The sequence below is a fragment of the Sorex araneus genome, chromosome 4 (assembly GCF_027595985.1).
Source record: "Sorex araneus isolate mSorAra2 chromosome 4, mSorAra2.pri, whole genome shotgun sequence".
NCBI classification, from domain to species: domain Eukaryota; kingdom Metazoa; phylum Chordata; class Mammalia; order Eulipotyphla; family Soricidae; genus Sorex; species Sorex araneus.
Window position 1 is genome coordinate 133623687 of NC_073305.1, and position 210641 is coordinate 133834327.

Genomic DNA, 210641 nt, shown 5'->3' on the forward strand with positions numbered 1-210641 from the left:
CGGCCGCGAGCAGCTCCCCTCGCCCCCCCCCGCCCCCCCCGCCGGAGCCGCGCAGCATCCGCGTCTACAGTGACGGTGGAAGCCACGCCCGCCCGGGAGCCAGGGGGCTGTCCTCGCCCCCCCCCCCCCACACCCTTCCACCTAGCTCTCCCCCCCAGCCCGCGGCTCGGGCCGCCCGCCCCCTCGCGGCCGCCGCTCGCGCCCGCCCCTCCTCCCCGCGCCGGCCCCCGGCCCGCCCCCGGCTCGGCTCGCGGGAGGCGCAGGGCGCCGCGGCTGGCGCGCTCTCCCGGGCGCACACTCGGCTCGGCGCACGCACGGCCGGAGCCGCTCTCTCGGCGCGCGGCCCGCGCGGCCCTCGCCCATGCGGACGGACGGAGCGCCGGAAGATGGCTGACGACCGCACGGGGCCCCGAGGATGCAGCCGGGCGGCGGCGGCGACGGCGGCGGGAGCGGCAGCGGCAGCGGCAGCAGCAGCGGCACCAGCAGCAGCAGCAGCAGCGGCGGCGGCGGCGGCGGCGGCGGCAGCAGCAGGGGCAGCGGCGGCAGCGGCGGCGTTGGTGGCGGCGGCGGCGGCGGCGGGAGCAGGAGCGGCGGCGGCATCCCCGACACTCCGCGAGCTACCTTTCCCGGTGACAGCAGCCACGACTGACGTGCTTGGCCGCTAGGAGAGACCCCGCTTCCCCGGCGCCCGCCTGCCCTCCCCCTCCCCGCCCCAGCCCCAGCCCCGCCAGCACCGCTACCTCCGCCAGCAGTGCCACCATCAGCACCACCTCCGCCGCCGCCACCGCCGCCGCCGCCGCCACCACCGCCAGCGGCGGCAGCAGCAGCCATTTCATCTCCGCAGAAAACCAGACACAAAAACATGGCAGAAATGGAGAAAGAGGGGCGACCTCCGGAAAATAAACGGAGCAGGAAGCCGGCTCACCCCGTCAAGAGGGAGATCAACGAGGAAATGAAGGTATCGGGGGAGTTGGGGGGACCCGACCCGCCGGGAGCTCTTTGCTCCCGCCCGCTCCCTTCGGGCCGTGGCACGGGTGTAGGGGGGTACCGGGGAGCGCTTGTCAGTTTCTGAAGGATGCCAGGACGTCTCGGCTCCTCCTCCAGGTGCCAAACAGAGGCCAAGTCGTAGGCTGCATCCCTGAGATTTGTCCAGCTCAGATTTGATGGAGTATACGGGGCCGGGTGTGTGTTTGGCGGGGGGAAGGGGGAGCACTTACTGTTTAAATTTTATAAACCTCAGGTTGGCACCCAGGCGCGGCTCCGGGGCAGGGGTTTCGGGGGTCCCAAGTGGCGGCGGGGCTGTGCTGGAGAGGCGTTCCTTAGGCGGCGCGCTAGTTTTGTTCCCCTTCCTAGGAAACCATCTCTCCGATCCCTCCAAAGTTAGGAGGGCTCCGGGCCGAGGTACCCGTGAAAGCTCCCTTCCACCCGCCCCTCAGATCATCCCGCGGCTCCTGGATCCCGCTTCCCCCCAAAGAGTCGGCTGCGACCGCGCCGGGGAGCTGTCAGCGCCGGGGCGAGCGGGGGCCCGAGCGACGCGGGGCCGGGTACCAATTTGCCCGCCGCCGCGCGCCCCGCGCCCCTGCCCCCTCTCAGCCCTTGGGCCACGAGCGCCTCCCGCTCTCCGTTCCCCGCCTAGCCCGGGCAAGCCGAGCCCCGCTCCCAGATCGCGGTGTGCGGGGCGGCCTGCGCACAGCGCCTGCCTATTGTTCGCAAAGGCTGGCCCGAACCCTCTCGGCGAGGCCGGGCGCCCAGCCAGGCCAGCGGTGCCCCAGAGGTGGCGAGCGCAGCACTCCGGCGCGCCAGCTGTTCGCGTCGAAGCTAAGGCTGCGGAGCAGCATTCAGCTCCCGGACCCCCGTCGCCTCCCCTCCCCCCTCTTTATTTTCTGTCAAGTTGGAGCTTTTTTGGCCCCGCGAGCATTATTTGGGGCGCATCTTACAAATCTTTCGATGTATAAACACAACCCCCTTCACCCCCAACCATGAAACCTATATTTGCGCGAGTTACAATCAAATAGCAGATTTGGGGTGGGGAGGAGAGGGGATTGTACTTTAGTTTTTCATTTTGCAGCTGTCTGGGTGTTCCCCGTTTTCTGCATCGAGTCCTTAACATCGCCCCAAAACGGTCCTGAGTCAAGTTTGTATCTCGAAGACAAACAGGATGAAAATGGCAGGACACTGAGTTAACATTTGATTGCGTTTTGCGTTTTCTTGGTGAGAACGAGCATATGTCTAGAGCGGCTAGTCCGAAGCGGCGTTTAGAAAGGAGTGGGATTCTTTATTCCCATAGGCATACTTAGGTGCGTGCGTTTACCTTTCCAGGAAATGGCCCTAGCGATGGATCTCGAATTTGGAGTTAGGGGTTTTAAATCTCTGGACGAGGATTTTAGTGTCTGGAAGCACAAGGAGCAGCGTCAGTACAGGATTGTTAAAGGAGATTTGTGTGGGAAATCAGTGCTTGTCTTGTGATGGAAACCCATTGATCCCAAAGAGAGGCAGTTTAAAATGCGGGGGCTCAGAGCCTACTGTCTTCCCATGGGGGTGGAAATCGCATAGCCCACAATGGTCATTCTTCCTCACTCACTCCTCCCTCTAGTCTCTCTTGTCCAGATTACTTTCTTTCTCCCCCCCCCTATAAATTGGGGGATGGAGGAAGAGGAGAGAAGTGAAGGCCTAGGAAATCGAGTATGCACTGGCCCTTTAAAACATTGCTTAATGTGATCTATACGGATGGCAGCTTTTAAGTTTCATAGGTTCTAGAATTACAAATTAGCTAATTTTAATCAAAACATGTGAAATGTTATCCCGGCTGGATATAAAGGCTGACTGTGCTCATGCTTGGGGCTTGAGTTGTTGACTTTGGCTGCGGGTACACTCCGTGGTTTGGGGAGATAGTTGTCCTTCTGCAGTATAACAGATGTTTGTCTGAACTGGTGAGGAAGAAACAAAAACAACGTTGTGTGAAGGGGAAAAATTACACAACTTTCAGCCAGTGCTGTAGGACTAAGTATGGCGTTAACCTTCGTGCATAGAATTTCCTCTTTTGAAAATGTTATTTTCCCCCCAAATAACCACCTATTATTTGAAGTTTTAATCCTCTTCGTTTCACTCCAGAGCAGTATTAATTGAGAAGTTTTGTGCTGAAAGTAATTGCATTTCCTGTAGGGTCAGTATTTTCTCACTCTTTTGAACAATGCACAGGACACTTCTGACTTCAGTCTTCAGTCAAGTCAGAACACCCACCCCGAGCCAGTGGAAGTCATAAAATTACCTTTCTATGGGAGACAGTTTGGTAGGTGTCACCCTAATAAAATAGTACCCAAAGCTCCTATTTAGAAAGTGAGTTCTCAAAAGTCAAAAGAGTGGAAGCATTCTTTGGAAGTCATTAGTTTTTTTTCTTCTTCTTCTTTATTAATAGCCACATGAATAAAAACCCTCCCCGAAACCTCCTGGCATTATTTCCCTGCTGTCTCCCCAAACCTAAAATGTAGTGTACACAACAAGCTGGCCACCCGGTATAAAAATATGTGCAACAAAATGTCACCGGGAGCACAATGTGGCCTTGTGCAGCTTCCTATCGGTGCCGCTGGAGCTGCCTGGCTGTGTTTGCCTTCATCTGAACGGCTTTCATCTGGACCAGTGTAAACTAAGCCCTGGTAAGTAATCACTGCCCGGCAGAAAGAAAGGAATGTATACAGCTAGCAAGGCCTAAGCTGTAAAAACGGAAACCTGAGCCCCCACCGTGGATCACATATCAAGGCTTGAAGGTAGGGGAAATGAAAGGGGGAAAGAGGAGAGAGCGAATGGAAAAGTCAGCCTGGGAAGTGGAGGATCAGGAGGAGATCCCCCTTAGGGAGATTTGGCTCAGGGATTAGGGAATTTTATCGTGGTGTACAGTGACCTACTCCGATTTCAACACTGGTAGGCTCAAGTTGCTTCTCTGCAAGTCCAAAGAAAAAGGACTGGTGTGTATGTGATTTTTTCCCCCCCTTCGGGTAATAGAAAGGACATGGGTACAAGTGTCTATTTTAAGTACAGCAAATGCAGGGCACTGAGAATGAGCAGCAAAAATTGCCTCATCATAGAGACTTCCTAATTGAGATAGTTACATATTTATTTAAAAAGGGCTGGAGAAGACAGACTGGCTGAGGTTTAGCTGACACCAGTAATGGCATGGAGTATCTTCTTGTGGCTGGGAGCTAATGTTGGTTGCTGTTTCACTAGATCAGATATTGAGTTACATTTTCCTTATCGCTGGTTTAATGTACATGGCAGTTGTAACAAATTTAAATTTGATACAATATAATTTTGTGTGTGAAAAGTACATGACTTGGCATAGCTTACTTTTAGTGTACTCCAGTGAAAATATCTCCTATTAGGAATGTTTGTCCCATTGTGACCTTTATAATGTTTCTTTATCATTTTTCCCTTTCCTTCAGCCTGATGTTTCTTGACTTAAAAAACTCATTAATGTACTTAGAATAGTCTGTCTTGTTTAATTAATAACCAACAAAGCTGATTTTAGAAAGTCAGATAGCAATGCATTTTATAATTTTGTTACTTTTGCTTTTGAAAGCTAATGTTTCAGTTGTGTCTAGTGTAAAATGTTTTCAATATACTGTTGGCTCACATGAATCATTATAAATGGATACTAGGAAGAAATTAGAATTTATGGAAGGGATTAATTCATTTCAGAAATTCATCCAGAACACAGTAGATGTAAGAACTGGTTTATAGTATTGAATATGTAAACACAAATGTATGTGTGAAAGTAAATATAATTGCTCTTATGTGCCTGTATTTCTGCACATAGATCTTAATGAACTTGATTAGTGGCTGCAGAACACTAATACAACTAAAAAACTAAAGTATGAACAAAGATAATGAGTCAGATTTTTATCTCTTAGTTTTAAACCTGACAAAACCAAGGTGATTAGATCAAGCACTCTGCCCTGGAAACTTTCCTAAACAAACTATAATGAATGTATTTACAGTGTTTGACTTCTTTATCAACTGCTAAACAGGTTCATCTGTGCTAAATGACTCAGGGTCTTCTTTACTGAAGAAGTTTTCGTGGATAAATATTCTTATTAAGTAATTTGTACCTAAAATTATGTTTCAACTCTATGCTGACATTTAGAGTCAGGCACATCTGTTAGAGTTTAGTAATAAACTCACCACAGGATTTTCTCATTTAGTTCCTGATGATCTCCATTTGGCATTAAAAATGACCTGTGTCACTTGTAAGAGACAATAAAATAAGTTGCAGAGCCAAGCTGGCGAGCACAGCAAGAGAGAGAAACAGCTTGGCATTACCAAAAAAAAAAAAAAAAAAGGAGAGAGAGAACAGAGTATAGATGGGGAAAAGTCAGCAGGCTTAAGGTCTCTATAGCTGATCACTAAAACAGGTATATTTAAGTTTTGCTGCTGAAATTCCATCCTGTTGCCAGGTACAGAAAGTCTCAGGCACCTAGGAAGTGGGCCCGGTCCCAGATCTCACTGTGGTATTCACCAGTTATGAGAGAGCTGGCTGTTTCTGCCGTGAGTGACCTCAGGTGTGCCATGTGGAAAGGAAAACTCAGTCAGGACATGGGCCCTGGGCCCTGGGGACTCAGAAGAGGATGTTCCTGAGCTGCCCTTCTGCATTGCTTTTAGTTGTCCTCTGCTTGGCTCCAGGGTAAGCGGGCCCTGGGAGGGCGCAGAGAGATGTGAATCCTGCTATGTTTAAATTCTGAAGACTCTCTCTCCATCTGTGAACCTGTGAGGCGGATATGCGGCAGTGAGCGTCTCTGAGCCTTACACAACTCGCAGGTTCCAGAGACGAGGAAATGGAAAGGAACCACTCCACTTCCTCCCGAATCTGAAATAAACATTTGAACTAGAAGAAAATGAGTCTGACAGACTCATTCCCTTCTGCGTTTCCTGCCTCAGTGCTTGCCAAGCTCTGCTCTGAGAAGCCAAGCCTTACTCTCCTTGTATGAAAGGCAAACTCACAGAGACCACGAAGTCACTGAGTTTTTAGAGGAACGTCAAAAACAGGGCTTTGAGCAGGGCAAATACCAGTCAGCTCAAGTGACTGCAGAAGGGAGGTCTAGGGATAGGTAGTGTCTTGTTAGGGTCCCCAGATTAAAAGAAAAAACCATTTTAAAAAATTTTTGGGTCACATCCGGCGATGCTCAGGGGTTACTCCTGGCTCATGCACTGAGGAATTACTCCTGGCCATACTCGGGGGACCATATGGGATGTTGGGCATCGAACTCGGGTTGGCCACGTGCGAGGCAAAAGCCCAACCCTCTGTGCTATGGCTCCAGCCCCAAGAAAAAAACCTTTTAAGGAAATATTCTTTTTGAATAAAAAGGATATTTAATAATCTGCATACTTCTTTAAAAAATATTAAAAGGTAAAACATGAAAAATCTCTGAAGTCTAAAATTTACTCTTGTGAAATGGGAAGTCAGCCACATTTGCACTCTCAAGCTAATGAGATGATTGAATATTTGCGTAAAAGAGAAGGGTAAATTGAGAAAAAAGATCAGGCACTTTTTTGGATGGTGCCAATTGAAGCACATAAACAGGCATAAATGGATGTGATGAATGAGATTTGCTGGATGTATATTTTAGGATCCACAGACAAATGGGTGCTAATATCTCTTATATAACTGAAGGATTGTGGAACTCTGTTCCACTTTAGGGCTGTGCCCTTGGCATGGACAGAAACAATGTAACAAGTCTTGGTGATTTTTAGGGTGGCTCTGCAGCTGTTAAGACACAGCTGCATACAGCCAGTCACACACCTGCCATGTCTGCTTGTGTTAGTCTCAGGGCTGGTGTCCACAGTCTAACATTTGTTTGACCTTCTTTAGGATATTTGATGGCCTGGCCACAGATTAAAGCATGGAGATGTAATTGCCTGTTTTATGTCAAAGACAATAAAACTATAGATTTTATATGTGGGAACTTCTAATTTTGGTTTTAAATGCTAATTAACAGCCACTTAGTAAAGAATGTATCGAGATAAGAACCTGCTTTGGGTCTGAGTTGAATGACTGTAGACCCGCATACATGATAATTGTGGCCCAGAGGAGTGCTCCAACATGACCTCAGTGGAGGAGAGGGAGCATCTTCATAGGATCCAAATTAAAAATCTGTAGTTCAGGTCAAAATAGCAAGGGGTAAAATCCGCACTGAAAGGGCAGATTTAGTTGCTTTGAGCAATATAGCCCAGGGGGTAGGGCGTTTGCCTTGTGTGCTGCAGACCAGGGTTCAATTCCTCCACCCCTCTCGGAGAGCCCAGCAAGCTACCGAGAGTATTTCTCCTGCATGGCAGAGCCTGGCAAGCTACCCGTGGCGTATTTGGTATGCCAAAAACAGCAACAACAAATCTCACAATGGAGACACGTTACTGGTGCCCCCTTGAGCAAATCGATGAGCAACTGGATACGGTGATACAGTGATTATTTCATGCAAGCTAATGATCCTCCACAGGGTCTTTTGTGGGGAGTGACTGGTTCTTATTATCCCATGGGATTGTGAAAGTGGAAGTTGACATAATTTGTCAAGGGCTCTTCCAATGTTTCTCTTCTATTTAATATAACCTCACCATCTGCTTCTTGGCAATACCTTAAAATAAACTGATTCATGGGTTTAGAGATGTGACTTAGACTTAGTCCTAGCCTAAACCTTAAACTTCTGTGGAGCCAGAGCAACAGTACAGCAACTAGGGTGTTCAATCCCTGGCATCCCATATGGTCCCCTGAGCTCCAGCTGGAGTGACTCCTGACTTCAGAGCCTGGAGTAATCCCTGAGCATCACTGGGTGTAGCCCCCAAATAAAAAAGAAACAACAAAAACTGACTTGCAGGGAGGAGAGATAGTACTGTGCATAAGGTGCTTGCCCCTAGATGAGATTGACATGGGTTTGATCCCTGGCACTGCATACGGTTCCCTTAACCCCTTCAGGAGTGACCCCTGAGCAGAGCCAGGAGTAAGTCCTGAGCACTGCTGGCTGTAACCCCCAGACTAGACAAAAGGGAAAAAACCCAACAAACCACCTCTGACTTTTAATCAAGTTCCCCCTATTTCCCACAAAAGCAGTGGCCTTTCTTTCATAGATCCCACTCTCCTCCAACAAAACATTTCTATCAGCAAGTCCAGTGATGCTTAATAGAGATCTTTTTTTGGAAATCAATACATAGAGGTGAAAATAGAGATAAAATATTTTCCAAAATTCACCACTACCATTCTATTATTCATAATCTTAACTGGCAGAGGCAATAGCATTTTCCTTTCCATCTTGTAAATTGTTCAGGATTGGAGGTTTCCTTTTCTTTTAAAAGTATTTTTCTTCTGCTCCACTTTCTTGAATACTGACTGTCAGAATGTTTTGAAGTTAATAGCATAACTGACAGATCCTTTTTATTGTCATAAGGACTGTGACTATAGCTGAAACGGTCGTTTAAGAGAAGATGATGTGTTAATTAATTTTTAATTAATCTTTTTATTTTAGAAAAGAATACACGGTAACAGAAATATTCAAATAAGACATAAAAATAGCATAATGTAAACCCATAATTTTACCACCCAGACATAATTGCTATCAACATTTTGATGCATGTCTTTTATGCCCTTTTTGATGTATAATAGTTTTTAAAAATCCAAATAAATGGTCTATAGTATAGACTAACCTTCTTTTCAAAACATAATATACATTATGCATAGCCCTTCATGGCAGCAAAAATTTATCTACAGAATATATTTTATCAGAAAATAGTATTCCATTTTAGTCATCCTGTGATTAAGTTATAATTTGTTTAACTGAATTCCTATTGCTTCGCATATAGTTTGTCTCGAAGAAAATAACACTGAGATGACTATTCCTGAACGGATGTATTTTTGCACCCATTTCCTTAGAATAGTTTTTAGAAGCCTAGAAATAAAATTGCTGAATCAAAGAGTATGTAAAAATTCAAGGCTTCAGTGATAGTCAAATTACCTTTTCTAAAAGTTATGTCATCTTAAATTCCCAAGAGTATGAGTATTCATTAATACAGGATTTGACACATTTTTTTTAGACTCTCACATATGTAATTTTAGAATCAGATTCCTGAATTTGATCACTTATCTGCCGTTATACCTTTCTTTTTCTTTTGGAAACTAGTGAATAAGTTAGCACATTTATTGAGCTCATTCTGAGTCATAGGCAGTGTGCAAGGTTTAGTGTAAAAGAATGTAAATGGTTTCTGCCCTCAGGAAACTTACAGTATATTTGGGAGGGAGGAAATATTTTACTAGAATTGGGCTGACAGTAAAGATGGGATTTATATCCGTGGGCAGAGGGAGGACTTGGCTTCCCCCTCATTTGAACAAATGAGCAGAAATGCTTTGAAAACCTGCCTCGAATAGAATACAAAGTTGGAAACATTTATATTCAGTTATGAAACATCTGGTAGAAAAGAACTCAGTGGTACCTACCTGAATTTTTAAATCCGTTTGGTATTTTCAAATTAAAAATTTTAGTTTTTTATTGGGTGTTTTTGGTTTTTGGGTCACAGTGCTTAGGGATCACTATGACTGGGTTCCGGGGGGGGCATATATATATATATATATATATATGTATATGGTACCAGGGTCAAACCTGGGTAAGTTATATGCAAGTGCCTTAATCCCTGCACTCTGTGGTCCCCAACCCCTTCTGAAGCCCTTGATATATTTGTGTTTCAGAGGTGCTTTGGGAGGACAGCTATTTTCACTTTGTCATGAAATGAGCTTCATTATTTATCGGGTAAAATAGTTCATTAAATATCATTTAGATGAACTTTTCCACTTGTACAGGACTTCCAGTTGACTGAGAATATTTAATATGAAATAAAGGTCCTATATATAATATGTATGTGTAATATATGAAAACATCCATATCATATCATATTTTGGAATGTGACACATATTTTAGAATTCTAGAAAAAGAACCTGCTTCCAAACTGTTAGAATTGTATTCTTTCCTATGGTGTTCTGGAGGTGAGAAGGGATGCGGTGAGGCTGACATGAAAAACAGGTGTGAATGCACAGTGTTCATTGTACAAAGCAGTTCAAATCAAAATGATACTAAAAACGTTATAAAACTTATTTGTGAGTATTAAGCATTCCCTCAGCCTCCCTCCCCATGCCAGTAATACAAATAAGAAGTAGGGCCAATCACAAACCTGAAAGAATATGAATTATTTTTTATTTTTGGGTCACATCTGGCAGTGCTCAGGGTCTACTCTCCCACTCTATACTGGGATCACTCCTGGTGGTGCTAGGGGACCATTTATTGACAGGGAACTGGGCTTCCTGCATGCAAAGCGCATTCCGAGTCCTTTGCACCATCACTTCTCTGAGGATGCAAAATTTTAACATCCATAAACATCCTTATTTGGAAACTGTTTTTATGTTATATAGACACTTTATGGTAAGATTTTTTCTTTGCAGTTATTTTATGGTTTTTTTTCCCCTTGCTTCAAGGCATAGCTTTCTTTGGGTTGCTAACTATAAAGAGTATATGGTAGAAAGGGACCTGGTATGAGAATCAGAGACTTTGTATTTTCATTTTGATTTTAATTGATCGCTTATGCCTGTCACTCACCTTCTTGATGATGTAATTTTCTTTTGTAGAACGAGAATGCCACATAGGTTCACAAAAAATTCATTGTGGGAATTAAATACCTAACTCATTGGGTTATTGAGAAGATAAGAGAGTGAAAGAATGTGGAAACACTATAAAAAGCTATAAAAGTGTTAGACATTATCATTATAATTATATGACCTATTTTCCAAAACCAAATTGGACCACATGGTATGAGAGAGGATTTTTGTGTTACTTCCAAGGGTGAGAGGCTGTCTGCAAAATGTGATTTGGAAGCCAGAATATTGAAATATTTGGCACATTTTGATGGTTTTTGGGAGCAATGATAAAAAGTTTTGAAATAGTGGCAGTTTAGTAACATTTATGATTTTGTGGTCATTGTAATTATGATATTTCTTTAAAAAAGTATTTTTGTTTTTTGTATAAGTAGGTCTTTAATATCACAGAATCTCAGAGCCGAGGCATTTGGTGATTCTAATATGTTTTCTGCCTTAATCTTCAGAATAAATGCTTGTAAAAGATTTTTTAGGGAAGCAAATTTCACAGCTTGCCTTAATATGATAGGTTGACTTACTATGGAACATTCTATTTGGGGGTTGTTTGTTTTTAGATTACATCTGGCAGTGCTCAGGGATTACTCCTGGCTCTGTATTCAGGGATCACGCTTAATGGAGCTTTGGGGACTACATGGGATACTGGTGACCAAACCCTGGTCAGCCGTGTGCAAGGCAAGTGCCCTATCTATCTATCTATCTATCTATCTATCTATCTATCTATCTATCTATCTATCTATCTATCTATCTGTCTATCGCTTCAGCCCTTATATAAGAATTCTGAAACTGGGGGGGAATTCTTAAATTGAAAAGGAAGAATTTGTATAGTAAATTATTTAATAGTAATAATTATATGGAATTATGCAGAGAGTACAGAGGTTAGAATGGTTGCCTGATCCACAATTACCCTGGTTTAGTATCTGGAACTGCATATGGTTCCCCCAGCACCACTATGAGTGATTCCTGAGCACAGAGCCAGGAGTAATTCCGAGTAAGCCAAGTATGATTCCCCCTACCCCCTTCCCACACACAAATAATATGACAAAATAACCATTGGAATTGTCTAAGTAGGGATTTAAAAACCCTTATGGACTGGAGCCATAGTACAGTGGGTAGGATGTTGCCTTGCACGTGACTGACCTGGGTTTGCTTCGTGGTACCACATATGGTTCTCTGAGCACCTCCAGGAGTGATCCCTGAGCACAGAGCCAGGAGTAAGTCCTGAGTACAGCCTTGCCATTCCCTAACCCACCTTCCCCTCAAAAAACCAAACTCAAAAATAAAATCCCTTACAGCCTATAAACACTAAATTAGTTTCTTCTAGAGCATGTTATGTTTCTTAGATGTTATCTGTAAAAAGCTAATATATTTTCTTTGGTTTAACATCCACCATGATAAGCCTATATAGCATTCAATTCCACCTCAAAATTTAAAAAGACTCTTTGGAGTTCTTTGATTTCTTTTTATTTTTTGGGGGTGTGTGTGGGACGTGGGGGGTGGGGAGCACTGCTGGTGACACTCAGCAGGGCAGGGGATGCTGCTCAGGCCTGGTCCCCGGGGATACCACGGCTGTCCTGGTGGTACTGAGGGGCCTCTAGCCTATACCTGGCTCTGAGACTCTCTGAGGCTGGATTTTGACCTTGATCCAGAATGTGCAGAGCATGTCTCCAGACTGCTGACCACCAACTATTGCCCACCATGATAATTTCTTTTCCCTCCCTCCCCCCTTCCCTCCATCCCTCCCTCCCTTCCAACATTCAGAGGTGCTCAGGGCTTATTCCTTAATCTCTGCTCAGGGATCATTCCTGATGGTGCTCCGGGGAACATATATGGTGCTGGAGATCCAACCACGGTCAGTTGTGTGCAAGGCAAGTGCCTTAACCCCTGTGCTATTTCTCGGGCCAGTCATGTTTTAAAAATACAGTAGTATATAAGACAGAGGCAATGGTCTGTTTCTTGCTATACTTTAAGAAATTTAAGTTTCCCCCCTCCCTTTTCTTTCATCTTATTCTGCCTTTCATAAAAGGTTTGAGATTTATGGCTTGAGGCTTTATAAATCTTTTGTTTTTTACTTTTGCAGTCATGTTGCAAAATAGTAAAGGGTTTATTTTTATTTTCAGCGACAAGAATGGAAATTTTCTAGAGTTTATTTTTACTGACATAGTAACTTGAAAATCATAGTAACTCAGAATAGATTGACTTCATATTATTTCATGAAGCCTTTGAATTATTTGGTACAAACCATAAACGATGTGATGAGTTCAGATGCCCAAATAATTTGAGTTTTGATGCTAATAATCTGTTGAGGTTTCAGTTTTTACTCAGATGTCTGAAAATTATGGATTCCAGCCCCAAGATTGGTTGTGAAAGGCCGAACTGATTTGCAGCTGGACTAAAACAAACAAATCTATATCCTTGGCTGAGAGGCTGCCCCATGAATTATGCATCTGTAGCCTTTGTGTCACTTCAGAGTTTAGACAGAACCAGAGAGCGAAGCAGATGCAAATGGTACAAAACTTGGTATGGTGACCAGGAGTTACCATGCAAGAGATGTTCTGTCATGTTGGCACAGTTCTCTTAGGGATTGGGGCAGGCAGCACACAAACTGGTGGAATGGCTCAGACTTGTCTTTTAGCTCTGTTGTGGGTTGGTTTTTCAATGAAAAGTGGAATCTTTAAAATTGAAGATTTCTGCTGCCAGACCACTGATGGAGGCTCTCAATCTGGATGTTTTGGGATCCTTTCTCCAGCCCAACAGCTCAGCCCAGGAAGAAAAATTGGATGTTAGGGGAGATGGACTCCTCATTAAAGGGATCTCTTTGGATTGTGTGGAACAGCATTTAGCCTGAGTCCTCCTCAATGGTATTGAGAGCTTGCTGAGTTTATTATTCATATGAATTGGATCATTTGTGTATTCATGAAAAGAATGTATATTTAATATGGACACTGCCAGTCATCAGAGAAGATAACTGCTTCCCTAAAGCTTGATAATCACTGACAGTTGGCCTGTGGATGGTAACACTGAATCAGTCTGGCTAGCTGTATTTTTAATTGCTGGTGCACTGGATTATCACACATTGGCTCAGTTGGAGCTCTGAACTTGAGTGGGTATCAAAGCAAAATATCTAGCATCCTGTGGGTGTTTCAAAATGCCAGGTTTGTTTTTATGGAGTCAGTAGTATAATATCTTCTTTCTTTCGCAATTCCTGTTGAAATCTAAAGTTGTGAAACTCAAGGGAACAGGGAACTCACACGTTAGGCTGGTATATTCTGTGGCTTAGCCTGAGTGCTTTGTTTTGGGTATTACACATCCCAGGCTAATTCAGAAGTGACATCTTTGAGGAAGAGTGAGAAAATATTCTTTGAAACACAGAAGGTTAGAATACATAGTTTTCCTACTTCAGTCCAGGAGACTCAGGATGTCTTGCCAAATAGAGATGGAAAAATTGCAATTCAGTCAGCATTTATGAAGCCCTCATTTTGCAGTCCTTTTATTTTACCTTTCCCAGATTTATTGAGATGTGATTGACACATGTAATATGTAAGTTTGAATTGTACAACTGTTGTTTGATCCATTTATATAATGCAAAATGATTACCAACATAGGATTAGCTACAACCTCCATTCTGTCATATAGTTAGTATTTTTTTTTTGTGTGGTGTGACCATTTAGGACCTAATTTTTAAGTAACATTCATGTATATGGTGTAATATCATTACCTATGGTTGCTGTGTTGTATACTAGGTCTCCCAACTCGTTAATCTTATGAAATGGAAGTATGTGTCCTTGAATACTGTCGTATTTTCCTTACCTTCCGTCTCCTGGTAGCCACTTCTCCGCTGTGTCTCAGATAGAGATACTCTAGGTCACACGCAAGCATTAAACTCATTAGCACACATCCTTCCTTTTCAGATCTAACAGTTGATAAGTTCATAAAAAACTGTCATTTGATATTGAAGTTTTAAATCTGTCAAACTATACCAGTATTTTCAGTTTGATATCTATAATAATATTAATAATACCATATATTTATACATTGACTGATAGTTTAAAGTGTTCTCTCATATCATCCAAAATCTGACTTCGTAACCTTATGGTTATTTGTGACTTTTATGTTACCTGTTAGAAGATGATCATAATGATCTTTGATTTCATGGTGAAAGAATCTGTCACTAGCTAATTTATAAAGCAAATTATGGATTGATTTTTAAAGAATACCCTTCACAAGGGAAAATTAAATAGGAAGATCCTTGTCATCTATTCAGCTTTCTGTATGACAGTGGTTGACAATTGAGAAATTATTTCTTTTCTGAGCTTTTGCTTTATTTAATATGAGTCATGGTAAGAAACAGTACGTAAATCAGAAGGCAAGTGTAATTTAATCACAAAAAAGGTCAGTTGTTTTCATTTTTTCAAAACCTTTTCTTAGCTGTTTTTATGCTTTACTTCTCAATTTTGTGTGTTGGTATGGGATATAGACTATATAGAAGAATATGCTAAAATATGACTTCCCATTCGTAAGCCAAACTGGCAAATGCCTTTTTTCTTATTATCTTTAAATTGCAAATGTCTGAAGGCCTGTCCTAATTGGATGCATCATCTTGAGATTTAAATGCATTAGAAAATTTGAACGTGATTTGAAAAATGAACATGCTGCCAAGGAGGTGGGGCCAGGCTGACGGTAAAGAAATCCTGCAAACAAAATAGGATTAATGCATTCTTTTCAAATAGTTATTGATTATATAAATAAGTAACCTCTGTTTTTCTTTCAGAACTTTGCCGAAAACACCATGAATGAACTCCTTGGCTGGTATGGCTATGATAAGGTTGAATTGAAAGATGGTGAAGATATTGAATTCAGGAGCTACCCTACAGATGGAGAGAGCCGGCAGCACATTTCTGTTCTCAAAGGTAATGACATTTAATGTCCCTTTGTTCATGCAAAGAAGGATTAACTATCTCAACCTGCCAGAATTGAGTTGCTTTGGGACTCATTTGTTGATTATGCCAATGGTTGATTTAAATGTACATCCTCTGTAGTGGTTTCCCCTAAGCAGAATCCCACAGAATAGAAGAGCACAGCATAAAACAAAAATAGACAGCTTAATCTTCAAGCCATGGGAGAGCTAGCAACATAAGGGCTAGGGTACTTAAGTGTGGTACAGCCCTCAAAATTTTAGAAAAGGGTGATATTTGGTAACTCCTAGTTTCCCTGAGTCCTTTGATAGATCTGCTTTTGAGGACTGGTGCTTGGTATTAAGTGCACCCCCATTTAGATTTTTAGACTACAAGAAGGAACCACAATTAGTTTGGTAATTATACCTCCCTCCCCTTGTTGGGAGGGAATTCTAAAGGAAAGCCATATTTATATTTTGTGTTTGAAATTTTCATCCTAGAGGACTGGAAGAGAAATTGAGAGAAGTAAGTAGATGGTTAGGTCCTATTCTATTCTTTATGCATTTTTCTTACATCAGGAGCAGAGGAAATTAAAGGCTTATGTGGTTGTTAATACATATATTGATTTTATGAGCCAATTTAGAATGAGAGTTTATTTGTGAAGAAAGATGATGAATATGTGAGGAGTAACTTGTTTGGAGAACTTAAAGTGTGGGTAAATTCATTGTGTGGCTTCATTGGCAATTTATCAGTGTTTGCGTTGCATTCAAAATCTATTGGCATAAAATACCTGTTCATGCATTTTATTTCCAGTCTCTAAGATAGCACTTTTCCTTCTTATATGCCAAGCAACGAAATATAAATGAGCTGTCCTGCAGGCATGTGGAATTGAACGTACGTGACAAATTTTATGTTAAGCTTGCTATGAAATTGTACACTTCATGTTACAGAGATAGTATCATCAATTCACTGTAAATGAAAAATGCAAGTCATGAGTTTGTATTCTATAAGTTAATAGCTCGTATAATGCTCAGTCTGGGAATAATCTTTGCCTCTGGGGAACATGAAGAGTGCCAGGATATGTTACTAGAGGGAAAAGTTGTTTTCTATGGTTGAGGTTGTGTGTGTGTGTGTGTGTGTGTGTGTCTATGTATGTGTGTGTTGATTTCTACAAGAGGATAAATACAACAAGAGTTTATTTTATTGTAGGTTTTTCTTATTTTTCATTTTGTTCATTTTTAAATAGATATTAATAAGTTGACCTAAGGATATATCTTGTGAAACAGCAATTTTCTTCTCATCATCTTTTTTTCTCGATGGTTCACTTGATTATATTGTAACTCAAGATTATAATATAGCAGAACCTAGTTATGGTACCAAGATCAGGTTATAGGCTTTCCCCCATAGCAGGAAAGACAGGTCGGCTATACATCACTTTGTACATGGAAAAGGTTAATTGCCTCTCAATTTTCTCTGGGCTTTCCCAGTGCTAAAATTCATCACCAGGATACATTTGGGATGATAGCTATTGTAGTGGGGCCAATTATAGAGGAACCCATTGAAAATTTATGGTAACAAGACGAAAAGGTCCAGGATGGTCTGTGCAGTGCTGGTAAAGGATTTTAAGATTTGCAAGGGAAATTTTTGTTATGTACTCATTTTACTTGAGAAAATGTGATAAAGAAAGCAATCCCTTCTGTCATGTCAATTATTATTTTTTTCTTTTTCAGAAAATTCTTTGCCAAAACCAAAATTACCTGAGGACAGTGTTATTTCACCCTACAATATAAGCACAGGCTATTCAGGGCTTGCCACAGGAAATGGACTCAGTGACTCACCGGCAGGGTCAAAGGATCATGGCAATGTGCCCATTATTGTACCTTTAATTCCACCACCTTTTATAAAGCCACCAGCAGGTAAGTCACTGGAGTTTCTGGTTGATCAATCCTAGAAAGTTGTTTTAACTCTCTTCTGAATAATTATTGAGCATGCCACTGAATTTTGGAAAAATTTTAAAAAAGTTAAGAACTTTGTACATGAGAAATGTAGTTATGTGTATTATTTAAAACAGTATTTCTGTAATCAAGCAAGTTCCTCAAACTACTGCTTATTAGACTCAAGCTTCCAGCTGACGATAAACTTTTCCTACCCCTGGCTACATAACAGCGTTCTTTTCCTTCTCTGAAATTGTGTTTAAGAAGATGAAATCATCTTGAGAGTAAGAGATGACCGACTGACTGGTTAGCAGAAATAAGTGGCTATGACTGAGCTGAGGGTGCCGGGTCCCCTCTGTGTGTTTGGAGGAAGGGGTGTCGGACAGGTTTGTTCTTCAGTCCGCCTCCTAAATCCACGTAAGAAACAACTGAGACTCTCCATCTCTACCCACAGTTCTTTCTAATTCCTGGAAAGCTTTCTTTTAGAGCTATTAAAAAAATAAAAATAAAAATAGGAATTTCATCTCATGGAAATATAATCAGCTCTTTTATTTCCAGGAACATGAGATGGAACACTGGGTTAGAGCTGAATGGCCATGGACAGACCCAATGTGGTGTTGCAGGCTAGACTGCAGATAGCTTTCATCCATCAGGAGAAAGAAGTTCAGTAGTATTATATTTGACTTGCTGTATAATGTTGGAATTCAGCTAGAATGCTGAATTGCTGCACTGTCTTTTTTTCTGTATATTGAATTGAACAGTGATACAAAAATTGAATATTATAGTGTTATGTATTATAATCTGCTAAAGCTAGCGAATGCTTTTCTTGTTTGGGGACCACACCAGCTGGTGGTCAAAGACTACTCCCACCTCTGTGCTCAGAGGTCACTCTTGGCATGCTTGGGGGATCATATGTGGTGCCAGGGATCAAACCAGATTTGTCAGCATGCAAGACAAGCGCCTAAATCCCAGTACTCTCTGGCCCTCAAGAAAATGAATATTTTTTTAGGGAATATAGGTATTTGGTTATATTTTCAAAAATAGCTAAGATTTTTACAGATATAAATTCCTTGGCTTTCTTTATGTTATGGATTGGAGCCATAGCACAGTGGGTAGGGCATTTGCCTTGCATGCAGCTGACCCGGGTTCCATTCTTCTCAGAGAGCCCGGCAAGCTACTGAAAGTATCCCACCCGGATGGCAGAGCCTGGCAAGCGTGACCCATGGCATATTCAATATGCCAAAAACAGTAACAACAAGTCTCAAAATGGAGACGTTACTGGTGCCCGCTCGAGCAAAATCGAGGAACAACAGGATGACAGTGACAACAGTGACATTTTATAGATATATTTATTATAGTTTATATGTTGCTAACATTTTCCTTCATGATATAGGTACATTCTCTTGCTTGACCAACTACTTTTTTTTTTTTGGTCTGTTTTTGGGCCACACTCAGCTGTGCACAGGGATTTCTTTTGGCTCTATGCTCAGGGGTCACTCCTGGTGGGCATGGAGGAGATCACATGGGTTCCAGAGCTGAAACCCAGCTTAGCTGTGTACAAGGCCGACCATTGTGCTGTCTCTCTGGCCCCTCAGCTACATTTTAGCAGTAAAAATCTTCCTTTATATTGAGGTCCTTAGTCATTAAGGTTTATTTTCTGCCAGAATCACCTGTAATTTTGTCAGTGATAACAAATTATTTCTGTAGCATATGAAGTTTGCCTTTTATTTTTATTTATTTTTAATTTTTTTGGCTTTTGGGGTCACTCACACCCAGCAATGCTTGGTTCTGCATTCAGGAATTGCTCTTGGCGGTGCTTGGGGGACTATATGGATGCTAGGGATGGAAGTAGCGTCGGTCCTTTGCAAGGGAAATGCTTTACTTGCTGTACTATCACACTGGCCCCTAAAGTTTGTCTTTTAATGCCTTTTAAAAAAATATCCTTTGATTATTTTGTAAAGCAAAGGAACCCAATTTCCCTCCCGTGGGCCAAAGGCTTATGTGCATTGGTTACTTGGAAGGAAGGGTGAGTAATTTTCTAAGATTAGGAGTTCATGATTGAATCTATGTCCAGTGGCGTAGATGAGTTGTGATGATGATTAACTGATCATTTGGGCAGTACAAGTAAGAGAGAAGAACATGGACTTTAGGTTCAGACACTTTGGGCCAAATCCTGGCTTTCTTGCTTTGATAACTGTCAAAGTGGACAAGTTACATAGCTCTTTTTTCCATAGTATCCCCATCTGTTAAATGGGGATCACAGTTCTAGCTCATGGCATTGTTGTAAGAGGAGAAAATATATGTTAAGCATCTAGCCTAGTGCCTGCCACATGGAAGCCATTGAGTCAATACCAGGCATCTTTTTTTTCCCTTTTTTTTCCAGTCCTAATTCTGCCCTAGAGTTATCATGCACATAATTTGTGCACAAAAAGGTGTGCATCTAAATGCAAATTCCCCTCTAAGATTTATTTGAGCAAAGCAAACAGCTTTAGAAATTAGCATAGCTGAGGCAAGCAGGAGTTTGGCACGCCAAAAAACCTGCCCCAGAGTTTCCTGCTCAGCCAGCCACGTGGAATTCAAGCACACAGCTCCCATTTAACTCTCATTCCACATCAGATCAGGAAATAAATATGCAAAGGGAGAGAGGCCAAAAATTGAGTCTTGGAAGTCTTAGATGTAGGAACTCTGAGGAATTAGAAGCCAGAGTAACTGAACACCAGCGGTTTTTTTGCCTTCTTCCATGGAACTCCATGGCACTCATCTGGTGAAAAGAAAATGTAGGGAAGGCTGGGTTTAACTTTCTGTACTTTTTCTAAACCTTGACTCCGTCCTATTTAAAATAAATATTTTGTCATATTTTATATGATGGGCTGGAGCAATAGTACAGTGGTTGGGTGTTCGCCTTTCATGCGGCTGACTCGAGTTTGATTCCTCCGCCCTTCTAGGAGAGCCCGGCAAGCTACCGAGAGTATCGAGCCCGAGAGGCAGAGCCTGGCAAGCTACCCGTCCATATTGGATATGCCAAAAACAGTAACAATAAGTCTCTCAATGAAAGACGTTACTGGTGCCCGCTTGAACAAATCGATGAGCAACGGGATGACAGTGACAGTGATTTTATATGACAAAGTTATACAGACAGTGCCTCTGCTTTTTCAGGAGCTCACTCTCTTAGTCTCTAAGTAGCAACATACTACTTAGAGGAGAGAGGAACTTTGGCCTAATCTAGTGCAGAAATTGACTCACCTTTTCTGAGAAGGGCCAGATATTTTAGACTTTGAGGCTGTACAACTATCACAACTAGCAGATTCTGCTGTTGTGGCAGGAAAATAGCCATTGATAATACAGAAACAAATAGGCGCAGTTGGGTTCCAATAAAACTTTAATTACAAAAAGTGTGCAGCAACCAAGATTTGAAACTAAGACTGGGAAAGAAGTTGTGATATAACAGAGTGGTGAACAGAGTTTCTAAGAGTCAGGCTGTGAGCTGTGTCCTGATACTCTGTGTAATGTCATAAGGAAGGGACAGCCCTATGGCCAGGCACCAGTGACCTCAACAGAATATGTGGTGAGCTCTGGCACAGAGTGGGCTCCCTACCAATATTTATTGAATAAATATATGGATGGCTGGTGCTCCAGTTCCTATTGTGCATATCTAGACAGTATACGATGCTGCTTTATTCACTGGTAAAATGCCAGTGTCTAGCTTGGCATGATCCCAAGCTGTCTGACCAGACCGCAGTCTTCGTGACAGCAGTGTCAGTCATTATTTGTGGGTAAGTAGAGTCCACAGATCATCCAAAAACTTCCATCTAGTCAATTATTTCAATTCTCCCTCTTGCGGAAACATTGACCAGAGCAGTCCCTGCAGGTCCCCAAGGTGAGGCACACCCTGTCAGTTTTCTGACTCGCATGCAGGCTCACAGGGCATTCCTGAGGGAAAGGAATAAATGGTGCAATGGCTGGAAGCAAAATGCTCTGTGATAATCAGTCACTGCATAATTTATAGTTGTTTGCAGGTGACTGTCGTTGAAATGTGCACCTCTTGTGAAATAGGGAAGATGAGGAATTTATGTGTACTTTGGATTCCTAGAGACAAAAGAGCTCTTAGTGTTTAAACTTATTGTAGCACTGGAAACTAGTTATGTAAAAATGCTAATGGTCCCTGATATTTGCATTAAATCCTTTGTTATTTATGAAACTCATCCACGTTTATTATTTTATTTTATCTTTACAACAACTATGGGAAATAGCATGTTGGATGACATTAAACAAAGAACTAAAACTCAAATAGGTTAAATGGCTTTATCCAGGTCATGTGTTTTCTGAGTATTTGAGCCAAGACTAGTGCTCTCTTCCAACTATGAATCCAATATTCTTTGAAATATAAAGTTGCTTTCTTTTGGCATATCTGTACAAAACTTCCCTAGACTGCATCAGAATAAGGATCATTTTCAGTCTGCTGCACTGGAAACAGATAACAGGGATTCAGTTTGTTCAGGTGAAAGGTTGTTTTTTAAGTGTCCCTCTTTTGGGAGACTTTAGTTATTTTTCAGCCCAAGGATCTATAGGGAAGGTCTTGTAGGGAAGCCTGGTTTTACATGATTTGCCTTCCTGAGGCAAATTGTTGTCACTGCTGCTGATTCTCCTTCTTCTTCTTCTTTTTTTGTGGGACCACACCCAGAAGTGCTCAGGGTTTACTCCTGGCTTTGTGCTCAGGGATTACTCCTGGCTCAGGGGACCACGTGGTATGCCGGGGATTGAACCCAGTTTGGCCATGTGCAAGGCAGAAACCCTACCCACTGTACTACTCTGGCCTCACAGCAAGTTGCTTCTTACTTGAGGTGCTGCATCTGGTCACTTCACTAAGAGTGAGTTTCCCATGCCTGGGCAACTTCCCCACTGCCCCTGTCCATTTCCAGCAGCCAAAGGGCCATGTGGAATTGGGATTTGGTTGGGAACATGAAGCTTCCAGAAGCTTTTGGATCTCCACACTCCCTTTGTACAGTTGCATGAAGTGTGGGTGTTGCATGTTTCTGGGGCATGGGGAACTGCTTTACATGGAGAGGGGGAACTCCATGTGCTTCGAGAATTACCACAAACATTGACTCCGCTTTGGCTTCACATGCTTTCCTCTGTCCACAAAAGAGTTCCGTTGCTCGCCCTCCTTCAGAGACAGTCTGGCCCTTGGGGTAGGATTTGTGACATCACAGTTGTTACTATGGTGAAAGACTTGTTATAAACATGAGATAATGGCCGATTTTGCACTTTCCTTTTTTGTTTACCCCCCTGAAGCAGGAAGGGAATCACCCATTTTCCTTAAATAAGAATCGCAGACTTCTGCAGTGTCTGCAGTTAAGGTTTTGCTCTACAAAATAGCCTTTAAGAGAAGGCTATTATAAAAACAATATTAGAAAATAATAGAAAATATTGATCGGCTCTTTTTTTTTTTAAGAAGCATTCCTTTATCCTTCTAGTCTGTTGAACAGAGTATGTGAAACCTTCCTTTGCTAATTTAAAAAATCACAGCATGAACATGGTCTGATGTGGCAGGAGATATATCAGCAAGAGTCTTGAAAGATAACTCAGGTTAATTATATTGTAACCTTCCTGTAATTCTTCTCATATTAGAGATTTTTTTAAAAAATGCGGTTCTTCCCTTTGGGACTTCATTCACAGAGAGCTGTGCCAGTGAAGGGCTTTCAGTACAGAGTGTCAGAGCCAGGCGCTAATGAATCTCCATCAGAATTCTTAGGCCTGCTTGCCACCTCCCCCACCCACCCCACCCCACTCCAGGTTTGACTATTGAAGAAAAATCTTTCAAAATAGATAAACTTTTAATTTTGCAAAGACTTCCTTTTCATCCTTACTCCTTTGCAAGTGTGGTGACCCTCTGCTCCATTGACAGGGTGACTCTTGGCAGTGGTTGAGAAGGTTTGAGCCTTCCCACCTTGTCTAAGTAACCCACCAGCTAAGACGGGGATTTTTATCTCCCATCTCATGCTTACCTCATGACAGCATTTACTTTCAAGAATGTTACACACACACACACACACACACACACACACACACACACACACACACACACACACACCCTCAATCAAATAAATAATTAATTTAGGAGCTCGAGCAATAGGACAGGGGTTAATGCATTTGCTCTGTCCCTGACCAACTCAGATTTGATGCCCAACATGACATATAGTCTCCAGCACCAGGTACGATCCTTGGGCACAGAGCTAGCTCTGAACACCTTTAGGTTGGCCCTAAAACCAAAATAACAACAAAAAACCCCAAATGCTAAGTGTAATCGCTTTTACTTACAACAGCAAGATGAAACACAACAACCTCTTTTAGGGGAAGTTTCACTGAGCCCTGCTACAGAACAACCTTGTATCCGGAAAGCGCATGTTAGATTTGAGTCTTTTGACAAGTTCCCCCAGGGGCTGACAAGTCCAGAAGCCTTCTTAATCCATGAATACTTTAAAAATGTAGTGAAATTAGGGAAAAAGAAAACCAAGCAGGAGGAAACTTTATTCTCCATGCATTGATGGAGCACTTTTGAATAAAATCTCTTTGACTTGTGGGGCTGGAGTCCATAGTACAGCAGGCTAGGCACTTGCCTTGCATGCAGGCAGACCCCAGGTTCAATCCCAGCATCCCTGTGCCCTGCCAGGAGTGGTTTATGAGTACAGAGCTAGGGGTAACCCCTGAGCATTACCAGGTGCAGTTCCCAAACAAAAAAAAAAGCAAAATAATCTTTAACCTGAGATGGTAAGTGGCCTTATTCTTAGTTAGGTGCCCAGATATGAGGGGGGGAAGAAGTCGAGGAAGAGCCACATGACACACCCCTACTTGTGTGAAGGGAGACGGGAGCAAGCTCCTAAGGCCAGCTTGAGTTTTTGTGTGCAGGAGCCTTTTGACTTCCTTTGAAAACAGCAACCATTTCCTCTCAAGGATGGTTTGCTTTCACTGAGCTTTCCAAATTTGTGTTCAGTCATAGTCATGGAAATGTGATATATTTTTCCAGGCAAATCTTGAAACTCTTTAGGGGTTATAAGAACTAGGCTCTGAGGAACCATTAGTTTAACTGAGACTACAGAAAACATTCACGTGATCTGCTCAGCTCTGTGTCTATAGGCGGGTAACTCAGAGTTAATAAGCATGTTACTTTTTGGCTCTTTTAATTCTTACATAGAATTGTACTTGCAGGGAAGTGGGAATGAGAATGTGGTTTGCATTATGGTCATTATTTATTTTATCTGTTATTCAATCTTCTTGGGGTTTGCATATGAACGATGTATTCCAAATAGCCATTGAGAAAACAGGATTTAATCAAAATTGCTTTGCCATTTATTTATTTGTCCAACTTTAAAAATATGATTATTAAATAAAATTACCTAGAGTTAATGGGATTTGGATGACTTGTTATTTATATAACATTTCTGAGAAGAAAAAAGAGTTTCATTGAACCCTCATATTTGGAGAGTTTTCCAAGTGACTTAGGACAAGGACAGGAGGAATTCTGTGAATGGCTGGAATAGGGGCAGTTAATAGTTTAATGATATAATCTCATCATAGTTAATGTTTTTGAGCATTTATTATAGGTCAAGCATTATGCTGACAGATTATCTCATTTAATTTTCTTAGTAACATGGTGTAGATATTATGAACCTTATTTTACAGACAGGAAACCTTGGAAAACGAAGCAACCTTCCTGGGGTCACTTAAGGTGTAATCACTGTATCACTGTCATCCTGTTGCTCATCGATTTGCTTGAGAACCAGTAACTTCTCCATTGTGAGACTTGTTGTTTCTGTTTTTGGCATATCAAATATGCCATGGGTAGCTTGCCAGGCTCTGCAATATGGGCGAGATACTCTCGAAGCTTGCTGGGCTCTCCCAGAGGGGCAGAGGAATCGAACCTGGGCAGCCACGTGCAAGGCAAAAGCCCTACCTGCTGTGGTATCACTCCAGCCCATAAGGAGTAATAGGTATAATATTTGAATCTAGGTCTGATGTCTCCTAACCCATATTTGAAGGCTATACCATTAGGTTATATAAACCACTGTCAGTAAATTATGCATTTACCGACTATGCTTCATGTTGTACTATATAATATGAACACATGTATTGCCATCCCTGACCACCAAGAACTTATAATGTAGTTTGCATATATTCAAAAATCATTCTAGTCCGATCTGTAAGATGTGATATAGAGGGGCAGTTAAAAGGGAACAGCGGAAAGTCTAGAGGCAGTTAATGAGGAAATGCAATTTTTTGTTCACCTGAGGAAGGGAGGGCATCTGAAACATAATATAAGCTAGAAGATTGTAATTTGAAATTTAAAGTGACTGAAAAAAAATCGAAGGTGAAGCCTGAAAATTTGATCTACTTTGATATTGTTTATATTTTTTCTTTCTCCATATATTGAGGGATCTTTAAAAGTTGTATGTCCCAGTCAGAATCAAGCAAATTCCAGTGTATTTTCTCCCTTTATTTATTTATTTATTTATTTGGCTTTTGGGCTACACTTGCAGTGCTCAGTTACTACTGGCTCTGTGCTCAAGGATCACTTCTGGCAGTGCTCAGGGGACCATATGAAATACTGAACCTTGTGTGGGCTTCGGGCAAGGCATTTGGAAGTTCCTTCCAAAAAAAAAAAAAACAAAACAAAATAAAGTGATCAGTTCTGAGAACACATGGACATCAGGATCTTTCTTTTATTTATTCACATTATTTTCTAAAATACCCACTATTTCTCCAGCCCCATACTTTCTGCTATTTCTCCAGCCCTGCATTTTCTCTTTTAAAATCCCAAATAGAGGTGTAATCTGAATAGTAGCATGATAGGTTAGAATGACTACCAGAGCAAACACCAGTAGCCCTAAGTTGTTAATGTCATTTATTAGATATATAATTGTGGATAAGTCTTTTTAACTGTCTAAGCTTTGACTTCTTGTCTGAAAAGTGATGTAGTTAACCTAGGAAATAGGTAATTTTCCTATATTTATAAAATTCTGAATTTGCACCTTGTGTTGTAAATAACCCACCTGCTTAAAAAAATTCAAAAGGGTTTATGTATTAATAGGTTTTAATAGATTTGTTAATTAAATTATGACATATAAAGCAAACTCATCTATGTGCATAGTTATGACAACCTAAAATCTGATGGAACGTTTCTAGCACTTATGACAACTTGCAGTAATTATTTTAACTCTGAAAGAATGAGTAGTTTGAATAATATGCATAAGATTTAGGAAAAGTTTTTGAAAATAATGCGAATAAATAAAAGAAAGATCATGCCATCCATGTGTTCTCAGAACTAATCACTTTATTTTCTTTTTGTTTTGGAAGGACCTTCCCAGAAGGACTTTAGGTCATAAGGGCTACAGCTGGCAGTGCCAGGCAGGTCACACAGTGCCAGGGACCAAATCTGAGTTAGTTAGTTATGTTCCTGTCCCTCAGAGCTGTTCACTCTGATGTTATGAGGTCACTGGAAGTAATTTCCAGGATTTCTATCAAAGAGAAATCATGTCATATTTAAATGTATCAAATAGGCAAAGAAAGAAATAGAAGGCTTTAATAGTTTCACATCTATTAGAGGTATTAAATAAATATTTCTACAAAGAATTTTCATTTTTTCCTTTTTTTTGGTTTTGGGTCCACATTAGTGTGATCAAAGCTTACTCCTGAGTTACTTTGTGCTCAGGGATCACTCCTGGCAGGGACCATATGGGTATCAAGAGTTGAACCCAGGTCAGTTACATGCAAAGCAAGGCTTTACCTACTGTATTGTTTTTCAAGGCCCTCTATAAATAATTTTCTAGACTAGATAGCGTCAGTGGTAAATTTGGCCAAACATTTAAGGAGAAAATGAAATAAAATAGAGAATCCTTCCTGGACAATAGGAAAAGAAACAATTTCACTCGTTTTATGATCCTGAAATAGTTTTGGTACCATCAAATAATGGGAGGAGCCACAGCACAGCGGTTAGGGCGTTTGCCTTCCACGAGGCTGACCCGGGCTCGATTCCCTCATCCCTCTTGGAGAGTCGGCAAGCTACCAAGAGTATCCCGCCTGCATGGCAGAGCCTGCAAGCTCCCCGTGGCTTATTTGATATGCCAAAAACAGTAACAAAAAGTTCCACAATGGAGACGTTACTGGTGCCTGCTTGAGCAAATGAATGAACAGCAGGACGACAGTGCTACAGTGCTACCATCAAGTAATAAGGGCATTAGAGGTAAAGAAAATGATAACATAATGCAATTGAGTTACATTAAAATAAAAATTCTGTTTATTAGAACTCCTAATTTAAAATCCTGAAAAGAAGCCATAGCAATTAAAAAAGTGACAGGTGCAAAAGGACCATTATACCTAATTTGACTCTCGTAGGAATGCAAGGTTGATGTAAATTTTTTAATTTGCTTAATGAAATTAACCTTATACAAACAGAAGAGAATAAAAGAAAACCTTATATAATACTCTCAATATGTATAGAGACATAATTGATAAGGTTTCATAGAATATTAAATTCTTGACAAGGTAAGAATATAATGAAAATTTTCTTAATATGACAAAAAATATCCTCAAAAAACCCACAGCACAGCTTTTAGTAGTGAAATGTTGAAAGTTTTTCCTTTGAGATTAAGAATGAGATCAAGATAACCACTATTACCAATTAATTATATTTCATATTGTACTAGAATTCATAAACTCATAAAAAGGAAAAATATATGAGATTTGGGTGATATAGTATTTTTTAGACTCCCCTCTTATTAATATACAGATACACATATAATTAATAAGCACATTTATCAAGATATCTAAACATAGTCAATATTCTCGTCCCTTTTTCTCTCAATACTTCCACAAAAATAAAAACTTAAGAGGATTTAGAAATGGCAATTAAAATAGCTTCAGATTATCAAATATAAAAGAAAGATCATGCCATCCATATATTCTCAGAACTAATCACTTTATTTTCTTTTTATTTTGGAAGAACCTCCCCAGATAGAAAAATCTGATAGAAAAATTTTTTCCCAGATGCAAAAATCTATCAAAGTATGTTCAAAATTGTTACATAGAGAATTAGAAACATTGCTTATAGCAACGAATGTGAGACATACCATGTTTATGAATTGGAGAATATTCCAAAAAGGTAAATTCTTCTTCAATTAATCAGTATATTTATTTCAGTTGTTTTAAAAAAAATCTCCCAGCATAAAGTTTTGTGGAACTTGAGGGGCTAGAGAGAGAGTATAGGGATAATGTGCTTCATTTGCATGAGGCCAAACTGTGTTCTATTCCCTACACCCCATATGGTCTTCTGAGCCTACCAGAGTCTCCTGAGTGCAGAGTCAGAAGTAAACCCTAAGCACCATTGGGTGTGACCCCTGAAACAAAGCAAAAAATAACAACAACAAAATTTTGTGGAACTTGAAAAATTGTTTCCAAAACGTGCTTGGAGAGGCAACATGGAAAAAATAGCCAAGACAATTTAGAAAAAAAAAACACCTTGAAATTAAAAGATTTAAACTCTAAGGTCTCTGCCCTTATTATAAGACCAGAATAATTAATACAATGTGGTAATGATACAGTGTTACGCAGTTACACATTTCAGTGGAGTTGGGAAGCAAATCTAGTCAATTACAAGTAACTGACAGTTGTATTAGCTTGGTTGCTCTAACAAAATATTGGCCTGGGTGACTTCAATAGCCAAAATGTGTCTAACAAATTTGTTCAAGAGTTCTGAAGAAGGGAAGATTAAGATCAAGGTCCTCAGGCTCGATGTCTGGTTCTGGACCACTGTGTCGTTGAGTTGTACACAGACAGGATCTCCTGAGTCCTCTTGTAGTAGAGAATGATAGCAAGTTCTCTGGTATTCTTAAAAAGGGTCTAATTTTATTGATCCAGGCCTGTATATTCATGGCATCACCTAACATAATTTACTCTTATCGGCCCCGTCTCTTAATACCATCTTAGTGGGAGCTAGGGAATCAATGTGAATTTTAGAAGAATATAGTCATTCCATAACTACAAAAATGACAATATGGAGCAGAAAGGACAGGGTTGTCTTTTCAATAATGAATACAAGGAAGACAGTGTGTATTGAGTCTTTACACCATTAAAGAAAAATCACTTCTATATCATGTTAAGTGAAATGAGTCAGAAAGAGAGGGACAGACATAAAAAGGTTGCACTCATTTGTGGAATATAAAATAACAGAATGGGAGACCAACACCCAAGAATAGTTGAGATAAGTACCAGGAGGATTACTCCACAGCTTAGAAGCTGGCCTTGCACACTGGGGGAAAAGGCAGCTCAGATAGAGAAGGGACCACCAACTAAAGGGTGCTAGGAGGACCTGCCTGGGATGGGAGATGCATGCTGAAAGTAGACTATAGACCGAACATGATGGCCACTTAGTACCTCTGTTGCAAACCACAACACCCAAAAGGAGAGAGAAAGAGCCAAAGGGAATGCCCTGCCACAGAGGCGGGGTGAGGTTGAGGGGACAGGATGGAGTGGTGTGAGGGATGCTGGGACCAGTGGTGGTGGGGTGGTGGAAAATGGGCACTGGTGGAGGGATGGGAACTTGATCATTGTATGACTGAAATGTAAGCATGAAAGTTTGTAAGTCTGTAACTGTCCCTCATGGTGATTCACTAAAAAATAAAATTTAAATAAAAAAGAAAAATCACTTATAGATGGATTGTTGAAATAAATGTGACAGACTACATAGCTTGTAGAAGGACGCTTAGGAGAATGAATTTATTATCTTTGGTAGACATATATTTCCTTTTTTGTTTGTATTTTGAGCCACACCCAGTGGTGTCAGTGATCCCAGCTCAGTTCTTGGTGCTTGCTCTCTGGTTGCTTGGGAAGTCATATAGTGCCAGGGATTCTGCCAGCAAAGCACAAATAAGAGAACTCAGTCCTTTGATTTATCTCTTCAGTCCCCAGCTAATATGTCTGTATACCTTCACACTGGTACTGCAGTGTGTGTTGATTAAGCCATAGTCAAGTGTGAGTCACCAGTGGTGTATGCTGATGTCAACATGTTAAATTAAAAGCACTGTACATAAGGAAAAATGTTGTTTACATAGACTTCAAAGTCAAGAATTTATCTAGACTAACAAGTATCTTTCAAAAGAAATTGCAAATCACTTAGTGGGCAGTGATATGATACTTATAATGCCTTATGAGAACTCATAATTATAACAAATTATGTAATTTTGAGGAAGTAAGATTACATGATGAAGATTCTAGTTTGATCCCCAGTGACATATACAGTAATTTTAGCACCACTAGGAGTGACCCTTGAACACAGAGCTAGGAATAGTTCTGAGCACTGCTGGGTGTGACCCAACTCTTCCTCCAAAATACAATATTTAAGAACCTATATTGGGGGTGGAGCAATAGCACAGCGGGTAGGGCGTTTGCCTTGCACGTGGCCGGCTGACTGGGGTTTGATTCCCAGCATCTCATATGGTCCCCTGAGCACTTCCAGGAGTAATTCCTGAGTGCACAGCCAGGAGCAACACCTGTGCATCACCAGGTGTGACCCAAAAAGCAAAAAGCAAAAAAAAAAAAAAAAAAAAAAAGAACCTATATAAAAAATTTTAAAGTGTAATTGGAAAATAAGTGAAAAATATAAATGGCATGTTGCATTAATTGGCCTATAAATGTATACAAAGTTGTTCAATCTTATTAGTCATTAGGAAAATGGAATTTAAAAACATGATGAGATACTAGTACATGAAAGTTAAAAGTGTGAAAATTAAATCAATTGACAGTACCTAGTGTTGAGTATATAGAGCAACTGGAACGCTCATGCTTTGCTGTGAGAGCATGAATCTGTCCTACTCAGGGATAATTTTAATATCTATTAATGTTGGATATGCACATCCAATTTATTAATTAATTCGTCCTAGAGAATTACTCAGCATATACATGTGGATATACACATTCCACTATCCATTAATTCACCCTAGAGAATAATTCAGCACATATGTGTGTATATATTTGAGCCAAAGACATACAGAAGAATATCATAATATTTCATTTCAAAGGTTAAAAATGGAAAATGCCTCAAATTTTTATTGAGTGGTTAACATATCTCCTCAGTGATCTCTGGATGGCTGAGTGTGGGCTCTGTTATATGACTATCATCCATTCCTCATTGAGAGAAAAGGATTCCTTGTCTCAAATCATTTGGGGTCCTTGTCTTAGAAACCTAGATTTATTGAAACAAAATTTTAATTCCTTTTCTTCCAATTTAAGCAACTAAGCCCTAGAACATAATTCAACATTTTTGCCCTATACTTAGTCTGTTCATGACATTCTCAGATTGAACATTTTAAATGTCATCGTTCCTTATTAAGGAGTTACCCTCTACTTAATACATTATGGTGAAGCTTGTAAGTTAAGTTAGAGGCATAATTCACACACACACACACACACACACACACACACACACACACCTATCCCTCATAGTGACCTACTTGGGAGCTACATTTGGTATTAAAGTGGAGAGAAATGAATGGGCACTGGGTGAATGACCAAAGAATGACACACTATACTCTGTACCAGTGATTCCTGTCAGAGGGTTTCTTTGCCTCCTGGAGATCTTTTGCAATATCTGGAGATAGTTTTGATGGTCATAACTAGGGGAGAGGATGCTATTAGCATCCAGTGAGTAGAGTCCAGGGATGCTGCCAAACTTCCTTCAGCACACAGACAGATACAACAGGCATTATCTGGATGAAAATGCCCATAGGGCCATGGTTGAGAAGACAGGTTCTACAGTGATGACAGCTTTGTAGACAGGCACCTCTTATGTAGCACTCCAGATCCTCTTGGCCCCTTCTCTTACTGCAGCAACTGTCAGAGTTTAGGGAGAGGGACAGCTTAGTCATGTATATTCAGAAAGAGCCGTGCCATAGACCTCCAATGTTAGTGTCTAGCTTCTTCCACTGGGACCTCTTTGATGTGGCATCAAGGGCTTCATGGAAATCCTTTTGGCACCTGCTTATGTGTAAATTGCAAGTGTGGGGAATTAACACAGGAGATCAGTGGGCTATGAGAGTTGATGGATAAAGTCTTTTACCCTTGTCCCCTGGGTAAACAGTTATAATTATCAAATTATATTTCCTAAACACTAAAGACAGTTTTTTATGCTTTATCATTAGTATACTTCAGTGGTAGCCTTTCAGTAACATCTTTATATTGACTCATTCTATCTGGCCCCCCCCACCCCCTCCCTTCGCTTTAAAAATTTTTTTTCCCTATTTTTTGGTTTTTCATGCCTTCTAAACTACCTGCATACATACTGTCTCAGATTGTTTTCTGGGAAACTCAAGATAAAATACCTGGTCTATGTGTTTCCACAGTAAAAGATCCAAAAGTAATGGAAAAGAACATGAAGAACTAGAATTTTATGAACATTCCGTTTTCTCTGGAAGCTCAATCAAATATAGAGGTGGTGACAAGATTCTGGATGGTACAAACATTGAAGAGCTCAGGAAGGGTCACTTTTAAATGTATCCTATCATCCAAATATTATTTTAAGCCTCTTGAAATAAGGGCAAGAGACAAGAGTGATGGCCCTATGGAAGTAGAAAAAAAGAAAAAAGTGAAGTTAGGAGTTCATGAAAAAGAGGAAATGAAAATGTACCTCCTCCTGGACCTTCTAAATGGATCTTGTGATTTTTTTGGATGTGCCTTCATTATCGCTAACCACAGCATGGGTGTCAGTGTGTTAATCAGAATGTGCGAGGTAAGGGAGCCAGAGAGATTGATTATACATCAGGGAAGACACTTATTTTGCACACAGTCAACCAGGTTCAATCCCTGGCACCCCATGTGGTACCCTGAGTCTCATTAGGATTGATCCCTAAGTGGAGAGTCAGAAGTAAGCCCCAAGTACCACTGGGCTTGACTCACCCCTCTCTTCCCCCGCCCCAAGACCCCAGTAAAGAATGTGGTAGGTGAGGGAAAGAATTGGCAGGAAAAACACCAGATGCGGCCAGCAGTTCACTCCATGAGTGGTAGAGCTGGGAGCTGAGATGGGCATCTCAGTGAATCCGCTGGTTCTGGAGGCTGGGGAGGTGTATGTACAGCTGGAGACACTATGAAAAGAGTATCTCATGAGATAACTGTGTTGGTTTGGAGATCTTTGTCTGGTGGAGGACAACTTGAGTGCCAGAAATTTACCAATAACAGAGTCCCAGGGGACTCTGCAAAGAGAAGAGAGGACTGAAAACTCTCGGGTTGTCTTGAGTCCACCTTTCTTGTATCTGGGCTGTTTGGCATATTGTGCTTCTTCACATCAGCCAGGAGGGAACAGGCATGAGACAGTCTCTTCCTTCAGAGAGCCCTTCAGCCATTCACTCCTCTCCATCCAGAATTCAGTAGGTAGTTCAAGGAAGATGAAGGGGAACGTTAACTGGTAAAGGAACATAAAGTAGTGTTTCCTAGTTCTTTTTTAACACATTCAGACAAGGAACGTTTTCCCTATTCTTTGGTCTATTGAACTTGCAGCTCTGGACTTGGAAGGAAGTAGAAAACAGTGAATGCTTTGCCCTTGCTCCCTTTGACTCTTCCCCTGTCCCCCTTCCCCCCCAGCACACACACATTCCTCAGTCTGTTTCTAGTTCATCGCTCCTAGGTTGGCAAGCCAGCATAGTTTGCTCCTCGGTAAAAACCCTGAGAAGTGGGACATGCACCTTGTCACTGACTGCTTTTTTTTTTTCTCTTTGCACACCCGGGGGTGTTCAGGGGTTATTCCTGGCTCTGTGTGCAGGGATCATTCCTGGTGGGGGCTGGGGGAATCCTATGGTGTGCTGGAGATCAAACTTGGGTCAGCTATGTGCAAGGCAAGTGCCCTCCTATTATACTGTTGCTATGGTCCTGCATTGGCTGCTTGTAACCTTCTTGATGGTCCCCAACCACAACTGGGCTTTATGACCTGCTGTGGAGCCCTGCGATTAGGCCTGGCTTTTCATACTGTGCTTTGACCTCTTCCTGGACTGAGGAAGGAAGGCAGCCTTGGGAAGCGTCGTGAGTCCTTAATCACGTTTGTCTTGTTTGTCAGTGTAGTCCCAGCGACTAATACAGTGCCTGGCACAAAGTTGAATAAATAAATGAATCCTTTGTCTGCAATTAAGATTTCTCCTCTGGGGAGATTTGTCAACTGCTGTGGGCCCCATTAAGTTTAATTAATGAGACAGCCAGATTTTGAAGGGGAAATGAGCCCTTTAGATACAGAATAGGTAATGGAAATCCTTTCCTTGCTCTGAGGTCCTATATAAAGCAAATGGACCCGTTAGCTCTAATATCCTGCCATTTGGATTTCTTGGGAGATGATGCATAGAGATGTGGGTTGGGGGCTTGGCTTGCTTTTCCAGCATTGATGAATTGCCCCTACACACTTTTTGACTGGGTCCCTTGTCCCTAATCACTTGTCACCTAGAGACTGAGGCTCCGGGGGGTGGACTTCAGTCATGGGGGTAGGGGAGAGAGAGTGAGAAAGAGAAGAGAGAGAGAGAAAGAGACAGAAAGAGAGAGAAAGAGAGAGAAGTGTGGTAGACAGGAAAGTCGTGAGTGCAACCCAGATGTCCCCGGGCATCATAGATTAGTTGGAGCATTAGATTCAGGGATTGGAGGTAGGATTTTGCTTGAGCTTCTTTATTGGAATTGTTTATGGCAATCACCCAGTGAACATGAATTATTCAGTCTCTTAAGAGTAGTATTTCTCTCCTATTGCCTTGTTGTTGGCAATTAGGTTGGCAGATTCAGTGATTTTCTCTGTAGGACTTTCCAGGGAAAGGGTTGAGTTCTATTTGGTGTGAGTAGCTACACCACAGGACTTGTGGCTCATGGGTTTTTGTGTTCAGTGATGCTTCTTAAGATCTATTGGGTGCTGGTCAGTGTACCCAGATTTGGCCACATAGCTGCAGACATTGTCTGTCTGGTGAAGACACACGGGGCTCCAGGTTATAGAGAATCCAATTTCAGGCAAAAGAAAAGAAAACTTGGGGGCTGGAGTGATAGCACAGCGGGTAGGGCATTTGCCTTGCACGAGGCCAACCCGGTTCGATTCCCAGCATCCCATATGGTCTCCTGTGCACCGACAGGGCTAATTTCTGAGTGCAGAGCCAGGAGTGACCCTTGTGCATTGCTGGGTGTGACCCAAAAGGGAAAAAAAAAAGAAAAGAAAACTTTCTTAATGACCCATGTAGACATGCTCTTGCTTCAGCGCCAGCAGGGGCGAAGAGTGGCCTGAGAGACTTCTTCTCAAGTCCAGTCTTCTGAATTGCTTCTAAAGACATGTCCCTGGCCAAACTTGCAAAATCTCACACACTCTACCTCCTCCTTAAATATTCCTAAATATGAATTGGTTGAACTACAGAGTCCTACATAGGATTGTTGCTTTAGCCCAATGTTTTCCATACGTATTTGAGATGGCAGATGCCAAAATGAAGTAGCACATAGAATTTGTTTTCTGTGGAAGGTCCTTTGGGAGATGTTGAGGAGAAGACTCTGTCTTTACTTCCTGCCCTCTTCCTTTCCTCTTCTAGTGTTCTATTCATTTGATATTTTGGTTTTTGGGCCACCTGGAAGGACTTTGGGCTTACTCCTAGCTCTGTGCTCAGAGATCACTCTTGGAGGACTTACTTGGGATGTTGATTAAGCCTACATGTAAGACAAGCACCCTACCAGCTGTATTATCACTCTGGCCCTCTCCAAAAAGAAAATAAAGCACAGTTTTATGACCTTAAAGGACCTTTCCTTGTGTTTTCCTTCTTTGGTCAAATGCTGGGGAAATAAGTGAGAAAGGGACATTGGAAAGAAATCAAAGTTACTTTGCTTGGATTTGACTAGAGTCAAGTCTTTGAACTTTTCCCTGGTCTGCTTTGGCTAGAGACACAGGTTTCTGGGCCACACCCGCTAGTGCTCAGGGGTTACTCCTGGCTCTTAGGATTTACCCCAACCCTCCCCTCAGTAACTTTGGAACTTAATCTCCTTTTCTCTGAATCCTTTTACTCATCTGTCCATTCATCTACCCATGCATCAATCTATACATTTCTTCATTTATTCAACAGCGCTGGGCATTGGCCGCATAAAGGTGAATGAGACTTGGAATTGCCTCTCATGGTCACTGAGGCATCTGTTTGTTGAACAAGGTAGTAATCTTTCTGAGTCAGATCCACTCTGCTGGTTCCATTTCTCAGCACATCTCTGATTCTGTCGCACCCAACTGCAGAACGTTTGGGAGCTCCTTATTAACTGTGCAATGAAGCTGGACCCCACCGGAGCTCCTTGTTCAGGCTTAGGGAAGCCCCTGACAGATCTGCTTTTCTCTTCCTACTATCTTGGTCACAAGGTTACTTCAGCTTTCTTCCCTATCCTTGAGCCTGTTTGCTACTCCCTGGATCCTGCTGTTTCTTCTGGCCTTTTCCCTTGTTCTTGCCTTCTCTGGAACTTTCTCCCTCTTCAGATCCTATAAACACACCTCAGGTCTGTGTTCTTTGGCCTCTAACACTTCTCTGAACCTCTGCCCTGCTCCATTCTGCCTGTCACATGAGCGAGACACTGTTTTCTGTCTGTTTTCTTGGGAGCAGGACTATGTCCTATTCCACTCAGAATTCTTGAATTTTTTTAACCTCATATAAGTATATAAATATAAACACATTTAAGTATATATAAGTACATAAATATTACACATTTATATAAATATAAATGTGTAATTCATTTATCAATCACATCTTTTTCATATGTATGTATGCATATGTATCATATATATTATTGAAAGTTGGCTAGAACTGGAGAAATAGTATAGGACTAGTATAGATAATATACTATATGGATTAAGGTGCTTGCCTTTTACATAGCCAGCCCTGATTTTGCTTTTGGTTTTTGTTTTGTTTTTATTTTTGGGGCCACATCAGGCATGCAAAGCAAATGCCCTACCTACTTTACTATCTCTCTGGCTCCAGACATTTCTGATTTGATCCTTGGCACTGCATACAATTCCCTGAGCTCCACCAGCAGTGATTCCTGAACATGGGGCAAGGAGTAAGTCCTGAGCACTGCTAGGTGTGCCCACCCTCAACTTTGCTAGAAAAATTCCATTAGAAAATTAAAATTTAACTTAGAATTCCATCATTTTCCTCTAACACTGTAATATGTGTGTCTTCCTTTTTCTCACTGGAGAAAAATATTTTGCAGTACAGTGCTACTCTATTTATGGGGTGTAAACTATTTAAAGTCTTTAAGTCGCTTCAAGTAGTCGTATTTCCAAAAGAAGAATAGGAATTTTATGAACTACAAAGAATCAATGTCGTTTGACACCTCTATTATTTAATCGCATCCGTCCTTTTAATGAGAAATAAGTGAAGTAAATATTACTAAATCAGACTCTGCCATTTGGGCAATTTTTGATAGTTCAGTTACTAAGGTGGCAGATATTTTCACTTGTTACTATGATACTATTAAAGTGAGCAAACTTCTCAGATACTTAGAACCACCCATGTGTGGATAGCTGATGTAATAATTGCAAAGAATTTCCATCTATTAATTACAGAATATGTGGCAGTACAGTGATATATTTGGCAACACTTTGTCAACTACTAATTCAAAAAAGTAATTTTTTAAAAGAATGACTGTAACCGAAGCTTTTATTAAATCTAATGGCTTTATTCTTAAATAGTCTAAGTTTGTGAAACATATCCAGTTATTATATTCAAAGGTAGTGGTTCTGTAGTGTATCTTCTATCCAATAGAAGATACCCATCCTTTGGGTCCCTCCAGAGTGCTCCTATCTGGATAGCTCCCCTTTTCTATGACTCTGATGCCAGCTATCTAAGAAAGGGCATTCCCCTGTCACACACTCCTCCTTTCCCTCTCTTAAGCCTTTGCAGGGTGAGGGCAGTCATGCCTGTCTCTTGTGTGATTGGCTTACGTCAGGTAACTAAAAAGGGCAGTATAAGTCCTTGAACCCACACCCTCTGTTTCTTTGCTCCATCACACCTGGTATTAAGCAATAGTCACTTCAGTTTGGCAAAGAAGTGAATATGTGCTACCTTATTTGCTTAAAAAAAAGTCACTCCCTTAAAACTGTATTAAATGGATCTGCCTGTTGTTTTTTTTTTCAGTGCCATATTTTCTTGTAAAGTGTCATTACTAGAAAATACTATTACTCCCTTCTCCTTTAATTCTAGACACTCTGAAGCTATTTGGCCTTAGGCTCAGTAGGATTGGTTAGTATTTATTCATCTATGTTGTCCGTTTTATCTTCATTGACTACCGTTAGCTTGCTCTAGCTATATGTCTGGAGTGAGACATTATCAAAGCAAGGCTTCTTTTTTTTTTATTTTTAGGTCACACTTGGCAATGATCAGGGGTTACTCCTGGCTCTGCACTCAGAAATTACTCCTGGTGGTGCTGGGGGGACCATATGGGATGCTGAGAATTGAACCTGGGTAGGCTGTGTGCAAGGAAAATGCCCTACCCGCTGTGCTATCGCTCCAGCCCCAGCAAGGCTTCTTTGTGTGTCTAAGCCTATCCTGTCAATGCCATGAGAATTTCTCAGTTGAGCTCTCTCTTTACCCCTTCACTCTACTCTCTGAAAATACAAAAATTTGTTCTTTGGGAAGATTCACTCATTTTAAAGCATAAAAAGTGTTAACCACAAGTGTATATGGAGTCATCTTACTTTCAGGGAATTTGTGTTTTAGTGGGAAATAATAAATAGCTACCGGAATGACTCTCCAATGTTTGAATTAAGTCTGAGCAGGTAAGGCACACCTTTGAAGCTGGGATATCCTGCTGGTACTTTTAAAATTGCAGGTCTAAGTGCTTCTCCATTTCACCCACATGGAAAGTCTATCTTATTCATGCCCTTCTGTTTCCCTCTCTGCTTACAAAAGAAAACAAGTCAGTGTATTCCTGTTTGTGGGTAGATTGGCTGCTTCTGGAGGCCTCATCATCTGATGTTTAAGTAGCACTTATGGGTGCAGGTTCAGACAGAATGTTTGCAGCAAATCCATGTTTCATAGTCATGAAGAAGTCAAAGCATGCGCTGTCGACCTTTAAACTTTTATTAATTTTAATTTTTCAATCAGTCGGCAAATGCTGATTGAATAACCCTTCAGCTGTCTCCTCAAAAACACTTTGACCCTTTTGATCCCGTTTTCTTTGTTTGTTAGCATGTTGTTGAGCAGTTTTGGATGTGAGTAACCTTGCAGTGTGTAATAGCTTTATGGGTGGTTTTTTTTTTTTTTTTTGGAGGGAGGTCTGTGTAGGAGAGGTATAAGCACACACTTGGAAAATCTGGTCTCTAGGGTACAGTGATCAAGAGCCTGAGCTCTGGGGTCAAATGGCCTGGTTTACATCCAGGCTTTGGTTCCTGCTGACTGTGTGATATGAAGGACATTGCTTAACCTCTACAACTTCCTTTCTCTACCTGCACTATAGGATACTATTAGGTCCTGCCTGGGCTGTGACAGTTGTCATTAAGATGAGATGACAGATTTAAAGAACAGGGCAATCCTAAGTAGTGAATAATGACTTGCTGAGAATATTCTCTTTTGGCTCAATGCTCCAGTTCTTTTCTGAGTCTACTTGTATGTTTACTTTGAGAATAAGAAGAACTGTACAGAAGCACTAGAGGACTCTAGTGACTTTTACTATTGGACTCCCATAAATATTTCAGAATTGACTTATTTTTGAGAAGGGCTTCAGAGAGAAACTTTTTAATCTTAGAGGGTTTTTTTAGGGGGGTTGATGGGAAAGTGTGGCATACCCAGCGATGCTTAGGGATTGCCCCTAGTAATGCACACAGGAATTATTCCTGGTTAGCTCAGGGGACCATATGGGGTGCTGGGGATTGAACCCAGGTTGGCTGTATGCAAGCAAGCCATCCTATCTGCTGTACTGTCTTTTCAGCTCCTAGCCCTAGTTTCTTATCTGTCTTCCATGCCATATTTTTAACTGTTCTTACATAGAACTGATGCAACAAATATATCTATAGAGTGCTGTATATTTCATGGCACAGGGAGCACATAGGAGCGACTTTAGACTACCTTGAAATACACCTCAAACATAACTCAGGTTTTGAAATGATTATCTGAATATGTGCATTCTAGACTATTTGGGGAGAGAAACATCAAACCATTAAATGCTTTAGAATTTTCCCTTAGTCTTAGATACCCAAGAGAGTTACAAAGGTATGGTAAACTTAGAGTTTTATTCCTTGGGGTCCACTGAGGTCCTCCTGATTTTCTCTGGACTCTCTGAAGACAAACTAGAATGCCAATTCAAAAACCTCTAGAAGATCACTGACCAGTGGTTATTCTTCTTATTATTATTTTTTAAAAAATATCACCAGGGGGTTGGAGCAATAGCAGCGTGGGTAGGGCATTAGCCTTTCATGCAGCCGACCCGGGTTCGATTCCCAGCGTCCCATATGTCCCTTGAGCACTGCCAGGGACATAATTCCTGAGTGCAGAGCCAGGAGTAACCCCTGTGCATTGCTGGGTATAACCCAACAATAAAAAAGTAAAATGCTGACAATAAAATCAAGAATAACTTAAAAAAAATCACCAGATGAGACAGTTTCTTAAAAAACTTCATCAAGACATTCCAGAAATGTTTTATCTCCTGCTTGTCGGAGACATGATAAACCCAACTTTTGTTTTATCTCAGAAGAATTAATCTCAGATTCTTTTGTGATATAATATAAAATAATGTTCTATAGCTTTTTTAATCCTAGATTGTTTCTATAGCTTTTTGAATTTTAGATTTGTAAGAAGTTGCCCTAAACATTTTGCTTAATTAAATTGCAAAGAGTTGGTACAAAATTTTCATGATTTATTGAAGCATGCATATTTTGACTGATGCATATTTCTATGATATTATCATAAGAGAATTTCATCATGTTATACCAGCTATTCATTTGGGAATATGATTTAATGTTATAAAGACTTTGCATATTTTTTTGTCTTTGGGCCATGCCCAGCTGTGTTTAGGGCTTACTTCAGGTTTTGCACTCAGAGATCACTTCTGGAGGGGCTTGGGGGCCATATGGGATGTGAGGGATCAAACTCAGGTTGTAGTGTGCAAGGCAAGCACCCCACTCACAGTATACTATTTCTCTGGCTCCAAGATTTTGCATTTTTGTTGTGGAATTTTCATGATAAAAATTGTCATAATCATAAAGAAAATTCTGTTCTGTGAATCATCTGTAAAGTACAATCTCTACTCTTTAACTAGAAAATCAGTTTCTCCCCAGCGTAAAGAAATTTTATTTGTCTAGATTGTGAGCATCCAGCTATTTGGGTACTCCCCAGGTAATCCAGATTTGCTACTTACATAAGGGGGTGAGCCACAAATGGCAGTGCTTTGGGGTCTTTCTCAGTGGTGCTTGGAGAACCATGTGGTGTTGGAGATCAAACCCAGGCCTTCTACATGCAAAACATATGTTTAGTCAGTTGAGCTGTCTGTCCAGTTCTAAAGAAATATTTTAAAAAATAAAACATTTTTGGGCTGGAGTGTTAGTACAGTGGTAGGATGCTTTCGTTACATGTGGCCTATCTCTGGGTTCAATCTCCAGCACTGCACATGGTTCCGAACCAAACCCTGCCAGGATGGTCCCTGAGCACAAAACCAGGAATACGCCCTGTGCACTTTGGGGCTTTGTACCCAAACCAAAACCACCAGCCAAAGAAACAAAATCACATTTTTACGGCTGGAAAGATAGTATGGGGGTATAGTGCTTGTCTTGCATGTGGCCAACCCTCGTTTGATCCCTGGCACCACATGGTCCAGAGTAGGACTAGGAGTGACCCCTAAGCACAGAGTTGGGATTCTAAGATTCTAGATTCTAATCACTTTCAGATATGGTCCAAACTTCCTGTAGCCTTCTACCTGTAATTTCAAAACTGAAAGATAAAAAACTTAAGAACTAGGACCTTTTGTTCTGTCAGTGTGTTGCATGCAAAAATCATACCTGGATTTCAGGTTAAAACATAAAGATGTGGTTGTTGAAATGAATCAGTTCTATTAGTTATATTTTAAAACCCCCTTTAAAATTTTTTTTTATTTTATTGAATCACCGTGAGATAGTTACAAGCTTTCATGTTTGGGTTACAATCTCACAATGATCAAACACCCACCCCTCCACCAGTGCACATTCTCTACCACCGATATCCTGGGTATACCCCCCCCCCTTTCTCACCCTCCCCCTGCCTCCATGGCAGACAATATTCCCCATAATCTCTCTCTACTTTGGGGCATTATGGCTTGCAACACAAACACTGAAAGGTCATCATGTTTGTTCCATTATCTACTTTTGGCATGGATCTCCCATCCCGACTGATTCCTCCAGCCATCATTTTCTTAGTGATTCCTTCTCTATTCCATCTGCCTTCTCCCCTCCACTCATGAAGCAGTCTTCCAGCTATGGGGCAATCCTCCTGGCCCTTGTATCTATTGTCCTTGGGTGTCAGCCTCATGTGATGTTATTCTATACACCACAAATGAGTCCAGTCCTCCTATGTCTGTCCCTCTCTTTCTGACTCATTTAACTTAGCATGATATTCTCCAATCCCTTGGTTTTATACACTTGAAGTTTACTTTGTAGGGGTGTAGTTCATGTCTGGTGGTAGAAATCTCATCTGTGTTTTAGTTGATGAAATTAATTTAGACAATTACAGTTCTTAGTTTCTTAAATCTAATGTAAAGGTGAATAATTTTGCTAAGATTGAATATCTAAGATGTCAAAACTGTTTGCTTGAACTCCTGTTATAATCCACTTACCAAACTCTTCATTGGTTATTGATTACAGCTTGATGACAGAGAGGGAGAAATCTGACAGGAGTTTTTCCAAAGTGTTTGCCTTTATGACATGGAATTTTATAAAAACGGATGGGAATGCCGAATTATTTAACAAGACAGATGCTAACCACCAAAGAGTTTTCCAACTGCTAGACACAAAGCAAAAGTGCAGTTTCTTTTGTTTCATCTTCCCATATTGTTATGTTGTAATTCAAATGATTTGTGAAAATCATTTGCTTTGAAATTCTACTTTTTGTTGATTTATTGTGTATGTCTGTAAGCAAGTATCCTTGCTTCCACATAAAAACAGCAGCAATAACAACAGCAACAACAACAACAACAACAACAAAAAAAAAACTAAACAAAATTAAAAAAAAAACCAATAACCAAGGCAGTGTGCGGTAGTGGAGCTGAGCCTCAGCTTGAGCCCATCATGCCTGTACCCTCCCACCCCCTCCACTGGACTATATAGAGGAAGAAAGAATGAAGAGAACTGAACGCATGATCCGGAATGACTCCTTGTAAAGTGGGGTCATCATACTCCTTGTACAGTCTCATCTTTGAATTGTGAGAACAGTAATCTCCCCCCATAACGTTTTCTTCCCTTACAGATTTTGTCAGAAGCACATTTATTGCCAGTGGATCATTTGTGAGAGTTCTGTACCATCATCTTCTTTTTCAGGAACTTAAGCTTTTTAATTTAAAAATGGGGCCACTTCTAGCAGTGCACCAAGGCCTCCAGGGCCATAGTTGGCAGAGCTGGTGGGGGAAGCCAGCACTGGGGATCCAACTCCAGGCCTTGAGCACACTAGGCTTGCACTCAACCTCTTGCTGCTCTTGCCATTGCCCAGGTCTCATGCATTTTAAGATTTTAAAGCAGTTAATGGTTTGGGGAAAATGGAAATGACTTGTGCCCATTAGTTTAATAATGACATATTTAAAACTAATGCTGTTTGTGACTGAATTCAAAAAAAGGATCTTCCATACTCTATAGAGTTTTATTAACCTTTTGGATACATATCTTTCTGTGTGGATAGATGTCACGTTAGAAATCCTACAAAAGTTATATAAGCTTTCTTTGAATGGAATAAATTATTAAGTTCAGTAACTATGCCACTACAATTCATGTTACAGCTCTATTTAAAGAACATTATGTTATCAAAAGTACTTGATTAATATACCAAAGGGAATTTTTTAAACTGTCTCACTTGGTAATTAACAATGAATCATAATACACAGCTTGTGAAATAAAAGTTGTCGTTAACATGGCAAAATTATTCCATTAAGGTAAACAAAATACTGTGTGTACTTCTGAGTGATGACATTCAGGGAGAATGTGCTGTAGCACACACTGCAGATTAGTTTGCTTCTGATTTGCAGGCTGATGACCATACTGCTTCAAACCAAATCTCCCCCCCACCCCCCACCCCCCGAAATGGAATGCTTGCATGACAGGCTTTGTGAGCCAGGACTCTGTCAACCACTTGGGACCATCCCTTGCTTAGCAATTAGTCATTGGGGAATTTTATTTAGAATTCAGACAGCACTAGACCAGAGTTTGTTGGGGATTTTGTGATTACCATTCATGTCCAGAACATGAGTCTGGGTGAGTTAAAAAAAATTCATAAAGAAGCGGTTTGACTAATAGTTCCAATTGGAAACATAAGATAGAGACACACACACACACACACACACACACACACACACAGAGAGTCAATTGGGAAGCCTGAGAAAACTCAGTCTATAGCAAAGCTCCTAGAAAGCAGCACCCACCGCTCCCCCCAAAAATCAAAAACAAAAAGGAAATGTTTCTTAAGCTCATCTAAGTCTCCTTCTGAGACAACTCCCCACCCTGCCCCCGGCTTCAGGCATTGTAACATTGGAATATCTCTGGCATATTTTGGTCATAGCTTCTTACCAGTTTCACTATGAATTATTTGATTTTTTTTTTAAAAGCTAATAGGCTCACTTTTCTAACCTTTTTAGAACTTGTCTGAAGGGGTAGTACTTGTGTATTACTCATCATGCTATTTAAATTTGTCTTACGTACAAAAGAATTACTGTATTGAATATATTGAGGATATTTGTACACAGCTAAAATCATTCTGAGCACCTTTATCACTTGAATGATGGGTCCTCCCCCAGGAACTGGGAGGACCTCCATTCTGGCTGAAAATGATCTGGGCCACACCATCTGACTTTAGTCTCATGGCTGATACCCCATTATCATCCACCAAGGCACCAAGAACAGCATCCCATGGAGAAAAATTAGAAACTTGCCTGAACTTCCCCGAGAGTGCCTCCCCACAACTTCCTACAGGAAGATTGCTGCATAGGAGACTTCGAGTGAGCCAGGCCTGTGTCTTCCCATTGACAGACTGCTTCACACCTCCCCATTTGGAACTAACCATAGCTTGCTTTCTTGGGGAAAGCGTATGTCAAGATCTCTTTACCCTCACATCGTGTCACAGAATGGGGGAATTAGCCCGGTGAGCTGACGCTGAGCTGGTGCTTGACTACCCATGTGCACACTAGGCAGCACGTTTGTAGCTTAGCCCTGGGGCTTCCCACCCAGTGCGGGTTTTGTAGGATTTCAGCCACATTTTTGGGAAAAAATGGGTCATTTTACAGTCTTCAATAGTACAACAAATGGTTTAACTGGCCTGGGCAAGCATTTTTACCAGGTCAGGAAGCTCTTGGAGCAACCATGGTTTGTAATCATGCTCTAGTGTGTAAGTAAATGATGTCTTCAGAGAAACTTAGGATTCAAACACACACACCACATACACACCCCGTCCCCCGCGCACCCCCCCCCCCCCACCACACACACACAAGAACTGGCTCTCCTGCCAGAAAGAAGTGAGTGAGGGATGGAAGTTAAAATCAGACCCCAAGTAAGTCTGTGAGATTCAGGGTGTGTCTAAGTTTGAAGGGATGTTTGCTTCTGATATGAACATTTTTCTTATACTTTTATTATAGAAGATGATGTGTCAAATGTTCAAATAATGTGTGCCTGGTGCCAGAAAGTGGGAATCAAGCGCTATTCCCTGAGTATGGGAAGCGAGGTGAAAAGCTTCTGCAGCGAGAAGTGCTTTGCGGCCTGCCGACGAGCCTACTTCAAGAGAAATAAGGTAAGAGCAGCGCAGAAAGAGGCGGCCGCACTGGCCGCGCCACACCCCGTGCGCATGCGCCTCTTAGCTTCCCGCTGACTCTATGCACCTTCTCCTTCTTTCCTGTTCTCTCTGTTCTTTTTCTCTGTCATACTGTCATATAGAAACTGTTTGGAACCAGGATTCCCTGTCCATGGTGTAACTCATTTTGTAAGGGTCTTTTTTTTTTCCTTTCCCATTTTGGTGTTTGAAATTCCCCCCTTGCGGGTGGATGTATCACGAGGCCCTGGTGATGGTGATTGCAGTTGGTATTCTAAGTGACAAGCGTGTCCCCACCAATCCACCAATACAGTGCCTAGACAAGAGGCCATGAGCACTAATGAAAGATGTTTCTCTCAAAGGCTGAGGAATTAGCTCTAGAAGCCGTGGCCAGGAAGCTTTAGTTAAGACTTGTTCCCACCTGGAATCCAAAATGCCACCCACAAATTCTAGTTAAGGAAAATGATCCGATCAATTCTCCTCTGACACCTTAATGCTGAAGTGGATTGATACTGCGACAGAGACAGAATGATAATGGGCGCCAGCCTTGCTCCCTCGCACAAGGGGCATTGGCGAGAAGCTCGGTGGGTGAACACAGGAACAGCCAGGACAGTTTTATCTAGTTTCGTTTTCCTATGTCTTAGATTTGAAAATGTCCTTTTCGGGGAGAAATGGCCCCATTGATGGGAAATGGAATGTATAATGTCTTTGCAACCCTACATGCATATAGACACACAGCTTCATCTTTAAAGAACTGCTGTGGCATTTTGCCACCGAGTACTGAAATAAATTGCTAGTTCTTGATAATTTTCCTTTGATCTGTAAAGCTTCCTTAATTCATAAAACCGTCCAAATTTTGCCAGATATTTCAATTTCCGTATTACAAGATCAGAATCTCTCCTTTCGGTGAAGCAAACAGTTATTATTTTAAAATTTGATATCTGCAATCCTCAAATGCTAATCTCACTGCATTGCTAGAAGCACTGTTGCAGCAAATTATTTTCTGCAAATTTGGGTCACGTTATTCTGCCAAAAAAACATAATGCCAAAAGAATTAGGCTTCCGAATTCAGCGGGGTGGAATTTTAGTAGCAGTCTCCAAGAATTAGGCTCTTAATCTTCACTGGAACAGAGAGACAAATAAGGAAATTGTTTGAAGTTCTTTTAGGACACTCAGTAGTCAAGGTCACTTTCCCTTGGGAGGGGCCCTGAAGCTACAGAGGAGGTGGGTAGAGGAGCACTTGGGAGACAGCATTTGTTTCCATATGGGGTAGGGGGAAGGGTAGGGGATTAAAGTGATCTCTGAGACCTGGGACTCCCATTTTGAATGCCTAGCACTGGGGTAACAATCCTAGGAGTGGCCTCACTGCTTCTCTTCAAAGCCCTACTTACCACAACAAAATACTTTGCATTCCACCCCAGAGGACAGGGCCATAGAACCCAGGCTTTTGTATTTCAGTGATTCTGTAGGCTTTAGGGTTTGAATCTTGATGGACTGCCTATAGTGAATAAAATCACGCAAGATGAGTGGGGGCAATCCTGGGCATAGATTTAACCTTTTGCAAAAAGATTTTACCATTAGGAAGCCTCTGAAGAAAGACACCTGATCCAGTGTGGAAAGCCCAGAACACTGAATGTGTGTGTGTATATATCTATATACATTTGTAACGCTGTGAAATTTAAGACCAAATGGAATTTAAACATCTATAATGTGCAGTTTTGAACAGTCGATAATTGGGAGCCATGGTAAGAATTAGTATATGGAATACTTAGAGTAGATGGAATCAGAAAGGGCAAAAGAACCATTATCTTTCTAGGTCTTTGAACATGCTGCAGAATGTGCAAGGGGCTTGAAGTATAGCCAGTGACTTTGGGGGTTGATCCTAGTGGCTGTCAAATGTACACGCAATACCTGTCTTGTCTGCAATCTTCATGCTTATTTATGTATTTCAAAGCTCTACCATACCATACCTTCTCATTTTTCAAATGGAGAACTAAACTGGTCACATCACTCGCTGGAATCTATTTTTCTTTTATTTTTAAGAGTGTTATCTCTGCAATAATATCCTATTATATTACAATAAACATGTACAGCTGCTGCATTTCTGTTAACTGATAGGATTTTGTGGTCATTTCATTCAGGGCTTGGGTTTCCTAATGGATTGTGTTAGATACCAGTCTCCATCCTGCCATTTCTAAGAACTGCTTGTCATAAGTCCCAGCGTGTTCCCCACTGAATACAATGGCAAATAGCTACTTTTCTTCTTGTATCATTTACCAGAGTTCTTAGTCCTCCTTATTAAAATTGTGGACTTTCTTAATCTTAGAAAGAGGGCAAAATTCTTCCTGTTCCTAACATAAAAGATTTTCTGGCTAAATTCTGCACACTTAAATAATGAAAGTGAATGGAAAGCAGAGTGAATAATGTGTGTGCAGAATAGAATTTTGCCTGAGGTATATAATGTAGATTTTAAAACACATGTAAAATTAACTATGCTATAAATTATGCTTTATAATGACAGCCTGCTTCTTGGTGGATAGCATGCTGGGATCTAAAAATGGTCTCTGAGTTGAACCCAAATTGCATGCACAACTTTAGAAAGAAAAATCCTAGTAGAAAAGGTAGCTAATTAGGAGCAGTATTCAGTTGACCTCTGTTTTGTGTCTGAGCAACACCTGCATTTGTGAATGTAAATTGGACAGCTGTGTCTGTGGTTCCCCTGCTATCCTCTTCACAAATGCTTGTGTATAGAGGCAGGAACAATTTGCTGCTAAAAACAAGGACAAAAATAGCCCCACTCTCAGAATGAAGGCCCATTGAAAGCCTTCTCTTTAAATTTCATTTGCTTCTAAAACCTTCTTTCTCTCTGGGCCTCAGTGTCTCTCTGATGGTGTGGGCTGACATTGTGTTCTTCCCGGTCTCACAAAGCCTGGCGCAAGGAGGGTGGGATGGAATAAGCCAAGTTAGGCATTTATTGCGTATAGATTATGTCTTTAAACCAAATTAAAATTTTCACTTGAGAATTGTGTTTTTGGATTGCTATGAAGTATGTAGACTTCTTTCAGAGTATGTTTCCGTTAGGCAAGGGCTGTAAATCACAGCCATATTCACTTAAGGTATCTTACTTACTAGAAAATCCATTTTGGGATGTTGGCTTTAAGAAATATATATTGTTAATTCACAATTATCCTGGGAGAATCCTATCTCCAGCAGACTCAGTCATTAGCTGAATAGTTTTTGAAACAGCAGGCAAGGAAAATACTTTTTGTAGTCTCTGGGCATTGGCAGAACAAAGGGATGTCAATCTCATTGCTTGCTGCACTTGAGACTTTTTCAGGGAACAAATAGCTCATTCCCTCTGCTGCCCCCCCCCTCCCTTTTCAGACCACAAGAAGGACTTGGGAGCATTTCTAGCTTAGTGATTTGCTTGGGAGTTAGAAAGTTCCAGGGATTTTGCAAGAAATTAGAAGTATATAGTTTAACTAGTACTAGTTTTACTTTGTCCATTAATAGAAACTTAAATTTATTATCTTCTAAAGCTATTAATTTAACCATTGTCCCTTTAAAAATGAAAGTAATAAATCTAACCACAAACAGTCATTTTCAAATATCTTGTGTTTTATCTTTTTCCTTTTGCATAGGAAATAGCCTGTTGTCTGCACTAATGTCTGCAAGTCAAACAGGAAATCAAAACTTGGGACCAATAGCCAACACAGGCAATTTAAAAGATGGGTGTTTTCTTTCATTGCTCAGATCTCAAATTTACAGTGTTTTCTATCCCAAGAGAACAAAGTTTTGTTGCTTTGTTCTAGCTTTTCCACAGTCTGAGACAGGATTATAGTTCAGTATCACAAAGTTGCTGTTCCTCAGTAGGCCAGAATGAGAAGGAATTATTTGGATAATAGGAAAACTTAAGAATGAATTAAAAATAAAAACATTTTATAGTCAGAAGAAATATTTGCAGATGACGTCTTTAAGTATCCTAACAGCTGATGATAAAAACAAATATTCAGCATGGAGAAAAGTGTATGGTAGTATTTTTTTACTTTCAAGCTATATTCCTAGGTAAATAGCAGTCTCTTCTTAAAAGAGATCTCTTTTGAAAGAACACATGAATAATTAACATATAACATATTATTTGGACTTATAGTTTATTTAGACTTTTTAAAAAATTAAATGAGCTATAGCCTAAGAAAGATTTCGTTTCAGACAATTAGTATTGCAGAAGAAATGTCTAACAGTTGCCCTGTTAATCTACTGATTAACCTATTTTTTCCTTAAATACCTGAAAGATTTAATTTGTAAAATGGCTATCATTTATAAAGGTTTGGGGAAGGAGATTAATAAATTACTTGTAATTAATGTTCCCTGACTGCTTGAAGCTCAGACTGCAGACTTGCCTTTGCTAAATGCTTGCCAGTATTCTTGATAGACAAGTCAGTGTGCCCAGGGAGCTCCCGAGTACTTCCTATGAACTTGCCTTGTTTTCACGGGTTGCCAGTGAGCCTGGGTGGCATGTTGACCCATGCCCTACCCTGGCGATTATGGTTTAGGTTCTGTAGCATCCACTGGCACTGTGCTATGAGCCCACCAGGGCCTGTGTGTGGAGCCTCCTCCCTCGCCCATCTGAGGAGCAGTGGTTGAGGTTCCTCTGGCTGGTAAACAGGGATCTCAGGAATATTGGTGAAAAAACAAGCCCAGTTGTTTTCATGCTCCTTGGTATTTTGAAACATGGGATGAAGTATTGATGAGGGGTGCAAACCAGAGGCTGAATAAAGCAAGAGCAGAGGAGGGGAAGGTGCTGCCCCTTGTAGCATATGTATTGGGGTTAGAGCAGGTAAGTGTTGTCCACCTAGGTAAGGTGTAGGGCAGTTGAAAGTGCTGCTTAGGATCTTGAAACCTTTAGAAGTTTCGAGGATGTGGTCATGATCTTCATGTTTACCAGAACACGGAGCACGATTTAAGATTTAGTAGACTAAGGAGTACAAGCATATTTGAGTAATATGTATTTATTTGGTTTTGGGGCTATGTCAGGCTGTGCTTGGGGTTTGCTCCTGGCTCTGTGCTTAAGGGTCAGTCCTGGTAATGCTCAGGGTACCATGGATTGAACTGGGCCAGTTGGCACATAAGGCAAGAGCTTTAACCCCTGTACTGGCTCCTCGAATCAGTTTTTAATAGGCTGCGTTTTTGGACCGTGAGGAGGGAATGGATAGTTCTTACCTATTATCTTGAATTGATTTCAGTTGCTGAAAATATTAGACACTTTAGGTTAAATATGAAGAGATTATCAAAAGTCCAAGTAGCTTCGAGCCTCTCTATCTTTGTTCAGTATTTCTTTTCAGAGAGGGGCATTTTTCACAGACCTGAATCCTGTCCAGTGGGAATCGATATATAGGCCTATTGTCATAAATGCTGGAACGTTAATTCTCAGAAACAGTCGCTCTCTGACCATCTTTCTGGTGCGAGCTAATGCTATACACTTCAATCAAGTTTTTCTCATCTGAACTGCTGGTAATTATCCAATCCATCTCAAAGGCACGCTCCCTTTTAACATTAACCACAGTGTCCGATTGCATCAGCTACATTGTGTTCTGGTGACTGCAGCCGGCTGAAGAGTGATGAATGCTCCTGCTTTGAGTTCATCGTCCTACTGGCTACTGGGGCAGTGGGCAGGTCGTGGAAACAAATGATGGGGAAGGGTTCTCATTATTTGGGACATGTATCTTCCTTACCAATCCAGTCACTTGTTTTGGCCAAGTTTCGTACGGTGCTGCTCCTAGTGATGAATTTTATTTGAAGAGGAGTCTTTAAAGAAGAAGCCAGTGAGCTGTTTTAATGGGCTGCTCCCATCCTTTGCTGCATCTAACTCACAGTAATTCCTTGTGCTTGACTTTAAAAGGATGGTGTAATGAGACATTCATAAACACCTGAAGAGGAGATGTTTCTAAGTTTACTTGGTACACTGTCCAGAAAAAGAGGGAATGACTGTGCGCTTTCCCAAGATTGTAGTTCTGCTCTGTTAACTCAGAAGATTTCTTCAAAATGTTAACTAATGGGGCTGGAGGATAGTGCATTGGGTAGGCACTTGCCTTGCACTTGGCTAACCTGGGGCAGAGCCAGGAATAAGTCCTAAGCATTGCCTGGTGTGGCCCCCAAACAAAACAAAACAAAAAAAGTTAACTCTCTAAATAAGCACATTCAAAAGAAAGGCCAGGTGGCTTACCAGTTATTTTTGGTAGTAGTGTGAATCCAGAATTTTGCTCATACACTTTTGCCATGTCTGTTCTCAAAACCTATTATACTCCAGAGGGCCGTATGCCCGAGATGCAAACTAGAAGCATTCTGTGGTTATTTTTATTTCTCTCCCAACTCAGTACACCCCACATGGCTTTTGTACACATAAGCAAAAGTATGAACGGGGCAGGCTGTGTGCAAGTTCTTTGTTCCTTTGGGCTCTTTGCTTTTTGTTCATCTTATCAGAGATTAAGATGGAATAAAAAGCTTGCTGCAGATGGTCCTTTAATTTCTGCACCAGCGGTTCTCATAAAGAAAGGGAAATTCTCTGTGTTACAATCCACTCTTGGGGTGGCCCTGCACACAGTGGAATCTAATGTCGACTGACAGACTGCCTTTGGAGGTTACAAACATCATTCTGTTGCACTCTCCGTAAACATAGGCTGTGGGCCAGAGCTGGAAAGAACTACGAGCACTAGAAGGCAGATCAATGGTTTAATGAATCCATAAAAGACGCTTGAACTCCACTGCAATTTACTGAGCACTCTAGTTAAATGAAACTCCTGTAGTCTTTAACAAAGATAGAGATAATCAATGGCCGGGGATAGAAGCCAATGTCCAGTAATCACAACCTTGGAGAAACTGTGTTGCTGTCTCATTGCTAACAGAGGGCCAGAGGGAGTCAGGCTGTGAACTTACTATGTCTGTATTGATGTTTTCTCAGAGTTTGAGCAGAGTGGCTCAGACTTGACATAGCCGGAGTATTGCTGCTTATGGGAGGATTATATGTATATGTATGTGTGTGTGTGTGTGTGTGTGTGTGTGTAGAGAGAGAGAGAGAGAGAGAGAGAGAGAGAGAGAGAGAGAGAGAGAGAGACGTGGAGTATTATTTAAGATAGTCTTCTAGAAAAAGAAATGAGCCTGCACCTAAGATTTATATTTATTCTGAGATGTATCTTTATAAAGCACCCCTGTGATGTAAAGTAAATAGGGAAATAAAATCCATTCATGATTAAGTTTTCAAAATGTCAAATTGCATAGTGTTGGAGAGCCCTGATTAATTCTTCCATATTAAAATATTCCTCATTAGTTTGCTATGGTTAAGGGTTAACCACTCCTATTATAAATTCAGACATTAATGTACTTTCTGCTTAATTCATCTTCTAATAGAGGAAAATATAGTTAGTGGATATGAATTTTTTACTTCTAAATGTGCTTTGGAAGCATTATACTGATTTATGAGAGAGCAATGGAGGCATGTTAGAAAATTCCTTCATAAATATGTTGAACTGTATTTAAAAGTATTTCACTACTTTTGATATGGAGAAAACAACTGCCTTGACTTTAAAGTGATTATTTCCCCCCACAAAGATAGTAGAATTTATGACAAAAATAAAAGATTTTTGCATCTGATTTTTGTTACATAGATTTAAGCTTTCTTGGTCATTTCACTTTTTTGGTGAGTTAATTAGTGTTAAGATTGCTGTATCCTACCCCAATAAGTGCATTTTGAAATTTTAATGGGTAATAGAAATTTTGAGGCCTGATGCCCACTAGTTGGCTTCACAGACATTGGCCAGACAAACATCCTGTGATAAAGTGGCGATGTTCAGATAGATCTATCAATGCTGTTCAGATAGATCTATCAATGCTGTTCAGATAGATCTATCAATGCTGTTATCGTGGAATCTGCTCTTCAGTGTGCTTTCAAGTTACTTAAAATAGGGTAAATAGGGGTTGGAGTGATAGCACAGCGGGTAGGGAGTTTGTCTTGCAGGAGGCCAACCCAGGTTCGAATCCCAGCATCCCATATGGTCCCCTGAGCACTGCCAGGAGTAATTCCTGAGTGTAGAGCCAGGAGTAACCCCTGTGCATAGCCAGGTGTGACCCCAAAAAGCAAAAATCCAAAAAAATGGTAACTAGTGTTGTGATGGCATCCAACTTGTTATATGAATCTTTGAGTCTCTGATACCTCATAAGCTGGAGCAGTTAAGTTTGTTAGTGTCAAAGGACTTAGGGTTGCAGAGGTAGAAGGTTGGCAAGATGAAGCAGCGCCAAAAAGGACTGAAATGAGGATACAGCTGGTAGAATGCTTGCCTCGCCATGCATGAGGTGGAGTCAGGTTTGCTCCCCACCACCACATATAGTCCCCTGAGCCTACCAGGAGTGATCCCAGAGCACAGAGCCAGGAGTAGTCCTGAGTACTACTAGGTGTACACCACTCCCTTAAAAAAATAAAAAAATTTAAAAAACCCAGAGCAAATAGTTTAAAATAAGGGGAATTCACCTAACTTGGAATAAGAGATTCTTTTTTGTTGTTGAATTTTTTTTGTCATTGTTGTTGAGAGTGATGAGCTGGCCCAAGCCCCTACCGGGGTTTTGGGGGCATAAGCAGTGCTGGGGATTGAACCAGAATTGTCATATATAAGGTAATTGTCTTATCTACTATACTATTTGACTCTATTTTTAGTTAAGAGTTAAAGAAAGCCTTATTTCTTCATTTATTCTTTTTGGGAGGAAGGGGGCACATCCAACAATGCTCAGGAGTTACTCCTGGCTCTGTTCTCAGGAGTTACTCCTGGCAGTGCTTGGGGACCATATGGGATGCTGGGGATCAAACCCAGATTGGCTGCATTGAAAGCGAACACCCTACCTGCTGTATTATTGCTCTGGCCCCTATTCATTTGTTCTTTAAGCACTAAAGTAAAAAGCTATGTTGCACAGCTGTAACATTCTAGGCATTGATTTAATTTTGGTGGATAGATTATTGGATAAGAGAAAAGTCCCGGTCTTTGGGCTGAGGATGTGACTTGGTAGTAAAGCATTTGCCTTGCGGGCATGAGGCCCTAGGTTTGATTCCCTGATTCACAAAACAAAGACTAAAATGAAAAATAGAAAAGCTCCTGCCTTCAAGGGCCTTCTAGTCTGTTCTAAGGGGGGTAGATAATTTAATAGTTAAAAATACACATGTATGGACCACAGTTTCAGGTAGTGATATGTGCTATGAAGAAAAATCAGGAATAGGGAATGGATGATGATGGGCTTTAGCAGCCCTTCATGTGTGGGGCCACAGATACTCTCTTTGAGCAGGAGTTTCTTTGGGTAGGGACAAACTGAAGTGGTGGAGCTAGTCATGTGAGAACTTGTAGCCGAGGGGAGGAGGAAGTGAGTCAAAAGCAGAGGCTCAAAGGCAGGTCCACACTGGGCATTACCAAATTCACCAGGAAGTTCAGCCTGCTGCACTGAATGCTCAAGGTGGTTAGGGGCCTGGTCATGTAGGCTGGAGAGGTAATGATTTGGATTTCAGTCTCAGCGTTAGAGCAGCTGCTGAGAGGTGTCCTGTGGAAGACATGGTGTGATCTGGTTTTCATTGTTGATTGGAACTATATCAGGGAAGGGATACATTTTGAGGTCCTGGATTTGGACAGTAAGAAAGGCAACAGCATTCCCATCAAAGTTGGGTGTGTCTGGCAATAGAAAACTAAAAATATCAAACTCACTGAATTATTCATTCATCGTTATGAAATGTCTCCTGGTAGGAAAAGTGTGTTGCACTAATTTAGGTTTTTTAATTTTTAAAAAAATGTTTGAGAGGCGGGCACAATGTGGGCGGAAGTGAGCCAAGGGTGGCCATGGTTGGTCAGATGTTCCAACGCAGCCGTTTTCTAGAGGGTGGAGGGCACCTGTGCCTTCCCCTATTGGGAGATTAGGCCTCCAGAAGCAAGCTTCACACAGAACTCAAGTCCTGGAGAATGATAGCATCCACTGACCCTCTCAAGCTCTGTCCTAGAAGCACAGAGATGGTAACTGTGAAGGGAGCATCCTTAGTTAAAGGAATTAATTTTCTAAGTCATTTTATTCTACAAATAGAATTAATGGGTGATTACTAAGCTCTCAGGTAGTGAAAGGAATAGATGCCCCAACCCAGACCAATTTAAACAATAGAAAACATCTTTTGTATAGTGGAACTGTAAAGCCGTGAGTGCGGGAATACTTTGAGGTGGTTGCCCTTGCAGCTCAGGGATCTGATCCTGGTCTCTTCCCATCTGGGTATTCTTCTAGTCAGTGTGTGGGCCATGCTCCAAGGCAAGCTCCCCAGAGCCCTGGGCCGCCGTCAGGGTTACATGCTTCCTTTTCCATTTCGATGGATGACACAGAGCCTGTGTCATAGCGTTCTAATGAAAAAAAAAAAAAAACTTGAAATTCGCACTCCTGGTTCATGTGGTCACATGGTCATGCCTGAATTAGAGACTTTGGTCGGGGCACTGGATGTTCTGATTGGTCTCTCTTTGATGTGGGAATCCAGCTCATTCTCAGCTCAAAGCCCATGGGAGGCTGCATGAGGGAAGAGTAGCTAACAAAAAGAAAATCTGGAAGCTGTTAAAAAAAAATAAAATAAAAGGGGGACTGGAGCCCTAGTATAGCAGATAGGGCTCTCGTCTTGCATGCAGCTGACATGGGTTTGATCTCTGGTAACCCATATGGTCCCTCTGAGCACAGAGCCAGGAGTAAGCCCTGAGCTCCACCAGGTGTGAACCCCAAACAACTAAAACAACAAAAGTGGAGGAGAGGGGTCACTGACACAGTGGTAGGTGCCAGCAGATATCCACTCAGAAGAAAGGGTGGAGTTCTCAGGAGGTTGAATTGTTTTACAGAATATGTGTGTCAAGTAGATCTGTTCTTGTGTTATAGAAGAAAGACTCTGGAATTCATATGTGTATTAATTTTTTTAAATGTGTTTAATGTTCACCATAGGGCCCTTAGATGAACCACCTCATACCCAGGACCAGCTGCTTTGACAAAACTGATTATTAGTGTGTTGGCGTTGGTCACAGGACCAAAGTGCTGACTCTATCTATTCTTTTGGGACTCTGTAGAACACGAGATTGCCCACAATTAAGCAAAGGATTGTGGTTGGCTGTTGGAGATGCTCATTTATAAAGGGGAACAATGGTGCAGTTAGGGGAGCAGATAGACCAGTGCAGTCTCATTAGTGAGCGTGTCCGGGAGAGTTTGGCTAAGGACCGTATTGGATATGGGGAGGCAGGTGTCTGGGCTCAATGGGTGATGGAATGAGGTCACTGTTACCCATCAAGACTTTGCCTGCCAGGTTGGAGAGAACACTTTATTATTTTTATTATTTTGCTTTTTGGGTCACACCCGACAATGCATGGTGGTTACTCCTGGTTCATGCACTCAGGAATTACTCCTGGTGGTACTTGGGGCACCATATGGGATTCTGGGAGTTGAACCCGGGTCGGCTGCGTGCAAGGCAAACGCCCTCCCCACTGTGCTATCGCTCCAGCATCTGGAGAGAACACTTTAACAGAGGCTGAAATGTTGGCCTTGTATGTGGCTGACCCCGATTCAGTCACCAGCACCACATGGTCTCCAGGGCACCATGCCCTCAACCCCAGGAGTGCCCCTTACATATCTCCTGAGTACCACTTGGGAGTCCCCCCACCCAACAATTAATAGCAATAAAAATAATAAAACCTCTAAGAAACTGTTTTCATTTGTCAACTCTATTAGGAAAGCAGCAGTGACAACAGAGAAACAGAGGAGCACATGGTAAGAAAGAATGATTAGTGAAACGTCTTCTGGTGAACATAGTTTATGATTAAATGTGGGATGTACTTTCTGTTGTAAAGAGTAGCAGAAAAGGCAGATCCTGTTCCCCCCTTTCATACCCTCCACCCCTGTTGTGGAAAGACGTGGCTTTGTTATAGAGAAAACTATAGAGTGGTGTTAGCATGAAGCAAGGGCAGACAGGAAGTTTGGGTGAAGCTAGATTCCCAGGTAGAGAAGTATAGACATGCATTTCCCCAGTTTAGGCAAATGGAAACAGAGTGGCTGGACAAATGTGGACATGGACATTCTAAATCTAAGGTTCCCAGACTTATGGGGAATCTATTGCTCTGCCCTTGCTTTCAGGAGAAGGAATCACTCAGCACACCCACCCTGGAAATCTACCTTCTTTAAGCAAAGAGTCAACCAGCCAGTTGCACCCCAGGTTACCACCCCCCTCCCGGAGATTGTTCTCGTGCCCCCTGGAGTAGGGGGAAACATCGCCCTTTTCAGGAAACTGCTCTGAGCAAAGGGTGTGCACTGGCTGTGCAGGATTTGTGCAGGGGGAGCACCCTTGCCTGACCGGTGCACGTGGCCATGGGCAGGGCCATGGCAGGGGCCATGGCAGGGGCCATGGGACAGGTCTTTGGCTTCCTCTCCTGTTCCAGTAACTTCTGTAAACCTCCTATAGTGGCAGTTGTTTCCAAAAGAGGCTGATTTTAAAACTGTGATGAAAATGGCTAACAGCAGGCTGAAGGTTAAAGTAAAAAACTTAAAAACCATAAAATCTGCCTGGAGGCTATTTAAGCAAACTGTTTTAGAGGCACAGATGGTTCATATACCTCTGAGCCAAAAACAAAAAAGTAAAAAGGGGACAGTAAAGCTGGCGTGATTAAGCAGACAAGTATGAAAGTTTTATTAGTCCTGAAAAGGCATCCGTTAGAAGAGTGAAAAATCTGCCTTAGGAAGCGCAGAGAACATGCATCAGAGTCCGAGCAAAAAGGCAATGGAGCGGGCTTCAGGGACTTCTAAGGCCCTGAAGAGGCTGTAGGGCCACGTCCGGCTTCACAGAGGAGAGAGAGGTGAGGAGCCGGGTGCGTTTGGTTGGAGACCAAGTTATGGTGATTCCACGCAACTTAAATGGTGATTTGATCTTCAAGAAAAACCAGCTGAAGTGAGGTTGAGGCACTTAAGTGCCCTAAATCTGGAGGTGCAAAATAGATGAGGAAAATAAAGTATGATGTTGTTAGTTGTTTTATTAGAAATGATAGGCATACCTAAGATCTGGGAAATGAGTGGGGTGAATGAACCTATTAGGGTCTGCGATTCGAATACAAGACACCAGAGGAGTTTAAAGATGTTATTAAAGAGTGTTGTTACAAGTTGACCGACCAGGGTCACACCCCATAGAAAGGCACCAGGGTATAGCCACCTCCAACCGCGGAGAAGGGTTTAAGAACCCTCAAACCACATTCTTGGCTGACTACCAGGTTATTTCCAACCCTATGCTGATTGACTGCTTATCAGTTTTGCAAAACTCTTTATCAGTTTTGCAAGGAGTTACCCCATCTGTTCTTCCTCTCTTCCTATTCCACTTTCCAGGGTACGTTCCAGGATATGGTCTAGGGTTCATGCCCAGTCCAGCTGTCAGTTACTAAACAAAGTCAGTTTTTGTATGTCAGTTACATATAAAGCATAAAATAGTTCCTAACAACTAAAATGGCTGCACTTTGGTTCATGCCAAAATGGCTGTACTTTAGTTCTAACAAGCCCCAGCTGATTTGGAGACCTCCCCCTGCACCCCCTGTGTACTTATGGATGTAGCCCTATAGTTAAAATTCCTGTGTGTGTGTGCACGAGCGCGCGTGCGCGTGCATGCACCTGGAGAAATCCAGATTCTCTGACCATTCTGTGGGAGCCTCCATGCGCATAAAGGCAGACTCTGAGGACTAACAGAGCACTACTTGAGAAGTTAACCTGGAGACAAGGAAAGACTATTTATAGTCTTGCATTAGAATTCATGATAAAAAGGTGAGGGTTTTTGTTGTTAAAAATTAAAAATCCAAGTAATTCACTTAGAGTTTGTCTAGCTCCCTCCATGCATCCCCTGGGAAGAAAATAAATAATGGAAGGTAAAGAATCAGGCTTTGCCTTGGATGCAGAATGAATGGTCTTCCTAAGAGTCCAGAGAAGTGAAAAGCATGCCATTCCAGGGACTTCTATTAAGTGCAGTGTCACTTACTATTCAGATTATCTATTTGGAAGTGAATGATGGGAAGCAGAGAGATTTGCTGAGTTGCTTTCATTTGAAAAACCACAGATTATCTCCTCCCTTCCTCAGCCCCCCCAACCCTAACCTTGCTCTTCAAATAAATAAATATAATGAGACAACCTGACATCAGATGCAGTTGCATTTACCGAGCTATCACACAAGGGAAAAGAGTTAAAAGCCTTGTGCTCACTGAGCTGTATCATGGGAAGGTGATTCAGTTGTATTCCTTGCCTAGAGTAATAAAAAGAAAATAGCTTTAAAATATTTGGTTGCATTGAAGACTTTAAAAAATATTATTATTTGGGGAGGGAGGGGGTGCACCCCTGGCAGTGCTCAGAGGTTATGCCTGGCTCTGGATCAGGAGTTACTCCTGATGGTGCTTGGGGGACCATATGGGATGCCAGGGATTGAGCTTAAATTGGCCACATGGAAGGAAAATGACCTAAACCTAACTATTGTGCGATTGCTCTGGCCCCTGAGACTTTTCTTTTTCTAAAGCAAAGTACTTCAAACAATATGCAGCTAATCAAACTTCATTCCTGTTTCACAGGAACTATGTAATCCATTCTCTTTCTACCTGATTTTCATCAGAAGGCTAGCACAAAACTAAAAATGTAGATATCTAGGATTAAGTATATTTTTATGAGACTTTAGGTTATACAAAGACAGAGTTCAAGTGTTTGAAAAGGTGTACCGGCCTCTTCACACTTAGAGGGCACCTTTGCAGTTGGCCACTGTGGAGAAGACCTAGGACCAGCTTAGTGGCAGGTGGCTCGCTATACCAACATCTGTTAACCTGCCAAGGCAGTCTTAGAAATGCAAGAAAGTTATTCACAATCCTGTTTAGCAGTTGTGAGCTGTTGAGCTGCTCCTGCCCTGTGGTAAGTTATTCAGATGTCATGCTTCAGGGTTCAAGCAGATGAGTTTTGGGGCTGGGAATATTTTTGTTCCGTTCCTCCCCTCCTCTCCACTCCTTCAACCCCCACCCCCGCCTTTGTATTGCACTGCACAGCGGATGAGGCATGTCGCAGGGAAAGGGAATTTAGACTAGGACAGGTGAGCAGGAGAGAGAGAAGGGAACTCATATCACAAGTCCAAGATGTAGTTGACAACTTCTTATTTGGTGTTAATGTGGTACCACTGAATATTGACAAATTTATAGATGCAAATGCAGTGGACATCGCTGCTGTAAATCTAATGAATCTCCAAACCTGATTATGAAGTCAGTATGGATGGCAAATAAAAAAGAGAGAGAAAGAGTCCCCAGTCTTCTGGCTTGCTAGTAGCTGAGGAAGCTTTGTTTCACTGCATTCCCTTCATGTACCCTAGGTTGCTCAGTAAGTAGAAAATATTGGCCTCTAAACTTCCAGACCATTAAACCTGACCTAAAGAGTGAATTAGAAGCAGAAAAAACCCAGAGAATTAATTATAATGAGGCGGATCTCCAAATCCTATACCAGGGATGGAGCTCAGAGAAATTACTTGTTGTTGAAGCATAAATCATGACAAGAAGAATTTAATAGAAATTCAGGAAGAGTTGAAGAGTCTAGATGCCTTGTCGTATTTTATTTAGGAGTTGATTTGTATCCCCTGGGAGGAGAGAAGTCATTTGAGGTTCACAAGACTAAACAAGGAGTGGAGCTTAAGGAAACATTTCCATTCCACACCAGCACAGCAACCTTGTCTTTCAAGTTCTTATGCTGAATTTTGTTTTTCAAGGCTCATATCCAGCAGGCACATGGGCTTATTCCTTGCTCTGAGCTCAGATACCACTCCAGGCAGTGCTTGGGAAACCATTTGGGGTGCTGGGATTGAACCCAGGTCAGCATGGGCCCTTCCTCTGTATTCTCTCTCGAGTCCCATTTCTGTACATTTTTGATGCACCTATTAGCATTTATTAGACTTTAGTTGCTTTAGTTAATTCATTATGACTGTAATTCAGCTCCGTACAAGGACAGGTATGATATCTCCAGGTCCTCGATATTTGGCTAAATTGGTCAGGGGTGCTAATGAGGACACGTACCCTGATTACCCTGATTTCTTTCTCCCCAGTATGTAGGGATATGGGGTTTGTAGGGGTGTGTATGCAGAGAGGTGGCATGATATACTGAGTCAAAGGTCTATTGAAGTGATTATTATATCACCTGTGGGCTGGAGCAATAGCGCAGTGGGTAGGGCGTTCGCCTTGCACACGGCCAATCTGGGTTCGATTCCTCTGCCCCTCTTGGAGAGCCCGGCAAGCTACCAAGAGTGTCCTGCCTGCACAGCAGAGGCTGGCAAGCTACCTGTGGCATATTTGATGTGCCAAAAATAGTAACAACAAGTCTCACAATGAAGACGTTACTGGTGCCGCTCGAGCAAATCGATGAGCAATGGGATGACAGTGATACAGTGATTATATCACCTGTATGCTCCAGAGACATCCCCGGGCATGTCAAGTGGTGAGCACTATCCCGTTGCTCTAAACCAGCTGTGCATGGGGGCAGGGGCAGTGACAGAGGGACCTCAATCACCTCTGGGCATGCTCAGGCCCCTGCTTCCTGCACTGGAAGCCTGGCTTGCTCTCAGGATGGGGAGGAAAGGTGGTAGAGTTCGTCTTGCCCTTGTGTTCTGAGGGTCGCTCAGCTCCCTCATTCCGGGACAATCCCCTGGCAGGGTCAGCGACAAAGCCACCCACCTCTCTAGATTTGGGGTTGGAGTGGGAAAATGAAAGACCGGAGAGAAGTGCAGGAGGACGTGTGTTTGGGTGGAGCACCCCAGGGATGAAGAAGTTTGGCTCAGAAGCTGGGCCCTGTCTCGGGGAGCTGTGCCGTGGAGCACGGGAATCTGAGACATGGTTTCTGCTTGCAAGAATGTCTCCGAGTGTGAGTTTTCCTAGAGTCATGTGGAACTTGACCTCCCACTGCATTGATTCATTTGCTCACTTAGTATCTGCAGCATGGGGCATTGTTCTGTGGCTGGGGATACAAAGATAAATAAGGAGAGGTCTCATCTCTGAAGACTCTTAAACTGCACGGGGGCCACCGACAAGCAAATAAGGATCCTGTGGAGCCGTGTTGGGATAGAGGTGGCCAAGAAGAACTGGGGCCAGGCACGACTTCCCCAGCCCCCGGGCCAGGCTCTACGCATGAGTGAGCACATGCTAGGACAGAGACCAAGATGTAAATTCAGGAAATGGGATGGAAAGGGATAAAGCAAAGGGTAGTGTGGCAGGAATAAAGGATCTGAGTCAGAAATGAGCGGCCCACATGTCACGCATTAAAAAACACATGTCAAACCCTTTCTGCAGTTCTCACATTAGGTCTTAACATTTCAATGTTACAAACTTCATTGGAATACTTCAGACCATATTACATGATTTAACAATGGATTTTCACACGATCTTGTCTCTGGTTTGTAATGTGAAGGATACAGGAGATTAAGGAAGGGGTGAAGTGGAGAAGATACAGATGGACCTCGTGGCAGGTATGTTCCCACTGAAAGTGGTATTAGAAAGTTTCTCCAACATCCTCCAGGCAAAATGCAGCTGTGAGAAATGATTCTCAGGGGACACACAGGGACAGAGATTCTAGAGACCGTGATTAGGATGACGCCATTGAACTCAACAAGAGAATTACAATGGCAGTTGCCTGAAGACCCATGAAAATGACTCTCCTTTATGATTAAAATGTCAATAGTAAATGAATTGCCAAACTTCATTAAAGGTGTACTTATTTAGCATGATATTTTTAAAAAAATGTTCATTATCCTGTGAACCCATAGAAGAAACTTTGTGATTTCATGTACACCCATGCAAGTGCACACTTACACCTTATTTCTTAGTTTCTAATTCACTTTGATGCTGGCATGTTCTTGATTTTACCAGAAAGTGTCAACAGAAGATTTTCAGACACTTATGTCACAACTGCAACAATTGCTGACAACCATTGTAAAAGGCATCATGAACTTGGAAATACTGAAATGTGAAAAATGTTTAAGCTTTAAAATACACAAAACAGAGCTGATCTAAAACTGAAGGGAAAGGTGCATGAAATGATGCTTGTGTTTATATGTGATGCTGCTGATATTTACTGTTTCACTCTAGTCTATTTGATTATAAAAAGTTCCCGGTTAGAATTCTCCAGCTTGAAAATTCTAAATGAGGAGGCCAGGGTGGTAACTCAGGGCCACATGCCTTGCATGCACAAGGACCCAAGTCACATCTCAGCACTGCATGTTTCCCAACTCTCCAGTAGTGGCCCTGGTACTCCCCAGTACATCTGGACCACATCATCAGGTTCTAGCAGTGAGCCGTTTGGCCCAGTTGGCTTAATGTCACCGTGAGTGCCCCCCACCTAGGTCCCCAGGGCACTGATTGGGCACCTCTTCCCCAGAGAAAATTCTAGATGAATTTATATACTTGTATGAAAAGTAATCATGAAGGAGGGTCACTTCCCAAGAGCTCCCCTACAGACTCTTGGTAGCTGAACAGAGCCCACCATGCAGTGACTATATATATGGGGGCTCTCTCGTAGTCATACGAACTCCTCAACAAAGGCCAATTGCCACTCCATTTAGGTTTTCTTCTTAAGTGTGCATTTGCCCTGATGGAGGACTCGAGGTGAGGGTCCATGGATCAGTGGGTAATTTTCAAATGTGTGAGCTCAAGCTCTTGCATTAGTGAAAAGGGAGTGAAGGAAGGCAAAGATGAGTTGGTGAGGAAGGGGCAGGTGGAAGAAAGCCAATAAAGTGGAGGAGGCCCTCAGACCGAGTGGAAGGGCCTGAGGGAAAGAAATGGGAGAAAGAGGGGCTGAGGGGGAGAAGGGAGGAGGAGTCCTATCCTATAGCTTTTTTATTTTTTCTTTTTGGATCACACCTGGCGATGCACAGGGGTTATTCCTGGCTCACGCACTCAGGAGTTACTGCTGGAAGTGCTCGGAGGACCCTATGGGATGCTGGGAATCAAACCCGGGTCAGCTTTGTGCGAGGCAAATGCCCTACCTACTGTGCTATCGCTCCAGCCCCCTCCTATAGCTTCTTAGTAGTTCTGAGCCTTGGGAAGAGGAGGGGAGGAAGGGAAGGGGAAAGAGTGTGAGGAGGATGAATGAGGAGAGAGGGAGAAGGTGGAGTCTCCTCAACAGCTTCTCTATAGTTCTGAGCCTTGGGCCTCGGGGTGCTGACGAGTTTGGTGCAGGGCTAGGCTGAGTCAGCTGCCCCCTGACCCAGCGTGCTGGGCATTCGGCAGTGGCAGGGGCGACCTCCTCCTCCGAAACTTTGTGATTTCATCATAAGAGTTTCTGGGGGAACAGCCTGGCAGGGAATTAGTGACTGAAGCTATTTTCAAGTCAGCTGAGAAATAATGGCCAAGGCTTCCCCATTGAAACAATTTGTTACTCAAATCCAGATTGTAGGCAGGGTGGGGGCGAAGACAGAGTGTAAGCTTGCAGAAAAAACTATCGGGGCAAGGGTTCTCAGCTTCTTGTTTGAGTCATGAGCTTCTGGGATAGTCCCCCCCCCCCCAAACCATGCGCATGTGCAACACACACACACACACACACACACACACACACAGACTTTGAGTCATGAGTTTCTGGGAGAGTCCCCCCCAAACCGTGCGCATATGTGTCTCTCTCTCTCTCTCTCTCTCTCTCTCTCTCTCTCTCTCTCTCTCTTTTTCTCTCTCTCTCTCATACACACACATACACACACACACACACACACACACACTTTGGCTTTTACAGATCATTTCAAATTCATCCACGCGCCTGCTAAATCGGCCCAATTTAGAAAGTTATTAATTTGATATGGGAGAACTGAGCTCCAGTTAGTTCCTCTATGAACAGAACACCACAGAGCTAGACAGTGCACTTTTCTGGGGGCTGCAGAGATAGTACAGGGGTAGGGCACTTGTTCTGCACACGACTCGCTCAGATTCGAGCTCAGGTACTCCATATGATCCCCTGAACCCCTCCAGGAATGATCCCTGAGTGCAGAGCCAGGAGTATGCCCTGAGCACTGCTAGCTGGAGTACAAAACTAACCAACCAAAGTAACAAAAAGAAAACAGGGTTTTTCTGACCTTAGCCACCTAACAGGGAGGTCTGGAACCAGTGAAGCTGCTGTAAATTTGCTCCTATGCGGGGCAGCACAAACATCCTGGCGCTATTGGTATAGCAAGGTGCTCCTGGCATGCTTTTAGAATAAGCATCTTCAGGGCTGGAGACAGGACATTGGGTTGCCTTGCTGATCAACCCAGATCTGCTGACCTGGGTTTGATTTCTGGTACCATGTATGCTTCCCTGAGCACAACCAGGAGGGACCCCTGAGCACAGCCAGTTGTGGTCCCAAAACAAAACAAAACAAAACAACAAAAAAACAAAGACATCTTTACAGCATTAGAGACCAGTTCTGCCTGAGTGCCTGCGATGAGACGACTCCTAACTTGCAGGCCTGAGACACACAGGACAGGTGTTTACATCAGTCCATTGCTTCGAGCAGGCGCTTTGGAAATGAAAGGCACAAAGCTGGTGATGCGAGAGACCGTTTCGCCCGTTCGTATCACCAAGACAAGAAGAAGATGCAGAAGAGCACCCGATTTGGGCAGAAAGTTGCATGAGGCGGGCCCAAGCCCTGGTTGTATTGTCAGATCCTTTGGAGTACTTGACAGAATTCCTCATGGCTTCTTAACGGAATGTATAAGCTGCCAGCCATTTTCGTGTGCATCTCTAACACGAACCTGTGTGATGAAGCCAGGTGAGTTGAATTTAGCCACCAGATGACTTCATGGGTGGGGAAATAAATCGCAGACAAGCATCGCTTGGAGCTGTCCCTTTGCAGCAGTCCTGGACATGCAGGACACAGAGCGGCTCCTTTGGGGCCTTTGTTAAGGAAAAGCAACAGCTCTCTTACTGCTGATCTGAGAAAAAATGGGGGCTCATTCAGTTCCGTACCCCTAGACTCAGAGAGGAGCGCAGAGAGCAGCTTCTCTTGGGTTTCCAGGTTGGCCCAAGCCCGAACTGTTTGGGATGTGGAGGGCAGAAGCCATTGTCTGAGCTCCTGCCTGGGGCTGCAAATAAAGGGCTTGATCAAGGACACTATGACATCTTTGTGCTGTAGTTAGTTTCTTTTTTCTTTTAGAAAAAAAAAAAATCCCCATTCTGAGGGAAATCTGTGATTACATTTTTTTTTCTCTGCACAGGTGTTAGAATGCGTTGCGCAAACACAAACATATCCCACTTCAGGAGAAAATTTGGAAGTCATTTTCCTTCCATCTGTCTAAAGTAGACTGTGCTCTAAAATCGACCATCCACCCACCCGCTCTCCCACGCACCTTCCCGGTGACGAGGAGATGGCATTGTGAGAGAAAGAAGGAAGTTTAAAAGAAAAAGGAGAAGCCCCACAAGACACTTGAAAGGGGGGCTTATTAGCATCACTTGGGCAGCTATGAATAACATAGCTTCTGGGGCTGCCTGTTATTTAAGAAGGGTAGCCTTCTTCACCCTTTCTCCCTCTTCCCTTGGGCAACAGCACCCTTTAGTCCTGATCCCCTTTTCCATCTGCAGCCCTTCCAAACCGGGAGCCTTCTTCAGATCACAGATGCTTTTTCCGCGTCTGCAGTGAGTCCCTGGCCAGGTCGGTAGGTCAGCCTTGTGTGTGAGCGCAAGGAACCAGCACTGCCTTCCAGGGGCCGAGGCTTACAGCTGTAAGCGCTGCAGTCAGACAATCAGAGGCCCAGCAGGGCACCTCAGCTCGCGCAGCTGCACCCCATCTCCTCACAAGCTCTCCAAGGCATTGCGCCCTACGTGCAGATTCCAAGCTACATTTAACACAATTGCCCATCAGCACTTAGGAAGCAGTTACCACAGAAACCCAGCAGAGACCAATTAGTCACATGATTAAATTAATTAAAATAACCCAGGGCATCTGCCATCTTGCCTCTCTCCGCCACAGATAGTGCCTGACCCAGACAGAACCCTAATTGCTTAGCAATACTGTTGTGTCTCCTAGAATCAGCTTCTTATCATGGAAGAAGGTTCTCCTGAATTGTTTTTCTTTCCCCGGGAACTCTTCTTGAGTTGTTTTGGATGATATGCCCTCTCTCTAAACCAGGCGGTATCAGATTTACAAAACATCAGATTTAATAAACAATGGGATTTGTTAGATTGGGAATAAGAGGATTTGGAAACATTTTTAGCTGTGCAGTTAAAGCCTTTGCTGTTTTTCGGTTTTAAATGAGGGCCTTAACAACACCTGCCAAGAGGGTGTGTGGTGGTAATGTACCTTTACTATTTGACCTGGTAATTGTGTTGCAAGTTGGGGAAACCAGAGCCTGGTTTTCCAAGTTCAAGTCCTAGAGGTACTTTAACAGGGCACAGGTGACCTGGGTTATAGGCGGGCATTGGGTCAGGGGTGTTGTCTGGTGCTCCCATTTGGCGCCTGACATTTGTGAAGAGCAGAAATGTGTTCTCTGAAGCTAATGCATCGAGTTAGTGCTTTGGCTTTGATAATGCTGGAGGCGCTAATAATAGTTTCTCAAAATTACCACATGGGCAAAGGCTTTCTGTTATCCTGCACTTTTCAACATGCACCTAGATCCACTCCTCTGAAATCCCCATGCTCACAGCTGCACCATGTCCATCTTCTCCGCTTTCAGGAGGCCCTTGCTGACCCCTAACACCTGAGAGCAGATGCCTCCATGCCATCAGAGCTAGCAAAGGAGGGAACCAGGTGCTTATCCCATGCTCTTCCTTTGTGAGTTGGCTTGACAGAGCGGCAGGAATTTGTGACTTAGTTGACCCGCGGTCATTTGTCCTTAACAAAGCAGGTGGCACCCTCTCCACCACAAACCTCTATCTGAGCCGGTGAATCACAGCTGTAGGAGAAGAGGAAGCCCATAAAAAAATTCACACAGCTGGGATGGATCTTTCCTCAAAGGTACAAGTCTGTTTCGAACCTAATTTCTTCTGGGCTGAATCGAATCTGGTCAGACCTCAAAATAACTTTGTCTATCTGGCAGTTGAAAACAGTCAGGTGGCAGAGGAAAGAGTACTGTGTGGTCATCTAAAAAGGCTGTGGCTCTTCACTAATTAAAAAAAAAAGTAACTGTACCCCACGGTGATTCACTAATAATAAAAAAAAGACTGTGGCTAACAGAATGAGCTTCGGAGGAAATTAATTGATGGGATGTCATCAAAGACAATATGTTGATTTATAATTTTATAAATTATAATTTTTCATACCACAATCATATTTTACAGTTTATAACTTGGGCTTTGACTTAACCTTGATTCTCTAATCTTTACCAGTTTTTGTTTACTGTATATATTTTGTGTGCACTTGATAGTATTTGTTTTAATATTGGTCAGGGTCAATTATGAATGGAAAAACGTTGTAGAGCTATCCAAAGTGGAACTAAAATTAAGGTATAGTGAATATATTTCACGTTCTTGTTTTTCTCTTTCCGAAATCAATAGAAAGAAGTAAAAATATAAAACCTCATTTGCATAAGTAACTAATAAATACCTATGGTAGAGCTGAATTGGAAATAAATTATTTTAATGTTCATTAAAATACTACAATTTTATTAAACAAATAGTACTTTCTGAACTTATTTTTGTAAGCAGAAATGTGTTTCTTCCATTTTTACATATTTTTCTTGAACTGTTGTTCAAGATGTGGAAGTCATTTGAAAACAGAACCACTTTTTTGTTTTGCTATTTTGTTTTACGTAGTTTTGGGGCCACATGCAATGTGCAGACTGCATTTTGTGCAGACTACACTTGATTATTAATCAATGGAATTTTTGTAGTTAAATGAGAAGTTGCCTGTCAGTATCCCAGTTTCTGACTGCTGAGAGGCACTTGGAAGGACCAATATTGGGCTTGGAGTTGGTACAGATTGTGTGCGCTTCCTTGTAGTTTTTAGGTTACCCTCTATCTTATGTCATTCAGTTCTCTCACATTCTACCAGGGAGCATCAGTGAAAGATGGCTCTGCACGATTCATGAATAATCTGCCCCTTTATTCTCTCTCCGCCCTCTCCTGTCATATTCGCATTGGTTGTATAGTATAAGGTTGTGAGATTTGAATGTGTTAGAGTTGGGTGCTGACTCATAGGATGAATCGCATTGTGCTTCTGAGACTGATACGTTGTGAAAAAAAATTGCAAAGTAAAATTCTATGAAAATTGCGCTAATAAAAAATAGTTGCTGCCTGTATTGATTTTTAGGCTTTTTATTTGATCTTCCTGGAAAAATCTCAGTGCTGAGTACTTACTGACACACTTAAATTGTCAAGGAAATCAACTAAAGATGAGAGAAAATGAAGTACACTAGAAATGAGCTTCTGTCTTGACTGTTTTCATAAAGATCTAGTTATCTAATAGCAAGAAGACAGGGCAATTTGTGTAGCTGCATAGCGGCAGCATCACCATAAATTCTTGCAGGAAGGAGGTGAAGTACAAGCCAATAAATCAAATTGAATCAATAAGTTGCAGAGTATCACGACTGACATGTTTGCCCTAACACAAAAGAATTAAGAAAAAATGAAAAGCTCGAGCACTTGTTATTTTATTTAACAAATATCTATCTATTGAGATCAGTAGCCTATCAGTAGCCTTTAACACTCTTTAACTTCTTTTTTTCACAGCATAGGAAAAAATGCTATTGCTAACTGGATAGATATCATATATGGTTTATGGTAGTTGACTGTTGCCTGTGCTTCCGATTGTATTAAAACCCGTGAAGATAGTGATTTTGTCTCCCTTCTTTACTGGTTTTGCCTCAGTGTTTAATACCAGGTCAGAAATATACTACATTTTTATTAATGAATAAATTGATAGACATGAACTAAATGATGAATGAAACTGACTAGGTGCTAACTTTTTGAAATAAGGAGCATTGCAAGGAATATTAACTTGAAAACCAAATTATGTTAATGTTATAAAGAGCCAGTTTGTAGCCTGAGAGATGCTCATTTCTAACTCTAGGTACTAGGAGAAATTTTTGAACTTGGACATGAAGGCTGCCCAAATAAAGGTTATGTGAATTGATTCATCATTTTTTTTCTTTCAATAAGCAAATTCCTAGTGCAAAAAAATCAAAACAAATTGATGATGAAACAATTAGATGAAATTTATCCAGACTGAGAAAACAATGTAAATAAACATGAAATAAATAAAAGATTAGTGAGAAAAGACAGAGGATCAGAATGTGTGTCTAATCCTGTCTGGGGTCATGGACCCAAAGTCAGATGTCCTTACCTTCCTGACTGCCCATCCACAGGGGCTTCATCCCTGCAATCACTGGATTGCTTAGGACCTTGGTGGATGTACCAGTTCACTTCCCAGGGTTTGGAGTGATGGTTGTGTTCTCAGCCATTCAGTGCTATCTCCAGCTGACATTGTTATTTTGACTGTTACTTTGTGTTCTGTGAGAGAGTGCAAATTTGTACACAAATTTACACACAGGTTACACACAGACTGATTCTTTTTCCCTTCACACCATCCCTATGCAGGTTGTACATTGTAGCAAACATAGGCTTTTGCAATATGCAGATCTCTATTATTTACTCCCAACGTTGCATTGCATGAGCCAGTGCCTTTCTTTTTTATTTTAATTTGGGGTTTGGGGGGCCACATCTGGAGATTTGGGGGTCTTACTCCTAGCTCTGTTCTTAGGGATCACTTCTGGCAGGGCTGGGAGATTGTGGTGTCTGAAAGGCAAGCAACTTACCCACTATATTATCTCTGTAGCCCTGATATTTTTATAATTTTTTAATGTGTGCCGGGGATCGCCATACAAGGCATGTGGTTCACAACCGAGTCACACCTCTTTTTTCTTTTAAAGGGAACAGCATTCAATGTATTGCATGGAATTGACTTATAACTTCTTGCAGGGCAATCAGTACAGCTACATCCGTACTCCAATGTACTATTTATTATATATCAAATAGAGAAAAGGGCAAACAAAAAATTCAAAATGACCTTTCAGCAGTTGAAATATTACTATATAGAAGCATACAGGAGAAACTCCCTTTGTTTGAGACTCCTATTTAGGGGGGATAGAGGGAGGCAGACCTGGTAAGTGCTTAGTCTGTACTGCCTCTGTGCTCAGGGGTCACTTTTTTTTTTTTGCTTTTTGGGTCACACCTAGCGATGCACAGGGGTCACTCCTGGCTCTGCACTCAGGAATTACCCCTGGCAGTGTTCAGGGGACCATATGGGATGCTGGGAATCAAACCTGGGTTGGCCGTGTGCAAGGCAAATGTCCTGCCTGCTGCGCTATCACTCCAGCCCAGGGGTCACTTTTTTTTTTTTAATTTTATTGAATCACTGTGAGATAGTTACAAGCTTTCATGTTTGGGTTACAATCACACAATGATCAAACACCCAAACCCTCCACTAGTACACATTCCCCAGTATATCCCCCCTTTCCCACCTTCCCCCTGCCTCTATGGCAGACAGTTCTCCCCATTCTGGCATGGATGTGGGGAAAAAGGGATGCTCTTTCACTGTTGGTTGGAATGCTGACTGGTCCAGCCTTCCTGGAAAACAATATGGACAGTCCTTCAAAAACTAGAAATTGAGCTTCCATATGACCCCACAATACCATTTCTGGGAATATATCCTGAGGATGCAAAAAAGTGAAATAGAAATGACATCTGTATCTATATGTTCATTGCAGCACTGTTCACAATAGCCAAAATCTGGAAACAGCTCAAGAGCCTTAGAACAGATGACTGGTTAAAGAAACCTTGGTACGTCTATACAATGGAATACTATGCAGCTATTAGGAGAGATTAAGTCATGAAATTTGCTTATAAATGGATAGACATAGAGAGTATCATGATGGGTGAAATGAGTCAGAAAGAGAGGGACAGACATAGAAGGACTGCACTCATTTGTGAAGTATAGAATAACATCACATGAGGCTGACACCCAAGAACAGTAGATACAAGGGCCAGGAGGATTGCCCTATAGCTGGAAGCCTGCTTTATGAGTGGAGGGGAGAAGGCAGATGGAATAGGGAAGGGGTCACTTTTGACAGTGCACAGAGAACCATGTGGTGACTGGAATTGAACCTTTATTTCTTGCATGCAAAGCATGTGTGCTGGGCCACTGGGCAATCTCCCTGGCCATGGTTATTTCTACTTTATTTGGGGTGGGGGCAATGCTCAGGGGCTATTTCTTCCTGGCTTTGTGCTTAGAAGTGACCCTGGGTGGGGCTTAGGGGACCATATGTGATGCTGGGGATGAAAACCGGGGTTGCAAGGCAAACATATTAACCCTGTTACTATCTCTCCAGCTCTGATTTCTACTTTCACAGCAGTTTTTTCTTTCACCTTTCCAACCAGGTCATTAAAAAAAAAAAGAGGATTTGGGAAGCCTTAACAGTAGGTGCTAAGGAACCACAGGCATCACAGGGAACCAAACCAGGGTCAACCACATGCAAAGCAAGTGCCTTTCCCCTGTACTATCTCTTTGGCCCTTCCTCCTATTTTAAGGTTCCTGCAACATCAGAAGGAACTTTAAATATTATTATAATTTATATAATAATATTATATATTATTATATTATTATGAGCTGGAGCGATACCCCAGCGGGCAGGGTGTTTGCCTTGTAAGCAGCCAACCCGGGTTTGATTCCTCCACTCTTCTCGCAGAGCCTGGAAAGCTACCGAGAGTATCTTGCCTGCATGGCAGAGCCTGGCAAGCTACCTGTGGCATATTCAATATGCCAAAAACAGTAACAAGTCTCACAATGGAGACGTTACTGGTGCCCACTCAAGCAAATCAATGAGCAACGGGATGATAGTGACAGTGATATATTATTATATAATAATATTTCAACTGCTGAGCACCAGGTTAAATCCTGGTCCCTACCCTGCTCTGCCTCTTCTTGTGTCTCTGGGACTCACTTAAATTCTGGGGAAGCTTGGCCACCTTTCCAGGCCGTGCTCTGAGGAACACAGACTTGTGTGTCTTAATGGAGAACTTTTGTCATTCATACACTTGCTCACAGATACCTTTCTGAGGCTGTCTGATCTATGGGGGTGCAGTGAAATCCACACACCATCTTCTAAGCCAGTGTTTCCCATCGAGAATAGCTCCACCCTTGGGGGGGGTTACTGAAACCACCCAAGTGGTGTTAGCAGGCTTGGGTGCAAATGGATAGGGTGCTTGCTCTTTGTTATGTTTTCGGAGGTGGATTTTGGGAGGAGGTAAATTTTGGTGGGCGGTGGTGGCGCTGAGTAATATTTTTCTTGACAAGGGGATTGTTGGCCCCTTTAGGGACCTCTGACTCCAAACATATTACAGCTGGGCTGTGCAGAGCTTGTCCGCCTAAAGACTTGTTCCATGGGTCTCACTTCTTCCTTTGAGAGTTCGTGAGTATCCTAGCTACTACATAGATATTTAGGGGCATTCTTCCTGTTTCTGAAATAGTCCAGCTTAATTTGTGCTGGAACACATGATGAGAAGGAAAACAAGGAACCTATATTCCACACGGTTTCTTTAAATTCAGAAAGAAAAAGAAAAGTGGGTGTGAGAGAAAGCCAAGCTAAATATTTCATCATTGTCTGGAGAGAAGTTGGACTAAGGAGAGGGGTGTTTGCAGCCAGATGTGTGGATAGTTTCTCCCATTGTAGCCTTTTAATGAGAATTACATTTTCCATCGCCTTTCCTTGAGTCTTCTGCGCTTGCAGAGTCTGGCTCCAAACCCCCAGTGCCCCAGCCCAGGCTGCCGCCTCCAGGCGTCCCTATAAGTCACTGTGGACTGGGCTGGACCTGTCCTCCGGGAGGAGGCGCCTTCCCCGGGCTGTTTGCTGCATGTGCAAAGCTGCCTGGGGGGAGCGCAGACTAGAATAAAGGAGCTTGGCTGGTCAGATTCCTTGTCAGGTTAAGAAGCCCTTTGTTTCTGTTTAGTTTTCTGAAACAAGACAAATTATGATATTTTCTGTTAATTTCTTTCCTTAATGAGTTTCATTAAAATCAAAGCTTCCGGAAGACTGAGCCTTGACAGCTGTCTAAGGGCGGTTTCATTTACTGGGGGCTGCTTAGTCTGAATAATTATTACGGCGTGCTCATTTAAAAAGAAATAAGAACAACAGAGAGAAATAGATCCTGCGGATGGTGTGTTCTGCGCTGCTATTTCTTGCTATCGACTGGGATTCTGAGGCGTTCAAAAGAGATCATTAAAACCGTGTGTTTGAATTAAAGTGTTACTGTTAAATCATCACACGTTTCCTGATGGCTCCCTAATTCTTAAATATGGAATTTCATGTAATGATGTAATATTTAAAGAAATTCTATTAGAGCTTTAAAAAAAACCCTACAATTTAAAAAAGAAGATTGTCTTTGGAGAATGGTGAAGTATTTCATCCCTGGTACCATCCTGTTTTATTTTTGGTTTTTTTTGAGGGGGGGCACACCCAGCAGTGCTCAGTGTTTACTTTTGGCTCTGTGCATAGCAGGTCACTCCTGATGGGGCTTAGGGGGTTATATATAGTGCCAGGTATCGAACCTGGATTGCTTGCTATGCTATCTCTCCAGACCGTATTTTGCTGCAAAAATGGACACAGCATAGTCAACTCGTGTACTGAGTAGTGTGATTATACCTTCACTTTCTCCCCCAGATGCCAGTTTGGTGTAATGAAATGGGCTTTAAATTCATGATCATAAGTTCACAATTCCTGCTGGTGTTCTTATATGGGAGGAAAATCTTTGTTCCCCTTGGCCTTCTGGAATAAAGAACCCGTGACTGTGTCTTGTGGAGATGCTGAGACCCCCCAAAGCATTGACATGGCTTGTTTGTGAGCCAAACTGGAAGAAGGTCCAGAAAGAAAAGACCATCAGAAGTTTTTGCAGACTGATAGAATAAAATGGGTGGAAGTGGGTGAATGACATAGTGCTTCAATCAGCTAGTTGGACAAGGAAAAATGTAAAGAAGGAGTAGATGAAATAAGTAAAATAAAAATGTGATCCTTGTTGGAGGTGCATTTGGGGATTTGGAGAGCCACTCTTCTGTGATTTTATTTAAACAGCCTATAATACAAAATTTGAAAGCAATTAAGAGTTCTTAGAAGTGATATTTGATATGGGGGGATCATGAATTATATAGCTCTTATGGTGATCTAAAATAATTTCACAAGAGAAACTTTCCATCATTTGAGAAAGATTGATATCACTTGGACATTTAGATCATTGAGGAAAAATCAAGACACAACTCTGCAACCACTTAGGTTCTGATTTTGTGTGTGTGGGAGGGAGGCCTTATAATTAGTGCATAGAAGGCCTGGGGCCTCCACTGTTGATTCTTGGCCAGTAGGTCCTGCAGTTCCGTGTGAGAGCTAAGGCTGTGATGCTGGAGGGGCCCTGTGGAGATGGGTACCTGGGCACCGGATTGAGCTTGGAGGCCTCCAGACGGCGATACTTGGGTGTGGTGCTGGTAGTCAAACCCAGCATGCACCCTAGCCATTGTACTCATCTCCTGGCCTCTGTGATTTTATTTTTAACAGATAAATTAATTATTCATTTAGGGGAAATTAAACTGGGAAATACTCTGTATGGTGGTGGTGGGGGGAGTTTCCAGGATCAGATCTAAAATTGCACAAAGGCAGCACCGTTCGTGAAAATGAGTTCAGTGACTCATGTGGAGGAAAGAAAGTAGGGTATAAATAATGAGGAGCAAACTACAGAAAGGAATTAGCCTTTTCATTGTCCTGACTTCCTAGCTATCATTTAAAACACTTGTCATAAGTATAAGGGTGTTATGCGAGCATCAGACCTCCTTAAGACCTCCACACTGGCCGTGAATCAGGAGGTTGCAGAAAGCACGGGTAGGCTCCCCAATCTGAGAGAACCAGCCAGCACCCCTCTCTTGGAATACACAAGATGGGGTGTCCTTTGACCATAGCAGCCCTGGATAACATCCCGGAGGCTTTGCAACCCCCTCTGGAATGCTTTGTTCTCAGCTCTATAGGATGCTCAGTGGTAGAGATTAGTGCGTAGTTGAAGCAGAGTGCCTCCAAGTTTGATTCAGACCCTGATTCTACGAGACAGAGAGAAATGAACGTATCCTCACGGTGTCCACGGACTTCAGGTAGGCATGTTTGTGGGACTGGGACTCTCTGGTCCCCATGCAGGAGGCCAGGTCCATTCTGAGACCTGTATGCTGGCTGCCCACCAAGTAGCCAACTGAACCTAATCTGGCCCTTCTCTTTCTTAAAGCCTTTAATACTAAGGAGCCTGGTCTCTCTCAAGAACTCCTCATTAAAACATCGAAAACACTCAATGCTAGGAAGGCATTCTCCTTCCTTCCATAAAGTCTCTTGCTATCTTATGGAAATCTCTCCCCCAGGAGGCCATGGAGCCCAGAGCTACAGCTGTGTTTTAATAAGGGCTGGATAATTTTATGACCAATAACATTTGTCGTTACACATGCTACAAGAAGGTTAATCAAATCTCAGCCTTCAGGGCATAATCTGGGCTCCCACAGGAATTTCCTTGCAGAACTCTGTGTTTGGCTGGGAATGCTTGCTTTCCCCCTTCAACATTAGTTGTTGATGGTGGTGCATGGTTGTGGGTCAGCGCCTCGATTGTTTTCCTGCAATATTTCAGCACCAGCATTGTTTGGGGGGCACAGACCTGAGTGGCAGGGCCTTAGGAAGCTGGCTTCAAGAGCTCCATGCTTCAGGCCAATGCTTTAGTTTTCAATTTGAAACTTTCCCAAGATGGAAGCATTAATCTATCTGCTTCATTTGCCTTGGGGAGCCAAAGTGTACGGCATGTTGTAGACCTGAGACACCAAATATTTTTCCAGCATTTCACTGTTGCTTAGGAAACTCATAAACTGGTTCAAACATCTCACTTGGGGAAATATTGAAGTGACATTTAACTCAGAAACAAACTGCCTTTGGACTGCTAAAGAAAACACCATCACTGCCTGAAAGGGCAGCGGATCAAAACAAGGAGGGCAAGGGGGAAAGAAGAGACGCCTATTGAAGGCTGAACTTGAGGAGGCAGCACATGTTTTGGGCTGTTGATGATTTCTCTTAGGGCTCAGTGGTGCTTAAGGAAGCGAAAGGAAGGGACAGAGACCCTCCGAAATAGGGGCAACTGCTGCCCGTGGGTCCCAGCATCTCCTGAGCTCTGGGTGTTCCCTTCCTCCATCTGCTGTAGAATCTGGGTGTGCAGGGCTGCGTTACTCAGTGGCAGACAGTTTGCTTCAGAGTCTCCATCCTGTGGAGAGTTCTGTGTTCCCCATCTCTTCCCACGCAGGGGTCTATAAATGCAGCCCAAGGCAGCAGCAGACACAGTTTGACTCATCTAGTGTAAGTGCTTGAAGGTTGTGTGTGTGTGTGTATGTGTGTGTGTGTGCGTGTGTATGGGGGCTTGGGGGATGTAACTCGGTTCCCATCAGGAGGAGAGGGGTGCAGCATGCAAGAGAAGCCCCCATTTCTTTGCACTTTCTTGGGCTATAATCTGAACCCTTTGTCCACTGGAACTTGGGCCATCTGGAGATAAGTGGGGTAAGTGCTGTTAACTAAATAAGGGGACACAGAAATGAGTCCAACTCTTTAAACTTGGGGAGTTGGCGCCTCATGTGTAGGCGTGAGAATAGAGCCAGAGACCAAGAACCCAAAGTGAACCCCAAGGATCTCAGTCTGAGTGTTCTCAAGAGCCACAGGTCTCCACGCCTGCAGATCTGTCAAGGGGCTGAGGGATGACAGGGAGAGGGGAGTGGAGGTGGTGGGGCGTCCTGGGCAGGGCACTGGGGGGGCTGCTGAACCCCTAGTCTCCAGTGGCTTCTGGCTCCAGGGGTTTCCAGCTCAATTTGTGTCCACTTGAGTGTATAGATTTTTAAAAACCGTTTCTTGTTAAGAGAGCTGACATATGTCACTCTCAGAAATTAGAAATGACAGACACCCTGAAGGGTGAAAAACTGTGGCTGATTTTCCATTAAAAAAAAATCTACTCAGACACTCTGGTCCCCCAGACAAACAGCATGGCCCAGTCCATGCATGTACTGCTGGTCCAGGTGGCAAGGAAATATGGGCAGCTGGTTCTGTTGCCCCCTTCTTCAAAGCCAACTGGAAGCCTTCCTCACCCATGCTCTCCCTCTCCTGTGATTTAGGAAAGTGCCTGAACCTTCTGCCCCAGCAGGTGATGGAGGTTTGCAGTAAGACTCGTGATGGTTTCAACATCTCATGTTGGTTTAGCCTCCAAAGTTCCTCTTGTCTGTGGCAGACACTCACTCCCATGCTTCACCCAGGGAGAGACAGCAAACAAGCTTCAAACCTTCGGAGATGAAGTGAGAAGCGACTGCTTTAGTGGGGCTCTCGGGGAAAGGGGTCTGGCGTTGGGAGCAGAGAGCCACGGGAAGCTTTAGTTCTGATTTGTTTCTTACCTCTTCTGTCATGCTATCTCTGATTGTCTTGGGCTATAGGCTCCAGGTTTCTTTTCTTTTTTTTTCTCTATCCCAGTTTGCTTCCCTAGAGTGCCTGGTCCCCATCTTGTCAGACTCTATGGACAACTCCATCATGGCCTTTCAACCCCTCGATGTGACCTTTCAGTTTGGCTCCCATGGTGCTCTGCATCTGGCTCTTGGCATAGTCTCGATCTTGTTCTTAAGAGAGGAGATTTAATGGGACCTGTCTTTTTGCAACAGGCCACATCATAAAGACACACATGCTGGAATCTTTATCTTGGGCCTGCTCTGGGGTTATACACACATGCTCGGTCCACTCACCTGAGGCTAGGCTGTGTGGTACAAAACCTAGTTCCTGGTTTCTTAGAAGGGAATCTGGCGGGCGGACATCTGACTGCTCCCAACTTCTGTGGATGAGCCAATTGTGTCAGACACTGCACTGGGCAGCAAATATAATCAGATATCATTCATCAATTTCCTATTTACAGAGTAAAGAGGGAAGGAAAAAATGCTGGTGACCAGTAATAGATAAAAATGACAACAAGGAGGGGAGGGATAGTATAGGGGTTAAGGTGCAGGGCTTGTGTATAGCTGACTTTCGTTCTTTCCTTGGTATTACCTGGTCCCCTGAGCACTCTGGGGAGCAACACCCAAGCAAGAGTCAGGAATAGCCTTTCAGCACTGCCAACTGTGACCCATTGTCCCTCAATAATGATAATAGCAGTAATAATTGTAATGAAAATGACAGTGCAACATGGAAAAGATAGTAGTTTGGAGTTAATGATTTATAATGAGATTTATAGTTTTTTTTTCCGGGGGGGGGGTATACTTAGTAGTGCCTAAGATTTATTCCTTGACTTTGCTCAGGGATCACTGCTGGTGGGGTTAGGGGATCATATGGGGTGCCAGTGATGAAATCCAGCTTGGCTGTGTGCACAGGAAGTGCCTTACCCCTGTAGTATCTCTCTGGCTCAGGCTTGTGGTTCTTATCCAAAATCCAGAGCGTACTCTCCTTTTCTTTAGTTATGCTCCTTGAGTGTGAAGTTAGAGATTCAAAACTGCTTTTAAAGAATTACTAAGAATCCCTGTCCAAAGCTCCAGGCTGGGCTAACATCCAGTCTGCCCCTGACCTGTCTTCATTGTTCTGGCGAGCAATGGGCACAGGATTAACTCCAAACTGGCTCCCGACCTCCTGTCCCTGTGTCAGGTCTCAGCCAGGTATAAAACTCCTGGAAAGAAGGGGCGAGATCATGCACTTGTCTTTCCCACAAACCTCACCATTGGTCATCTGTGAGATGAAGAAACACAAATTCAGGAAACTGGAAGATACTCCTCTAGGAGCAGCGTGGCTCCTGACTGAATATTCTGTGTACATCATCCTCCTTAGCCTTGGTTTCACTTCCGTGATTTCTGCTACTGTGGTCAACTGAAGTCTGAAAATATTCTCAGAGAGATAGAAAGTCAAGAGAGTCAGTGTCTGTGTTGTAAGCCATAATGGCTAAAAGTAGAGAGAGAGTATGGGGAATATTGTCTGCCATAGAGGCAGGGGGAGAGTGGGAACGGGGGTGGGGGATTATACCCGAGATATTGGTGGTGGGGAATGTGCACTGGTGGAGGGATGGTGTTTGATCATTGTGAGATTGTAACCCAAACATGAAAGCTTGTAACTATCTCATGGTGATTCAATAAAATAAAAAAAAAGAGAGACAGACAGACAGACAGAGAGAAAGAGAAGGAGAGAGAGGAGAGAGAGATAGCTCACACTCATATAACTTAACTCTACTATATTGTGATTGTTCCTTTTATTGGCTATTAATAGTCACCAATCCATGCTTAATTCATAAACTAAATTTTACCCTATGTATGCAGGCATGTACAGGAAAAAATGTAGGATATATAGGGGTTTGATACTGTGTGTATTTTTAAGCATCCACTGAGGTCTTGGAATGAAGTCCAAGGTGAGAATTTAGTTAATAAAATGCACACATATTTTGATGATACAGAATATAATAGCAGTGCTTCCAGTGCCCAAGTTTTGGAGGAAGTAGTTTCTTGCTTGAATTAAGATGTGGTAAAGAAAGGAGCTCTATGAGATGGGAGGTGACGTACCACATGGAGAGTAGAGGTTGTGAGATGGGGGACTGGAAAAGAGCCAAAAGCAGTCTGGGAATCTGCACCTCCCTTTCTGGTGATAGAAGGGGTGTGTGGAAAGAGGGCGCTCAGCCTGGCTTATTCTCTTCAGGCCTTGCCAAAGGGCCCCACTCTAAGAACCTGGAGCTTTTATCCAAATATGCAGTATTTCTCTCTCTTCTGTTCATGTATATTCTTCCCAGAAATCTTGATTAAGTCTGCCAGATGTGGGTCCAGAGACAGTGTACAGCAGGTAGGGCGCTAGCCTTGCACGTGGCCTACCATGCCATATGTCCCCCAAGCCCTACCAGGAGTGATTCCTGAGTACAGAGCCAGGGATAACCCCCGAGTACTTCTAGAGGTGGCCCCCCCACACCCAAATTTCAGATATGGAGCCAAGAGATAGGGGTTTAAGGTGTTTACCTTGCACATGACCAGTTCAGTTGAACCCCAGTTCAATTCCCAGTGTCTTGTATGATACGGTCCCCCCGGTACTTCCAGGAGCCATACTGAGTACAACTGGGTATGGCTCCAAAAAACAAGCAAAAAAAGAATTTCATACGCATCAGTAATAATTGTCGCACACTGTTGTTCATGGAGTTAAATGGCAAGAGTCGTTTCCAGTTACCAGCATTATTATATTTTTCTGTGTGTTGCAGCTCATTAAGAGCTGCTACCAAAGCCAAGGAAAAACAAAGCTGGACAGAGTGCTCAAGAACGCACAGGATAGTCCAGTTGCCCGTGGAGTCCCTGTAAAGCTCTGTCTTTTAACATGCATTCTATTGTTTCTAGCAACTCAACAAACACAAACCATATTGAAAAGAAACAACTGACTGAAATGAGCCAAAGCTTGCCTTAGGCAACTCTGATGAGTTTCCCATCAGTATGGGGTTAACTTCCGCCACTTCTAACATTTGTGAGAGGATGAGTCTCAGCAACACAGAAACCACCTCGCAGATTCCACACAGAATAAATTAGGAACGGGCACACAGCTCTGCGGTATTAGCCCTGATACAGCCTGTGAGACTGCACAGACAATGGGTGGCAAGAGGTGCCCTTGGACTAGAAATAGCTGCCCATGTATTATTGTGCACACGACATTGGACGTCACTGAATGCTGGCTGCTCTTTCCTTTTTTATATTTTCGGCTTCAGTGTCTTGCCATGAACCCCACATTATGGTTCCGGGGTGCCTTTGGTTAGATCACTTGCTTCTACTCAGCGTCTTCATTTGTGAAATAGGGAGACTGTAGCATTCTCAGCAGGCTGGGAAAGAGCCAAAGAAACCTTAATGCATTGGCTTATAAACATTGTCTTCATTTATTAGAGAAATCTTTCAGCGCTCACACTTCCCCCTGCTCATATCCAAGGCAAATAGAGGAGAAAGAGCAGATCCGTGATTTAAAGTGAAAAGACATTTTTAGCACAATCTCCTTAATTAGGGGCCAGTAATTAAAAAAAAATTGTTACAAAATCATGACTATTCAAGGTGCTGGTGGAAGAAGCTTGGGTGAGAAAGAAGGTCAGAACATTTTGCCACTGGGCCCCTCTTAGAGTCCGAAGAAACAGAGAGTTCTGGACCCTGAGCAGTATCAGATTTTGCTTCTTAGAAACACTGAGCAAGTGAAAATGATGTCTGTGACAGGCTAAGGGCACAAGCATTATTGCAAGATGAGGATGGTAGGAGCTCAGAGGTGGAGGACAAAAACAGTGATTTCATTACTAGCCTGAATAGCTGAGAAATTTCTCTGGGAAAATTCAGGTCAATTCCAAATACTAACTAACAAAAAACCCAGAATGTGATGGACCAGACATTGTCAGTGGGCATCACCGTGTGGCTGGGGGGTTCATGCCTTGGCCTAGGAGCCAGGGGTGATTCAGGGGATGAAATCAGTGTGGCTGAGCATCCTTGCAGAGCTGCCTTTTGTTGCAATGACTGATGTATGCAACTTAACTTTTCCTTACTTTTACTTTGGCTTTTTTTTTTTTTTTTTGGCGAGTGTTACATCTTATAAGTCACAGTCTAGTTTCTCCTGTCCGTATTTTTACTGCACAGAAGGTTTCCCAATTTGCAAGCGTTTGCAGCACGGCTGGGCCCGGAGATAAAACAGAATGTGTATGTAGTACAGTATGCATTCAGCTGATGCACGAGACTCTCTCCACCATATGTGCAAAAGTAGTGTGCTTTTCACTCGAGGGGCTACTGCCAAAACTGCCAGGAGCACATGAATAAGTAGAGGGGAGCACCTCAGAGGCAGCGTGGCACCAGGCCTCACCCCCTGCTTGGAAGGAGACCCTGGCTTTCAGCAGCCACCTGCATGCTTGTCCTCTTTCTCCCGTCATTGGTTCCACTGCTTCCCCTTCCCTTGACACAGTTCCACCCTCAGCCTTTTTCTCAGCCTTGACCCAGAGGCAGCCATTGTTGAGGCCTCACACAGTTCCCCCTGCCCTTCCCAAGGGGAGAGGTGGTAATTAGCACTTATGCTAATGAGGATAACAAGACTGTAGTTAAAAACTCATCAGTTACAGAAGAATGACATGAGAGGAAAACCAGCTGATGCTTGTTTCTTCCCCTTAAATGCTTATTGTCCTGATTTCATGCAAGACAAAGCTACTGAGCTTGTTTGGGTACAGGAAAGTAGCCCTGGTCTGGTCTTTGTAAGTGGTGCAGTGGGACACTTTCTGTGTTCAGAGAACACCTTTTGTGATAAAGAAAAAAAGGGAGAGCCATAAGAGAATTTTACTTTTTCTTTCTCTATTTTTCTTAGCCACTTGAATTTTACTTTATTTTTTAAATTTTATTGAATCGCTGTGAGATAGTTACAAGCTTTCATGTTTGGGTTACAATCACAGTGATCAAACATCTACCCCTCCACCAGAATTTTACTTTTTCATTCACCTCTTTGTCTTGAATCTCCTGGTATCCTGTAACTTAAATCCATCCAGAGTTTTGGGAGTTAACTGCATTTTTTTTTGTTTTATTTGTTGTTTAAAATGATCTCTTACTCCCTTTAGCTATACTGAAGATACAATATTTGTTTGAAAACACACATTGTTACCAAACAGTATCAGTGGACAGAACTCAAAATCCTTTTTTTTTAATGCAGGGAGGTGGGGGATACCCAGTGGGCAGTGGGGTTCAGAACTTTCTCTTGGCTTTGCACTCAAGAATCACTCATGGAGGGCTCAGGGGATGACTAGGGTGCTGGGGATTGAAATCTGTTCAGTAGCATGCAAGACGCTTATTGCACTTGATGCTCTATTTCTCTGATGTTCTGTCAGCATTATGTGGTGTCTCCATCCAATCTCTCGATCATTCAGGTGTGGGGACCAAGTGCTCGCCTCCTTCACTCATGAGATCTAGCTACTGAGTTCTTTTCTCTTGTCTTTTGACTTATTCAACCACCAGCCTGAAGGTAGGATTCATCTATGAACCCTGCGACAGGCTCCATTAGAAATGGGGGGAATCTGCTTCTGATAAACTTCCCCTTAGTGTAATAACAGTATTACCAGAATCACCCTCTTGTCAATAAGTCATTATTTCTACTTTCTACAGTGACCGCGTATGGTTTACTCATAGGCCTTCTCCCCCCGTGTTAGCAGACAATACTTGGGCCAAGAGGAAGTATGATTTTTGCTCTTACATTTTTTCATGCATGATAAGGGATGTCCTGCTGTCAACTGGATAAAAAAAACACTGTGGCTCCACAGGGCAACTTGCATGCTACCACACCTCTCTGGGTCTTGGGTTCTGGAGGTCATCCCTGTTGGTAAGGGCACTCTTTTGATGGCAGGGCTCTTGGATTTTAGCGTGGTCCTTTGTCATATGGAAAGGACATATCTGCTGGTGGTGTACATCCAGCAGAGGATGGTAGAACCAGCCTACGGTAGGACCTGCCCTGGCCACGAGGAGACCACTGAGTTAGTGGGTGGACCACAGAAGGGACAGTGTGGGTTCTGAAGGGGGCAATGGTATGTTGAGTTTCCCAGAAAATTCAACTGAGCATCCATGGTTGGAATCTATATTATTACTGAAGGGCAAGACCAGAGAAGAAAATGTCCAGTGTTTTCTTGAATTTATGTAGGAAAGGCTTCTCAGCCTTAAAGGGCCCCTGGCTTGGGGCAGAGCCTCCCTGCAAAGCCCAGATCACTTTTCCAGGGTGGTGACAGTCACACTGGAGCTCAATTCACATTCATTTGGTAATTGGTTATTTTAACACAAACTGTGACTAAGGAACATGATTACACACCTGTCAGCCATATGACGGGGGAGAGAGCTGTCTGTGAGCAGGGCCGCCTGCGCCCGCGCCCGTCCCTGTAGTTCTTCTCCATCAAAGATGTCATTTTTCATTTTTACCTTGAAATAAGACAAACGTGATAGCTGCTGTCTTGTCAGTATCATTTATAGAAACTGCTGCCATGATGCTAATCTCAACTAATACAATTTCATTTGGATTATATCTTTGTAGATCTCAGATGCAAGAGCCCAGGAGGGCAGGAGGTAATATAAAGAAACAAATGAGCTTTAATATTCTACGGTACCTGTAGAGCAGTCTGTGGGAACTTCTCCTACGAGAAGGCAAGGAGTGGGAGGGAAAGGATGAACATGCTTCCTCCGAGGAGCACCTTTTTACTTTAAGATGAAACAAAGCAGTAAAAGAAAAGAAAGCTGTTTCAGACTGAATGGGCAGCTGAGGGAGGGATTGGCTCGTGTGGACGAAGCTGGCCCAGTGATTCAGAATCCTGTCTGAGGGCTGTGAAGGAGAGAGGAGGGTTTAGAAAGCTGGGAGGGATACACCCAACCCAACACAAAACCTAAAGGCAGCAATTTTAGACTGAACTCTAAAATGAGTAAGAGCCTAATAAATGCTCCAACTCTTTTGCTTGCTTGCTTTTTTCTCTATTTTCTTCTTCCTTCTTTCTCTCTCTTTCTCCCTTTCTTTTTTCTTCCTCCCTCCCTCCATCCATCCCTCCCTCCCTCCCTCCCTCCCTCTCTCTCTCTCTCTGTCTCTGTCTCTCTCTCTCTGTCTCTCTCCACACCAAGTTGTGCTCAGTTCCTATTTCTTGCTCTGTGCTCAGGGGTCACTCCTGGGCAGGGCCCAAGAGATATGACCTGGGTTAGTCCTGTACTTTCTTTCTGGCCCTGATTTTTCTCTTTGAAAAAAGTCCTAGCCTTTCAAATGAAAGGTAATATTCATTCATTTGAACATTTTCTGAAAATAGCACTGTTGTCCTGTTGTTCATCGATTTGCTCGAGCTGGCACCAGTAATGTCTCCATTGTGAGACTTGTTGTTTCTGTTTTTGGCATATCAAATATGCCATGGGTAGCTTGCCAGACTCTGCGTGCAGGCGAGATACTCTGGGTAGGTTGCCGGGCTCTCGGAGAGGGACGGAGGAATCGAACCTGGGTTGGCCAAGTGCAAGGCAAACGCCCTCCCCGCTGTGCTATTGCTCCCAAAATTTTGGTTTGTTCAGAGAGATCCCCTCCCCTTTATTTTGTCTGCTTATCTGTCTTTGGGGAAGCAGTTCGTCTTGAGTGAGTATGTGCCCAAGTTCTGCTGAGTGCTTACATCAGCAAATGATATTGGTGGCCTCCCTTACAGAGGTAGATTGAAGGTGAAGTTAGTAGCTGGAAGAAAGAGATAGAATGTGAATGTTAATGAAGAGGGCCAAGCACCAAACCTTGGTCAGCTTCTCTGGAAGAAATGTGTTAAGACCATGAAATTCATCTTACCGCTACTGTTCCCATGACGCCCAGGCTGCTACTGTGGGTGCTGCTTAAATCTTGCTAGTCGGTGTGAAAAGTTTTTTGATGGAGAATCTGTTTAATAAGCATAGGAGGGGATGAAAAGACACGAAGGAAAAGGGGTAGAGAGCTCAGTGGCCAGGACCTCTCATGCAGGCCCAGGGCCCAGGGTTTGAAGCCCAAGGCCACATGCTGCCACCCCATGTCCCCACCAGGATCACTGCCTGATACACTCTGGTGGACCCAGCACCTTTCGGCCTGAGTGGCACTGCATTATTGGGCCCAAACATTCAAGCATTTAGTTCTGTTGACTGGTTATTTTGGGATGGGGCTCCAGGACCCCCTCAGCTCTGCTTAGGAGACCCCTCACTCTGTCCAAAGCAAGAAAACCAATGAATACCTTACTGCAGAGAGAAGAAAGGGTAGTCAGATGCAGAAGAGAGCTGGAAGTGGCTATTCAGCATCTGTGTGGCCAGGTTATGCAGAGGATTAGTTTCCTAATTAGTGGGTGTGTGGATGCATTTCTAAAAGTCCTCAAGCTTCATCAGTGTATTCTGATTGGCATTTGCCTTTGGCTACTGAGCATGCTCTGCAGTTCCATGCAACTTAATTTTAATCAAGATCTAATGATAGCGATAGCAAGTCCCCATTTCTTTCCTGTTAGCTGAGATTTTCTGTCTAGAAAAAAGAGTCAGTATCTGCTATTTAAAAGACTGGCTTATATGAGTACTTACTCCGCCAGGCATTGTATGGGATAGGCATTAGATTGTCTCATTTAATTCTTACAGTAAATCTGAGCTGCTTATTATGTCCCTTCTTTTCCTGGTGACACTGGAAATCAAGCACAGCTCAGTGCTGGCATCCAATGTTCTCCTTTACCTCATTTTGAACGGCATCACCTAAATAGCACAAGGGGTGCTTGACCTTATAGGAATTTGCTCCTCTTAATTCTTGTGTGTTTATGAGAACAGTTTCTCCTTTTTATCTTTTGTGGCTTACTTTTATTTGCCTTTTAAAATTATTTTCCAGTTGGATATAAATGTAAGCTCTTTGACACTCTACATTGTGTGTGGCTAGCCCTTGGCAAGGAAATTGTTTGCTTTATTGTTACCATCAAATCTAAGAAAATAAAAATGTGGCACATGTAAACCAACTTCGATCCATTTTAGATGCTTTAGCTGTTAATTGCCAGCAACCATCTAGCTCCTTGTGTAGATGCTGAATAACAGTGAGTGAATGAATGAATCAATCAAAGAGACCCCAAGGGGAAATATTTAAGTACCCTCTGTCATTGCTATCTTCTTCCTGAGGGATTACAAAGTCACATGAAGTACTTTGGGATAAATATAGAGTAATGCAACTTATAGTTTATGTAATTGGTCAGAACATTTTATAATTCAAAGGCAGAGATCTGTCATTCCTTTAGGCAAATAAATGAATGAAACTTATCATCCTAAGGTCCTTGATTGCATCTAAATGCTGCTTTTTATTAATGAGGGAAGGCTAAGGTTAGTTATAATTATGTCAAGTGATCATTCTTATTCCCTTTTACTATTTTCCTCATCAAACAGCAGTTTTCTCTTCTGTGATTAAACCAGCACACAAAGAAGAATTTTGTGAGTTTAAAATCCTTTGACCTTGTGCACATATCTCAGTGTCTTGATAACCCAAAGAATTAGATTCCTGCTCTTACTATCATCTTGGAATTCCATAATCTCAAATTTGTGATATGTCCACATAAACTAGGAATGGAAGGGTGAGCTGGATGAAGAGGCCGCCTAGTGAGAAGTCCATCAGCTCTGGGGGTGTGTCCTTTCCCCTCTCCATGCACCTTCTCCTGGGCTCCACTTCCATTTCTCTGTGTGCCTCCCAACCTCCCTCTCCAGCCGTCTTTCTCTCATCTCTGTCCTCCATGTCAAGAGCAAAGCATTTGGCCGCTGCCCTTCTACCTGATGGGCTTAGGGACTGCATCTACCTGGCCTTTGGTGGTGCTCTTGTTCCCTCCCTCCCTGTGGCCTCATGGACTGACCCTCGGCCCTTGGGAAGGATGGCTCCCTTGATTATTTCTATTCACGCTACCCTGGCACCGTGCTTCGACATGGCAAAGGGAGGCTGGAATGCGTGAGCTCCTTCCACCACAAGAAGCCACGGAGCCACGGGAGCCACTGCTACTCTCTGTCTGTGAAGGCCTACATTTTAGCTGCTTATTGCGGCTCCCTCACTCTGCTGAGGGAAAAGCTTCACCAGGTATCTCCACACCGACCTTTAGAGCCCAGGTTTGCCTGTGCAGTCAGACCTTGGCCTCAGATAAGTTCCTCAATTACCCTTCAGCTTCCTTGCTGGCAAAAACGAGGTGATAATGCTCACACAGTCTTTCTGGGGACTTGGGGGACTTTGCTGGGCCAGGTCTGCTGAGTTCTTAGCAGGAAACAGGCCTATCTTCATGTTACCCACAAAGCGGCTTCTCTATTGAGATTTCTTCCTTTGTGGAGGCAGCTCTAGGAAGCAGTCTTTGACTAAAAAAATTCTGGAAGGAGCAGTCTCTCCAGTTGGGTCCGGTCTGTGGTCTGGGAGCCTCCTTCAGCAGGAAGTGGGGGTTGGGGGCTTCCAGTTATCTCCTATCTAGAGCCATGCTAGAACAGTTGCAGTACCAGGATGCAGAGAAGCTTGAATAGTTTGGGAAACTGGTAACCAGAAAGGTTGGGTAAGGCAGGGAATGGGGCAAACAGGAGGGGCAAAGCAAACCATGCCTTCCTGTTCTCAGTTATACTGGGCAGGGGGAGAATGTAGAAACCCAGCTCACATCTTGTATATTGGCACCTGGGCTTTGATTCCCGTATTCCCCCTGGAAAAATTAATATAAAGCAGTGACAGCAGAGCCCGTGTTAACTGAACCTGTCATCCCAGACCAACCTCAACCTGATACTCAGCTGTTGCCTTCCATGGGCCCTTCCTCCACATCAGTCAAGTTCGGCTCCAGTGGTGATCCCCTATTTAAACATGCCACCATTCCACTTTTTATTACCTCTATTCATCATCTGCAGAATGGCTGGGATTTAAATTCAAGACTCCAGAGAGTGGTGTGTGAGCAGAGGTCATTATTTATGAAGCCCCTTTGCCGCCATCTTTGCATTTGGCTCGCCCAGAGGCCGATCGGTCCTGGCTTTGGAAACAAGGCAATTCCGATGTCGTTCCTCTAAGCCGAGCGGTACCTCCATTAACAGGTCAAGAGGCACATGGATCATAATTGAAGCTGTCAGGAGGACCATCCCGTCCAGAATCACATCCTGGCTTCATCCTCTGGAAGACCCGGGGGGCAGGGTGAATGAATGTGCCACTCCATCTCTCTGCTTTGCCTGCCTTCTGAGGCACGGCCTCAGAATCGTGAACCAGAACATTTGTGTAGCTGCTGCCTGGCAAACTGCTTCGCATGGGTCTTTCTATATGTTCAGCTGCTGATCTTAGATCTTTACCAATGTTATGTAGTTCCTGCTCCTGTTTCTGACTAAAAAAGTCTTTTTGTTTGTTTGGGGTGTCACACTGCATGATGCTCAGGGGTTGCTCCTAGCTCTGCACTTAGGAATTATTCCTGGCAGTGCTTAGGGGAACAGATGAGATGCCAGGGATCAAACCCGGATCGAATGCGTGCTGGGCAAACGCCCAACTGCTGTACTATTGCTCTAGCCCTCTACAGTCTTTGTGGCACTATTGTCTGATGCTAACAGTATACCCCTGACCCAGGTGAGAACATTGACCAGGGTCTGATGGATGCCCTCCTCTGTCTGTCAAGAATGTACATATCAAAGAGCCCATGGCAGGAGAGGGCTGGGCATGTAGGGAAATGGAGCAGGTAGGACACAGTGACTAGAGTGCAGGATTGCTGAGAACAGCCATGAGTCCAGCAGCAGCCCCACTCTGTAGGCAGGTGACCAGTGGAAGGTATGGAAGGGACTGGGACCTAGTATCTGAACTATCTGAAGAAGATGTAGGCAGCTGTCCTACTTGGACTCTGGTTGTCGCATTTCTGTGATTGCTGGTAGAAGAAAAGAAAGTTCAGTTGGTCTGAGCACTGAAACTTTATTACAGATAATGTGGTCCCTTAACCTCATAATTAGAAAACAATTCAAGGATGTTATTTGCTTCAGTGTTACCCAGGGTTGCTCCCAGGGTCACCACTACTGGGCTCTTCCCTCTGTGCTATTTCTTCCAGAAGTAATGAGACACATATAATGATTATCTACAGATCTTCTTGTATATATGGGTTTGTCTCTGCTTTGATGAGGCGTGTAGGTGTGTGAGGTGGCAGGTCATGAGGAAATGTACGTTCTGGGACCAGGACACAGAGCCAGCTCCTGTCCCAGGACAATGAACTAAGCTTGCATCAACCTCCCACCAACTGCGCTAATTGGCTCTATGTCCGTGCTCAGGGCTGTGTTACCCTTGTTCTCTCTTAATGAGTTCTTCTCGTGGAGGATTCTGTGGTACTAGGCAAAGGTCAGAGAACTGACCCTTGGTTTTTGGCTCAGTTCTAGCTAACTGTCCTTACTCTGGCCCATGACACCTCCTCTCAGTCCGTGTCTGTTTATCGCTGTGCAAATCCAGAGCTCGGTTCTACCAGTGCCATCCACAGCTACCATTGCTCTGCTGAAATGACCCAGGCCACAGTCTGCATTTCTGTGCCAGAGTGTCGAAAGGAGAGAGCAGTGAAACAATGGTGTCTGTGCTGCACCATCTATGGGATTAGTAAAGACTAATATGGCACCATTGATCATGATTTTGAAATTCATGAAGGAAATTGCTAAGATATTTGAATCATTGGCTATAGGGTGAGTCCTTGTAGGATTGTTTTAAGTGTTGTCATCAATGGTCTGAAGATTGTTAAGAAGAATCAGGTTAAAGATATGAACTTCCTTATGTCTTTCATCGAGATTGGTTTTATAAATTTTGAAAGACCAGCCCAGTGAACAGAGACCTGTTCACTCCACTTCTTCTAGTCTCTCGTCTCAAACGCCTTTGCCCTCTTAAGAGATGTTTGTTATTATATTCCCTCCCTTTCCAATATCCTTGGTATATTTAATCTTAGAATTGAGGCCCTGAGAAAACCAAAGAAATAAGAAAAACCCTCTTTAGTAATAATATTTCTTTCTCTTTTTTCCAAATGGCATCATTACTTTCAAGTGATCCCACTTTTTAAACTTTTAAACCACTAGCCTCCAGGGAGCAGGCCAGCAGGTGTAGATTGGAGGCAGATCACCCAGGTTTGAATCCTGGTTGTACTACTTGTGAGCTCTGCAGTGACAAAATCTTTATGGACTTTGGTTTCTTCATGAATGAAACAAATGTGACAATGGTCCCTCCATGTGTTTTGGTTTGTGGCATGCATGTGTGTATGCGTGCATAAGCACATGCAGTTGTGTGTGTGTGTGTGTGTATGTGTGTGTGTGGGGGGGTGGGTGTGCACATATATAATGGGTTAATACATAGGAAGGACTTAGCATGGTGTTGGCACATAGGTAGGAGCTGTCAGAATGTTGACTGTATTATTCCCTGCTAATATCCAGAGCAGTACCTTTGTTTAGTCGGAGGGGATTTCCTATTCCCAAGCTGACTGCAGGGAGAGTTCCTGTGGATAATATCTCCAAAATGTCAGGATCCTTTCCTTAGCCTTACAGAAGAGGTCCCCCTCCCACTACTGCCTGTTTCACATTTTCTTTCATTTCTCTGGTCCTCCATGAGGTCTGTATATAAAGACTCGAGTCCAGCCCCTTCTGCCTAGTGATTTCAGAGAACTGGAATAAAACGGGCCACCTGAAATGCTTAGATTAGGCCAATTATTTAAGCATTTTATAAGGTGCCAACCGGTAGCCAAGTAGAATCATTTGTGTTTTCCCAGCCTTTTGTTTCCACTCACAGGTCTCTGGGTAATAAATGCAAAGGAAGAGTGAAAGAAGCCAAAAGGCAAATGGTGGGCGGTGGGAGGAGGCTGGAAGTGGGGGGAAGGGAAGCAGTCAGGGAGGCTGGCTAATCTCCCATGGATCAGGGGTCCTGGCATAATCAGAAGCTGCCTGGGAGGTGACAGCCTTGCAGCTGTGGCAGAGAACAGAGAGGAAGGGGGCTGCGGGCTTCAGCTGCTGGACCTTACCTGCGGGCACTTTGAAGAAAACCGTTCTTCCTGAACAAAGGCACTCAGGTGACCTGACCCGGAGCCCACTACCGTAAATCCTGAAGGGTCACCTGTCCTGTAAAGGAAAAAAAATAGATGAAACAGATGAAAAGCAGAGCAGGGAATTTTCAGAACCACTTAGCAACGGCTCTGATGATTCCCGACACCGCAGTAACACGCAGGGTGCGGCGTGATCTATTTTAGCTCGCGCGGTAGCTGTATTTCTGGCTGATGTGGGATCTGCTGCTGGAACTGTCACAGCATTCATTAGGGCCCCTGCGTCAGGGCAGCCATCAATCAGGCCCGTGCTCAACCCCAGGGCCTCCCTGCTCTGAGCAGCTCTGACCTGACACCGCTTCCTTCTGGAGAGCCTCACGGAGGCTGGAAACGCGATTTGGTTCCCATTATTTTCACATTGCGTATTGGTTACCGCTGTCCTTTGAAGACTCCAAATTGGACATTAAAAGTTGGTGGCATATATCTATGCAAATGTAAAGGTTTGCATGGAGCAGACAGATGAGTGCATCTTCTCCATCAGAGATGTGTGAGCTGTCGGAGGAGCCCAAAGAGGTACGGAAAAAGCCCCTCTACTTTTCAGCCCAAGAGGGTGGAGGCTTTGGAGAAACCTGGCTGCGGAATCGGCTTCTCTCTCGGCTGATAGACTAAGTAGGGATTTACATGCATTTTGTTAAAAGAACAAAGTAAAACAGCACCGCTGCGGGACCCCACAGCCTGTTTGCAGTGGCACGCTAATGGAAGGGAGGGCACAGATCCTGAGGCAAAGATTAGTAGCAACATGAATTGAACAGATGCAGGGGGCCACAGACCGAGGTTTCGAAGAATCTGGGGGTAGCTCCGGATGCCAGTGTGAGTCCTCTGTCAGGGAGAAAGTTTTCCCAGAGCCTCTCTCCCCTTCATTCCCTTCTTTCTCCACACCTCCCTCTCCTTCGTGCCCTCCTGCAAGTGACTTGAGCAGAAGGGAATGTGGAGAGCTCAGTGCGGTGTGGGGGGGGGGAATCACCCCTGCTTTGGCTCCAAGGCAGAGCACTGTTCATGACTTTGTTGTGCAGGGTAGTCTTCTTGAGCATGGGGACTTTAGCGGTAAGGTATGATCTTGCCTTCGAGAAGTTTCCCATCACAGGGCTGGAGAGATAGTACAGTAGGTACTTGTGCAGTCCTTACCCAGGCTCGATCCCCAGCAGCATATGTCCCTCCAGGAGTGACCCTTGAGCACAAAAGCATTACCCATCCAATGATAAGACCTGAGTCTTAACTAGGCTTTAGTTACACCATGGAGTCTTGGGCTGACCGGGGCAGTGAGATGTCAGAAGGTGAGAGAGAAGTCAGTAATGGAGGGCAAAGTGTCAGTTTTCTAGACGTTTGGGGAATGACAGATTGTTAGGCAAGGACCAAAAGGTCAGTCTAGGTAGGAAGAGAGGAGAGAAATGTGGAACAAAGGATAACTGGGCACTGTCGGACTTGGGTGTAACAAGCTCCACATGAAGGCTAAATCCTCTGTGGCTGGTTAAGAGGGACGGGGCTCGGCAGAAGCCCATGAAGCTCCAGGTGTCTGACAGGTGTAATGGGTGAGCCCTGGCAGACACCTGCCGACTCAGGTGTGGGCTGAGGCACAGGGATATAACATTGGCCTCTGGGGCCTGGTGTGTAAGGCAGAAAGTCTGGTTTGGGGGTTCAAGGATAAGAGCTCACTCCCCACTTACAGTATACCAAGGTTCTCAGTGAACAGGATCTACACTCTGGACCACTGGGCAGAGAGGAAAGCAAACACACAGAGGGTCCTGAGTGATGCAGTGGATAGAATGGGGGTTTATTTGGGGCTCAGAGCCCCAGTTAAGGGAGAGCTCCCCCATGACTTCCCTGCATTTGAATCCTTAAAGCAGTGTTTCCCAGAGTGGGAGATACTCACCCACTTGTGCTGGGGGGAGGCAGGGAAGGGGGTGGAAATGCAGTGGTAGCCTTTGGGATGCGGGTGGGATGCACAGTTGGGATGCGGGTGGTGCTTTATTTTCTTAAAGAAAGTAGATTGGATAGATGGGGTGGGAAGGACCAAATAACTTCCAGAGCCTTTGTTTTTAAGGGTGCATAAAAAAATTTCTGGAGAAGTGGGGAAGAGAGTTAGGATCTAGTTTTGCTGTGATCCAGTGAGTGAAAGGACACAAACCAAGTCAGAGAGGGTCTGGCACTCAGGAGTTGGGGCTCTTGGATCAGAAGCAGCAGCCAGGACTCACTGGAAAGAGAAGCGGTTCTGGTTCTGCCTCGGGAGTTGTTCTGCCTCCAGGCCTATATGAGTAGACTTGGCCAAAGGCCACTAAATCAGGTTGGCCCCGAACTCAAGTTCTTTTTGTTGTTGCTGTTCATTTTGGGGCCACACCCGACAATGCTCAAGAGTTACTCCTGGCTCTGCACTCAGGAATTACTCCTGGCAGTGTTTTGAGTGTTTTTTTTGTGTGTGTGGTTGGGGGGACCATAAGGGATGCCGGGGATCAAACCTGAGTCAGCTGCATGCAAGGCAAATGCCCTCCTTGCTGTACTCAGGTTCATGAAGACATTACAGCACATCAATGACTGCATATGGCAATTCTTCCAGAGAACTCTTAGCTACCTTTGAGGAAAGTAGGAGAGAGCAGAAATGGACTATCAGAAAATAAAATCCCAGGAGTTTTCCGAAGTAAAGTCCTTATGCTCCTTTGGTCCTATTTGTTTGTGGAGGGGGTGGGGGTGGGGAAGGATGGTGGTAATACATAGCAGTGCTCAGGGCTTCCTCCTGGCTCCATGCTCAGGAGTTTCTCCTGGTGGCACTTGTGGGACCATATGTGATACCAGGGATTGAACTGGGGTCAACTGCATGTAAGATAAGCGTCTTGACCCTGTACTATCTCTCTGACCTCAGAATTCCTCTGCTTTTATCTTGAATTTCAAAAAGAGATTCTATGATCCCCCAAATTAGTTATAAAAGCTGACATTTTTTCCTCTCCAGTTAATAGTGAAGCATGGCCCCTTCCCCAATGCACACACACACACACACACACAACTTTGGGATGCACTGTGTTCAGTGTTCCTGCATCTGGAACCTGCATTCTCTGACGTATGTGGCACCTAGCGTGGTACTGGAGAGCTGAGCCTGGAACATGGCTCTGCGCTCCCCACCTCAGTTCCACATAGAAACCTTTCTGTGGTTTTAAAGGATTCTGCAACCTTCCGAGACTATGATGCAGGCCCTGGTGCATGGCAAGGAGAGATGAACTCCCGTCTGTTTCCACTTACATGGCAATGGAGTGAGCCTTTCTTTTGGGCCAGAAATACTTCACTTTTGTGGCGTTGAGCTGTGGTGCTGTTTCTGGAAAGGAAAAAGCAAATGGTCTTTTTGTTTAGCTGTGCGCAGGGAGGGCAGCAAAACTTTGACCCAGAGGGAGAAACTAATTCTTTGAAAGAGAACTAAAGTTTGCTGGATGTAAGAATCAAAATAAAAAGTGAGTTCGTGATGGTGATTCACAGGGAATGGGAGGGGAATACAAGGTTTGTGCAAGTCAGAAGTGTTTGAGTGGAGAGGCAATTAGTCTAAGTTTCTGGCACAATCTGATATTGATCCAAATGCTAGACACAGCATGAACACAGAGGGAGGCATGGAAGCAAACTGAGGCGACACCCCCCTGCAATTTAGTGGACAGATTTTTATTACTTTGATTTCTATTTTCTGGCAAGCAGTGAGTTTTTCTTAGAATAATAGATAAAAAATATACACCACTATGGAGAAAAAGTATAGGAGTTAAGGTGCTTTGCTTGCATGTGGCCAACCACAGTTCAGATCCCTGGCACCACATCTGATCTCTCCTGAGCACAGAACCATGAGTAAGCTCTGAGTACCACCAAGGTGGCCCAACTTGCCACACTACCAGGCTGCCAAAGTGCCCTTGGCCTGACAATCACTTTTGTTATAAAATGCAAAAGGGACCTCAAACCCCTAGTTTCCCATGTTCTTTGCCCCATAGTTGTCATAAGTATCCAGAATAGGAGTCATCATAGTCTGTGTTGGGAGTAGATCATGGAGAGTCCATTCATCATGGTGTGTCTTCAGACCTAGTCACTGCAAAGCAGAGACGGGCTGCAAAGGAAGACTCTGCCCCCCACCCCCCACCCCACCTAGAGAGATACCAAGTGCCCACAGTGGCGTTTGCCCAGCACAGACAGCTGCCTCATGTGTCGATCAACGAAAGCAGTAGATAACAATAACAACTTCAAGTTGGTCTCCTTTTTGTCATTGCCATGACTGGTGGTGACTCAGGGTTTGAACACCAATCTGCAGGAGGAGGGAAACTAGTCTCGTCCTGAGAAAATGGGGTTACAGGACACGAGCCAAGAATCCATCACTGGCGGGACTGGAGTGATAGCACAGCAGGTAGGGCGTTTGCCTTGCACGCAGCTGACCTGGGTTCAAATCCCAGCATCCCATATGGTCCCCTGAGCACCGCCAGGAGTAGTTCCTGAGTGCAGAGCAAGGAGTAGCCCCTGAGCATCGCCAGGTGTGACCCAAAAACCAAAAAAAAAAAAAAAAAAAAAAAAAAAAAAGAATCCATCACTGGCTTGAGTCGATGAGGTAATGAAATGTTCTCACATAAGGTGCCCCATCCAGTGAGGAAGTGCTGCTGAGGCCTTCATTTAACACCCTCAAATCTCTCTCCTGATGGCTGAGTCCGCGCCTGCACGGCCGCACTCGCCAAAGCTGCGGTGGTGAGAACCCACAATCCCCGTGGCCTCAGGGAGCCTGCTGCAGTATTATTACCATGACTGGTAGTAATAACCTCTTGATCCCGTAGGCATTTTCATAGAGCGGTGCTTGCCATTCAGCGAGGCAACCGACCAGAGTCAAGAACTACGGCCCTGGGTACATGCAGTTAATTTTACTTACTCTGGGCATCAGAATTTCAAAGTTCCCAGAGAAACCCTCAGAACGCAGAGGAAGTCTGCGCTGAAATGAGAAGTTCCTGGTCTTGCTGCTCTGTGAACTGTCCACCACTGGGAGCCCTGGGGAAGTGCAGTACTGGACCGAAGCATGGACTTCCCCGGACTCTGGACTCAGGTTGTGCCACAAGTAGACCGTGGCCAGGGCCATGTGAGTTTGATGCAGAGGCAAATTTATGGCACAGGAAGTTTCTGGTTCTTTTTCTTTCCTAACAATCACCTCAGTCGCTTTCTCCCTTTTCTTACACTGCTGCTTTATTTAACCTCATAAATTATGAGGCTTTCCATAAAATCTGTAGCTCCCTTGAAGCCATAGATGATAGGGATGGTTTTTATTCTGTGTGTGTGTGTCCTGTGAAAACATAAAAAAAGCATTATAAGCACCTTACATGTAAGTGGAATGAATGCATTTTTGCCACTAATGTTGAAAATTTCCTCAGGCATCTGGTGTGTATGGATGTGTACACATAGTACATGCATAATAAACACAATCCACCTTATGAATATTTATACACAAGATACATATATATTGAATATAGACACACATATGTAAATAGTAGCCCTTGTAAACTATATGCAAAATGTTTCCAAGCATATGTATCATAGTGCATCAGGAATGTAATAAACCCACCACTAAGTTTAGCACATTTAGAGGTGACATTTGTACAGTGTTGTTTATGGTAGGGTGTAGTTTCTATCCATCTTGGGTGTTTTTTGTTTTTTTGGGTTACTTTCCCCTTGAATATTTAAGTACTTGAATAGTTAAGTACCAACTCAAAGTATGGCATTGGGCATGAAAGAGTAAGAAGGAGGAAATAGGTATCCCGCCCTCAAGAAACCTTTACTGGGCTGGAGAGACATTGTGGGGGTAAGGCACTGGCCTTGTGTTGCAGCTGACCCTCTTTCCATCTGTGCACCCACTTGGCCCTTCACTACCACCAGGATTAAGCCCTTAGCACGCTGGTTGTTTCCCAAACCCTCCACTCCCAACTCTACCCCCCCAGAAACCAGAACCTTGCAGAGTGGCTTAAAATTCAGTTATGATAACCCTACCATCATGTTAGCACAGGGCCCACTGACGGCTGCAGTCCTGTGGATCTGAACTGATTCACTAGAAGAAACGTCACACGTTTCAGGACTTCGCTAGTCACTGAACATGGACCATACTTATTTCTCCCTCCTCTCTGTTACAGAGAGTCCAATCCTAGAATTGAACTTTCATTTTACTCTGATTTGGTAGTGAAAAAACAGTACAGTCAAAGGCACCAAATCTTTTAGATGTTAATACATTTCAGAATGACACCCCAAACAGTGCCATCTCTTCTTCTGCAAACTTCTTGTAACCCAAATATTACTGCCATGGCTTCATTTGCTCCCCTGCAACACGCCGCTAGAGCCCTTATTAAAAAACCAAATATACGTTCCAAAGTGGACAAAATACAGATTCTTCCCTAAAACGGCAATCCCTCTTAGTCTAGCCAAGGAAGCTCTGAGTGACAACTGTCAGCAGGCATATTTAATGGCATTAGAGAAGGAACTATACATCAGCGCTGTCAGCACTATGCACAGACGAATATGCATTGTTTTCTCCCCCTCAATCCATAACATCACAACAGGTAGTTCTCAGCTGTTCCCTTGGTGCCAGACATACATTTTATCTAAAGAGACAGCAGACAGAACTACCTGCTGCTTCCTGTGCTGCTCTCCCTGTGCTTCTCTCCTTCCCCCCCCTCAGCACCCCCCTGCACTTGGGCTTTTTAAAATCAACTGGCAGGGAGCCAGGAGCTCATCATTTTAATGCAGTGCAAAATGGAATATGCATAATTATATGCAAGCCATATGTGAGGGAGACAGCTCAGCTGTGAATTTTAGGAGGCCAGGAAAGAGAGAGCAGTTAGGGCTAAGATGAGATGAGAGCAGAGCGGAGTGCAAGTGTCACCCAAATGAATGGTTTAATGAGTGTGCTTCAGACACGCCTCCTTCACCCACCTCTCCCTTCTCTCCAATGCCAAACCCAAAACCGATGGAGATTAGAAAGACAAGACTATATGCAAGCGGTATTGCTAATGGGTTCTGTTAATGTCTCCATTTAAACTTCAGCTCTCTTAATTAACAGTGTAGATCAAAATAACCAGTAACTTTTAATGCAGCTTCTTAATTAAATCTCTTTTTTTTTACTGCACTTGATTGAAGAATCATTGTTCTTACTAGATCATTGCTCCTTTCAGATCTTTATTTAAAAAATCAAGGGGAATCAGTTTCTCTCTAATAGTATTACAATGCAAAATATAACAATGCAAATTGCTTTTCTTATGGCCTTGCTATTAGAATTTTTTTAAGTGCATTATCTAGAGATTGCTTAAGCATGCCAAAAAGTTTAAACACGTCTGTATGTCATTTAATCCTGAGTGTGCAACTAAAGTCCCTGGAAGACTAAAGTGGTGGTGATTTCCAACAAAATTATTTGGTCTTGGTTTGTTTCATTTTGCTTTAAATATCCCACCACAGTGAATTTGCATGTTCAAACTAAACTATGTGAAGAAAAATAAATCCCAAATTTTATATCTAAAAGGCATACTGCGTATTTAAACAAACTTCTTAATAATGTTGTTATTTCTGGATTCCCGTTTGTTTAATGATCTGAGCTGTTATGCTTTTAGCTTTTTTTCCTTCCATTATTTGTAAGTCCCTAAATAGGCCATTATATTTCCCTTCAGGCTAGAGATGAAGATGGACATGCTGAAAATTTTCCCCAGCAGCACTATGCTAAGGAAACTCCAAGGCTTGCCTTCAAGAATAACTGCGAACTACTTGTAAGAATAACATACTTACAACAAGTCTAGAATGTTACTTTAGCACAGTGAAAACAGTTTTTGAAAGGGTTTGTTCATTATTACATAATTTATGAAGTATTATAGTTTTTTGTATAGAGTTCTAAATGCTAATTCTGATATCACTGAATATTAATTATAAGATCTCAAATTGTTTGCAAATCTTTTATATCTGATTATAGAGCTGGGATGGCCCTGTCTTTATAAGCTTGTTTTGTATAGTAGTTTCTAAGCAGCCATTTGGTGAATGGCTAATAAAGTTAAAAATATAGAGAAAGACAGTTGATATATGGAGCTTGGGGGATAAAAGAGATAGTCCCCCCGACCCAGCCCTCCTCCTGCTTCCCAATTGTGGACTATTTTAGGAGACAGCATGGTAATATTTTGTTCTGCTAGGAAAGATAGCAGAGTTGACACACAGTACTCCATTTAGAATTCGACTAGTCCTACACTCTTTTGCCAAACTCAATCAGGCACTTTCATCTCTCCTCTGTAGAAGTCAAAGCAGCGACAGGATGCGGTGATGTTTACAAATCGCGAGAGTGGATATCAGCTGTGACAGGGACTCTGTTCCAGCACAGGGTTAATCTGCTGTTCATTTTTGCATTTGCAGCGAGACAAGATGAAAAGCAAGCAGGAATGCCTATTATATTTCTATTAAACGAATCTGTTGGGACCTAATGTTCTTGATTAGCTTTTGAAAATGAGTGCTCCGCAATGCATTTTCTGTTTACCTAAAGTAAACAGAGAATGAATTGTCATTTATTTAGAGATTCAAGCATTGCTTTTGAAAATGAAGCTTTATGAGGGATCTAGCTATGTAGTCCCTAAATGTTCTTCTCTCTTCGGTGGCATTAAAGCAAAACATTTGCTCCCACTAAGTGAAAACACTGCGAGCTAGCTATGCTCAGTTGTTACATTTCGAGGTAGTCTCATTTCTGTTTGGTTTTTGGCAGAACTTAGCACAGCCCTGCCAGGTCTCTGCATTAGGAAATCCCGAATGTCACTGGCTTTGGACCTCGCTCTGATCCCAACTGTTCATTAAAAAACAAAGTGTTCAAAAAGCAAAGGGGAAGAGAGGAAATTCCGGTTTAGAGCAGTTCGAGCAGCATTGGTTAGATGTGGATACTGAGAAGCTCCTCCCCCACCCTTTTGTAAGATTATGTCAGCACCTTTCATTCTGGGGGTCAGGGTGGGGGTCCCTACCCAAAGTCACTCCTAGGCAGAGTTGCTGTTGACAAATGCACTTTCCTGTCCTGAAGATTGGCTCATCTGTGTATTTAATCTTGGGACTCTGAACTCCCAGGCCTGCTAGCATTTCCTGTTTCAGGAACATCCCATATATTCATTGCCGTTTTTACATTTTGCTGCCTAACTGTGACATCTGACACTGACCGCAGGGATCATGTATGGGATGTTTTGGTATCAAAATGCTCTGGGAAGGAACTTGCTGCTTTTTAGAGAAATTGTGAAAAGGATTATGCCATATTTGATTTCTTTTATTTATCAGAAAAATGAATGTGTTTGAGTCCTGGTTGTGGTCAGTTTATGCCGGAGGAAGTAAAACATATACGTGACCATCTTTTCTAGCTATCTTTAGAGAAAATATATGTTTAGTCTGTGCTTAAATTGCTGTGCTTAAACACAATATTGTGTTGGCAGTAGTTTTGGGAGATTGGTACAATCTTTGTTCTCCAAGTTATACATGCTTTATTTTGGTCAGCATACTTTCTGGTGATACGAGAAAAAGGAGAATAATGGGGGAAAAGAGGAAGAAGAAAAAGTAAGCTTAATTTCTTCAAGGAAGAAATTTTTTTTCAGATCCAAGAGAAGCAATGGTGTTTGCCAGTTATGAATCCCTGAGAAATTATATTGCTGTGTGAAAGAGATTTTTCCATTCTTAACACACAACTCAGAAGTCTGTGGCATTTTCTTATTGTAGCTTAGAGTAAATTTTTAAGATGCCATGAGAGAGCATTTCCATCCCCATGCCCTGTCCCCTCACAGCTTGAAGGTGGTCCTTCTCTCTGGTTATGTTCTCTGCCTTGGGGTGTTTGGGGGGGGGTCATGGTGAGGGGTGCCAGTTGTCTTAAGGGAAAATACTGAGAACTCAGGTTACCTCTAGACTTTCAGGAGCTCATGACAGGGAGATGAATCTTCTGCGCCACAAAGGCTGAGTGGAAGGGTCCTAACCAGGCCAGGGGGAAATTATCTCTGACTTTATTATTGACTGGGGATTTCTCTGTCCTCCCCCACAAACTCTGTTTCTTGGAAGAGGAAGGAATATTAAGTGGCCTAAACAAAAGCAAAGTAAAATCGATGCCTGGAATACACAAGCGTGTGTAATCAGAAGACACAGACAAAGAAAGCTTCAGCTGATAGAAAAACCAGCTCTCTGCCACTGTAGATTCTCGGTGGAGTATTGATTCCGTCCCCCTCCCCCATTTAAATTCCAAACTGTGATATGTGCTTGAACGCTTAATGTACAACACAGATGACAAGCTATTTAGCTCGGTCGCCAAGATGCTTAGGTTGGTAGTTATGCAGCAGCTTCCTTATGCTTTTTATTAATTTTGAAAGTGCAAGACTGTCAAGTGGAGTGACATTAGATAAAACTCGAGTGTTAGTCACTATGTCATGGTTCAGCATGGTGCCATCTAGTCCTTCAGAGACAGGTGCCAACACACGCACACACACAGCCATATAGGCAGAGGCAAACACCCAGAGGCACACACACAGAGACCAAGTTATTTTGTTGACACATTCCATTTTATGATCAAGTAATTTTCAATCAAAGAAAATGTACTATAGTAACAGAGGTATGAGACCCTCAGAAGAGAAACATTTCTAGAAGTTGACTAGACCTTGCCCCAAATTCCAGCATCATTGCTGATCCCCATGATCATATCCACCTCATTTTAGGGAGAATCTGGAAGGCTTTCTTACTTCCCCTTTTGTATTGCTGGTGGGAGTTGGGTTAAGACCTGGTGAGTGAGGAGTTCCTTGATCATAGTATGAGCTCACCCGTCTTCAGTTCTTGAGGGCCGCTGGGAGGAAGCCCTTGCAGAAATATGAGAGAGAGGAGGACTTGGAGAGAACAGATCTCTCGCTGTTATGAAGGTGTGAGTGAAGGCACTGAGAACAATTAAGTCTGTACCTCATGTGTTCCTAAGACCAACCCTGAAGACATCACTGAATTTAGGGGAAAGGTAAAAATACAGTCCAAGAACAGCAACCAATAATGTAATTAGGAAACAGTCCAGACTTAGAAAGTCTGGAAGGGGAAAACTCAGGTGGGAGAATCCACCCGTCTTTTGGAGTTCTTCCATCATCTGCTTGACAGGCAACACCCTTCAGCTTCCCCGTGGACTCTACAGATCAGGGGCTTTGCAGAGGGGAGGGGGACGGAGCCCACAGCTGGGATGCTGGATAGAAAAATAGGTGGGGAATAATTCTCTCTGGCCGCTGACAATGCCAGTGCAGGGAGGAGAGAGCTATTTGAGCTGTGCGGCCTTGTGAACAGAGAGGATGGGGTGGAGAAAGGCTTCGGCTGTTCTGTGGGCTGCTTTGTCCCTCTAGGTCTCCCGGGGAAGCACACAGATGCATTCTAAGACTCCGACATTGTCCGTCAGCAGAGGTGCTGAGGCAGAAAATGCTTTGTATTCATGCTGGGCACAATTAACAAGACATTAGCGAGCTTCTTTTAAGTTCAGGACCTTATACCTGACAGGGTTCTTGGGACACAGAACAGAAAAAGACACACCCCTCTCCCTGAAGATGCTTCTGCTTCAGGGGAACGCAAGCCTCTATGGAGTATCGCAGCCATCAGGGTTGTGGACAGGTCTTACCTCAGCTGCACTGGCATTGATTTGTATCATATCACACCGGTGGTAGAGCTAAGGACCTGAGCACAAAGCTGAACATGCATAATCATGCTTGCAATATCACATCACCCTGAAGCCCTGTCCTCTGGTTTTGGACCTCTCTGAGGCTCAGATGTCCCTCTTCAAAGTGTGACAATGAAAGGTAGTAACTTCAGAGGATACTGTCAGGATGGAAAGCAGTGGCAGGGTTGCAGGACCAGGTCCAGAGTCACATTCAGCCCACCTGAACTGCAGCTCCAGTGACTCCTCTTACTCTCCCAATTGTTCTCATTTCATAGTAAGCGGGCTCCGGGAGAGCACCAGTAGAATTCTGGACTACAGAGAAGAGAAATTCTTAATTCCATATGCTACCTGGCAGCCCTTCCCTGGCTTGGATTCTGATAGTCTGGACTGGGGTGGAAGTGACTGGAGGGGGAGGGAAAAGAGCACGGGCAAAGGTAGGCTGGAAGCAACAGGCCAGTTGACCCAGGGCTCTGCTAGCATCTTGGTAGAAAGTTCCTAAAGGACATGGTGCAGGGGCTGAGAGGCAGTGGCTGCCCACTTGGAGAGATGTCCATAACAAGGCAACATCCTGCAGAGTCTGGACTGGAGTTGAGGCAGTTCACAAAAATCCCCAGTGCTTCTGTGATGAATGAATATTTCATGTACCCCAGAGTCGATCAGAGCAAGTTGCAGAGTGAACCACCATGCATCAGTACTGCTCTCTCTTCCATGTCTCCTCTTACCCACCACCAGTGCCTCCCGCCCTTTGATTGCCAGTTTTGTGAAGCAATTATGCTTTTATTTGTTTGTAAAGACTTTAGCATCCCAGTTCTTTAGCTAGAAAGGATTATATTGACACTGATTAAATGGGGAATTGGGGCTCGGGGACTATGCATATATGAAACAAAGGAAGTTTAGCTGTGGAACATTGCTCTTCCTTCTCTCTTTCACATGGAAAGCTTGGATAGTCAGATCCACTCCAAGAAGCCCGGACAGTGAAAACTGTATCATAGGCCCAGGGCTGACTTGAACCTGCTTGTACTCTCAGACCCTGGGCTCTAAATACACATTTTGGGAGGCACACCAGGCAGCACTAAGTGGTTACTCCTGGCCCTGTACTCAGAAATTACTCCTGGCAGTGCTCAGGGGACTATATGGGATTCTGGGGATTAAGGGAAGGGAAGTGCCCTACCCTTTTGCATTGTTGTTCTGACCCTATAAATATTTTTATGTAAAGATCACATTGGTCTCTTTGCCACCAGACTTGGTCCCCAATACCTGTTGGTCTCATCACAACAATAAGGGGGAACTAGACCTGTTTGGGATATTAAGATGGCAGGAGAAGTTACTGCATTTGGGAATTGGAGAAATGGTTCAGTGGGCTGACCGCATGCATTGAGTGCCGGAGGCCTAAATTCAATCTCCGGCACCACCAGGAGCAACCCTCAGGCACAGAGCCAGGAATAGCCCCCTGAGAACCACTGGGTGTAGCCAAAATAAGAAACACACAAGCCAAAAAAAAAAACACCCCAAAATAAAAAACTAAAGCTGCTACATTTTACTGGAAACTTAATAGGGTTCAATTTTTTTCTTTTGACAACACCAGGACACTTAGGCTTACATGCTAATTTAAAGTTGGAAGTTGACTTGCATACTGGAACCTTGGACTAGAGCCTTGGGACCAGGTGGTTCCCTGAACACCTCTGGGACTGACCCCTAAGTACTGAGCTGGAACTAGCCCCTGATCATTGCAGGGTGTGGTCCAAAAATAGAGCCAGACCAAGCCAAGCCATACTAACCAACCAGGACACGTACTTACTAACGAATTGGTATTCCTGTGAGTCTGGCGAGTCCACCGTCTTCTCAGAGATGCGCCATGGGAAGCCAAGGTTTAGTAGGTTTTCACCAAATTCACCAAACCCGTCTTGTTAACATTGCTGGTTTAACAAAAAGTCAGATTTGTGACCCAGCCCACAGTGATGTTCTGTTTTTTGTGTTGGGATTTTTGTTTGTTTTTGTGTCACAGCTGAGAAGTACAAGTGCTGGGGATTAGAATTCACAGGACAAACTTGGACCCCCACCATATCAAATAAAAAGGCAGTTGCTTGTATTTCTGCCTGAGATGTTTATTTTCTTCCTTTTACCTTATGGTGTCTTTGTCTGCATCTCTGTCTGAGATAGGTACTTTCTTACTTTAGGGAGCATTTCCCCATGATGGGAAAATGGCCCGTGTCTGCCTGAAAGGTGTACTTTGCTTTCTCCAGTCTGGAGAAGTTCATGCTCTTTCTTGAGCCCTTGCTCACCCCACCCCCCAATAAATAAATAAGCAAACTGTTTTTACTTCTGAAAAGAGAGAAAAAGACCCAGTAAATTCCAGGGACAATTACATCTAGAGAAAGTTGGCCTGGCCCAACCTTTTTATCCACCTACCCTCCAGATTTCTTGAGAACTGTTCATGTGCTTGTACAGTGTTTTAAACTGTATGTTTAAAAATCCTAACATTTTAGAAAAGAAAGGATTGATTTTAGAAAAAGTGAGGGGGAAAGTCCCACAGAAGTAGTAGCTCAGTTACACTCTCCCAAAAGACCTTTCTGAGTCACTTTTTTCTGGAAGTGGATGTTTGTCTGTTGCAGGATGGTGGGGGCAGGGATTATAATCTCAGATGCAAATTGTGGGGTTTCTTTCTGTTTGTTCTGTAAAGAAAGTAGATTTCTAGGTCGGGGTGCTCAGTGACTCCTTCCTTCCTTCCTTCCTTCCTTCCTTCCTTCCTTCCTTCCTTCCTTCCTTCCTTCCTTCCTTCCTTCCTTCCTTCCTTCCTTCCTTCCTTCTTTCCTCCCTTCCTTCCCCCCTCCCTCCCTCCCATCCTCCCTCCCTCCCTTCTTCCTTCCCTCCCTCCCTCCCTTCCTTCCTTCCTTCCTTCCTTCCTTCCTTCCTTCCTTCCTTCCTTCCTTCCTTCCTTCCTTCCTTCCTTCCTTCCTTCCTTCCTTCCTTCCTTCCTTCCTTATAAATTTGGAATCATATGGCATGGAGACAGACCAGGTTGAGGACTGCATTCCACTTATGCTGCCCCATTTCACCTTTGCACTTCCACTTTCACCTCTCTCTCCAGCTGGGTCTGCTCCTTCCTAGTTGTTCCTTGCAGCCTCGTGACAACCCTGAGTGTCGTGGCTTAGAGCCTTCTCCTCTCGTCCAAAGACCTTGTGCTGGGCCCCAGACCATCTCTTTCGCCTTCCACCCAGGCAAACTCTTAACAGAAGTCTATATTTAGGAAAGAAGCCATCTGGGGTAAAGCAAAAATCCTAGCTTTGCCCTCCAGCTAGAGGACTTTTCTTGGCATTAGGGACCATGGACTGGATCCCTGGTACTACAGAAATTCCATTTTCCAAAGCATGAGAGTTTGGCCTTTTTAGTCTCAGGTCATTGCACAAAGAATGGCAGAGTCATCACCAGGACTCATGAGTGAGTCCTGGAGTCAGAGAGGGAGTGAGGGGCCCCAGATTATTTGCCAAGGGCGATACTGTAATGTGGCAGGCACCCGTGGGGATCTCTACAGTATCTTCACATGTAGTTCTTCACATGTGCCAGCTGAGTAAGCAGGACCAATTTCTTTCCTGTCCTGAGCCTCTGTTTCTTCAAACTAAAATGAGGATGAATACAGTCTTTGCCTCTTTGGGTTGTTCTAAAGAACATATGAGATATGAGAGACTTTGTATGCCTGCTGCTTATTAAAAAAAAGTCAATAAGAAGAATTCTTACTACTAATAAAAAGGAGCTAGAAGGTGGCATTAATTTAAACAAAAGCTTAGGGTAGATCCCTTATTCTCTTAAGTTTATTCTCTAAGTAGAGTCTCCTCCCATTTGGTTTGGATAGAAGCCCATATGTAGTATTTTAATTAGGACCAAGAACTTCAGAGAAACCCTTAAATACCCACCCACTTGCCTGTTTACGCCCAGGGCACTAGCGATGCCTGTTGGCGGCATAGCAAATGTTGCTGATTTGTGAGATACTGCAATGTAAGAATGTTTCTTTAAAGAAGAAAGCAAAACTTCCCCCCAAAATAGCATGTGCTGTAGAGAAGCTCCTGGACATGTGAGTCAGGCTGGACTGGGCTCGATTCAGGAGGGCCCCCATATCACACTGGCTGTGTGCTTTAGGGCAAGTCACAGAGTCTCATTGTGTCCATGCTCTTGTGTGTAAGGTGGGAATAACAGTCACAGATATCTAGTAGGGCTGATCTAAGGTATCCATGAATCAGAACCTAGATGAACGTAGAAGAGTATTTGATAAACTGTTAGCAGTCAGTCATGTTATTTGGATTTTGATTATGATCATTTCTTCTGAAGATGCTTACTGACCTGCAAGTAATAGAATACCACCTGACCAAATTCTCTTTTTTTTTCTTTTCTTTTTTTTTTTGTTCTGGGGCTACATCCAGTGATGCTCAGGGATTACTCCTAGCTCTGTACTTAAGGATCGCTTCTGGGGGGGCCTCAGGGGACCATGTGGGGATCAAACCTGGATCAATTGTGTGCAAGGCAAGGCAATAACCCTATCCATTGTACGATGGTTCCAACCTCACGTTACCAAACTTTCTAGCACCTAAGCTTCTTAAACTGTGGGTTGCCACCCCATAGTGGGGTCACATAATGAATGTAGTATCACAAAGAATTTGGCAACAGTAAAGGGTTTCCGAGTGCACAATGAGCAAAAATTAATTAAGAGTCAACCATGTAATAAATCTGAGGTGTTTCTGACAGCAGTTGTCCAAGTTGCATTCTTTGGCAAAAGGTGAAAGGGGGTTTGCCAGTGAGAAAAACTGAAGAAGCCTTGTTCTAGCATGAGATTATCTGAAAGACTTGAGGATGTGTATTTGCATGCAAAAGTCACAACATTTCCGGGACTGGAGAGATAGTATAGCAGATAGGGTACTTGTCCTGCAGGGTTCAATCCCCAGCACCCTGTAAGATCAGTTCCCTGAGCCCAGGGAGTGATCCCTGAGTACAGAGCCAGGTGTAAACTCTGAGCATAATGGGGTGTGGCTCCAAAATAAAACAAAGTTACAATATTTCCTTGTGCACCATCAAGATGAGGTGCCTTCTGAAAATAACTCTGAGCTAAACTCTGAAAAAAATGTGTAGCTCTCAAGGAAGATGCTATATGATCCAGGACCTCTTTGTCCTTCCCATGCATTTAATCATAAAATTGTGGGTCTTGAAAATATGCTATTAAGCAAACAAATGTTGAGCCAAAGGGAATATATCACTCACACATGGAAATCTACACTTGTGCAGCATCGGGTCACTGTACCTTTGCTAAGCCTGTTAAGGTGACAAGAAAACATCTTTTGTGGGTCTCCAACGTGCCAGCACCATGTACTGTGAGCCTCTTTAAATCCTTTATTCTCCATAGGTCTATTCAATAGATCGTTTTCTCTGGTTTACAATTGGAGAAATGAAAAGTCCAAACTGTTACCTTCCTTTCCTCAGGGGTGAAATGCAGCCAGTGGATCCGGTGTCCTGGTAATGAGGCAGCACTGTGGTGGGAGCCATAGGTCTCTAGCAGATGTTCAGAGCCGGAGAGATAACTCAGGGGATGAAACTCTTACTTTGCACATGACCCACCCCGATTCCATCCCTAGCATAGCATATGGTCAACTCAGCAGAACCAGTTGCACTCCCTGAACACCACCGGGTGTGGCCCAACTGATTCTCCCCCAACCCCCACAAAAGACACCCTGTTCTCCTGGGGAACCATGTCCAAAGCATCCTCCTATTCCAGGGCTGGAGAAGGGGTTCAATCTATCTGTGACAGAGGAATGAAAAAATTAATTTGAATTGTTCTTTCTAGCTTCTTTATAATAACAGTTCTTTAGTAGAATTCCGAAGCCAGAAAGATCTATGGAGAGTATCAGGAAAGGGATTTATTCATCGAGGCATGCTAGTGTTCAAGAATTCTCTGTGCAGAAGAAATTGTGGGAAAAGGAACCACATTATGTATTTTTGTTGTTGTTGCTTTTGGGCCACACTCGGTGGGATTGAGGGCTTTTTCTGGGCTCTGCACTCAGGAATTGATTCCTGGTGGGCTTCGAGGATCATATGGCATGCTGAGGATTGAGCCTGCATTGGCCACATGCAAGGCAAAATACCCTACCCACTGTAGTATCTCTACATCCCTCCCCAATTACATATATATGGTACACTTGGAACAGTAACAATCTATAGCTGTAGACTTTGGAAAAAATGGTTTATGTAGTATAAACATTTGAGTGTGTGTTTTAAAATTTGATAGTAATAGATAATAGTACTCAGTAATACTATTGAGTACTGAGGCTATTTTCAAAGATTTCAATTATTTTTATGATGAATAAAACTATTATAAAAAGATTTGGTCTTTTTGATTGGATTGGATTGCTCTCCTTGGTGAGAACTGATCTATTTCTTACAGGATTTCTGACCATCAAGTAGTTTATTCAGGCAGGTGTCTCCCTCCTTTTCATTGCATATAACTGAATAGTTTTGTTCAATCAAAACATCAAAAGAGAATTTGCCTCATAACATCACAGAAACTCTAGGTCATATATCAAGAAAAACCAGAAAATCATTTAGGATATCAATTAGCGATCTAACAGTGCACAAGTTACCAGCCTGAACTAATATTAATCATATCCAACCATGTGCTGGGTTTATGGCTAGAAGAACAAGTGAACAGAAGTCTCTTGGGGAGAAGGGGAATGGTTATGAAAAATATTTGAAGTTGAGCAGAATGACATATGTGAATCATAAGAGAGGCAAAGAAATTGAAGATGGATGTGGGGGGTGACCTGGGAGATGGTGGTGGGACAGGATGTGTTTGTGTGGGGGGAGCAGTGAGAGGGAATTTTAAAAGGAAAGAAGGAAGGGAAAGCCCACGATTAAGATGTTAGTAAGCAGACACAGGAAAATGAAAGTCTTTCAAAGAATTTCTTTTCTTGTTGCAGTTTTGAAGTCTCTTTGGTAATTGTGTTTTGTACGCTTCCTCCCTTTATGGTCCGGGGCATCAGGCATTCCTGTAGGCCTCTCTTCCCAGCTCCTCCTTCCTCCTGTCTGGCTGCCTGGATCTCAGAATGGAGACATTCTCTTTTCATTCCAGAAAAGTCTCCCCTGGCTGGGAGCTCTGGTAGGCAGGTGTTTTGTCTTTTTCCTTGCTGTACCCCTGAGAACAGTGCTTCCAGGAAATATTGGTGTGCACCTTTTTTTTTTTTTTCTGGATTCGAAGCTGTCTTTCTCCCTCAGCCTTCTTACCATCTCAGAAACAGGGCTGTATGTAATTGATGGCCCATCGGTGTTTAATCGGCAGGTGCTTTTCCCTAGTGGTATAAAAGAAGGGTATCTTAACAAGCAGTGTTGATATAGATTCAATGAACTATTGTGGAGGTAGGTGTGTGATAATTATTTGCCACATGGATGCACACAAACACATCTTCCCCTGTTACTAGTTCAGAGAACAGTGAAATGTTTAAGGTTGGACCCAGATTGAGTGTTGGCCACTGATGAGTTAGAGAGGAGGCTGGCTGTGGTTTTGCCTTCACTGGGCATCTTTACTGAGTGTGCTTTACCTTCAGTGGAGCAAATAAATGGTTTTGTTCATTCTTTCTTGCTGAGCTAAGTAAGACATACTCCAGATAAGTCAGCACTAGACAAATTAGCAGTACTTTTGCTGAAATTATCCAGAAAATTGCCTAATATTCTACTCTGGATTGCATATCCATCAGCCTATCTCTTGAAAAATCATGAAGAAAATAGAGGAGCAATGGTTTATTTTTCCTTTGCTAGTGAAGGCTGCAAATTTTCTTAGGATAAAGTATGTGTTTTATAAATTAGGATGCAAGCCTTATCTCCCACCAATACCAAGATCTCTTGGGTTTACAACCTTTAGAGTAAAAAAGTAAATGTATTTGAAATTTTATAGTCCACATTTGGACATCAATTTGTGTAGGACACATTTTAATCTCAGCAGCAGTGTGAGAACTCTGCTGTTTTGTGATCTGGATACAGTTTAGTTTCCTTCCAGTGGAAAGTTTGAAAATAATTCAGGTATTGTAGCAGGTTCTTTTAGACTCACTTTTATGTGGTCAGGGAAGGGGAATTGAGTCAGCTTTTCTTTCTGTTTTGTTTGGGAGCCATACCTAGCAGTGCTCAGGGTTTATTCCTGACTCAGTGCTTAAGGAGGCCCACTCCTGATGGGACTTGAGGGACAATATGAGGTGCTGGGGATTGAATTTGGGTTATATACTTGCAAGGCAAACGACCTGCCCTCTGTACTATCTCTCTCACCCATATCAGCTTTTTTAGTGTCTAAGACAAGCAGGGGGAAAAAAAACACAAGCAGGAAGGCAATATTTCCATTTTGAGCACGTTCTAGACTATGACTTCCACATGAAAAGTATCAAGATTATTAAAAATGTGAAATATTTTTGGTGGGGGGTCTCCATTTTGTATCTATCTATAGATAGATATCTTTTGACTAGTGATGTTAACTTCTAAATTGTCTGATAAATGTATAAGGATATTCCCAGAGAGCTAAACAGTTTGAAATATTAGCTAACTTAGACTTTAAAAACATACATCACATAAGTATAATACTTAAATTGTGTGTGTGTGTGTGTGTGTGTGTGTACAGGACTGGAGTGATAGCACAGCGGGTAGGGCATTTGCCTTGCACATGGCCGACCCGGGTTCAATTCCTCTGCCCCTCTCGGAGAGCCTGGCAAGCTACCGAGAGTATCTCACCCACACAGCAGAACCTGGCAAGCTACCCGTGGCGTATTTGATATACCAAAAACAGTAACACCAAGTCTCACAAAGGAAACATTACTGGTGCCCACTCCAGCAAATCAATGAGCAACCGGATGACAGTGATGATGTGTGTACATGATTTAGATAAAGGAAAATTTATGTGTCTTATGTAAAAATGTGGACTCACACATACTTAATGGAAAATGAACCAGAGCATGGCATTATAAAAGTCCTTGGAGCCTATGGCATTTCCTCTATATATCTCAGTCACTTATGCAGTATTTTCTATAATAATTTCATATTTTAAAAGTACATAAAATAACATGGAAAATAGTTGTAATACAATTTTTACTTTAATTTTTCCTTATTTCATATTTCCTTATTTATATTTTATGTTTCCTTATTTTATTTTCATTGTATTTAAACAATGTTCTGACTTCTCATCAAATTAGCCAAATAGAAAACTGAGCTGTCTCAATGGAGACAGCCAGTCCTGATAATTCAAACCAAAAGACCCTTTCTCAAGGGATATTTTCTCCCTGCTTTATGGGCTCTGAATAGTTTTTATATCTTTAGTTTAATCTTTGGTGTATATTACATGAAGACATTGCCTACAAAGCAATGCAATGTCCATAAAGATTCAAAACCCTTTTTATTTGTAAAAGAGCAGCAGCTGCTTGGGGGACGGGGGTGGATAGGGGCACATCCAATGGTACCCAGGGCTGCTCTCAACTCTGTGCTTAAATGTCATTTCCAGTGGTACTGGGGGACCATAAGGTACTGGGGATCAAACCCAGGCCTCTTGCATGTAAAGCACATGCTCTGATCTATTAGGAGCCATCTCTCCTGCCCTTAAAACCCATTTTTTTTGGGGGGTTTCCACAAGTAGGTCTGCAAAAGGGACACAGAGGAGAAATTTCATTCCGTCCCCCTTTCTTTTTTTTTTCTTTTTTTTTTTTTAATTTTATTGAATCACCATGTGGAGGGTTACATAGTTCTCAGGATTATGTCGGTTATACAATTCTCAAACACCCTTCCCTTCACCAGTGCCCATCCTCCATCACCAACCCCCCCAGTATACCTGCCGCCCCCTCCCACCTCCCCAGTCCCCACCCTTGTACTTGATAAGTTTCACTTCGTTTATGCCTTATCTCGATTACATTCCATGTTTCAACACACAACTCACTACCGTTGTTGGGGTTTCCCCCAAAAAAGAAAAGCAGTCCTATTGCCAAGGAGGCATTTGATAGTTCTCCACTGCTAAGAATATAGAGATATTAAGTCCCGCTGTTTGTTACATAACTTTTCTTTTTCCCCCTTGCCCCGCGCCACCGAGTTCACGCCTGTTTAGTAATCGCCACGCTGCCTGACAAGGGAAAAAAAAAAAAAAAACGAAAAGGATGGTTATTTCCCGTCATCAGCAGACGTGGGGCTCTGGCTTAGTTGATAGTCTAGTAGAGTGTCTGGAAGCAGTTTCTGGAACCGAAGGTCTTGCGCTGGTATCGGCTCCGGCTCGAGATTCCACCAGCGTCCCACTGTTCCATGTACATAATTTTTCCCCTTATATCCCATTCCCACGCCACCAGGTCTGTTTGCTTAATGGACATCACACTATGTTTGACACCACGCCGCGTTTCTTCCTGAGAAAGAAGGATATTTCTTCTCAGCCGGCGTGGGGATATAGCTTAGTTCAGTCTAGAGAGATGGCTACCACTTTGATTGCCTTCAATATTTCAGCAAAAGACTTACTATTCTTGTTAGGATCTCCCACAAAAGTCCGACCCATTAAGAAGGAACCATTACATATTGCTGATACTAAGATGACATTAGGTCGCGCCGCCGCTGCCGCGGCCGCGCGGTTTTGGGTTTCTGTATAAAGTCCAGGGAAAGTACAACCAGAAATAACATCACTACAAACTTTTACCCTTTTATGGTGCTCATAAGATGGAGAAGTCCTGCGCTGTGCTCAGGAGGGAGGAGTTGAGAGAGAGAGACAGGTTAAAAGAATTGGGGGATGCCCGGGTCCCACTGTTTCAGCGCACCGTGGGGTCTCTGGTCCCATGCCGGAATTAGTTCAGTGGGCTGCCTGGAGTCCAAGGGCGTTCCCTTGGGCTCTTCCATCATGCTCGCTCCGCAGCGGATCCAAAGGGAAGCACACGTGGGGGAGGTGGGCCTTAAAACCCATTTTTAAATATGGATACTTAATTCATGGACCCATCTCAGAAAGTTTAGAATTGCTGTCAGAGGAGGTTAGGAGATGCTCCTGTGTACTATTGGGAGTCTGTAGTTTTCAGTGACTGCGCCCAAGGGCCAACTCTCTCCAAGGCTGTGCTTAGATGCGGTGTGCTACAAAGTATAAAGAATGCCTTCTTCTCGCTGGGAGTCAGCAGACCACAATGATAGCAATAAGGAACTGCCAGAATTAGGCAGGTGCCATATGGGGTGGGGTGACAGGGACTCATGAGGAACAGGAGAATATAGCAGTATTGGGGGCTCCCACTCCTCGAAGGGTTTGTGTGTGTGTGTGTGTGTGTGTGTGTGTTAGAACAGAGGGACATCACGGGGCACAAAAAGATGGTACTGGTGATGCTGGTATGGTGGCTGGAAGAGGGGAAGAAGTGGGCAGCATGCTTTTTTTTGGGGGGGTGGGCATGCGAAAACTACCTGTACTCACCTCACCTGGGAACAGCGAGCAGTGTTGATATGATTGGTCAGCTGTGGTCAGATAGTGCAAGCAGTGAGAGAGAACTTCGTAGCTGGTGTTTTTGGCGCTGGGGATCTATACTAGCTACCTCAGCCAGGAAGTATAGTTGTGCCAGCAGTTGGAGAACAGACAGCAGTTCTAGAAGGTGGTTAGAACAGACAGGCCACACAGGATGAGAACAAGGGCTTCTCACAGCTGCAAGGCTGAGACTGGGCAGAAACGACGGCCCGGGATACTGGTTGTCAGGCTCTTAGGACATTTTCTTACCCATTGCAGGCGCAGATTGTGCCTAACAGCAGCTTTCTTGTAAATAAAGATTTGGGATAACAGTCTTTGGGCCGGGAGCATCTCCCAAACACTACTCAGGAGGTTCAGGGGCCCCACCTGTTATTCTCTGCTCAGGCCTGCAGTGCTGAAGGCCTCCAGGGCCACATCTAGCAGTGCTCCAGAGACCATATGTTGCCAGCAACAGAGCCTGGGTTGGCAGCATACAAGAACCACACCCTAATGCTGGACTATTTCTCAGCCTAACATTTTTTGGCAGGACCTACACCCAGCAAGGCTCAGGGCTTACTCCTGGCTCTACACTCCTGGATCACTCCTGGCAGGGCTCAGGGGACCATATGTGGTGCCAGGAATTGAACCTAGGTGGGCTGCATGCAAGGCAAGTAGAAGGCAAGTAGAGTAAAGAAGAAAGATTCATTCCTTGACTCCCTTCATTACTTAGTAAATGTGCCGTACCCACTACACTGCGGTACTGACTGTACTGCTGTCTCTCCAAGTCTCTTAGCCCAACCTTTTATTATTGTCATTTAAATATTTTTCTTTGGGGGCTGGAGAAGATAGTACAGCAGGTAGTGTGCTTGTCTTTCATGCAACCCACCCAGGTTCGACCCTCAGCATCCCGTTTGGTCACCTGAGCACTGCCGTTGTAATGCCTGAGTGCAGAGCCAGAAGTAGCTCCTAAGCATTGCCAAGTATGGCCCAAAAACCAAAGAAAAAAAATTAATTTGTTTTGGAGCCTTCCCCAGAGGTACCCTCAGCACTGTGGTCTGGAGACCATGTGGTGCAGGGGCAGAACCCAGGCCTCCCAACTCGAAAGCATGTGCTCTCGCCCTTCCAGCCATCTCTCAGGCCCTGGGATGACACTGTTAATTGAATAAGTACTTAGTTGTGTGCAAGGACGAAAACAATGTAGGAACAAGAAACTAGCATCTGAAGTATTTGTGATTCAGAATTATCCATTAAATGATAAATATATCCATAAATGATAAATATATACAATAGAGGGGGGGGACGTAAATGCATGTTAGGATTCAGAGGCTAGGATGTCCGCTAACTAGAATGGGGCGTCTCCCTTGGCGGCAGCATGGAGCAGGTCACAGTCACACCACTGACTTCTCTGCTTCTCGACCTTGTGGTTCCTGCCTTCTAGCCTCGGAGAGACCCATTCCTATCTGTGAAATAGGAATACTACTTAAGGTTTCTACAAAAGCTAAATGAGAGAATACATATAAGGCACAGTGCACTAACTTAGTAATGAAAAGAGTCAGGGAATAAATCTCCCTTCTCTGTTCTTAAAATTAGGAAATGCAATGGGGGCTCTCCTGGTGATACGGGAGAAAGGGGTAGATGCAGTACAAGGCACGTGCTCTACCTTTTGAGCTATCTCCTTGGCCCCGAGGAGTTCTTTAAGAAAAAAAATGGAGTCTGGAGAGATAGTACAGCCTGTTGGGTTTTTGCCTTGAGCCCAGTCAACTTGGATTCAATTCCTGCATCCCATGTGTTTCCCTGAGTACCACCAGGAGTAATTCTTGAGTGCAGAGCCAGGAGTGATCCCTGAGCACTACTGGGTATGGCCAAAAGAACCCCCCATACCAAAAAACAACCCTCACCCCCAAATGAAGAGGACAGGTCTTGAGAGATAGTACAGAGGGCAAGGTCCTTGTGGCTATCAAGGGTTCATTCCCTTGTGCCCTCTATGGCCCCCCAGTCAGCCAAGAGTGATTCCTGAACACAGAGCCAGGTCTAAGTCCTGAGCACCACCAGGTGTGGCCCCCCAAACAAAAAAAAACAGAGACAAAGTGAAGAGGACAAGCCTAATAACACATAGCTTCTGAGCATGTGGACTGGCTTCTTCTTCCATCTTGCATATGTCTGGGTCTTCAGAAAAAGAACTTGTATCTCTTTAGCAGTTACCTAAAAGATTTATTAAGATCCTCATCAAGGAAAATCATTTTATTGATTTTTACTCTATTTACTAAAACATTTTTACTAATATAAAATGATTTGTCGTGAGTAAAAACATAAAGGGGCCCCGAGTTAACCCCCCCATTAAAATGTAAAATTTTGTAACCCAACCATCTCTGGTAATTCGAATCACCTGGCCACTTACAATTCCCACCTTTCTTTTGAAAACCAACACTATCACCCACTTCTCTTTTGTTCACATGGTGATAAATTTCAAGAGTATTTCATCTAAGCACTGAATTATTGATTTGAGAAATCAGTTTTCCTTTGCTCTGATTTAGCTGTCTGGAATACATTTGGGACTTGTTACAGTTGTAGAAATGAAAAACAAAGGAAATTCCAAGATAATGTGAGCAGATGTCATTTGGTGACGAGGATAAAGTGGGGGAGTATCCGTTGATTAGAACTCATCTTTGAAAGAGTTGCGCTGCCTCTCTCCGAGATTATCAAGGTCACGTTGAAGATGAAAATGAGCTGTGGGACAATAAGTCGCTCGTTACAGCAGAAAAACATGCAACGGAAAATAATATCCATTGTCTTCTCCTGGGACCTTGATTTCTTTTCCCAAAGTCTAATATACCTCTTTAGTCTAATTTCGTTTTAGCTTTAGTTATGCTTTCTAAAATTACAGTGTGTGTGAGGATTGGAATTCTGTTTCTTCTGACAGGAAATTGAGTCCACGTAAATGCTTCCCTCTCCTTTGAGGGAATGAGAAGTGACCCCGAATCTCCCTGTGTCTAGTCTGTCTGCAGCAGGGATGCCCCTCACAGGACCCAGAACAGAAATGGTGTCATATGGTACCCCAAGAGCCACCAGCCCATCAGCCTTCACTATCTAGCTCTCTGGCTGTCAGACTTAGTGTTGTGCAAATTTTTCCCTTAAGACTGTGAACCTGACTGGGCATACAAAGTCATTTTTATGTTAGGGAGTAGAGGGTTTGGCTAGCACACTCTGCATGCTCAGGGACTGTTCCTGGCTCTGTACTCAGGAGTGACCCCTAGCAATGCTCAGGAAATCATATGGGCTGGGAGCGGTGGAATGCAATATAAATGATTTAGACATCCCTAGCTTTTGAAATCAAGTTTTAAAAATGTAGTTGAATCTACTGTAAAAAAAAAAAAAAAAAAAGAAGAGAAAAGAAAATAATCACCCATGGATTTCAACTTTTTCTATTATATATACATATATATATATATATTGCTTTTTTGGGTCACACTCTGTGGTGCTCAGGGGTTCCTCATGGCTCTGCGCTCAGGAATTACTCCTGGAGGTGCTTGAGGGACCATATGGGATGCCAGGGATTAAACCCGGGTTGGCTGTGTGTAAGGCAAATGTCCTAACCGCTGTACTATCGCTCTGGCCCCCTATTATTATATATATATTTTTAATTCCGTGACTGTTGAGAAATCTGATGGTTAGAGCTTCTAGGGTTCCAGAATGAGCTGCAGTTTTACAGAAGGGCACCCCTAGTTTTTGCTCGACCTCTGTACACCAGTTGTTTCATATTATTTGTACTTCAGAGCTACAGATACACATATACCACCTCCCAGCTCTAGAATCTTTTGTTTTTGTGTTTTGGAGGCCACACCCAGTTGTGCTCAGGGCTTACTCTTCCTAACTTTATGCTCAGGAATCACTCCTGGCAGTGCTCAGGGGACCTTATGCAGTTCCAGGAGATGAATTGTGGTTGGCTGCATGCAAAGCAAGTGCCCTACCCCTGCACTCTCTCTCCGGTCCATAAGACTCTTTTTTAAAATTATTTCTCTCTCTCTCTCTCTCTCTCTCTGTGTCTGAATAGTTGTTAGGAATGTCTGGAATGTGGCAGTGTGGCTGAACTGAGCACCTTTCTGGCACGTTTCTGAGTTGTCCGATTTCATAGGTAGAACAAAGAGCAGCAGAAGGTATAGAAACCACCTGTGGGCTATGTGAAACCTTTTTGTGCCCCCCTTCCAAACGGTAGCACTCCTCCTCCTCCTCCTCCTCCTCCTCCTCCAACTCCGCTTCCTCTTCGTCGTCGTCGTCGTCCTCCTCCTCATCATCCTCATCCTCTTTCTCCTCCTCCCTTCAGTGGCCCAGTTTTGTTTCCCAAAGGAGAGAATTTTCTCTCAATCGCATTCAGCTCCTCATATGTATATTCATCTGTGGATTTAGCTACTAAAGAAGGTTTCAAATAGAGGGCTCCAAGGCATTGGATTTTAAAATATGTTCTCCTTCCCCCCCACCCTCATTCTCTCTGAATGATTTGAATTCATATTGTATTGATTTTGTGGTGCCAGGAATCAAACCCATAGCCTCACATATTCGAGGCAAGTGGTCTGCCACTGAGTGGCATTGGATTAAGATTTCAAATGAAGAATAAGTTTTGGAAGTGTTTCTCTTTTCCAGTTTAAGTGGCTGCATTCTCTACCGATTGAGGAAGCAAACCAAGCTTCCAGAACACCCCTTCCCCCTCGTCGATCCTTTCCTCTCACGTCTTTCAGATTTCCACACAAAATGTCACTGAGTCCATCAGGATGTCGTTTTTCTCTGGAACCCTTCATTCTTGCAACTTATCATACTTCTTTTTAAAATAGAACTGTGCCGAGCCTTGAATTTTATTACAGAATTTAATACCAATAATTATTTAAAATTTAATGAATTTCACTACTGACTTAATTGCTTTTGAGTAGTTCCACTTAACTTATTAAAGAGAAACAAGGACAGATTCATTTAATGAGCAGCAGAAGTCTTGCCCTCACATCTGCCTACATTCTCTTTTCAATTAATCAATTATAGTCCAATGGTGTGTAATTACACATTAAGAAAGTTATTGGATATCGCAGCATGCCTGTCCCAGGGGCTCATGAATACACTAATATAACACACCTGTAATGACCTGAGTTCGGTGCTGCAAATTACATTCATTTCTCTCTCTTTTTCTCCCTTTTTTTTTTTTTTTGCTAAATTAAGATGAGAGCAATTACCATTAACTTTTTGAGTCACATCTAGTTAATGTGATATGGAGAGAGAAAGTGGCAAAAGAGAGCCTGAAAGAAACGTGAAAATGGACGAGAGAGACTTTCTCGGCAAGCGTCAGCCATCTGCCTTTGGAAATTAGCTTTTGGAGACCCCGTCCTGCCTCGAGAGCTATTGAGCAAACGTTTCGGAAGAGCAGTGGGCGTTCATCTGAACTGTGTCTACTGAGTCATACCAAATACTTGAGAAAATTTGAGCTCAAATAGTGACTTGCTTTCAGCTGCCTTCAATCTCCTGATGAGAGGGACTAGGAAAACCTTTTGAAATCACATTCAGGGAAATTTGCTTGGCTTGTTTCAAATCAAACCAAGGTCTGGAACTGATCCCCATGCAGGAGCTCTAAGCCTCTGCATAGCAACTAAGCCGTGTTAAAAAGGGGGGCGGGGGCAGTGGTGAGAAGGAGAAAAGAACCCACTATAAATGCAACACAAACAGAGTTGAGTCGGAATAACGGCCTGGTTATGGGAAGGGGGTCTCTTGTGGTATGTCCGTCTGATTTATGCTAAATCGATAAAACACCACAAGGACCTCCTAATCCAGGTTATATAGTCAGAGACATTCTTAATGCCCAAACCCGCCAGTCAATTTTAAGCAAAATGCCCTGTTAAAATAAACTTTTTGAGCCTGCTCCGCTCCAACGCAAGAAGCAATCTGTTGACATTTTCAACAAATGCTCTCTCTGACGGAGACAGAGGCGGCTGCCACGGCTCCTTCCGAGTGTTTTTCCGAATAAAGTGACTTTTCTCTCTTCCCCACGCTCCTCCCCTCCCCCAAATCGTGCATCTGTTAACTGCACCCTTGAGGTCCTGATGAGGTCAAGTCTTCTGTGATTCCCGGCTGTCCATCAGTGTAGAGGGAAGAATACCCTGGGACACAGGCAACAGATGCTTGGCAACATGCAATAGAGTGTGGGAGCCTTTCTGTAGGGAAGGATTTGCTTGGCCAGATATTTTTTTTTTTTTTGGTCGGTCACACCTGACTATGCTCAGAATTTACTCCCAGCTCTGTGTTCAAAGATCACTCTTGTCAAGGCATGGGGGATGGGGAACTGTCAGGGTGCTGGGGACCTAACGTGGGTGGACCTTATGCAAAGCAAGCACCTTTACCCACTGTACTCTCTCTGCTTGATTATTTTATTTATTTGTGTTGGTTTTGGTATTTTGGGTCATACCCAGCAGTAGTACTCAGGGCTTCCTCCTGGCTCTCTGCTCAGGTGGGGACTGGGGATCATATGGGATGCCAGGGATCAAACCTGGGACAGCTATATATAAGGCAAGTGCCTTACTTCTGTACTATCTTTCTGTCCCCCAACAATGGATGGTTTCAACTCTATGACCAATGTCATGGATGTTGTATGCTCTGTCCCCCTGCTTCCAGCCACAGGCCATATATATCCGACTGTCTCGTGGGCAAGAACCACCTCTCTTGGCGCCTGCTGAGGATCCCTCTGATACCCCCAGTCCTGCACAGAGGATGTGTGTCTGGGCAGAGGCACCCGTGTACTTTTTGGGTGTGTCCTTTCCTGGCGCTCGGGACAAATGTGTCTGCCCCCAGGGCTGTCTTCCTGTGTGGGCTCCATTTGTGGCATCTCCTGGGCCTCCATGGGGTGGAAGTGTAAATAGTGTCCACCACATAAAACATGCCATCTGTGCCCCTGTGGGCAGCCGGATGGAACACAGAAAAGATTTATTCCAGGAATATGAACTGATGTTTACAGACATGCCAAGACTGGCTTTTAGAACACAGTGGAAAACTTGTCTCAAAAGCAGCTCAAGGACCATGTAACAGAAGCCCGAGCAAAGTGCCGTGAGAGCTCCAGGGAGCCTTTTAGGCCAGGGAGATGCACCCGGCAGCCGGAGTTGTCAAATTCCTAGACTCTCCCATGGTTTGGGAAAGCAGTGCCTAGAGACCCAGGATACCTGTGGCTCTCCTGCATTAGGGGCCCGTGGTCTCCCCAACTCCAACCCCTTTAGTAGAGCTTTAAATCTGGTTTGGGTTTTTTTTTCTTTTGTGGGTAACACCCAGCGATGCACAGGGGTTACTCCTGGCTCTGCACTTAGGAATCACCCCTGGTGGTGCTCAGGGGACCATATGGGATGCTAGGAATTGAACTCGGGTCAGCCATGTGCAAGACAAACGCCCTACCCGCTGTGCTATTGCTCCAGCCCCTAGAGCTTTAAATCTGGAGGGTAAGAAAGTAAGTCTGGATGGGACCATTTGGGGTGTAAGGGCACAGTTTCTTTATTCACGGGGCTGAGCTTCGGGGCTCTCTTAGAAAGAAAGGAGACAGACATTACTTCATCGGGGCAACATACCCAAGGCCTCCAGAGGCACCTTGATCATTGAAGGGACAACAATGGGTCCCAGGATTTGCTTTATCTGCCCAATTTCACATTCTCTTCTGTTTCATCCTCTGTGCAGGACTGGGGGTATCAGAGGGATCCACAGGTGAATTCAGCATCCAGCATTTGGGAGGAGGGGTCCCTTTGGAGGAGAGCATGATACATCACTTTATGGTGCGGACCAGGTGTATCTCTGGCATCCGTAGACAAGGGCACACACATGAGCATGAGTCATGGGCAGGTGCACAGATGCCTGGTCAGACTGTCCAGGTGGGATTGGCCAGTTCTGGGTTTTCATTTATTAATGGGCCGTCCACATATGGATGTTTTCTTTTGCCAGTTCAGAAGCGTCAGTGCATGAGCCACACCTTTGCTCACCTTTGCTGAATCCAGGGACTCTGGGCTGCCGAGCCTGTGCTTGCTCTTGTGGTGTGAGTGTCTCTGTGTGTCCATGTTTTTCTCTGGTGGTGGTGGGGGAAGGGTCACACCTCAGGTTTTGTGTCCTGAACTACACCAAACGCAGACGTTCCCTCTTGTTTAGTGCTGGCACTCGCACTTGTGCTTGACATAGGTCATGTTTCCTGGTCGTGGTGCTCATGTGTCCTTTTAGGTTCATGCTTATCCTGGTTAATCAACCTTCCAATACACTGTATAATATAGCGCTGCACAAATGATGCAAGTTGTCAGTGGATGAGTGATCAACTAATAGCTCTGCTAGTAATCAATTTATTTTTCTTGAATAAAGTTGCATAAACTGCGGTCTGCCCCCCCCAAAAAAACATAGTAGTAGTATAGTGGGGTTTGCATTTGTCTTGCACATGGCCGACCCAGATTCAGTCCCCAGCATCCTATATGGGAATCAGGAGTAACTCCTGAGCATCACTGGGTGTGACCCAACAAGAAAAACAAAAATCCTGTAAATCACCAACATCCAACAAAAATATTCCCGTCACATAAGGTTGAATTTAAAAGTGTGTGTGTGTGTGTGTGTGTGGGAGAGAGAGAGAGAGAGAGAGAGAGAGAAAGGTTGAATTTAAAAGTGTGTGTGTGTGTGTGGGGGGGGGAGAGAGAGAGAGAGAGAGAGAGACTCACCCCTTTTGTAACACCTTGTAAGACACTGGGGGTTTGAACTTGTGGCCATGCCTTTGCAAAGCAGCTGCTCTAAGTTGTTGCATGGTTCCTCTGGACATGCCTCACCTTCGCCTCCATCTACCTGCGCTCTCTTTCTATCCTTGTCTTCAGCAGTTCGGAAGGCTGAGGGGCAAGGGGGCAAGGGTAAGGTAGGACAACCCTCTTAGAAAACCTGGAGCCTGTAGTGGCGCCCCCTAGTGATGAGTGGTATCAAATTGCCCTGTAACTGACCCTGAATTTGGGTCCTTGTGTGGAACAGACCTGAAAATATGCCAGTGAAAATTTGGTATTTCATTTTATTGTTGTGAGGGTCATACCTGAATGTGTTGGGGGCCTGGGGGCAGGGAGTACATGCCGTGTGGAAAGAGGGTTTGTACATGCGAAGCCTGTGCTTTGCTGCTTGAGCCTAATCCCCAGCCCTGAGTTGGATCTTTTATGACTCAGAGTTTGTGGGGTGGGGGATGTAGCTCAGTGATAGAGTACCAGCCATGCATGTGTGAGGCCCTGGGTTTGATCCCCAGCACTGCAGAAGAAAAAAAATCCTTGAAGTTCAATGCAGAGTAGAAACTAAGTGGCCTGGAGCACACGGTTTGCAGTCCAAAGACTGATACAGTCCCCAGAACTGCATGGTCCCTGAGCACAGGCAGGAATGACCCCTAAGAAGTTTCAGGTGCAGCCCCAAAACAGAACAAAATTAATCTTCTAGTTCTTGAGTCAGAGTATGGTACATGCCTGCGTGTGTGAGTATGAGTGTGTGTGCGTGTGTGTGTGTAATCTGCAATATTGCAATATTGATGAAAGGCTCAAATCAGTGGATCTTTCATGTCCTAATACTATGAAAGCTTCCATGGAACATTCCAGTTCATGAATGTTCCTCAGCCACCTGCCACCCCCACCCCCACCGCTACCCTTCCAGTTACTGTCAGTCTGTTGAGCCAGCTCCCCTCCCCCACTTCCATCTCTCACCTCGCTCCCCACATATGCTCAAGTCTCCTTCAGCTCTTTATGCTGAAGACCCTTGCCACCCACCACCACCACCTCCATTCTCACTCCTGGAGGCTTCCTGTGTTCCTGGGCTGCTGTGTGGCCTTTTTGTTCTCACATCTGAGATATAACGTCTGTTTGAAGTCCCACTGGGAAGTTAGGAAGTCAAGGATAGGTTGGCTTTGCTGATGCCTTCAGACCGGAAGCAGCCACCCTGCCCTGCCCACCCCCACTGAGCCAGCAGCGCTTGCTTGGAGGTGGTGAAGCTCAGGGGCACTCACTGCCTTGCTGGAAGACCTGCCCCCTCCTGCCAGAGATTACCCTGCAAGAGCAGAGTCTGGACAGCTTCTAATTAAAGCAGAGGAAAATAGATAGGAGAAACACCGAAATTTGCAAAATCAGTACATTAACATTTCTCCCCAGTGGTCTGGAAGAAAACAAAAGTGATTTGATTGCAGGCGCAGCTCCAGCTGGTCCAGCTTCCAGACAAACTGTCCTCTGGAGCAAAGTTTCAGAACCACGGTCCTCCGTGCAGCCGAGGCAGCGCCACGCCCAGCCATCCTGGCTGTGCTGCCAGCCTCTGGCTGCAGGAAGCAGACCAAAATCTGCTTCTCTGGCTTGGGGTTCAGAGCACAGGGTCCCCTTGTCTATAGAATGACCCTCCGACCCCAAGGTACATAATGTAAGACCCTCACTACTCAGAAGTGCCCCCTTAGCCCCAGGAGAGTGCCCCCTACCTGGCACAGGTAGAAATGCAGGCTCTCAGGGTGGAGCATGTAGTTCGGGGCTAGAGCACTGGCTTGTGAAATTCCCAGGTTCCATCTCTAGCACAAAAAGTGAAGGGTGGAGGGAACAGAAAAGGAAAGCCGGGTTAAGGACAGGACCAGGCTCACCCAGTGTCCTGAAGCAGACCTCTATTTAATAAATCCCTGGGTGTTCCTGGGTATATGGGAACATGAGAACCTCTGGGCCAGTGTGAGGAGATTTTTCCAGATTTTATCCTGGGAATTCAGGCATGCTTCAGTGGGCTGCTTATCTCTAGCAGACAGACCTGCAGTACATTTGAGCCCCACACTCCTCCTTGCCACCCGCCGCCCCAAATTTTCCTTCACAGCCACTTGGGGTGTGTAGCGGGCGGAGGGAGCATCTTGCTGTGGGTCTGCCAGGAGCAGGGGTGCAGCCTGGAGAGAATGCCTCTGCTCTGGGGACTCAGCCACCTCTGTGTATTTGGTGGCTGAATATTAGAGTTCTAATTCAGAGTGGAGAAGGGAGGCTGTTAATGGGAAACAAAATTCTAAACTATCTCTGGCATCGGGGCTTTGTCACTTCCTCCTTGGAGGGGGGAGGGGTGAGGATGCAACCCCCTGGAGGGGAGTTGGCTTGGCTAGATGAGGTTAGGGGACACAGGCTGACTGGCTGGGGGTAGGGCGAGCATGGCCTTCACTAGGATTCACCCTATCTGCATCTTTGTCTGCAGGACCGGAAGAGACCTGTTTCTCTGTGCTTAGACCATTGAACATGTGTTAGGAGAAGCGTCTGTGGGGTAGAGCCGCCTGTAGCAATGCCGACTTGGGGCTTATCACCACCACTGCCATCCCCTTCCTCCCCTCCTTGTTCATTGGGAGCTGCGAGGGGAGTAGGCTTGGCATGTTGGTAAGCTGGGAGGCCTCCAGGGTTCCCATCATCTGGAGACAGAGAACTGTCCACACCCAGAAAAGAGACTGGGGAGAAGGTGTATGTGACAGATGGGGCCAATGGTGCAGTGTTTTCCAGGTCACCTGACCACGTACATTCTGCCTGTGGTCACTAAATCCTGGAGGTGACATGAGATTCCAGCCATCAGTCCCAGTTGGCCTTACATACCTGCCCCAAGGCAGAATAAATACTGCTCAGATCCTCAGATCACATGGCCTGAGATTAGCCCTCTCTTCTCCCTCCCCCACCAGCCCCTGCTGCTATTGGTGGTAATTTATTGCTCAATAGGAAATGAATAGTTAACTTAAAGGATCATGTCTATGGACAACTGGAGTTTCTGGGACTGGCCCATTGTGAGATATTCTGTCCTGTTGGCATTATCATATTCCAATATTCTATAGGGAACTTGGCCTTCTGATTATGGACCTGGGGTCTGATCCGGAGCCCTAGTGATTGCAGGAGCACCAGACCCTTTTCCACAGCTGGCTCAGGAGAGATATGGTAATACGGCGTGTCTGAGCCACTGGGAGACCCATGAGGGGATGCGTGCGCAGGTCTTTGCTGAGGAGACCCCAGACAGCTGCTGCATGGCTGCCACAAAGCCCGGAGCCACCTCCCTCTGCAGATGAACTGAGTCAGAATACAGGACAGAGGGGACCAGAAAAGAGCAGCCCCGCCCTGGGGTTCTGATGTGTCCCCAAGCACTGGCACTATGAAGGTGCTTAGGTCCCCTTCCAAACAAGAGATTCTGTCTGGTTGAGAAAACACTGACAACAAGGACTTTCTGTTTGCTCATAATCACCTGCCCCCAACCCATTCTTAGCCATAAAATAAGCATTTGTCCTTCCTTCCTTCCTTCCTTCCTTCCTTCCTTCCTTCCTTCCTTCCTTCCTTCCTTCCTTCCTTCCTTCCTTCCTTCCTTCCTTCCTTCCTTCCTTCCCTCCCTCCCTCCCTCCTTCCTTCCTTCTCATTTCCCTCCCTCTTTCTTCCCTCCCTCCTTCATCTCTCCCCTCCCTCTCTCTCTCACTTTCTCTCTTTTCTTCTCTGTAACACACACACACACACACACACACACACACACACACACACACACACACACACACACACACCCCGGAGAGGCACCCAGAGGGAGAGTATAAAAGGCAGCTGAATGCCTGGAGGAGGAGTGCTCACCCCCTAGCTGCCCCTTGCTGGGTTGAATTTAATGGGAGGCACGCACTGTTCTGCTCCATGGGAGAGCACAGGGGTCTCCTTACAGGGTACAGGGGAGGCTGCCGAGTAGCTCCCAGGTCACAGTGGGAATCTCTTACCTTTGGGTTTTGCTGTCCCTACCTAGCTGTCCCTCCCTGCCATCAGCCTTGGACTCCATCCTTCACTTCCTGAAGGTCAGAAGGCTGTGCCCTGGTGGCTGCCCCAGCGCCCTCCCCGCAGAAGGCCTGTGATCATCTCTCAAGGCCCCAGTGAGGCCTTTGTGGGACTGTCTAAGCCTGGGGTGTTTATTATCGCTCTGAATGGCGTTTTCCTGGGGTGGGGCCTGCCGGAGCCGAAGAATAGTAATCTTGGAGAAAGAAAGAGAAGGGCCAGCGAGAGGGACAAAAACTTCCTGCAGATGTGGGGTTTGAAGGGATCCAGAGAGAGCAGGCCTATTTTTAGCGGGCGCTAGAGTGCAGGCGTCCGTGGCACCGCAGGCTGCTGTCACTAACATTCGGCTCTCAGCAGCGTTTCCGTACTTCAGTGTGACAGCCCCACACTTGGGGACGCAGCACCCCTTCTCGCCGAGTGGAAGTGAGCCCCTTCTCTCTGCCCAGTGCGAGGCGTGGGGCGTGTGCTTGGTGACTTTCGGCCATGCCAGGATCACCCAGGCTGCCAGGGATCCTTCTCAGCTGGTGACAAAGGACACTGACATTCCCGGTCACAGCACAGTGCCGTGTCCTCTCTGTCAGGGACGTTTGCTCCCCAAAATGTGCCTGCGTGGAAAACCAAACCTCAAGTGAGCAGGAATAAAAATAGATTAAATATAAAGAAGTTAAGCAGGACGACTGGGAAAACCAGTGAACTCGAGGTGAACCCAAGAATGTCAGAAAACCCTATCAGGAACAGAATTGGAAACCGCAGTGCCTAAAATAAAATTAAAAAGAAAAAAAAATAGGAATGTTAGAAAAGAGAATTCCAGAAACATGAGCACTTGGGGCAGGTTCCTAATGCTGGATAGGTCCCTTGTGTTACTCCCCACCCACTCCCCTATCCCCCACCATACCTCACTTGCCCAGATCCCTATCAGGAAGAGCAGCAACCTGTGAGTTCCCTGGGATGCCAGGGATGGAACCTGAGTTGGCCACTTGCAAGGCAAATGCCCTTCCCACTACAGTACCACTCCAGCCCTCTGTCCTTCATTTCTTAGGGATGGGGAGAGAGGGTCTGAGAAGTTGGTTACTAGATGTTGCTGTTGTGCAGATGCCACTGAGTCCAAATACACAGGCCCAGACTGGCTCCCATGCACTGCGGCTCTCTGACCTCAACTGTTCGGACCACCGCGATGCGTTTGTCATTGGCGAGTGTGTCGCTGAGCAGAGCGCGATGTTTCGTGTATGCACAGGCTCAGGGCATTTCCCCGCCGTGGTTATCATGAGTAGTGCCACTGTGAACATGACATGGTGGGAACAGCAAGATCCGGGTTAGCAGGTCCTCTGGGTGATGCACTCAAGGTGGAACAGGTGGAGCCCAGGTTCCAGAGCTGCCGCCCTGCTGGGACTCACAGTTGGTGCCTGGTGGCGGGCTGTGTGAGCCCACAGCTCTTTCCATCCCAGACCAATGCTGATGCCGTGGCCACCTGCATTTCCTTCTTCCTGCCAAGGTCAATATTTAGACTTATTCAAGAGCCCTTCACCCTGCCCCCCCCCCATTTTTATTGATGAGCTCTGATTTAACAATAATGTATCAGTGAGAGTTTTATGTATCCATCAGCCCAACACCACACGCTCCACTAGAGCGCCTGCTTCCACCCATCGCCGTCCCAGGGACCCTTCCCATCCCTACCGCGCCCCCCCCCCCCCCGCAGGTCAGCTCAGTTCTGTAGACCAAGTCTTCAGGTCTATTGCCTTTGGCTCTGATCTTCCTTACTCTATATCTCTATACCCTACATATGAGAGAGATCTGTCCTGTTGAGTGACTTCACTCAGCACAATACTCTGTAGTTCTAACCCATGTAAGAGCAAATGTCGTGATTTTATATATATTTTTTTATAGCTGACTAGTATTCCATTGTGCCTAGATACTATAGTTTCTTTATCTAGTCACCTATTCTTGGACACTCAGACTGTTTCCAAATCTCGGCTTTTTTTGTGAATCATGCTGCAATGATCATAGGAGTGCAAATGTCTCTTCAAAATTGTTTTTGGGCCCTTGGGGTAGATGCCAAGAAGTGGGATTTTGGGATCATATGAAAGCTTAATTGTTATTTATTTATTTTATTGGTTTGTTTGGGTGGGGCATACCTGATGGAACTCAGAAGTTTCCCCCTGGCCCTTGCTCAGAGATCCTGGCAGGTTCAGGGGACCATATGGGGTGCTGAGGATCAAACCCTGTTGTCCACATACACAGTAAGCATTCTACCTGCTGTACTATCACTACAGTCCCTCAATTATTAGATTCTTTTGGAGGAGTGTCTATATTATTTTCCAAAAAGGTTAAACCAGGAGATATTCCCACCAGCAGTGGATGAGGGTTTCTTTTTCCCTACATCCACACCAGCACTGGTTGTTTTCGTTCTTTGTGATGTGTGCCAGTCTCTGTGGTGTGAGGTGATATCTCATTGCTGTTTTGATTTGCATCTCCCTGATGATTAGTGATGCAGAGCATTTTTTTCCATATGCCTCTTAGCCATCTGTATGGCTTCTTTAAGGAAGCGTCTGTTCATCTCTGTTCCCTAATTTTGGATAGGGTTGTTTGTTTGGTTTTTGTTGTTGTGCTGAGTTTCACAGGTGCTTTATTTCTCTTTCATATTAATCTTTTGTCTGATGAATGGGGGGTATAGGGGGGACAGATAGTCTTTCCCAGGCTATTTTTATTTTAGTCATTGTTTCTTTTGTGGTACAGAACTACTTAGTTTGATATAGTTTCCAGAGTTCTTAGGCTAGGCACCTGAGGAAAGTACCTATCTTTACCTGCATTATGAATTTGTATTTACTTTGTTTCAAGGGTGATGTCTCAAACAAACAAACAAACAAAAAATACTGCCAATGGAAAGCAGGAAAGCTTGCCTTTAAAATGCACCATCATTGACTCATTGTTCATTGTTGTGTCCTTCTGGTCTTTTCTATTCTTCCATGATTCTAAATATTTTTTCTCCAGCTAATCTTCTTCACTTTGTTAATATTGTTTACTTCATTACTCTGTGCTAACAGAAATTTGTTTTGTTCCCCTGAGAATGGTAGCTGTATTGTAAAAGTGAGAAGAAAAGGCAAAAGGAAACTTGATTGCTGTAGGTTCATGGATAACTGGCTGGGGTCTTAAGAAAAGAATAAAAGAAAAAATATTACAGGTCCCGGGGGCTGAGCAATAACACAGGACTTAACACACATGCCTTGCATGTAGCCAACCACATGTCTATATGTGATAGTCATGGGACTATTCCAGGCTCACAGCAGAAACAAGCTTCATAAATGTGCTTCGGAGTACCCACTAATATTCAGTCTAAATCTTTTCTTGCTTAATTTCATTCTGTTCCAAACCAAAAACAACCCAATGAAATAAATAAGAAATTCAGTTTCCATATGATCCAGAAATTCCACCAGGATACAAAGGGAGCTTGCTATTCCTGTGGTATTTCCACTGTCTACAGCCTAGCTTTAAATTCTCCTTAAAAAAAAAAATCCATTTCTGTCCCTGATGGGCATTTCTGCACTGTTTAGTCATAATCTTTGCAGGATTGTGTCTCTCTTGGTTTACGAATTCAGTAGCAGCATCAATTTGCATGTCTTCCAATAAGAGTGGATTGCTCTGACCTGGTGGCATGTCCCTTTCACTGCTAATTAATAATTAGAAAACTCAAAATGAAGCCGCGCCCTGGGTGAGGCCCTGAGGAGCTGACAAGACAGGCGTGGTGCAGAGGCCTCCGGGGGCCACATGGGGTGAGTGGGATGTTCCTTTCTGTAGCCCTCAGCTCCTGTTCTCGAGGCCCGAGGATGCGGGGGGTTGGCGTGATCATGGTCTTCAGACATCTGAAGGAAGTAAACACTGAGGAAGGAAGGAATTTATTTAGCTCCAGACAAGGGGTATAATTAGGGTAGGAGGAACAGAATGAAATTAAGCAAAGAAAGATGTAGACTGAATATTAGTGGGGTGCTCCCAAGCAGATTTATGAAGCTTTAAGATATTTTCTAGGGAACTCATTCTGGTTTTCTCAAGTCATTTTAAAACCAGAGGAACAGGCAGGGTGATAGTTCTTCTGGAGAGATCGCCGCCTTTGGGGGCTCAGACAGGGGCTGCCTCACCCTCCACTGCCATCCCAGCTCCCAGGCTGGGAAGCTCAGTGGGTGAGCCCTTCTGAATGGTTTTCTGACCAGTGAGATACAAACACTTGCTTTTTTCTTAAACTCAGGAATTATTCATAGGTTTGTGTGTTTGCAAGTGGCAGAATGGAGGGTGGGTGGTGGGTGGGGGTGGAATGTACATCCCAGGGGGCAGTTCTGAAGAGAGTCTGAATATGCCAACAGGATGTAAGTCTATGACTTATTGACTTGCCTGTGAGTCCTGCTTCTGGGGAACAGGAAGAGGCCTCAACATTGATTCCATGCCTGTGACTGGTGGAAAAGGATTTTGGGAGTTGGGGTGAATGGCGGTGGCTGCTACAGAAATCTGTGGACCCAAAAGGTGGAGAATGATGGAGGCCTCAGCCTGGAGCTTTGCTTTGATGCTGGAGTATCATCTCTCTACATCCTAGAACTGGACTTGCTCCTTCCAAAATCTGGTCCAGACAAGTCTTCCAAGTTGGCCTCAGAGCCTTCCAGCACCTTCCTTATCCTCATCCATTGCCTGCCTGGAGGGTATGCAGGCCCAGGCATCCTTCTGAGACCAATTAGAGACTTTGGTGTGGAGCTCTTTTGCATAAAGTATTCCATAGTAGGACAGGTAGAACAATAGGAAGATACCCTGACGTTTGGTAATGGATGCTCTAAGTACTCTCCTGTAAAATTGCACGTTGCTGCTTCTGTGCTGGGGTGAGGGAGGGGAGGTATCTGGAAAGGCCTGTTCTGTTAAAAGGCCAGCCCCCAGGGGTCTTTTCCCACTTACCCCCCCAATTTAGGAAAAAAACAGAGTCTTGAGGATGCACTTTGGCGGGTCTGTACCATCAAGCTTTGTTTTAGAAGGAAATATTTATGGCAAAACAGTCAGAGACTGCTCTCCTCTCAGTTCTTAGAGAGCTGAGCCCTCCCACTGGTCTGATAGGGCATGTGACTATGGGAGGGCCCAGTGGTCTCCAGGGTGATCCTTTTCCCATGTCACTTCTCCCTGTCCTTGCAGGCAGCTAGTCCTCAATCATCCTACCTGGCCTAGAGTCTGAGTCTGCTGAGGTCCACGCTTGGACCATAGTCTCAGGCTACACTGTTATGCTCCAGGCGATCAGAGAGAAGCTGGCGCGGATGGTGGAATGGGAGGGAGGAGAGACAGGAGCGAAGCAACTGTTCACAGGGGAGGGCCACTGAGCTTTGAGCAAGGTCAGAGGGCCACAGGGCACTGTGCCAGTAGGGTTTATCCTTCCACATCCATTTCCTCACCCTGATTCTGCAAAGGGTCGGGCCGTGCTGGAGATCTCCAGGGGGCAATGGGAAACTCTGCAAGTGGCCCCTTTAGAGAGTCCCGGTAAGAATAGGGCCACGAAGACTGGGGGCAGTGCGGGTGGGGCTGAGTAAAGGATGGGTGCTGCATGGGGACCACCCAGGGAAGACTTGCCTTCTGCTAGGAACCCCGTTTTCTCTCTCCCTGCGACTCCCGCTCACTGCATGTCAAGCTGCAGGAGGTCCAGCTGATGTCAACAGATGAATATTTAAAAAGTAATACGGAAGAATGAGTCCCAAACATGTAATGTTTAATTATTCACAGCACATAATGGAATTCCCATCCAAACTCATGTGTCGCATCTCGGCGGTGCTCAGCAAAAAGCTCAATTAGCCCTGGAGCCTGCTTACCATGCAGCTTGTTCTGGCGAGGGGGGTGGGGGGGTGGGGGAGGAGAAGGCACAGGACCCAGCCTGTGTGCTCTTATAGTGACAGCAACCTGGGCAACTTTGGTAGCGTAATGCTTTCATGCTCTTTTCTTGCTTTCCTTATTTGGGGTGGGGGGGAAGGCAGGCAGGGGGTACACACCTGATAGTGCTCACAGGACCATATGTGGTGCTGAGGTTTGAACTGGGGTTCATGACGTGCAGGGTATGAGCTTTAACCCCTGTACAAGCTCTCTGGCCCCTGTTGCACCTTATTAGACCATCATGGTAGTTCTTTGTGAGTTCATATGATAGATAAAAGGATGGTACGTTGTCAGACAGGACTTAGGAAACAACTTGCACTCCTTACCACTGGTGAATTTGGAAAGAGTCTGGTTCCCTGTTACAAGGCTTAGTGTTGGGTGTCCCTGCACTCAAGCCCCAAAAAGTGCCCTGTGGGATGCAGGGTTGATTAGAAGAACTGACAGTGCGGGTGGGGCTTGTTACCCTTTTTTGGTCTCTTCTTTTTTCCATTTTGGACCACACTTCTGGTTCAGAGCTCCGAGATCATTCCTGGAAGTTCTGGGAGACTTAATGGGGTGCCAGGAACTGAACTCAGGTTGACCACAAGCAAAGCAAGTGTCTTACCCCCTGTGCTATCTCTCCAGCCCTCCCCTCGCCCCCCCATACACACCTTTTTTATTTTTTTTCTTTCTTGAGACCACAGTTCTTCATTAAGTTCTTTAGGACACACGTTATCACTCTTGACAAGGTTTGAACTTGCCTAGAGGCTTATGGCAAAGAATGGCCATAAAGAAGCATCAAATAGTCCATCGAAGAACACCCCCTCCACCCGTAGAGACCAGTGGCCATTTAAAAGTCAATATGTCAGCAAGACTTATTCAGGTAGTCCTTTCTGGTTTTAGGAGCCCTGATCCTTCTGGCTGAAAGACCATGCACCAGGAAATAAAAGTTCTGAAACACAGGCCCAATCCCACAAAGGAAAGCTGTAATGAAAGGGAAAATGGCCAGGCCTGGCTTTCTTGACACTGTCTCACCTACATCCAAATCATGAGCATTTTCTAAAGTATTTTTCTACAGAATTCCACAGGGGTGTGTGTGTGTGTGTGTTTGGTGGGGGGGGGGGGTGGTAGAGGGGTATTTAGTAGCACTGCTATTATTTTTGCACAACTGGTGGAAGTCTGGATCAGTGGAGTTAAGCATGTTTTTTTTCTGCAGAAATTTGCAGAGGCTTCAACATGGCTATACTTATTGAGACTCTTCAAGAGATTCATGGGCTTTGCAACATTTCATAAACTCCTGTGGCCATGAAATCTGTTTTTAGGGGCAGAACACGGGTGAGACCAGTGATCCTTAGATAACCACTAGGTTGGGGAGAGTTGAAGTACAGAGGGCAGACAGGCGCCCTGTGAGTGGATTTAAGACTAGGCCAGGATCAGATGTGTGATCACATTCCTAGCCTGTGGGGCCTTCAGAAATCATGTGAGGTTCAGAGACAAAGCACAGGAGCATTTATTTGCCTTGCATGTGGCTCTGGTCCTGGTTCGAGTCCCCAGCACCACCTATGGTCCCTTGAATAATACCAGCGTCATTCCTGAGTAGGGAGCCAGGAGTAACCCCTGAGCACTGGTGGGTGTGACCCAACCTAATACTTTCCCTCCTCCCCCAAGAAGAAATTGTGTGAGTATTCATAAATAGGTGTGTCAGAGACACAGTACATTGGTCTGTATCTCCTCAACCTTGGGAACTTTGCCCACCCAGACCTGGGCTGAGGCTGACCTTGACACTCCATCCCTGTACCACTCCTCACCTATTTGTGCCCCGGGGAGCTTTTTAATCATAGGGTGGATTGTGGGGTCAGGCAAAGACTTGGAGGCCACCCCCCACACACACACTTCCTAGTTTTCCCTCCTCTTTTATTAGAGGACTGAGGTAAGGATTCAATGAAAGAGGGACTAGGATATAAAGTTTAGGTTTAGGGGAGAGATGTGCAGACTGGTTCTGATTTGGGGGTCTAGAGGCTGGTTTCAACATGTGGACTCTTGGCCTTTATGAAGTCATGGAAGCTGCTAGGAAAAAAGCCCTGGGAAGCAGTAGGAGGGGACTTGCCATGGCCACATCCTCGTCGAGTTATTCTGGCATGGAAGGTGGCAGCTGGCCTGTTGTGTGGCTTGGCCCAGGCGCCGGCAGCCTGGATTCTTGTGGCATTTAGCACATGACCCCTACGGACCCACAACTCCATGTGCTCAACCTGTACTCATGCCCCCTCGAGGTCCCTTTTTCCTTTTGTCCCTCATGACTCATGCCATCTTACAGCTTTGGCCTAGTGCCTATCCTCTATGGGCTTCTGACTTACTCCCACAATCACTGTTCCTATTGCCTCTTAATCCCTTAGTGTTATCTTGATTCCTAATTTCCCAAAGGAGAAACCAGTTCAGTTGTTGAATTCTCTAGTCCTCAAATTAGACCCATTCCAAAGTCTTAAGGTGCCTGTGGGTTGCCAGGAATGGTCAGAAAGACAGTTGATACTCAGTGTCTAAAGGGTTGCGTCTACAAACCACTCATAGGAAGTGCACACTTCTTTCCCTCTTCCTCTTTCTTCCTGTCACTGTTCCTCCCTACATTTGTATTTCCTAGCCCATATGAGGGAATGCTTTACTAGAGCAGAATGTACCCAGTAATACCTTCTATTTAATTCTTAGATACTGAATGATGGAAGAAAGCCCCCCACTTCACCTGTTAGCATTGCCTAATCAGTATAGTGCCTTATATGCCTGTTATTTGGATCTTACCAGGTCGAAGGCCCATTACACAGACTGCTGAGTTGGCACCTCCATAAAACTCATTTCCCTCTTCACCCAGGAGCTAAGGGGCCAGTTGTGTAACACATCAAATGGAAGTATTCTTCCCCAGGCCATCCTTCTTCAGAGAAGACCAAAGTATAATGTAGTTGTAGAATAGTGATGAGACTTTTGCCCATTTGCTATGATGGTTAATATGTAATTGCTGCTAGTCTTAATTGATCTCCAAAGCACATTATATCTTCTGGTTGCTTATCTCTTCACCACTTTGATGGGTGGTATTGTGATCATGTCTATTGAGCCTCTTCAGATTACAGGAAGAAAGGGGTTACATAAATAGCAGGTGTGTTTAAATATATCCAAGTACATATCTTGCTCCCAGGTCATCTGCATCACACCACTTTAGCACTTAACACCGTTGAGCACTTGGGACGCTCAGCCTGGATGGGGAGAATGGGACGGGGCCACTCAAGATTTATGAGGAGACCGAAGTCATCAGAGGTATGAGCAGAGAGAATTGGTTATTGTGGAGTTGTTGCCTTTCAGCTTGGTAACTGGAAGGAAGCTCAGCAGGCAGGTGACATTCACAGAACAAAGACTGAAGGGAACTAGGATAGCTATAGTCCCCAAACACTCGCACCCACTCAGCTCTGAGGTCAGAAGCCTTCCAGCACATCTTCCTCCTGCATTCCTAAGAAACTGGCTCAGGGGTCCTCTCCCTCTGGCTTATGTTCATGAAAAAGATGAGAGAGCAGGACTACTTCCCCCACCCCCGAGTTTGTGAGTCGGTCCTCCTGGCTTTTGTGAATTTGCAGCATTGGCAGTAGATGCCATAAATGTCACATTTGTGAGTGACTGAGCATAAGAGATTCTGTTGGTAACTCTGGTCTGGGTGACCAGGACTGGCCTGGAGCTGAGCCTAGGGCTAAATATCCACAGTGCACTCAAGTCAACCTGACGGGCAGACCTCCTCATTAGTGCAGTTATGATGCTGTCAAACACTCCACAAGCCATTGGAAGTGCAGTAGAGAATTGGGGGGGTGGGGTGGGGGGAGCAGGGGAGGCGCGAGTGTTTTTGTGGATTTGGTTTCTGGGTTTTGTTTTTGTGGCGTGCCTTTTACTTTGAAGTGTACATCATAGGAAAATCCATAGTGGTGGTTTTCTCTTTGTGTTTTATAACCAAGATTTAATGGAAGAATAATGGGTAAATAAGAGTGGTGTATAGATAAATGAATTGGTTCTGTGTTTTAAATGGCAAAATGTTTCACTATGTATAATAATAAAATTAAAACATCTGCATTTATACAGCCGTTTGTATGCTTTTCAGAGTGCTTCCACTTGCACTCTTTGTATGGACCTTCATAGTAGTGCTTGAAGTTTGCTAGGGGCTTCAGGGCCACAGAAGCAGATCCAAAATTGCAGCGTGGGCAGACTTAGACTTCTGATTCCTCAATGACCAATTTCTTCATCAAATCATGAGACTTCTCAAGAGAAGAGTCAAAGCCTGGGGAAAATGTGTTGGAAAATGTGTCCAGAGGTGCTGGAGCAACAGTACAGTGAGTAGAGCACTCACCTTGCCCATCGCTCACCCAGGTTCAGTCCCCAGAACCCTACTGGTCCCCTGAGCCTGCTAGGAATGTTCCCTGTGCACAGAGCCAGGAATAAGCCCTGAGCACTGTCAGGTGTGGGCCCCAAAACAAAACCAAAAACAAGTGTTCAGTGATGTAAGGTGTTGGCCAAGAATACTTTAAATCAGGGCATGGGGGCAAGAGGTGAAACTTCCCAGTAAGCCTAGATAACAACACAATGAAGGCAGTAGGGAGGGAGAATAATGAAGAGAGAATAGTCCTTCTCAAGAGTAGGGAGAGTCACAAGCAGGAACGAACAAGCAACTCCCACCCATACTCAGGGAAGGATCAAGTACCACAGATGGTGGAAAGAGAGTATAGACATGACCTCATAGGTCCCCTAATTCAATAGCGCTAAGGGTGGGGGATGTCCAGGAATGTTTATTCCTATACCAGATCTTAGAACTCCAATATTAAACTGCATCTCTACTAGCCTGTCTAAAGGATGAGTTAAGTTTAGGAAACTCGGTCTTTGTATGGCAGTCTTGCACATGAAGGTAAATGCAAAATGGGAATTCTAGGAAAATAAAAGGAATGGTCCAAGGAACAATTTTGGGATATGGAGTGTAAAATATGGGACAGACATTTAAAGGCTGATGAGTTAGCAAAGAATGGATGTATGGAACCATTTATCTAGCTATCATGTAAGAGTATTATTCTCTTAAAAAGGAAGCAGTTGATGATTTTTCCCCCATGCTTTCAAGAAAGGGTAGTTCTGGGAAGACAGAGAATTAGCAAGAGGCAGCCTAGTGGACCCCCTTTTTCATGAGCATAGGGAAGAAGACCTGCTTGGCATGTAGATGGGGAGAAGGCCAGGAGCCCAGCCACCTTGGCCTGAGCTGTGGCAGTAGGGAAGAAGGCTGGACACAACCAGTCAAGAGCTTTAGAATTAGAGATGTATGTTTTTGCTTTTGCCTATTCCAAAGAAAGGTAGATTTGGTATTTCATCAGACAGCATATTTTGCACATAGACCATTCTGAAAGTGAGTTGAATCAGAAATGTCCTAGTTTGTGACAGGCTACCCAGATTAATAAAAGGAGTTTGAAACGTTCTGCCCTTGAAAGAAGGAATAGAACTGAACAGATGGAGAGTATAGAGAAGATGTATTGTATTAACGGGAGAGAGGGAGATGGCAGGACTGGGTAACCTTTGTTTGGTTTCATAGGGGATGTTCTCTAGAAGAAACAGGACAGATGCCATAAAGAAGATCATGAACCCCAAGTCAGGGACAGAATGATAAGCAGAGAGCTCTGCTGCATTAGCAAATCATACCTTCCAGTCCCTTCAAAGGAGACATGCAGGTCATTTCACATTTGCTTTTGGATAACCTTTGTTCCAGCCTAATGGATGAGAGAAGTTTCAGATCTCCAGAAATGGAAGATGTTGACCAAATTTCCCAAATTGGGAAAGCAAGCATTTCTGATTTCTGAAACTCTAGGTTTGATGGCTTACCATCAAAAGTCCCTGGATATGTCATTAACCAAATGGCTGAGGAGCACTTAGAGGGAAAAAGGTTTTGGTTGACCAGAAACTCCAAGTGAAGCAAACTATGGTAGCATGAAAGAGAATGGATTGGAAGTCATAGGTTCAAATCCGGGCTCCACTGTCTGTACGTTGTAAGAGCTTACAGAAAATCCGTCATCTTTCTAGACATTTCTTATCTTTGTTTTCAAGAGAAACAGTTCTTTTCCCACTGCACTGTTATAGTTAAAGGGAACTTAAATGAAAACCTTAAGCTTGTACATAACTAGTATTTAGTGAATATTTGTGTTTGGAAAGCGAAAACCTGAGCTAGAGAGATAGTAAGGGCCTAAGACACATGCTTTGCATGTGGCCTCCCTTGCTTCAATCCCTGACACCACATAATCTCCCTAAGTCTTGCTGGGTATAGCCCACTGAGGCCCCTGAGCACTGCCAGGGTATTACTGTATCACTGTCATCCTGTTGCTCATCTATTTGCTCGAGCAGGCACCAGTAACATCTCCATTGTGAGACTTGTTGTTACTGTTTTTGGCATATCGAATATGCCACAGTAGCTTGCCAGCATCTGCCGTGTGAGCGAGATATTCTCGGTAGCTTGCCGGGCTCTCTGAGAAGGACAGAGGAATTGAACCCAGGTCGGCCATGTGCAAGGCAAATACCCTACCCACTGTGCTATTGATATTGCTATTGATTCAGCCATATTGTTAGTGATACTTTAAGAAATAGTAAGAATCTCTCTCCTTTCCTCACCCATAAACATTGGTCACTATCCAGTTTGTGTGCTTTAGACATAGATATTTAGACTGGTGAGGGAAAACTCAGAGGAAAGAAAACGTCTTAAAAATATTCTCACCAATAATAGTGTTGTAAAAGAAAGAATTTCAATTTTAGACTATTCTCACAAGAATCACTATATTCTTCTGTTCTCAGTGATGAAAAACCAGGAATATATATGTAGATATACATATATGTATCTATAGGAATATATGTATATATGGCACATTTTATGATAAAGCACTGCATCCTCCAGTCCTCTCATCAAATCAGCCCAGTTCTGTGAATTGCTGATGGGACCCCACACCTCATGAGCACTACTTAGGAGAACCAAAATAGAATGAATGAATAAATAAAAGAAGAAAATAAAAGCTAAGACCTATCAGTAGGGAGTCCTAGTGCACTCTGTGGACAAGGGGAGTTTCCTGGACTCTGGAATTGCATTCTGTTCTGTGCCCTCCACCTCAGTTACTTGGCAGTTCCAAGCTAAAGTGAATGTGTGGGTAAAAGGCAGGGTAGGAGAGTTCTGGCCAATGTTTCCTGAGCCATGGCTGCTGGAATTGGGGATGTTTATAAAGAACCACCTGGGGAAACAAGAAGAATTCTTTCTAAGTATATGAAGACTGAGGTTTGGAAGAAGAGTTGTCTGTGCTGGGAGGTCCCATGAACAGAACTATTTTCATCTGGTAAAAGTGACTAAACAGCATCGCCAGGCAGCAAACTAGACTGCCCTGAGCTGGCGCCCGGCTCTGCAGTGAGACTGCAGCCCTCTCCAGAATGAATGAACACCACCTGTGAGAATTTCTATATGCAGAAGAAAAGCCACTCATGCTGGAGACAATGATTGAGCTATTTGATTCTGGAAAGAACAAATATTGGTTGCTTTCATGCAAAGTCTTGGAGGTAGTGGGCTTTAAAGCCACAGTTGTCAGAATCTGGACCTTCCTTCTTTTATTAAATAGACAATCTTGGGCAGGCTATTGAACTCCAGTTATCTAGGAGATAAGGTCCTTTCGGAGATTAGATGGACTTAGCATACTTGCTAGTGCCTAGATAACAATGGCTTTGGTTAGTAGTTCAGTCTGTTGTTACTCTTCACCTCTGGGCTTTTGTAGGCAGTGTGGTTGATGCTTCTCTGAAGCGGCCAGCAGAGATATAAGTTGAGCAGTGATGGGAGGATCGAATGGAAATGGGAATCCATTCTCCCCTAATCTTCAGTTTGAAGCAGAGATGGCTAAATACAGCAAACAAACAAAAAGAAGTGTGTCCTGGTTCCTGCAAGGACAGGGAAGTTTTGTCTTTTTTTAAAAACTTCGTTTGCACTGTGTGGTTCATTTCTGAATAAAGAAACTAGATGATGGGACAACAGGTGCTTCAGGGCAGGTCATCATGCATATGGTATTTGGAGTAGATATACAGAGGAGAGATTGGTGAGTGTCTCCCAAACAGCACTTAGGAAGCCTGGGTGCCCTGGATTGAACCTAAAGGGTGCCTGGATCAGCTGTGTGCCAGGTAAGCACCTTAGCCCTGCACAGCAGCCCTTTCTCAGGGCCAGGAAGAGAGAACTGAGCACAGACCACGTAGCAGCACAGTGAGGGGAGACGGAGATGATCTGCTCTCTGCCTTCTTGTGGTCTATTCCCAGTGTCCGCAGCCCCTCTGTGGTTCTTTCTTTCCCCCTGCCTAGACGTGCATCTCTGGGTCATCTCATGTTACAGAGGCGCACCTGCAAGTCTGTAATTAAGTGCCTGAGCCCACCAGGAGCCTCAGGCTGGAGGCATGGACTCTGAGGTCCCTGAGATTCCTTTTCAAGCTAAATTTCTTGGCTCTGAGATCTGTTGAGCAATTTCTGTGTCCTCTAAAGCCAGATAACTAGAAAACAGAGAGGCAGACATTTGGCATGGGGAAGACCAGATTTTCTGAGGTTTGTTTTTGTCAGTCTCCCTCGGGTGACTTGTGTTGGGAAGATGTGAGTTACATCTCCCCAGCTTACATGAAGCAGAGGTTTATGGTAATATGCTGACTCTTTTCAGCAGTCTAATAAATCAGACCAAGAAGGGGAATCACCTTCTGAATCATGTGTTTGGTTCTGAGGACATGCCAACACTCATTGACTTCAAGCCAGGATCCTAGCTCTTGCTGTGGCTATAGAAACAGACTTAGGACAGTAAGAACCCATTTGTTAATGCCCATCCCGGTCCTGCAAATCAAGCACTTCTCTGTTCTGCCTGATAGCACTCAGGACACACAGCAGAGAGAAGGCCTGTGCTGGCCACCCTGACCAACATTCCTGAAATCCAGCTGAAAACATGTGGGATAAGTAGATTGAACTCCTGACCTGAAGTTCCAACAAAGGCATTTTCTGATGAGATTTTTTCATCCTAAGAAAGCACACTAACTATTCCTTGAGTTCCAAACCCTGAGAAAAGAGGAGCAAGAGGAGAGAAGGGAGATACACATGTGTGTGTATAGGGATGAGAACTATGCAAGAGAACTACTAAGCAAAACAAGTGTAGAAGATGACTTTGGTAGTAAACATTATGATATTGAAATGTAAATCTACAAAATATTGATCTTTTTTGCTTGTTTTGGGGCCATCCTTTGTAGTGTTCAGGGCTTACTCCTAGCTCTGTGCTCAGGGGTCATTCCTGGAAGGTCTCAGGAAACCATAATGGGTGCTGGGATCGAATCTGTACTCTCCTCAGCCTATTAATTGACTTCCAACAACAACCACGAAAACAGTGGTCTTTGCCGATTCTCAAGCCCTCTGTGAATTTTGCTTGACTTTGCCTCTCTAGGGTGACTGGGTCATCTTTTTTTCTGTTCTTCTCTGCTCCAGGTTTGGAATGGTGAGCTGGGTCCCCGGTCAGGTTTTGGTGTGAGACTCACACACCCCTTCTGCCAGGCAGGGCTAAGTTCAGCCTGTCTAAAAGGATCCGAGACTGTGGCTTCTGGCCCTTCCTTTGGAAGATGGTTATGCCATGTAATGAGTCAAGCAGATTGCTCATCAGCTCTGTTTTTTAATAAAATATGAAGAGCACAGTTTATGGCTTCCACTATTTAAACAGCAGTTGAGTCTAAGAGGAATTATTCATTTTAATGGTTCTGACACTAAATTCCAAGCAGCCATGCTGCTTGATGAAGCTTTCTGCCTAAAGTAGAATGACTGGCAAAAGAAGAGGGTTTAACACAAATTGAGTGATGGTCTTCTCAGGAGAGAAAGCTGGGATGGTCCCTTGTGAGGGCAGATAGCCCTTCTGTGAGAGATCCCCAGGGAAGCACAGTGGGGACATGAGGGTGCCACTGGTGTTTGTGAGGTACAGGAGGCATGTCCAGAGAGAAAACGCCCTCATTCAGTCTCCGGGATAATAGGCTCATAGGAAAGTTGTTCAGGGAAATTTCCCTCTACCTCCAACTGCCACAGAAGGAAGACTCCTCCCATCAAGTGACAATGAGCCGAGGAGGTGTTCCTGGGCTATCAAAACTTTACTGTGTAACAAATTTAGAGAAGCACTGGCTCGCTAGCTTATATGTGACTACTGTTAGCTCCATATCATGGATAGAAGAACCAAAGCTGAGATTTCTCTAAGGTCACACTCAGTAATCAAGTCCAGACTCAAGCCCATACCTTTTGATCCCCAGTCCCTGAGATTTTCATAGCATCCTTTGACACCTAAATGCACTGGGCAAGGGCTCTCTGATGGGAACAGTGTCAAAATCCAGAAAGGCTGGAGCTAGTAGAGTGGGTAGGGTGCTTGCCTCACCTGTGTCCAGCCCAGATTCAATCCCCAGCATCCCATCTGGTCCCCTGAAATCTGCCATGACTGACTCCTGAGCACAGAGCCAGGGGTAAGCCCTGAGCACCACTGGGTGTGGCCCTCAACCAAAATAAACAAAAAACCCAGAAAGGTGGATCTGGGACCTCATGATGGGACTGGGTTGAGGTGTTCTGACAGGGTCAGTTGACTCTACAGGTAGATCAGATCCCTCTCCCCAAACCCTCCAAAACCCTCATCTTCCCTGCCTATGTCTCTGTCTCTCCATCGTCCTCTGCCTCACTCTTGTGGAGCTCTTAATTTTTCTGACCTGGCCTGAACTGCAGGATCAAGGCCACATTTAACAGATCAAAACCAAGAGTCCCAAGAAGCTGTTCTTGCAAGCTCCAGTTTTATGCAAGAAAGCTAGCTGTAGCTGCACATCTGAGCACTTACCTGGGCTCTGTGTTGGCTAAAAGAAAAGGAGCCTGTGAAGATTCTGTTTGTTTTTTTCAAATTGCCGAAGAGATCCAAGGGATTGCTAATATCCTTTTTACTATTCTGTGGCTACAAATACCTTTGACCGGATAAGAAGATTTCAGCAAAATGGTTTCTTAATTAAATAGTGCCTGATGCCAGATTACCACTCCAAAGGCACTGGTGGGTTCCATTAAAGGATGAACTTTGCTCCCACACTCAACAACTGATTAATGTGTTAATTAGGAGCCTTGCCCCCCTCCCTCTGCCTCACCCCATCTTCTCTCAGAAGCCCAGCAAATGTATATATCCTGCCCATGTGGGTAACCTCATGGTATACTTTGGATTTGACTTTGGACATTTATATAAAAATAAAGGTTCAGTTGCCAACATGAATAGCTTGCTTTCTTTCCAGGGGAAATACAAGATGGAAAGAGTTATAGGAACCAGAAGTCCTGCCTTTTCAGTTTTCTTATATCAAGAGCAAGTGATATTTCTGCTGAGGCAGTGTCTTTTGAGCAGTTGAGCGGTGTATGTTGCCACACATTCATTTCACAGGAAAGGAGTGAATCCATCAGGCTACTGAGCTTATAAGTACTACCCTGGCAGTCAGCCACTAAAATATAAATACTCTAAATGGACTAAAGGAAATGTTCGTTCTGTTGTTTAGAATTGGACACATCCCAGGAAGGTAAATTGAATCTTTTTCTAGGACTGCTGTTACAGGGTTGAATGGAACACACGTTTGTTTATCTCCTTTGTGATCTTTTTTGTCTTCCTGGTGATACATTATGTATTTGTGATACGAAGCATTTCAGCTGTCTCACTCAATGGCATCCCATTAGCTGATTGTTTCGTCCCCAGATTGCCATCATGAAACAGCTCCAGCCTTTGCTCTGTCCAATCTGGGTTCTGTTAGGGAGAGAAGTGGAACCAAAGAGGCCAGATTCCAACAGAAACAAAGCTAGGGTAGAATTAGGGGGAAACCGTTCCAGAGCCCAGCGAGTTGAAATCGGCACTTCTTAATCTTTATCTTTTAGAATATCTGAGGGAATTTCGGTGCTTCTTGGCACGATGAGGAAAAAAATAAACAGGTCTTAAAAAGTTAAAAATAAAAAAAAAAATCAAAGCCATCTGCAGAAAAAGATGGGAAAAATACCATATACGACCACAATTCAGAAAACCATAGTTTATGAGATACATACTGTGTATTTTGTGAATATGCTAATGTTGTTTTATTAAAGAGGAGACGTACAGCATATATTTTTCACCTAACTACCACATCTTTAGTAATCAGCTCTAGCTCTGACGATGAAATATTTCATTACTAGAAGTGTGTCATTAGTTTGATGTAGAATGCATAATGGCACTGCTTTTTACTGCTTCACATGATAGAATCATTTGGGCCATAAATTCATTGACCTCATCTGAAATGATGTAGCCTATAAGCTAGACCTGATTCATTATTTCTTAAGTGACTTTTTTTTCTCTAGTAATTTTGTTCCTCATCCGAAAGATTGCTTTTCTGTAGTATCAGATGTTTAGATCAGTGTTCTGAGTTGAAATATAGTCAGACAGGGAGCCACACATTCATGCTCCTGTGACCCAAAACAGGATCATCACAAGCGATTACTCTGGTACCTAAGTGCTTTGGGATGTTGCAAAGAAAATCAAGTAGCTAACCAGTAGGCCTCTGTTTTAATTGAAAAGTCTGATGAAGTAGAGTTCGGCTGTGAACTTGGATGTCTATAATTATTTTTAGGTGGAAGTAGATTAAAATATGGTGGAGTTTTCTCATTTGATAAATTGGGGCCAATATGTGAGCATGCCTTATTCATCAGTGAGTTATTGAAAGTGAAGGATGAAAAGAAGAAACATTTAAATTATATTTAGATTATTTTTTTGGACTCCACTTAAAAATATTTATTTAGCTTGAGGAAAGGGGAATCCTCGGGAGGCAAATCATTCAGTTTGGCAATTTAAAAACCAATCAAGGATTTCATAAAACTCTTCCTCCTTATGGCTAAAAAATAAGATCCAAAAGAAATATGCCAGAACATTGAGTATATTCTTTTAATTAGTTTAATTCATTGATAATGCAATATTTTTTTAAATTTCATGATTAAAGTAGCTGCTTGTTCTCTTCTTTCAAGTGTATAAATTTATGTTTTAGGCTCCAGATGCCTAATATTGAAGCAGAATCAGTTTCATTTTATATTAGAATTTGAGTACCACACCATTATATGTTGATGTTATAAAAAGAATCATTTAAAAATAGGAGCCAGTGAGGCTGGAGCAGTAGTACAGTGGATAGAGCATTTGCTTCGCACACAGCTGACCAGGGTTCAATCTCCAGTACCTTATATAGTCCCCTGAGCTCACTGGGAGTGATTTCTGCTTGCAGAGCTAAAAGTAAGCTCTAGTACTGTTAGGTGTGGCCCCAAAACAAACAGACAAAAAGGATCCAGGAGATAGTAAATGAGATTAAGAACAGGCCTTGCATGCTAGTGATTCCAGATCATTCATGGCACTTCAAGCATCTCCAGTGTATCTCTACAGGCTCTGAGCACTGGACCAGAGTAGCAATGTATCCTCAGGGTCTAGCATTTAGCCACAGTCCAGACAGGCAGAGAATCACTGGGAAGGGTCCCCCAGACCCTCTGAGCACTCCCTGCCAAAGAAAATAAATATTATAAAGGTACCAATTTTGGTACCTGTGGATGTGGTCTGTGGATGTGGCTCAATGATAAGCACATTTCTGATATTTGTGAGGCGCACTTGGTTCAATCCCAGCCATACAAAAAATAGTGTACATGCATCAAGTGTTTCCTGCTAGTTTAGTTAACTGTTTTTCTAGAATCTTGATAATTTTGAAGGTCTGATGGATTCTGTGCGTCTCTTCTCATCAGAGGTCAAATCTGCATTTATTTATGAACCGAACAACTCTGATTTTTAAAAAAGTGCCTTTGATTCTGGATAAAACCTAAAACACAGTAATGGAACACAGGAGTATGTTAAATGGAAATGGTTTGTTTTGCAGCAAGTGTTTTGAAAGGCCACTTTGATAAGAGACCAAACAAAAAAGAATGTGTGCCAGTTTGCATTTGTTACTTCATCTCATCCCATCAAGTGTCTTACCTGCGAATATCAGCAAAAGAGAGAGAGCAGGGGTAGAGTGGCCCCATATGAGTCATGAGCATGCACACCCACTGTCACATCCCAGCACGCAACCACTGTTTACAAGCAAGGAAAACTGAGAGTTAAATGAGATGAGTAATCAAATGCCCAGCATATGTTGTTTTTGCATTGTTTATATGACCAATCATTATTAAAATGTATCATCTTTTAATGCTATCAGTTTACCATAGTTAAGAATCAACATCACGCACCAACAACAGAACAGCAGACACCAACCATCCTTAACAAAAACAGGGATCCATTTAATGCATATTGGAACCAGTGCCTTACTGAGGAAAGATTCAGTTGGATAAAGTCACCATTACACTGTATTTGAGAATTCTGTCTCTGTTGCCATATGTCTTAAATACTGAGAAAGTGACCAAAAAGAAAAAAAAAAGAATAAAAATATGTATGTGTAATGTTCACTCAGAAAAGTACGGCACTGAAAGAGCTATTGAAAATTTTGACATCTGTTTATCTGTTTATAGCTATGGCAAGATTATTCGTATTAATTCTTGTTTAAAATGCCATATGAAGGAAAGACATTTGTGCAAACAAGAGTCATATTTGAATTGTAGATCATGTCTTCACCATCTGTGAGAGCTGATGGTGTTGCAAAATTAATGTGTTAATGAAATCACAATAATTTCTCCAAAGTAATGGGTTCTAAAGCCGAGAGTGACTATTTTTTGAACTTTGATGTCTAGTGATTTTCAATTGGGAAAAGCTCTCAGCCTTTAATTAGTTCTGCAGCCCAACTCTAAAATAAATTTGGTGATGTCTTTCTTTTGCCAGGAGTAGATTTGAAGGGGGAAAAGCCATAACAACTTTTGGAAAACGTTCTCTGGTGTTTGAAAAGTTGTTAAATAAGACTGCCTGCCAAGAAATGTCACCAAAAATTCTGACTACTGAGAGAGAGTGGGCAAACAGCTCAAAAAATAATTCTAGCTTGCTGCAACATCACAGGTTGGGAATAACTAAGCCTCACACAGACTTCATGACTGATTCCAAGTTTCCCCTTGGAAGCCAGACATAATGATGTTCAGCGCTTTGTGCTATTGGTTAACTCGGCATACCCTTTTCCAACTGCATTATCGAACACAGTGACTAGTCTAAAGTGACTTTGCAAGAGAATTTCCAGGTGCTCTATTTTGAAGCCCAGTGAACTTTCTAGAGAATCCTTCTCTCCAAAAACAGTTTAGAGCTGGGTTTACCATGATCCTCTTTGACCAGTGAAAATGTGCACACGGGATGTAGACTTTTTCTCATATCCACCTTCAGTCATTCTCAGAGGGAACAACACAGTCCCTAGGGATGTGGCCATTGCTATTTCAACAGTTAATATTTTGTGTTTTCAGTGGAGATGGTGGTCATTTGTCATTCCAAGAATCGATATTTGCAAAGCAGTTCTAGCCTCCAAAGAGCATGTTTTTGTTTATTTGGGGGTGGGGGCATACCCACAGGGGCTCACACTGAATCCTGTCTCTGTGCTCAGGGGGTTCTCTCCTGGCAGTGTTGGGGGTACTGTGTGCTGCCCTGGCCAGCTGCGTGCAAGTGCCTTAACCCCTGTCCCTTATCTCCAGTCCTCCAAGAGAAATCTTTTTACAAATCGTCCAGAATCTTCAAGTCTTTTGATTTCAGATTCCTTCTAAAAGGAATCACTTGAGATTAAAAATAAAATAAAATAAAATAAAAAACCAAACACACTTGTGCAAAACTGTGATAAAAAGTTGAGGGAACTTTTATGTGAAACATAAAGCTTCATCTACAAAAGAAAATTGCTGATCTTCCTTTGTCTTCTTTTTTGTTTCCATTCCTGTGTTGTAGGTATGTGACTGGTGTAAGCACATAAGACACACAAAAGAATACCTGGATTTTGGGGACGGGGAAAGAAGGCTTCAGTTCTGCAGTGCAAAATGTCTCAATCAATACAAAATGGACATTTTCTACAAAGAGACACAGGCCAATCTTCCAGCTGGGCTGTGTAGCACATTACACCCTCCCCTGGAAAATAAAGCAGAAGGCACCGGGGTGCAGCTGCTCACTCCAGACTCTTGGAATATCCCCCTAGCAGATGCTCGGAGAAAGGCCCCCTCCCCGGTGGCTGCAGCTGGCCAAAGCCAGGGCCCTGGCCCATCCGCGTCCACCACTGTCTCTCCATCTGACACTGCCAACTGCTCTGTCACTAAAATCCCCACACCAGTGCCCAAGTCCATGTCCATCGGCGAGACTCCAAACATCCCTCCGGTCTCCGTCCAGCCTCCTGCCAGCATCGGACCCCCGCTGGGCGTCCCGCCACGCAGTCCACCCATGGTGATGACCAACCGCGGCCCCGTGCCGCTGCCCATCTTCATGGAACAGCAGATTATGCAGCAGATCCGCCCGCCCTTCATCCGGGGGCCACCGCACCATGCCTCCAACCCCAACAGCCCCCTGTCCAACCCCATGCTCCCTGGCATCGGGCCCCCGCCCGGCGGCCCCCGGAACCTGGGCCCCACTTCCAGCCCTATGCACCGACCCATGCTGTCGCCCCACATCCACCCTCCCAGCACCCCGACCCTTCCTGGGAACCCCCCGGGCCTGCTGCCCCCGCCACCCCCGGGGGCCCCATTGCCCAGTCTCCCCTTCCCGCCCGTGAGCATGATGCCCAATGGCCCGATGCCCGTCCCCCAGATGATGAATTTCGGGCTGCCGTCGCTCGCCCCGCTGGTGCCACCGCCCACCTTGCTCGTGCCATACCCAGTGATCGTGCCCCTGCCCGTGCCCATCCCCATCCCCATCCCGATCCCCCACGTCAATGACTCCAAGCCCCCCAACGGCTTCTCCAGCAACGGGGAGAACTTCATTCCGAGCGCCCCCGGCGACCCCTCGGGTGCGGCAGCGGGGGGCAAAGCGGGCGGACACTCAGTGTCCGCACGGGACTCCAAGCAGGGCTCGTCTAAGTCCTCGGACTCGCCGCCGGGCTGCTCGGGCCAGGCCCTGAGCCTGGCAGCGGCGCCTGTTGAACTCGGGCGCGGCAGCGGCGGTGGCGGCGGCGGCGAGGTGGTGGACCTGACGCGGCGCGCCGGCAGCAGCCCCCCGAGCTCGGGCGGCCCGCCCGGCTTCCCCGGCGTGCTGCAGGGCCCGCAGGACGGGGTCATCGACCTGACGCTGGGCCACCGCGCGCGGCTGCACAACGTGATCCACCGCGCGCTGCACGCGCACGTCAAGGCCGAGCGGGAGCCGGGCGCCGCGGAGCGCAGGACCTGCGGCGGCTGCCGGGACGGCCACTGCAGCCCCCCTGCGGCCGGCGACCCTGGCCCCGGCGCTCCCGCCGGTCCCGAGGCCGCCGCCGCCTGCAACGTCATCGTGAACGGCATGCGGGGCGCCGCCGAGGGCGCCAAGGGCGCCGAGCCGCCCCCCGAGCAGCCCCCCGCGCCGCCACCGCCGCCGCCGCCACCCGCGCCCCCCAAGAAGCTGCTGTCGCCCGACGAGCCGGCGGTGAGCGAGCTGGAGTCGGTCAAGGAGAACAACTGTGCTTCCAACTGCCACCTGGACGGGGAGGCGGCCAAGAAGCTGATGGGGGAGGAGGCCCTGGCGGGCGGCGACAAGTCGGACCCGAACCTGAACAACCCCGCGGACGAGGACCACGCATACGCTCTGCGCATGCTGCCCAAGACGGGCTGCGTGATCCAGCCTGTGCCAAAGCCCGCCGAGAAGACGGCCATGGCGCCCTGCATCATCCCCGCACCCATCCTCAGCGCCGGCCCCGAGGACCTGGAGCCTCCGCTCAAAAGGAGGTGCCTCCGGATTAGAAATCAGAATAAGTAATAAAAAGAGAGAAAGAAAAAAAGAAAGAAGGAAGAAAAAAAAAGGTTTGTATGGCCTCTGAGCGCCCCTCCGCATCGCCGGCCCCGCGAGGCACTCTCCGGCAGCTGGTGGGGGAAAGGGGCGCAGTGCTCATAACCCGCCTTCCCTTCCAGCTTCCAGGGCCCCACCGTGCGCTCACCCGCTGTCGTCTGATCCAGCCCCATTCCCCACTATTTTTTTTCTGCAGCCGAGGAAACCGAGTCCCGGCCTGTAAAGGCCATGCCCCCGTCCCCACTCCAGGAGAAGCTCAGTCTCCAACCTGACCTGAAACAATCCCCTGACATGAGCATTTGGTTCTTAGGCACACCTCTGAGATTCACCTGGTGGGAACAGGGGGTTGGTGAGGAAGGAGAGGTGGCATGGCCCTGGGGCATGGTCTCCCGTGAGGCTCTCAGATTCAGGTCAAGAGGATGAGTTGGTAGACTCATGGTGAGAACCAGCTGTTCTGTCTCCATGGGAGTTCCTGTGCTGGATAAAAATAAAAGGCAGCCACCTTGTGTTGCTTATGCTGCTGTGGCCCAGTGGGCCTGGCAAGGTGTCCGGAGCAGAGGGGCAGGGCTACTGCCTTCATGGTGTCCCCAGCCTGCATTCCCCAGGGCAGGCCCAGAGCATCACCAATTGACTGTACTTTCTGATCTCAGCTGGGTTTCCCACCTCTGCAGACAGTACAAAGCCTTGCCAGGAAAAAAAAGGCCTCATGGTTGAAGTGGGTGACAGGGCCCATCTTTGAGCTGGTGGGGGAAGTCTGCTTAGTAACAGGAACCATTGGTAAGAGCTCAGAAAGGAACTGGTCACATGGCTCCACACTAGCCAGAGGTGGGGCTTGATGCTCCCACCAATCTGCTTCCTACCAGCGAGGATGATGAGCATGGGAGAGCACCCAAGGAAGAGTGGTGAGTTGGAAAACCAGCGTTCATCTCAGGCCTAGGAGGCACGCCTGGCACTGGTTCTCTGCCCTCAAAGTTAGGGCAGCAGACAGGCTAACATCTGGCCAAGGTCATTAGCTGTCTCTGGGAAGGAGAAGAAATGAACACATATTGATCATCTAACTTGTGTATATTTTTTGCTCCGGAGCTGTGGAGACACAGAGATAGAGATGAGCCTACGTATGCCCCTCAAAACACAGTAGTCTGAGGGTGAGGAACAGGGAGAAAGAAGACCTGGGGCTTCATCACTTATACTTACTGAGCTCCAGATTTATACAGTGTGATGGTCTTTTGTTCTACTGATGAGGTAACATACATAAAAATAAGAATGTGAAAAATAGCATACAGCATTCAGTCTTTTAGAAATGAAGTAACTTGGGAAGCAGAGTGGAAATTCAAATCCCAGTTGTTTGACACTAAAACAACATTTTCTTGTTTCATTTTCTGGACCACACCCAGCAATACTCAAGGTTTTCTTCTGAACTCAGGGATCTCTCCTGGCAGGACTCAGGGGACAGTACTGGTGCCAGGGATCAAACTTGGGTCAGTAACATGCAAGGCAAGGGCCCTACCCACTGTCCTTTCCCTCCAGCCTTACAGTTTCTTTAAGTGTCTCTAGGAGAATAGGCTCATCAGTCTCTTTATTGCTCCACTGGAGCACATCCTTTTATTCACCTCAGTTGTCTTGAGGGAAAGTTCTAGATGAAAACCAAGCCCAGTACCCAGTGTTTAATTCTTGGTTTTCCAGTACCACCCTGACCAAACCTGTAACACTAACCCGTTATCCCATGGTTAAATGAAAATACCATTCTAGTGTGGATTAGAACATTTGATGTGGCATACCCTGATGTATGCTAGGTCTCTAATTTGGCATAACTCTCATTTGCCTACCTAACTTGTAGCCAGACGTTGTTGAGATTCAGTAGGGGAGGACGTGGATTTTGGGGTAGGGAGAGAGCTGATTTCACAACCACCAGAGTTTGACATTTCCCTTTCCGTGGATGGCTTTGCCAAGATGAGCAGAATACTAAAATCCAGCCTACCAGCCTTTCTAGATTTTACATCTACAAAGTTCTGCTGTCTCGAGGCAGAGGACTTTAGCCTTCTCATAATCACCCCTGAGTTCTCTCCCAGAGTGATTTATTCTGGTTGATGAAGCAACGAGTAGTAGGAAGATGTGAGACCAAAAAAAAAGTGACGGCCCCAGGAAAGCATTGGGAGTGGTAATTTGAAACACATTCTGGTACTACTCATTCAAATGACATTAAGGAAATGTGGAAGGGAAAAAGATCTTACTTCCATTGCTGGAGCAAGAAGTGACCAGGTCATGAACAGTGTCACTAGTCCGTAAGTAGTACGGAGTCAAGAACATGAAAGCACAAGTTATATGATGGCAATTTGGATCAGATCTGTTCAGAATTTTTTTAAAGATCAGACTAGAGTCTTATATGTAGACATGAGTCATTACTAAAGATATTAATCTGGCTTCAGCATTCAGAAGATGCAGAGATGAAATTGCCCGCTGCCCCCTGATATTGAAAAGTTCTTTTGTGAAGAGAAATTACAGCCTTCCTCTAATGTCAGAGCCATGCTTGCTTGGTGAGCTACCCAAGGCAAGTGATTTAAGAGGGAGCAAACCTGTCCCTCCCCCACTCAGCCCTATCCTGTCTCGCCCACCTTCTGTAGTGAGTGCCCTGTTTCCATGCGGCACGAGCCAAACCTATCACATTCACTCCTGTGCTCTGCACACATGGTGTAGCTTTTCTTTCATGTCTTCAGAATTCCAGCCTATTTGTTAGGTTGCAGAAGTAGTAAACGCCGACAGTCAGTTACGGTCTGCGTGGCTTGTATTGCCCTGATGGTGACGACTGGTAACAAGGTAAAGCCAGAGATAAAAGCATTAAAAACCAAAAATGAATTGGGGCCAGGTTGGGGGTGTGTGAGGGGATGGCAAGTGGTGTTGCATGTGCTCCTCAGTGGTGTGTATCATTTCTTACAGGGAACGCAGGCAGTGACCTCAGTGCTCTTCCTTCTGTTCATGGTGCCCACCTCTCTCGTATCCACGTTCATATTAAAAAACAGTTTTAATAGGCAAACAGCAGATTGTATCTTGAAACGTATCAAGTATCCAGACGGCTAAGGTTAGCTTCCTACAGGTCATCATATTTGCCCATTCTTGACAAATTACAAAACAATTTTGGTTTCCTTTACGGTTTTGAAGTGACACTGTTCCTGGTTACCTGACTTTATGCATTCTTGTTTGTTGATCTGATTTCAGTGGGCAGATATTTTCCTAGATGCAGAACTAATTAAGTTTAGTTGAAGATTTTAAAGATTTGTAAACTTCCTTTCATCTTCAACTAGAAGATGCCAAATACTGGTTCTGAAGCTTCTGTAAGATGGAAAATAATGCAACCCCTCCCCCCAAAATAATAAGGGAAAAATGTATAAACAATTTACAAACTATTCTGTCCACAAAGAATTCCATTTACAAATGAAATACCCCCTTTTTTGTCTTTGCCTTGAAGCTTGGGGGATAGCTGTTTGTATTTGTGCATTTTCTGAATTTCTACCATTAACACTTGTTTATGGTACATTGGGGAGTTCAGAGTAACCATTTGCAAATGTTTGGGGATATTCAAAAGAAAATACCCAGCCAACCCCCTTCCTTGATTTTCCAGGGACATGACATATCTTTAAGTAAAATAATCAGTGGAAAAAATGTGCCCCCTGAGTAACCCTTTCACCCTGAGCTTTTCCATTCTGGAGGAGCAATAAGTCCATCTTCCCCCCTACCCGCCCCGAGGGTCCCCAAATCTAAACCTTTTCCCTTGCCCCTGGTTGCTTGGTACGCTTCCTATTCCTCCCATCTTTCTCCCAGCCGTTGTAGAGTCCACCAGCTTTTTTTGGGAGAGTGAGGATGAGGGCTGTCGTTTGGGGTTTAGTGATTGGTCTTGGGGCCACAATCCCAAAAGTGACTGTTGGAAAGGTCCCTTTATTACAAAAGCTGAGTGTTAGAGACAGCTAATGTTCTGCCAGTATCGTTTTTCTGAGAGGTTTGAGAGTACAGACTGTGGGAAGTCAAGTTCCTGCTTCATCATCTTCATGTTCTAGAACTTGATCTTTGGAAAGCTCATTCACCATCTCATCTCTAAAGTGAGCATTTCCCCAGAGGCAGAGGACAGTTCTGTGCTAGGTAGCGATGCACAGAGCCAGCAAGAAACCAGCCAGGGGGTCTGCATCAAGCACCCATTGAGGAGTGGGGTGTTCCACAGGGTTGTTTCAGATGTAGAGAGTTTTCTGAAGTGGTCAATGTGGAGATGACCCTGTGCACATTTCCCCAGGGCTGTGGGATCTCTGTTAACCTTTTTTTTTTTTTTGGTCACACCCAGCAATGCTCAGGGGTTACTCCTGGCTCTGCACTCAGGAATTACTCCTGGCGGTGCTTGGGGGACCATATGGGATGCCATGTGCAAGGCAAATGCCCTACCCGCTGTGCTATAGCTCCAGCCCCCTCTGTTAACCTTCTGACCAGGTCTCAAGAAAGGCTTGAATGTGCGAGCATCTGGCTTTGAGATACTCTTTCAATCCATTTATGATGGAATAGGAAATGACATATGAAATCAGGTATTTATTTCTTCCAGGTGTAGTCATGACCCTTCGTTGTCAGCAGGGCGGGTGGTGGGGAGGCACAGGCAATAAGAGGAGCTCACTCTCACCATCAGGTAAATGCAGGGATTCTCTGGGCCCCGGTCTCCAGACCTACTGTGCATATGTGGCAGCTGCACTTCTGCCCCATAAACTAGTTCCCGGATTGGCTGGCCATGCTAGTGTTTACTGCAAAATCGGACAGGCCATGCCCAACAGTGTTTTCTGAGGACATGAGGGTTTCAAGATTTAGGGCTTCAGAAAAAAGTATGTTCTACATCTCTGAAGGATGACCTTATAATATCACCTTATAGAGTTGGTGGTTTTCCTGTTAGTAGGAAGTGTGATTCGTAAGTATCCTTTAAACCTCAAAAGAAGGAGGATGATGAGGAAACGAAAAGTAATAAGCTTGGTGCTACCCCTGCTCTTGGACTTCCAAGGTTTAGAACCTCTGAGGAGAAGCCATCCAGCAGTGGGAATCTTCTATCTGGGGTTGGGACCAAGGGATGAGAATGATCAGAGGCTGAGAGGCAACCCCAGAGAGCCGTACAGAGCAAGGCATGGGCTGGGAATCCGACACCCCTCCACCCCCACTCCCATCAGGGTATCTTTTTTTTTTTTTTTTTAGCTTTTTGGTCATACCCGGTGATGCACAGGGGTTACTCCTGGCTCATGTACTCAGGAATTACTCCTGGCAGTGCTCAGGGGACCATATAAGATGCTGGGAGTCAAACCCAGGCCTGCCACATGCAAGGCAAACGCCTACCTGCTGTGCTATCTCTCTAGCCCCCAGCACTCTTTATCTGGAAAGAGTGTGCCCAGAAAGGGGAAGACGTTTGACTGGCTAGGAATAAGCTTGTGGAAATAAGCCTGGTTAGCAGTAACTCACTCCTCAGCTGACCCGAGGGTGGCCATCAGGGTTTAGTCACTTACACCTCCCTCCTGGAAGGAAATGGAGAAACAGGGAAATGTATGGCAGGTGTTTGATGACCACTACAGCATGGGACATTTAACTCATGTTCTGTATCCTCACTTCTGACACTCAGCCTTTCCCAGAGTCTCCTGTCAGAGATGGTGCCAACAGGACAGCGGGTGGCCATCCTGCTACCCTGCTCAGAATCATTTGGTAAATTTTCAGACACCATTAGAAACACTGTCTTGTATAGAAGCATGTTAAGGAAGTGCATTCTGCATGTGTAAACTTTTTTTTTTAATTGCCTCAAAAGCACAAAAGGAATCTTACTTGAGAGAAACAACTGAGCTTTGAAAGATAAACAATTTAGAGCTGGCATTGTTTAACAAGGCTTCATTCTCAAGGAAAAGAAGCAAATGCCATTTCAGATACCAGCTCTAAATCCTAACCACGTAGAATTTTTTTTTTCTCCAGATTTGTGGATTTCCATAGCATTCTGGCTGAGAAATGGTAGGTTGGAGTGAGGAGTGAGAGAATGTGAGCCCGACCAAGGAGGAGCAAAAACTGCCGCACACACATACACCTCCCCCCCCACTTGCACCCCCGGCTGTTTCGCTGTTTCAAGGGAGCATTTGAAAGACTCTGGAGAAAATGACCTGAACGAAAGCAACAACAGCAACACAATCTCAGAGTCTGCTGTGCTTTAAAGTAGTGCCTGAGTACACTAAGCCGTCATAAATCTGAGCGTGGCCAAATTGCCCCTGAGATCTTCAAGCTCTGCTCCTGGGACTGGGCCATAGTTATAGGACAAAGCATGGGAGCGACTGGACCGTGATACTCGGATGTGGGTTCTGAGCAGGGAAGAGAGTCCCCACTGTAGGACTCTCCAGGATGGACTGGGATCAGCACAGGGACATCAAAGCCTCCTTTCATCCAGGTATTTGCCCCACCGCTGGTTGGCTTGTCATTTATTTCCCCCTCAAACCCCTGGTTTGTTGTCTTTTATAGCAAACTGCGTTTTGGTTTAAGGGGTGAAAAGGACACCAAAATGTGTCTGAAAAGCATTTTAAGAACAGAAGGGAGAGACATACTTTATAGACTCATTTGCTATGAAACATTGACCTAACATCCAAAAAAATGCAATTAAAAAAGTATCTCTCTCCCTCATTTGCATGGCTTATTTCCCCAGACATGTTTTTGGTATTGAAAATGAATGGTATTCCCATACAACATGTGTCTCAATTTGTAATGATATCCTCCTTGCAGCTGGCTTAGTTCTCCAAGTGTTTCTAAAATGTTACTGTCTTAAATTTGAGCCAACCTACAATAACAAATTATCTAGAAGCAAAGTGGCTAGGCTGCATTTGGTGAGAGAAGGGGAAACCCTATATTTCATCCTTCAACTCTTGTTTTGGAAATTCAGATGGTAACATAATCTTTTTCTAAGGAAATCTACACACGCACACTTTTAAAATGGTACAGATTGGATGTTGTGGGAGCAAGAAAGACCAGGTTTAAGTTTCCCTGCAAAGTTCTGCATCCCATCAACAAGCCCTTTTGATATCTTAAACCCATATTTAGAGTAATTTCAAGATATTTGGAGCATATGTGGTTCAATGCAAAACTTTGTCATTATGATTTGTTAGATGCTTTAGTTTAAATATTTATAAGCCATTTTTAAGTGCTTGCTCCAAAAGCCCTCTCTCACTAGAATGCAGTAATTGAGTGGTATCTGAGTGTCGTTAAGGAAGATACAAGGTGAAATTCCTATAGCATGTATGCAATTCTTCCGGCTTTTCTGGTTTCAATTCAAATGCTGTTTTTAGTGGAAACAGATTATTTTTTAAAATGTATTAAAAGTCATAAATAGGGTTGGTTGTCTGCATGTTTAAAAAAAAAACGCACCTTAGTCTCCAAGAGGTAAATATTCACTATGAATTATATTCACTCCCACCTCTTTTTCTTAACTGAAGAGTAATTAATAGTAAAATTTCCCATTAGTGTTGGCTCCGAATCTGGGTCCACCTGAACTTAAAGTGTCACATTGTTTCCTAAAATGTCTTGGGTACAATTTCTTGGTGGTTCATTTGAATTCTTTATGACTCACCTTCAGCCATCTCAGGAACTAAGACCAGAAACCTGGCTTTATCGTGCGGAGCCTGTTTGTGCACTTAAGAGGAAAAGGAGGAGAGAGGAGGGGAAGTTTTTCCACACTTAGAATCCATTTAAGCTTCCGAGGTTATAAATTTCCAACTGACCACAGGCCTCTGGGGCTCACGCTATTTTATGACTGGTAAAATACCACTTTCTGGTAAGAAAGGGGTTGGGGAATGGGGATAGGGAAGCTTAGAGAGGTCCATAAACTTCTTTGGACCTCTAGTCACTTTTATCAAACAGCATTTTCATGAGTTACATGTAAATGAGTGATAAACATAGAAATTGGCTTTCTTTCTAAATATACCTGAGTTTAAAAATTAAGGCCAGAGTGCTTCAAGGGGTTTGATTTTATCCAAATATAGCTGTTTTATTTTTTCTTTGAGTAGAGGTGGGAGAATCCCTACAATCGGCCAGAGAAAACTACATCTAGTTATAGTTCTTAGAGAAGTCTAGTTCTGTCTAGTGTCATCATGGATCATGTCTTCTATGGGATGGGGTTGGTAATTGGGGCCATATTCCTGGCTCTGTGCTGAGGGGACCATATGTGGCACTGGAGACTAAACCAGTGTCAGCTATGTGCATGGCTCTCAGTCTCTGTGCTACCTCTCTGGCCCCACTTTGGCCTGTCTTAATTGTGTGTGTGTGTGTGTGTGTGTGTGTGTGTGTATAAGTATAAAAATATGCTTACTTCATATACTACTATCTACAAAACTTAACTTCAAATCAATGCAAAGGGGGGCCCATTTCTTTTCACTTATTTGTAGTGCAGAGATGATCTTTGTTAATTTCCCTAAATGATAAAATATCTATTTTAAACTAACAGTCTCTAACACCAACTTCCCATGGTGGTACTGTTATTATTAAAGATCTCTCAGGAAGGAGGGGAGGAAGGGGACAGAAAAGAGAAAAATAAAACGTGGGTACTTGTTCCTTTTTCGGAACTCATAACCTGCTAAGACAGAAAATAACCAGGTTCACTTCCAGAAGCAGCTCACAGAGCCTGTGAACTAGTGTGGCTGCAGAGGATGGGACAGTGGGAACTGAGTAGCAACCTCAGATGCAGATGGGCTTGCTGGCATGTCTTTGCTCTATAAATGGATGAGTCTCAGGATGGGAATCCAGCCCACAGGGCGGCCCTCAGGGCACTATGAAGCAGGTGAGGTCCGGGTTCTAATCCTGAGACCAGGGAGGGACAGGAACTGGCCAGAGAAATAATGCAGGCAGGAGTAGAGAGCAAGTGTCTTTGGGCTGACCTCCGGGGGCGGAGGGTACAGGAGTGTGGGGGTGGGGGGGACTGTGTTCTGAGCAGCAGGCAGCATCAACACCACTTTGCACAGAGGCGTGGCAGGAGGAAATCTGTGTTGGGGGAAAATTACTTGAGCAGCTGTTGGTCGATTGAAAGGGAGCAAGGGAAGACTGGCATTGCCGAAGCTGATGGCTGCGTTCTGATGACAGGCTAATTACCCGGCGTGGAGTCTAAGCATGGCAGACTCATCAGTGTGGTGGCAGTGGCTGTGGTGCCTGTGTTCCAGCGTGGAAAGTTGCGGGAGACCTGCAGGAGAGAAGGAGACCTGAGGAGACTCCAAGCTCACAGTGCTGGCAGTTCCTGTCCTGGAGGAGGCTGGCTGCACCCCCTCCCCCCCAGTTTTCCATGGTCCCTGGGGCACCACCTTTCTTAGCCTTTCTTATCCGCCAGTTGCTCTGAGCCTGAGGCCAGGGGGGCAGAGGCATGGTGTGACCTGTTATCTGCTGCGCACAGGGGTGGGGGCAGTTCTGGCCTGAGGAACTCTATCCCTGAGGGACACAGAGCCCGCACTGTGGCTGCCGTGCTGCCCACAGCTCTTGTTTTTGCCCTGAAGAGCAGTCTGAAGGATTGCTGGCTGCTTGACCTCGGACGCCCTTCAGAGATTCGCGCAGAACCTGTGCCAAATCCTCCGTGCTTTTTAAAGGAGTTTGGCCACTTGAGGAAATGTCCTTTCTCTTTAACTTCCAGGCCTTAGACCTCCTGAAGCTGCCACTTGTGGCAGCTATGGGCTTGTGGTAACTAAGATAGTGGCAGGATGGTTCCGTGGACAAGAATCTCCTTTGGTGAGAAGGATAAGCCAGAGAGCAGACTGCAAAGTGTGGCACATACCAAGGGTAGTGACCGGCCTGTTAGGAAGGCATAAGGGCTGGGAGAAGCCCCCGGGGCTGGACCAAGGCCTGCTTGCATTTGAAGTGGTGGTGCTTACTGGCTGTGAGAGTTTGAGTTTTAGGATTTCATCATGCTTGAATTTTTTGCATTGAATAACTGTAACAGAGGTGAGGGAGATATATAGCTAAGGACCACGGACATAGGTCTTGTATGCTCAATGGCCTAAGTTCCACCCCCAGCATCCACTGTGGCTCCTTAAACATGGCTTAAACATGGCTGGTGTACATACATACATACATACATACATACATACATACATACATAGCCCTGGAGGCTCCTGGGCACTGCATTGGTAAGCTCTAGCATGGAATCATCCAGCCAACTGGTGAGTACTAACTCCTGCCCCCCCCGCCCCTGTGATAGTAATAATTACAATACCTAACATTTATTGAGTATTTTATGTTGTAAACATTGCAAAACTTACATTCCATAGCAATCCCATGAGATATCATTAATTAAACTTATTTTACAGATGAAAAAAACCAAAGAATACATTTTTCCTGTCTGGCCATCGTGGCTCCAGAGTGACCATGCAAGGCCACTGAGCCTTTTTGTTTGTTTCAAGGGTGACATATTTGGTGGTGCTCAAGGGCTGTTCATGGCTCTGTGCTCAGCAGTGACCCCTGGGGACCATGTGCTGTGCTTTGAATTCAAGCTAGGATGGGCCATAAGCAAGGCAGGCAACTTAACCTCTGTACTGTTTCTTGGTCCGTGGTATTTTTATATACAAACAAATGAGGACATCACTGCTTCATGGAGTTGACAGGCACCAATATGAATAGCATAAAGGTGCCTGATTATAGTTACCTACATGAACTGTATGAAGAGGTAATTATTATACTAGTTAGGTGGGGGGAGGGGAGGACTGAACCACAGTACAAGGGGTGAAGGTACTTGCCTTTCACACAGCCATCCTTGGTTCAATCCCCGGTGCCCCATAACCCTGAGTCCTGCTAGCAGTGATTTCTGAACACATAAGCAAGGAGTAAGCTCTGAACATTACTGGGTGTGACGCTCCCCCCCAATCCAGATTAAAAAAAAAAACAAAAACCAATTGGTCCTTGTGACCCCTACAGGGAAGCTGCTTCCCTCAGTCAGATGTGTAATGGATAGTAAAGGAACGCTTCCATGCCGTCCACCTCAGAGGTCAGGGAAAACATTCCAGAAATTCTGAGATGTCTGGTTCCACTTTTACAAGGAGAGACTGGAACGAGCAGAGAGCCCAGACTCAAGGTCAGAGCAGCACAGCTCAGCTTAGAACCTGCGTCCTCATCTGCCTTGCCTTTCGGTGGACACCGGACACCACCAACCTGCTTGAGTTACACACCCTTTGCCAAGGCCGGGGGTCATGTTCTCACCGCCCACGGCAGTGTTTCCTCACACTGGGCAGCTGAATCCAGGGAGGAAATAGGTTGTACTTGAACATCTGGGGCTGAGAGGTGGAAGGAAGGGTTGCAGAAAAAGCAATTATTAACCACACTCCCCTCTCCTGGCTGTTTGGTGTAGAGGGGTGGGGGCGCGGCGGGAGCAGTGATCCTTGTGCTTACTCGTACTTTTTGCAGTGGTTTCCATGAATATGAAACCTGCCCCTTTCCCCCTTCTCTGTGCTCCCTCTGCCAAGTAGGCTGGTTGTAAAGCATAAAGAGATCAGGCCTCTTTCCAAACTCCTCTAAAATCTTAACATCTACTGTTGATCCGTAGACTATAGCTACTTACACAAAAAGCTGTTTTTTCTCAATTCTTTTTTAAAATAAAACAAACAAACCTGAGATTGTGTTCAGATAATATAGCTATAAACAAGTAAGCTTTGTATCTGTTGCACCTTACAATATTAGCATCTACTTATTTGGCCCAGGAAGAATTTTTGGAAGGTAGGTCTGTCAACTACCTTTGTGTCTTAGATGGGAAGTGAATGAAAAGGGAATAGTTGTTTCTTATCCCACATTTCCTAGAGCTTTTGTTTGCAAAGCAAGAAAATTGGATTATGTCTGCTTCTAAGGTGCCTGACAGCTCTGAAGTATTTTAAGGGGTAGGTCTTTGGGGTACCAAACTCTGTGATGCTCAGCGTCTGGTCCTGGCTCTGTGCTCAGAAATGATGCCTAGAAGTGATCAGAGGGCCATATTCCATGTTGGGGATCCAACTGGTGAAAGTGGCAGGAGAGACAGACTCCTTAATCCCTGTAGTATCATTTTGCCCTAGCTCTGACATTTTGAACCCCCACTTGTCAGAGTAAGGAAGAGGGGAGATGAGACAGGTAGCTGTCTGTGGAGAGGAGAATGAATTTGGGGACCCTATCAGCAATACTTCAACCAAGCTTTGTTCTTTCCAGCTGGTGACCTTGAGCATAAAGCATAAACAAAAGGTCAGTTCTCTTTTCCAGCCCTCACCCCCAACATCTTAAACTCTGTTAATTCCTCAATCTTCCTGGGTAAGTTTTCTCATCTGTAAAGTGGCGACATTCATACATGCTTCAGGAGCCTTTGCTGTTCAAAGAAATAAGTGTATATTGAATAAGCATGCAGAGGACTGGTTTTCAAGTGAAATGTGTACATGAGAGTATCTGTTGCAGTCTTTGACATAAAGTAGGTGCTCAATAAAATCTGGCCCCCATCTTTCAAAACACTATGGCCTTCCCAGATCATATCAGGAAGTGTTTGATCCCAAAAAGCAGGAGCAGCCGTGTTCTAAACTCTTCCTGCAAGACATTTTCTTTGGCCTGCCATTACTTTCTTGTTCTCTTTTGTGTATGGATGGATGTGTACGGATGTTGCCACAGGCTCTAGGGTCTTGTGAAATATTCAGTTAGGCAGGGACTCATGCAAGCTTCAAGAACAGGGCCAGAGAAAAGTTTCTTTCATTTATTTAAACACCTAGATTATTTCTAGGAAAAATACCATATAGCTAAAGAGAATCATTTATCTAAAGTAAAGATGAGAACTTCTGAGAATGCTCAAGAGTGGTTTTCATGGCTTTGTCTCAGGATCCTAGAGCAGGCAAGAAGTAGCAGTGCATGGCAGCTTGTAAGAATGAGTAGGCCTCTTAGCCTGTTAAGCTCATAGATCCAGGTAAGCAAAGAAAACCCATATTTCCACTTTAGAAGAAAAAAGAAAAAGGAAAGAGAGATAATACAGTGAGTACAGCAGTTGCTTTGCATGCAGCTGAGTTCAGTTCAATCACTGGCACCGTATTTGGTCCCTCAGCCCCCACCAGGAGTAAGCCCTGCACACCACCAGGTGTGTTAAATAAAAACTCAAAGATGGAGATTGGTTTTAGGTGGTTTTTTATTAAAGAGCAAGAGCAGAGTTATTCCTAAAGGAGAAAGGAAACCAAGACTTCCTGTTGGATTTAATGTTTTTGCCTCTAAATATATGAGAAACTGTGTATCAGGGAATTGGGCTGAAGAGCACAGGTGGGTGAAGACTTGGTCTCGGTCCCCATCACAGGTTATTTCCCACCACAGTCATTCTCGGTTGGAGACGGGAAGTTTTTCAGTGACTTTTCTTGAAGCGATGAGCTAAAAGAAAACAGATGGTCTCCACTTCATACACAAATACCGTTTCCATCTTGGGAAAAGCCCTGTCAGGGCGTCTGGTCAAGTGGCAGTGGCCTGGGAATTGGGGGGTGAAAGGGGGCAAACTTGTTTTTGAGCAAATCTCTCCCCCCATCCAAGCTCGCTCTGGTGTGGGTCTGGGGCCGAGCCCCCTGTGTGGCTCTGCTCTTGGGGCTGTGTGCTGAACCTGTGTTCTGCTCTTAACTGGTTGCAGGCCCTTGTGAGTGTCCCAGAATAGCTGTGGCTACCTGAGAGCAGGCCAGTCCTTTGGGACTTGTTATTGTCCCAGATAAACAGTGTGGCGCAGGCCAGCGCAGAGTGGCTGCCTATAACCCCGGGAAGTGAGGGGCTGCTGTGACTGGGGGCGCCATCGCTCGTGCTAGTGCCTGGGGCTGGAACCCAGGCAAGCGAACTTGGCATAGGCATATATGCCTCATCAGAGGGGTTTTAGATGCCACAGGGGTTTTAGACTCTGGGATAAATATGACAGCAACTGGGAGCATTGCCTTTTAAACAGCTAAGCAAGATACAGACCTATGGGATTTGGGTCGTGCTAAGTGCAAATGTATTTGAGGAAAGAGAGAAGGATAAAGGTTTAGAAAAGGAATTTATTAAGGCAGACTTCTAGTGGAAATGGCTCTTGTACTATGGAGAAACTAGTTTGGAAATGTTGGGTGTAGAATAAGATGAGTGACATGTTTCTGGGGACACCTTTGTGTGTAGAGGGGAGTTGCCCAGAACTTATAAAATTTTCTTTAAAATGCATAAGTCTTAGGCTCTAAAGGTCAAATAAGCAAAGGTAGGAATGGCCAGATAAATATGTGTGTGTGCGTGTGTGTGCATGCACATGCGTCCATGCAGTACTACACCCAGGCTCTATTTGCTCCATGGCCTGACCACCTCCCAGGCCCTTGGAAATGGCCATATTTGGACAGTCTCCACAATGAAAGAATTTATTAGTATTCAGAAACATTTTTTTTCCTCTTTCATTCTCCAACAATTACTCTGTGATTAAGGAAGATGAGTTAAGCCTATCGAGTTCCTAGTAACGCTCTCCTGATGACAGGAGGAAGTACCCCTAGACATAGGGGTCTGCACCCCACTCTGGAAATGTGTGTCCTGCCTTCAACAGAAATGGCCAAATTGGCATCTTCATTTTCATTGGTTCCTGGATCTAATCCCGTGTCATCAATGTAGGGGGGGGGGCACCCTGAACCCACCGGCACTCCTAGAAGAGGAAAGGAGACGACTTGGGTGTCCCCCTCCTCCAATATTAGCAGCAAAGAGGGACTCGCACTGCCACCATCTGGCCTTTGTGGGTGTCCCAAGCATGGCGCGCATGTGGCGGGAGGGAAGGAAGCCGTAGAAAACTCTCTGCTTTGCTGTTCTCTTAAAATAAGCTCGGCATGAGGCGGCTCTGGGAGCAGCAGGAGTGGAGTTGCAAAAAATAGAGAGTGGTGCAGCTGCACCCTTTAGAACTTTGGGGGAAAACACATATTATTTACCAGACAATAATAGATACCAGAGAATAATAATGATTATTATAGTGTTTGGGATGACGAACGCTGTAGTCAAGGTTCCAGAATGGCTCTCATTATAATCCCGATTCCCAGTCTCTTATGAAAGCCTTGAAATCTTCCCCAAGGAGGCTGATGCTGTCCACGTTTGGCCTCTGTCCAGAGGTGATTTGAATATAAAGAAACTTATTGGAGAAAGATTTGTCTTTTTCGGGGGTGAGGGAAGTCGTGATGACATTGAAGAAGAAAAGACAGCATCATTGAATAAGCAGTTCCCACATTCTCCATTCAAAAGGATGGTGTCGCCCGGTTCGTGGAAAAGAGCGGTACACACATTTGTGTTTCCCCTTTTAAAGAATACAGAGGCCTCTTGACTGGAGGATTTGGTCACTCTTGGGCCCAAGCCCAGAGTGGGGACGGTTTCCCTCCAGCTCCAAGGCTGCTTCCTGGACGCTCTCCCTCCACTACAGCCTCCTCCCTGCATAGAGGCCCGCCTTTGTGCCTGTGGGTCTATTTGCTATTTCTGAGGTTGTTCGTTTTAATAGTGGCTCTTGGGGATATCCGTTTTTTGTATCCATTCTGGCCATTGTCTCTCATTCTCAAAAGGAAAAGAGAGAAAAAACAGAAGGTAGAAGAAAGGAAAGGATGTGTGTGTGTGTGTGTGTGTGTGTGTGTGTGTGTGTGTGTGTTGCGGGAGTGGGGGAAAGCAAGGAGGGAGTAGGGGAGACGGCAGAAGGAGAGGGAGAGGCAAAAGAAATCAAAGTGAGCTCTTTATTCCGAGAGAAATCTCCACATTTCCAAATCTGACCATGCCAAATGAAAAGGTTTCCACGGCCTTGTAATCCACCCCCTTTGCATACTTGTGGTGTTTTGCATTTTCACTTCGGTTATTTAATATACATATTAAATGCACACAGATCTGGTGATTTAATGTGATTTGGGGAACTCAGGCATTTCCTGTCGTGCACATTCAGATTCTCAGACCTTGCTCTTGGCTCATCATCAGTATCGCGACCATTGATACCAGCTCTTTGGATCGCAGGGTTTGAAGCATAGGCCGCTTCCCCACACACACACTCTCCCACCCTCCCTGTGCACATTTGGACCTCTCTCTGGGCCAGTTCATACTGCGCACACCCCCAAGCAAGTGTGCAGGTCTCTTTGCGGCATCCTTTCCATCAGCTGCAAAATGAGCAAATTGGAGTATGTAATCTCTTGGGGTCCCTTTCACCTTTCTGAGATCATGTCCCCTTAATTCTCAGATTCCTCTCCATTTGTGGGGAAGTGTCACCCTTTGTTAGTTGCATTTTACCCACTACCATGTCTGAAGCCCCCAGGAGCTGGCAGCGGGAAAATGTGGGGCTTGGGGCTTGAGAGCTGCCTGATTGCGTCGAGCCCACCCCAGCCAAGGCTACCTGAGCTCAACCAGTGTTTCTCAACGTTTTTCCTAACTGTGGTCTCTTTTAACTTTATTTATTTATTTAGGCTTCTTGGGTCACCCCTAGTGATGCTCAGGGGTTACTCCTGGCTCTGCAATTAGGAAGTACTTCTGTTGCTGCTCAGGGGACCATCTCGGATGCAGGAGGTTGAACCTGGGTCAGCCGCGTGCCAGGCAAATGCCCTCCCTGCTGTCCTATTGCTCTGTCCCTTGTGGTTTCTTTCTGACCTTGTTTCCTTCCCAGGGCCCATCTATCATACTGGTTGACCACCTAGATCCATGCTGTAGCCCCCCTCCCTTGACCTTTAGAATAGCCCTATGACCCCCTCACCCCCACCCCCTCCTCCAATTGAGAAATGCTGAGCTAGACAGACATAAGCCCAGATCTCAGGGACATTCGGGCTCAGTTGACCAACTTTTAACTAAATGGCTGCTTACTGGAAGTGTTTGGATGTCCTTGGTAGTTGTGTTTCAAACTAAGAGCTGGGGAATAAAGGAAATAAGTCGAGGAATAGAAAGGTAGAGAAAATTGGGGGGTGTGCTCCTGAAAGGACTTTTGGACACTTCTGTTTAGACCCTCTGCCCTGGATCCGGGCCCACGCTGCTGTTTGGTGTGGATCAGACCAGCTGTGATTGGGGAAGCCCCGATGACAGGCCTGCCTTCCAGCTCATGGGCCTGTCTCAAGAAATCTCCCCCCCACGGTGGTCTCCCTGGCCACATTTTGAGTGTGCGAAAATTCTTTGGGTTTTTCTCCTGGGAAGCAAAGATTCAGGGCTGTTACCTGGAGTCAGAGGGGGAGGCCCCCCCAGCAACCGTGCCTGGCTTTCAGCTCTTCGTGGGCTTCTCAGATAAACCCACGTGGGGCAAGTCTGTAGTGACACAGTGACACACAGCTGAGTGTGTGACCGGGGTTCCAAGGATGCTGGAGTTCATGGGTAGGGGTGCGGGCATCGTGCACCCTGGGCCTTAAGGCATCCCAAAGTGGGATTCTAAGCATTCCTCAAGTTTCCTCTCCTCACGCAAAGCCAGCAGGGCCGGAGCCAGCGGCACGGTGATGGACAGTCATCTCCTTAACCTGCTGAGTCGCTTTTTTTTCTGGGGACCTGTTCTGTTCGGGGCGGGTGAGGGGTGTCAGAGCTCTTCCTCGGAGTGCTCTGACTGGGGGCTGTTTCTCCCCCGTTCTGGGGCCGCGGTTGGTGGTGGTCTGGATGGTGAAATTTTGACGGGCCCCTTCTCCGCTTCTTTGCAGGAACACTCACCCCCAGGGTACCTTGCATGGAGAGAGGGCGCAGGCTCACCATGTCACGCCAGCCTGTGACGCCAGCTGGTCAGCTCACCACCCCCCTGGCGAACACTCCAGCAAACCCAGCCGCTTCCTGTCATTAAGCATCTCCGAGGAAGCGGCCCTCCCGAGGTGGCCGCCAGCCCAGAGAAGCCAGCATGTCTTGGACCCACCCAGCGGGCCTCGCCCTCCTGCTGCCACCATTGCTACTTCTCCCTGGGGACCGTGAGGACAGCGCCTCTGGACTGGACAGAGCCCCGACTTGTCCCGAGGACCAAGGGAGGGAGCCTCCCTGCCCCACCCCCGCCCCTCTGACGACGGGAAGGCCGGAAGAGGAGATGGATTAGAAGACAAAAATCCTTTTTTTTTTTTTTTTTTAAATCTTTTAAAAAACTGCTGTGGTTTTGCTGCTACCCTAAGAACGGTGATTGGCATTGTACGGTGTGGGACCTGGTACTGTCCGTTCGTTCACGTGTCGACGACGGAGCGGGGACCATTCTGGAGTCCCCACGCTTCAGACTTGTCTCTGTCCCTGCCCAGGATGCACTTTTAAAGGAAGAGTTAGAATATTTTATTGGCTGATAAACCTTTTCTTGTTATTTTTACAAAGGCCACCTTTGTCCATTTTTTTTTCTCAATGCCATATTTTCAGTGTTACACTTTTATGGCTTTTAATTTTCGATTTGACAGATGTAAGAAGCAGCATGAATAGTTTATACTGTGGTTTTTCAGAGACTGAATGCCAAGAGAACTCGGTAAATGTTTATTCTTCTCAGCTTTCTCTTTAAATTCCCCTAAATAGCGCCCCATTTGGGAACAGGGCAAGAGTGTTGAACTGAAGACCAAAATGCCCTCAAGGTGTAAAACAATCCGAGGGGGAATATTTGCTGGGCGTCACGAAAGCCTTGGATGAAATTTCAGCCCTGATGGTTTTCGGCGATGCAGGAAGTCAGTCGGGAAACGACCTCTCTATAGGCAGAGCCCTTTGGTGATAATGGGAATGGTATGGACAGACCAATGAAAACAAGAGGGAAAGTGAGAACCATGGGCTGTGATTCTGTTTCACTGTTTGCTTTCTCCTGTCATGGTTAAGAGAAATGTGCAATTCGATCCTCAATCAGTGGGTGGAGGATAACAGGGTAGATTTTCTTGTGTGCACTTGTACAGTTGTAGCTGCGAGTCGAGTCCTCTAGAGCATGTGTCCTGGCACTGAGTTGGTGAGACAGTTGTGGAGTGTCCCATCCTGATGAGTACAGAAAAAAAGAGAAAAAAAAAAGAAAAAAAAAGGAAGAAAAGGAAAAAAAAAGAGAAAAAAATTCCCCCAAAAGAAAACTTAAAAAAAAAAATTCAAATCACCTTGTGATTCAGTGTATCTGTTTACTAACTCCGATAAAGCAATTGTTCCCTCTGGAGGGGTCCAGGGCACTTGCCCAGCAAGGCCACGGAACCAGCAGCAGGAGGGGTGGGGCTGGTGGCAGGTGGGCGAGGGTGCCCAGCAGACCCCTGGATACGGTGTACATACTGTATTTCTATATTATCCTTTGTACAGAGTCACTTACCAAGTCAAGCTACTGTTTTACAGGTGCTCCTTATTTATTAGAGCCGTGAAAGCTTGGGGGACACACCTGGCGAGCGAGCTCGCTTTTTAAAAAAAAAAAGAAAAAGAAATTGGGGGGACAGGGCAAGGGAGGTGGGAGGGAGGGAAAGCTCGCAAGCCCCGGGAGAGATTTATAAAAGTGAACAAAAAAGGAAAACTTCCAGCCACAAATTGAACCCACTCCCACCCCCAAACCCTCCCCTGCAGGAAGCAGAGGCCCCACCTCTGGGGACTCCTTTCCCTGTGGGGGCTCCCAACATTCTCCTCTCCTTGACCGGTGTCAGATTCATCAAACAAAAATAAATCTCGAAGGAAAAAAAAAATGCACTTGCATGTGCTGCTCTTGTGCTTCTCATTCTTACGGGTACGGTTGTTATGTTCCTCGGTGCAGAAAGTGTTCCTTCTCTCCCCTAGGGATACATATTTTAGAATGCTAGAAGAAGTTGTGTTGTTGTTTTTTTTTTCAAATATGTGGACATACCCTTCCCCCTGCAACTTACTCTTCTTTGCAGATACCTACCCCCGTGCCTTTCTGGACCTGTTTTCCCACCTCACCTTGGAGGAACAGCTCTGAGATCTTGAGACAGTGGATCTGTCCCCACATGTTCTCCCACTCCATGTCCTGCTCTGCTCCCAGGCTTGGGTATTCAAGTCTAGTTATTTTCACTGTGTTGATAGGATGGGGGATTGGGGTGTGTATTAGGGTCATACCCAGCGGTACTCAGGGCTTTCTCCTGGCTCTGCTCAGTGATTACTCCTGGTGATTCAAACCTGGGTTGGCTATGTGCAAGGCAAGTGCCTTAATCCCTATACTATCTCTCCAGTCCTTTAGATAAATTGGAGTGTGTCAGTCTGGTACTTATTTAGTATCTGAATGAAACACCAAAGTTTCTGTGATGTGGCGGGGGGAGGAAGATCTGGAGATAGCTCGGTGCTCAGGGATACAGACAGAGCATGTGCTAGCAGGGACCTGCTCTGTATGTGTCCAGGGGACTCCCAATACTGCATCCTCAGACCCTTTGCATCAGACTCCCCATGTAGGGAGCCAAGTATCACTGGGAGGGACTCCCACACCCCCAGGTCTCTTGTGTACCTCCGGAAGACAATTCCCCCAAAATTTCCAAGATAAAAAGTACATTAACACCCAACTATCATCAGAAAAATTTAATTTTATCCTCTTGGCCACGTGGAATTAGAGGTGATGGTCACCCTCAGACACCCACACTGAGGTGACTCATCTTGTCCAACAGAAGGAACCTTCCCAGAGAAGGTTCTAGAACCTTGGGTTCTCTCTCAGGGAACCTCAGGAAGTAGAAGGGCCCAGGTGGGGGAGTTGTGCTGTGAATCCATTGAAATGGCTCAGCCCAGTAGAGGACATGGCAGAGGGCAGCACCCCGCTAGAGCTGTCTGGGACAAAGTCCCTGGTGGCATTATTCATTTGGGACTCGGCCACATGGATCTCCATCCAGGATATTGATTCTGCCTTGTTCTCTAGGCCAAGATCACCGAGCAAACATTTGGAACCTTCTGGGAACAAAAGGTCTCTTTGTTCCAACATGAAAAGATTTTGTGACCTCTCATTAAACATCAGTGTGCCTTTTCCTCTCCTCTTCCTTTCCTTAATCTTAGGGTTTCCTGAGTACAAAATCCTCTTGGGCCACCAAAATCACAGAGGAAGAAATAGAGAGCGAATGCAGGCAATTGCTACAGCAGCCGTGGAACACTGTGCCCCGGCCTTGCTGAATGTCACAGAGACCCTCAGAGGTTCTTTCTCCTGGGTCACAAACAAAGGCTGAAAAACCCTGTGCATTAAGTAACCACCAAGCATGTGTCTGCCAGTGAGTTATAGGATGGGACTCAAATCCAGAGATTTTGGCTCCAGAGTCCAGACTGTGCCTCTAACCTGGAGCAACACGATGGCTGTCATCATGGAAAGTCATTTTGGTTTTCCTGTAAGTTTGTGGCAGGGAAGCATTCCTCATTTTAAACCAAGCCAGAAGGTTGTGCATTCATGGTGACTGAGTCTAGGAACAAGCTTGAAGCCATTGCACTCTCTGACCGGGCCACAACTACCCTGTTATGAAGGGCTGTCACATAACCCAGGACTGGAACATCAAATCAGCTCCAGCGGGGAGCCTGACCTGTGGCTGATGTGAAATGGGCATAAAGGGCTGTGGTGGTCCCTTAAGGGACTCCCCAAGGCTCTTCCCTGGGGCTTGTGTCACTGAACATGTCCCCTACTTCTGAAACTTCGCAGGGTTCTGGAAAGGAAGTTGGAGCACGTTCTGACTGCATGTCCCAGGCTCACACTGCCCATACAGTATCCCGGGCCAAAGCTGAGCAGCCAGGGCAGAGGCGTGTGAGAACATGCCCACTTGTTCCCCTCATCTCCTCTTCCTCCTCCAGGTTCTTATCTTCCTTGACTAGCAGGGCCCAGGGCTCACCCTGGGACATGTCAGACCTTTAGACTACTCCTCAGTGGTTCCCGGAGGTAACTAATGCCCTGGCCCCCTCTCTCACCTTCTCCTCTCCCACGGGCTGCGTTAGGAGCTGGTTCCTGGCCCTGCACGTGGTGCTGCTCTGTCCCCCACATCTTCCCCAGGTCCCTACTAGGCAATTTCTGCAGCCCATCAAGACACAGGTGACTCCCCACTTAGCCCTATCCCAGTGTACCAGTGCTTGTCTGGCTGCTCAGCTTTCCTTGTGAGTCGGCAAAGCCTTTGAGGATGCGTGGCCTGTCACTTGCCTCAGTTCTCTAGCACCTGGAAAGCCCTCCTTATTGTCTTTGAAGACAGTAAGTTGTGCAATTCAGAGCCAAGTATTTATGTCACCTCTGATGTCCCGATCTTTCTCTGAATTGCTTTGTCCACCTGCTCTTGTTTGAGTAGACTGAGGCCACTTCTCTCCTGCTCCATCCAGGTTGTCCAGGCCTCCAAAGTCCACTCGATGGAATCCCTAAAGACCTCTCCTGCACCCTGGAAATGGGATACACAGGCTGGATTGAGGTGTTTGTCTCCTGTTAGCTAAAGACAAGTGGGGTGGTGGGGGGGAATCCTGAGAACCAGAGCAGCTATGCAGCAAATGCAGAATGATGACAGAATTTCAGTATGGGTCACCAGGGAAGGAGGCATCAGTGTCCCCTGCCAGGGAACTAAACCTACTACAGGTCTTTGGGCTTCTTCTGAGTGCAATGAGTAATACAGGCCGGCTGAGATGCAGTGGAGTTCAGAGCTATGCACCAGGCCCAGGCAACAGGTAATTCCACTGTGCTCAGAGGGCCTCAAATGAGTCCTCAGCTGTTGGGCACCGTCTCATATGGAAAGTTAGTCCTCAGTCACAGAGAGGGCTTCAGAGGTATCCTTGAAATGGTGGAGTGGGTTTCATTGACACCAGTTTTGTAACTCTTTTGTAGCTGCTTTTCACCACCCTGCCATTTGGAGCTTGCTTTACCCCATGGTGGATCCCACACACATTCACTTAATTCTTAGAATAGCCTTGAAAGGGCACCCTCCCTGGGTGAAGAAACAAAGGTGTGCAGAGAAAGGTTTTCTGCTCGGGGTGCCATAATAGAGTAGAGGCCAGCTGTGGGCTCCTGAATCCGTGCTCCCTATCAAGATATCAAAAACTTGGAGGCCAGATCCTTTTAACTTGGTGCCAAACTATGAGAGGGCAGCATTTTTGACCTTTGCATTTAGTTTGGAAAAGTAAGAAAAGAAAATAGCAGGCCAAAGAGAGTGTATAGGGGTCAAGGCACTTACCTTGCATTTGGGGTGCCCCAGTTCAATCTCTGTCACCATGTGGTCTCTTGAGCACATAACCAGGAGTAGCCCATCAGTGCTGCCAGGTGTGGCCCGAAAGACCCCTACCAAAAATAATAAGATAATAAAATAGAAACATTTTTATATGACAGCTTCTTATTCTGAGGTATTGACCACCTCACAAATGACAACGGGTGACAGACCCATAGGTAAAGTCCAAGGGAGGTGGGTTATAGGCCTATGCTAGTTGTTCAGAGAGAGGAGAAGAGAGAAGTTTGTTGGCATCTATGAGCCTATTGGTGTGATATCTGCACTCTGAGCTTTCTCCTGTGACCAGTGCAAATAGGGGGAAACTGTCTGATGAGGTAACGGTGAGCTGTGGCACTGCTGAGTCAGCTCTCCTACACCAAGAGGGTAGGGGGATGACACTGAGTTCACTGTTATTTGGAGTCTGGGTCCCTGGACTTCTGGTTGACTCACTGAACAAATGGGCAGTTTCCATTATCAGAACAGTCACTCAACCCAATTCAAGAAGTCTCACAAAATCATGTGCACTCCATATCGTTGCTGGATGACGAAGATCCTGTCCGGGAGATGAAGTCACCTGCTTAGGTCACTCGGCCACTTAATAATAGGATCAATATTTGAACCCTCAGCCCCAAAGTGCTATGTTTTTTCAGCTTCAGAAATACCATCATCAACTCAGCTCCTATATCACTTTGAGTCAGCCAGTAGAACACATGCCTGATGGTGTCATTCCAGTCCACTACAGGGCCTTGGGCATTCTAGTCCACTACCAGACCCCTTCCCTCACTCCTTCATGTTTAGGGCTGGCTCAGTCCATCTAGGAAGGAATGAACACACACATATGAAGGAAAAAATATTATTGTTGATTGTAATGGACATTTATTCAATGTACTATGCTATTGAGTTGTATCATATTTATGCTTCACAAAAACCCTTTAAGGTCAGTACTATGATTCTGCCCATTTTGAAGATGAGGAAACTGAACACAGAGAGTCTAAGTAAGTGTCAGAGTTTGGAACCATGACTGGGCAGTCTGCCACCAAGCCCACACTCCATCAGTACATTCGTATTCTGACCTTCCTCTTGTGGTTTTTGGTTTCCATATGCCTGAATCCAAGTACTTCAAGTACTTCCTGTGTGGCTGGACTTTCCCCTGTCACTTTGACTTTGGTCATCTCATCTTTAAAAGTGACTGGTGCTCAAAAGTAGGTTCCATCTCTTGAACCATAGGAAAAAGCCAGGTGTCATATCTTCTTGACCTAACAACCCCCAATAAAATCCTGGCACAAATGAGGTCTTCTTTGGGTCAGGAATATAGCTTAGCTATAGAGTGTTTGGCCTCCCTTGCATGTATGAGGCCTTGGTTTTGTTCCCTGAATTGAAAAAATGTGTGTGTGTATGTGTGTGTGTGTGTGTGTGTGTGTGTGTGTGAGAGAGAGAGAGAGAGAGAGAGAGAGAGAGAGAGTCTTCTTTGTAAAGATCAATAGCATATATTGCCTGATTTACTTGTTTCCACTAATCTGCTATCCTTAGTCAAACTGTATGGGCCTCTCAAATCTTTGCATCTTAAAACCCCCCTTTATCTCTTCCTGCTCTGGGCCCCACTCTAGAACTTCTGAACTTGACGCTATTGGGAAATTGTGATGTCTGAGTTGCAGGTGAGGACCCTCCTCAGCTATGGGCACAAGTTCAGCTCAGGGAGAGCCCAGAGGAGCAGGCTGCAGTTTTACTGGGAAGGTCCTGAGACAAAAGGAAACTCCCTAGTAGTTCCTCCTCTGGGCTTCCCTTGAAAACATGCCACATTCCATGTCAGTGTTTTGCTTTGTTTGGTGGGTGGGTTTGGGGGTCACATCCAGTGGTGCTCCAGGATTATCCCTGGCTCTGCGCTCTGGAATCACTCTTGGTGGGCTCAGGGCACTCTATGGGGTGCTGGGGATTAAACCTGGGTTGGCTGCATGCCAAGCAAGTGCCCTACCTACTGTACTATCTCTCCAACCCACCATGTCAATGTTGTACAGAAGATTGTGTCGCTGGTATTGGAAATACTTAAATACTTTCTTATTTGGGGATGGGGCCCTCACCCAGTAGTACTCAGGGGTTGCTACTAGTACTGCTTAAACAGATCGTGCAGTGCCTAGGGATCAAGCCCAGGGCTCCTGCACGCAGAGCATCTGCTTGAACCTTTTGAGTCATCTCTCTGGCCCAGTTAATCATCTCTCTGGCCCAGTGAACACTTATGTTTATGAAAACATTGGTATGTGAGTGTGTGAATGAGCTTAGAAGGCATGTCCTTTGAACTTGGAAGGAAGAAGGAAGTGCTGCAGCAGACTTATCCAGAACCTTTAAGACTATGTGGGTTTGGTTTTGTTTTCTTCTTTCTAGGTTTATTTAAACAAAAGAGAAAGAGGATCACCAAATAAAAACAATAAAAACAGTTCCAGGTAGAAGGAAAGGAGCTAGCTTTGTAACACAACAGCACCCAAGAAAGATCCTTTTGATTTGACACTTCCCAGGCTCCCAAGCCCCATCTGTACCCAGACCTCCCTTTCTGGCTCTACCCAGGGGCTCACAGTATCTCTGTCACATATGGGAGCTGGATTGGGCCTCAGGACCCAAGGCCAAGCATGCAAGAAGATACTTTTATACTTATTGATCCTTTAAAAAAAGACTTTCGTGAAACTTTAATTCAGATTTTTTTTTTTTAGCTTTTTAGCCTAACTGCTACACATTTTATCCCTGTTCTTTGTGAAATGCTAATCCAGCATGGGGTTTTCACTTTCCGGGTGTAACTTTTCAGAAATTGTATATCTGCATAGCAACCCAGCAAGGGCCGCCTATGTCAGGGTATCACATGTCAGAAAGATGAAAAGGACTCCAATCTAAGCTCTCCACAAACTTGGCCCTCCCATCCTGGGGCAGGGAGCTCCTTGGCCTTCATATAAATGGCAGGCGAGTGGTTTCAGGGCCAGAGAGGTGCAAACTTTTATCTTGTTGATGACAGAAAACGACACATGACCTCAGCTCTGCTCAGTGGGACGATCAAACCTGAAACAAAGGCCGTATTTTTCTCTGCTCTCGTCCCTGCTGTCAGCTTCCAAGTGCAACCTGAGCCTGGATTCCGAACCCAGTGTCCAGATTAGAGATTGTTGACTCAGATTTAGTGGTGAAATGTGAGCCCGACTCTGTTGATGGCAGCCCTTGAAGGAGCAAGTTTACTTAAGCCAAGAGAGAGATCGCATGTCAGACAGAGCCTGGCTTTTCTTTATCACAAACTTCCTGATCTGCCTCTGTTTTAATAGTTTCCACCAGCACCAACCACCAGCACCACTACCACTAAAGGAGACACACAAGAGAGAATGGGAGATTGGCGGGGAGGGGTGGGGGTGGTGAGTGAGGAGGAGAAAGAGAGAGAGAGAGACAGACAGACAGACAGACAGAGTGTATCCTCCATTCCATTTCTGTATTGTCATAAATCAGGAAATTAACAAGTACGTAGCTGGCCTTTGCCACGAAGACAATGCTCTTTTTGTGTGTCTTTCCACCGGCCAGCACTTAACATCATCAGTAGAGAGATGCACTCAGAAAGGATGGAAACCAGGGATTTGATCTCAACCTTGGAAGGCTCCTTCCTAATCCTCAGGCACGTGACTTTTATGAGGCTCCGATGTGGCTTCAAACCTCGCTTTTTGGGTCTGAAGACAGACCATTAAGAGAAAACATTACATGGCTTTCTCTGCACAACCCCCCCCCCCCTCCGTTTTAACTCTGGCACCCTCCCCGCTTTTCCTTGGCTTCTGATTTCATCCCTCTTTTAGATTCTCTGTGCCTTCAGTAATTTATGTGCAAGCTATTTTCCCAACCTTCAAATGTTTTTCCATTTGGCAAACCATGTCCCGAAGCTTCCACACAATGTAACAGTAGAGTTCATTTATGCTAGAGAACATACGCTTGGTTAATGGAAAAGTCAAGTGAGCCAACATTGGTGACCCCAAGTGCCTGTGCCTGAGCCACGGAGAGGCAGCACATCCCTGGGGCTGCAAGGGTCACCTCTGGGGATTCAGTGAGGGCTGTGCTGGGGGAGAGTGTCTTTCTCAGTTCCACAGATGCTTGGCTTCCATCTTCCTTGTCTCCAAAAGGGAAAGAATCCCTTCCAAGCCCCTTTCTCATCTAGTTTTTGGAAGCTTTCAGGGCACCATATGGCGAATCACTTCCCGATTCTCCTGATGGTTTTTACGTGAGCAGCTATAAAGTGGATGGTTTCCTTCAGGTCTGAGCTCCCTCTGGTACCTGCTGTGCGTTGGCGGAAAACGTCGCTAATGAGGTTAGTTAGCCCTCTGCTGTTTTTGATGGGAAGGAAAACCCAACACCCATCCACCCCCCACCCCCTTCTCTTCCCCTCTCCGAGTTTGTGGGAGTGTGAGACCTACACTTTGAGAAATGGAAACTGGAGTAGGGTGTGGGTGAGGGTGGGACCTGTCATCAAAACCTTTCCAGTGTGTCATTAGGAGAAAGCTTTGCCCCTGTGGCTATTTCATCCCATAAACAAGAACTCAGGGACAGAGACAGAAATGGGGTCTTGGGCTTCTGTCCCGAGGTCACCGTCACTGCCTTCTCTCCCAGGGATCTTGATCAACTGATGGGGCATCCCCATGGTGGCCAGACATGCAGCCAGAGTCCCTCACTGGGCCTCTCTAAAACTGTATTTTGGCTTCTGAAATACGAACTCTATTTATTAAGCAACTGGCACCTTTTTAAATAGTCGCAACATGTGCTACCAGCTCCCAACATTGTACTGTTTTCAGAGCTGGCTCCTAAAGCTCTCTCTCAACTCCTGACCCCAACTGCTGATTTAATAAACAAATCAAAGGCCCAGTGCCCTTCTGAGGAGAAGACAAGAGGCCCATCTTGCTAAGGGGCTGACTGGGTGCAGATAGCATTTCCCGCATGCTCTGCCCCTCCTGAGTCCTGCAGGCTGGTGGAATCCAGGGCATCCACAGGGAAGGAGCAACTTGGGCCTCCAACGGCATCTCAGGCAAGTCTGGAACAAACTTAAATCAATCAGAAACACAGTCCTAAGATTGGTTGGCTCCGGGAACTCATTCACACAGGGATATTTTTAGGCTTTTGTTTATCTTTCTTGATTGATAAAGTAATTATCAAAACGCGTGAGGAAATAATAGCCAACTGGTGAGAAAAGGAACAGTTGGAGGCAGCGAAGCAGCGGAGGAAAAGCCCCCACAGACCCCACTTCAGGCTTTCTAGTGAGACGCCTTGGAAACTCCCCTTCTCCTGATGCCTTTCTCTATGTTGAAGGCAGATCAGGAGGCTGACCCTACTCCCATCACTCTGCCTAATGAACTCCCCCAGAAAGTCTACCTTTCCCCCCTGCACCCCGAGTTCATTTCCCCCGTCGTCTCCTTTGCTCCACTGCTTAGTCTGCCACAGCCAACCAGAATCCCAGCAGATGCGTGTGCTTTCTGTACCAAATGAAGGATCCACCAGAACATCTGCCCCCGAGAGGCCGAAGCAGCCCAGCTAATATCAGAATGGCGACAACTCCTGCAGGGCCGGGCTTCCAGGGAGCAGGAGGAGCTGGCGCGGCGTCCATGTGGGCCTGTTGCTCTTCCCTCCCAAGAGTGCATGGGGCACTTGCATGACAGCTTAGTTAATGGGGGGGGGGGGGGAGAGCTGCTGTGAGTCCTGCCCCCTGTCTCTGGATAGCCAAACAGGGACCTGACTGTGGCTCCTGGCACTGCAGCAGGTTCAGAAGTAGCTCTTGGCTCCAGGGATGTTTCTGTGCACTCTCCCCACAAGACACATCTCTGGAGATCAAACAGACAGAATTGGGGGTGGGGGTGGGGGGGTAGTGGAGATGGAAGAGCAAAGTGTATACTACAGCCTCCCTGTTTAATGTCACTACAGTTGACTAGGTTGAATTTTTGTTTGTTTGCTTGTTTGTTTGTTTGTTTGTTTTGGTTACACCCAGCAATGCTCAGGGCTTACTCTTGGCTCGGTGCTCTGGGGACCATAGGGGGGGTGCTGGTGGTTGAACCTAGGTCAACCAGTGCAAAGCAAGCACCTTTCCTGCTGTATTCTCTCTCTCTCTCTCTCTCTCTCTCTCTCTCTCTCTCTCTCTCTCTCTCTCTCTCTCTCTCTCTCTCTCTCTCTCTCTCTCTCTCTCCACACACACCCCACCACCCCTCTGGCCCCTGGATTGAATTTTAATGCCTCCTCTGAGGCATTAAAATGCTTCTGTGTCAGTGACATGGAACCTGTAATACCTACTCCTGGACTGATTTCCAGTATGTGGCAAATCCTGGGCCTACCTTCCTCAGACCTGGCCCGTGACGTTCCCTGCTCCACCCAGAGGGTGGGTGACCTGAGCCTGATCGAGTCAGTCCCTGGGAGCTCAGGAGAAGGTGTTTCTCTCCTTCTCTGGCTGCAGCAGCAGCTCCCACTCCTCCGTGACTCCTCTGGTGGCAGCCTGACCTGGGTCCCATCAGCCTCAGCTCACCTCTCTGTTCCCTGTCAAGCTTCTCAGCTCACTGTCACCTTTTATAGTTAGTCCCTTCACTGAAGCCCCTAGAGCATAGTTGGCTGAGGGACTTTCTCTTTTCCTGGTGGAACCTGGCCTTTAGCCTCTGTGATCATATAAATATGTTGTAGGGGCCAGAGTGATAGTACAGCGGGGAGGCCGCTTGCCTTGAACATAGCTGACCTGGGCTCGATGCCCAGCTTCCAGTATGGTTCTCTGTGCACTTCCAGGAGTGATCCCTGAGCATAGAACCAGGGTAACCTCTGAGTACTGCCAGGTGTGGCCCCCAAACAAACAAACAAACAACAAAGCCCAAACAAACAAACAAAAAAAAACATGTTGTACTCATGAACATAGAAACCCAAAGATCTCTGGATCCTGCGCCAGGCTCCCCAGAGGGAGGTCAATGAGAGCCCTCCCCACCCCAAGGGACCCAGCCCCAGCAGCCAAAAACTTCCAGAACTCAACTTCCTCCATGCTCTCCACGCTCTCAGGCTGAGCCTCACCCATGAGCGAACCTATTCCTGGACCGTGCAGCCACATTTGCGGCCACGCGACTCTTCATACTCCATACCCCATCCATACTCCAAGAGTATTGCACCACATTTGACGAGGTTCAAAGTGGTAGGCAACCAATCTTAGAGGGAAATGATAGATAGATAGATAGATAGATAGATAGATAGATAGATAGATAGATAGCACTGCACTGCGCTGTCATCCCATTGTTCATCGATTTGCTCGAGCAGGCACCAGTAATGTCTCCATTGTGAGACTTCTTGTTACTGCTTTTGGCATACTGAATATGCCACGGGTAGCTTGTCAGGCTCTGCCGTGCGGGCAGGAAACTCTCGGTAGCTTGCTGGGCTCTCCAAGAGGGATGAAGGAATTGAAACCAGGTCAGCTGTGTGCAAGGCACATATACTCCTGTTTCTATGTACATATATATATAAGCACATAAGGCTCAACCTTTAAAAACATGTTAGTAATCTCTTATGGAAGGGCTTAATAGCCCCTGGGTGAAATACAACAATTTTCACACTCTTTCCTCTAAGAATACTTTTTGTAGCATTTTCAGAGGTTTTTCATAACAAACAATACAAAACATATTATTTTGGTTCTGTTTTGGAACAGGAATTGAGGTTCATTCGAAATATGATGATGAGAAGGTGTAATGGTGGTGGGATTGGTGTTTGAATGTTAAATGTAATCAAATATTGTGAACTACTTCATAAAATTAAAAAAAATTACAGAAATAAGGAAAGAAACCCAAAAATCTCCTTCCCGGAGTGTAGGATGGCGGGACAGGATCAGTCCCTTGATCCTAAGCCAAAGAGGTCGGGGACTTCCTGGGCAAGTTAGTGATTCAAAATTATTTCCAAAAAAGTTTCTTCAACTTGGGCAGAAAAATGGGATAAGAGCTACACTTTTAAAAAATAATGATTAGTTGACATTTTGTTTTCTTCCTTCCTTCTTTCTATAATCCTGAGTCAAGTGTGATGATTCTCCTTGGGAGCTTGCTCAGTGGGAACTCGCCCAAGTTCTGACAAGGGACAAAGCTGAGAGTGACACGGTTTAAATAATTCCTGTGAAGGAGCTTCATAGTGTGAGCTCCCCAGCAGTTGTGGTAAAAGTGAAAGTGGACAAGCTCCCCACTGGTCGCCAGACATTGCTTTAATGAGAAACAAAGTCCTTCCTAGCACTGAATGCAAATTTTTTTTCTGCAGTACACGTTCATGTAAGAGCCTGAGGTGGAGGGTGGGGGCTGTGGCTGAAAGGGACTCCAACTTGCACTAGTCCAGTTCAGTGACTGACTGACAGGTGGGAATCTCCTGGATCTTGTGTCCGTTGTCCCCAACAGCTAGGTCTGCCCTCAGCAACCATCTTTCTCTGTGTTGTGCACATGCCTGTGGTTCCATCTGTCTGTCTGTCTAAATCCCTGCCACCCATCCCTCCTCTGTCTGCCTCCTTGCCTCTGTTTCCCCTGCTCACCCCCAAATGCAGTGTCCTATTACTTAGAACATGGCTTTTTTTTTAGGAAGTGTTGCAGCAGTTGAGAGACACCTCACACCCCCAGAACTAGTTCAAACTTTAGTAGAAACTATCCAGTAGACTTATGGTCTACCTTAAATTTACTCCGATTTACCAAGGAACTTATACCCAAGGTAGGCAAGTGTGTGTAGACAGTGTTCTTCAGCCCTCTTATTCCTGTGGATTGGCATCAGTGCTGCATACCTGTCCATGGACCAGCAGTTACAACCACGATGCTAGCCTAGTGATTTTCAACCTTGCTAAACCTGGGACTGGCACCAGTCCATGAACCCATGGTTGAGGACTACTAGACTCTAGACTCTTTCTCTAGGACCTGCTGATTTTGCCTGAGTCTCCTGCAATTCCTGCCTCCCACTCGGGTGAGTGTATGGCTAGCTGGGCTCATGGCTATGCATCTGCCTCCTGCTCTGTGCCTCTGCGTCTTGCTCTGTCCTCTGCTTTGTTTCTGTCTTCTGGCTCTAGCCCTTCTTCCTCCCGTGTTACTGGGAGGAAGAGGTGTCATTCCACGCCTTTGGCTAGGAACAGTCAGTTCTTCACTGAGGTCAGAATTGAAAATGGATTTTTCTCCTTGGGCAGAGAGGAGGCTCCTGCTTCCTGCGCAGTGTTAACTCCTTAGCCTCCCCCATGCAGTGTTAATCCATCAGCCTCCTCTGCTCTGCCTGTGGCTGCCCCAGGACTATCCTGCTTAACCATCTCCAGACCAACCTGCAGAAGTGGCAGGGGAACCGGGCGACCTCTCAAGTGCTCTCTGTTTGATTACAATTCTTTGTGGGTCATTATGGGTTGGGGGTCTGGTGTAGGGAAGGCTCAGTCCCCGGATGTCTCCTAGGAACAGGAAGGCTGAGTTCGGATGGAGAGGGGCAGGAAGGATCTAAGGAAGTTAGGAGAATAGGCCCCTTGTCATCCCTGGGGCATTTCTTCATTCCTGTCCCCACAGGAAGAATGATGCTATTTCATCTCAAAGTGCCAGGACTCTAAAGACATTCTGTGTGGATGAGATCTCACGTCACTCCTTGGTCTGAATTTCATGTCATCCCTATTGAAAGTCTAATAACTAACCAACCTGGGGAGTGCGTGACAGATGTGTGACAGATGACATTGGCAATGAAGTGTTGAGTTGGGAATCCTTAACTTGGTATGTTTGTGCTACCATATCCCCCTGGGTTACATTCCTGTGATTATGAAACCATCTTTTTCTTAACATATTCATAAATCATAACCCTTCAGAGCTGGAAGGAATCCACATTCATATTCTTCAATGCACCCATTTTGGCATAGGAGGGAGGTATGATATAGAAAATGTGCCAGTCGCTTTTCCAAGAACATATAGCTAATAAGCACCAGTATCCAGGGCAGAACCTGGCTCTGCATGGACTCTCAATTGAGTGCTCCTTCAAGTGGCCACCAAATCAGTCAACTAAAGCTCCTGCCGGCTTGGTAGGTGGGAGCTGTGTTTCACTGAATATAAAGCTTAGAAAAGATTATGGTGAACTGACCAATATTTAACTGAGGATTCTCCAGGGGACATGAGGAAAAATGTGGGCATATATACATATCTATATTATTTGTTAGACATTTTGCTACTATTTAGAATGCATAGCATACATTTTTCAAATTTTATTTTGCTTTGTTTTCAGGACATGTCTGACACAGTTTTCAAGTAATAATGAAATATACAGCACTTTTTGTTATAGCTTCTGCAGAGTCCACTGACCCCTTTTTGGAGGATGCGGGGGGAGACACCCAGTGATACTCAGGACTTACTCCTGTATCTGTGCTCAGGGATCATTCCTCCTGACCATGCTCAGGGGACAACCTGTGGATTAAACCAAGGTTGGCTGCAATGCAAAGCAAATGCCTTTACCCCTATACTTTCTCTCCAGCCCCCAAGAATCCACTGATTCCCATAGAATTATTTTGTTTATATTTGTTGACTTTTTGTACCTGGTTGCTATTGCCAAATAAGCACTCAATAAAGACCTGAATGATAGTATAGTAGGTAGGGCATTTGCCTTGCATGCGGCCGACCCGGGTTCAATCCCCAGCATCCCATATGGTCCTCTGAGCACCTCCAGGAGTAATTTATGAGTGCAGAGCCAGGAGTAACCCCTGGGCATTACAGGGGTGACCCAAAAAGAAAAATAAAGCTCTCAATTATCTTTTCTTTTGTGTTAACGTATACAAGTAAAACTACAATGATAAGGTTGCAACTTGGTTCATCCATCAGTGATTTGAGTGACTCTTTAACTCTAATGTTTGTCTTCAAATAATGGGAGAATATTTTCTCTAATCTTTGTGCTATTTGAAACTTAGTAGCTATGGATCACCTGACATACATTTCAGTTAAGCCATGAACAATGTTCACCATTTTTCTTAAATCCTGACTTAAATCCTGATTCTGTGGGGGCAAATACTTCCCCTGGTTTCAAGTTAAGATGTAAAGTAACTGAACTTCAAGCAAGCCAGCTGCTTTAGCACCTCGGTCTATAAGGTGAAGCCATTCAAATATAATAACTGTAAATAGCACAGAAGGTAGGGCGTTTGCCTTGCACGCGGCTGACCCGGGTTTGATTCCTCCATCCTTCTCGGAGAGCCCGGCAAGCTACCGAGAGTATCCCACCCACACAGCAGAGCCTGGCAAGCTACCCATGGCATATTTGATATGCCAAAAATAGTAACAAGTCTCACAATGGAGATATTACTGGTGCCCACTCGAGCAAATCGATGAACAATGAGAGGACAGTGCTACCATGCCAAATCACTTTAAGGGCACATATCAAGGGTATACCATCATGAAATAATTAGGACGTGATGAGTCTTGAGTATTGATTTCCTTTTTAAATATTTCATTATAATGTGTATATTTTAATTATTAATAATTTATTTATCAACCGGCTCTCAAAAATTCCTGAATTTATCATAAACAGACCAAAGGACTGGACCAGCCTCCAGCTCCCCACTCACAGATGAGGAGTGAGTTAATGCTTTGCTGCTTCTGTTTTGCCAAAGGCCACTGGGTTAGGAGACCAGGAATATTACCATCTGGGTAAGAAGGCATGAGCAAGGCTCATGCTGAGGGACAAAAGGTAGATTTAAGAACATGCACCTAGTCAGAGAGATAGTTCAGTAGGATGAAATGCATGAGACCTGGGTTTGGTACCCTATGTATACTTGAAGTCCAGAGCACCATTAGATGTGAAACACTGAGCACCAGACAGAGGGAGGAAAGAAGAAAGGAAGGAAGGAAGGAAGGAAGGAAGGAAGGAAGGAAGGAAGGAAGGAAGGAAGGAAGGAAGGAAGGAAGGGAGGAAGGAAGGGAGGGAGGAAGAAAAGGAGGGAGGAAGGAAAGGAGGGAGGAAGGAAAGGAGGGAGGGAGGAAGGGAGGAAGGGAGGATAGAAAGAAAGAAAAAATAAGAAAGCGTTGTGTAGGAGCTAGAGTGATAGCACAGCGGGTAGGGCGTTTGCCTTGCATGCGGTCGACCCAGGTTTGATTCCCAGCATCCCATATGGTCTGCTGAGCACTGCCAGGAGTAATTCCTGAGTGCAGACCCAGGAGTAACCCCAGAGCATCACCGGGTGACCCAAAAAGCAAAAAAGGAAAAAAAGGAAAGTGTTGCGTATACTCAAAAGGCTGGAGCATGGGGCCGGAGAAAGAGTGCAGCAGGTAAGGTGCTTGCCTTGCATGCAGCGAACCCAGGTTCAATCTCTGGCATCCCATATGGTCCCCCAAGTCTGCCAGGAGCTCTGAGTACAGAGCCAGGAGTTACCTCTGAGCACTGGCTCTAAATCAAAAAAGAGAAAAAAAGAAGGCTAGTGTGTGTGCTCTGCATGCAGTGAGATGGGGAGGTGGCATGATCCCCAGCTCGGAACAGCCCCAGCAGCACAGGGGTGTGGCCCCCAAACAAAACAGAAATATGGGCCAGATCTCATGTAGTAAGCGTGTTTTTGGTATGTGGCTCCCAAAGCCACAGAAAGCAAGCAATCTTAAGTATCTTAAATATCAATCAAGGAAACTAAAAGGAAAAAAATAACCACAGTGGGGGGAGGGAACAAAGAAAATAGAAATAAAGAGAAAAGTGTTGTTATTTTTAAATGCCCCTAAAAGAAAAAAAAAAAGAGAGTAACAGGCACACAGCCCCTGTGAGCGCTCCCCGCCCACGCGTGTTCCCTCCCCAAGACCTGACCTCACAGTGCTTTGAAGGGGACCATGAGGTTACTAGAGCTTTGGGCCCATTTCTGGAGCCAATGGAAAGGCAAGCTAATCCTTGGTCTGTTCAGTTGCTGGCTTGACGGGAGGGCATGAGCGAAGGCTCCCTCCCCTGAGGGAGTGGGATGGGGTCTCAGTCCCAGACAGTCACACCGCCCTGGCCAGGGGCTGGGCTCTCACCCCAGCCCAGCGGCAGCAGTGGCCAGTTCAACTAGGCAGTCACCTGGACCTGGCCTGCGCTCCTTCTCAGATACCTCCAGCGTCCGCCCCCCCATAGCCCTACTGGACTGGAGTCCCCAGTGGTGGTGATGGTGGTGGTCGCCCACTCATGGATTTCTCCCACAGCACACATTGTCATCTCTTCTGGTACCTTCTGTTCAGATGCCTGTGTTCTCAACAGGACTGTGGGCTCTTGGAGGAAAGGCTTCTCTTGTCAGTGCCTATGGGACTGGCTAACTCTCAGACTGCTGCCACCCCTCCCCGCCCCTGGGCCAGGCACATATACCCCTTCCTCAAACACATGTGCCCCTGAAGTGAGTAGTGAGGGAAGATAGAAATGCAGACTCCCAGGCCCCAAAGCACGGGGTTTGACATCTGGATCTTTGAGAAGACTGTGTGATAGCATCGGCTGCAGCAAGATCCACACGTCACTATGTACACAATGTGGGTTTGTCCAAACTTTTATTTCTAGGTGAGGAAATAGGGCTAGGGAATGGAGTGGTGTATAGGGTAATAGCACAGGCAGGAGTTGGAGATAGATTGGTCTATATATAATATATTTTAATCAAGCAAACGAAGCTGATCACAGTGCCTTGATGACCGCTGTGAGGAGTATTAAAAATACTGTGAATTGAGGAGAGATGGCTCAAAGGGTCTGTGCTCATGCTTTGCATGCAGGAGCCCTTGTCCCTTCCCCAGCACCTGGTCCCTCGAGCACCAAGCCTGGAGTAGGCCCTGTGCTCTGCTGAATGTGCTCCCCAAACTGAAAGACAAAGTCATGAACTGAAATCCTTGCACACCACATAATTTTGGGGGGAGGGTGAGTGTTTAGGGTAGGGGAGGGTTTGGGTCACACCAAGCTGTGCTCAGAGCTTACTCCTGGATCTGTGCTCACAGATCACTCCTAGCAGAGCTCAGGGGAACATGTACAGTGCTAGGGACTGAACTCAGATTTTCCCTGAGCAAGACATCCTAGAACACTGATGACTCCTCAGCGAGAGACTGCAACAAAAGGGTTGACATATCAATATAGGAAGGCCCTTTCTTATTCTTAGTCAGGTCTATTTAGTAGGGTTGCAGCAGACAGCAGAGCAAGCCCCTCCAGGGATTCCGTATTGAAATTGTTAATAATAATAATTTTTCTATGTCTTTAATTGCCAAATGCTGTTTTGGCTAATATTTGGAGGATCATTCGTAAGTCCTACAACTGATGCATTTTCCCACTTTTGTCAAACTGCATGATATAACTGGCCAGCATGACAGTCCTGGGAACTGCTGGTCCCAGGCTGGGCGTCCTCTGGTCACCAGGTTCTCCTGGTTTCCGGCAGCAGACTCGGGGCCGAAAGTGCAGGCAGTGTTCCCATGAGCACTTCCTGCCTGCCTCTGAGAGAGCATCCTTGTTTCAGCTGTTCCCAATACCCAGGGGGTTCTGCTTCCTGCCCCGGGCAGCAGGTGCCACCTAGTGAGCCCGTGACTGCCACCATGGCCATGGCAGGCGCTGATGAAACTCCCAGCCTCTCTGACACTGCAGGCTCAGGGAGTGGGTTCCAGGAGAGGCCGGGAAGGATAGCAGGAGGAGGTCTAGAGATCTGGCTGCTCCCCCTCTCGCAGCTGCTACCCACCCTGTGCTTGGAGTCACTGAAAATGGGCAGGAAGCTGCTTTAGGCACAAGGTGGCTTCTCAGCCACAAGGTGTCAGCAGTGGGCTGGCCAGGTGACTGCACCATCCCCAGTCTCTGGGCAAGGAGTGCGGGTGTCACAGGTAGTGCTCAGCAGTGCTTGCTTGAAGATACGGTCCTCTCCCATTAGTAGGGATATGATGAGTCTAAAGATCTTCTCTCAAGCTTGTCGCAAGTGGATGGAGAGGACAGTTAGGACAAGGAAGGGACCACTGTGACAATGATAATTGGAAATGATCACTCTGGACAAGAACTGAGGGCTGAAAGTGATAAAGAGATATATATGATCACCTTTCTGTAATTGTATTAATGCCAGGGCCGGAGTGATAGTACAGCGGGTAGGGCGTTTGCCTTGCATGTGGCCGACCTGGGTTCAATCCCCGGCATCCCATATGGTCAACCAAACACCGCCAGGAGTAATTCCTGAGTGCAAAGCCAGGAGTAACCCCTGAGCATCGCTGGGTGTGACCCAAAAAGCAAAAAAAAAACACCATAATGCCCAATAGAAGATAGAGAGAGTGAGTGAGAGAGAGAGAGAGAGAGATAGAGAGAGAGAGAGAGTGAGAGAAAAAGTACTTGCCATAGAGGCAGACTGGGGTTGGGGGGTGGAAGGAGATAAGCTGGTGGTGGTAAATGTACACTGGTGAAGCGATGGCAGTTGGAACGTTGTATAATTGAAACCCACTCATGAACTGTGTATTTCATGGTAATTTAATTATAAAATAAATAAATAAAATTTTAAAAATACCTTTCCTCGGTGTCACCTGAGCCTGGGCTCCAGGGAGTAAAAGCTGTGGTGACGGGTCATCTTGACCATACCTGAACGGCCACTTGAACACAGGTCACTGTATGCAGGTGGGATTCAGGGACAAACCCCTCAGAAAGAAAGCAATGATTAATGAGATGTGGAGACACAAGAGTCCAGGACACTTTGGTGGGGGGTGGTCTGGGCCACACCTGGTGGTGCTCAGGGGCTATTCCTGCCTCTGTGCCCAGAAGGAACCCCCAGCAGTGCTCTGGGGACTCTCTGCAGTGCTGGGGGTGGACCCAGTACTGGCTGCATTATAAAACAAGTGCTCTCACCCCTGTAGGACCACTCTGATCCTAGGACATTCGTCATACCCCTATTTGTCTGGCTGTGGTGGCGTCTGGCTTGTGTTCCCCCTAGCTGTGAATTTGAAGTCTGGGTTTCCTTCCCTACCTCTAAAAGGCCATCTTCCCCCACTTTTCCAAGGACACTACTTGCAAGATCTTTATGTGAGTCCAAGAAGACAAAATGATGCACAAAAGAGGAGGTGCTGGGCACACATGAGTGCAGAGGTTGGGGTTCCCCCTTTTGAGCTGTGCGAATTATGAGATACCTTCAGCCTGGACGCACAGAGTGAAGCAAGAGGGGGCCACATCTTGTCCACATGGTCAGTTACGCCTGAGCCACAGGCGCCAGCCTCCTGATGTGACCTGATAGAGTCAGCTCCTAACGAGGCTCTTCCTGGATGCCTCTGCAGGGCCTGTGTCCAGGCGGAAAGCTGGCCGGGGATCCTTGCTCTTCCTTCTTCACTGAGCCTGTGTTTCCATGTTGGAAGGAGATGAAACGCACAATTTCAGAATGTCAGTTTTTCCTGCGGTGTTACTATCCCCAATGGTGGAGCGATGGAGAAAAATATGAGATGAAGTCAGGGGATGACTGAGTCACACGCTGATTTCTAAAACTCACGGAATGGAATGAAGGCATTTTTTCCACTGGTGGGGTGATTTATTAGGTCCGTGCTGGCCAGCTCCCAGGGTGGAAGAGCGTTGGGTCCTGAGCAAGAGAAACAGCAGGAGTCAATTCTTTCTGTTGCTCCTCTTTCAAAAACATAAAATGTAGCTGATGTTGAAACACGTCTGGGTCATGGATCCAACTCAAGGATCCTCGGCTCATTCCCTCGTTGCAGTGAGAGAGGCCGGAGGCTCTGACCCCAACACTCGAGAGTGGCAGCAAAGAAGAACCCAGGCTGTCAGCCCTCATCGTTTCGTATGCCTTTCCCTTGGATTGGCCTTCGGGAAAATGAACGCCTCTGAGAATGACCCGGGAAAAACTCCGATGGGATTTTTGATTATAATTTTACCATGTTGGTGGGAAATATCCTCTTTGTGCATAGAGTTTTTCCCTCCAAGAACACTATCAATCTTTCCAGTTTATTTCTTCTTTCATATTTTTCAAAAGGAATTTGCCTCTTTATGAAGGTCTCATCTTCCTCCCTCCCTCCTCCCATCCCTCTTTTCCTTCCTTCCTTACCTCCATTATTTCCTTCCTTCTCAGCACTATTCAGGGCTTAACTCCTGCATTTGTACTCAGAGATCACTCTTGGCAGTGCTTGGGGGATCATATGTTGTGGTGGGGGGATCTAATGGCGGTGGGGGGATGTGCCTTATCTTTCATTTCTTGTGTTTTTTTTTTCCCTACAGTACTGTTATCCTGAAGTCATCTTTCTACTTGTCCTTATTTTGAGGGATTTTTTTTTTTGGCAATAGTTTACCTTTACTTTAAGGAAATAGTTTTTCATTAGAATTTGTTTTATTTATTTATCTCTATGCATTCCCACCCTCCCCCCCTTCATTGCTGTCACTATCATCTCAACTGGGGGCTGCACACACATTTGGCTAATGTGCCGGGACATTTTTAGCTGAGGATTTCTTGGTAGGTTGTGGTGCTAGCGGGAAATCGAACACTTAGCTGAGGGACACAAGTTTTAGTCAGAGGTACTCAACAGGGGTCACCTTGGTGCTCACATATGTGCTCATCAGAGTCCATACTTTCTGCCTGTGGTGCTCACATGTCAATGTAGTTCCCTTGCTTGCCAGGGGTCATACCCCTTTTTTTGTGGGTGTTGCACACCCTTGACTGTGGTGTAACAAGAAATCACTTGCAGCACCAGAGATACCAGATAGCAGATCTGTGAGTTCCCCCTCAGCATATGTGGGATTCCAAAGATTTGAACACATAACCAGAACCTTGCCAATGAGGTGCTTTATCCCCCCCCCTACTGTCTTCCCCAGGTCCAATTTAGAATGGTTTTTTTTTTTTTTTGCTTTTTGGGTCACACCCAGAGATGCTCAGGGGTTACTCCTGGCTTTGCACTCAGGAATTACTCCTGGAGGTGCTTGGGGGACCATATGGGATGCCGGGGATCGAACCCGGGTCGGCCGCGTGCAAGGCAAACGCCCTACCCGCTGTGCTATAGCTCCGGCCCCTCTACTACTTGAGTCTTATCTGCAATCCTTTGATCATAGACTCCTGAGAAATTATGTTTAAATACATGACTTTTTTTTCAGGTTAAATAATGGTGACTATGAGCAATCCAACACATTGCTGGCTTATTTTTTGCAAGTGAGTTTTAAAGGATTTTTGTGTATAAGTTCTTGAGTGAGATTAGCTTATCAATTTCCCTTTCTTTTGCTGTTGCCTCTGAATTACAAGGCCTGACTCCTTAGAAGCCACTGAATATCTCATAATGACCTCTCAGGGGGGTGATCAACACAAGGGTTATTGCCTTTAGAAAGAAAGGCGATGAGTAAGAGCGCAGAGAGGCGTTGGAACTGGTGCCGAGAGAAAGAGGGGGGTGGTTTCAGTAAATCAAGGGTAAGCTGGCGACTCTGGAGAGGCCAGAATGACTTGCTCCACGGTGTCCCTGTCCAAAGCTTTTATGCTGTCCCACACTCTGCATCGTGCATGGTGATTTCTGGGTCCTCGAGATTCCTTCCTCCTCTTGTCAGATGACAGCCTCTTCCTCTTTCTCTAGAGAGTTGCTTCTTTTTCCCTTGTTTACTGCTCCATCTTCCCTTCTTATGAGGCCACCAGTCCTTGTACTCTGCCTCAGTCACACCACCAAAAACGGGCATGTGGCTAAGTCTCCAGCCCTAGTAACTGGACCTTATAGTGAACAGAGACTTAGGTTGGGAGAATTAGATTTCTTCCATGAGACTAAATGTGCTGGTGAGCTCTGTGCATCTCCCTTCCTTTCTCCTTAGCTCCTGAGCCGGAAGGACGTTCCTCTAGAACAGCCTGCTGGTGAGTTCCCTCCTCCCTGGCCCCAGGAGGGGGATTTCTTGATGAGAGACACCGTGAAGTCATCAAGAGGAGAGAAGCTGAAATGTCAAACAGAAACTGTCTTTAAAGTCCTGGCCCCACCCCTTCCCCTCTGATTAGATAAGCCAGGACATAATTTCTCTGTGGGACTTGAGCTCCTTGAATTGCATGCTTGGCTCATTTGTGGTGAGACCAGCCGGACAAGATCAGAGGCTGTGGGTTGCCTCTCTGGTTTCAGTCTGCAAATCTCATGTACCAGGCAGGCGAGACGGCTCAGAGACTGAAGTGCCTGCTTTGCCAGTGAAGACCCCAGGTTTGATTCCTGTCATCAGCAGGCTGTCCGTGTGGCCCTGAGCAGCACTTGCCTGAGCCTCACTGGGGACCGGCCCTGCAGCCCCTGAGCTCTGCTTGGGAGAAACCCCCAAATAGTTCATGTGCAGTCAGTTCAGCCTGACACGGGAATTATAATAAGGGTCTGTGGGGTTCAAGACAAGTGCCTTACCTTTCTCGCCCACCTCACAGATTAACTGCTCTCAAAAAACTAGCTTAGAAGCTGAATTCAGATCAGAACTGAAATAGCTTGGTGACTTTAATGTGTGTTTATTTTCACTTCGTGGTGTATTTCAAGCACATAAACAGTTTGTAAGATAATGGTACAAAAATTTATAAACCCAAGTTTTTTTTTTTTTATATTTGTTTGGTTTGTGTTTGGGACACTTAGCTGGCAGTGCTCAAGGATCGTTTCTGGAGGGGTTGGGGGAACATATGTGGTGCCAGGGCTGAACCAGGGTTGGTTGTAAGCAAGGCAAGCACCTTCCGCCCTATGCCATCTCTCCAGACCTTTTTTTTTTTATAATAAATTTATTTATTTTTAATTAATGAATCACCATGAGGGTACAGTTACGGATTTATACACATCTGTGCTTATGCTTCCCCCATACAAAGTTCGGGAACCCATCCCTTCACCAGTGCCCATACTCCACCACCAGTAAACCCAGCATCCCTCCCATCCTCCCCAATCCCATCTCCCCCCACCCCACCCTGTCACTGTGGCAGGGCATTCCCTTCTGTTCTCTCCCTCTAATTAGCTGTTGTGGTTTGCAATAAAGGTGTTGAGTGGCCACTGTGCTCAGTCTCTAGCCCTCATTCAGCCCGCAACTCCCTTCTCCCACATGGCCTTCGACTACATTATAGTTGGTGATCCCTTCTCTGAGTTGCCCTTTCCCCAGAATGTGAGGCCAGCCTCCTAGCCATGGAGTCAACCTCCTGGTAGTTGTTTCTACAATTCTTGGGTGTTAGTCTCCCACTCTGTTATTCTATATGTCATAGATGAGTGCAATCTTTCTATGTCTGTCTCTCTCTTTCTGACTCATTTCACTTAGATGAAACTTTTCATGCCGATCCACTTAAATAAAAAATTTGTGACCTCCTTTTTTCTAACAGCTGCATAGTATTCCATTGTATAGATGTACCAAAGTTTCCTCAACCAGTCATCCGTTCTAGGACATTCGGGTTTTTTCCAGATTCCAGACCTTTTTTTTATATTTACTTTGAATGCCTTTTATTCTAATAAGTATGGCATTCAGTTTGACCCCACCCCCCAACCCTTTCCTCTCTCCACTTTCTTATATTGTGTAGATATTTCCTATGCTTTACTAATTGAATCACTGTGAGAGTCATAGTTACAAAGCCCATGATTGAGTTTCAGTTAGACAATGTTTAACACCTGTCCCTTCACCAGTGTATATTTCCCACAACAAATGTTCCCATGTTCCCAGTTTCCTTCCTTCCACCCCTCCCCCACCCACTCTGGTAGTCTGGTAGGCACTTCTCTCTCTCTCTCTCTCTCTCTCTCTCTCTCTCTCTCTCTCTCTCTCTCTCTCTCTCTCTCTCTCTCTCTCGTTTTAGCACTTTGGTTCGCAATACTGTGTTATGGAAAGGGTATCACGCATATTACTTTCCCTCCTTTCATCACTCAGTTCTTGTCCAAAGTGATCATTTCCACCTATCATTGTCTTAGTGGTCCCTCCTCTGTCCTAACTACATGCCCCCTGTCCCTTAGTGGCAGCTTCCTATCATGGACCAGTCCTCTTGGCCCTTGTTTTTTGTTCTTATATGTGTTTTTATTTTTTCCTATATCTGGTCTACATGTTTTAAAAAAATAAAAGCCAGAGAGAAGCCATCGCCAAGGCCTGATCTCTGGACCAGGTCTCTGGATCTTCTCGGGCTAGGGTGGGCTGAGTTCCTGCCCTGCCAGAGGGTCCAGTGCTCCACCCACCCACATGGGCAGCCACTGGCATTTAAACAGCCTGGCCCCGTGATGACTGATCTCAGAGGGAAGCTGCACCTGCACAGAGCCTGGTAGGCCCAAGCTGTGACCCTACTATCTACAGTCATCCACCCCCTGGCACATGGGCATGGCCTGGCCAAGTCATTTGGTCCCAGATCAGCTCTTGGAGGAGAGTTGCTGGCCAGTATTCCTGGCAAGACCAACAGAAGAGCTGCTCTGCTGAGCAGGTAAGTCCTTACCTGTGAGGTCATGAGCAAATTAAATAGTGGTTGCTTTAAGGCATTAAAATTGGGGTGGTTCCACAACATAAATAGTGGATGCAGTTTTTTTTTTTTTTTTCACATGCTGTGCCACCCTGTCCTCCACTTCTCCCCTTCTGCCTGGGAGCTTTCTTTTTACAACTGAGATGCAAAATACAGTGGAATCTACTTGGTCCTCATACATACATAAGCCATCTGGAAATGGCAGCGAGTGAGCTGACCAGAGGGAGATGGGGTTTGGAGGATGAATCCAGCTCCCTTCTTCCCCAAAAGCAGCTGCGTGAGGATGGGTAGTGAGCGTGTTTTCTCTGGAGATGTCTTCTGGACTGAGCCATCAGTTCTCTAGGGGGCCCAGGTCAGTTTGCACCTGCAAGACACTTGCTCACATTCTGACTCTCTTATCTTCGCTCCTGCTTTCTTTCTAGAATTCTATTCCCAAGGAATTCAGCATATAAATTCATTAAAAAAAAAAACCCCACAATGGCGGCCACACTTGGTGGGGCTCAGGGCCTACTCAGGTTCTGTGCTCAGGAGTTATTCCTGATGAGCTCCAGTGACCCGATGGGGTGCCTGGAATTGAACCTGGGTCAGCCATGTGCAAGAGCCTTAACTCTGTCCTCTCTCTCCAGCCCCAGCATATAAACTGCTCGGCTTCAGTATTGTAGGGAGGCTGGGCAGAGATGGAACCCAGAGTGACCTTAGGAGTGGGGCCCTAAGGATGGGTCAGAATTGCCTTCTGGATCTAAGGCATGAGGCCACATTGCTGGTGAACTGGAAACAACCATAAATGAGCAGAGGCATTGTGCAGTTTCCCCTGGTGGTTCCCCATGACAGTGTGTAGGTAGAAGACAAGGCATGGGGCTATGCCAGGAGTTTCCAAACTGCTAAACTCTATCAAATCATATGGAGGAGGCTTTCTTAGAAGCCCATGCTTAGGTCCCATCCCAATAAAGTTGAAGTGTCTGCAGGGGTCAAGGTTTTTGTTTGTTGGCTTTTGTGCCAACCCTGCAGTGCTCAGGGACTACTTCTGGCAGAGAAGGAGAATGCAGAGGCGGGGTTTCAACCTGGGGATGCACACTTGCCGTCTGAGTTCTTGCCCCTGCCCTGAGCTATCAGGGATATTAAAAGATCCCAGGGTGGTTCTTTTACGTAGGGGGATTCTTATATGTAGCATATGTAAGGCATTGACCTGGGTCTTGATTGGCAGAATGGGGTGATAATCAGGATTGTGGTGGGTACTGGCTGCTTTCATTGGCATTGCAGCACTTAATGAAAACAAAGTTATACGACCGATTTCTGCCAACTAAGCATGCTGGGAAAGCCAGGGAGTCCCCAGGGCAGCCCTGAGCTCTGATCTCCTACATCCACAGGAAAAACCCGGCTGAAAATCAGCCCCAGGGTCTGCTAATAATAGCAGCTATGCTGAAAAGGATCCTGGGCATCTGCTTAAGTTTCTGTATCAGGTTCCTGCCTTAGCTGGGTCCTTCTAAGCTTCCTTAGCCACCACGTCCCCTTAATTCTCAACCAAAGAGGGTTTCTTTTTCAAAGATGAAAAAAAAATTGTTTGTGTCTATTGTTGTGGGGGGGTGACAACTCAGTGAGTCGTGCTCGGCAACTTCCAGATTTTTTAATAACTCTCTGCTTAGATCCCATCCCAGTGAAATCAAGGTGTCTGCAGGGGTCAGGGTTTTTGTTGGTTGGCTGTTGTGCTGACCCTGAAGTGCTCAGGGACTACCTCTGGCAGTTAAAGAGGAATATGCGGGGCTGGAGCAATAGTATAGCGGGTAGAGTGTTTGCCTTGCACGTGGCCGACCCGGATTCAATCCTCAGCATCCCATATGGTCTCCCTGAGCACCGCCAGGAGTAATTCCTGAGTGCAGAGCCAGGAGCAACCCCTGAGCATCGCTGGGTGTGACCCAAAAAGAAAAAAAAAAAGGAGGCGTATGCAGTGGTGGAGGGGTTCAACCTGGGGCAGTGCTGGGGTTAAAGCCAAGACCCAGCACATGCCAGGCGTGCACATACACCACGACGTGGTCCCGGAACAGGTGCCTCTGGTCCAGCACGGGAACACAGTTCCTTTCGCTGGCTGAGAAGAGGCAGGCTACCTGTGCAGCGCCACACGATGGCCCAGAGACTCTTCGAGATTGGTCCTCCTTGAGTCAGTAGCCTGGGTCAGCAGAGCTGAGATAGGAGCAGCCGTGGCTGCCTGAGGAGCAAGTCTGCACTAAAGAAGATGTTTTATCTTAGTCTTGCTTCAGATGGGCCAGGTGACATCCCCACCCCCACCTCTGTTCCTGTGCCTGCCATCTATTGCAGAGGTTCGTATTCTGAGGCCCTGAAGGAAGGTGGGCAGTCGCCTGTAGATGGACGACCAAGGCCTGTGAGATGAGAACAGTCAGAACAGGCCAGGCTGCACAGCTTGCAGGCTCAGAGTGGTCCCAGATACCTTCCAGACAGCCAAGGCACTGCCAGTACCCCAGAGGGGCTTGAACAGGTCTCAACTGGCTCCGATGTTGTGCCTGGGCCTGCGCTCCAAGCACTGGCTCAACTTGCCCTTCCAGGCCTGGAGAGATAGCACCTCAGGTAGGGCATTGGCCTCGCACGCGGCCAATCCAGGTTCGACCCCTGGCATCTTATCTACTCCCATGACCCCTGAGTGCCGAGCCAGAAGTAAGCCCTGAGCACCACCGGGTGTGGCCCGAAAACAGAATCCAACAGAAATCCACTTGCTTTTCCTGTGCCCGGCAGCACAGAGCAGTTGAGGAAGCAAGGAAGTGTCTGCGGAGCCTGAAGTGCTCGATGCTGAGCCTGGTTCCCAAGAGAATCAATTTGGTGCTTCTGTCTCAGCTGACTTCTAGCCAGAGTCAGACTAGTACACTGGTCCCCTGCCCATGGTCTCCTCCAGACCCCAGTTGCACACTCGTCCAGACCCAAGCTCAAACCCCCAGCTGGGAGCATGATCCAGCAGAGGGTTGGGGCCTGGAGGAACAATCACAGCTTGGAGAGATGACCCAAGCCTCACCCAGCATCTCCAGGCATGAGGCAGGCTGTGGGCCTCCGTGTCCTCACGGGCTGTGTGTGAGCCACGGTTAGAAATGAAGCCACACTCAAGAGCTCGTGTGGGAGGAAAGGATTCTGAGTCACAAAAAGGTGGGCTGAGATACGCTTGATCCTGAACTCTCCTTTTGGTCCCTTTTCCAGATCCAGGTCCACAGAGGCCTCTTAGGGATTCTCCCAGCTTTGACTCTTGTTTTTGGCAGGGAGTTGGCAGGGGCTTCCCAAATAGTATTCAGGACATCCAGGGGACCCACTGGCAGTTCTCACCCAATCGGCTAAGGACTCCACACAAAGGCCCTGAAGAGCTAGCAACCCCAGAGGCACAGCAAGCCTTCAGGATTGTACCCAGTGACATTCCATGTGGTTCCAAGAATCCAGTCCAATTCGGGTGCATGCAGGCCTGTACAGTAACTGTGGGTGTATCAGCCCCAGCCCTAAGATTTGACTCTGTAGAATGTCTAATGTTGGGGGTGGAATTGAATCATACCTAGCAGTGCTCAGGGCTTTCTCCTGGCTCAGTGCTCAGAAATCACTCCTGGTAGAACTTGGGGTACCCTAGTGGTGCCAGGGATCACAGGAGTCAGCTACATGCAAGGCAAGAGCCTTCCCTATGTACTATCTCTCTGGCCCCAAAAGTTTCTAATCTTCACGTGGCCACTTTTCATCTGCCATCCTGTTTCCAAGAAAAAAGACTAGGAAGGATTATTCTCCCGAAGGCCCTTAGAGGCATATTTGGTGGAAGAAATAAGACTCAAAGAGTCACAGAGATGTCCTCACTGGGGCTGGGAGTGCAAGAGACAAAGGCAATAAAAACATTAAAGGAAAAAAATGCTTCCAGAGCCAAGCGAAGGAAGACTGCATCTGAGCAAAGTGCCTGGAAAGGCACAAAGGAAAATCCAGCCACAGAGTACCAAGTCCCTCCCGGGGGGAATTATATACAGCTCTCAGGAATGTGGTGGACCAAGGAATGTGTGGGAAGAAAGGGCAAGAGGGGTGAGAGGTGGGGAAGTGAGAGAGGTTCGGGGGTCACATACAGCCCAGAAAAAGTCTCAAACTCCTCTCCTCTGCAGCTTTGTGAGCCAAGAGAGGGAAAAAAAATTGAAAAAAAAAATCTGAACAGGTGGACTGGAAGGAGGGGCCTTGTTAGGGGGTAGGGGGCCTACCAGGGTACAGCAGACACAGTGCTGATGTAGCGCTGCCCTAAGGGGACCTGCCCAATAGAGACTCCATTGCAGTGCTCCTGGCCCCAAGTGCCTTTTCAAACCAAAGCACTTCACGTCCCGTTTCACAGAGGGGCCAGCGTTCCTGGCCCCCGTCTATGATGTCACCCTCAGGACTTGCTATCTGCTGCCTGACACACTCTTAGTCATACCTTCTTCTCTTCCTCAGGGTTCCCAGGCCGTCTTCCTCAGGGGTCAAGGCAGACGTCACGTTTAGCACCTCTCTCTCAGGGAACAGGATAGGTGACACCCATGTGCAATGTGCAGAGGACACTGCAGATGAAACTCTGGACTTAACCACTGGCCAGAACCAAGGGAGTGAGGTTTGAGGGAGAGGGATAAGGCCGGAAGCACCTGTTCCTGGGCTGCTCTCAGAGTCCTGTGATGAGATGCGAAGCGAGAGTCTCAGGAGGCTTCATGGAGGTGGTGCTCCTGGATTCCTAAATCACAGGAAACCCTTCCAGGCAGATGAGCAGAAGGATCTGGGCTTGGCGGTGATTCCGGGAGAGTTTTTTTTATGAGCCTGTGAATTTACTCCTGGTGGACAAGACCGTCTCCTGCAGCTGGTGATGAACAAAGCAGCATTTTCCTATCTCTGCAGCCCACAGTCCATACCAGCGCTGAACAGTGAGGTAGAGAGGCTGACAGGATGCTACTTTTTCTCCAGCAAAAAAAATCATCAGCCTGAATTGCAGGCAAATAGCATTTTCAGCATGCTTCTGTTTACCCTGTTTCTGCTAACAAGATCCTATTTGTGGATGCAAAATTTTTAAGGATGTTATCTTCAGCCTGGAGAGAAAGAAACTGTAATTTGCAGTTTTTGCTAAGAGTGATAACCCTATTAAGTAATGGGATTCGCTGATGAACTGCTGCTAACAAAACATCCTCCCCCACCTGCTAGTCTCAAACCCACAGCGAGCACCCTCAGATCCACTTTTCTTCCATCTGCCAGTCCCAGGGAAGGACTTCACAGAACTCTTTCTCATTCAAAGAACTTTTGCCTAATCAGTAATTTTTTTTTATGGTTTCCACTAATTGGTTAAGAGTAAGCTCAGAACTACTCCTGGATGAACGTTGAGTCAACCTTGGTGGAGAGTTCAAGGAGAAGAGCAATTATGCTTTAAAAGGTGTGTTTTTTTTCCTTGAAGAAAAATGAAAGGGGTAATGGGAAAGTGTGCAAGTTCACTGGGCACCCAAATAAATGGCTGTTAGTCACAGATCAGAAGATGCCATCTGTCCATGCTCTGGTGCATGAGGGCACTTGGCTTTCCTAGCACGGAGCTAAAGCTCCTTCACAGCAGCTCCTGGAGCCCATAGGAAACTCTTGTTTCTGCTTATAAGCCTGAGAACATCCGCCCCATTGTCCTCTTCTTCCTTTTATCTATTTTTTTTTTTTTTTGAGGGAGGCGGGAAGGGTTACACACCAGGGCTATACTCAGGGCTCACTCCTACAGAGCTCATGGGACCATCAGGGGTCAAACCCGGGTCAGCCTTGTGCAAGGCAAATGCTCAACTCTCACTCCAGTCTTTTACAGTCTTCTACAGATCAACTTCCCACCCGAGAGTGAGTGCACAAGGTGAGTCATTTGCTTTGCACGTGTCTGCAAGCAGTAGTAACCCTGGTTCAGATCCCCAGCTCTCCTCATCCCCTAGCACATCCCAGCAACTCCAGGGGTCACTTCTGAGCACACAGCCAAGAATAGCCCTTGAGGAGGCTGGAGTGATAGCACAGCGGGTAGGGCATTTGCCTTGCAGGCGGCCGACCCGGGTTCAAATCCCAGCATCCCATATGGTCCCCTGAGCACCACCAGGAGTAATTCCTGAGTGTAGAACCAGGAGTAACCCCTGTGCATCGCCAGGTGTGACCCAAAAAGCAAAAAAAAAAAAAAAAAAAAAAGAATAGCCCTTGAGCACCACTGGTGGCCCCACCCTACTCCCCCCACCCAAAACAATGGAATGACTTTCACTCTAAAGTAGGTCACCACTTGGTTCTAAGCCCCTTTCTTCCATCCAGGTTCCAAGGGGTCTCTCTAGCCCACAACTCTCAATCACACAAGTCTCATTATAAAGTGCCGGTTGACCTGCTAAGTTAGAAACCCACAGATATGGGTACAGCGGGTAGGGCTGCTCGCCTTGCTCACGTCCAAACTGGGTTCAAAACCCGGCATCCCATATGGTCCCCTGAGCACTTCCAGGAGTGACTCTTGAGAACTGAAGCAGGAATAACCCCTGAACATTGTGGAATATGATCCAAAAGACCAAAAAAACAAAATGAAACCCACAGATCTCTGGGCTGGGCCAAGATAGGGTCTGCGGTGCCACGGAGCTCTTCTTGTCCAGCAGACCCCTAATGATCAGAAGGAAAGGTTGGTGGAAAACCTGGGTATATGGCTTGTGGTGCAATCTATCATCTGGCTCTAAGATGGGGGAATGAGGCAGGGCAGGATATGCTCGGGTTTATCCATACCTGGACATCAGCATCAAACATCTCCATGCACCCTAGAGTTCTGGACCTGCCTTTCTGGGAGAGCTGCCTTTCTTGATACAACAGTGTTCCTTTAGAGCAAGAGACTCTCCATGCAGTGGGGCTGAGGCTCATTTCCAGATCTTGCAAGTGTTGGGGATGGAGAAGGGCAAAGTTAGGTTCCCATCTGACAAAAATAGACTGGAAGAATGAAATTGGTGCTTTGGGCTTTCTTCCTCACTTGGATCTTCTCTCATCAGGATAAGACCATTGGCACAACAATAAGGAGAAACTCAGTTCTAGAAACCAGAGTTTCAGGGGCTGGAGAGATAGCACAGAGGTAGGGCCTTGGCCTTACATGTGGCCAATCTGGGTCAGATCCGCAGCATCCCATATGGTCTCCGAGCACCACCAGGAGAAATTCCTGAGTGCACAGCCAGGAGTAACCTCTGAGTATTACTGGATATAGCCCCAAAGTCAAAATATAAAAAAGAAGGAAACAAAGAAACTGGAGTTTCAGCACTTTCAGCTAACTATGGGACGAGAAAGCAGGCTCAAGAGGGCTCCTTGGCAAATGGGTGTGTAAGAGGGCAGTTGTATGTGGGTCTCTTCTGGGTGATTTAGGGCCTTGTTGAGCCTCTGAATATAGCAGAAGTTCTCACCAAGAGCCAGCAAAAACAACACTTCCGTATAAAAAGAGCCCCAAAACAAAAACCAGAAACCTAAAATAAAAACTAAGCAATATGCTCTGGAAGTTGGGAGAACTCAGGTTTCTTACACGGGCCAACCCAGCCAAGTTTGTGCATGAAAAATTGGGCCCGTAACAAAGATGAGAGTTCTGTTGTGTAGACTACCCGATGGTGGCTTGGAGCTTTGGTAGGCAGCCGGGGAGAGAGTGGAGGCAGAAATTCTTCAACATATCCTCTGCAAAGCAAGGGAGGCCAGGTCAAGGACACGGGCACATTTGGAGGATATTTCCCGGTTACCAGGTTTACAGCGCAAGACTAGGACCATTTCAAGGACATCCCAAGTTCATACCATGGTTATGTCATGTTGCCCGAATTCAGCCGCCCCCTAACAGCTCCTGTTGTCTGGCATTCACCTGTCTGAAGTCATACTGTTTAACACGTGGCAGGGGTCTATCTCCCTCATCATGAGAAAGGCCACCAGGTTTGAACCTCTGCTGGAGGAGAGAGGGAAGAGAGGAATTGGGAAAAAAGTTTTGTTCTAGGCAGGGCAAGTAGCCAGGTTGCTATTTTCAGCACCTATTCAGTTTTATTTTCTCTTTATTCATTGTTGGCTTTGCTTGCTTGGCGGTGCTCAGGGCTTCCTCCTGGCTTTCTGCTCAGGGATCACTCTTGGCCATACTTAGGGGACCGTAGGTGGTGCCAGGTCAGCTGCTCACAAGGCAAGAGCCTTAACCCCTGTTCTATCTCTCCGGCCCTCCACTAAGTTTTGGGCCCACCAAGACCAGAGAGTGAGAGGAGGCTTTGCAGCCTGCACAGCAGCCATCCCCCACGGCTGATTTTTTTCTTCTCCTCACCAAATTGTTTTCACTTAACCAAGTTGAGTTTGTCAAAGGTCCATGCCAGGCTCCAGGGAGGAGAGGGGACCCTCTGACAGGGAGGGACTGGCTGGTCAGGGTTAGGACTGAGTCCAATCTCAGGAACAATAATGACTCCTCAGTTCCAGGAGGAGCGGACTGTGTCCCAGGGCAAACAGCAGCATGGACTCCAGATTCCACAGTCCCGGGGGTGTTACAGGCCCTGTGATTAATTTGAATCCTCCAGATGGCTCTCTTCTCCCCCATGGCTGAGCAGGAAGGGAGAGAGGTCAGAGTATTCCTCAGGGAACATTCATTCGAGGGCTCTGAGCGATCTCTCAGGTCCTTCCTCTGCCCTCAGCCTCCACTGAGTGGTCACAGGCCAGCACAGAAAGATCAGGGAGATAGGGAGAGTGATAGAAAGAACCCTAGAATCCAATAATCAGGGTCTCCAAGCCCAAGGCAGAATGGGGTCTGGGCAGTGCCCCCATGGAAAGGAGACTCTCAGACCAAGTCAAAAGACCCTTTGAAAGACAGTTCCTGGGGCTGGAGCAATAGCACAGCAGGTAGGGCATTTGGCTTGCATGCAGCCAACCTGAGTTTGATTCCCAGCAGCCCATATGGTCCCCTGGGCACTGCCAGGAGTAATTCCTGAGTGCAGAGCTAGGAGTAACCCCTGTGCATTGCCAGGTGTGATCCAAAAAGAAAAATAAAGACAGTTCCTTGCCACTTACTTATGGGAATGTGTCCTAATGAAATAACAATGGACATAAAGAAGTCGATCAGATAAAGTATGCTCAGGCTTATATAAATTCCTATCTTTATTTTAAAAATACAAAAATTCTTGTTACGAGAAGAAAACATCCAACCCCATCAGAAAATGGGGCGATGAAATGAACAGAAATTTTCTCAAAGAAAAAATCCGGATGACCAAAAGGCACGTGAATAAATGCTCTTCATCACTAATCATCAGGGAAATGCAGATCAAAACAACAATGAGATATCATCTCACACCACAGAGACTGGCCCACATCCAAAAGAACAAAAGCAACTGGTGTTGGCATGGATGTGGGGAGAAAGGGACTCTCCTTCACTGCTGGTGGGAATGCCGACTGGTTCAGCCCTTTGGAAAACTGTATGGATGCTTCTCAAAAAATTAGAAATTGAGCTCCCATTTGACCCAGCAATACCACTTCTGGGAATATATCTCAGAGATGCAAAAAAGTATAGTAGAAATGACATCTGCACTTGTATGTTCATTACACCACTGTTTACAATAGCCAAAGTCTGGAAAAAACCCGAGTGCCCGAGAACAGATGACTGGTAAAAGAAACTTTGATACATCTACACAATGGAATATTATGCAGCTATTAGAAAGGATGAAGTCATTAAATTTACATGTAAGGGGATCAACATGGAGAGTATAATGTTAAGTGAGATGAGTCAGAAAGAGAGGGACAGACATAGAAAGATTGCACTCATTTGTAGAATATAAAGTAACAGAATGCGAGACTTATACCCAAGAATAGTAGTGATGTGTACCAAGAGGATTGCTTTATGGTTTGGAAGCTGGCCTCACATGCTAGGAGAAAAGCAGCTCAGATAGAGAAGGGACCATCAAATAAAGGGTGCTTTCAGGGCCTGCTCAAGATGGAAGAGGCATGCTGAAAGTAGACTATAGACCGAACATGATGGCCTCTCAATACTTCTATTGAAAATCACAACAACCAAAAGGAGAGAGAGAGAGAGAGAGAGCAAAATGAAATGCCCTGCCACAGAGGCAAGGTGGGGCTGGGGGGGATGGGATGGGGTTGAGGGGAGGGACACTGGGATAATTGGTGGTGGAGAATGGGCACTGGTGGAGGGATGGGGAACTTGATTATTGTTTGACTGAAATGAAAGCTCAAAAGTTTGCAATCTATAATTGTACTTCACGGTGATCCATTGAAAAAAATTTTTTAAAAAGCAGAAAAAAAATTTTGTTACGGCATGCATGAACAGAAAATACTGCCTGTCTTAGAATCTGAAGATTTAGAAATATCATGGAATCATCATCCCATACCCATGATACACTGTAGAAAAAAAATGCATTGAAAATGAAAAAAGAGAGGGGGAGGGTTATGGGAGGGAAACTGATGTTAGGAAATGTACACTGGTGGAGGAATGAGTATTGGAACACTGTATGACTGAAACCTAATCATGAACAGCTTTGTAAGGGTTTATCTCACAATGATTCAATAAAAAAATTTAAAAAAAAGAAAATGAAAAAAGAAACGCATCTCAAAATATTAAAATCATTAAGGCCGGAAGTGTTAGGTAATGAAATTGAATACATCTGACTCCAATGAACCTCCCAGTTCGTGTTTAAGGAACTCTATGGAAAGTCTTTCATTACCTCTCAGTAATGAAAAAAAATTGGCCCAAAGGGAAAAGTTACAAACAATAACAGAAAGGCTTTGAAAAATTAAAAGCATATTTTGATATGGTTTCTTACACATAACTGTGTTTATTCAAACACTGTTCATAGTTAAAATGGAGAACATCGACCTATTTCTAAAGAACATTCTTCCTTGGAGCTGCTGATTACAAATGAGAGATTTGTAAATCTATTCAACAAGAATATGTCTGTGCATGTTCATAGGCAGATAATGTATCTGTGTGAACAGTATGTGATGCAATTAAACTAGAGGATAAATAACTTTAATAAACTCTTCTTGGGAGGCACATGAGGAATAAAATCCATGTTGTTTCTAAGTTATGGACACAGCATCTTTTCTCCCTTCTGGTTTCATACCTTAGTGTACTGCCTATTTGCATTTAACCTAGTTATCTTATGTTTGCATGCTTTGCAAACTAAATTACAAAACCAAATTGCCTATTACAATTTCCCATTATGTGACACCATTACATAGCAACACTTTGAAGCGAGAGGATCGTCCCAATATTAGGAAACACTGATTGCATCATGCCAGCAAAGAACAAAAATTAAGAAGCAGCTCTTTTCCCAGTTGGCAGTGTTGTTATTTCTCACCAATGTGAAGGTCGCTCCCATTCTGATGAATTCTTCTCGCCAATTTGTGGCCAGCAAAATTATGTTCATTGGACCTATTCGGTGTACACTAAAATCCAACTACAACTTCTAAAAATGTCTAGAAAGTCATCGAAAGAGGCCTAACAAAAGAAACTGGATCTAATATTGGTGGTTTTGCTTTTGCCTTTTGCTCTTTTATGATGATGAGGCCTTAACACCTTGCCACTTCTTAATCTTGAACCTCCACACTCCCTGAGCACTTCTAAATAAAGCATGGAGTTGAAGTGAGGTTCCCCAATTGCATTATGCCCATAAAGAGTGAAAGCACGATGAATTTTCAGGTAATTAGAGAATCTGCAGTGCACACACCTGGTCCTTTTTCATGAGGGGCTGTGGCAGAAGCCAGAAATACACAAATATTCCCTGGGTGCATTTTGTATTAAATTCATGAACCCTGTCCTAAATGCATACATTTATGCACACACATGTCCTTAAATAGTCCTTCCTAGAAGAGAGAGGAGGCCTTTGAGGTCAAGTAAAAGGAATTTGATCAATCTCATTGGCAAGATGAGGAGATAACCTATCTGTTCCTTGCTGTCTGGCTTGTTTTCAGCATCTGTCTATAAAGGCAGAAGCTTTTCCAGGGATGGGGTGCAGCTGCCTCTCTCTGTGATGGAGAGAGATCAGAAAGCCTGAGTGAGCATACCAGGGTGCAAAAGTAGCATAAAGAGGTGGAAACATGAGATTAACTAAGGCTGAGTTGAAAGAAAGAATATGAAAATAAACCCCTGAGCTCACAAAACAAAAGACATAACATTTCAATCATCATCATTCAACCCCTCAAGCTGAGAGAACATGGATTTCTACTTCCTCATGTGCCCTCATTTCTTAGCAAGAGCCTCGTTGGATAATTACAGCCTCGCACAGCTAGTAAAACACAAACCTTTGGGCTTTGTGACACTTTGTGATGTAACAATGACATTTAATAGAAAGTTTGCACTGCTGGAGGAAAGGAGACAATTGTGATGAAAAGCTTTCACTTCATCTACTTGCTTGGTTTTCGTGTGGATGCAGACTAACCTTTATCTGTAAGAGTACTTAAAAGCAGTGTGGGTGGGGGCGGGAGGGAAACTGGGGACATTGGTGGTGGGAAATGTACACTGGTGAAGGAAAGGGTGTTGGAACACTGTATAACTGAAACCCAATCATCAACAACTTTGTAACTGTGTATCTAACTGTGATTAAAAGGAAAAAGTATTCAAAAATATAG

General features: G+C 44.9%; 1 protein-coding gene across 2 annotated transcripts; it reads left to right on the plus strand.

Annotated features, from left to right (window-relative positions):
• The first annotated feature begins 717 nt into the window (after positions 1–717).
• Positions 718–173297, plus strand: SOBP (sine oculis binding protein homolog). 2 transcript variants are annotated; one of them, XM_055134284.1, is made up of 7 exons: positions 718–958; positions 15441–15579; positions 17295–17480; positions 46314–46465; positions 101697–101792; positions 151719–153745; positions 171335–173297. In XM_055134284.1, exons 1-6 carry the CDS (start codon positions 863–865, stop codon positions 153699–153701), a joined length of 2652 nt encoding a protein of 883 aa, XP_054990259.1. In that variant the 5' UTR covers positions 718–862; the 3' UTR covers positions 153702–153745; positions 171335–173297. The 2 variants fall into 2 exon arrangements, with proteins under 2 accessions (XP_054990259.1, XP_054990260.1); XM_055134285.1 differs by lacking the exon at positions 101697–101792.
• Positions 173298–210641: the final 37344 nt, after the last annotated feature.

What these genes read in the sequence shown, in the direction of transcription:
- SOBP (XM_055134284.1), top strand. Translation starts at nt 863, where the DNA reads ATGGCAGAAATGGAGAAAGAGGGGCGACCTCCGGAAAATAAACGGAGC. An exon ending in AGATCAACGAGGAAATGAAG is followed by an intron (nt 959 to 15,440) that starts GTATCGGGGGAG and finishes TTTTTCTTTCAG; the next exon opens with AACTTTGCCGAAAACACCAT. An exon ending in AGAATAACTGCGAACTACTT is followed by an intron (nt 101,793 to 151,718) that starts GTAAGAATAACA and finishes CCTGTGTTGTAG; the next exon opens with GTATGTGACTGGTGTAAGCA.